The sequence below is a fragment of the Martes martes genome, assembly GCF_963455335.1.
Source record: "Martes martes genome assembly, chromosome: 7".
NCBI classification, from domain to species: Eukaryota; Metazoa; Chordata; class Mammalia; order Carnivora; family Mustelidae; genus Martes; species Martes martes.
In genome coordinates, this window is record NC_137894.1 from 109,388,330 (window position 1) to 109,655,222 (window position 266,893).

Sequence of the window (266,893 nt, forward strand, 5' to 3'; positions counted from 1 at the left end):
TGGGGGAGGTTTCAAAAGATAGAGATGCCCTGCCCCCATTTCTTAACACTAACTTCAAGATGAAGATTCAGGAAATCGAGGGAGGGGTTGACCCTGCGAATTTTCTAGATCTTCCAGGTGGCTCCAACTATCAGCAAGTTCTAGGATTCTTTGGCAGAGGCAGTGCCTCAGTTCCCCTCACAAATATGAAAGCACACAGGAGGCTAGGAAACTTCCTTAAAAAAAGAAAAAACAAGTTTGTCTTCTCCTTTCTAGGACAGAAGATATAAAATAAACAATATAAAAACCTGTGTTTAAAGACTTCCAAGACTTCAGTTCATAATTGCCCTGGCTTACTACCAGATTGTAAATTTGCTCCGTTTAGCAATAACCAAAAGGAATCACAGTCGAGAAGCAAGATGAGGGGCAGAGCCCTCTCAGTAAGTTCCAGATATCTAGGCCAAGATTTTGCTTCCAAAGAACATTGCTGACCCTCCTGTATTTAGAATAAATTCAACTTTGATTGTCCTCCAGGAACTGAGCAGTGGCCAAACATCAGTATTTCTTCAGATTTGGAAATGAATTGTGATTGTTTCTTCATAAGTCGGCATAAGGCTTGGATTATCAACTGCAGTTCTTGGAAAAGATTAAATGTGAACTCAGTTCACCACTCCCGGACTATCTGGAAGCCAGAAAAGTAAATTTATGGGAAAAGAGGTTTATATAAATACTTTCTTCAGCGACCCACATGATAGAGTTGAGAATAAGTATCTTGCTTTTGGCGGATGATACCAAATTAGGTGGAATTGCCAACATCCCAACAGCAAGAACTAAACTCAGTATGACCCTTTCAGATTGGCCTTGACAAATTTTTAAAAAATGATCCACACCACAAATACAAGATGAGAAATGGCTCTCAGCCCTATAGTCAAAAAATTAAACATTACAAAGTTTTCAAAGTTAACAAGTGTGTCATGACTGCAAAATTAGTCAGCAAAGAGGGAAACTATTGGGAAAACAAAAGAACATGATGCTGGAATGTTAATGAGGAAAAGATAAGCAAAGCTCCTGAATACTTTCCCACATATGGCCTTGATTGGACCTTAGCTAGACAACACTCTTCTCCAGTTAGGGCCTTCCGAATTTGGGAAGAATTATCTAAAAGAAATCAAGTGTGCCCTGAAAAATGTGAAGACTAACATGGTGGAGATGGGGGAATCTCTGGGAGAAATTTTAAACTAAATGGAATTATTTAACCATATTAGAAAGAAAACTCAGCCACAGCTTATAAATCTCTTCCAATATTCATGATGTGATTATAAAGAGAGTGTTGAATATCTTTTTCTCTCTACCACAAAGGACACAACGGGAAGTCAAGAGGTAAATATGTAATAATTCAGATTAAGCTAGATCCATAAGGACGCGTTTGCTCGAAGCCAGTTATTATACTGGTGTGTAGTACCTGGAGTGTACTGAGTGTGGACTCTGCAGCCAGACTGCCCGGGTTCCAATCCCAGCTCCATCACTCACTTCCTGTGAGGCCTTGGGTGGGTTACTTTCCCTCACACTGCTTCAGTTTTCCATATGAGAAGCGGGGAGGCCAACAGTGTCTGCCTCATAATGTTGGGGAGGATAGTATGAGATGATGTATGCAAAGCTCTGAGAAGAGTGTGATTATTGGGTGGCCACTAAAGATGGTAAAACTCTGGGAGGTCATTCTTGAGTCTATTTTTAGGCACTTAAAAGACTACCTCAAACTAATGATTACATCTGTAGTGCTAATTCAAGTCAACTCTGTGAAGATCACATGGTGTCTCCACAAAGCATCTCACACAATATTTTAGTCATAATTTCAAAATTGCCTCATTCTATTACATTCTTACAACACGAAATTGTAAATCTGGTGTATCCAGCTGTGTCTGCCTTGCACAGAATACACATATTCAATCAAGATTGCAAGCCTGGACATACCCATGAGAATATTTGCTTCTTAGCCTTTTGATATTATGGAGAAATTATTGAATAATCTTCATAACAAATCATGAAATATATTCCTGCCTAAATTTTTTGTCAGTCAGCTGGTTTAGAGATTGCATGGTCTACTGAGAAAAGGAAGAAACAAAAATAATTCATTTTATTTTTTTTAAAGATTTTAAAAAATTTATTCATTTGAGACAGAGAGAGAGAGAGAGAGCACGCAGCTGGTGGGGAGGGGCAGAGGGAGAAGCAGACTCCTTGCTAAGTGGGGAGCCCGACGTGGGGTTCAATCCCAGGACGCTAAGATCATGACCTGAGTTGGTGGCAGACACTTAACTGACTGAGCCACCCAGGTGCCCCCCCAAATAATTCATTTTAATATTGTGTGATAGATGGCAACTTTCAGGTGCCAGCTGCCAGGGAAGCAGGGAGCCTGACGGATGACCTTGGCCTGGGAATCACCAAAGGCTCACGGAAGCCCAGACACTGAAGTGAACTTTGAAGAAAGTGGGGGAGGTGAGAGCATTTTTTGAGGGGAAGCTGAGGGGAGATCTAGAAGTGACAGTTTCTGTCAGGTCCAGGGACTGGCACTCAGTATGTGGAGTGAGGAGCGTGGTAATGTGGAGACGAGGAGGCATGCTGAGAGGACAGGAGCTGTTGACTCCAGGGGTTGACAACATTGACTGACACACTTCCTGGCTCTGCTAGAGTCCTAGCACGCGTTGGTGTCCATCTGTGACCGATTGTGGGAAGGGACGAGGTAGGCTCTCCCAGTTCCTGTCCTGCCCTCTGTGCTGGGAAGAAATTCATGTAACTTGTAGGGACTCCATCTTCCAAGTAGAGAAAAAAAGTCCACATTTCATCATTGCAGTCAGAGGGAAGCAATGCACCTCTTTCTATATCAGAAAGAGTTGAACAAGCCCTGGATCTAGAGTCAGGTTCTAGACGTGGGGTCAAATCCCAGCTCTGAGGACGCCTGGCTGGCTCAGTCAGTAGAGCATGTGACTACTGATCCCAGGGTTGTAAGTTTGAGCCATGTGTTGGTATAGAGATTACTTAAAAATAAAATCTTTTTTTTTAAGGGTTTTATTTATTTATTTGACCGACAGAGATCACAAGTAGGCAGAGAGTCAGGCAGAGAGAGAGGGGGAAGCAGGCTCCCGGCCGAGCAGAGGGCCCAACACAGGGCTCCATCCCAGGACCCTGAGATCATGACCTGAGCCGAAGCACAGGCTTTAACCCACTGAGCCACCCAGGCGCCCCTATTTTTCTCTTTTTTTTAAAATAAAACCTTTTAAAAAAAAATTCCAGCTCTGCCACCTAGCTGCACTACTCTAGAAAGGCTGTTCATTAACACTCAAGGTTTTTAGACGAGGGTTTAATATGTTCAGCTCAGAGGACCCTGATAAGGATGAAATGAGGGGTTGCATACAAAAGCAGACAACTTAAAGCAGATGCTCCATAGATTGAGTGATTTTTGTTCTTGTTACCATTTTTATTTTGCCTAAGTGATGTTGTTGGCATAGAGCTATGACATCCCCAAATGATCGTGAACATGAAACAGTCTTAGGGGCCACAAGAACTCAGAGGCCATGGGTAGAAGCTACATCTCCTTCTTGCAGAAAGATTTGAAAAGCACCACTGGAAATTCAGAGTAGGAATCCTGTGTGTGGGGGGAAAAAAAAAGAATCCTGTGTGTTTATATCTATGTATCTATATATCTCTTTTTTAACCATTCTTAACACATTTGGACCCAAACCTCTCTCTAAAAAGTAAATGCCAGAACAAGAAACCGTATCTGTGATAAATAGGGTAGAAGGAACTCTTTCCTCCAACCCTGTTTCTAAGGATTCTGGTAATATCCGCCCGAATCATAGAAGTATGTTAGAAGGAGGCCCTCATTCAGTTTATTTCTATGTTCCAAATTGGTTCAAGTCTAGAATACTCTACCAGTCATGTGGGAATATTCGAGGGCCCCCCGCCCATGTCATTATGGAACTTTCCACAACAGGAACCATAGGGAGGCACAGTAAGAAGGGAGAGCAAGGAGAGTGGTGACAGAGAACACAGGGGTCCCTGCAGATCCAGGCCGAGAGTAGCCTAGGGGACCACTTTTAATGTTCCTTCAGGCAGCAGGGTGGATTTCTCACTGATGTTTCCCTAAATAATGAGAAGCCAGTCCTGTTATAAATCAGTCCGTCCTGGGGTTACAAGGAGGGCAGCCTGGGTGTCACTGCCCTAGCCAGTCCCCACCCAGCAGGCTCAGCATCCTGAGGAGACAAAGCGGTATATATGCTCCTGAGCCCCAACTTGTCTCTGGACATGGCCAATGGCCCCAGCACCACTAACAGGAAGTCTTTATTTTCAGGGCTGGGCAGGGAAGGGGCAGCTGGACAAGGAGTGTTCAGTGCTTTGCTATGGTACAAGGTCAAGGCTTTTTTCAAAGCAGATGACAGATCATCCTTTGTCCATCCATAGCTCAGTGACACCCGAGGCCCCAGGAGGAATAGTTGGTGCCCATCATGAGATGCCAGGCTCTCATCACATGCTTGTGTCAGACTCTAAAATGAGAGGCGACGAGCTGGCCCAGCGGGGCTGCCCCTGACCTCCGGCCAACGACTCTCCTTTCACCCTGTTCTCTTCTCTGGTGTCTGGTTTCACAGATGCCAAATAAGAACCTCATTGATTCAGCATTTAGGATCACTAGAGCCGAACAAATGGGAGTTTTCCTTTGCAACACCCTTAGTGAAGGGTTTGATTAAATGAACGAGGTAAAAAGTTGCTAGAGAAAAGGGGGATTTGACCCAATTACAATAATAAATGAATTAAGAAGACTTTCAATAGGGTTGTGTTAGCCCTTGGTAGTTGATGGGTTTCATATCTTCGCTCATCTGCATTTGGTTGGCGCAACGTTGTATCTGAGTTTATTTAAAATAGTGCTGTGGTTGGGGCACCTGGGTGGTGCAGTTGGTTAAACATCTGACTCTTGGTTTCAGCTCAGGTTGTGATCTCAGGGTTGTGATCTCAGGGTTGTGAGATCGAGCCCCACGTTGGGCTCAGTGCTTGCAGGGAATCTGTTTAAGATTCTCTCTTTCCCTATTGCTTGGCCCTTCCCCTCCCCCACTGCACCCAAATGTGCGCTTGCTCTCGCTCGCTCGCTCGCTCGCTCTCTCTCAAATAAATAAAAATAAATCTTAAGGGAGGCCTGGGTGGCTCAGTCTGTTGAGTGGCTCCCTTTGGCTTGGGTCATAATCCCAGAGTCCTGGGATTGAGGTCCATATCAGGCTCCTTGCTCGGTGGGGAGTCTGCTTCTCCCTCTGCCTGCCACTCACCCTGCTTGTGCATTCTCTCTCTCTCGACAAATAAATAAAATCTTCTACAAAATTTAAAAAAAAACCTAAATCTTAAGGAAAAAAAAAGAAAAAAGCAGTGCTGTGGTTGATTAGCCATGTCTGCTCTGGGCTCATGAAGGATAATTAGAAGTGGTAATAAATAGGCCAGGTATTTGCTTCCATGATAGTGTTCAAACCTCTTTTAGAAACAGAACTGTCTGAAGAAAACAAACAACATGAAAGCAAGTAACATTAATTCTATGTTATGTTCTAGACCTATGCTAGATACTATAATTAATTTTTTTCATTTCATTCTCCTTATACTCTGGAAAGTAGTAATGAATTTACCAATGGGGAAGGGAAGGGGTGTCTGTCTGGCTCAGTCGGAAGAGCATTGTGACCTTGATCTCAGGGTCATGAGTGCAAGTAGAGATTACTTAAATAAATAAAACTTAAAAAAAAAAAAAACCAACAACAACGAGTGGGGAGGTTGAATCTTATAGATACTGAGTTGACAAAGATCATAGCCAGTTAGTGGCAGGGCCAGGTTACAACTGAAGGTTTGGTTGACTCCAAAGTCTGCACTCTTTCAATTAAAATAAAAAGGACCTCTAGTTAACAATACATTAAAAGAATCAATACATTGAAAGGTTTCAGTATGTTTGGGAACACTTTCACATTTTTTAAACACTTTTTATTTATTTTAGAGGAAGACAGAGAAAGAGCTTGGGAGGAGGGGCAGAAGGAGAGGGGGAGAGAGAATCTCAAGCAGACTTCCCACTGAGTGCGGAGCCTCTCGGGGCTCAATCCCACGACCTCCCAGGACCGTGAGATCATGATCTGAGCCGAAATCAAAAGCTGGCCACTTGACTGACTGAGCTGCCCAGGTACCCCTGTATGGGAACACTTTCAGTTTAAAGAGTTTCAGTTGCACCTGGCTGGTGCAATTCTTGATCTTGGGGTTGTGAGTTTGAACCCCACATTGGGGGTAGAGTTTACTTAAAAAAATAAAGTAAATAAATAAATAAAAAGTTTAAGTGGAGGTCAAACAGAATAATTAAGAAATACCAAATGAATTAAAAGAAGACAGCAAAAGAGAAAAAAGAAGCAGAGAAGAGATGTGACGAATGGAAAACAGCTAGCAACGAGGTAGAATAAATCCAACATATGGATAACTACATTTAATGTAAACAGTCTGAACCACCCCTAATAAAAGGGAGAGATTATCGAACTGAACAAAAAGGCTAGACCCAGCTATATGCTGCCTGTAAGAAACACACTTGAAATATAAAGATACAAATAAAAGTAGAAAGATGAAGAAGGGTATATCATGGTAATCAAAAGAATGCTGGAATGGCCTTTGATAACAAGGAATATTACCAGTAATAAAGAAGTTCATTATATAATGATAAAAGAATAATTTCACCAAGAAGATATAACAATTCTAAACATATGTGTACCCAAAAACAGAGCTGCAAAATTTCTAAGATAAAATCTGATAGAAATGGAAGAAGAAATAGAGAAATTCATAATTATAGTTGGAGATTTCATCACTGTTCTCTCAGTAACAAGACGGAGCCAGTGGATAAAGCAGAGGGTAGAACACTAAGGATAGAAAAGACTTGAATGGCACTATTAACCACCTTGACCTAATTGATATTTATAGGACATTCCACCTGACAGTAACTACCCAGTCTTTTCAAGTACACACAAACTGTGCCCCACTATAACCTGGACCATAAAACAAACCTTAGCAAATTTAAAAGAATCAAAATCAAAGTATGTTTTCTGACCACAATGGAATTAAACCAGAAGCCAATAAAAGAAAGCTATCTGGAAAATCCCTTAATATTTAGAAATGAAACAACACGCTTTGAAATATCCCACGGGTCAAAGAAGAGATCACAAAGGAAATTAGAAAATATTTTGAATTGCATGAAATAGTCTAAAGTGGTGACATTTTACAAAGTCCACCTGGTCTGAATTAGTGTGGTTTGACTGCAGGTTTTAAGGCAATGCGCCACTGGGACAATTTTATTATAATACAGGAGCAAGGACACGGGGCTCTCATCAGTCTCTAAAATGGAAAGCAGACAGGTAATGTCTACAGAATGCCTTCCCCTCTTCCCGTGTTCCTGGCTCCGTCTGCCCTGGTTTCGGGTCACAAGTGAACGCATCCCCAGTGGAATTTGACTCCGGACACCATACCAGTGTTGTTTCTTTCGGGGGGAGCATCTTGCCAGGATACAATCACTGTGCTGTGAACCAAGAGGCAGGACACTCTCTCTTCAAGAAGCAGGAGTCCGCTGTCTGACTGGCTCTGGGTTTAAACACCTTTAAATAACAGCACCAAGCATGCGTCTTGCCCTGCTGGAACCTTCTGAAGAGAACTAGAGGCCTGTGTGAAGTTCATTCCTTCATCTGAGGAGCCGATGAACAGGGCTTAGACACCACGGAAAACCACCTGAGGTACCAGGATGTATAGACTGCCTATCACTAATCCTGATCATAATAAGTATGAACTGCTTCCTCTGTCCCAGGCCTTATCCCTTTAAGCCTTCCAGCAACCGCATGGGGCAGGTCCATGCTGCAGCGGAGAAACTGAGGCACAGTGAGTTAATAAATTCTTAAGGTCCCACAGCTAGCTAGTGGTAGAACTGGGATTCCATCCAGGCCGTTTGCTCTAGTAGCTGAGTAGCTCTGGAGGCCTTATACTGACATACACAGTCTCAGCCATCACGAGGAACCCTGAGGGAGCCTCACAGTCATATGGGGAGAAGGATGGTGGGGGATGTCAGGGCTTGTACAGAGGAACCAACAGGGACCCAGAGAGGTCAAACAAGTTATCCATGGTTGTTAGGCTCTTGATGGCAAATCTTGAGGTAGGATTCAGCCCTTCTGATCCCTAGGCCCTCGCCCTTTGCTCTCCACAGTGCTGTTTCCCAGGATCCCCCATGAAAATCACTCATGTTTCGTACATCATGATATATATACTTTCCAAAGCACCAGTGTGACCTGTTGTAGATGCAGATGTGAATATAAAGAACAGAGCAGACGTAGTATTATGGAGCACTGTTCTGAGAGCTCCCTGGTGTCCAAAAGAGGGAAAGGACTGAGAATTGCTGGCCTCTGTGGGTCCAGATAATATGGATCTTGTCAGAGAGGCTCAAGTCACAATTATGAGCTGTGTGACCTCGAGCAAATTACTTCATCTCTCTGAGCCTCTTTTCCTTGCCCACAAAATTGGGGTGATGATACTAATAACCTCGTGGAGTCACTGTTAAGTCTATGCACACCCAGCACCCAATCCAGTGGCAAGCACACGTTTTCTAAGCGTGGCTTCTTGAGTCTGCTTAGGAATTGCTTGAGAGTACATGTCTTTAACTATGACCTCTGGATGAAAAAAAAAACAAACAAAAACCTGTTTTTCTCTTCCTTTCTTTACCATCTTGAGAGTGATGCTTTCTACCTGTGTGTCTTCCTCAGGTGCTCAACAGCCTGGGGCTTCAAGACATTTGCCTGTCGGGACCTGTCCTCACAGTCCAGCTCAGAGCCTCTCTTTGCTTTTAACACACACCACCCAGCTTTTAGGAAGTTCCTCCCTGGATCCAGAGAGGGTGTGTCGAGCAACACATTCTTTCCAAAGCCCAGAAACAGGAGGATTCTATGAGAATGCTTTGTAGAATACGTACATTTGGCAGAGAGGGAGGAGGGTGGCTGAAAGAAAGAGCCTGTTGTTTTGCTTCCTAGTTTTGTACATCTCAGCCTCTTCTGGAGAGGGTTAGGGCTCCATTTGAGATTTTTATTTTTATTTCTTAGTTTATTTAAAGATTTTTAATTATTTATTTTAGAGAGAGCGTGTGCACAAGCGGGAGGAAAAGAGGGAGAGGAAGAGAGAATCTCAGGCAGACAGCTCTGAGCGCGAAGCCCTACACCGGGCTTGATCCCCGTGACCCTGAGATCATGACTCGAGATGAAATCGAAAGTCAGATGTTCAATCAACTGAGCTACCCAGGAGCCCCTCCATTTGAGATTTTTAGAGAGAGCATCTCTAAAGTCTGCCCTGAGATCAGTAGGGGGGTGTTTTCAAGGGTTGGACCCCTTCCGTTGGAAGCATCAAAAGCTGACCTTTGGACAGAATCAAATGGTAGAATCTCTTCTCCTTGCCAAGATGCCAGAAATGAGCTCTTGCTAATATGGATCAAGGGTCCTAAACTTTTTTCTCCACTATGACTCTTTTTCACTTTTTAAAAAGTTGACCTTATTTTGAGATGTGGTTTAGCCATCTCCAAGTGATAAAATTGTAGACGATTTTGTTCTTTTTGCTTATTTGTACTTTCCTAATTTTTCCACCATAAGAATGATTGAAGTAAGTTATCCAAAGGAGATAACCACTTATTCTGACAAAGATGTCAGTGTTATATATGGAGAAACTACAATGGAAATATTCACCAATAGGGAACTACTTATCTGAAGTATGATTCACCTATACGATGATATATGATATATCCACAGAGCGACATTTACAAAGAATATTTAATATCATGGGTAACACTCACAATAGAATGTTAAACTTAAAAAATAGTATATGTAATGACACAGTCAATTGAATGGCTGAAATTAAAAAGACTGACCATGCCAAGTGTTCATGCGTGTGTGGAGGAACCAGAATGATCATACATTACTGTGTGACTATAAGATAGTACCAGTACTTTGAAAAACACTTTGACTTTTTGAGATGTATAAATTTAATACAGAAATTTTAAATTAAAAAAACATAAATTTGGGGGCACCTGGGTTTCTCAGTCAGTTAAGCGTCTGCCTTTGGCTCAGGTCATGATCCCAGGGTCCTGGGTTGGATCCCAGCGTCAGCTTCCTGCTCAGCAGGGGAGCCTGCTTCTTCCTCTGCTTCTGCTCCCTCCCCACCCCCCAGATCGTGCTCTCTCTTTCAAATAAATAAATAAAATCTTTAAAAAAAAATAAATAAATTTAAATTTATACTTGTCTTGTGATCCAGTAACTTTACTCCTCGATATTTACTTAAGAGGAATGAAGACATATGTCCACATGAAGACCTGCACAGAGCAGCTCTATTCAAGGTAGACCCAAACTGGAAACAATCCAAATGTCTATCAGCAGGTGCATGGGTAAACCGGTGTATTCATACAAAGGAATACTACTCCATAATTAAGAGGAATGAACTACTTATACCTGCAACAATGAGGATGAACCTCAGAAACTCTAGGCTGAGTGAAAGAAGACAACATAAAAGAATATGTAGGTATGATTTCATTTATGTGAACACCAGAAGAACAAATCGAATCCACGCTGACAGCTGGTTGGTGGTTTCCTGGAGCTGGGGATTGAGAGCACTGACTAAGAAAGGACAAGGAGAAAATTTTGGGGTAATGGAAAATTTTTTTAAAAAATTTTATTTATTTGACAGAGAGAGGGAGAGCATACAAGTGGGAGGAGCGGCAGGCAGAGGGAGAGGGAGAAGCAGGCTCCCTGCTTAGCAAGGAGCCCTCTTGGGGCTTGATCCTAGGATCCTGGGATCATGACCTGAGGCAGAGGTAGAGACGTAACCGACTGAGCCACCCAGGTGCCCCAGGTAATGGAAATATTTTGTATCTTGATTGCGGTAGTAGTTCAAGGAGTACATGAAGAAATAGTCTTTGTCAGTATTTACAATATGACTAAATAAAAGGTATTATATGTCTGCATGTGTTTGTGTGTGTGTGTGTGTGTGTGTGTACTAGATATAACACTGAAGGATCTCAATTTCAAAAATAAAAAGGGGGGCAGAGAAAGAATACTGGAAGCATATTTATAGAAAGATAGTGGTGGCTAACTCTGATTTGTGCAGTTATAAGAGATTAAAAGATTATTTTAATAATTTTTTTGGTTTTTCCTAGATTTTGTCCTATGAGCAAATATTAATATAAACATTAGCAAACACAACCTAAAAACAATTGTTGAAATTATTATTTAAATTATTTTTGTGGGTTTTTTTGCATCTTCAGAGATATTCAGTCAGTTATATCTCAGTATACCTGGGGGAAAAAAATTCAAAGACTTTTTGGTGACACGTGTCTGTAGAGAATTAAAAAAGAAATAGCAGGCGTGTTGTTCTTCAGCTCACTAGCTATCTTTACTAATCTGTGACCTGCATGCCAGCCATAGCATGTGAGAAAGTAACTCCCAGAATGCTGAGAAGCACATCCCAGTAGGGGTGCCTCCTGAAAGTTGAACGGGTTTACATCATGTAAGTAGATTTTGCACGAATGTCCTACTGAGATCATTGAGCACTCACTGTGGGCAAGGCTTTGTTCCACAATCTTCAGGGAGGTGGAGCTAATGAGACTTCTGGATTGGACCTTAGGAGCTCTGTGGGTGGTCCTCACCCCAGGGCCTGTGCCACCTAGTCACATGGGCACAAGGGGACAGATACCCTGGAGTGTCACTCCATGGGGTGCAAACCCTGGGAAGGACTCATTTTTGGAGGGACACTCCCAAAGTTGTCATGGCTGTCATCCTTAATGGCGATTTCCCTCCTTTGAGCCCCTCTCCCCTCCCAAACTGTGGGAACCACAATTTCATCCTCTTGGGTACCTCCCACTCCCATCGATCCTATGTGTGAAGGTAGCCAAGGATGACTTTTATCAGATTAGATCATTTTTATTTAGTTGATTTGGTGGGGTGAAGGGAAAGGAGCCATATCCCCTAGGAGAGGGTGCTAAGGTGAGAGCTGAGGGAAAACATTGGGACCCGGACCCTAAACTTCTCACAGGGTCAGAAATCCCTGGATGCTTCCGTGCAGTTCTTGGGAATTGATGAAGTTGGTCAAACTTTCCTGGCCCAGGTCAGAGAAGGTGCTTCCTCACCCTCCTCCTGCCTTTGGTGCCTCTTCATCCGGGAGATCCGTGTTCTCCCAGACTGGTTCTGCCACCAGCATGGGCTCCATGCCTTAGCTTCTGTTCACAAAGAACTAGCCGTCCTGGCTGAAACCTGGCCAGTCTTGCTCAAACAATCTTCACAGTGGGTCACTCTGTGTATCTAGACCACGTTCTTCGGCCTTCCTCTAACGTCACCACACTGAGAAAAGAGCTGAGAAAACTTGGCATCACAGTGCCTTGCAGACTTGCCACCCACCACAGGAAGTGGATGTGGCACTGGGAAAGCAAGTTGGCCCTTCCCACAACACGTAATTACTGGGTTTCATATTTGCATGGTCCCAGCCACTGCCAGGTCTCTTGTACTTGGAGGAGCCAGGACATAATCCCCCATCCTTTCTTCCAAAACAAACCCAATGAGCCTTTATTCTCTGTGCTGATTTCCTTTGATGAGGTTTTCCAGGGCCTGATGGATGACTCTGTTCCCTCACCTTGGCCTCTAATTACAGCCCACACTTGGTTCCATCTGTTGTGGTTTCTGAGCTGGGAATGGAAGTGTACTTGGATGTTTTATCATCGCTTTGGAACACGGGCCTAGAAAAGCACAGTGTTCCCTATAATTTCCACTCCTTTGGATTTCTATTCAGCCTTGGTTTTTGCTGAAACAGCACACGAGTCAAAGAATAGACAAGGTATGGGCACCTTCCCAAAGTGCCGGCTACTTCCCTGTCTTATCAAGAGGGAAATCAAATGACAGAGATGATCTGGACCCTGGAAGATGAAGAAGTCCCTATATCCCAGCATCCCCACCTAAGTAACCCAGTGCATGCACATATAGTCACTGAAGTAAAACTAGCTAATGACAGAAGCTGCAGGAGTGTGTGGGAGAGGGTGTTAGACCGAGGGGGACACCACGGGGTGCACAGGTTGGGTGGAAGGTGAGATGGTGCGGGAGACCGGAGAAAGGGCTGCTAAAGAACACTGAAGGTCAGTGCCAAGACTGTCGCATTGTGTGTGGAGGTCAGATGCCTGAACAGCTGTATTTGTCTTTAGGGCAGAGAGAGGGGCAACTAGAGGGAAAGAATCAGGGTTGATCTGACCCACCCTCTGGGCTCTGTGTTGAGCCTTCAAAATCTAACAAGATTTCCTTTCAGGTAAGAGACTATACCTTCCCTCCCTTCTACAGCTACAAGGGATTTCGAGGTCAAAAACCTGTGCACGGAAGGAAAATATCAGGAAGGACATGTGTGGTGAGGTCTGTGACCTTGGGTCCCTGGTCAGTCTCAGAGTCTCTGAAGTATGACCCTGTGAGTGATCTCTGGACCCAGAGCCACCTCTGGCCTCAGTGCCTGGCTTCACGGCCTGCACTCCTGGCAGCACTTTCTCTCCTCGAAGCCCCTGCTAATAGCAGCCCTAGCTAGATAGCGGGGACAGCCTGTCCTGGACCTGGCCAGGCCCTTCCCTGGGGAGAGAGGGAAGAAGCAGCAGCAGCCCTCGGCGAGTGGGCTAGTGAACCCTGAGGAGGCCCTCAGGGGGGCTACTGGGCCGGAGAGGGGGTCCCCACAAAGCACCTGTCCATGGAAAGAAAGCATAAGCGCCCCGAGGGCAGGAGCTTCTGCTATTCTCTTACCGCTGTATCCTCCGCGCTTGCCTGCCTGCTGTATAATAGACACAAAACAAATACTTGTTTGTTGAATTCATTAAGTATTTAAAGATCACCAGATCAAGGCTGGAAGCCTTTTCTTGAAGGTTGATGTCTGGGGAGAGCTGGGGCAGAAATTCTGCAGAGCCTGAATTCAAGATTCGTCCACCCGTTTATCGAACACCTACTGTATGCCCCGCACAGGGAGGGATGTTTGAGGTACAGAAATGAATCACGTATGATCTCTGACAGGAGATCTGAAACAAAGTAGTGGCGGGGGGAGGGGGGAGGGGGATGCCGCTGGGATCAGGTGGAATCGGAGAGGAAGTCGGCAGAAGTGGACTGAAGCATGGGTCCAGGCCTCCGAGAGATTGTTTTAGAAGTTCCTCTCAGCTTAAATTTCCCGATCTTTAACTGGGGGATAATAAACATTTGTTTCCCGTAAGGGTTGTTGCGAGAATAGGATGAGCTACCGGAAGCGGGCGCAAGACCTGGCACGCAGGGCGCAGGCGCAGGCGCTCCGGGGGAAGAGCCGCGTGCGTCGCGCAGGGAGCAGGTGTGCACAAACGGCGTATCAGAGGAGGGGCCCGCGCAGGGTCTTCAGGGATGAGGGCACGTCCGCCAGCTGGGCTCAGAAGAGGGTGGGTTAGGTGGCATGATGGCAAGGCTGCGACACAGCCCGTGTAGCCCAGCAGATGATGAGGCCCCAGGAGGTCAAAGCGGGGATGCTTCATGCCGGAATTGCCTTGACCCTCGTCCCCTCAACACACGACGCCCAGCCCCTGGAAGGCTCTGCTCTTTTTTCAGAATGCCTGCGGTGTCATCTATGCATTTAGGGCCTTCTAAGACATGATCGCCAGGATGTGCTTCAGCGACATCCCGGAGCACACATTAGATACCCCACACAGTTCAGCTGGGGGTGACCACTGTGAATTGGCAGTGTGTGTGAAAGAGGAACCCCCGTCGCTGCCTTGGTGCCAGGCTGTGTTCTAAACGCTCTACCTAAACTGATTTAACCCTCACAACAACAAGCCAGTGAGGTAGGTACTATTATTTGCCCCATTTTTAAACTGAGAAAACAGGGGCACAGAGAGGTTAAGTAATTTGCCTGAGGCCGCTCAGCTGGGACACAGTAGAGGCTGGCTTCAAACTCCCGGGAGTCTGGACCAGATTTGGTGCTCTTAGCCATCACTCAACGTTACAAACATAGGAAGGGGTAGACAATCACAATCTTTACTATTTATGTAGGTGTAAAAACCTCAGGTTTGCTTTGTCAGGAGTATTAGAGACCTATATAAGGCTAAATCTTTTTAGTTCTAGGGTCCCGGAGACCGAAAATCTGGACACTCTTCCCAGAAAAACACATGGTTGCAAAAGTAATTCTGAGGGGTTGGTGGGTCTCCTGAAGCCTATCCAAACACCCCTGACAGACCTGTGAACTTGGGGTTCAGGAGCCCAAGATTTCCTATTTGGCCTGGAGTTGGGGTTAGGGCAGGGTGTTACCACAGAGACCAAGCAAGAGGCAGACTCAGGCGTCCACAACTGCCTCTCCCCCAGCTTCATGCTCCGGAGAGGAAAGCATTCATTTCAAACTCTGAATCATCTGGAGCTATTTCTTTACATATTTCTGCAAGAAAAGAAGGCTTTATTTGGAGTGATTCGCCAACGTATTATAAATCAAGAGACATGCAACATTGACTTAAAGGAGCTACAGAAACTTACAAAGCCTAGAAACCAGAAAAATAAACTGTTTCCAGCGTTCCCATAACAAAGCATGTAAACTTAACTCCAGGGAAAAGAACAAATGAAATCAACTCACTTTTCAAGAGATTACAAATCTAGCTAATATAAAGCACAGCTATTTTCTTTAAAAATGGAATCAAGGAAAGGCATGAACAAGATTAAGAAGTTTAAAAACAAACAAACCAGAAGAAAATCTAGCCATCAGAAGCAGCAGCTGTGACTCTCCCCACCTTGAGTCCCAGACCCTAAAGGTAACTAATTTACCCGTTCTGTTTTTACTGCTTCTCAGAGCTACCCCTTCTCTCTAAAAAACTATGCTTGACTTCTGCTGTTCTGCTGTGACGGCAAGGATTTCGATTATGTCACCATCCTCTACGACACCTACCTCCAATTAATTTATAGGTAGACCACTCTTTCCCCTCTGTTGCCTTGGTTGACATTGTAACTTTGAAAAATACAGACTTAAATCTCTCTCTCTTGCTCACTCAACTTCGGACAATCTGTTTTCCTGCTTTACAGATGAGGAAATGGGTGGCTTAGAAAGATCATCCCTCGCCCAAGGTCACACACCGTTGGTAAGTGGATCTGGTGACAAGCCCCACTCAGCCCCCAAGCCCAGCTGGGACTGCTGTGGTCCCAGAAACACTGTGCTTGGCACCTATCAGGGAAGTGGGATCACCTGTTATTTATATACCTGTAACCCTGTGAAGAGAGCTGCCTTCCCAAGGATTCAGCTGTGCTAGCTGGTAAAAATACCACGCTGGCCAGTGGAGCGGGGAGTGTTTACAGAATGGATTGCAGGGTATGGTGGCTCAGTCCCAGAGGTCGGGGCCCCTCTGGCTCCTTCATTCTCTTGCTACAGGGAAGCAGGGTGAGAAGTGGGGTGTTTGACAGCTAGGTGGATGGTTAGGTAGAAGCCAGCTCAGAGGTTCCCTGTCCAGCACTGTGGATATTTGGTAGTGGCCAAAGAGAGCAAAGGTCCTGTGGTGAGAAGCTACTTGTTTGGTGTCCACTCCATGTCTGGGAACACGTGGCTGGTCTCCCTGGGTATCTCCCTCTATGGAGCTATGGAAGACTGGGTTTGTATTCATTGCTCCTTGATGGTTTCAATCCCAAATCAGACCACAGCACACCAGGTAATAGTTGTTTCTCAAGCTTTTTTTAGTTCACCTACTACTTTATCAGAACAAACAGGCCCATGTCAGCATCTCTTGATGCTGAGCCAGCAACTGGCTCTTTTGGGAGGGGACGGTGGTGCTGATACATAGCGTTTGCTGGTTTCCATGACGTAAATCCTCCCACCACTGTGGAGTTAAAACTCCCAGCATGACTTCACTGTACAAGGACTTGGCAAGAGGTGGACAGTAGCCACTCACGATAAAGTATTTCCACCATACAGAGGCAATAGATATGAATCCCCTCAAAAGCACAGATAATAGGAAACTAGAAAGACATACTTAGGAAGTGATGATTTTTGAGTACAGGTGTACCTTGGAGACACACTGAAATCCAGTGAGTATCGCAAGATAGTGAGTCAAATGCATTTTCTGGTTTTCCAGTGCAGGTAAAAGTTACATTTACACTGTGCCGTGGTCTAGTAAGTGTGCAACAGCATGGTGTGTAAAACAAAATACACACCTTCACTTAAAAAATGCTTTATTGCTAAAAAAATGCTAATCCTCATCTGAGCTTCCAGTCAGTCCTGCTGATCACAGGTCACCATATCAAAGATAATCATAATGAAAAACCTTGAAATATTGCAAGAATTACTGAACTGTGACACAGAGGCATGAAGGGAGCAAATGCTGCTGGAAATACGGTGCTGATAGACTTGCTCACTGTAGGCTTGGCACAAACCTGCCATTGGAAAAATTGTAACATATCAGAAAAGCTCAATCAAATTAGGCATGCCTGTATTTATTACTTTTTGAGAAATACACAGTTTAGATCACTGTAAGTTTTGGTGACTTAATTCTTAGTAATGACTGTATTTAGTACCTGGCTCCTAAATTTCCTGAAAATTCAGCAGCTAGCTCTGGTGACATTGCACCAACAGCTCCAGTGCGCACCTGTTCCCGGGCAACTTGGGCAGCTGTTAGCTGGGCAGAAGGAAGGAGTGAGGAGCCTGGGATCTAATATAGGATTATTATTATATAAGACTTACACTATCGTATAAGTGACCAGCCTGGAAACCGTAAAATATCCAGGGGCTGGGCTCCAGTGGCACTGAGACAGAGGAACAAGGGAGGCCTAACTATCTGCGAGATTGAGTGGAGCTGGGCTGCACTCTTACTCAGTACACTCAGGTGTGCAGAAAAGGGCCACAGTCTTTGGAACCACTCTTACCTTCCTCTGCCTACAGGCTCTGTTTCCTCTGGGGGTCAGAGATTTCCACTTGTCTGTGAAAGGGAATTCAAGAGACCTCATTTTCTTTTAGTTTAGAATAATCTCTCCAGGCGTTCTCAGCCCCTGTTTTTTTCTTTTTTTAAAGATTTATTTGAGGGAGAGGGAGAGAGAGAGAGAGAGACTGAGAATGGGCAGGAGGGGCAGAAGGAGAGGGAGAGAGAGTTCCAAGCAGACTCTGCGGGCTGAACACAGAGCCCCATGTAGGGTTGGGTCTCACCACCCTCAGACCTGAGCTGAAACCAAGAGTCAGGTGCTCAACTGACTGAGCCACTTAGGCACGCACCACCTCTCCCAGTGCCTCTTAAATAAAGGTCTTTCAGATTTCTCCCCCTTGCACCTTGTGCCTTTAGCAAAGATGGTGTGTTAATTTGCTAGCACTGCTGGAACCAAGTACCACAGCCTGGGGGGCTGAAACAACAGAAATTGATTGTCTCACAGTTCTGGAGGCTGGAAGTCCAAGGTCAAGGGGCCAGTAGGGTTAGTTATGTCTCCCAATTTCCCATTTTATGGAAGGATACAAGTCATGGACTAGGGGCTCATCCTAGTTAGTCTGACCTCATCTTAACTAATTATATCTGCAACAATTCCATATCCAATTAAGGCCACATTCTGAGGTACTAGGGGTGTGATACTCTGATTTATAGTAACAAGTGTATATTTGGCCTTTGTCTTGTTTCTGGCACAGAGCTCCTAAAACTGGGAATTTCCCAAGTGAAGGGAGCAGTAAAGGTGTCCTCTGTTGTGTTAATGAGGTTAATTTAGACCACACCTAAGGATGGGGGCTGGTTGCCTTCAGTGCCAGCCATGTGAGGAGAGGGTTGGAACTTTCGGTCTGCCCAGCCCCCATCCCACCCCGACCTCTGGTGAGGTGAGAAGGGCTGGATGTTGAGTCAGTTGCCCATGGCCAATGACTTAATCCATGATGCCTATGTAATGAAGCTTCCCTAAAACCCCAGAGGGATGGCGTTCAGAGAGCTTTCAGGCTGGGGAGACTCAAGGACAGTGGTGCACTCAGAAAGGGGACAGAAGCTCTGTTCTCTTTACTCATACCTCACCCTATGCATGTCTTCCATAAATAAAATGTTTCCCTGAGTTCTGTGAGCTGCTCTCTAGCAAATAAATTGGATCCGAAGGGGGGTCATTGGACCCTCCAATCAGAAGCACAGGTGATGCCCCGGGGCTACAATTAGCATTGAAGTATGGGGGAAGGGCAGTCTTGGAGGGCTGAGCCCTTACCCTGTGGCACCAGAAGCCCCTGCTGGGTAGATAATGTCAGAATTGAGTTACACTGTAGGTCACCTCGCTGGTGTGTAAAAAACCCCTCTCCCCACACTTAGTGAAGAAATCTTAAGTGTAATTTTGCTCCTGTTTATTTTTAAATTTTCTTTTTGTTTCACTGGAAAAGAAAGATAATGCTCACTTTTATTTTATTTTTTTAATTTTTTATTTTTTTAAAGATTTTTTATTTATTTATTAGAGATCACAAGTAGGCAGAGAGACTGGTGGGGGTGGGGAGGCAGGCTCCCTGCTGAGCAGAGAGCCCGAAGCAAGGCTCTATCCCAGGACCCCGAGATCATGACCTGAGCCGAAGGCAGAGGCTTCAACCCACTGAGCCACCCAGGCGCCCTAGTGCTCACTTTTAAATGTTAAAAGTGTACAGGTTGCTTTGTTACAATAAAACTAAATGTGTACACAAACACGTACACAAAGAAATCTTAAAGGGTTAGGAATTCAACATATAAATTTGGCGGAGGACACAATTCAACCGTAACAAATGGTATTTGGCTGTAAGGACATCTGAGTGGGAATGGATATGCATGTGTCCTCATGAGGGTGACTGGTCTGGGAGTCCTCCTCCATGTTTTTGTTGGTCTTCACTGTAGAGAGGCTGGTGTGATCTGGTTTTTGAATCTCCAGTGCCTGCCCAGTGCTCACTCAGATAAAGCTGGTCTCATCTGGCTTTCTTGGCTCCTTCATCAATAGTTCTTCTGGTCATTTGGTTCTTACATTTGGTGGCCTCTCATTATGCCTCAACCTTCTGTAATCTGCTGATTCGAAGCACTTACTCAAGCCCCTTGGGAGACTGGGAACCTTGGCTGCTGTTGCTCTCCCACTGGAGAGTTCAGGGCTCTGTGAGATCCCCTTACAGCCCACCTATCTCTCCACCCATCTTCAGCCTGGGCAGCCCATGTTGGATGTGGACCTTTCCTAAGGTGCCTGAGGAAAGAAGGAATAGTCCCACTGCTCTGGGAGTCTACTGGACTGACCCAACAGGGTTTCAAGCCCAAATGGGGAATAGGACATGCCCCCCCCAACACACATGCTATTTACCTCTCCTCCTCTTCCCTCCCCAACTTTGCCACACTGAAAGTGTGATCTACTTTTGCCCTAGATGAGTGGATATTTAACTTATCTCTTCCTATGGCCTGTAGTTAAAGAACATATAAAACTCTAAGCAATACTTTTTTTGAATATGTACATATTTGATATATATGTGTATCATATATGTATTTAGAACTTTGTATATTTAACACTGTACTTATGTATTGTGTGCTTTATTAAACATATAACCCCAAATAGGCATTTTTAAAGGATAAGATAAAAATGAAAATAGAAGTGCTAATATTCTTTTCCTGCACCCAATGTTGTCTTAGCACACCCCATGTTGGAGGCTGCTGTTCACTACTGTTGTCTTACAAGGGATTAAAAAAAAAAAAAAAAGAATTTGGCAGCCAAAGCTGAGCAATGACCTGGTTGTTCGCTTTGGCATCTCCCTTTCCCTGAAGCATGGAAACCTGTTGATTAAATGGGTGGAGAACCACAGAGCACCATGATTTAATCGGAAAGAAAACATACACCAGTTTAATATATACTCAAAAGTATCATCCCCATTACATGGGAACCATGCCATGGGCTGGCCCTGATCACCAAGCCCTGAGAGCCAAACAGGCTGCCTCTGTGGGGCATACAAGGGGCCCTTTGTCATCTCCTGAAGACGGATGGGTTAATGCTTGTTGTCCCCTACGCTCTCTGGAGCTTCGGGTTAGGTAGGGTGTCTATGAGCATGAGAAGCATGTGGACACCCAAGCCTGTGTATATGTTTGTCATGGGGGTGGGAGCCACCAGGACGTGGATGTGGAACAAGGCAAAGAATGCTAAGTTCTACATGCTGGGACTTTAAAAGGACCTAGAATCGGAATCAGGGCTTAGCTGTGATGACCATGTGTCCCAGTGGCTAATGAGATCTCGCTTTCAAATAGTATATTACATTGTGTAGAAGTTGCTAAGAATGAATTCCAGTCCTGATCTAGCAAGAGAACTAGAAAATCCTTCTCCCTCTAGCATCTGAGAACCCAGGAGGTCAGGGTAGTGTTTACAGGTTTCCTCTGCTATCTGAAAGTAGGCTGTTCCTTTGAAAGATTTTGTAAGCAGAAATGGCCTAGAGTGGGCGCTGGGTGGCTCAGTGGGTTAAGCCGCTGCCTTCAGCTCAGGTCATGATCTCAGGGTCCTGGGATCGAGTCCCACATCAGGCTCTCTGCTCATCAGGGAGCCTGCTTCCCTCTCTCTCTCTCTGCCTGCTCCTCTGTCTACTGTGATCTCTCTCTGTCAAATAAATAAATAAAATCTTAAAAAAAAAAAAAAGAAGAAATGGCCTAGAGTGAGGAAGGAATAACCATGAATTTATATGGCAAAAGTTCTGTGTTCTCAGATGCCAAAAATCACTTCTTTTAGGCTTTTTTGATACCTTAGGAGACCTCTTGCTAACGGAAGCACAAATTAAATCGAGATAAAGCCCAGATGCGCACACAGATAGAGTTCAAAGCTGTAGTGGTCTGATGCTGAGATGCTGAGCATGACAGGGCCTCTTGCTGCAAAACAAATGCTGAGTGTTATTTTTGCTTTTTGTCATAAAAGCAGAAACTGTCTTCAGATGTCTTTCAGTTAGCAAACACAGGTACTAACATCAGTCTTTTTATAAAAGTGAAGTAGCAGAACATGGATTTTCAAAAGCAGGGAATACCTGTATGAGACTTCTGTCTCTTTCATTTTAATAATGACCTGTAACAAATATTATGGGGACTTTTGGAGATTTCCAGTAGCTGGTCACCTCCCCAGGATTTGTGATGTTGGCTTACTCTGGCATAGTTTTAGTGTGGTCAGGGAGAAAGGACAGGAAATTCTGGAATCTGGGCTTGCATTCTGTTTTGAATCCTGGGTAGTGCTTATAAGGTTGGGGATCTTGGACAAGTGAACTTTGTGAAGCCTCGGTTTCCTGTTGGTAAAATGAACCAGTACTAAACAAACTGATGTATACACAGTGTCTGTTGTACCGCAGGGCACACAGCCGGCATTTAACATTCCTGATAAGAGTTAGCTGATGATAGGTAAAAGCTAGACTTATTAAAATTTCCCTCCCAAATTTCCCGCCTGCCTCAGGCCTGCCCCCCAAACCAAAACTCTTGAGTTGTTAAAAGTGGCCCGTTTTAAAAACAAAACTTCTGGAAATGTTTAGCTTTTTTTCTTTTTTTAATATGTATGTTTGTAATTTTAAGTACAAGCTAACCCCCAACATGGGGCTCAAACGCATGACCCCAAGATCAAGAGTCAAATGCCCTACCAGCTGAGCCAGCCAGGCGCCCTAATGTTTAGCTTTCTAATTAACTTTGATATTATTACCGTTTGTACATGTAAAAATGTTTTACATTGTCATTAGAAAATCACCAGAGAGTTTCTTTTTTCTAATTAATTAATTAGTTTGTTTGAGAGAGAGGAAGACAGAGACAGAGCATGAGCAGTGGGGAGAAGGCAGAGGGAGAGGGAGAAGTAGACTCCCCGCTGAGGGATGCCTCCCCCCTCACTCCTCCCCAAGGTTACATTTTCAGTAGGAAGCTCTGGAAAACCTGACCATTCTCAAAATCAAAAAAAGTATATTTTCAATACTACGACTTGAGGCTGTGTGACAGATGGTAGAAGGAAATATTTATATGAAGGCTGTGGGTGGGAGAGGAGATACTTCTCACTGTTGAACTTGCAGTAGCTGCCAATTGGACAGGCAGCACAAACCCGGCAAAACCTCTGCCAGCCCAGAAATGTCTTCCTCACAGCAAACAGCCATTGCCATGCGTGGCTCCTTTGGGCACCAGGTTTTCCTCTGACTGTCTCCCTCACAGCGTCCCCTTGGCAGGGTGCATGGTTCTCCCTGGAGATGGATGCGGGGCTGGCTCACCAGTTTTGAAGAGCAGGTCATTCCCAAAGTGGGGCAGCACACTGGTGACGGGATGGTGGGACAGGTGGGTAAAGCCGAGGATTGGAAATAATTGGAAACACCCCAGTGGGTGTTTCAGGAAAGACGGAACCCTGGGGAGCATCACAGTAAGGGCCTTGGGCCGCCAAGGGCAGCTGGTGACATGAGAAGTGAAGGCAGGTTCTCTTAACTTCTACCATTTTCACAAAAGCCTACCCTGCTTATTTTTACTACAGTGTTTCAGACATAACCTGAAAAAAAAAAAAAAAAAGGCATGACACAGGCAGGTGGAATGCTCTTTCTGCCCCTCCCCACCCCGAAATTTGTCTTCAGGTCCCTTCCCTGGTTCTCAGAGCAGACCCTGGTGGGCTCTGCCAGTATGGAGAACACTGCCACCTGCTGGGCCCGTTGAGAATTGTCAGCTGACCCTGTCTATCAAAACTAGTCCCAAACTTCTCCAGTGCCCTCCCTGGGTGTCAGCACCTGCTCCACCATCCTGATTGTCCTGAAAAACAAAACAAACACCCCAACATACACACACACCAAGAATTCTGACCAGAATGTGACCAGGAGAACTACAGTTGACACAGTGGAGGAGAAAGGCTACAAGGACTTTTTTTTCCTTGGGCCCTTGGAGGCCACTTTGTCTTGGGCACTACTATCTCCTGTTTCTGGCCTTTGAATTTGAATTTAAGCCACTGATTGAGGCTCTGATGTGATTTAACAGCACATGGGAGAAAACACCTTAGAAAGGCACTGAAGCAAAACAGAACAAAAAATGGAAAGGCTATCTAAGGGAAAGGCGAGGGGCTAGGGCGGGTGTGGAGCAGGGGCTGTGAGAGCGGCTGACAACTTCTGTCAGGAGACTCGCAGGCAAATACCAGCTTAGGAGCACGTGTGAGAGAAGAGCAAAGGGGAAGATAGAAGGAAGGGGAGAGAAAGAGGGAATAAGGTTGCATGGAGTTGGGAAATGACCTCTTGAACCGTCCTTTGTTCCACAAATGCTTTCTCTGTGTTAGACATGGGATGAAATGGTAACTAGAGCCACACACCACTCTTCTGGAAGGGAAACTCGGGGCCTGCTCCTTGGAGGTTTATAGCCTTGCACCATTGAACCTGAGCCCCAGACCTTCATAGGCTTTATCCAATATCCTCCTGGCACGTGTGACAATGGGCAGCGCCCCAGAGCTCCTCTTTTGTTCACAGCAGAGCAGTCTGCTCAAACAGGCAGTGGAAATGGGCCTGTGTTTCCAGCCACTGTTTAGGGGGAGATGTCGTGTTTTGGAGCATCCCAGCTTCAGAATCCTTTAACCTAAACGTGGTCAGATGTGCACTCAAGAACGGATGAAATTATGTTCTGTGTAAAATATGAAACAAGAGCGTATCTGATCACCACAAAAGCAGTTAACTGTGTCTTATGTTCATTGTGGACAGACTGAAGACCTCAAATTCAACCAATCAGGACTCTGACATGCCCAGCACCAGCCAATCAGAGTTCAGTGACTGAATGGTGGGCTTAGCCACTGCCATTTTATGAGCAAATTAGGTTAATTGAGAAAGCAGATCATTTGTGTGTGGTAATGGGAATTAAACAAAACATGAAATTATAGCATTTGAGAGTGAAAATATTGAATCAGGTCATTGAAAAATAAAGCAACTTGCTGATCTGTGATTTTAGGCGTGGGTAGTTATAATAAAAATAGGGGGGTGGGTCGTCATATTGTCTGCAAGCTCATTAGGAGGTGTGTGGTGTGTGCTTTGTTTCTATGCCAATGTAAAATCATAGAAACGGGTGCCTGGGTGTCTCAGTCCGTTGAGCATCTGTCTTCAGCTCAGGTCATGATCCCAGGGTCCTGGGGTCGAGCCCTGTGTTGGCTCCCCACTCTCACTGAGGGGGGACCTTGCTTCTCCATCTTTCCTCTGTTTTTCCTACACTCTCTGCCTCTCCCCTCTGCTTGTTCTCTCTTTCTCAGAAAACAAAAAACAAACAAACAAACAAAACCACATAGAAACATAAGCATAGTTTGGATGATCTTTATGTCCACTGTGGAGCAGGAGTCCACCATGCAATTTCAAGGTGATATTTTGTTTTACGATCACCGCGGGGCCAAGTGATTATCCAAAGTAACAGAGTATAACTATTAATGCATCTGTTTTCTAACTAGGGTGTTCTGAATGACTCCTCAAGTTATATTAGCTAAACACTGTCTTAAAATGGAGAACTTTAGAGTTCCTTGCAGCATAGTGAAGTGACAAGGTAAGTCCAGGAATGTTAAAATCTCAGTGTAGTGTATAGAAAAACCCATTGTATTCCCTAAAACTTCTTTTCTTTTCATCCCAGGCACCCCTTGCCCTTCCGTATTACCATATGACTGAGTTCTGGCCAATAAACTCTAAGTGGGAGAGGCCAAAATCGATAAGAAATGGGTCAATATCACTGAATAGAGAGTCAGAATACAAAAGTCAGCTGTATTTCTTTATACTGGCAACAAACAATTTGAAAGTGAAATTTCAAAAAAGCAGTTCCATTATCAATAATAACAAACAAACAAAAAATCACCTGAGAAGAAACCTAACAAAAGATGTGAAAGACCTGTGTATGGAAAACTACAAAACATTACCAAAAGAAATTAAAGAAAGGAGAAAAAGAAAGAGGTGTTATATACTATGTTCATGGATTGAAAAAATTTTGTGCAGCTGTTAACTCTCCCCAGTGTTATCTGTAGATCCAATTCAATCCCAAGCAAAATCCCCACAGACTTAAATGTGTTAATGTAAAAACTAACAAGCAAATTCTGAAATGCCAAATGCCACAACAGCAAAGATAATCCTGAGTAAGAACAAAGTTAGAGGATGCAAATTACTGATTTTTAAGCTACTATAGTCAAAACTATGCAGTACCAGTGGAAGGATAGAACATTGACCAAAATAATGAAATAGAGTCCCCAAATTGACCCCCACATATATAATCACCTGATTTGAAACAAATGTACATTGCAATACAGCAGGGAAAGGATGGTCTTTTCATAAATGGTGCGACTCAAGGGATATTTAAATGGGAAAACCTTGACTCCTACATCATACCAAACACAGAAGTAAATTACAGCTAAATTATGGGCCTAAAGGTGAAAGATAAAACAAAAAAGCTTCCAAGAGATAACAAAGGGAACATAGAAGAATATCTTCGTGACCTTGGGATAGGTAAGGCTTTCTTTAACTGGACACAAAAACTACTACCTCTAAAAGAAATGATCGATACTCTGTATCTCATTTAATTTAAAACTTTTGTTTATTTAAAAAAGAAAAATATAAGGGAGCAAAACAACAAGCCAAAGAGTGTGAGAATATCATTGCAATTCATAAGTGACAAAAAAATTCATATCCTGAATAAGAAAAAGACAGAGTACTCAAAAGAAAAGTAGGCCAAAGACTTGAATGGAAAATTCTCAAAAGAGAAGATTGAAGTGGCCAATGAGCCTTTTAAAAGCTGCTCAAATTACATTAGTCATTAGAAAAATGCATAGAAAAATGCACATTAGAAAAATGCACACATGATGAGAAAATCAACCAACCAATCAACCAATCAGTCCATGAGGAGATACCACTGTACTTACACCAGAATGGCTGAATGAGAAAGATGACAATACCAAATGTTTGCAGCGACATGGAGCCACTGGACATCTCATGCAATGCTGGTGGACATGTACCTTTGCAGAACCACTTTGGAAATGTATTTGGCAATGTCCACTGAAGTTTTACCTGCATGCTTTCCGACCCAGCATTTCTACCACTAGGTGCGTTCCCAACAGAAATGTATAGATAGGTGGACCTAAAGATACATTCATCATAGTTTTGTTGATAATAGCCCCAAACTGAAAACAGTGCATATGCCCATCAGCAGTAGAGTGGATAAATTGTGGTGTAATCATGTAATAGAGCATTACACAGCAACAAAAGAGAATGAACTATTGTTTCAAGGCACAATATGGAGGAATCTCACAGACACGCTATTGTACAGTAGAAGTGGGTGTACCTTGCCTATGCGCTCTTTCCTCATCTGCCGACTAAATAACAAGGACTCCAAGGACCTTCAAGAGGGTGGAGCTGCAAAACAGAGCTTAGGGAACCCCGAATGATCATGTAAATGCTTAGCTGGCCAGGAATACCCACTTTGTACTGCGACATGGGTGAAAACAACGTTTTGGGTTAAGTCACTGAGAATTTGGGGTTAATCTGTTTCTGCAGCCCGCATTGCTTATCCTCCCTCAGTGGTGTGTAGTGCAGCTAGCAATTAAATGGTAACAGGTGATACCACCAGAATGTGCTGGAGAAGCTCATAAGATGGAGAGGTCATCAGGAACTAGGGTTGTCAGGAAAGACCTCTCCCCCTTTTCAAGTGGAGGGTGGGGATTGGCTAGGTGAAGGGAGAAATCCTTCCAGGAGGGGCAGAGGCTTGGGGGCTGATGCTGATGGCGGGTGGATGGAGAGTATCCCGACCCTGCAGGCGGAAGCTGGTTAGAGGCGGCTTTTGCAAGTGCCCCTGTCATCTACAGAAGGATCTTGGGAGAGAAGGGTCAACAGCCATTCTGTCCTCAGCGGATCTGCCACCCACAGTGTGAAATGACCTATTCAGCCGACACATTCAGGGCAGTTTCAAGTGAGATGTATGTAATGCCTTTCCTCTGACAACTTGCGCCATTGTCTTCTGTCTCCTTCACAGTCATCTACTTTTAAGAGAATTTATGGAGCCTGATGAATAACTTAACGTTTTCTTCTTTGAACTCCCAGATGTTCCGACCAGATTCCAACTTCCAGTCAGTGTTCCCAGCCCTTCACCAGAGCTGTGGGGGAATGTTCTAATCCTCCCTGGGACATTCCTATTTCCTGCTGAGAAATAAGAAAACAACAATGCTTCCCAGAGGCTGGAAGGCCTCAGCCCTGAGGCCTGGAATCTCCATTTTAGGAAAAGTGTTTCCAAGGGTGTAAAGCTCTGAAAGGAAATGGGCCTGCGAGCCTTCTGGGAAAGAATATGAGAACCCACCATAAGGATTTTGCTGCATTCCTCAGCAGTACGGGGCTGCCTAGGAAGCTCATTTTGATTAAAAAATATATCGAAGTGAATGTGTGTGTGTGAGTGGGTGTGTGAAATAGATCTGAGAAACAGGCAAAAGTAAAGGAAATGAGGGAGATAAGGAGAGAAGTCAAAGGCAAATGGTTTTCTTTCTTTGCAAAAAGACCTCTTCAGTGTCTTTGGTGTTTTTTTATTCTGGAAATATTCAAACATACACAAAAATAGAGAAATAGTGTAATGAACCACTTTGTTCCTGTCATCTGACTTCAACAATATCAACATTTTGTCGTGTTTTTTTTTTCACTTTTCTGCTCTTCTCCTTTTTTTTTTTTCACTACAACTAGAATTCGCAAACTGTGACCCCATGAACCAAATCCGACTTGTCTCCTGTTTTTGAAAATAAAGTTTCATTGGAACACAGCTTTACCTATTCATGCAGGCAGCATCTATACTTGTTTTCCCATCACAGCAAGGCTGAGTAGTTGTGACTGAGATCATGCGGGCTAGGAAGCCTAAATTTTTGGTATCTAGCCTTTCACAGAAAAAATTTGTCAACCCCCATATTGGAGTATTATAAAGCAAATACAAGACATCATATCGTTTCATCTGTAAATGCTTCAAGGGGCACCTGGGTGGCTCAGTCATTAAGCGTCTGCCTTTGGCTCAGGTCATGAGCCCAGGGTCCTGGGATTGAGCCCCGCATCGGGCTCCCTGCTCAGCTGGAAGCCTACTTCTCCCTCTCCCACTCCCCCTGCTCGTGTTCCTTCTCTCGCTGTCTCTCTCTCTCTCTGTCAAATAAATAAAATTTAAATAAACAAATAAGTAAATAAATGCTTCAATATGAAGATCTAAAAATAAGAGTTTTATTAAAGCCGTATTAATAATAGAATTATTGTATCTCAAAAATCTAAGAACTCAGTTTCATCTAACGCCTGATTTATGTTGAAAATCCCTTGATTATCTTGAAAATGTGTTTTTACAGTTGGCTTTTTCTTTTCTTTTCTTTTCTTTTTTAAAGATTTTATTTATTTGACAGAGATCACAAGTAGGCAGACAGGCAGGCAGAGAGAGAGGGGGAAGCAGGCTCCCTGATGAGCAGAGAGCCTGATGTGGGGCTCGATCCCAGAACCCTGAGATCATGACCTGAGCCGAAGGCAGAGGCTTTAACCCACTGAGCCACCCAGGCGCCCCTACAGTTGGCTTTTTCAAATCATGATCCAAATAAGGTTCAGATGTTGCACTTGGTTAATAATATGTCTCTTAAGTATCTCTTAATCCATTCTCATTTCTCCCTTGCCTCCCCTCATCCAACCTTCTTTTAATGACCTTTATTTGTTGCAAAAACCAGGCCATATGTGCTATGGAATCCCCACATTCTCAACGGGGCTGGTTGCATCCTCTCTGTATCAGTGAATAGGATCAGAGTGCATTTATGGGTCCGTGTCTGGGCTATGTGAGGTGATGTGGGGAATGTCCCATTGCCTTTGCACAGGTGGGATGCAGAGAGATGTGGAATGAGAACTCAGTCTAATCGGATCTGGTTCTACCCTCCTGGGATGTAAAGAAGAATGTCAATTATAGTTATGTTTAGGGCTCTTGTAGCGTAAGCCAGAACCAAGAAGAAATCAAACGTTGCTTAACTCAACTATGTTGGAGCTTATGTTGCACAAGGGGTAAGAATAAAATGGTCTTAACATGAGGAACATCAATAGAGTAATAATAAAAGCAAGAAGCACGATGCTATCTAGAGCAATAGATCATTCATAAAATTAGAAGTACAAAACAAATTAAAACAACCCTATGTACTTGACAAGGACCCAGGCCTCTTCCAGGATCCACAGCGAGCCCTGGAGTGGGTGCTTATGGAAAAGAGTCCGAACTGGGAGAGACCACGGATGAGGAGGAGGAGAGAGCCAGGGAGAGAAGAATGGGTAGTGTACTGACCTTTGATGGTGGGTTGCTCCAAACTGCAGAGAATGATTAATTCAACTCTGCACCATACAAATAAACCAAGCCCACAGGATTCTTTTCCTCATAGGCGATTAGACTATATGGTTGCCAAGAAAAGCCAATGCTCATTTTGGAGTGACTTGCCAGGTTTTTTTTTTTTTTAAGTGGTGAATGATCTGTCATGCCCCTGGCTAGTAAGGAGACTGAACTGAAGTGGGGTCCTCCACTGTTGGACAACCCTATCCCCCTAGGGTCATAATGGCTTAGCAGATGGCAAGGTCCCAGAAGAGAGTTTCTGCAATGGCAGGGTGAAGCCCTGGACCAGGGGACATAGAAGAGGCAGTTGCCTGTAAAGAGGGGGAATTTAGAGTACTGAGAAAGAAGTTTAGAGAAAGTAACCCCACAGGATAACCTTTTTTTTTTTTTTTTTTAAGATTTTTAAAAATTTATTTAACAGAGATCACAAGTAGGCAGAGAGGCAGGCAGAGAGAGAGGTCTCTGGTATGGGTTAAATTGCGTCCCTCCTCCCAAAAAAAGATAGGTGGAGCCCTAACCCCCAGGACCTCAGAATATGACCTTATTTGGAAATACGGACTTTACAAAGGTAATTAAGTTAATACCAGTTATTAGTAGGGCCTTGACCCAGTATGACTGGTATCTTTATAAAATGAAGAAGACAATACATTTCTGTTGTTCTAAGCCCCCCAGTTTGTGGTACTTTTGTGATCACAGCTCTAGGATATTAAAACAGCAACACTTTTCCTTTGTGTTGTTTGAGGACGTGATAGCACGGTATAGTTAGAACCTTTGCCCATCCTGTGGTTTCCTGCTCTCTGACGAATCACCTGACCCACCCACAGAGGGCTGGTGCACCTTCGTGACAGTCTGAGGAATATGGGCAAGGCAGTTCTCGAGCAGAGAACACCGTCAGGCACTCTGCCGGGACACTGGTGAAATGCTACATCCTGTGAGGATGGGTCAGTTTCTAGACCAGTCATCAAGGGTTATTGGCAGTGGCAAGAAGGACCTACAGGACTGTCAGCAGAGGAGATTCCTCTGGTCACAAAAGGAGCAATCGTCTGATTACTCACCTCAAAGTTACACAGGAGCATGACTGAGGAAGGCAGGAGGCTGCCATACTTACATTATATAAAGGTGTAACACCCAGACCCCTGAGCATCTTGCCCTAAAATTCTGACAGATGGGCTCAAAGCTGGAGAATAGGCAGCAGGTTATAAATCTGTTTATATATTTTTTAATTTGGTTATGTGGGAATGACTTTTGGCAAATAGAGGCAGACATCAGGATGCAGGGAAAGGCTACACAAAGGGCAATATTCAGGGAAGTTTAGAAGGAATATGATAAAGAAGGTGCAAAAGTCACGATCTCTCACCCTTCAACTAGAGTCTGAAGCAGGAGCACAGGAATGAGTCCAAGGAAGTGGTACAGATAGACCCCACTCTGAGACAGCAAGCTCCTCAGTTAGGGACCATGACCTTGAATGGCTGGGATCACTGGGTCCACTGCTGGAGGTTAGATTAGGATGCTTAGGCAGGTCTGGAAACTGAAAGACAAAGGGAAGTTGTTTTGACCTGCCACCATCCCTTCCCTTCCCTAGCCCCCTGCTTTGAGGGTAAGAGCATGCCTCCTTCCTTTGGGAGTGATTCTGGTGGGGAGGTCTAGCACAGTCCCCTGCCTTCCCCTCCCTATAGCCCAAGAGGTGGCATGAGACCCAAGCCAAGCGAATCAGAACCATTCCCTGGGAGTTATGTCTTCTAAAGCAGGGAATTGTTTTCTTCCTTTGTGTTGCCAAACTGGCATGATGGAAGCCTAGAGCTGCGTCCAGCCATGTTAGGCCTGGCCCGGCAACAAAGGCTGGGCCACCGCAGGGTAGTAAGAATCCTGATAACAACATACACGTCACTCAGTTCTGTCCCTGCCCAACATATGGACACGTGTCTGAGATCTAAGGAGAGAGAGGGCTGTGAGTAAAAACAAATTATTTCCATAAACTCTCGATAAAACTGTGGGGTAAGGGCAATGCATTGGAGAGGAGAGAAGCGTCTTTCGGCCACACTATCACAGAGCAGCTCCTCACTCTGGTCTGGTGAATTCCTCAGAAGCAACACTTGGGAGGTAGAGAATGTCTGGTGGGAGACTTTGGTGCTAGGCTGGGGCACTGACCCCTGGTGGCAACATGGTGCTGGCAGGAAACAGTAGTAGCTCAGAAACCATTAGTGACACCATGAGAGACATGAAAACTGCACCCAGGGAGATTCATAAACACACGTGAGACTTATGCCTCGTCTCCCAATTCACAAGCGTTCTTGTCCGTTTCCTGAGAGGGAAGGGTTAATTTACAGAGGATCTCAGGTCCATGTCTTGCTTCAGCAGAAGAGGCGAGAGTGGTGAGATACAAGTATTACCCTTGTTCTGTCCTCTTTTGTGTTTATGGATTGAGGTGGCTGGGAACCTCAGTAAAGGTGGGCCACCTCCTAGCCAGGTTTTGCTGCACAATAACTTAACCCCAAACCTAGAGATTTAAAAATAGCAGTAACTGTTTATCATTTCAGACAGATCCGGTATTTCTGAGTGGCTTAGATGAGTGGTTCTGGCTTGGGGATCTCTCAGGAGGTTGCAGCAAGCCACTGGCCAGAGCTGTAGGATCCACTTCTAAGAAGGCTCACTCACGTAGCTGGCAGAGTATATAGGCTGTCGGAGGGGAGACTTGTTTTTCCCACATGGACTTGACCTCAGGACTGCTTGAATATCCTCACAACATGGCAGGTGACTTCCCTGAGAGCAAGTAATCCATCCAACAGAATGAGGTAGAAGCTGCAGTGTCTTTTAGGATATAGCCCCAGATGTCCCACTCCTTCCTTTCTGCAGTATCCTATTATGACAGTTTGTCCCTATTCAGTGTGGGACGGGACCACACAAGGGCATGAATTCTAGCAGGCAAGACTCACTGGGCCTTCTTGGAAGCTGGCTACTACAGCCTGTCTCAACATGGAGCCATATTCAAAAGAAGCACCAGGTTCACATCCAAAAGCACTGAAGTCTTTACTGAAGTCTCTAGAAGGGGCTAGGTAGAAGGAATTACACTGCAGAGTGCCCAGCAGAGGTTCTAAAGTTCCTTTTCATGTGTCTGTGTCCCCAAAGTCACACTCATCACAGCAGCTACTCTCTAAAATCTCCCTTCTTCCAACTTACTCCAATCTCTCCTGTCCACCCCCCTCCACACACCACTTTAATTATGTAGATCAAGCCAACCTCTCTCAGTTCTCAGCTCTCCCCTATACCTTGAAGCCTAGGAACCAGCTAGGTAGTCATAAATACTTGGAGTGGGACATAGAAGACAGAGGAAGAGGGAAGACTGGAAAGAATGACGTGTCAACATTTTGAGTCTATATCACATTTATGTCCTAAATGCCTAGTATAGTGACCACAACATGGTAGGTGCTCAATCAGTGTTGGTGAATTAATGGATGGTGGCATTTAGCAAATTCTAGATGAAAATGCTGGTGTTCAGGGGTAATGTTATAGCAACACGTTCCCATATGGAACACAAAGTGATACGGCACTATCTTATCTAAAAATGCACCTGGCTGGCTCAGTTGGTAGAGCTAGCAATTCTGTCTCAAGGTCATGAGTTTGAACCCCATGTTGGGCATAGAGATCAACAACAACAACAGAAGAAAACACCTGAGGTACCTGACTGGCTCAGTTGGTAGAGCCTGCAACTCTTGATCTTAGGGTTCTAACTTTGAGCCCCATGTTGAGTATAGAGATTATTATTAATAAAATATTTTTTTAAATGTTCATGATAAGGACATGTGATGTTGCTTTCCCATATGTATATTTTTTGTGTTCTCTGAATAACCCTCTTGAAAGCAGGATCTGTGTTTTATTTATCATTATGTCCCCAAAGCCTGGCGATGCCTGGCTTGGAAAGTGCCAGACACTTCTCCAAGGCCAGTGTATATATGAACTCACTTACTTCTTATAAGGTCACTTCTTATAGTGACCTAATGAGGTCAGTTATATTACTATCATCCCCATTTCTCAGATGAGAAAATGAGGCACAAGGGGATCAGGCAGCTTTCAGGGTGGCACAAAACCAGAACCAGGGTTTGGAGCCAGGAGATCTTGTGCTGGGGTCCGCGACCACCCTCTCTGCTACATCCACCGAGTTTGAGGAATTGCATTAAGTTGAATGAGGAGATCTGTTAGACCTCTTCCAGGGAAAACGTGTAAATTTATACAAGACACATCTAGAAAAACACTGAGGAAGTCCTGAAAACACGAGTGTGCTTTACCCTGACTCAGGAGGGAAGAGAGGAAGTTGCAGTGCTTCTGAGGGCATCGTTCTAGTGAAAGAGGAAATACATCCAAAAAGATCAATAAACACACAAAGGATTTTTTAGGGCAGTGAAAGTGCTCTGTATGCTACTCTCATGATACATGTCATTATACACTTGTGTGACCCCATCGAGTGGGCAGCACTGAGAGTGAGGCCTAATGTAAACTATGGGCTTTGGGTGATTATGTGATTTTGATGGGTCAGTGAAGCTTGGTCACTCGTAACAAGCGTGTCACTCTGCTGGGGCGTGTTGATGATGGGGGATGCTCGGCATGAGTGTGTGTATGGGGTCGGGGGTAACTGGAAATCTCTATACCTTCCTCTTAATTTTGCTGTGAGCCTAAAGCTGTCCTAAAAGAAAAAGGTTTTAAAAATTACCAGCAAGAAAAAAAAAATCAATAAACACAAATAAAGCCAAACAGTTGTGTTCATGTTAGCATTGAAATGGAGGCCTAGCCCAAAGCAGGCGCCTGAGGATCTGTCCAGTTCACTCCTGCCCCCTTCCTGCCCACGGTTACCTGGAGCTCAGGGAGTGTATGGCTGAGCTGGGTCCATCACCAGGGAGAGCTCTGGTCATCACAAAGCTCTGGCATGTTGGATCCATGTTTGATCTCATCTGGATTTTAGTGTTTGAGTGACATTTTAAAAGATCACCATGGAAACCAGGAAGCAACACTCTTATTGAGGAACCAGCTAATGGAAAGTTGGTTAAAATAAGTAACACAGGGGCGCCTGGGTGGCTCAGTGGGTTAAAGCCTCTGCCTTCAGCTCAGGTCATGATCCCAGGGTCCTGGGATCGAGCCCCGCGTCGGGCTCTCTGCTCGGCGGGGAGCCTGCTTCCCTTCCCCTCTCTCTGTGCCTGCCTCTCTGCCTACTTGTGATCTCTGTCTGTCAAATAAATAAATAAAATCTTTAAAAAAAAATAAAAATAAAAATAAAATAAAATAAAATAAGTAACACAGCTAAGATTTTAGCGATGGGATTTATGGTGTCTCCGCCATGGTACACAGTTAAAGTCCACCTTCTTTACGACCATCATAGTCCTTCAGAATTTTGAAACTGCATCATTTTTGGAGAAGTTTAAAAAGAATGAGAACATCACAATTTCCCAAATAAGTCAGGAATTTGCAGAGCTGAAGCAAAGGAAAGCGGACTTATGGAAACAAGAACCAGCAGGGAGGATCTAGGCTGGTATCCGGGCAGGCGTAGGGCTTGGAATTTCAGTTCTGCTATTTGTACACTTTGCCTTTTCCTGGAGGCTCTTAACCGCTCTGCGCCTTGCTTTCCTCATCCGGAAGTTGAGAGGGTTGCCCTCGATGGTCCTTAAGGACCCACCCAGGCCTAGGTCTGAATCCAGGATTTTATAGGAGGAGGCAGAGGAAGTCAGAAAGGCAAAGAGAAAGCCGGAGACCTAGTGCAGGGAGTAACCTTTCACTCAACAGGTCTCCAGACTCCTCGAATTGTACAACACCCAGTTTGCTCCTGACTTAGCAGCTGTGGCCGAGTCAGAATTTGTCTCTCATCCTTCCCCCAGAGAAGTTTGGTCAATATCCTTCCAGAGTTTTTCTGCTCTGGTCATCCATGAGAGGTTTTCAGATAGGCACATTTCTTCCCCAGATAACAGACCTTGAGGAGAGTTGGGAGTGACTTCGTGTCTCTGCTTAGCACTACCATGGCTTACATCACCTCTGTGACTTGATTTCCCCGTCTGTAATACCCAGGTCACACCCACTATTACCCTTGAATAGCACTGACTCCTTCAATGTACAGAACACTCTGGTAGGCTGTGCCCTGCGAATGTCAGCTCTGTGGGGGCTGTTATGTCCTGTGCTGAGTTCCCAGCCCAGGAACAGTGAGGCTACACAGTCGGCACCCAGTCAGGATTGCTTGAATACAGGAATGCAGGACGAGGGACCAGGGGGTGCCTTATTTAGTCCTTAGGGCAACGCTGTGAGGTACTCCTCCTCCCTCCCATTTCACAGATGAGAAACCTGAGTCTCAGCAAGACTGAGGAATTTCCCCAAAGATCTGGGATTATTAGCACAGGTTATTTGGCTACAAGTCTGTGGACTGAGAGATACATCAAAATAAGCTTACTTGTTCTTTCTTTTCCATTGTTTTGTTTCAGCTCAATTGGGTTTTTATTTAAGACATAGAGGTCATAAGTCTTATATCCTTAGGCTTGGTTTATGTTGATTTTAAGTTTACTTTTTAAACACCTCTGCTGTTACATGAAGCCAGTACCTTGAGCCTCTGTGATGATGCTGTTGTGTCCTGTTGTTCCTTTGTCCCTCTGCTCATTTTTTTCTTGCCTTGTCTCTTCCTTCCCAGTCCTGAAGCAGCTTCGTGTTTTCCTTCCCTGGCGTCCAGCTCTTTGGTCTTCCAGCTGTTTGAGAATGCTGCTGTGGGGTCTTTCTCTCCTCCCCAAATGGCTGGGAAAGAACTCCTTCCTACTACTCCAGTTCCCTCCCTAGGACGAGTCCTGACAAACATAGCCCCTTTTGTCTTAACACCTTCCAGCAATATTGTTGTTCCCCTTTTAGACTGGGTCTGGCCTCTGTCCAGCGGACCTCCCCTTCAAAATGAGATTTGCTGAGCTGGCAGGGGAGGGGGCGATTCTAGACTCTGTTACAGTCTTTCTTCTCAGTACATGAGTCCAAATCCTTGGTTAAAAGTCCCTCTGTGTTTATCAGGAATGGGACGCATTGATGTCGTGTGCCTCCTAACACGATACCCTGAAAAGAGCACAGCACCGTTCTTGTGGTATTCCCGCCCCAAATACATAAACCATGAGGAAGCACCAGACAAACGTAGATTGGGGGGTGTGACCTAGTGTAACAGGCCTGTGCTCTTCAAAACTCTCAAGGTCATGAAAGATGAGGCATGTCTGAGGAACTGTTCTAGACTGGAAAGACTAAAGGGACACGACCCCAGAATGCCACCTGGGATCCCTGTTTGGATTCGGGACCTGTAAGTGACGTCATTAGAACAACCAGCAAAATCTGAATGGGAGCTGTGGGTCACACGGTGTTATTGATTCAGTGTCAATTTCCTGATTGCCATGCTGTCCAGTGGCTACGGAGGAGCTAGTCGGGGACTTGGGGAGTATACATACAGGTGTTAAGGGGGAACAGTCTCTCTGCCTTTGCAGGGTAATAGCGTGGAGAGAGTGGAGCAAATACTGTACCTACTGAGGCTATTTTAAGGATTGGTAAGACCATTTTGTAGAGAGTTTCGCCTGGTGCCTGACCCACTGCAGGCCCTCCAGAAACGCTGCCTATCTTTACTGCCCACCCGTGTTTCAAGAGGATGAACAACTTCTGTTGTACTCAACACCGGCTTTCCAGCTTCATGCTGGGACCCTCCCTGGCTCCCTCCTGCTGCTCTGCTTTGAGAACAAACCACCATCATCAAGGGCATTGTTGTCTTTGGGACCAGCCGCTGGTCAGGATTCTTTTCTTTGGCCGGGATTCAGATTCCCAACTTAAGTGTTGTCTGAAGGAAAGCTCCTGGCACGAAGCCCTTGCTTCCCAGTCTGGCCTTTCTGTTCTTGAGGCGGCTGGCTGGGGCTTGCTTCTATCTCTTCCTGAACAGCCTGGGGCTTGATTTAATTTCCTCTGGGCCTCTGAAGGGCACGACTCTGGATCCCAAGGTGATCCATCTAAATGCCTGGTTTTGGAAGATCTGTAGAGCAGCTAGTTAACCCCTGGCCTCAGCTTCTTCCTTAAAGCGGGGTAGTCATCAGTTTCCCTGGAATGTGGGCAGGCCCAGTTTGGAGGTGCACACGGGAGGCCAGACCCCTGAGGCTCTGGGTGGGAACTCACTGAGACAGGAAGTAGCATCTTTCCAGGCCAGATATTAGAGGGTGTAGTTTGGGCCCTACTCTGCCTTATCACCTAAAGCACCAGGTCAGGAAGTCACTGAGGGCAGGTGTGTCTCTAGACTAGGGAGGGTGTGCTCAGTTTTCATAGGTGTGATAGCAAAGGCTTTATTACAATTTTAATTCTTACTATTTAGGGACCCAATGTTTATTCTTCCCTTCCCTTCCCTTCCCTTCTCCTTTCCCCTTTCCTCTGCCTTCCTGCCTTCCTTTTTAGAGAGACAGAGCAGAGAGGGGCAGAGGGAGAGTAAGAAAGAGAATCTTAAGCAGGTACCACACTCAGTGCAGAGCTAACGTGGGGCTCAAACTCAATGACCGTGAGATCATGACCTGAGTCGAAATCAAGAGTTTGATGATTGAGCCACCCAGGTGCCCCTAGGGACCCTATCTTTCAAGTATCAAATCATTTAGATAAAAAAAGTTTTGAAAAAAGTCTTGAAATAAAATTATTTAATCATTTATTATCTCAAGATTTCTGTTGATTAGTAATTCAGACCAAACGCAGTGAGGATGGCCATTCTCTGCTCTGGGATGTTTGGGGCTTCAGAGCAGGATTGCTAATGAAGGCTGCAGGCAGCAGACTTTCAGAGGCTCCTTTACTCACACGTCTGGTTATTGAGGCTGGTTGCAAACTGGGCCCCTGTTGCCAGGAACATCCACACATGGCTTCTCCATGTTGCCCGAGCTTCCTCACAAAATAGTGGCTTTTTTTCAAGGCAAGTACCCAAAGGAAAAGAGAGAGTAAAGTGAAGGCTGTATTGCCTTTTATGACCTAGTGTACTAGAGTTCTTAAGAGAAACAGAACCAGTAAGATATGTGTATCCAAGTCCAAATCTGTAATTCCAAAATGCGAGTTCAAAATCCGCAAAGTGGGCCAGCAGGCTGGGGACTCAAAGAGCCATTGCTGCAGTTCAAACCTGAAGGTCACTGGCTGCAGAATTCCACCCCTAATGGGGGACATCAGTCTTTTGTTCTATTCAAGTCTTCAGTGGATTGGGTGAGGCTCATCTACATTATGGAGAACAATTTCCTTTACTCATTTTACTTGAGTAAAGACAGGCTTAAATGTTAATCTCATCCAAAACACTTTCTCAGAAGCATCAAGAATGATGCTTGACCAGATATCTGGGCACTGTGGTTCAGCCAAGGTAACATACAAAATTAACCATCACACCTAGTTTCAGACATCACACAGCATTACTTCTACCACATTCTGTTTGTCAAAGCAGTTACAAAGGTCCACCCAAGTGCAAGGGGAGGGAACTTGGCATTCCCCCTCTCATCTGCCACACCACCACCCCCACCCCCGCTCCAAGCTCAGTGGAGGAATATCAATGTCATGTTGTAAGGAGAGCACGTGGAATGGGGTATACATTAGTGTGGCATCTTTGGAAAATACAGATGTCACAAACATCTAACTGTAATAGAAGGGAAAAGGAGACCAACTTATACTATGTCTTTCAAAATGTAGATTCTTGGGTGTGGCTGCGCTAGAAGTTACAACAGAGAAATCAGGCGTCCTGCACTGGTACACAACACCACTGAAGAAGCCGACGGCCTCAGCTGTGTGGTCTGGGAAGCTCAAAAAACACCAATAGAGTTGCTGTAGGTAGTGTGACTTTCCAAAATGCTGACTACTATAAAATTCGACACAAAAGGAAGGCAATTTCCCCTCTGTTTATGTGGTAGTTGCATTCCTGGGAGAGGGTGGGTAGTTAAACTGGGCATATAAAAGTAGGTAAAAAATACATTGTGTTCATGTGTAAAATGGAGTTAGGCTTCAAGGCTACTCTATGGGGATTGTTTGACCTATAGAAATGTCTCATGGAATATTCAAACCCCATGTGGGCTATAAGATGATTCCTGCAGAACTCACCAGCACATTGCAGGAGGACTTTCCATCTTTCTGATTTCTCCCTACTAGAAGCCAGTTAGTGCCCTTCCCAGCACCGAGACAACCAAAAAAAGCCTCCACAAATTTCTAAAACACCTCCTGGAGGGTAGTAGCACCCCTATTGAGAACCAGTGCTGTGAAGGAAGGAAACAAAGAAATTCCAGAGATTCCTATGGAGATAATAAGGAGAAAGTCTGGGGAGTACAGAAATGAACAAACCAGTGTTAAAGGATGGAAGGCAAAAAGCCCCATGCCACGTGCGGCCACTGTGTGTGTGTGTGGGGGGGGGGTGGGTGTGTGTTTCTGTGTGTGTTGGAGGGGAGCGTCCACCCATCCCAGAGAGCCCCAGTGGAAGCCCCACCCTGCTTCTTTAGAGATCCAGCACCAGCCAGGTCGGGGAAGAGTCCTTTGTCATGTGCCCACTGTCATCGGTGTTTAGGGCCCCTATGTTTGTAGGACATTTTCTACCCTGAGGGTGAAGCATGGGAAAAAGAAGGGCCATCCAGTGTTTTCTTTCAGATCACTGCACTCTAGTAGTTGGGCCTCTCTTTGTTTAGGGATGAAAGAAAAATCTTAGGTCTTACTGAGACTATCTGATTAAAAACTAGAAACTCCATAGTGGCCTCATTTTTTTTTTTTTTTTAAAGGAAGCTTCATTCAGGAACCTCTATGTCAGACCTAACATATCCTTTAAATTCCTACCCCTGGGCCTTTGCACCCATCATCTGCCCTGTTGGAATGCCATCTCCCCTGCTGGAAGCCTGCGTGTTGCCTGTCCTACTACCTTCAGGAAGCTTGGAGCTCCTAGCCTAGCCCAAGGGGAATTCTCTTCCTACCCCTGTGACTGTGTCTTTTCTGGCTCAAACACTCCAAGAACTCACATGTGCTGCGTGTATCCTGTCTTAGGCTCTTCTCTCCCACCACACACTTTCTTAAAGAATAGTGACTGATGCTGATGCTTATTTATTTAGAAAGATTTTATTTATTTATTTGACAGTCAGCATAAGCAGGCAGAGAGGCAGGCAAAGAGAGGTGGGGGGAAGCAGGCTCCCCGCCAAGCAGAGAGCCCGATGTGGGGCTTGATCCCAGGACCCTGGGATCATGACCTGAGCTGAGGCAGAGGCTTTAATCCACTGAGCCACCCAGATGCCCCTATTTATTTATTTTTGTATCTTCCCACAGCAATGAGCCCAGGACCTCGATCAAAGTACAGATATTTTTTTTTAAGATTTTATTTATTTATTTGACAGATAGAGATCGCAAGTAGGCAGAGAGGCAGGCAGAGAGAGGAGGAAGCAGGCTCCCCGCTGAGCAGAGAGCCCTATGCGGGGCTCGATCCCAGAACCCTGGGATCATGACCTGAGCTGAAGGCAGAGGCTTTAACCCACTGAGCCACCCAGGTGCCCCAAAGTACAGATATTTTTTTAAAAAGATTTTATTTATTTATTTGAGAGAGAGAGAGAGAGCGCACACGCTGGAGGAGCAGCAGAGGGAGAGGGAGAAGCAGACTCTCCGCTGAGCAGGGAGCCTGACCCTGAGCTTGATCCCAGGACCCTGAGATCTTGACCCAAGCCAAAGGCAGATGCTCAACTGACTGAACCACCTAGGTGCCCCCCAAATACAAATATTTTGGATTAATTCAACAGGAATAAAACTTTATAAGTTCTGCCACTTGAAATATGGTGACTTTAACCTCCTGAGGTCAAAACAAACTTTGACATCACTGGGAATTCACTGCTGATGTTTTCAGGGCTTCCTTTCTTCTTGTGAGAGGCTGAACAGTTAACTGCTCCTTTAAACAGTAGGGCATTGATTTTTGTTTAAGCGAATGTTGGGAATAGTTGCCAGGAAAAAAGGCTGCAGAGGTCTGAGTCGGGAAGGCAGAGGGCACGTGAAGAAGGTGGTCCATCCTCCTTGGCTTTAAGGAGGCATGGCCCTGAATCCCTCTGGAGGAGGAGGAAACCAGTGTGAGAGTTTCTTCAAGCTCTTGAAGGGAGATATCAAGAATTATCCTCAAACTTTGTAACCTATTCCCTGCTTACATTTCCAAGTCTAAATACCCTGTAAATAATTTCAGGTGCTACCAGAGCACATATATGGACTTTCTCTGCCTCCAAATGGTGAGAACTTTCAGGAATCCACTGAATTATAAGAACTTCATTTTAGTTTTTTGAGAGAGTTTGCAGGGTTTTTTTGGTTTGTTTTTATTGTTGTTATTGTTTTTGGTGGTGGTGGTGGTATCACAGGCCATGGATTTGATGTTTCAAGAATGTCTATATTCTTGTCCTGTGACCTTGTTCAAACTTTAGGTGAGGTCTCCCTGTATGACAGTCTCATGGCAGCCTGAGCTTCCTCTTGGCATTTGTACAAGCTGAAAAGCAATCTATTTTTCAATTATCTGTTTAATGCCTCCTTCTCTTGCTGGATTGTATGCTCCTGAGGGGCAGGCGGCTAGGTCTGTTCACCACGGTGCTGTTGATTCCTAACACAGCAGCATGGTGGGGCTCAGTTAATACGTACCGAGTGCGCCACATGGTCTGGCAGTTCCTCCAGCAGTGAAACGTACAGTAGCCATATGACCCAGCAATTCCGCTCCTAGGTACACATCCAAGATATTGAAGAACATCTGTCCACACAGACTCTTGTATGTGAATGTTCATAACAACATTATTCATAACAGCCAAAGAATTGAAACAACCCACATATCCGTCAACTCAGGCATGGATGAATAAAAGGTGGTGTGTATCCATACAATGAAATGTGTTTCAGCAATGAGAAGGAATGACGTACTGATACACGGTTCCACACTGCAACGTGGGTGTAACACAGAGTCTTGCAAACACCCTGCCAAGTGAGAGAAACCAGACACAAAAGGCTGCATAGAGGATGATTTCACTTATTGAAATGTCCAGAATAGATAAATTATAAAGACACCAAGTAGATCGGTGGTTGCTAGCAGCTGGGAGAGAAGGTAAGGGAGAGTGACTTACGAGGTTTCTTGTCATGACAGAAATGCTCTGGAATTAGAGAGTGATGATGGTTGTACATAGGAAATATACTAAAAAACACTGGTGAACTTTAAGGTGGTAAATTTTATGTTATATGAACTACAGCTCAATTTTTAAAAATACTGCCTTAAAAATTTATAATATATATATATATATGTATATATATATTTATTGAGTGAATGATTCACCCATGAGAAATACGCAAACTCAGGGGGCTCTGGTTCACCTCCTGGCCTTTCTGGATTTTCCTGCTAGCCATGGTGTGTGAGAAAAGTGGGCTCCGAAAGTTGGGCTGTTGGCACTCTGTGTGAGAAAGGGGTGTGGCTGTGATTCATCTGAGATTGTGTGTTGGCTGCCGGCATTGTTGCTGGATATGGTCCATCACCGACATTTTTATCAACTTCTAGAGAGGAAATTTGGAGAGGGAGGCTTTCACCCTATTTCCTTGAAACCCATTTCTGAGACATGTCAGATTAACCAAAACGTCCTAGGTATCATTCAATCATACAGGGACAGGGACAGGTGGCAAATACTAGAGTTAGAATTTTGATATAGGCTTTGGAAGTTTGGAGCTATCTGGGACCATGCTTTAGAGCTGTCATGAATCCAGAAAAATGAGCAACGCCTGTAGTTTAAGCTCTGGTGGAATGGGTGTAGATAGCGGGAGAGACCCTTCCTGTGTGAATATACTTAGGGGCTCACATCAGTTTGGCAGAACAAGAGGCATTTTTAGGATTTGCCCTTGCAGCTATATCTCCTCTGAATGAGAAGGGAAGGGAAGACTGACCCTTCACCAGTTTTTCCCTTCTTGTCTGGAAAGCCCAGAGATCCTGAGAAAAACCAATTCGCAAAAAGGAGAAACCATTTTGCAGGACAGACACAGTTACAACTCCGGCTGCATGGATTCCTTGCCCTCATCACCAGACCCTAGCCAGGGCCTCTTGGAGCGACCCACAGTGACATGCACTTTTTAAAGATTTATTTATTTATTTGAGAGAGAGAGCAAGAATGAGCAGGGGCAGCAAGAGAGAGAGAATCTTAAGCAGACTCCACACCAAGCCAGGAGCTCACTGTGGGACTCAGTCTGACAACCCCGAGATCATGACCTGAGCCAAAATCAAGAGTCAGATACTTAACCATCTGGACCATGCAGGCTCCCCCACATGCATTTTTGAAAGCTCCTAGTATAGGGGCCCTAGCTGGCTCAGTTGATCGAACATGTGACTCTTCATCTCAGGGTCATGAGTTCAAGCCCCACGTTGGGTGTAGAGCTTACTTTAAAAATAAATAAATAAAAAATAGTTAAAACTCCTTAGTATATGAAAATGTGAAGAAATGCACCTGTCCCCCAAAAAAGATTATTAAGAACTGTGGCATATTTAAAATGTTGACCTTTGACAGATTAGTGCTTTTGTCACAGAAAATTAAAGGAAAGGTAATTGTGCTTTTACAAGATAATTCCAGGACACATTTTAAATATATTACATGAATAATATATTTAAATTTTTTTATTTAAATAAATAAAAATTTATTTATTAGTCTTTCCAGCCAACCCCATACGCTTGTTTGCTGCCAACTTGCAGTGCCTGGGTGTCTTGGTGGATTTTATTTTTGCTTCATTTTAGTCAAAAGCAGTAGCATATTAGATGGGCAAGGGCAATAATTATTCACTCTTCAACTGGAAACCAGGCAAATGGAAAGCCTGCCCATGCACTGGCCCTCCTAGGTCTTGCTGGTTTGGCTGGCTCCTATAAAGCACGTCAGCAAGGCTTTGGCCTGCCCTGGACCCGTGAGCCCTCACGCATCTCTCTTCCTGCAGCCTCAAACCCAGGTGGGCTACCCTCTGAGGACTTGGGAGTGGCACTGGGAGCCCAAGGACCCACTAAAGACTCACCTTGAGCAATGTGGGGAGGAAGAGTTGGCTTCAGTGGAACCCCTTTAAACAAGAGCCAGGGAACATTGGCATTGCAGATCATGACAGAGGTCAAGCTGGAGTCCCTGAAGGAGTCACTTGGGTGCTGAATGTCTGTGCGGAGAACTGATTGTGAACTGCCTTGCCATTTCCTAGTTGTGGCAGTCAGGGAACATTCCAGAATCTCCATTATGTACCAAGATATTAATATAAGCACTTTTCCTGACATCATCTCATTTCATCTTCACTATAACACCTACAACACATTGAGATAGGTACTATTCTTATACCCGTTTTACAGATGAGTAAACCAAGTATAGAATGGGTAACTTGCCCCAAATCACATCGCTAATGAGTAGCAGGGCTAGGATTTGAAGACTGGTCATTCTGATTCCAGAAGCCCTTTTCTTGGGATTCTAGAGGACTTTCCTTTTCCAAATCAACTTTACTTTCCCCAGCATCTTTGTGCGAATAGGAGGCCAACTTTGGCACACGGCAGTGAGAAGAAGGATCCTACTGTGTGGCTGTGAATTTGGGACATGAAAAGCTCTGAACCCCAGCTACTTCTAGAAGAGCTGTGAGCGGTGGGGCAGGATGTTGGTCTCTGCCCTTGTGGAGACCAGCCTCCTAAGGAAGTCCCCCAGGGTTTCCCTGTAGCCTCTTGACAAGGGGTGGGTTGAAGTCTGGCAGAGACAGAAAGAGACTCAGGGGTCTTGGAGCAGGAAGGAAACTTGCTGAATAGTCAACCTCTCATTGACAGACAGGGAAACCGAGGTTTGGGAGACTAAGGAAAGCACACCCTGTCTGCAAGCACAACCTGGGTCTCCTGGCTTCCATACCAGTTACAAAATGGGCCATTTTCTAAATTAGGAAGCTGAGGCTTTTAGAGGTGATGTAATTGACTGAAGGCAAGGACCCATACTTCTCTCCCTTGGACTCTTCCCCGTGCTGAAGTCATAATGGGCTGTAGATAGGAGGCACTCTTCCAACCCTTGTAGGATGAATGAATCATATGCATCCGTGTTTCCCAAAGACTTGCCTGAGCAAACGAATCATCTGGGGGCTGGTGTTAAAAATGAAATCTCCAGTTTGACTGCAGGTCCCCGCCCTTGATATTGTGTTCACACTCCTGGTCCAGAAAATCCCCAACCTGTTATCACCAACCTTCCGTAAACTAAAGGGTGTTCTTCTTAGATTCGTTTCTTGCAGGCTGGACCTGCAGGTTGGGATTTTGTGCACACTTCTTAAAAGCTGCCTTCCTATCTTTAGTTTCAGTAGTGTAGGTTTCGTCCTCTAGGGGGCAGAAAAGAGCTACTTGCGCTTTCTTTGGGGCTGTGCCTTCAGACTTCCCAAAACTTAAGGAGAAAATAAATACCCTAAGGAGGTTGACAGGAGGCAGATCTTATATATGCTCTTCCCACTAGGTTGAAATGACCTCTAAGAGTCAGAATACTGGTAAGAACTCAGACCCTGAGTTCAAACGGACCTAAATTTACAGATCAAATGTAGAGTTCACAGTACCGTATTGTACTTTTGAAATTTTCTGAGAGGATAGATCTTAAGTCACACACACACACACACACACACACACACACGGGAACTATGTGAGGTAATGAAGGCATTAGCTAACCATATTGCGGTAATCATTTCACAATAGATCTGTGCATCAAATCATCATATTGTAATTCCTCAATGTCCACTATGTTATTTGTCGGTTATAGCCCAATAAAGCTAGAGGAAAAAGAAAACAAACAAACAAAAGATGCAAGTTCATATCCACTCAGTCATGTACTGTTGTTGTTCATTAAGCCTCAGCTTCCTGTTCTGTAAAATGGGAATAAAAATACTACTAGCTTCACAAGATTGTCTCTAGCCTTTTATCACAATTGCTAAAAAAGAAAAAAGAAAGAAAAAAGTCTACTGTAATTATTGTATCAGCTGTTCCTGCTGCTCTCTGAATGGCATGTGGTTGTCAAGTATCAGGAAAGCAGGTTCCACTTTCCTCAATAGTTGGCTGAAGCTCTCTAAAGAGACATTTGGCCCATTCTTTTCCAGGTTCTGTCCCAGGATGACATTTCACATCCTGGAAACCAATAATATGAACAACACAGAGTCCACATTGGACGGAAGGAGCGTGTTGACTTCCTTAATAAAATCAAATCCGCTTCCTCTGAGGTTGGCTCCGGATGCCAGGAGATTCTCTGCACAGGAAGGATGGTGGGATCTCTTGGCTCTGTCTCCCAATATTCACCTTTCCCTGGAGGTTTCTCCCTCAGCTCCCTGGTACCCCGGTGGGTAAGGAAAGTGGCAACCCTTCCTCACCCCTATGAGAATTTCGCCTCCAACTCTAGCGTTGGAGGAGCTGGGTTTGACTTCGCTGAGGGTGTCAGGAAGTTTCTTTACCCTGAGACTTGGCGATTCTCTTCTTTTTAGCTTCACCCGAAATAGCTTGAGATTTCAGGATCCCTAGTTCCTAACTGGAAAAACTAATAATGCTCACAGCAGCTACCATCTTCTGAGGTGTTCTTATGTGCCGGGTGCATATGGGGTCTCTCATTCCGTCTCTACTACAGCCCAGTTCCAGAGACAGCCCTCATTGTGCAGGTGGAGAAACCGAGGCACCGGGAGGTTGGGTAACTTGCTTCAAGCCTCAGGGGTAGTCAGTGAAGGAGCTTAGGACTAGAACCTGGCAGTCTGACTCCAGAGCTGTCTTCTAAATCATTTAGCTGTGAAGGGAGCTGAATGAACACAGAACCAGCCTTCCTGCCCCTTCTGTCCCCTGGAGCAGCGATTAAAGCCCGAGGTCTTTGACAATACAGGTTTCAGCACCAGGCTTGACTATAGCCTGGACTCCCTCTGGCTGCCTCCGAGTCAGGTGAAGGTGTCAGGGGTGGGTAGCTCCTGTGAGGCAGAGTTAGCTGGCAAATGCCTGGCACAGGTGGGAAGAGAAACACCCTTGAAGTCTTCTCTTGTGAGACAAATGGAGTCCCACCCCTACACACCGATGCTGTGCCCTCCCGCCTGGCCTCACTTCCTTATTTCTTCACCATGGTGCAGGCAACACTGAACAGGGCGTGTAAAGACACCGTCCCTGTCTGGGAGACTCAGAATCTGTCACCGTCACGCTGGGTTGAGGAGGAAATTGCAGTGTTGAGGTGTCTTGCTTCTTCCTCACTGAGAGAGAAAAACCCAACTGTCGACAAACCCCCAACCAATGACCCAAAGGGTGCCGGGAGGCTACTGGGCAGCAGGCTATGTGTGTGCCAGTAGGGTCATAAGCTAGCCCAGGTACAGAAAATGAGGTGACAAAGGACGGAGGCTGAGGAGCAAGGCTGAGCAGAAGGAGGCTTGAAGGTCGGAGAGGTGAGGCCAGAGTGTGTGGAATCCCCAGGTCCCGGGGTGCCAGAAGGGTAGGACCTGGGGGAGGAGGAGGGGAGGCAGAGGAGAGGGAACTGGGAGGAGGCATCTGAAGAGAGGGATCTGTGTCCTGAGAGGCAAAAACACCAAAACACCTTTAAGAGAATAGCAAACATTCCAGAGAACCAAGAGGTCTGGGATGGTGAATACCCAGACTCGTGGACCCTGGGGGGCTGAGGTTTGCACAAAGGGTCCAGTGGAGGGTGTGGAAGCTGCAGAGATAGCTGCTGGTCTGGATTTGTCCATATAAAGCAATTTGTAGAGGGGCACCTGGGTGGCTCAGTGGGTTAAGCCTCTGCCTTCGGCTCAGGTCATGAACCCAGGGTCCTGGGATCGAGCCCTGCATCGGGCTCTCTGCTCAGCGGGGAGCCTGTTCCCCCCCCCTCTCTGCCTGCCTCTCTGCCCGCTTGTGATCTCTCTCTCTGTGAAATAAATAAATAAAATCTTAAAACAAAAAAGGCAATTTGTAGAGAAGGCAGAATGGAAGAAGGGGAGGAAGCAGAGGTCGATACTGTTTAAAAGTTTAGTAAAAAAAAAAAAAGTTTAGTGCAAAAGGCTACACAGTAAGTGGTTCCATTTATGCAACATTCTGGAAAAGGCAAAATTATAGAACAGAAAACAGATCAGTGGTTGCCGGAGGCTAAGAGTGGGAGGACCTGATTGTGCAAAGGACTATAAGAGACTTTTTGGGGTGATGGAACTATTCTGGATGTTACCTGAGGTGATGATTATACAACTGTATACATTTGTCAAAACTCACCAAATGGCTACTTTAAAAGGATGATTTTTACTGTATATAAATTATGACTCATAAACCTGACTTAAAAATGAATTGGGGAGGTGTCAAAATTACATACTTCAGAAAAAGAGAAATTTAGCCTCTTTATTTTTTAGAAATGATATAAACTTCTTCACAAATTCTTCTTTGCATTAACATTATGTGGGAGAATTTAAACTTGCCAACTAAAGGAAAACTAGCCTCTTCTGCTTTATTTTTTTTTAAAGATTTTATTTATTTATTTGGCAGACAGAGATAACAGGAGGCAGAGAGGCAGGCAAAGAGAGAGGAGGAAGCAGGCTCCCTGCTGAGCAGACAGCCCGATGGGAGGCTCAATCCCAGGACCCTGGGATTATGACCTGAGCCGAAGGCAGAAGCTTTAACCCACTGAGCCACCCAGGCACCCCTCTTCTGCTTTATTTTTAAAGAGATTTTATTTATTTACTTACTTGAGAGAGAGGGAGAGAGCAGGCAAGGGGAAGGGAGAGAGAGAATCTCAAGCCAACTGTGTCTGGAGCCTGATGCGGGGCTTGATCCCACACCCTGATATCATGATCTGAGCCAAAATCAAGAATCGGATCTTCAACTGACTGAGCCACCCAGGGGCCCAGCCTCTCTAACTCTTCTAACTACTTTAATAAAACTCTAAAATCATTTTATTAAAGTAGTTCAGCTCAGGGCGGCTGGGTGGCTCAGTGGGTTAAGCCTCTGCCTTCGGCTCAGGTCATGGTCTCAGGGTCCTGGGATTGAGCCCCACATTGGGCTCTCTGCTCAACAGGGAGCCTGTTTCCTCTTTCTCTGCCTACCTCTGCCTACTTGTGATCTCTCTCTCTCTCTCAAATAAATAAATAAAATCTTAAAAAAAAATAAAGTAATTCAGCTCCTTTTGCATACATATGCAGTCCGATATGTCTGCATTATTACCTGCTGTCTAGGTGTGCCCCTCCTGCCCCTTCCCTTGCGCCCCTCCCCTGTGGATGGGTCTGGAGCAATGACAGAGGGTAAGTCTGGATGCTGGACCTGGTGCTGTCCTCTGGTCCTCAGTGGCCTCTGTGGGGCTGTCCTTCACCTGCCTGGTCTGCTGGTGTCCATGGTGAGGCCCTGACTGGTGGGGCCCAATGGCTCACTTGGTCCATTGGTCCTGTCTCAGCTCTGCTGGTTCTGTCCATACAAACCTACACCTGTTCCATGTCTCTGCATGTTTTCCATTTCCCAAGGCAGGTCCATGGGCTCCCAACTCTCCATACCCTTCTGTATTCCCTAGCAGCTCTAGAAACTTCTGGGTTTCTCCTGGGCCACCCTCAAGCCATGGGGAATTAGGATGGGGAAGGGTATGGGGAAGATACCTAAAGACTCTCCCAGACTAAACATGCCATGCAGTTGTCTCTACTTTGCTGCAGCCACCCCTGGTAGATATAGGGACCCATGGCAAGGGTCCCTCAGGACCGCCTCAGCACTCCATTCAAGGAGCAAGGCACAAATTGTTTTTGTTTCTGGCATGCTCTCAACATCTGGGGAGGTTTTCTACTCTTCTCTACACTGCCATCAAGGTTTGACATGAGTGGGAGAGCATGGACTTCTGGTCTCCCCATCCCCTTCCTCTCTCCCTCCAAATGCCAAAACGGTTTGTACTTCTTCCTGATGTTTTTCAGAGACTTTTTCTTCATCATATCTCCATCGTATCCAAAGCACAGGATTTTATTGTAGATGGTATCTATTTTTCTCCTTCCCTAGGACATTAGGCCCCATGGTGCAGTGAGAGAATATAGCTCAATGATAATGAAAAAACCTTGGAAACTATTGAGAAACAGTATCTCTCTCCACCTCTGTAGGATCTTAGGAATGAGGCAGGGAGTGTTTTTGCTGGCATATTAAGGAACTGTCTTTGAAATGATGCAGTTTTCTATAAGTGAAGGAATTCTCATCCCCGTCAGCTATATAGCACATTCTGCACCATCTTTGAGACTCCTCCTAGACTACTTTCTTCACACCCCGTGTATCACTATATATTCTTTTTCTTAACCTGGAACAAGCCTTGTTTGTGTGCCCTCTCCCATCCCCACCACTACTACCTTAGTTCATGTCCTAGTATTTCTCACCTGAATTGTTGAAACGGTTTTCTGATGGATCTTTCTATCCCCCTAGACATGTTACCTGCTTTTCTCTACCCCATCCTTGCCCCTGGCATGGTCTTTCCAAACACATATCAGACTGTGTTCTTCCTCCACTTAAGAGCCTTCATTGGGGTCCCCATGCCTCTACGATGGGCAGAAGCTCATCACTCAAGATTCATCTCCTTTTCTTGTGAACAAAATCTCTACTCCACCCATATCAAACCAGTGCAGTGCAGTGGACTGGCTGTGCTGTGCTGTTGCCCACCTCTGTGTCTCTGCACCTGCTGCTCCCTCTGGTGGGAATGTCCCTCCTCACCTTCTTACCATGCAGCGCTCAGCTCAAAGATTTCCTTTCCTCACATCTTTATTTATCCCTCCAAGCGAGACTCTATGGTTTGGGTCATCGTGATACCAACTTGCCTCTGTTAGGACACTCAGCAGAAAGAATTGCGTTGGAGTGCTGGCCTGTGAGCTCTCTGGGGCCAGTGATGGGCTATTGTAATCTCCGTTTCCCCAGCCTGTAGCACATTGCCTGGTCCAAGCCCATGGAATGAATGAATAAACAATGAGCATCAACCATGGAGTGGGAAGAGACTTTGAAGGTCACTGGGTTCAATGTTTGCATTTTCTAGATAAGTCTCAGAGAAGTTAAATCACCGGGTTGACTTCACACAGGTAATTATTACATAACTTAGTCTAGGGCACATGGCCGGCTCAGTTGGAAGAGTGTGCCATTTTTTATCTCAGGGTTGTGAGTTTGAACCCCATGTTGGGTGTTGAGATTACTTAAAAATAAGATTTTTTTTAAGTTTGTTTATTTTTCTTAGTAATCTCTACGCCCAGTGTGGGGTTTGAATCATGACCCCAAGATCAAGAGTCACATGCTCCTCCAACTGAGCCAGCCAGATGCCCCCAAAATGGAAGTTTAAACACACACACGTGCGCGCGCGCACACACACACGCACACACACACACCCCTAAACCTGGTCCTTTGACTCCAGTATAGAGCTCTTTCAACTCTCTACGGGGCCTCTAGACAGAGGAGAGGGGAGTGGTGGGAATAGGACTGTGGGCAGGGGTCAGTGAGAAGACACCAGGGCCAAAATAACTCAGAGCCTGGTGTAACTTATTCTCAAGCAGGAAAATGGGTCAACTCCCCCAAGGGGTTTTGTAAAACCCTCTCACCTGTGCAGCTGGAGTGATGTACACAGTGTCAGCAGGAGCAGCTGGCATCTGACGTTACAATAACAATGTTGTGAGAGGAATTTAAATAGAAGCCTTGCTTGTTCACTGCTGATTTGTTTGAGGCCCAGCCATGTATCTTGGCTGATGATATTACCATGATCACAGGGATGTTATTGCTTCATTTCCTTAAAAACAAAATTTGTATTTTATGATTTTAAAAAAGCAGTCATAGGGGCGCCTGGGTGGCTCTGTTCGTGAAGCATCTGCCTTTGGCTCAGGTCATGATCTCGGGGTCCTGGGATTGAGCCCCACATCAGGCTCCCTGCTCAGTGGGGAATCTGCTTCTCCTCCTCCCTCTGTGCTCTCTCCCTCTTTCTCAAGCAAATAAATAAAATCTTAAAAAAATATATATATATATATATACATATATATATATATATATATATATATATAAAGCAGCCATACATCCTAAGCCCTCACCTTGTTTATTCCTGGAGATTCATTGTGGGATGATAGAAAGAGTTCTGGGGACCCAGGCTGATGTTGAATTTGGAGTCTGTGGCTTACTTATGGCAGGACATAGGGCAAGTCACTTAACTGCTCTTCACCTTAGCTTTTGTATTTATAAAAATAGAGGCCAGGCTAGTGCTCCCCGCGGTTGGCATGGGGATGAGAAGAAGGCACTAGAGAAGGGACTAGCAGAGTGGGGAAAGCCTGGCCCTGGAGCCAGAGGATCCAGGTTTGAATTTGGCTACACACCTTGCAAGGGATGTGAGCTCAGACATGTTCCTTGTCCTCTCTGCAGCTCAGTTTTCTCTCTTCGGTACTTAGTATCCATGTGGCACTGGGATGGAGCCCAGTTGGTGAAAATGCCAAGCCGGATGCCAGGCATGTGATATGTGATAGTTCCTTTCTTCCCCCCTCCTGGAGGGAGCTATGTGTGCATCCATCTGACGGATGCTCAGGACCCTGGCCCGTGCCCCTCAGCCCACCCGTGTCTGCTTGTGGTAAATCTGGAGAAACCCAGCCTTCTCTGTGGAGCCAATGACATACGAGCTTTTTTGGTTGATCCCTGGAGTCACCACAGGCTGGCCCACCCTGACCCTGCGGGTGGAGCTTGCTCTCTCCCCACCCTCTGGTTTGCATATCAGGGATGACAAATGCGAACCCAGTCCAGGGCTGGCGCCTGCCCCCAGGTCTAGAACCCTGTGGCCTCCCATCTGGCTTGACTCAGGGTGTTTTGTTCAGTTCTGTGGCCTGGGCCCGGGCTCCTGAAACCTCCCTGAGGCTTGCTGGGACCTGTTGTTTCTTGGGCTTATTAGTCTCAGCTCACTTGCTCGCCTCTCAACTCTGCATTCCAGCCCCAGTCGCCTCCTCCATTTGGACACACCCCAGGCTCTGAGAGGGGAGGCCAGCCCCAGCCCCCTGCTGCAGCCCTGGGGCTGGTGGAGGGAGAGGTGGGGGGCAGGCGGGAACCAGACCTGAACTGGGAAGAGGAGAAGCCTGAATCCAGCTGCCCACGAGAAGTTGAAAACAAAGACAGTCCAGGTCTGCAGGTCCGGCTTCTGTGTCTCTTGGAAGCTCCTTTACCTCGTGGCAGTTCCGGGCCCAGGATTCCAGAAACAGAAGAGACTTTAAAGCTTCTTGAGGCCTGCTCTTGCCTCATCAGAAGCAAAAGGCCATGTTATGGCATCCCAGACAGGAGGTCTTCCAGGCCCTGCGTGAATGTGCTCCGGACTAGAGAGCTCACTACTTCTCCACCCTGTCTGTGCCGTGGCCTAGCCCCTCCACCAGCTGGAGATGTGGCTTCTGGGACTTTGACCCAGCGCTCCTAGTCCCTTTCCCACATGCTGGTCGATTTGAGTGATTATCATACTCTCTTTATCCCCCCTACCCCCTACTTCCCCAGGCTGAACACCCTCACAGTTCCTCATATAATAGGATTTCCAGACCCTTCCCCATTCTGCCCGTGATCACTGGGCTTCTTTCATGTCCACAGAAAATCAGATGTAACAATAACAACAAAGCCAGCAAATATTTAGGGACCTCTTGTGTGGCAGGCATCTCAGCAGGTGCGGGGGTGGGGGGCAGGGAAGCACACAGGTATCACCTCTAGTCTCTGTCCTCAGGGAGCTGACCACAGAGGTGAGAGGGAGATAGCTTACCCTCACATTTGCAGGCCAGTGGGGGCCACCTGCCATATACCTAATAGTAAAAGTTTAACAGTCCTGGGATTGAGCCCCACATCGGGCTCCCTGCTCCATAGGGGGCCTGCTTTTCCCTTTCCCCTCTGCCTGCTGTTCCCCCTGCTTGTGCGTTCTCTCTCGCTCTGTGTCAGATTTAAAAAAATGATTACAGTAAAGGTTGTACACATCTGTGAATACTAAAAGCCGCTGAATTCTAGAATTGAAGTGAATTCTACTAAAATTCATTTCAAATGGGTGAATTGTATAGTATGTGAATTACATCTCCATAAAGCTGTTTAAAATTTTAAAAGGTTAAGAGTTAAGTGATTATATTCTACTTTCCTATCATGAAAGTATTCCTTCACATAATAACCTGGAAAGCCACGTTGGAAGTGAAGAGTTCTCAGAGTCCTTGGAATTCTGCATGAGAATACGGCAGCAGTGGGAGAGCTGGTCTGGTCCTCCCCCAGGCCCCCTTCATCTCCCCACGCCCAGCTCCGTCCTGCACCTTGAGAGCTTCAAGATGCCAGTGGTCTCTTAAGTTCTTGAGTTCCAGCTCCATCCACAGCCCCCCTCTTTGGTCACCCTTATGAGTAGGGGTGTGCCCATTGGCGGTAGGGTCTGGTCTTGGGGAGTCACACCCAAGGAAGACATCAATTATCACACACCCAAGTGGGCTAGCAACCTTTGACCAGGAAATTCCGGAGTGCAGTATGGAGCACTGCATTACGATAGAACATTCTATGTACTGGAAATGCTCCATATCTGTGTTGTCCTGTATCATAGTCACTATCCTCAGGTGGCAATTGAACCCTTGAAATGTGGCTAGTGCACCTGGGAATTGAATTTTTAATTAAAAATTTTTAGTTAAGTAACACTTAAATCTTAATTTCTCATGTAGCTGGTGGCTACCATATTAGGTAGCATGGGTCTGGAATGCGGTGGGGTGGGGTGGGGTGGCTCTGAATGGAAGCATCCTGTTGACTGGGTTGACTTCGTCTCGTGGGTGGGGGGTGGGTGCCTGGAGAAGGATCAGAGCCGAGCTCCCAGGGCTTAGGAAGATACGGGAGATGGAAATGAGATTTGTTCTCAAAAGGAAACCGCCATGTGAGGCTGCATATTCCTGGCCACTGGAACTTTCTGGATCTCAGAGAAGAGAGAGGCAGATGGCTGTGAGCTGGGGGAGGGTGGGTGACTTGAGGGCACCCGCAGACAAGTCGTCCTGAGATCTTTGTAGGGACCTGTTTCACATAAGAAGCCTGCTTTGGTAGTTCAGGCCTGCTAGTACTGTGGGTCTTGGCAGAGAGAGAAGGCTCTGTTATTTTTTCTGCTGAGGCCATGTGAACGGGGCAGGCCATGTGCATAGTTTCCATGGCATAATCTGACTATAAAGCCCTGTGTGTCTGTGGGGGAGGGATGAGGAGAGGCCCTCAGCCCAGCCTCAGTCAGGACCGGGCATGGGCCCAGGAGGCACATTCCCTCCTGATTCCTGCAGGGTCCTGAGCCGTGATGCAAGGAGGGCCGGGCCTGGCTGGCCTGAGCCCTTGGAAGCTCATTTGGCTGCTGACTGGGGTGAGGGTGTTGGCTCTTCCCGACGCCTGGATGTGAGGTAGAGGAAAGATAATCTCCCAAGAACTGGGCCGGGTGGAAGCTGGGGCAGAACACAGGCTGTGGATTCACTGGGAGGCAAAGCCGAGGCAGGCGAGGAGAGCCTCCTTGTCTGCACTTGGCTACCAGCTCCCACCTGCAAAACAGAAGCTCTCCGTAGGCTGGCTGCGACCCAGCCCCAAACAGGGTGATTTGCTTTGAGTGATTCTAGGCAGGTTCCTTGAGCACCTTTCCCTACTGGGCCCCTCGAGAGCCCACCCTGTTCGCTGCAGAAACCCGGGGCTTCTCAGACAGAAGTCAGGGGTACAGAGCACGGCCTAGCAACGTTTATTAAGCAACTGTCGTGTACCAGGCTTTGTGTTAAGCATTTTTCTTTTCTTTTTTTTTTTTTTTTAATATTTTATGTATTTGACAGAGAGAAATCACAACTAGGCAGAGAGGCAGGCAGAGAGAGAGGAGGAAGCAGGCTCCCTGCGGAGCAGAGAGCCCGATGCGGGGCTCGATCCCAGGACCCTGAGATCATGACCTGAGCCGAAGGCAGAGGCTTTAACCCACTGAGCCACCCAGGCACCCCCATTTTGCCTTTCTGATTTCACTTGGAACAATATAGATTAATAGTCATCATGATAGCTAATAATTCTTGAGTGCCTACCAAGGTAACAGATATCCATTTGTTTGATCCTCACAACCCCCCTGTCGACGGGGTGAGAGAAACTGTGGCCTCATCTGTCATTTTGTTTTGCCCTATGTCACTTAGCCAGGAAATGTGCCAGTTGGGATTTGAACCCAGACGCTCTGACCCCACATCCCCTGCTCTCAACCATCAATTTTCCCAACAGAGATTCTGAATGTAGGTTTTGTGAAGCTCCAACCTGGGTCCTTCAAAATGGTCCTTCAGCTCTGAATGATCCAGATTGTCCCCAAGTTCCCTCTTCCGGTCTCTACCCTGGCCCCTTGGGGTCTCGAGGGCGCCCTGTCCTGGGAGAGTGGCTGTCCTTCTGCCTGCTCTGGGTTTGTTGTGACGTTCAGGATGGCAGCCCCAGGCCGCGGAGGTTGCCTGAGACAAGCCTGCCTTTCTGAGGGGCGCAGCTCAGGCTGGGGCGCCCGCACACAATGCCTTCTGTCTCCACTGGGGCAGAAAGGCTCATTATTGCGGTCGGGTGACTCGGGCTCTGGAGGGGGGGTGGTGATGTCTGTGGTCTGCACATCCCCCACCCCACACCTCCCCACTCCAGTGGGTTGGCCAGAGGCTGGGGAGGGGGTCAGGGGAGGGGTCCTTCCTCTTGAGGCTCTTGCTTTGCCTCCGTGTCAGACTCGGCCCCTCAGGCTCCAGCTCCTCCGGGAGGCCCTTCCCTGAACCCACAGCTCACACTTCCAAGCCTTTGAGTGCTCAAATTTAGCTTATTCTGGAACGCACACGGCATTGTGCCTGGTACAGCCGGCTCTCCGCAAATGTGACTTTCTCTGTTTGGGAGGTAATTTTGTCGTCAAGAATTTTGACAAAGACCCTGAAAACCAAGTGTGTTCCTCAGAGCAGTAGCAGCCCTCCCCTGGCACCCAGATTTTTATGGCAGCTCCGGGTGGGCCGTGCTCTTTCCAGTCCCACGTTAAGTGTCAGAAATGAAGGCTCAGAGGACTGGAGTGTCTTCACCAAAGCGGCAAAATGAGTAAATGGCACAGCGGGGAATCAGACTCCGTGCTGACTGAGCTTAGGTACACGTGTTTGGCCATGGTAGGATTGTGCCAGTCCTTGCTTCCCTGGGCTGCTGTAACAAAGTACCCAAAACTGGGTGGCCTAGAACAACAGACATGTATTGTGTCACGGTTCTGGAGGCTAGAAGTCTGAGATCAAGATGTTGATAGGGTTGGTTCCTTTTGAAGGCTGGAAGGAGAATCTGTTCCGTGCCTCTTGCCTAGTTTCTGGTAGTTTGCTGGCAATCTTTCGTGCTCCTTGGCCTGTAGGCGGATGGTCCCGTGTCTGCCAGACCCTCACGTGGTGTCCTCACTGAGTGCCTGTCTGCCTCTGTATCCCAGTCTCCCCTGATTTTCAGCATGTCTTTTGTGCTGGATTTGAGCCCGTCCTCCTGACCTCATTTTAATTTGATCATCTGCAAAGACCTTATTTCCAAATAAAGTCCCATTCACCGGTACTGGGGGTTAGGATTTCAACATCTTTTGGGGAATCATAATTCAACCCATAGCAGTGCCCTTCCCCACTCAGTTCCCTGGTGACCCAGGCTTTTTTAAAGAGAATTAAAAGGAGGTGATGTTTCCCTCAGCCCCAAGGGCAAGAAGATCTCTTGTCAGGACCCCCTTTTGCTTGCTCACACAGTGTACACAACGCACACAGTGGCAGCAATGGTCAGGACAGAGTGGACAGAGGCTGAACGGTCACATTCACATCTGGACCCAGTGGCATTGGTGGCCCATGTGGCCCAGGCGAGGCATGGGAGGGTGCCAGGTGCTCTGGCGGGACAGAGAGGAAACGGCTGGCAGAGCAGCCACTCTGCCCTCTGAGCCCAGCAGTTTGCACACAGCCACACCAAGACTGTTCTCAAAATAGCCCCCTTTCCCCTCCAATCCTTCTACCCTTCCCAGACCCCCCCTCCCCCTCCCCCCACTGGGCCTCAGGCCCTCCCAGCAGTCTGATTAGGGTGGAGGTAGGGGGCCAATCTCTGTCTCTGCAGCTCTAGCTTTGGGCGTGGGAGTGACAGCTTATGGAGCACGGAGGGCAGAGGGAGGCAACCTGCCAGCCACGATGTGGACCCTTCTGTCCAGCCCACTTATTGCCTTCCCTTACTGGGTCTCACCCTGTTAGGTGGGGCCAGGGAAAAGGAATGCTGGGCTAGGGATGTTGCTTCCTGGGTCCTTGGCTTGAGTGATGCCGAGGAGGTCTTTCAGCCCCCACGCGTGGAGAGGCCCTTGTAGCCCCCGGCTGGCTGCCATGGGGCCTTCTCTCCCAGGCTCTCCCCACATCTTCATCCGTGTCCAGCCCATGCCCCCCTGCCTCTTCCCACTCCCCACATAGGCCCCCATTCAACTTTCTGTCGTCTCAGCTTCCTGCCCACCTCAGTGACTGGTTTCCCCTTGGTCAGGGCTCCACGGGCTTCAGTACAATCGCTCATACACATGTTCATACCCCAACACTTTACAAGTCACACACTCATACACTCACATGGTTTGCCTGCTCACATGTGCACACATTCACACATGCTCACACACACACACCCATAATACTGTTTTACACACATGCTCATACACATTCACACACATACACACACACACAGCCTCACACAGGCTCCTAGAACCTCCCTGCTTAGGACTCTGCCATGGCTAAGGAGGGCCTTCCTTGAGCTGGCTCCTTAGGGGTCTTATAAATGGGCCCCCTGGGGTAAAGCACCCATTGCTAGGAGAATGAGAACAGACAGGAAGTGTTGGGCCCTGAGATGGAGGCACAGGGGACCGACCAGAAGCCTGCCTGAGTTTCTGGTTAAACCCCAGCTCCAGTGTTGTATGTCCACGGGAACTGAGGTACTTGCTTTATTTCTCCAATTCTCAATTTTCTTATTTGGAAAATAGAGATTATGTTATGCATTTCACAGAGTTGTGCTAAAACTAGAAAATGAGTTTGAAAGATACAGCCTGGCATTCAAGAGGCATTTGTTATTGTTTATTCAAAAATTTTAATTGCATTTACATTTAAAAATAATAACAGTTACATGATTTAAAATTCAAAAGACAGAAAAGGGTATACAGTGATGTTTCCCTTCTATACTGTTCCTAAGCCACCTGGCCTCCTTTCCCCCAACCAGTGTTATAAAATTCTTATGTTTCATTCTGGAAAGATTTTAATATCATGAGTAACTATATATGCATATATTACTGTTCTTCCTTTTTTCCATGAATGATATGTACTGTACACACTGTTCTGTGCCTTGGTGAGGGGCACTTGGGTGGCTCAGTCATTTGACTGACTCTTGATTTCAGCTCAGGTCATGATCTCAGGGTTGTGGGATCAACCCTCACATCTGGCTCTGTGCTCTGCAGGGAGTCTGCTTGGATAGTCTCTCCCTCTGTCCCTTCCCCCACTCACCCATTCACTTTCTCTCTCAAATAAATAAATAAATTGAAAACAAAAACAAAAAAATCACCCAATCTATCCTAGAGAATGTTTTATGTCAGTACTAAAGGGCTTCCTCCCCGTTTTACGGCTGCACTGAATTCTACCATATGGAGGTACCATCATTTATTTAACCACTTCTCAACGGATGAGACATTCAGGCAGTTTCCAGTCTTGCTATTTCAAAGCTGCAGCGAAAAATCTCGTATAGATGTCATTTCCCACAGGTCTGAGGCTACCCATTAATACTGTAAATATTAGACATCAAAAAGCTGCTTTTCTAGGCCTATGGGTCACTCCTCCTCTTACATAGGCAGCCTCAGGCTGCAAGAAGTCTGAGCCCTACAGGCAAGCCCTAGAACAACCCAGAAGACCCTTGCTTTGGTGATAGAGGCAATCCTCTCCTTTCCATTTCCAGCCTTTCTGTTGGGCTCAATTCACAGGTAGTGAGCTAACACGGCCTGAAGGCCTGGAGGCCTGGAGGCCGAATGACAGTGAAGGAGCAGTTCTAGATCTGCTGAAGAGAAGGGCATTTGCAAACCAAAGAGCCTAGCGCTCCTGCATTTGCCTGTGGCTTCAGCAACAGCGCCTGCCTACTGGACACACACAGCCTGCGGGGAACTGTGCTGGGGACTAGGGGTGCAAGGCAGGCAGGCCCTGCATTCAGGGAGGCTGACTGTATGGTGGAGATAGATACAAAGAAAATAATTCACACACCAGCTGTGACTGTAAAACAGGGAGTAAAAGAATATTCCTCTTTTAGGCCAACCCCAGAATTCTGAGACAGGCAGGGGCACCCCTTGACTTCTTTCCAGAAGCCCCTTCAGCTTTTCTCTGGAACCACCCCAGTGCCTCTGCCTTCTGTGCTGGTTATCTTTCTATCTGTCCCTCCTTTCTCTCCCTGGCTCTGGGCAGGTGGAGGCCTGTGGGCTGGCTTGGGAGGTGCCTCAGGCTTCTCCACCGCTGACATCGGCCTCCCGAGCCTGAGAAAGTTGCTTGGGTCACTGGTGAGAGTGGGGACTATAAAGTGGGGAGAGCCCAGCTGTCACCCACTCGGGTTTCCAGGGAGGGCATGCTTAGGCCATGGCAGCTCCCTGGGGCTGTCCTTATCGGGGCCAAAGCAGGCTCGCCCTTCCTGACACACAGGAAAGCGGCTATCTGATAAACTAGATTACACCGAGGTGTCAGCCACTTAACTTGGTAGCCCTCCCAGAAATATTTGCATAGTAGATGACACCACCGTGAGGACTTCGCTTCTCACAAAGGAGGGAATTGCTAATTACACAGGCGATGCAGTCGGGCTGGTGGGAAGATTTTATTTGGGTGGATCACAGGGGACCTTCCCATATTGGCAACAGTTCGCTTGTCTCTGATGGTAAACTCCATAATCTCTGCCCTGATTTCATTGTTGTTTTAACTGGGAGGAATCTGTCAAAAGGAAACATTTGCTTAAGTGTGGGAATCCTGCATATTCTGAGCCCTCGGCAGGAGTGGTCCCACGCAGTAGCAAGTGTAGCCTTAGCGCACGGAGAGAACCACACCCACAAAGTCACAATTCTGTGAGCATTATGGGTTACTGTTAACTTCTAGTATTAATCTACGGTGAGAAAGAAAGATGGAATTAGAGGCCATCAACCATAACAGAAATACAGCTGGCAGAAGTCGGGGGTAGAAGGGGACATCTCTGTGGGAAGATGGGTAAGGAGCTCATTTAGCTGAGCAAGGGGGTGTTGAACATGGACCCAATAAGAAACCAGGCGAGCTTTAAGCACATTGTTTACAGTTACAAAGATAACCAACAGAGGAACTGACAGCTGTCTGTAATGACTAAACCCGGGAGGATTGGGGAAGAAGGTGAGGGTTGGGTTAGGAGCTAAGTCCTCCCGTTTCTCAGTCCGGAGTCACCACTGAAGTCGACAGAGAAAGTTTTGCAGCAAACTATGTAGTGTTAGGTTGATGACCATCTAGAAGCAGAAAAGTCTAAAACTGGCTGCCTCTGGAAGGGAGGGAGTGGGGGTGGGGGAGCCCAGAGTGGGGCAAGGATCTGTTTTTTTTCTCTATAATCCCTATTAGGTCACATTTCAGTTATGGTCAGGCCTTACTTTCACAAAACTTACAAGAAAAACCTCAGTTTTCCGTGTTTTCCCTAACGGCATGTAGGACAATGTAGGATAAGACAATACATAAAAACCTTTATTTATTATTTATTTCAAAATTTTTAATTGTGCAAAAAACACATGACCAGAATTTACCATCTTAACCACTGTTACGTGTTCACCATATTCCCATTGTTGTGCAACAAATCTCTAGAACTTTTTCATCTTATAGAACTAACACTACCCATCAAACAACTCTTCATTTTTCCTGCTGCACGGTCCCTGGCAACCACCATGCTACTTTCTGTTTCTGTGAGTTTACTACTTTAGATACCTCATATAAGTGGAATCATGCAAATTTGTCTCATTTTACTTAGCATAATGTCCTCAAGTTTCATCCATGTTGTAGCATGTAACTCTATTTCCTTCTTTTTTTTTTTTTACTGTCGAATAATATTCCATTTATATATAGACCACTTTTTCTTCATCCATTTTTTTAAGGATGAACATTTGAGTTACTTCCACCGCTTGGGTATTGCAAATAATGTTGCAATGAACATGCACATGAGCTTAATTTATTTTTTAAAAAGGACACCTCAAATAGATGTGGAAATGATGGTCGGAGAAGGCCCCGAATTTATTTAAGTCTCTCCTGGGCCAGAGCAAGCCAATTCATGGAATAGCATGGAAAGTGCACAGAAAGGAGCCAGCTTGGCGGAAGCGTGGCACACAGTCTGCTCTGCCGACCACCCTGCTCTGCCTGGGCTCTTGCAGCCCTGCTGAATCTACCCAGGGCCAGGCCTGGCTTCTGGTAGCTCTGCGCAGCTGCAATGGGTGTTCAATGGGAAGATAGTCTCCACTTGACTGACTGGCTGCCTTTCCCACAAGCTTACTTTTGTCTTTTGGTCTTGGGCCCGTGGCTTGGTATTCATTTGCAGGGCTGGTTTAGGTCTCTTCTGGGTTGGTCAGGACTCCTTCACCTAGTCCCTGATGGTCCTGATAGCGCAGACCTCTTTCTAGGCTGGAGGCTGTGGGTGGGGCTGTGTAACTCTGCTGGCTGGCTTGGACGGTTTCCCACTGTGCTAGGTGACAGATTGTTCTTGGACAGGAAATTATTTAAGTTCAGCTTTTCCTCTGATGATCTGGGAGGCATTCAGTCAACACATGTGGAACTGAGATCCCTTAGAGATCTGCCCATTTACGGGGTCCTTAGGCACAGCGTGAGATACTTTCCATAGGAAAGTATCTAGGAAGACTATTGGGATACAGGGTCTCCCGTATCAATGGTGGGAGGGTGTTCCCTTTGAGGCTATGGCAAGGTGTGGAAGTTATTTCCTTCCTCACTGGACTGTGGGTTTGGAGCCACCTGGTAGCCTCAGATGACCTTTTGTGAGGTTCTTTTCAGAGGCAGTGGCTCTCAGAGGGAGGGGATGGGGGACAGTTGCCAGAGTTCAGGCAACTGATGTCTGTGTCTAGGAAGGAGGTTGACACCAGGGGTCTTCTTCATTTCCCAGTTCTGTACCATCTGCCTTGCCTGACGTAGATGGTTGACTGGGATGTTCCATTTGAACTTATCCTGCCTTTTCCCCTTCCAAGCCCTGGAGGTGCATGGAGGAAGGATGTTCTCTAAGACTTAGTATTGAATACATAACCAATAGCCACATGTGGCCATTGAAATTTAAATTCATTTCAATTAAATAAAACGAAAAATTCAGTCTCTTGGTTGTGCTAGCCACATGTACATGCTCAGCAGCCGTCTGTGGCTCCCGTGGGGGAAACTGCAGTTATAGAATATTTGCATCCACATAGAAAGGTCTTTTGGCCAGCATGGCCCTAAGCCTCCGCTCTCTTTTTCCCTCTGCGATTCTGCTCTGGAGGGATGCATAGCTGCTGCTCCCTTGCCCTGGGGCCCCCCAGCGTGCTGCCTACTGAGAACTCAAGAGCAGACAATGAGCAGGGTGGAAATGCCTTCAGTGTCCGCTCAGTACTGAGTCCAGTCTGAAATATTGCTCTTCTTGAGTAGGACACCTACTGGGTCCTTGCTCTTCCTAGTATGACCCCTACTGCCCTGAAAACACCACCCAAGCCCTTTAAGTGAGTTCTGGCCTGCAGTGAGGATTCCGTTCTGCTCACCACCTGATCCATTTCAGGACTTTTCCACGGTGTAAGGGTATACCAGCCTAACCCAGTCTTTGGAGCTAGGTCCCACCCCTAAGATAGCTACATCCCTTTGGATGTTTATCCAGTTACTAACCCTGCCCCAGTGTCTTGTGATGGGTAGCTGTTAACCATTTGTTAACCATTGGGTAGCTGTTGGGGCACCTGGGTGGCTCAGTGGTTTAAGCCTCTGCCTTCGGCTCAGGTCATGATCCCAGCGTCCTGGAATCGAGCCCCGCATCGGGCTCTCTGCTCAGCAGGGAGCCTGCTTCACCCACTCTCTCTCTGCCTGCCTCTGCCTACCTGTGGTCTCTGTCTGTCAAATAAATAAATAAAACCTTTAAAAAAAAAAAAACAACCATTGGGTAGCTGTTAACCATTCCTAGCAATTAACCATTTGTTTCCCTACAGAAAGAGCCTGGCTATTAGGGTTGGGAAGAACTGGGGACATGTGTCTATCTGGGAGTCCATAGCAGGGAATGGGGTCCTCCAGAATAATGCAACACAGCCTTGCCTGCCTCCCCAGGCCAGTCCTATATTTAGTCTTTTAGTCTTTGGGTCTACCCCACAGCACAGGTATCCCTCCACATGACAGACAACTTTGGGACTCTGTCAGTGAACCTCTTCTACCTCCTTCATCAGGGATGCTGATCGGGGACTCTGAAGAGGGAGTAGGAGGGAAACTTCTACTCTTTCCATTGGTGTTGATAAGTTCAGAGAATATGAATCTTAGGTGACTGGCAGCCATTTTCTCTGCCTCCCTGTGAGAGCCAGCCTATAAGGTGGTTCTGAGTAGAGTAGAACAAGGGAGAGAAAACAGAGCCCTGAGATAGTATTAGATCACTTAGAGGCAGCTATGCCTTAGTACTCTAGCTAACTAATGTGCCTCCATACCTGGATTTTCCAGTTCTAAGAGACAAAGCTCTCTCTGCTTAAGTTAGTTTTATGTTGAGTTTCTGTCACTTGCAACTCAAATAAATCTAACTCATACAGAGTCATTAGATCTGAATATTTGGAAGGAGAACCCCCTGCTTGATGATAAAGTTCAAGTCTTTGCCAAGACACCTGGGAAGAATGACTAGCCTGGAATACCAGTGAACCAGAGAAAACTCACATGTATACCAGCGCCACACACAGACCAACCTTGACCAGAGTTTTGCCTTCCCAGCACTATCTTCTCTCCCTCATATTTCCTCTCCTCTTCAGCTCCCCCAAATCCACTCATTCTCTCAAGACTCTGGTCAGAGGCCGCCTCCTCCAAGAAGTCTTTCCTGACTACTCTGGCCTCTAGACTACAGTAAGCTCTCTGCCCTCTGGCTTTTAGTACCAATTAGAATTATCCAAAAGTTGCCAACTGTCTTGTACCATGTCTGCTTTCATTGTCTAGAATGGCACTTTAAAGATTTTACTGTTAAATGTTTAGAGTTTGTCACCCTTTCCCACCTGGCTGAGGTCAGAGATGGGGTCTGATGCTTTCATGTCCTTGACAAGAGCCAGCATAATGGCTGACACATAACAGAACTGCGATGAATGTCTGTGGGTGAGAAACTTGTGGAAACAAGTGTGAGAGCTACAGGAGTCAGGTCTGTGTGCAGCTCTCCTCAGTGGGAAATAAGCACTCCACTTAAATGCCCAGGAGGAGGGGGGGTGGGGGGTTACATCCCCCAGTAAGCTCTGTGGTCTACCAAAAAATTCTTTTCCACCTCAGGGAGTGAGGATGGAGGGAGAGGAGGAGCCTGGGAAGGAAATGGAGAGGAGGTGAGAATGTAGATCTTTGTTTGATGGCTGAACATCCCAGGGAAGTATCCCTAGGTCACATGGGCTGGTGGAGACTAGAAGTGACTCTGGGCCTCAGACTTCTCTCAACTTCTCTGTCCTGGGAGAGCAGAGCACCCCTGGAGGGTGGGCACAGGTGGGGGAAAGGCAGAGTGGGCATCAGCTCCTCTCTGGAAGCACCTTTAGAACTGGCTCAGAGGCCCCCTGGGAGAGACTAGTGTCCTCACTCCACTGCATCGTCTCATTCCGGATCCATTTTAACGCAGCCAGAGATTACATTTTCCACCTGACTAGGGTCTGAATGGTATTTGGCTATTTCCCAAGCATCCTACCCCAACAGCTGACCCCCAGGGTTTGCCAATATTAAAGCCATTATAATCATCTGAAGGAGGTTCCCCCACCCCCGGGGAGGGCAACCCACTTTACTCAGCCGACCCATTCAGATGCTAGTCTCTTCTGGAAACACTCTCATAGACACACCCAGAAATAACATTTAACCAGATGTCTGGGCATCATATGATCCAGTCAAGTTGACACAGAACATTAACTAGCACAAACCCTAACATCTACTAAGCACTTACTATATCCCAGGCATGTGCTAAATACTTTCCTGATATTATTTCATTCTCAGAGCAAGGTATGAAAACTACATAAGGAAACAATACTTACCTCAGGTGACTTCTAGTCTCTAACAGTTGTAAGATTCTTTGACTTGACAGGGCATTAGTGAAACCAGGGTGTTGACGTGGTGCTTGGGGGAATTAACCCTTAGAAGCAGAAGTCCAAATAGCATTAGAAGCCACCTCTTTCTGCGGGCGGAAGAGGATCTATGTGTTCCTTACAAATATTTTCTTACGAATTCCTGGAAAACACCCTGTGAGATAGGTATCACTACTCACCCCATTTTCAGATGAGGAAACTGAGGCCCTGTGAGGTTAATGGCTTGACTAAATATCGAGTGTGCAGGTCTATTGACTCCGAAGCTTGTGCTTCTTTTTTTTTTTTTTTTAAGATTTTATTTATTTATTTATCAGAGAGAGAGAGAGCGCGCGCACGCACAAGCAGGCAGAGTGGCAGGCAGAGGCAGAGAGAGAAGCAGGCTCCCCATCAAGCAAGGAGCCCGATGTGGGACTCGATCCCAGGACCTAGGATCATGACCTGAGCTGAAGGCAGCAGTTCAACCCACTGAGCCACTCAGGCGTCCCAAAGCTTGTGCTTTTAATCACCGTGCTTGCAGAGGGTCTGCAAAGCCTCCATGTCTGGTCTGGATACCTGGGAAGTTGTCCTGCCATGAGGCCACAGGGATGGAGGTGAGCTGGGGGGTGGGGGAGGGCAGAGGGAGTGTTGTCATAGGGACCCCAAGTTCCACTGTAAGGACGGGTGGCAGGCAGTGCAGCTGGGGTGGAGGCAGGTTCTAGAGACAGTTCTGCAAGAGTCTCTGAGCCCAGCAGGGACCCGACTCCCCACTCCCTTCAGCAGCTCTTGGTAAACTTCAGCTCTGTTCCCCGTCTCTCCAGGGGCAAGCAGGACAGGATGTTCTCTGAGTTCCAGCAGCCCAGTGATTCCTAGGGAACAGGTGGCAGGGCCATGATTAGGGCTCCAGAGACTGTTTTTGCCAGGCAGATGTCCTGCTTTCCCTTTTATGGCTGGTTTGCTTGAGATGTCACAAGTCCTTAGAGATTTTTGCATTTTTCCCCCTTCTCATCCTCTTTATGACCCTGAACCACATTCCTCCTTCTCTCCCCATCACTTGATTTACCAGCCCCTTGAACAAGTCTGGGACTCACTTGTGAACCTAGTAGGCTTTTCAGTCAGTAGTGAGGTAATTTGCAGCAGTTTGGTTGGGCAGAACAGGGAGGGGACATTTCTTTTCTTGGGTTGAATTCCTTAAGTTGCTCCCATCTGCTGGAGTCTAGTGGCTCCTTGGGAACCGGGTTGGGTATTTTGGTGGCAGGCTGCCAGTTAAGAGGATAAGTTCAGGCTGCAGAGGGGCCTGGGAAGATGTTTCGGCTCTACCATTAGGAGCTACATAACCTGGGACATGTGATTGACCTCTCTGAGCCTTGATGTTCTCACCTGTAAAATGGGAGAGAACAATTACTTGCCTCCAAGGATTGTTGGGAGGATGGAATGAGAATACTCGTGGAGCACTGAACACTGCTCCTGGCACAGAGCTAGCCCCATAATCTTCCTAGCAGGCTGAGGACGGCCACAGGCCCGAGATAAGGGCATTTGGGTTATGGAGTCAGAGGTTGTGAAATCAGACTTGTCTCCCTGGTCAAGCTTGGAGGTAAAGAGATAAGAGAGCTTGTAGCTGAATGATCAGCTTGGGATTCCTTAAGATGATGGAATCCAAGATTTTCAGGATTGGAAGAAACCCTGGCAGTCCTCTGAGAAGAATGCAGTTCTGTAGCATTGGAGTGAAGAGTGGACCCGGGTGACCGCCACAAAGCACCACCTGTGAAGGGAGGTGAAGTCTCCATGGGATTGCCTGGCAGCCGAGAACAGGATAGGACTGCGTGGGCTCCATGAGCCTGCTCACTGCTTGGGTGGAGGAACAGTTATTCCTTCTCCCCCTGGGTCAATTCCTCATTTCTCCTGGAGGAGATGCTGGTGACTTAGGAAAACGGATGGACTGGGTCCCAGTTGCCCCATCTGGTTATTACCATGTTTCCTGTAGGGTCTGGCGCAGAAACCAAAGAAAGGGTATGCCAGGTGGCTCAGTTGGTTAAGCATCTGCCTTCCACTCAGGTCATGATCCCAGGGTCCTGGGATTGAGCCCCACATCTGGCTCCTTGCTCAGCAGGGAGCCTGCTTCTCCCTCTCCCTCTGCTGTTCTCTCGCTTGCTCTAATAAATAAATAAATTCTTAAAAAAAAAATAGGACTCTTTCTCCCTTTCCCCTGCCCCTCCTCCCAATACATAAATCTTTAAAAAATAAAATAGGAAGGAAGGAAGGAAAGAAAGAAAAGAGAAAGAGTATGCCAATCTGGGCCCCACTGGTTTCTTGGAACAACAACTACTCTGTACTCTTTGAGCAGGATGCTCTGGGGAAGCCAGGGCTGAATCTACCTATTATAGGTCCCTGTCTAGGAGGAAAACATCAACAACCAAAATTACAGTCAGGAAGAACTGCCTCCATCTGCAAGTAACTGGGCAATTACCTCCTAATTAAGCTCTTATTAATTTGTTTTCTGAGTGTTACAGTCTAGTACTTGGGAGGTGCACCCCGCCCTACTTGTCACCAAGGTGTGGAAGGTTAAGCATTTCACATGAATCAAGGTAGAACCCTTTCATCTATTAAATCTAAGAGCTTGATTTGTTCCAACATCATGAGGTCTTAAAAGCCGTACCCTTTCATCTTTGGAGCACTGGGTTTGCAGGGCTTCTGTTTTGAGTCCTAAGTTTCAGGGGAGGAAGAGGAAGCACCAGTAGGGGAAAAGACAAAAGGCAGAATTCAGACCACTATTTACCCAAGTGTGGTCTATGGGTCTCCCTTGCATCTGAATCATTTACTGTTAAAAAGCAGATTCCTGGGGTAGGCTTCAGCTGCGAGTCAGAAACTTCCTAGGTGTTTCTTATGAATACCCAGGTCTGAAAATCTCAGAAGCAAAAAGTCTTATGGGATATTAACAACATAGAAAAAGAAGTACACGGACAACTCACAATACCGTATCAGCTAATAGTTCCTGAACTCTCCCCAGAAAATCTTTTGCTTTAGCAATAAGCTGGGGAAGGCTTGACTTTCCACGTTTATACTTTATCTACAGGCAGCGTTGTAAATAGAAAAATGTCTGGCCCAAAGGCCAGAAGTCCAAGAAGGGACCGTCACTGTATTAACCAATACCTAGACCATTAAAGGCTGATGTCTTAGTGCCTAGTCTCTGGCCTCAGGTGTTGTAAATGCTGCCTTACAGCCCCTTTATCTGCCGATAGCAGAGGTGGATGTAAGTGGATCTCCAGAAATGGTTCACATGAGGCTCCCTTGTTCTTTAAAAACCACAAGTGATTGGCAAATGTTTCTGTTGCAGACACAAACTCAAACAAACAGCTCATTTCCTTTAAGAGCTCCTCACAGCAGTGGCTGGGAGCCTGAAGGTATTAAGGAGTGTGGGGGGGTAGTTTTCCTCTCCCTTCCCCCATACCTTCTTCCCCTTTCTTACTTTTTTTTTCTTTTTAAGATTTTGTTTGTTTATTTGCCAGAAAGAGAGTGAGTGAGCACAAGCAGGAGGAGAAGTGGGCTCCCTGCTGAGCAAGGAGCCAGATGCGGGACTCAATCCTAGGACCCAGGGATCATGACCTGAGCTGAAGGCGTCCCCCTTCTGATATCAGATATTTTATTTATTTATTTTTTTTTGACACTATGGGGTTTAGGCTGGGGGAAAGAAGCCATTGATAAAGAACTTCAGGAAGGGGATTTCTATTTTCCCACCCTCCCAACCCCCAAGCTTTGACCTCTCAGAGCGCCTTACAGACCTTCCATTTCATTCATTTCAGGAAGCCTGAAGCCACAAGGCTCTGAATCACAGTCTTGTAAAGCACGGTGTTAAGCTGAACTTCAGTGCGTTCTGGGGGAATGCATAGCGGGGGGCCTGCCCACCAAAGATTCTGACAGGATTCTGATAGATTCTGATAACAAGCAGTCTGGTAATTTTGGAACAGGTGGTAGTAGTTCACAATTAAAAAAAATAAATTAACAGCTTTATTGAGATAGACACAGTTCACCCACTTAAAATATAAAATTCCATGTGTGTTGTTTTTTGGTTTTTGGTTTTTTTTTTCTCATTTTTTTGAGTATAATCACTATTTTGTTGTAGGGTTACAGGGTCCTTGTCTCGGAGTCGGAGAATGACTCTCGAGGACACAAAAGGGTGAAATGAAGTGGAAGTTTATTAAGTGAAGGTGAGAACAGGAAGGAAAGAAAAAAAGCACTCAGGAGGGGTCCCTCCCGAGTGGATTACCACTGAGGTTTTTTATGGTCGGTCTTTTATAGAAGACTGACCAGGGAACTGAAATCTTGACGTCACCACTGATAGCACCATGATTACTTCTCCTTTGAATACCTCATCTCTGATGTTTAAGGCAAACGAAGTGGTCTGGTTCTATTGCCTTATCTCTGGTTCCCTTACGCCTCAGCATTTCTGGGATTTTTGGTGCGCCCGATCACGTAGCCCCCTACCTATCTCTCCCCACCTGACCCCTTCTGTCCATTACTCATTTTTAGCAGTCCATCGCCTTAACCACTCGGCCACTTGGTCTCCACCCTTACTCATTTTTAGTGTCTACAGCACTCCTAAAAATAACCCCGAACCCATTAGCAGTCACTCCCCATCTCCTCCAACTTCCCACCACCCCAACCCCAGCTCTAAAGCAGGCACAAATGGACTTGGTCTGTATAGATTTGCATATTTTGGACTGTTCATATACATGGACACATGTGGTCCTTTATGGCTGACTTCTTTCACTTAGCATAATGACTTCAAAGTTCATCTATGGTGTAGCCTCAATCAGTACCTCATTCCTTTTATGACTGAATATTCCATTGTGGAGATATACATTTTGTTTATCCATTCATCATTAACTGGTGGACATTTGGGTTGTGCCTACTTTCTAGTTATTATGAATAATGATGCTGTGAACACTCCTGTACAAGGTTTTGTGTGGACAGATATTTTCAGTTCTCTTGGACACACACACACACACACACACACACACACACACACCTGGGAATGGAATTGCTGAGTCATATGTTCACTGGGTTTAATCTTTTATGTATGAGAGTTCTAATTCCTCCACAACCTCATTAACACTAATTATTATAAATTTTTGATTTTAGCCATCCTTACAGTATACAATGAGATTCATTTAAAAAAAATTTTTTTTGAGGTGGGGAGGGGCAGACGGAGAGAGAGAAGGAGAGAGAAAACCTTAAATAGGTTTAAAGGACTGAGCCTCCCAGGCACCCTCATTTTAAAAAGGTTTTTTTTTTACTTTTTATTTTTAAAAAATATTTTATTTACTTATTTGACAGAGAGAGAGATCACAAGTAGGCAGAGAGGCAGGCAGGAAGCAGGCTCCCTGCTCAGCAGAGAGCCCGATGCGGGGCTCGATCCCAGGACCCTGAGACCATGACCCGAGCCGAAGGCAGAGGCTTTAACCCACTGAGCCACCCAGGTGCCCCTACTTTTTATTTTTTTTAAGTAGGCTCCACACCCAACATGGGGCTTGAACTCATGACCCCATAGATCACGAGTCACATGCTCCACTGAGTGAGCTAGGCAGGTGCCCCTCTTTTTTTTTTTTTTTTTTTTTTGCATTTCTATGGTGGCTAAGGTTGTTGAGCATCTTTTCATATACTTATTGGCCATCTGTATATCTTTGGATAAATGTCTGTTTAGATTTTTTGCTCAGTTTTAAATTGGGTTGCTTTTTTATTTGGGTTATTTGCTTGTAGGGATCCTTTACACATTCTAGATAAAATCTCTTATCAGATACATGATTTGCAACAATTTTCTTTCTTTTTTTTTTTTTACTTTCTTGATGCCCCTTGAGGCATAAAAGTTTTAGATTTTGATGACATTTAGTTTGTTTATTCTCTTGTTGCTGTGGCGCACACTTTGAGATATATAACTAAAATGCCACTTGAAACTCTGGAAGCTTTGAGACATTAAAGCTTGTTTGGGCCTTTTTTTTTTTTTTTTTAAAGATTTTGTTTATTCACTTGACAGACAGAGATCACAAGTAGGCAGAGAGGCAGGCAGAGAGAGAGGAAGGGAAGCAGGCTTCCTGCTGAGCAGACAGCCCGACACGGGGCTCGATCCCAGGACCCTGAGATCATGACCTGAGCCGAAGGCAGAGGCTTTAACCCACTGAGCCACCCAGGCGCCCCTTGTTTGGGCTTTTTAGGTCACCTTGGAGGAGGACTTCCTCCCCCATTCCAGTCAGCCGGGGTTCCTTCTCGGGGCTGGAAGCACAGAGCCTCAGGACCTTGGCAGTCTTTACATCCCCTCCCTCTCCTGAGGCCTACCACAATAGAGCAGCTGAAATGACAGTTTGGAAATGTCCTTTATTGTGAAAACTCAATGGTCTTTGTCTCTGGGATTTGAAATTTTGATGCAGATGTTGGCAGCCAAGAGTTAGGAAGGAGGAGTGCAAGGGCTGGGAGAAGAAACCCTTCCACTGATTTCCATAGTGAGTCATTTCAATTCTCTGTGCTGTCCTGGTTTTCTCACCCATAAAAATGGGGGAGAATACCTCCATCTGCCCATCTCAGTGGGGGTACTGTGAAGATGAATTAATCTGTATTTTTTAAAACACTTTGAGATCTTAGGGGCGCCTGGGTGGCTCAGTGGGTTAAAGCCTCTGCCTTCGGCTCAGGTCATGATCCCAGTGTCCTGGGATCGAGCCCCGCATCGGGCTCTCTGCTCAGCAGGGAGCCTGCTTCCTCCCTTCTCTCTGTCTGCCTACTTGTGATCTGTCTGTCAAATAAATAAATAAAATCTTTAAAAAAAAAAAACACTTTGAGATCTTGGATTAAAGACATTACTGGAGCATAAGGTATTATTATAATAATAAATAATTTTATAGCAGGGAGAGTGCAGACACTAAAGCAAGGATTGGAAGGGGCAGGAAGGAGAGAGGTTCTGATCGCTGGAGCCTGGGCCCAGACACAGGTTTTTTTCCTTAGAGGTGAGATATGATTTCAAACTGTTTGGGTTATTTCACCTGAATTGCTTTACAGAATGCTTCCTATATGACTTCTGCCATAAGGAAAGATTAAAATATTTTTAGGAAATAGGTTATGTACATTAAAACAATTAGAAGCAATGCAAGGCATTATAATGAGCTGAACTGAATATAACAGGTGTCAAAAAGAACGCAGAATAAGATGGTGACGAAGATCAGCTTTGCCCGGGTCTATCACACACTAGCTGTGTGACCTTGCCTCTGTTTCTTCTGTGACCACAACTGTTTGTACAAAGGACTTAGAATGATGGTTAGCAGATAGTAAGCACTCAGATGTTAGACCTATCTGGGATCTGGTCAGGGTCTGTTTTTTCTGGTTATGTAATCTTGGTTAAGTTGCTAGTTACCTTCTGATCCTCAGTTATCGGATCCGTAAAATGGGGATAAGGATACTGACTAGCTCACAAGGTAACTGTGAGGATAGAGGGAGACAATGTAAATAGCATAGCACTGGGCCCTACACATGGTAAGCATCCACCAAATGAGTTATTATTACTGTCATTGGCACTATTCCCTGCCTGAGGTGTGAGGGGTGCCCTCAGTAATGGCTTAGATAAGTCAAGGGGCTTCTTTGGAACCTGGAATTTGAGGTGGACAGAACGGGATTGATAGGATTCAGGTGATCAGAGAAGAAATCAGGCTCAAAGAAAGGTGGAAGTATGAGGAAGGACTGCCTCCCCCACCCCCAGCCCCAAGGCAGGAAGGGACTTGGGGCTTCTCACTTTTCTCTTCAGCGAGGAACCCTGGCTGACTATATCTGGTGGAGCCGCGGCGGCTGTTTACCCCCAAACTCCTTCCGCAGTCTCGGCTTTCACCTTCCCGGGAGGCGAACGTAGGGCTCTGCAAGGTTGGAGCCGACCCTCCCTCCCCGAGGAATGTGGGTCCCGTTTCCACTTAACTTTTTCCCCGGCAGTCGGGAGCCAGGAGCCCCTCAATCTTCACCCCACCCTCCGCCGGGATCCAGTTTCAAAGTCACCTGAAAGCCATTTCCTTCCGCTCCAGTCCCTCTCCTCCCCTCCCCTCCCTGTAAATCACCTGGAGTTTGCTCCCCTCCCCTCCCCGTAAATCACCTGGAGTTTGCATTCGCCTGGAGCAGACTTTTTTTTTTTTAAGCTTGTGTTCTTTTTTAACAAGAACTCTATTTGCCGTTTACTATACACACTTGTCTACACAGAACCCAGTGATTCGATATCAGTGTCCCATTCCTCCTCCCCAGGTGATAATGTCTAAGCAGTGGGATCTCTTCTGGGGCCCCACCCTGGCCTTCTCTCTTGCCTTGTGCTGGAACAGACAGCATCTTTTTTCCATCTTTACTGATGAATTATTTTGCGTTTTAAAATTTATGATCTTGCTCAAGTCCTTACTGAGTGTCCGTGACCCCCTTCCAGGTGTGTACCTTTCCATGGCCATAGGATTACATACAGACGTAAAAACAAGAGACAGGTTCTCTATTACACAGGTTTCTGCATCTTGTTTTATCCACCTAGCAGCCTTTTAGTGGACTTCCGCCAAGTTACCGGTTTCTTCATCTCCTCAGCTTCCCCGAGGCCGGGATTTACATTTGGAATGGATCACAGGGACCGAGTTGCGGCGAGGAATTCGTGACGTGCCTTTCTGACTCAGAAAAGCCAAGGTGACCTGCTCTGGTAGGCTTGAGGCCCCCCCCCCCCCAAAGCCGATCGCAACTAATGTCTTCCTAAGCCCCCTTTCCTATCCGCACAACGGGGGCTGTTTGGCTGTGACACCGGCATGACCCCCACCACGTGCGTCTTTGTATCTGCGAACATCTAGGCGGCCGGGGAGCGGCTTGCGTGGGGCGGGACGGTCACCGTCGGGGCGGCGGGCTCGCCCCACCCGAGGGCGTTAATCATTAGCGGCGCCCGCTCCCCTTCACCCCGGGCTCCGGCTCGCCGCGTCGCGAAGGTTCTCCGGGTCCCCGCGGAGCCACCAATTGCTGGATTCCAGCGGCCGGCCCGAGTCTCCACCCACTGGAAAAATTCCTGGCCCGCCCCTCCCGCCCGCTCTCCCCTCCCTCCCCTCCCTCCGCAGCTCCGGCCCCGCTCGCCCGGCCCCGACTTCCTGCCCGGCACTGAGAAGGCGCGCGCGGGCTGGGGTCCCGGGGGGCCGCGTCAGCAGCTGGCCGCAACCCCGGCCGCGGAGGGGCCGGACCGTGGGCGGGAGCGGCCGGCAGCCTCGGCCCCTGCGGAGAGCGACTTTCAAACTCGCGCCTGCGTCGCGGCCGCACCTGGGCAGCCTCGCGCGCCCAGCGTGCGGGACCCGGCGGGCCGGCGACCGCGCGGTGAGTGGCCCTCGCTTCTCCCCTCTCCCTCGGCCAGTGGCAGCGCCTAGAGCCCCTCCGAGGTCCCCCACCCTCCCGGTCCCTCGCCCCAGCCCCCCGCGGGGTGAGGACTCGGGACGGCTGAGGAGGGCCCGGGGCTGCGTTGGCGCCTTCCAGGGCGACCTCCCCCTCTCCCCCAGCAGAGGACCGGAGCGCGGGAGGCTCGTACACCGAGACCTTTTCTGTCCTGTAGTCCGCACCCCGGAACCAAAAGGAGCGACCGCGCCAGGTGGCTCCGGGAAACTCCGTTTGAAAGCCGGGAAGCCCGCGAGGCTGCGCCCGCCCGCTCCCCCTGCATGCTCGGGCGCGGGAGGGCTGGCCCTAGCCTGGGACTGTGGGACTTGGGCCGGGTGGACTCTTCTGGGGAAGGACCTCAGCCTCTGGTCCTGGGAGCCCAACGGGCGCCTGCAGCTTGTTCCGGGTTGGTACTCCACAGTGCTCGTTCTTGAGAATCTCAGCTCCTGTCCTGGAAGGGTTAGAGTGGGTACCAGAAAGGGAATGTCGGGAGCCGAAGGCATAGAGACCACTGCCTGCCACTGTCGGCCTCGACCTCTCCCACTCCTGAAATCTGTTTGGTTTTCTCCCCATTCTCAGCCCTTTGGTTTGGAAAGCTAGGAGGAGAAGTGCAAACTTGAAATTTCAAGATATTTTTAGGTAGCTCCTTTTACTCTTCGGCGCTGCTTTTGAAAACAAAGAGAACGGAGTGGGAAATGTAATGGTAGGAGGCTGGAGAGGTGTGGCCTGGGCGGGGGGGGGGGGGGGAGGCGCGGTGTTTGTGGCCTCGGTAAGAGTTTTATCCTCTAGGCCACTTGCTAAACTGTGGGCAGATGGAGGAGGCTGTCTTCTCCAGGGCCCCTGGGGAGGCAACTCAGACTGCATTGTCCTACATGGAACCCTAGACTGGGTTCTTAGGGTCTCCCTAGACCTGCCTCTTCATGCAATCCAGTCACATCGAGCTTGCTTAAATAATCAGTAGGGAGAGTAATGACATCGCCTGCTTCTTTTAAGGAGAGTGCTTTTCCAGCACCTCCCTTGGTGGACTGGGAGTGGAATCCTCATTGACTTAAGCTAGGAATGACTTCATTCCAACCTTCCAGCAGAAAACCTAGACAGTAAGAACCAAAGGAAGGTGTACCCCTTCTGTCATTCACCCCTTCCTGTGATCCCGGGGTGCCTCATCTCTTCCTCCAAAGCCATGTTAAGTGCTCCTGCTGCTTTTGCTGAACCTGTTCCCTTCTCTGGGGGCTGGACAACCCCTTGGCTCCCTGGTATCTTGCTCTGGGGATAGGGCAGGGAGTCAACATGGGGTAAACCAAGTCCTAGAAGCAGAGGGAGTGGTTTAAGGGTTGTTTTATTAGATGTGGCCTATCAGAAAAGTGGAAAGAGCACTGGCCTGGAAGTCCAGCACAGGATTTTGCTTGAATTTTAATCCTGGCTCTACTGCATACCATCAAAGATTGGTAGAGTGGCTAGTGCTGGAAGGTGCCTCTCATTAGCCTACGCTACACATGAAGGAAGCAGAGACCAGAGATGTGAGGTGATTTGAGCCTGATCCCTGTTGGCCAAACAGGGACTAGAACTCAGATTTCATGCTCTGGCTAATCCCTGCTTTCTCCAACATGACCTGGGCAAATCACATATCTTTCAGACTCAGTTTCCACGTGATTAAAGCAGGGTACTTGTGTTCTCTTCCTTATAGAGGTTGTGGTAAGGATCGAATAAAGCAGACATGTAGAAAGTGCTCCATAAACTCTTATACAGAATAAAGAGCTCACTGTGGCTAGAGGGGCTCTCGAGAGCTTTAAAGTTTACCGGATATGTCCCCTGTGTGCCACAGGAGATGGTAAATACCAGGGTCCTATGGTGGAGGTTTACATCTGTGGCCTGCGATATCTCAGCTCCAGAGTAAACATTTGGCTTACCAAATCCACAGCTAACCCAGGGTCACTGTGTTTACACCGGAGGAGGCCAAAGGCCGTGGCCTGAGGGATGACTGGCGCTAGAGGGGAAAAGGGACTGTGTTCCAGATGTGGCTTGCCCCTTCACCTCCACCCCCTCTCAGAACCTTGTGAAGGAGGGCGCTGGGCTGCTGACTTTGGAGGGTTAATTGTGGAGCTATCTAGTTATTCTCTGTTGTATTGGGGTTGAGGGGACTCTGGGCTTTGGGGGCGGGTGTTGCCTTTGCAGCTGCACTGAGGCTCTCTTCAGCGACTCATTGGCCTCCCTCCCCCTTACCCCAGGCAGCCCCTCTGGCCCCGGCCCCTCTGCTCTGTGTTGGCTCTGGCCAGCTGCGTGTCCATAGGCCTTTGTTCCAGAGCTGCCTGCGCACCCTCCCCAGCAGAAGCCCTCAGGCTGGAGGCTTGGCAGCTGGAAGTCACTCCTGTGCAGGAAGGTTCTACTGGAATCCACAGGGGACCTGGCAGACCCTCATTGCCTCCTGTTGGGCTCCTCTTAGGGCTGCTAACTTGCTCCTGGCCATGCACTCTCACTTTCTTTTCTCATCTCTCCTTCTTTCCCTGAATGGTTGGATTGTCCCTTTTTTTCTTCCTACAATTACGCTTCTTCTATTTTTAAGTATTCATTCATTCAACATTTATTTGGCGCCTACTATATATGAATATAGATGCAGTGAACAAAATATACAAATATTGACCGGGAACTGACTTATAGTGGGGGAGGCTGACAGTGAGCAAGATAGAAAATGAAATAGAAAGCATGTCAGTAAAAAAACAACAACAACAACAAAAAGAAAGAATGTCAGTGATAAGTAGAGACATGTGATAGGGAAGGAGGTGGATGTGCATTGCCATGGAGGGAGTGAGTTGGCATTTTGGATGGAGTGTCCTGGGAAGCCGCCTGAGCAAGGGATATTGGAGATAATGCCTGAGGGAAGAATTTCCCTTCATCTCTTACCGCCTTTGCTTGACTCCCAGTTAGAGCAACCCACTGTGGGATTGAGGGGCAGGATTTGGAATTGGGTGCACCTGGGTTTGAATTCTGGCTTTGCAGCTTGCTAGCTCCTTGGTGCTGAACTCCTCTGAGCCTGTGTTTTTCTCGTATAAAATGGAGTTAGTCATCATACCTACCACGTATGGTATTGTGTGAGAATGAACAATGAGAATGTGTGTTAAACGCTCAGCAAAGTCTGCAGAGGTGTTCAGTAAATGATAGTCGTATTATTTCTCCAACCAAATTGTGCGGGGTTGGGGTAGCCCGAGATAGTTCATGCCATTGCTAAGGACTTAGGATGAAAGGCTTTTGCCTTTCAAGTGTTGGGCAGGGGTGAGGAATTGGAGGGAGATAAAAACAAATTCTGGTTAGTGCAGACTTTCCTGTTAGACTTTTCTGCTGTATCCTAGATTTCCATTGGTTGGGCTGAGGATGACAGGCTCCCAGGTGTGTGCTGCTTTCCCCAGGACAGGCTGAACTGGGGGCAGCCCTGGCCTTCCCTTGCTCTGGAATTCCCCCAGCGTCTAACCAACCTGATGAATCAGAGCACGGTCCCTGGCCTCTCCAGGCAGCCTCACAGCTGGGAAGGCTATCTGCCCCTCTCCCAGCCTTCTGTAGATAAGTTATGGTCTGAGAGGGAGGGAAAAGGGTAGGGGAGATGAGAGAGAGGGAGGGGAGGGCTGGGGAAATTGCATGGGGGGCAGGAGGATTCTGATGGAGCCTTATCTTGGGTTCTGCCCGGACTCTAACCGCTCAGCTCCCGCTGCGTCCACCCAGCCAGTCTGCGGAGTCTCTTTTCTCCGCTGGAACCACTGCCCTCAAAGGGAGGGGCCGGCTCTAAGACTGCTGTCAAAGCTGTGGTGAGCGGTTTCCTGGGGGCCCTGCCCTGGCTCAGGAAGCAGGGATGGGCTGTGGAGGGTGAGGCCTAGGGAAGTGGTCATCAGCCAGACCACACCCCCTGCAGGCCCCGTGGCACAGGCAGGACAGCCAGGCAGGCCCTGTGGTAAAGGAACTTTCTGGGCCTGCCAGCTGGTGCCTAGAGACTGCATAAAGCTAGTTATAATCTGGCCTCAGAGGAAGTTGCAAAGATAGATGGCCCTGAACAGCCCCAGGCATTTTTGTTTTTGGGTTTCCGTAGTTAGAGGAGGAGGAAACCTGGGCAGGGTCCACTACCACATGATCAGAAGGAGGTGCACCTGGAGACGCGTGGCAGTCCCCCTGGGAGTTAGCTGGGGGGAATGATGGCTGGTCCTGGTTAACTGGGCCCCCGCTGTGTGCTCATTATTTTGATTGGAAGCTGTCTGAGGGCAGGAACTGTGCTGGCTTCATCTTTGTTCCTGTGGCACAGAGAGCTGTATGAAGTGTAATCAAAAAGGCTGTGAGCAGCTTGTGCTGAGGTCCCGGCCTGACAGTGATCTGGGCTCGGTGGTCTCCTTGGCTCTGGCTTTCGTTCTGTGGGAGCTGGTTGGGGGGTAGGGGGAGAGAAGGCAGTGGTGAGGGTTAGGCCCCTCCCGGTGGGCTGTGGCCATTTGGGAACGTAGGCAAGGGGAGAGCCAGGCTTTTTACAGTTCTCTTACAGGCCTTTGGGGAGGGCTCTCTGTTTTAAGCTGAGGGAATGGATTTGTAAGGGCCTTAAACTTCTTTCCTGCTGAGCAGATTGTGGGGCTGGACACAGGACCTGCACAAAGGTTCTGTCGGGCTCAGTGGTGGCTGTCCATGCAGTCTTTGGAAAACCCAGTCTGAGAGTCCTTGAAGTTGCTGATTATTGCTGGGGTCTGGCTGAGAATGCAGGGAGAGGTACGAGAGGAGTGAGGTCTAGTTCTTACTGTGGTAACAGGATCTCAAGAGGAGAGATGGGTCCTACAAGCCCCAGAAGCTCTTAAAAACACATTATCTTCTACTGTCCCGGCTGCAGGACTGTGCGTGTCCGTGTGTGTTTGTGTGTATACATTGGAGGTTCTGGAGCAATAGTTGGCAAGTGTTTGTTGGCAGGAAAAGGGAACCAGTATTCATGCAGCCTCTTTCTGTCCCGCACGATGCTACATCCCCAGTGCTTGCTGCATAGTAGGATTCTGGTAAATATTTTTTTTTAAGATTTGTTTATTTATTAGAGAGAGAGAAAGAGAGAACATGAGTGGGGGTGGGGAGGGGAGAGGGAAAAGCAGGCTCCCCACTGAGCAGGGAGCCCAACATGGAACTTGATCCCATGACCCCAAGATCATGACCTGAGCTGAAGGCAGATACTCAACTGACTGAGCCACCCAGGCGCCCCTACCAATAAATATTTTTCGTATAAGTGAAACCCTACTGTGTGGTAAAACCTTAGGAATTCAAGAAATCTTCAGTCTTCACAAATGTTCTATTCCTGTCTAAAGACGCCTAGGAGAGTTATGAAAGTTAACCCGTGGTGGGCTGCTATGGTAGAGGGGCAGGCAGCTCTGGATTTCTGCACCCTGGAGGAGGGCAAGGCTGCTGGGATCACTAGGTCCAGTCCTGCCAGGTGCGCTGTGGGCTCTGCTGTCCTGCAGACAGGAGGGTGTACTTACAGTTTTGAGGATAGTTCGTCCCATACTAGGTCCCATATTATGCCATTGAAGACAGTAGTGGGGGTCACCTCTTATGCTCTTTAGGACCTGTCCTCTCTGCAGCCTCGCTTACCTGCATCTAGCCAGTGAGCCTCAGAGCAGCCAGATTCCTACATTATTATTCAGCCCAGCTCCCTCAGACTCTTTAACTTTTATATGTACGTTATGCCATCCTCTTTCTGAGCCAGCAGCTGAAAGGAAGCAGCAAAGGAAAGAGTGAAGAGGTGAGCAGAGAGAGGAAAAATGACCCCCGAGTTGTGGAAAGTCGGCAGTGAGAGTGGACAGAGGTCAGAATAGCAGGGAGGGCCAGTGCTGGCGGAAGCCAGGGTCTCTCATTTAGGAGGAATGGCCTGGCACACCTGGGCCCTGGGCCCTGGGGGGGAGGGGGTCATCATTTTCATAATTGATGCTTTGCTGTAATTGTGACCTTGAGTCATCCAGAAAAGGTTAAATTATGCTCCCTTGACTGTTGAGGAAGGCATGCAAGGAAGCCCTTACTGTGTTTTTTAAAAGATTCCCAACCAGATTGATGAAAAGTTTAAAAAATGCTGATACTCAGATACTAGTATCACTGTTCCTCTCAACAAGGCAAAATAAGTGGTGTCACCCCCAACCACAGATAAGGAAGCGTAGTCCACCCGAGGTTGGAAATCGGTCCAGGATCCCTCGCCAAGACTTGGCAGGAATGAGATTTGAACTTTTGAATGACCCCCGGGTACAGGCACTCAGCTTTACTGAAGCCTGGTTCAAAACTCTCTTAAAAATGTGGCTTTTTGGACAGCAGTCTCCACGGGCATCCAGCCAGGGCGGTTTACTGTGTTATGGCCCCACCCAGGGGCACTTGCCTTAGGAGAAACAGGAATGCTTTCAGTCCATTTGCATTTTAAGCATTTCCCTGGGTGCTGCACAGCACTTTCGGAGGCCAGAAAATAACAGGGAGGAGCTGCAGTTTCAGACATCACAGGCCTCTTTGCATCAGGAGCTTTGTTCCTTTGTTCTGGTCCGGGATGCTGCCGTAGAGTGCTTTGGTGTGCAGTCTTGGTGCTGGTTGTTGGGTCAGTCTCCGGGAGCCTGGGATCCGCCCCTGCCTAGGTACCCCGGCCTGACTCCCTGTTCCCACTATCCAGTCCCAGCAAATGGTCATGGTATCATATTTGCCTCTCTCATTTACCATCGAGATAGAATGTTATGCGTGCAACGGAAGCTTCCTTTTTCTTGGGGAAACCTTTCTCTGGCCTCCCTCCCCAGAAGAGACATTCTCCTAAATATATTGTTTATTATACCTTTGCATGTTTTTATACTTTTTACTGTTGTCTATAAGTAATGTATGGTATTGGGTTGTTTTTATTTTGACTATAAATAGCATCACGTTCAGTGTGGTTTTCTTGATCTTGGATTTTTTATTTCAACATTGTTATCTAGATTTATCCATGTTGATGTGTTTAAATCTCATTCATTTAACTGTTGTGTGGCACGTATTGTATAATTTTATCACAGTTCCCTTACTGATGGACGTCCATTTTTGCACCACTGTAAATAATACCACGTTGAACATCTGGGCACCAGTCTTTGCCCTGTGTGTTGGCAATAAGTTGTGCTTTTCAAGACACTGTGAAACAGTGTACCAGAATGGTTTGGAGCTAAGTTACGTTCTCACCAGAAATATGAGAACTCCTGTTTCACTAACTTTTGGACTGTGTCTTTAAGTCTGGTAGGTATGAAATGGTATTTAAAAATTATTTAAAGTAAGGGTTTTTAAAATTAACACTTGGATTACAGGTAGGGGTGAGCACTTCTCTTGTTTTTTTGGCCAGTCATGTTATTCTGTCTTTGCCCTTTACATTAAAATTTTTTTTTTGTTTTTAAGTGAGTAATACATCTACATGATTCAAACTCCAAAAGAGAACAGAGTGAAAAGTTTCCCACGTGTGCTCTGCAGTCCCCCAGTTCCCCTGCCCCCACATGCTATAGATTCTGGTGTACTTTACCCAGCGTATCAGTTGCCATTGCCTTGGGATGCCTGGGCAGCTCAGTATGTTAAACGTCTGACTTGATTTTGGCTCCTGTCATGATCTCAGTGTTTGTGAGATTGGCCTGCATCTGGCCACAAGGAGTTTGGTTGAGAATCTCTCCCTCTCCCCCTCCCTGCTCTTGGGCTCTTTTGTCTGTGAGTGCTCCTTCTGGCGTGCACTCGTTCTCTCTCAAATTAAAAAAAAAAAAAAAAACTGTAATTGCTATTGCCTTTTTTTTTGATTTATAGGAATTATATATGTTGAATAACTGCTCTTTGGTAGGGTATATTCATTATAGCACTGTAGGTTATCATAACTATTAATGAATGTCATTTTTTTAATAAGGAAGTTTTAATTTTAATGTCAGATTTACCTATCTTTTCTTTGTACTTTCTGTCTCTTGTTCAAGGAATCTTTTCCTATTGTGATTTTATAAATATATTAAAATATTTTCTTTTAAATTTAAGTTTCGCTTCTCATGGTTACTTTTTAAATTCCACCTGCAGTGTATTTTCTTTATATGAAACTGGATCTCAACTCTGGCTCCACACTAAAGTTTTACAAAGAGCTGTAAGAAAGAAAGGACTGATGTCTGAGTCTCACCTCCGATCAGACCAATAAAATAAAAATTATCTCGGGGTGGGACCCAGGCTAGGTTATGAAATGCTCCAGGTGACTTTTATGTCTAGCCAAAGTGGAGAACCACCCACCCCTGTAAGGTTTTTTCCAGAGGAATAGCCAGATTTTCTAGGATCAGTTATTGAATAGTCTATACTTTTCCCACTGACTTACTACTTTTCAGATTTGATTGATTTATATCTTTGAGATATATTTCATGTATCTTAAAATTCATCCATGTAAAGTGTTTAGTGGTTTTTAGTATATTCACAGAGTCCTGCAGCCATTACCACGAACTGATCCTAAAACATTTTTATATTCCCCAAAAGAAACCCTATGCCCCTTAGCAGTCATTTCCTGTTCTTCCCATCTCCCATCCCCATGCAACCACACATCTACTTTCTCTCTGTGCATTTGCTTCTTCTGGATATTTCACATAAATGAGTTCATAAATACGTAGTTTATTATGACTTCTTTCCCTTATGGTGTTTTCGAGTCATGCATGTTGTGGAATGTAATCAGACCCTCCTTTTTCTTTATTGCCCAATAATCCATCGTATGGATAAACTGCAGAGAGGCAGTCAGAGAGAGGAGGAAGCAGGCTCACTGCTGAGCAGAGAGCCCGATGCGGGGCTCGATCCCAGGACCCTGGGATCATGACCCGAGCAGAAGGCAGAGGCTTTAACCCCCGAGCCACCCCCGTGCCCCTTGTTTATCTTTCATCAGTTGATGGGCATTTGAGCTGTTTCCACATTTTGGCTATTACAAATAATGCTTCTGTGAATGGTTATGTACAGCTTTTTGTATGGACTCTTTTTTTTTTTTTTTTTTTTTTACAGATTTTATTTGTTGATTTGAGAGACTAAGCACAGCAGAGGGAGCAGCATAGGGAGAGGGAGAAGCTGACTCCCTGCCTAGCAAGGAGCCCAATGAGGGGCTCGATCCCAGGACCCTGGGATCATGACTTGAGCCGAAGACAGAGGTTTAACCCACTGAGCCACCCAGGCACCCCTATTCAAATCTTTGCCCATTTTTAAAATTGAGTTTTATTATTATTGTTGTTGTTGTAAAAGTTCCTCAGATATTCTGGCTGTAAGTGTGTTGTCGGATATATGATTTATAGCTACTTTCTCCCATTTTTGATTTGTCTTTTCACTTTTTTACTTTCTTGATAGTGCCCTTCGTAACACTGGTTTTTAATTTTGATATAGTCTATCTACTTGTTTCGGTCCGTGTGATTTTAAAAGAAGCTATTGCTCACTCAGATTCACCAAGATTTACTCCTAGGTTTTCTTGGAAGAGTTTTATAGTTTTAGATCTCACCTTTAGGTCCATGATACATTTTGCCTTGATTTTTGCATATGGTGTGACCTAGACGTCCACATTCATTCTTTTGCATGTGAATATCCAGTTGTCCTAGTACCATTTCTTGAAAGTCTGATCTTTCCCTGTTGAATCATCTTGGTACCTTTGATGAAAATCAGTTGGCTGTAAATGTGAGGTTTTATTTCTGTACTCTCAATTCTGTTCTGTTAATCTAGATGTCTGCCTTTATGCCAGCACAACACGGTCTTACGAAGTACAGCTTCCTAGTTAGTTTTGAAATCAGGAACTGTGAGTTTTCCAACTTTGGTCTTTTGCAAGATTGTTTTGTTTATTCTGGGTCTCTTGCTTTTCCACAGAAATTTTAGGATCAGCTTGTCAGTTTCTGTAAAAAAAAAAACCTGGCTGAGATTTTCACAGAGATGGTGTTAGCTGGTAGATTGATTTGGTGAATACTGCTAGTTTAACGATGTTAAGTGTTCTGATGGATGAGAACATGAAATTTTGTTCCGTTGATTAAAATCTTTAATTCTTTCAACAGTGTTTTGTGGTTTCCAGTATAGAAGTCTCACACTGCTCTTGTTAAATGTATTCCAAAGTATTTTATGCTTTTTGCTGCTCTTATAAATGGTATTGTTTTCTTTGTTAATTTCATTTTTGGATTGTTCACTGCCAGTGGGTAGGAATAAAACTGATTTTTGTGTTGATCTTGTATCCTGCCATGTTGCTGAACTCTTTCATTAGGACGAGTGGTTTTATAGTGAATTCCTAGGGTTTTCTGTATATAAGATTATGTCATCTGTGAATAGAGATAGTTTTGCTTCTTCCTTTTCAATCTGAATGTCTTTTATGTTTTTTTCTTGCTTAATTGCCCTGGCTAGAACTGTAGTACAGTGTTGAATAGAAATGGCATGAGGAGACATCCTTGTTTTGCTCCTGATCTTAGGGGAAAGGCATTCAGCCTTTCTCCATTAAGTATGAAGTACCAAAAAAAAAAAAAAAAAAAGTATGAAATACTTAGTTTTTTTGTTTTTGTTTTTGTTTTTGTTTTAAGATTTTATTTATTTGACAGAGAGGGAGAAAGAAAGGGAATACAAGCGGGGCTAGTGGGAGAGGGAGAAGCATGCTTCCCGCCGAGCAGGGAGCAGGGTGCCCAATGCGGGGCTACTTCGCAGGATGCCGGGATCATGACCTGAGCGCAAGGCAGATGCTTAATGACTGAGCCACCCAGGGACCTCCTGCAGGTTTTTTGTAGATCCTCTTTATAAGGATTGGAATGTTCCCTTCTCTTCCTAGTTTGTCGAAATGTTTTTATTGTGGAAAGGTATCAGATTTTGTCAAATGTTTCTTCTGGGTCTACTGAGATTATCAGGTGGTTTTGTACTTTATTAATGTCTTGAATTCTGTTAATTGATGTTTGGATGTTAATCCAGTCTTGTATTTCTGGGATAAATCCATATGGTCATAGTGTATATTCCTTTTTATGTATTACTGGTTTCTATTTGTTAGTATTTTGCTGGGGATTCTTTGCATCTTTATTAGGGATTTTAGACTGTACTTTTTTCTTGTGATATCTTGTCTGGTCTTGATTGCAGGGTAATACGGCCCCATAGAATAAGTTGGGAAGTGTTCCTTCCTCTTCTGTTTTTGGAAGAGTTTGTAAAGGATTGGTATTAATTCCTTTAAGTATTTGGTAGAATTCACCAATGGGGCTATCTAGTCCTGGGCTTTTCTTTATTGGGAAATTTATTTATTTCTTTATTTTAAGATTTATTTGTTTGAGAGAGACAGGAGGAGGGGCAGAGGGAGAGGATCTTCAAGCAGACTCCCTATTGAACATAGAGCTCTACAGAGGCTTGATCCCACGACCCATGAGGTCATGACCTGAGCTGGAACCAAGTCATGTGCTCCACTGTCTCAGCCACTCGGGTGCCCAGATTTTTTTTTTTTTTTTAGCTCTTGGAGTAACAGCTTGTTCCATCTTTTTACTCCCTTGTGTTGGCTTATTTTGTTGTATGGTTATTAATGTTTATACTCAGCTCCTCTTCAGTGGTTGCAAAGAGTGGGATGCTTAAAAGTAAGGTGTTTTGGAAATCTGCACTTACTGGTGATGATGAGATCTAGGACATAAAAGGGGTGGGTGGGTGGCTGAGGCAGAGTAGAGGAAAGGATTGTTGGAAGGCTCTTCCAGAACTTTGCATGTCTGCCTGCTTCTTAAACAGGACTCTGCTCAAGAGTTACTTCCTCAAAGTTGAGAGGCAACGTGGGGGGGTGGTTAGGGGGGTAGGAAAAGAATAAATGAAACAAGATGGGATCGGGAGGGAGATAAACCATAAGAGACTCTTAATCTCACAAAACAAACTGAGGGTTGCTGGGGGGAGGGGGGGTCAGGAGAGGGTGGTGGGGAGGGTATGGACATTATGGACATTGGGGAGGGTATGTGCTATGGTGAGTGCTGTGAAGTGTGTAAACCTGGCAATTCACAGACCTCTACCCCTGGGGCTAATAATACATTATATGTTAATAAAAAAATTAAAAAAAGAGTTACTTCCTCAGAGTCTTCCTGGACCTCTTGACCAAATAACACCCCATCCCCCAACTTGTTCCTTTTTTTTTTTTTTTTAAACATTTATTTTTATATTTTTGAGAGAGCTGGGGAGTGCATCCGAGCAAGGGGACGATCAGAGGGCGAGGGATAAACAGTCCCGCTGAGCAGGGAGCAGGACTCCATCCCAGGACCTCAAGATCATGACCTGAGCTGAAGGCAGAGGCTTAACCCACTGAGCCACCAGGCGCCCCTCCATCATTTTTTAAAAGATTTTATTTTTATTTATTAGAGAGAAAGCCCTACTCTTTTCTCTGCTTTATCTTCTTTATGACACTTATCGCTATCCAGAAATATCTTAGTCATTTGTCTACCTTTTTTATGTCCTTCCCCCCCTGGAAGGTAAGCTCCTGATGCAAGGGTTTGTCTTAGCTATTGCTGTGTTCCTACGACTGGGCACGTGGCTTATACTGCCAGTAAATGTTAGGGGTTTGAGTAATCCTGCTTGCAGATGGAAGTCATCTCAGCCTCAATTCTACAGCCCTCAGATGGGCTGGGTCTGACCAGGCAGTCAAGAAGAGGTGAACAGCTTGGCTGTTCCCAAACCTTTTTCTGGGCCTCCACTGGGGTTGTCTTTTTGTCCCATAAGAGCTCAGAAAATACCATCCACCCCGTGTGCTTTATTTTGGCCTTTTTCTGTGTTTGCACAGCTCCCCAAGTCAGCAATAGGCATTTGAGTATCAGAAGACATGGAGGCAAAAAGGTACAACAAGATCTGGTTCTTAGCTATAGGAGGCTGTAACTGAGTTAAGAAGAGAGAGCATTCACAGAAGACTCTTTAGGGACTTGCCTGTCATGGAGCTGCTGTGAGGATGAGTATCCCTCGCAGTGACAGGGTGGAGAGAGGCAGCCTGTGCACCAGTCGTTGGGCCACCCTCAATGGGCACATAAGCCATTCCTTCTAGAAGCTTCTAAAAGGGAGTTATAAATTCCCAGGTGTCTCCATTTTGCCCTCTTAGATTGCCCCACAGTGGGAGAACTTGTTCTGAGCAAAGTGTTATTTGTAAAACTTAAAGTGCCCGAGGGCGTTGGTACAAAGTGGGCTAAGGGAGTGCCATCTGCCTCTTTTAAGGCCCTGGAATTCCAGGAAACCCTGGCTGTCCCTCCTACATCCCTGTTGGCCCTTGGGTAAGTGAGCACATAGCTCTGGACCTTGGGGTTGTTGGAAGGAGATTCCGTAGGGACTGTGTTGAGCACAGGGCCTGGTGCAGCCTGATGACATGCTAGTTGGGATTCTAGGCTGGCATTTTGGGAGCCACTGGTACCTCTGTTTCCTGATCTGTGAACTGCCTGCTGCCCACCTGCCCCTGCCCTCGGCTCCTCGCTCTTGTAAGGACAAGGGTTAATATCCTTCAGCTTTGAGGACCTGGGGTGGGGGAGGAGCCACATAAATGGAGTATTGTTGTGCTGGTGAATGATCTGGCTTTGTTCAAGTGTCTTCGGGGTTTGACTTCCTGCAGTCAGTGTCCCCTTGTGTTTAATGGCTCAGAGATTTGCATGTCCTCAGTGGGGCAGTGCTTACCTGCCAGATGTGATGGGGGTCCTCGCTCAGGGGGATCTGCTGAATGAGGGAGAGAAGCCTCATTTCCTCCGTCAGAGTCCTCCCAGGAATCAGGAATGAAAGAAATGCAGCAAGTAGGACCCACACGCGGAAGTGGTTCTGAATAGGACATTTATTGAAGAGGTTTTGCAGGAGGCGGCGGGCACTTTAATTCCTGAGGCTGTTGGTGGCAGCTTGCTGCTTGCCCCAAGCCTGTTAACTGCTCGGCTGCCAGGCCCCAGGTGGCCCTCCCGGTGCTCTGTGCTCCAATGGGAGCCCTTTTGAGGAAAGCGGTAGGTACCCTGCCGAGGCCAGGCTGGGGAGTACAAGGGGGCCTGATGAGGACTCTGAGCTCTGGGCCTCCGGGCCTTTATAAACTCCCCCGTGAAACCTGGCCAGCCACAGGTTTGGGGGCAAAAGGTAGGTTTCTCCCTTGGGGGTTCAGAAACTGAGGAACCCCATGGATGCAGGTATAGGAGACCTGTTGTTGTTTTTCCTCCTCTCTTGCCCTGGTTTCTTCTAGTGGATTGGTCAGTTGTGGCTAAGCAAGAGTGAGACAATCCTGTGTTCCTTTTTAGAGAAGACTGCGGGCAAATCTGCTGGGGTTTCGGAGGCCCTTCTGATTTCTGAACATGCAGCGTTGGGTGGTTTAGAGAAGGGGCTGCTGTTGGAGGGACCCAGCACCAAAGCGCATACACGCTGGGAAAAGCAGAGTTAATCTCCAACTTTCTTCCTGAAGTTTCTTTTTCCCAGAATCCACAGAGGGTGGTTAGTTTGGATAAAATCAAGTGGTGGCAGGACAGCAAGTGAAAGGAAGTTCTCCCGACCCTGTTTCATCCCAGATGGACACTGCTGGGCAGGGACTGTGCCCACCACCACCACTTCCGGAGCTCAGGGCCACAGGAGCGGGGAGAGTGGGGGCCAGGTTGCTGCCCTGTCTTGGCTGGGTTTTTTTTTACCTTGAAGCAAGGCCTTGCTTTTCCAGGAGCGGGAGCGGGCTGCCTGGGCTGTGCTGCTCCACACGATGTGCATCCCCTCACCCGAGAACCTGGGGTTTGGTGACAGCCACCCCTTCAGACTGTGTTCTGGCCTCCTAACTTCTCAGCTGAGGGACAAATCTCCTTTCCTCACGCCTGGGAACTGGTTGGATGAGTTTTTTGGGCCTCCTTGGTTGAGGCCCCTTAGAGGGGAAGGTGAGGGCCCTGGGGGGTAGAGGCAGGTGCTGTGGGGCGGAGAGGAGAAGGGGCTGCCTTGGGCTCTGGGAGAGGGTTCTGTGAGGGGAAGTGTATGGGACCTTGCTATGTGAAGGGCTGGTGCCTTTGAGAGTCGACACTTGCGGAAGTCTGTGAAGTCTGTCTGACCTCTCTGGATCAGGCACCAGGCCCGAGATCAGCATCTGGGGAAAATATTGGGGTGGGGGTTCATCAGTGCACTTTTGGGGTAATGCCCAAGAAGTGGGGCAGGCCAGGGTGGTTTGACGGATGGCAGCAGTTCACAAAAGGGGGTTGCTCACGTGAACGAATGCACTTTTCTGGGTCTAGATGGTCATGCTTGGAATTAGAGAGGAAATTGTGTTTGGGAGAAATTGTGTTGCCGCCTTGTTGGCAGCCTTGTCCCCTAATTCTGATTTGCTTGGGGAGGGAAAGTGAGAATTTGGGGGAAAGGAGGAAACCCTCAGGTGGTGAGATGTATTCTGACCAACCCCTAGCCTTTGGCCTGGAATCCGAGTGGGACATTTTCTTCCAGCGAAGCCCCCAGATCTCAGTTTTCTACAGTCGGTGTTCTCTTCCTGCTTTCAGAAGCATGTGATTTACACGGAGCTTTGTTTCTTCACCTTTTCTTGGATCCTCGTTGCTCCCCCTGCCGCTGCACAAGGGTTGGCATAGGTCTTGTCATTCTCTCTTTCTCCTCCCTGATGCTCTCTCTGAACAGTGAGCACCTTCTTGGGCCTCTGGATTCTTCCCGAACACTTCTTTGGCTCTACAGACACCTGGTGCCAAAGCCATGTGTGGTTTGTGCTTTCCTGGGGCCCATTCTCACACCTCAGCTCTCAGTCCGAGAGTCTCCGTGGTTGGTAGTTGTTCTTCCAGGTGTGGCTCTGGCGTGTCCTTCCCACAGAACTACCGCCCGTGCGTTCTCTAGTCTGTCCGATGCCTTCCAGGCTGGCCTCTTGCTGCCAGCTACCCTGGGTCCTTGGGAGGTCCTGGGCCTTTTAGGACTGAACTCTCCCATGCTGCTGCCTTTGCCCCTGGGACCCTCCCATTTCTTCATCACTTGGCAAATATAAGCTTATTCATCATTCAAGGCTCAGCTGAGGCCTCACCTCCTTTAAAGCTGCCCAGATGCCCCAGGTAGTACCAGCTATTCCCTCTTCTGCCAGCACAGTTCCTGTATTTTTACCTCTGTACAGTACTGAAGGCATTGCCTGGTGGAGAATTTGTTTATAGGGCTCTTTTTCCTTCTAGAATTCGGTTCCTCAAAGACAGGGACAATGTCTTACTCATTTCATTATCCCCAGGGCCTAGCATCATGCTCAGAAGCGTGGAACGAATTGCCAAACTGGAGGCAGCCTTGAACCCCCAGACTGCCCACGACTCCACTCTCTACTCCTTTTGTTATTGGGGCACTTGTCTTGCTTCTCTAGAGAGAGGATCAACCTTCAAGAGTGCGAGCTCTGTGTGTGATTCATCTCTATCTCCCACAAGGCTGCCAGAGGGTCTTTGTGCAAAGTGAGTGCTTGAAAATACTTGTCCAGTGAATTCTGCAGCTCACGGCCTAGGCAGGGCAGGGACTGTTCTCCCTACACGAGAGGGTGGGTGCGCTCGTCTGCTGTGGCGCAGACGGCTCACTGCCTCGCTCCTTCATCCCCCCCGCTGCTGAACAGCAGAGCTGGGGCGGGGTTGGGGCAGCGCTGCCTGGAGTCCCAGGGCTCACTCATGCTCACTTTGTCATTTGTGCCGCTCCCTGCCTTCTTTGATATTCCCTGTGATTCAGGAAATGGGTGAGCAGCAAGGCTTTTCCCAGTACCTTGAGTTTTTGTCTTATATCCTGGTTCTTCACATATCCACTTTGCAGCTGGATTTTGTTTTTTCTTTAAAACACAAGGGCCAGTGTCGAGGATGGTTGTCACTGGTCACTTATTTGTGCCTTTGCCACCTTCCATTTCCTGTCGTTCTGTTCCTGCTTGCCCCTGTTGTCCTCTGTCTTTCTGTTCCTCTTCAGCTCCTAGCAGGACACGTTGTCTTTCCCTATGGAGTCCTGAGGAATGTGGCCTGCCTGCTGCAACAAAGGGCTCTGACTCACTCAGACTTCATCTTCTGCTTTGCCCTTCTGTTGGCCATGGATACCAGACTCTGCCTTTCCAGCTGAATTGCTTGATATTTTCCCGTGTAAGATCATGGTTCGAGTCAGCGTTGGGATTGTACATGTTGGATGGCTTGGTGGGGGAGGATTAGGTCATGCTAGTTCACCAAGTTGAACTTTTATCTTTATTCTTCATATGAGATGTGGGTAAAAATTATAGGCACAAATCAGAAAAAAAAAAAAGGCACTTGTCCCAGTGCTTGTGGAGCAAATAATAACTTCTCCGTCATTGTCATTCTGCCACTTAGGGTGGCTTTACTGTGTGGCAGATCTTGGGTCGCATCCTCTCCGTTTTGGGGACCAGTCAGGTGGGTGCTTTTGTTCTCATTTCGCAGATGAGGAACTTGAAGCTCCGGGAGGTGAGGTGGCTTGCCCAAGGCCACACAGGGCCAGTCAGGTGGAGTCCTTGGGTTTTAGACCAGATCTGCCTGGCTGTGGAACCGTTTAGTGTGCATAACCTCTGCTTTGCAGACTCCTGGGCTCACGTGTGTGTGCTTCTCTCTCCTCCTCTGCTAGGGACTTAGAGGGTCCTGGTGGGACCCCTCTGTTCCCACTTGCTTCCTGCCGAGATTCTCCAGGGCCTTTGAACGTGATGCAACAGTAAATGCTGCAACTGTTGAAGGCGTTGGCTCGAGTTTCCTCCCCGCCCCCACTCCAGCTGAGAGGCCCCAAAACCAGCAGCTCCTGCCCTGGCCCCACCACAGGGACAAGATGGCTGATTTGCAGGGAGAGGTTCCTGAAGTTTGCTGGTAAGGAGTGGAGGTCCCAGGGCCTTTTTGTGTAGTGGTGAGAGAGGTGGGGCCTCCAGGAACACCGAATTTGTCTGTGATTTCTAGCCCTGGCTTTAGCTGCTCCATCTTCTGGGGACATTGTGTTATTTCTATTGACTTACCATGGCTGTAAGCGATAGTAATTGCTCTCATTGGCCTTTAGTATGTATGCATATGAAACATGCCGGTAGACAGCTTTTCCTGGGCTATTTGTTGGGGGCCCTTATAGTCTCTTCTATAAATTCCAAAGTGGATTCCTTGACCACTTTTCCCTTCCTCTCAGTTTTTTGTGGCTGGTCACTTGGTATGTGGCTTGACAGCAAGGCAGTTATGCCTCTGCTCTAGTCCCTTGTCCGGGGCCAAGTAGGACAGGATTGCTAGGGTGAATGAGCAGTCCCTGTTCCTGGGTACCTCTTGGCAGACTGGAAACCTCCTGGTAGTGACTAATGTGGAAACGCGTTAGTCTGGGAGGATCTGGCCCAGCCCTTGGTTTTGACCACTGTTTCTCTTTCACCAGACCGTGGGACCAGTGAAAGGTGCTGCTGCACAGTCCTGCAGACCTTCTGCAGGTGTTTATTGAGCACCTCTGTGTATGTTGCTCTCGGGGGCAGGGGTGAAGGAAGGGCACAGGAGCGCAGGCCCAGCCCCACTGACTCTCACTGTCTAGTCCGGAAGAAAAGCATGCACATATGAAACTCCAAGGACCAGCACTTGAAGTGGTACTCAGGGTCACTAGAGTTAAGAGAAGTGTGTATTAGTGTCCTCTGGCTGCTGTAACAAACCCCACAAGCTTCGTGGCTTGAAACAACATATATTTGCTGTCTTATAGTTCTGGAAGTCAGAACTGAATCTGGATCCACGTGGCTCTGTTCCTTCTGGAGGCTCCAGGATTTGTTTCCTCTCCCTTCCCAGCCTTCGGAAGCCGTCCAGATCCTTTGCTGATGGTCCCTTTCCTCTATCTGCAAAGCTGCAGCCTCTTTCTGTCCCTCTGCTTTTGTTGTTACATGAACTTCTGACTCCTGTATCCCTCTTGTAAGGACCCTTGGGATTGCATCAGGCTCACCCAGGGAACCTAGGGGTAGTCTCCCCATCCCAAGATCCTTGACTTGATCACATCTGCACAGTCTCTTTTGTCATATAAAACAACAGCCATAGGATCTTTATATCCAGGGACGATTAAGGTGTGCTTATTCTTTGGGGGAGGGTTGGAGGGGGTGAAGTCTACAGTAGTATGTGTGTTGGATGCTCCAGAAGTGGTTGAGGAGGCCTTTCTGAAGGAGGTTATCTGACCGAATTTGTGTAGGGAGAGACGATCTGGGACACATCCCAGCTCTGAGAAACCCCATGAGAAAATTTCGGGGCTAGGAGGCGGTGGGGTTAGTGAGGTGTGGGTGGGTGGTCCTCCCACTGAGACGAGATGCCAGGGCCTTTCCTTCCCTTCCACGGCCAGGCTGAGGAAGTTTTCTGGACTTTAGTCTGTAGGCCCAGACTTCCTCCCAGAATTCAGGTGGGAAGGCTCCATTGGCAGCCACAATCCCTTTCCTTCCCAACAGCTGAAGTCCTGCTTCAAAGACCCAGCCACGCTTGGTGGCCCCTGCTGTTCTGGGGTGGTGGGAAAAGGAATTCACAAGGGAATATAAATTCGTGAGGGGAAATGACTTTGAGCCAGCTGGCCTGGGTTTGTGGCCCAGAAACCCTGATGACACTGCCTCTGTGACAGTCATGTTGCTCACATGGAACATATCGAACACAGTCACTCCCCAGGGAGCCTTCCCTTGTCCTGCCTTAGGGTGCTTAGAGCCCCTGAGTCTCCGGGGGAGGGTGGGAGGGGCCCGAGTGAGGAAGCTGCTCCGGCAAGGGACAGTGAGCCAGACCCTCTCAGGGGTCCTCCTGTCCCACCGAGAGCCCCTGGGGCTGTGGTGAAAGGTGGTCCCCCCCCTCCCCCCACCTGTGGTGGAGGGGGAGCCGCAGGAAGAGCCAGGCAAGAGCCAGGCATGGGGCGGTGCTGGGCTGTGGGTGACAGCACAGCTGAGTGAACTCTGCGCCCCGGTGTGAGATCTCTGCAGCTGTTCCCCTTGCTCCTGCCGTGCTTGTCTGAAGAGGCTGTAGCTCTCCTGTTGCTTCCTTCTGGTACCCTCTCTGTGGACATCCTAACAGGGAACTCGGGGGCCATCCTTCTGGGGAAGGTCCAAGGCGACTGGCTGGCCAGGTTTGGAGAGCCTTTGGACTGGGTAGGAGGTGCAGTTGAGAGATGAAAGGAGCCCCTGGGGAGGTGTGCAGGGCTGACGGGTATTGGAGCAGTTAGTTGCCTCTGGGAGAGCCCCCTGCTCTTTCCCTGCCTGCCTCTAGGACAGGTGTGTCAGGCTTCCGCTGCTCGGGTGGGGGTGAGGGGCGGAAGGTGAAAGGATGACATCAGCCTCCTCCACACCTGGAGCCAGCCTCTCTGAAGCAACCTGTTTTCTGGGGCGTCTACAGAGTTGGCCCACACAGAGGGTTGTCCAGCGAGTGCCCCCCTCCTTCACCTGCCTTCTCCTCAGCAGCCCGCTGGCCAGGGAAGGAGGACCAGAAGGGAATGTTGCTGAGTCCTGGGGATTCCCCAGGGCCAGAAAAGGAGAGGTTCTCCGGAGGGTTCCAGGTGAGTGCCCCGTAGGACCATCTTTTCTTTCTTTGTTCCTTCCCTTCCCTTCCTTTTTTTTTTTTTTTTTGGTAGGCTCCACACTGGGCATGGAGCCCACTTGGGGCTTGAACTCACGACCCTGAGATCAAGACCTAAGCTGAGATCAGGAGTTGGCCACTTAACCAACAGAGTCACCCAGGCACCCCAGGACCATTTTTTCTCAAGTTGGGGGTTGGGGAGCAGGATCCTTTTGCCTCAGTGACCAGAGGCCTGAGGACAGAACATGAGGGCTAATGATGGGTTTTGTCATTTTTTGTCTGTTAGAAGCAGAAGGTTAGGTTGGGGCATGGTGCTGAGGCCTCATGAGGAGGAGAAGGATGTGGGACTTGACCCTTGTCATCTGTGCTGGGAATCCAAGGGGCATGCTGCAGCCTGCCTCTCTGCCTGGGGACATTCGGGGAAGGTACTCAGAAGGGAAGGCCGATAACCTGGGGAGGTGTGGGCAGAGGAAGGGTGCGGATTGTGTTCATATATAGAGTTAAAAAAAAAAAAAAAAAAAAAGAATCCTTCCTCTCCTGCCCGCCCCCCCCCCCATGTTTATCTGAGCTACTTCTTGGGTCCATCAAAAAGGAGGGCTTGGGGGACCATCACAGGTTTGGGACTGGAGATACCAAGTTTTCTAGAAGACTGATTCACTGACTGATGATTGGACTGACTCATTTTGAGAGATGGAAGAGGTCATGGCTGGGGGAGACTTCGGGAAACTGGAGACTGGGTGCGGTAGGAGGAGGAAGGCGTGGGCATCTGGCTTGAGGGTTTGGCCGCTCTCTGCCTGTCTCCTTTAGGCTCCCACTTCCCCAGCCAGACTGTGTCTTCTGGATGAGTCTGAAGACCCGAGTTCCAATCGTGGCTTTGAGGTGAACCTTGCAGTTTGGGGTGATACTCAGTGGAGAGGAAGGAAAGGTTGCCTCTGGCTTGGGCATGTGGGCAGGTGCAGGTGCTGTCTCTCTGGGAGTCTGAACTACACGCATAGTAATGGCTGGGCTCAGGCTTTTAGGACCAGAATGCACTCAGATTGAGTGTGATGGCTCTGCTAACAGGAACCCCCCCCCCCCCCCCGATTCTGCCTTGTTTGCTCTCCTTGCTCCACATGCTTGTCATCCTCCCTTTTTGAGTCTTTGCATTCTTTTCCAGGAATTCTCTTGTCCTAGAGAGCCTTGTGGTCCTGGGTCTCCTGATCCCTGCAGAGCTTGTCTCATGCAGGGAATTATAGTCCGGTCCTGGTGACCTCAGTGACCTCATGCTTTTTCCCTTTTCCATGACCTGCGATCCTTTGACCTGGAATCTGTATTTTACCATGTTGTTCCAGCAGGAGGGTAAATTGCCAGATGTCACAGAGTAGCAGGTCTAGAAATGGCTATAAGGAATCTTTACTTTCATTCCTTTACTGTCTCCACAGCCGTCATAGGGTAAAATGAAGTATCATGTTAAAAGCTGTGATCTTTGAAAACTTAATAAGTCCCCTATGGCTTAGGCTGAGGCAAGGCCATAGCATCCAGGCCTGTGACTAATCGTTTGCCTCTGGTCCTGGCTTGTGTGAAATCGGTTAGGGAGACAGCAGGCAGGGGAGCGGGAACACTGGGGCCTGTGCACCCAAGTACACATCCAGGCTCTACCACATGCTGCTTTTGTGGCCTCAGGTTTCTGTATCTGTAAAATGGGGTGGTGATAGTACTGAGTTCATAGAGCTGCTAGGAGATGAAAGTGACTTGCTGTGTCATGGCAGTTAGAACCCTGCAGCACTCGGCTGGTATGCTTCGTTTCAGCTGCAGGGGGCTGCTGGGCATGGAGGTGGGGACTGCTGGGCACAGAGGGGTCTGCTTCTGGGCATGGGAGTTGCTGCTGGCATGGGTGCTCCTTTGACGACGTGAGCTTGCTTTGCAGGGAGACGGCTGCATTCCACCAGAGGAGATTTCTCCAAGGAGAAGAGATGCTCTCGTTTTGTTTCAGGATTCATAGGGCAATGGGGGTCCCTGAAGAGTGACCCTCAGAAGGCCCCCCTGAGAGTGTGGGGGGAGTGGTGAGGGGTTTTTTAAAACTGACTTGGCCAGCTGTGAAATCCATCTGGGACTTAGCATCCCCATAGGGGCTGACTGACCCCAGGTTTGATCTGGGAAAGGTCTTAGGTCTTAAGTTTCTGCCCCATTGTTCCAGCTGCGACTGACAGCTGTGGGGGGGGGGGTGCTGGGGGGATGGGACAGCCAGCCGGTGGGGGGTTGGGAGGGATGACTGCAGCAGGCTTTGAAGGACTCCAGAGTCCCATGGCCCTGGGGGTTAAGGACTTGGGTGGAGTTTGGATCTTTGTCATTCTTTGTGCTGAAATGACAGAGCTTTAAGCTGTAGGCTGGTTCTGTAGAAGGGCCCAGCTGGTTAATTTTAAAGGCTCTTTTGAGCAGGGAGGGAACAGCAACAGTGCTGCATTTCCTTAAGGGGCTCTGGTCTGAGATGCTCAGGGTTTCACCAAGATGAGCCTGTTAATTCTCCTTTGTTGCACCTGGAAGGGAGGGAGAAGGCGGGATTGGCTTTAGTGCTGCCCCTTGTGTCCTTCTCTGCAACTGGAGAGGCTCCTGTAGGTCACTGTGGCCACACACAGAGCTGCAGTGGCAGGGTGCAGTGGCAGCTAGCTGGTCCTGCTAGCCTCTTGACTTGAGCTCAGTAGAGGTGCCAGTTTGTTTGCCATTGTCCATTTGCCAGGTCACCGCTACGGCCCCTGAGCCTAGGTCACTTACAGTCTAGGGCAGGGGATCTCAAACTAGTCACAGTCACACAGGGAGTGGTGGGGGTAATCCTGGGGTGCTGTAAGAGTATGTAGAAGGGGGCGTCCAGGTTTGTTTTCTGGGGAGGTTTCTAGAAGGAGGCTGGCTTCTAATCTAAAACCTAAGGATTGGGCATAAGTGACAGGGGTTGGGGGCGAGTATGGCTTGGGATAGATGGAGTGGGGGGTGTGGTGCATGGGGACTTGGGAGTAATAGGCAGAGAGAATATTTGCAAAAGGCAGGGCCCAGGGCCCAGGGGTGCTGGCACAGCCAGGGCACTGGTTCCAGGTTTGGGCAGAGGCACAGAAAAGCAGGGGGAAATTCAAGATTCCCGGAGTGATGGCACCTAGATCCTTCTTGTAGCTCTAGCCTGTGGTCTAGCAATTTCTGAGCCCTAGAACTAGGGGTGGAAGGCTTTGGGGCAGTGCAAGTGAGGGTGATACTCTGGAAGTCTGTTCCTTGTGCAAACAGCAGTGAGATAAACATTCTGGAAAGTGGTGTTGTGAGCATGGTCTTCTGGGGTTGGGGTCCAGTGTTCCTGTCCTTTCCTGAGGCCTTAGCCCCTCCCAGACTTACTGCTGCAGGGTTTTCTAGGTGGCCTCCCTGTGAGCAGCCCCATCTGCTCAGGGACCAAAGTCCACCTGAGTCTGTGTTTGCCTTACCTGGGAGCAGTTTCCTGCCTCCTGTGCTACCTGACCTCACTGTGCTAAAGGGAGTTTAGAGAAACTCATCAGTGGCTCAACCTTGGGGCATTTCCTGTGCCCTGGGAGCTGGGGTGAGTCAGGGCCTGTACCAGGTGCTGGGGGTCTGGAGCCTTTAGACTCTCCTCTGTCTCCCCTGTCAGTATCTAGAAGGTTTCTGTTTGTGGTGCAGCTGCTGGTGCCCCCAGAGATGGCATAATCCTGAGGAGAATTTTACTCTCTGGCACGTGTGTCATCCTAGATCCTAGGAGCAAAGTCTTCTGCTGTCCCTGCTGGTGACCCCAGCACAGGCCCCAACAAGTGAGCCCTTGGGAAGTGCTTTTTGACAGTTGTTATCATCACTGTCTCGATGGTTTATGGAGCCCTTGCCCCGTGCCGGGCACCACACTGAGACCCGTCACTGTGGCAGGTCACTGCATCCCTGGGGACATGGCCCCAGTGTAGGTTCTGAGAGGCTGACTGCTTTGCCAGAGCAGCGGGGCTGGGCTTCGGGTTTCTTCCGAAGGCACCCTGATGGCTGCTCTGGTGGAGACGTCCTCTCTGTTCTCCTGGGGCTCGGGTTTCTGAGCCCTTTATTGTCCTTGGATGCGGACACCCTTTCTTCCTGAGAATGCCAGAGCTGTTGGAGTCAGGAAGGGATGTAACTTGGACATCCTTGTGCACACTTGTGGAGTCCAACGGAAGGGACTTTCTCAACATTCACAGCTGTTGTGTTTAAAACTGTGGTGAGGGGCGCCTGGGTGGCTCAGTGGGTTAAACCTCTGCCTTCAGCTCAGGGCATGATCCCAGGGTCCTGGGATCGAGCCCCACATCGGGCTCTCTGCTCAGCAGGGAGCCTGCTTCCGCCCCTCTCTCTCTGCCTGCCTCTCTGCCTACTTGTGATCTCTGTCTGTCAAATAAATAAATAAAATCTTTAAAAAAAAAAACTGTGGTGAAATACACAAACATAAAATTTCAGTTTTAACCATTTTTTTAAGGTTTTTTCATTTATTTGACAGACAGAGATCACAAGTAGGCAGAGGCAGGCAGAGAGAGGAAGAAGCAGGCTCCCCGCTGAGCAGAGAGCCCGACGTGGGGCTTAATCCCAGGACCCTGGGATCATGACCCCAGCCGAAAGCAGAGGCTCTAACCCACTGAGCCACCCAGGGGCCCCTTAACCATTTTTTTTTTTTTAAGATTTTATTTATTTATTTGACAGAGAGAGATCACAAGTAGGCAGAGAGTCAGGCAGAGAGAGAGGGAGAAGCAGTCTCCCTGCTGAACAGAGAGCCCGATGTGGGGCTCGATCCCAGGACCCTGAGATCATGACCCGAGCTGAAGGCAGAGGCTTAACCCACTGAGCCACCCAGGGGCCCCTTAACCATTTTTAAGTGTATGGTGGTTCGTGGTATTACGTACATTCACATCGTTGCTCCCCTATCACTACCATCGTCCAGGACTTCTCTTATCTTGCAAAATGGAAACTCTGTACCTGTTAAATACAAACTCCCCATTCCCTCCTCCCCCAGTAGCCACCGTTTTACTTTCTGTTTCTGTGATGATTCTGAGATCTAATTCTTTGTCTGTTCTGCCCAGAACCTCCCTGGAGTGCCCTCACCAGGCAGCGATGCCAGGATGCCCGTCTCTGCCTCCCTCTGCCAGGATGGCAGCCAGGAGCGACCAGTGAGCCTGACCTCGAGCACGTCCTCATCGGGCTCCTCCCGTGACAGCCGTGGGGCCATGGAGGAGCCCAGTGGCTCTGAGGCGTCGGCCGAGAACGGGGCGGGCTCCCCGCGCGGCCGGCATCCCCCCAACGGCAACACCAGCTCCAGCGGCTGGCTGAGCGGGAGGGGGCCGCTGTCCCCATTTGGTGGACGGGCCCCGGCAGCCCCAGCTCACAAGCTCAGTTACCTGGGCCGCGTGGTGCGGGAGATCGTGGAGACGGAGCGGATGTATGTGCAGGACCTGCGCAGCATTGTGGAGGTGAGGCCCTCCATGTCCATGGCTGTGGTGCCGGGGCCGCCGTGGGGCTGGCCTCCTGCTCTGGGTGGCCCACCTCGCTTGGGAGCCCGCTTCCACCCCTGGAGGGAAAATTCTCCCTGACTGACGTGTGAGAAGAAGCCGCCTTCCCTTGGAGCAGTGGGGAGGCCTCATGTCCCTGCTCTGGGGTGGCGGGTGGGGGGTAACCTCAGACTGCTTGTGCTGCTTCACGACTTTGGGTCCGATGAGGAGCTGGGGCCAGGACCTCTTGCAGACCCTCAGTTGGTGGGGAGGGCCAGGGACCGCTGTGCTCACAGACACGGAACCCAGGGAGGAAACTGGCCCGGATGTTGCCCATCTGTGTCCGGATCCCTGCGCTGCTGTTTCCTGGCTGTGGGGTCTCAGGCACTTGTGTGAGGCCTGAGCCTCGGGTTCCTCTGTGAGATGAAGATGCACCCGCCTCGCGGGGCCAGGACATTGTGCTTCACCCTGCGGGGCCCGGGCAGGTGGCTGGGTGGCTGCCGCTGAGGAAGCACTCTGTTCTTGGTGAGAGAGGCGTGTTTGTTTCCACTGTAACAAATTAGCACAAGCTCGGGGCTAAAACGCAGAGGTTTCTTCTGTGTTGGTTTAGGAAGCCAGAAATTGGAAATCAAGATGTTGGCAGGATTGGGTCTTTCTGGAAGGTCTGAGGGGAGAATGCATTCCATGCCTCTCTCCTGGCTTCTACCAGGTGGTTGCTGCCAATACTTGGATTTCCTTGGCCTGTAGATGTTCTGTCCTGACTTCTGCCTCCATCTTCCCATTGCCGCCTTCTCCCTGTCATCTGTGTCCTTTCCTCTTAAAAGGACACCTGTCATAGGATTGAGGGCCCACCCTAAATCCAGTATTCTCTTGTCCTGAGATCCTTGACTAATTATATCTGCAGAGACCCTATTTCCAAATCAGGTGACCTTCTGAGGTTCTGAATGGATATTGATTTTGGAGGGAGGGCTGTCCAGCCCAGTACAGTGGGCAGTGTCTGTGAAGTCCCAGTGTTGTCAGTGGAGGACAGAACACTGTTGTCAATGGAGGACAGGTGTGGCTGGGGGGGGGGACAGGACTGCGCCAGGATGGACTGGGTTCTGATGCCTCCCTCCACACAGGACTACCTCTTGAAGATCATCGACACACCTGGGCTGCTGAAACCAGAACAAGTCAGCGCCCTCTTTGGGAACATAGAAAATATTTATGCACTGAACAGGTATGGAATGGGCCTAACACACACCATGTTCTGCCTGTGAGGCCCACGTGGGCCTGGAGGCCCGAGGAGGAGCCCTGGATGTTTGTAGTCTCCTGGGCTGTGACATGGGAGCCTGGGGCCTGATCACTAGGGTGGGTAATGGTGGTCCATCCCTGTATAGGGGGTTAGTTAGCTCCCTGTGGGAGAGGGCGTGTGGGACATGTGCCCCCTCGGGGAACTGCTGGCCTCTGGCATGTGATGATGCTCTTCCCTCTGTACCTTTGTGGCCCCTCTGTCTCTCGCATCTTTACCCCCGCTTGCACACCTCTTCATTTCTTCCTCCTCTTCCTGCTGACCCCATGGAAAGTCAGGTCTCCCTGAGGGTGATCTGACCCGTTAAGAGAATGACAGTCCAGACAGAATGTGATGGGGGAGGCTGAGCGTGGCCCGGTGAGGGGCTGCTTCAGGGCACAGTGCCTCCTCGAGGCTCTGGCGTGTGCTGCCTGGACCCATAGATTCCCCAGGGAAGGGACCTTGGTTGGGAGGGGCAGTGGCTGAGGGGACAGCATCAGTAGACAGGAGGAACCTTACCCTGGGCCCTTTAATGGGGGCCAGAGGGGCTTCCTGCTGGCCTGGATGCAGAGTCCGGGAGGGCAGGCGTGGGGTGACTAGGCCTGGCCAGTGGTGGTTCAACAGGGGAGGCATCAGGGGAGCAGTGTGTTTAGGGTTTCCCCTAGTGCCCCATCTAAGTTCCGGGGGTACTAGGACTCACCCTCTTTCTCTCTCTTTCCTGCATCCTTTTGAACTGGGAGCTTTTGGTTACTTTGGGAGTCCCCCCTCTCTCCCATTCTCCCTTTAATCTCTGCCTTTGTGTGTTTGACTCCTTCTGCCTGCAGAGGAGCTGTCTCCCCTCCCGAGGTGGGTACTGGGGTCCCCTGTCTTTTTCTTGCTTGCTGAGCATGTGGGGGTCCTTTGCTCCCCATCTTTGCGGCAGTGCCTGATACTTTGTGTGGTTGTTGGCCTGGGCGGGGCTCACTCTGAGGATGGACGCCCCGACTCTGTGGCATGACACCGGGGGCTGGCTGTGTATCTGGGCACTGGGAGGCCGGGGAGGGGCATGTGGGAAGCAGTGGAGGCTGTGCGCCGTCCGGGGTCTGATGAGCACTCTCCCGTCCCCCAGCCAGCTACTCCGAGACCTGGACAGCTGCAACAGTGACCCTGTGGCTGTGGCCAGCTGCTTTGTGGAAAGGGTGAGAGGGGCTGCTGGGTCCTTGCCTCTTGTCCTGCCTTGCTGGGGGCTCTGAGGCACAACAGTGCCCAGCTTAAGAGGGTGTGTGAGTCCTGGAGGCCTCTGTCCAGGGGAAGTGCAAGGTGCCCTGCCTCAAATGGGAAGGCCTAGAGCCAGCAGCTGCTAGATGAATGGGATGGCCCAGACAGATGGGTCCCAGGATGGGTCTGCAGGTGTTCAGGGATGGGGGCAGAGTGTGCTCACGGGGATGGGGGTAGTCAGGGCCATGTCTTTGCTATACCCAGGTTTAGAGTCAAATGGGAGGCTCCCAGAAATCACCGTCTTTGTTTGGTCTCCTCTTAGAGTCAAGAGTTTGATATCTACACGCAGTATTGCAACAACTACCCCAAGTGAGTAATTGGGGTGGAGAGGGGAGGCGGAGTTACTCTGTGGGCCTGGAGCACCCCACATCCCCATGCAAGCCTTCCCAGGTAGTGACGGCTGCTTCCCCTGCACTCCCAGCTCAGTGGCCGCGCTGACCGAGTGCATGCGGGACAAGCAGCAGGCCAAGTTCTTCCGGGAGCAGCAGGAGCTCCTCCAGCACTCTCTGCCCCTGGGCTCCTACTTGCTGAAGCCTGTGCAGCGCATCCTCAAGTACCACCTGCTGCTGCAGGTAGCCCTGCGGTCTTCATGCCTTGGGGGTGGATGGGGGGGTGCATGGGGTCGGGGGGATGCAGGCCTGAGCCTGGGCTGCCTACGTGCCTGTCTTCCGCGCAGGAAATTGCCAAACATTTTGATGAAGAAGAGGATGGCTTCGAGGTGGTGGAGGATGCCATTGACACCATGACCTGCGTGGCCTGGTACATCAATGACATGAAGAGGAGGCACGAGCATGCGGTCCGGCTCCAGGTGCTCCGGGGCTGGTCGCCAGAGGGACCGGCAGGCTGGGGGATGCCGAGGGTGGGCTTCCTGGCTCGCTGGGCTTGGGGGGGGGGGCGGGGCGCCTGTGGCTGCGTGTGCCGGGTGGCTGTGTCTGTAGGAGTTTCTGGGGCTCTGTGTTGCTCCCAGAGGGTCATGAGCAGCCTGACTCTGGGGGTCGGGGCTTCTCTGCTGTAGGAGATTCAGTCGCTGCTCATCAACTGGAAGGGGCCAGACCTGACCATCTATGGGGAGCTCGTCCTGGAGGGCACGTTCCGCGTACACCGCGTGCGCAACGAGAGGACCTTCTTCCTCTTTGACAAAGCGCTGCTCATCACCAAGAAGCGCGGCGATCACTTTGTCTACAAGGGTCATATCCCGGTAACCAGGCTGCTCTCACGGCCTCTGTCCTTTGGCTCTCTTACCCTTTACCCCCTCGCAGTGGGCTAGGCTCCATTCTTTCCTTTTTTTTTTTTTTTTAAAGATTTTAAGTAATCTGTCCACCCAGTATGAGGTTCAGACTTACACCCCTGAGATCAAGAGTCTCGGGTTGTAATGTCCGAGCCTGTCAGGCACCCGCAAGCTCCGTTTCTTGACCCCCGCATGGGCCCTGGGTTGGAGTGGATGTAGCCCCATCCTTCTGAGATTACTCTCCCTGCCTGCCTCTGTGGTCTCAAGGGGCTGGGACCCCAGGTCAGCCCCTGCCCCTTCCTGTGCTTGACTGTGCTCTCCCTCTGCCCCAGTGCTCCTCCCTGATGCTGATCGAAAGCACCAGAGACTCCCTGTGCTTCACTGTCACCCACTACAAGCACAGCAAGCAACAGTACAACATCCAGGTGAGGGCCGGGTCAGGGGGGCTTGGGCTAGGGACACACCCACCACCTTGGCTCGCGTAGATGTGGGGCCTCCTGGTCTCCCTCTGTAAGGTGGGGATCCCTGTGGGCATCTCTTGGGTTTTTGTGGAAGAGTCCAGGTAACTTCACAGGTCCCAGCACAGGCCACCTTTCTGCCTCGGCCCCCCTGATGGAAGCTTGGCCCATGGCGGATGGCTTCAGGCTTGTGGTCGTAACCCTGGTTCCCTCTCCCTTGGGTCTTTTCAGGCCAAAACAGCAGAGGAGAAACGGAGCTGGACTCACCACATCAAGAGGCTCATCCTGGAGAATCACCACACCACCATCCCGCAGAAGGTGAGTTCCTGGGGTGCCCCACCTACCCCTTGATGGGGTGCAGGGAAAGGGTGTTCCTCAGCCAGCTCTGGGGTCCCACCAGTGCCTCATCCCTGGAGGACGTTGGCTTTACTGGACACCGGGGGTCAGTGCAGTGGGCGCCGTGGGCTTCGGCACAGCCCTGGGGGGTGTCCCAGTGCAGCAAGAGCTAGTCGGTGGGCCAAGAGAGGCATGAATGTAGAACGTAGTAACTGGGTGTGTTTCCTTTCCTTCTAGGCCAAGGAAGCCATCTTGGAAATGGATTCCTACTGTAAGTGTACCCTTTCTGCCTGCTTTCTCCTTACTTGGGCACATCTCTAGATCCGTGGGAAGCTCTGCCTGAGACTTCCGTTCCAGGGGGCAGGGAGAATGGGGAAGCTCTTTCTGTCAAGGGCTAGGGGTCTACTGCAAGACCAGGGGCGTAATCTTGGCTGGCAGGTGGGACTCCCACTGCCTACCATTTCCGAATGGAAGATGTAAGAGTGGGGAGCTCTGGAGGCTTCTGACCCCTGGAGCTGGGGCAGGCAGCAAAGGTGTGGTCAGGTGTGGTCAAGTCCAGGCCCAGGCTGATTGTCCGTCTCGTGTGCAGATCCCACTCGGTACCGCTGTAGCCCAGAGCGCCTGAAGAAGGCCTGGTCTTCCCAGGATGAGGTGTCCACCCATGCGCGACAGGGGCGCCGGCAGTCTGGTAAGGGAAGGGCGCTGTGGGCAGAGCGGCTTCCTCACAGGACTCTTGACCAGGAGGGGGACTGTCTGCAGCAGCATTTGGGGCTGACTCTCCCCTCCATGGGCATCCTGGGAAAGGGCAGGAGGGAGGGTCACCAGGCCCACGTGGCACGTCCTGTCCCCTCCCCTCCCTCCACCAGGCACTTTTGTTCAGGCCCCTCTTGCCCACCAGGGCTGGGCAGCCCACCTTTTCCAGGGCCCTGGGAATGCTTGTTCACTCAGGCCTCCGTGCTCGCTCTTAGCTTTCCTGGGACCAAAACTTTGCTCCTTTGTCACTCAGGAACCTGGGACTCAGCCAGGAGCGACGCTCAGATGTCATGGGGGATCCCCAGCCCAGTTCTGGAGCAGAGCAGATGCAGGACGTGGGGAAAAATGAGTTAGACGTCAAGTGGCACCAAATCCAGACAGGAAATATTTACTTTGGGTCTCAGGGAAGAGTTCCATTTTCCTCTGCTGGGTTTTCTTCCATGACTGGGCTTGGTACGGTGTACTTGGATTTATTGGAATGAATTGTCTGTTGAAGAAGAGAAAACCTTGCTTTTATTCTTAGCTCTGGGGGTGATAATAGTGGCTTTGTGTTTTCTGTGTCTGTCTGTCTGTACTCTGCTCTTCAGTCCGAGGCCCAGGGACAGATGTAGCTTCCACTGGGCCCCTGGCGAACACAGATGAGGTGGGAGTTGGAGTGAGAAGTGTCTCAGAAGCCCCTGGAGAGAAGATCCGGGAGTGACTGGAGCACTGTCCTGGCGTGGATCTCCAGGGTGCATTGGGCTTTGGCTGTGACCCATAGGTCCCCTGAACAACTCTGGGGATTGTGTCATATATTGGAAGATAGAGCCAAGTGGTCTCTGGAAAGATTTTGTAATTTTGTTTTGTTTGGTATTACCCCCCGTGGATCTTGAACCCTAGGCAGATTTGTGACGGTCGTAAATGTTTTATGACACCATGTGTGAAAAGGCCCCGACTGGGGGTGTTACTTTATAGATTTCTGGCCCTCTTCATTTTCCTTTCTTCTGAGATGCTCTTCCTGTCTTTCTAGCATTCCCCTCTACCTTGTCATGTGGCTTTGCATTGGAAGCTTCTGGCACATGGAAGAGCTGCTGGTGGTGGTAGGAACTGCGGTGCCGCCTGTCATGACGTCAGCGTCCACACCGTGGCTGTCATGGCACGCAGGCAGTGAGTTGTTTCAGAGCTCAGTTTCTGCTGAACTGAGATTTTAGCCTGTGAAGGAGTCGGGTTCCGCTTGCTTGTTTTCGTACTTTAGTCTTAACCATTGTGAAACAAACGTCTCTCTAAAATGTGCTTCATCCTCTGCAGCTTCTTAAGGTAGAGGATGCCAACCACTGTGGAACTTCTCCTTTTCCGGCACTAATGCGACAGCATCTGTTGGGCGTGTGCCCTGCTTGGGGCTGGGGGTCGCCATGGCGGCCACGCACCCGAGGTGTGGTATCCCCCTTACACGGCAGGTGTCCCCCCGCCTTACCTGGAAGCTGTCCCCTCTTACCTGGCAGCGTTGGTTCTTGTCTGTCACAGTGTCCTTGCCTGGAGCGGTTCTTCTCCCTGCTTGTTTGAAAGCAGTCGATTGAACTTGTGAGAAGTATGGGTAAGGACCGGCCAGCAAGGGGTGCCTCCCTGGCTCAGTCAGAGGAGCATGCGACTCTTGATATTGGGGTCATGAGTTCAAGCGCTGTGTTGGGTTTAGAGATTATTTTTTAAAAGAAAGTTAAAAAAAAAAAAAAGGCCAGCAAGTTGCTGAGAGGGAGACAGGGCCCCTTGTGAGCCCTGCAGTGACAGCTTGGAGTCCCCTGCTCTGCCTCCGGGCCTCCTCTTCCCAGAGAGCTGAGATGGGCAGAGCGGTATGCTCTAGATAATTAAGGTGCTGCTGTCCCTGCTTATCACTTTTTTTTTTTAAAGATTTTATTTATTTGACAGAGAGAGAGAGAGACAGTGAGAGAGGGAATACAAGCAGGGGAAGCGGGAGAGGGAGACGCAGGCTTCCCGAGGAGCAGGGACCCTGAGGCGGGGTCGATCCCAGGACGCTAGGATGACCCGAGCCAAAGGCAGACGCTTAATGACTGAGCCACCCAGGTGCCCTAGCTACTTGTCACTTGTTAAGTAGTCTTGATTACAAGTTTTAAGATGGACGAGTAGGGCATTTTGTGTTTCTCACTTTAAAAGCTCTCGGATTCACAGCGTACTTAGGTTGTACAGATGGTGTGCGCAGATACACGTGTCTCGGTAGAAGAAATGTGCAGTGTGCTCCCCTGTAAGATTTTCCTTTGCCTCCGAGTGTACCGTGGGCTTCCCAGTTAACACCAGCTGGGCAAGAACCTTGTGGGGTAAGGTCACGGCTCTGTGGAGAGGTCCCTGGACACATGTCCTCTCCTACCTGCCTCTCTCAGGTCTGTTTCCAGAAAGGCTGGGATACAAATTGGTGACACCATCAGCCTAATGGGTGTGTTTTGTATCTTGTTCCCAGAGCCTGGTCAGCCCTCGTTCCTCCGGGCCACACTCCCCAACAGGCAGCGAGGCTTCGTGGAGCCAGGCCTTAATGGCCGTAGGAAGTCGGGTGCGACCTCTGCTTTCTAGCCGGGCTGCTGCAAGGGGGCTTGGCCTTGGGTGTAGCTGTTGTGCTCATGGGCTTGTTGCAGGGAGGGTGGGGCTTGAGGTAGAGCTCAGATCTCCGAGGATGCGGTGAGTCGGTCTGAAGGAGGCAGCTTGGGACTGCAGCTCCAGAACCTGGGGCCCTGGGTGAGATGCACTGATGCAGGGATTGTGGGCGGGGCTGTTCCTGGGGGGGCGGCAGTCATGGCGCAGGTCTCTGTTGCTGGATGGAGGTGGCCCGGGCCCTGCCTCCCTGTGGGGAAGGTAGGAGGGAGGGGGGGCCCCAGGCTGGAGTGGACTTTGAGCTGCTGGTGGCGGTGCGGCTGTGAGCATGGGACCAGGGCCAGACACAGCTGTTTCCAGGCCTGCACTGACTGTCCGTTCACTTTCCTTCTCAGAGCCAACCAGACATCTGCTCAGGCAACTCAGTGAGAAAGGTGAGTGTGAACATGGCCAGCCATTCCTGCCAGGTTCTAGGGTCAGGGCAGGGAGGTGACATGGGTAACCTTCTGGGTATTGAGGACAGTTTGGAAGGGTCCCTGCCTCTCTTCCTCCCTGGAGGTGGGCCTCACCCCTTGCTGTCTGGTGAGGGCACTGAGCTCTCCTTCCTGTATACTTCTAGTACCCTGTCCTTGGGTGACAGTCCGTGAGGGGGACAGACCTGTGCTGCTCTTCCCCCAGGGCCTCTGCTCTGGCAGTCATTCCTTTGAAAGCCCAGGAGACCAGGTGTGGGTTCTGGGTATAGGAGCCCCAGGGCAGCCTTCCTTGGGGGGCTCCTGGTCTCTGTAAAGAGGCTCCTTCTCCTACTTACCGATCTGTTCTCCCCACCCCCTTGCCTGTGTGCTGGGACCTGGCCGTGGCGGGTGCAGCCAGAGCAGCAGGAATGAAGGTAAGGCCCGTGGGCGAAGAGAACTGGCCTGCCAGAGGGGGGTGGGACTGCCAGGTCAGCGCCCTGGCCCCTTCAGCTTCGTCTTCGTGCAGTGGACAAATACCTGTCAGGCCACTACTGTGTGCTGGGCTCTGTCACAAGAGTCCCAGAGATGGATAAGCCATGGCCCTTGCCCTGGGGACCCTTCTGTACCCTTTTCCTGGAATGGGACCCTGGTGCTGGCCCACCTTGGATCTTCTACATTTTCTTTCTCTGGGGTAGGCAGGCCTCTCTGGGTCTTGAGTGTCTGACCCAGCTTTCCCAGGTCCCAGCCTCCCACCTTGAGGACGCCTACCTCTGTCCTCCCTCTGCTCTGGTGGAGACCAGGGTTTGGGTCTTAAGGTGTGGCTTTCCCCATGTAAAGCCTCCGCACCCCCAGCTGCTGGCGGGAGGAGGGGGCTTGCGTGGAGGCCGGTCACGAGGGGGTCTCCTGCTCTGAACAGCATGCAGGCAGTGCCGGTGCTCTCCTGGACTTTGGGCGGCCTCCTCGTGCTCAGGGTGTGCAGCCGGAGGCTGAAGGGGCTGCCCGGGAGCAGGAGGAGGAGGAGGAAGAGGAGGAGGTGGTGGTGGAGGAGGAGGAGGAGGAGGAGGAGGAGGAGGAGGAGGAGGAGCAGCGGGCCTTTCAGGTGTCTCTGGAGGACCTGGCAGGGCATGAAGGCAGCGAGAAGGGGGCCGGGCTGGAGCCCCCAGGCTCAGAGGAGGAGGAGGAGGAGGAGGAGGAGAGCCTGGCAGTGGCGGAGCAGGTAGCCGACTTTGCCAGCTCGCTGCTGGCCGCCCTCCACTGCTGGCACTATCGGGCCAACGCTTTACTTTTCTCCCGGGGCGCTATGGTGAGGTGTCTCTTTGATCTCCCTTCCTCCTTGCATGTTCCCTGGCCAGTGCATGCCCATCCGGGAGTTCTCTCCCCTGCCCTCCCACCCCCTCTGTCCTGTTCCCTCACTCCTGCCATCAGCACCTAACCCTTGCCTGCTGTCACGCCCTGGTGAGCCCTTGGCATGTGCTATTCTGGTTCTGGGCGTGAGCTAGTGTCCTACCCAGTGAGCATGACTAACGGGGTGGGGGCGGCGGGGAAGGGGAGAAGCCAGCGGGTTGGGCTTTTTGGAGGCTGCACACCTGGTGGGGAGTTCTGGATCCCCCAGACCCGGCTGTTCAGGCTCAGGTCTCAGGCTGGCTCTCAGTGTGGCCCAGACCCCTTGGGGCTCAGAAGGTTTGCTCTTGTGGGGCTGCAGAAGGGATGAGCTCCCAGTTGTCCCAGGAGCTGATGATGGCCCTCTGTTTGCTTCAGGAGAAGGGGCGTAGGGAGTCCGAAGGCCCCCAGAGCTGTAGAAGGTCCAGCGGCCGGTCTCCGACAAGTGCTGAGAAGTGCATGAGCTTCGAGTCCACTTCTCCCCGGCCAGAGGTGAGCGGCCGGCAGGCAGGAGGGCCCGTGCAGGAGAGCCCAGAGCACAGGTCTGCAGGTGGGGCTTGCTGGTCCTGGGCTCGATTTTTGGGCCCATGGGGACAGGGATCCCCCCACACTCTCAGCCCCTTTAGGAAGCCGGTCTGGCCTCTGGGCCTACGGTGGGGTGAGTAGGTAGCCTTTCTGTGAATTAGAAAAAGAAGACCCTTTTTGACAAGAAGCAGTCTCTTGTCAAGGGTCCTGTTAGCAGAAGTGATCAGATCTTAGGTCCCTCCAGCCAGGCCTCCTTGTATAGGGCGTATGGCCCTGCTCCCGCCAGCTGGACAGACAGTGGACTCACGCCTGAGCACCGCCCCCTGCCGGGTACTGACATCTACTGGCCACTTCCTCCACGTCCGATGTTTTATTTCTTCTGTTCCCCTCAGCAGCTCAGGTAGAAAGAGGCTCAGAGAAGTTGAGTGACATGCCTGGTGTTGGGTCCCTTCTGAGGGGCAAAGCTGAACTCAGACCAGTCTGTGATTTAGAAGCTCACATTTCACTTCCTGCCACATGCTGTGTGTGGATGGAACCCATAACCTTTGTTTTCCCAAAGTTACAAGAAAAAGTGTAGGAGGCCTTGACCCCAGGGCAGGCCTACCAACCCGGGCAGGTCTGAGGAACCTGACATTGGATTGGAGTCTGGGGTGGTGGTGTCCTATGATAATAGGAAACAAGCCACACGTATAACTCAGTTTTCTAGCAGCCATGTTAACAGATTATTTAATTATTGAATGTTAACTGTAATTTCATATAATAAGCAATGGAAGCAACGGAAGAAGCTATTAAGGACGTTTTATATTGTGTATGATGTTTTTGCGGTCTGGTGTGTGTGTTACCCTTATAGCTGTTCTCAGTTTGGACTAGCCACATTTCAGGTGCTCAGAAGCCGTTTGTGGCCAGCAGCTGCTGTGTTGGGAAGTGCAGGCCTTGACCATGGGTCCTGCTTTGCAGACTCTGGACTAGAACAGTTGGGATTGGGTCTGGTTCCTCTGAATGTGGAGTGTCTGCCCTTCTTCCTCAAGGCCCCTCTGGGAAGCTGCCTGTATTGGCTGGTTTCACGGTGCAGATCCTTCAGGGTGGTCAGGAGGAGGTTCTGAAGTTTGCTTCTTCCTTCCTTCCCTGTCTGCTGGGCATCAGCAGCGTTGTGCCTGGGGCCAGAGGCCGGCTGGGAGGAGCCAAGTCCCTGTCTTCACCCGCTCCGACGGGACTCTGGCGTGTGGTCCTGTTGCCCTCTGGACCCTCATCCACACAGGATGTCCTGGCCCCTCGGGGTAGTTGGGTCTGAACACAGAATAGCCATTCACACACACAGAATAGCCTCCATGTGCCTCTAGGGCTTTAGAAAGCTGCCTCTCCAGTAGGGATACCCTGTGCCGTGTGCTCCCACTTTGTCCCTGTAGCTCCCAGGCAGCCTGTCACTGAGAGGTGCCACTGCTCTATCCCATCCGTGTTCTAGAATTTTCCTTGCCTTTTTTTTTTTTTTTTTTAAAACAACCCAAGGCCGTTAGCTGAATGATGACTGAGAGACCTCAGCACATTCCTCTCCCACTCTCGAGTTGTGCTCATTCTCATTGCCTTTGGTCCTAAACTGCATGCCCTCTCACTGGGCTTTGAGCAGGTCGTGCTGTCCCTTTCTCTGGGTCTCATGAGGGAGGGTTTTGGCTCATAGGAGCTCTGTTGTCCCAGGTTGAACCAGACCCTGAGCCTGAGCTGGAGCAGGAAGTATTTGTCGCCATGGAAGTTCCCAGCATTGAGGAGGTGCCCTCAGACACGGAGTCTCCAGAAGTCCTGGAAACACAGCTTAGTGCCCACCAGGAGCTACTGGGGCTGGACCCCCCGGGTGACGTGGTGGGCTTCATGGTGGCCGAGAGCACCGAGGACCTTAAGGCTCTGAGCAGTGAGGAGGAGGAGGACATGGGGCCCACACCGGACACCGAGAGCCTCCTGCCGCCCTCTGTGCTGGACCAGGCCAGCGTCATTGCCGAGCGCTTCGCCAGCAGCTTCTCTCGGCGGAGCAGCCTGGCACTGGAGGACGGCAAGGCCAGTGGCTTCGGGAGCCCAAGGCTGGCGAGCCGCAGCAGCAGTGTGCTCAGCCTCGAGGGCAGCGAGAAGGGCCTGGCCCGGCCCGGCAGCACCACGGACGCCCTCAGCTTGCACCTGCCCCCTGAGGTGGACAGCACTGCGGGAGTGGCCACGGACAGTGGCCCTTCAGTCAATGGGATGGAGCCCCCGAGCCCAGGCTGCCCAGCAGAGCCCGATAGGCCTTCGTGCAAGAGGAAGGCGTCGACCCTCTCCACCCGAGACCGGCTGTTGCTGGACAAAATCAAGAGCTACTATGAAAGTGCAGAGCACCGTGATGCAGGCTTTAGTGTCCGGCGCCGGGAGAGCCTCTCCTACATCCCCAAGGGGCTGGTGAGAAACTCTGTTTCCAGATTCAACAGCCTTCCCAGGCCAGACCCAGAGCCCATGACTCTGCCGGGGCATAAGAGGCAGGTGGGCTCCCAGCCGCCTTCGTGGGCTCTGTGCGACCTCCCGGGACCTGGCCAGGCTAGTGCTGGGGAATCAGCTCCTATCACAGATGCTGAGTTCCGGCCGTCTTCAGAAATCGTAAAGATCTGGGAGGGAATGGAATCTTCCAGGGAGAGCTCTCTTCAGGGGCCTGGCCAAGGTCAGGCCAATGGTTTTGACCTGCACGAGCCCCTCTTTATCCTGGAGGAGCACGAGCTAGGGGCCATCACTGAGGAGTCAGCCACCGCCTCCCCTGAGAGCGCCTCCCCCACGGAGCAGCCCAGCCCGGCCCACCTGGCCCGGGAGCTGAAGGAGCTGGTGAAGGAGCTGAGCAGCAGCGTCCAGGGGGAGCTGGTGACCCCGCTGCACCCCCGCATTGTACAGCTCTCCCACGTGATGGATGGCCCCATGAGCGAGCGAGTCAAGAACAAGGTCTACCAGCTGGCCCGCCAGTACAGCCTCCGCATCAAGAGCAAGTCTGTGACAGCCAGGCCTCCTCTCCAGTGGGGAAAGGCAGCTCCCACCATTCCTTGCCTGCAGGAGGAGGTGGGAGCACCCTCAGGCAGCAGAGGTACAACTACGCGGGTGGGGAGTGGGTCCTTCCTGCAAGTCTGGGGTGGAAGAGCCTTTTAGGAACAGGTTGGCTCCTGGGGGAAGGTGGCCCCTGTAGAACCATGACCAAAGAGGGGACTGGACTCCACACACAAGTGGCGTGAGCCCGGGCAGTTAGTCCAACGCTCAAGGCCGAGCGTGTGGCCCTGGTTGAGCCTCTTCACGGCCCTTCCTGAGCCCTACTTGTGGAGCAGGGACCTTGGGAGGAAATATGGCCACGGGCCCTCGATTCCAGGATAGTAGAGGCTCTCATCTTTTCCTTTGACTCCTGACTCTGTTCACTGGCTTTTTTTCATTATTCCCATTGCCCACCCCCCGCCTTTTTTTTTTTTTTTTTTTTTAAGATTTGATTATCTGACAGAGTATAAGCAGAGCAGAGGCAGTGGGAGAAGCAGGCTCCCCACTGAGCAGGGAGCCCAGTGCAGGACTCGCTCCCAGGACCCTGGGATCATGACCTGAGCCAAAGGCAGATGCTTAACCAATGGAGCCACCCAGGCACCCCCCCCCCCCCCACCCATTGCCCTTGGATAAAGGGGCCGTGGATGGTGAATGATTTCTTTCCCCTCACAACCAAGACCCCAGTAAGCAGCCTTGCCTGGAGCATGAGCAGAAAGCAGTGCAGAGTCGTCGCTTGCCCTCTCCCTCCCCGCCCGGTCACTCTGTCCATTTACTCTCTCTTCATAGGTAAGAGAAAGCCGGTGCTGTCCCTCCTCAACAATGAGCAGATGGTGGCCCAGGAGCACAGCCCGCCCAAGCCTGGCTCTCCTCAGCATTTCTCCTTCAGCCCCACTATTGCCAGCCCGAGGACCACCTCGCCTGGGGCCCGGCCTTCCTCTCGAAGCCCCCTCAGCCCCTTTGACACTGAGACCTTCACCTGGCCTGATGTCCGAGAGCTCTGCTCCAAGTATGCCTCCCACGACGAGGCATTCCAGGCTGAGGGCAGCCGGCACCGCGGCCCACCTGTCAACCGCAGCCGCTCGGCGCCCGAGAACATGGTGGAGCCCCCTCTGGCAGGCAGAGTGGGCCGCTGCTGCAGCGTGGGTGCCAGGAGGGGCCAGGGGGGCCCAGAGGCCACCCAGCCTGAGCCTCCTGGGAGGTTGCCCCAAAGCAGGCCGGTTGGAGAGGAGGCCCTGTATGTCACGGCGGACCTCACCCTGGAGAACAACCGGCGGGTGATTGTCATGGAGAAAGCGCCCCTGCCCTGCCCCGTTGGAGGGCTGGAGGAGGGCAGTGGGCAGGGACCACACACACAAGTAGCCGCAGTGGGACAGGGCCTGGATTTCCAGGAGTCTGGAATTTCCAGGAGTCCAGAGTATTGGCAAAAGGAAGAGGGTCCCAGGGACCCAGCAGACCCAGGCCAACAGGGCAGAGTGAGAAACCTGCGGGAGAAATTCCAGGCCTTGAACTCCATAGGCTGACTCTGAGTCCTGGGAGAGGGAGGAGCTGTGCAGCGGAGGGAAGCGGAGGAACCTTGCTGGGCTTGCCCACAAGCCTGGGCTCCTCAGGCTCACACAAGCCCCTGAAAGAATGGGCTGGTGTGCTCAGCCAGTGCCTTCACCTGCTGGGAGTGGCCCGGTGCTTCCCGGGGCTCGTGATGACTTTCATAGGGCCAGCTAGCCCTGCTACCCACCCAGGCCCGTGCGGCCACTTCCCTTGTATATAGTTCTTGTCTAGTAAGAAGCCAAATATTTAAGCTCTCCTCTTCCCAGGGGAGTAAGCCGTGCTCCGGCCTCCAGTGTCGGGCTGACCACTGCCAGGCTGAGGAGCCCACCCAGGGGAGCTGTGGAAGTGGCCTGGGGAGGCTTTGCTCTTTAGTTGTGCCTTTTCTTAGGATCCAGGCAGGAATAAGGCCCATAATTTATTGTTTCCCATTCTGTGGTGCATTTGTACACATGTCTGTGAGTGTGTGTTCTCCGGTTGTTGATTCCTCTCCCGTGAAGAATGTAATGGACTCTGTTCAGGTACTTTTGTAGGTTGTCTTGCTGACCCTGTGGTTGTCGCTCATGTACATACATTTCATTATTTGCCAACGGTGCAATAACGTTGCTCACCAACCAACCTGTGTGTGCTCCTCACTGGGCCTCGGTGGTGGGGGGGTGGGGGTGGGAGGGTTGCTGACTGAGGCCAGGGATGCCTCAGGGAGGCGGGCTGTGTGGTGGCTGCTGCCACATTCCCTCCTGCATCAGTTGTGCTCGCGACGCATAAGGCAGCAGGGTGCTTACAGGGGAGGCTGGGGCAGCGGGGTGTGCGGGAGGGAACCTGATCTCTGCCTGCCCCGGCCTGGTGTCCTGCAGGGTGGGGAAATAGCATCGTGCCAGCCTTAAGCTCTTTTCCTCAGGGACCAATGTTGGCCTAAAAAAGGTGAGGAAATGAACATGTTTCTAATGGGCAGAAATTTCCAATGTCTGGTGCCTTTTCGCTCCCTCTCTAGTTCCCAGGAGACATCATAGGAGACAAGGATTCTAAATTTGGAGCCTAGACCTGTCTTGCGGTGGCTTGCAACGTCACGTGAGGAGAGCAAATGCATTTTTCTGGGGACGGAGCCTCCGTTTTCATCCTATTCTCAAAGTGCCTTTTCTCAAAAGGACTGGGAGTGCCTGCCGATTTCTGATTGGGTTTTCTGCCCTTTCTCTGTGGTGGACCAGCCTTGTTTGGCCCTGTTTCTGTAGGCAAGTGTTCCACTGATCTGCTGGGTCAGGGCTCCGTGAGCTTCTGATCTTGCAGTACAGACTCAACCTGAAGGCGGTTGTGCAGAGTCTGAAGAGGTCAGGGGGAGAGTGGGAGCCAGGGGAGGCCTCTCCTAGGCAGAAGCAGATGGGGCAGAGCTACCTGCTGTCCTGAATGTTCTGTGACCACTGCTACTGGTCCTGGGGATAGTTGGCTCCTACCAGGCTTGGGGTTTGATGCTCAGGAGCCAGAAAGGTACTGAGGTGAGGGGACACCCAGGTTCTGGTCCCAGCCCTGCCGTTAATTAGCTGGGTCACCTGAACTCTTGCTTTTTTCCCCTCATCTGCGATTTGGAAAAAATGGATCATGCACTGCTTCTGAAACTCCCTGACTCAAACTTTTCAGAGGGTAGGGCCTGGGAAGTTGTAGTGAATACTTTTCCCCAGGTGATCCTTAACCATCTTGGTATGATTGGGAGCCTAGAACCAGCTCACTGGTTCTCACTCGCTCCCATTGAGAGTCGTCCATGGAGCCTTTTGAAAAGTGGTGATGCCCGTGTCATCCACCTAGACCGAAAGAAATCCACCCCGCCCAGATGAATCTCGGGCATGGCACCTCTAATGATTCCGATGTCCAGCGAAGGCCAAGAGCTCTGTGGGGAAGGGCTTGCTGCAGGCCCTCAAGGTGGTTGACTGTATGAACGAGCGAGCTTCTGTCAGGGTCTGTGGTGAGGCACAGCAGTTGGGCCTGGGCACGAGACGCTTCGGGGACCAACCAGAGACTGGCTCTCTCTCTGTCTCCATGGTGGTCCCTCCCTGCCCTTGCTCACTCAGCCACCCTTCCTTGGTCCAATTCAGAGGGAAACAAAATCAGTCAAATAAGTAACAGAGAAAGATGGAGCGTTATTGATTTATTAGAAAAACTAGTAAATGGGTTTTCTCTGATTGGTGGAAGCACATTTGAGCAGGTGGAGGACAAGGCCCAGCTGGCCCCAGGGCCAGCACCAGATTGTGTGGTCTGTGCCCAACAGGGTTGCAGTCTTGTGGAGCTGCCTCCTCCCTTGTGTCCTCCCTGAGCTTGCTTGTCCAAGGGACCAGGCCGTATGGTCCTCTGGATCCTTGCCCACTCCTGCTAAAGGGCGGCCAGCGAGATCCAGGACCAACCTTGGGAACCCTAGCTGCCCTCCGATAGGCAGGAAAGAGAAGTGGTGTGGTGGGGACGTTGAGCCTTCCACAAGCTTCCAGTTATGGGTGCTAGTTGTGGGGGCTGAGGGGATGCCTGGAGACCTTCCATACTGCCCTCCCCCCACCCTCAACCAACCATGAGGGGCCAGCGGACGAAGGAGGAGGAGAGAAGGAAGGAGGACCACCCGACCATACCCAGAAGGAGCTTCCTCTAAGCTGCCCTGGGGAGGAAGCCTGTTATGCTGGTGTGGACTGGAGCGTGTCAACCTAGTTTGGGAATACTGTTAAAAGATTGCAAAGTAGAAAATGTAAGGAGGGGAAAACCCTTGTCAGGGGCACAGGAACTTCACCCCCTGTGGCACAATCTCCCCAAGCCGGGCTCCTGTAGCTTCAGGGCTGTTGGGTGAGTGTCTCGGGGCCTGCGTGATGGGGGAGGGATGCCTGGGGCGCTGGCAAGAGCCGGTGGGTCACATGCAGCTGGCTGCCATTGCCCAGTCTCGGAGTCCTGGGGTGGTGGGATCCTACCTCTTCCTTTGGGGCCCTTTCAGTCTTTGAGCTGTGGGATTACTTGCTGGAAATTCCTCACCTCAGTTGCTACTTTGGCACGCATGGAAGGAAGGCGCGGGGGCGGGGGGCGCCTTGTCTCCCTAAAGATTGGGGAAAGGGTTGAGGAAGATGGTTGCCACTACCTGCTCTGCAGTGAGGAACGTGCTGTTTGCCTTGGAGCACGACATGCCCTCAGATGCTCCAGAGGCCTTCGTTACCAGGTGAGTGTAGTCACCGCACGGCCTCCTGCCTCAATTTCCCCAGAGGGAGAAAGAGGCTGGTGATTGGTATATACTAGCTTCCCTGTAGATGCTAAGAGGGATGTAGGATTAGATGCATAGAGGCCAAGGGCAGACCCTGGCTACAAAGGTGAGACCCCCCTGATCTGCGGATGTCAGGCTCCCGTGGAGAACTTCCCTCTTGCTGTTCTTGTTTGAAGTTAGTTCGCTACCCTTTGACAGGGTGGTTCTGATCTCTAAGCTGTGCCTGCAAGAAGGGCTCCTGGGAAGGCCTAATAACTCGGGGTGCCTACCCCTGTGGTTGCAACCGGGACCTCACCCCCCTTCCAGAGGAATCATCTCCCTGTGCCCGAAGCTCCTCATAGGGAAAGTGATAGGGCAGCAGCTGAGGCCCCAGGGACTTAGGGTCTCTTCAGGGGGAAACACCTGCTGCCCCCAGTTTGACCCCTCTTTTGGACCTAAGCCCAGTGAAGATGCTGGGTTGGAGCTGTATTGCTTTCAGAGTGGTAGGGGAGATCTTTGTGGGAACGAGTGCCCTCTTTCCCCCAGAAGTTGGGCCTTCACAGCATGGGGAAGGCGGGGTGGGGGGAGGCTCTCCCTGGGGAAATCGTGCACAGGGCTCCTTTCGGCTGGGCTTGGGGAAGGGGGTCTTAGACGTTTGGTGGCCTTTGTACCCATGTGACTTGATAAGGACCTCAGGAGAAGCTGAGCAAGGGGTGCTGTACCTTCATGGCCCAGGCCCCCGGCATTTGTCGTAGTTTCCCAGCGGTGGTGTGATGTGGGTGGTAGTACCCAGGTTGCGGTTCTGTTTGCCACCCAGAGTGATAGGTCATGAACTTCACTGTCTGTTCAGCCACTACCCTCAGATGGTACCAGCTACAGTCAGGACATTGAGCCTTTGGCTTTGGGCTGCTTCACTGCAGATGCTGGCTATCCATCTTCGGTCTGGGGAACTGTACTGTCCCTAAGGGACCCTGGGTCTGAGTTGGACAGTGCTGGTTTGGCTGGGAGTTGGGGAGGATCCCAGAGTGGAGAGGCAGAGCCTTGGGCAATGTCAAGGTCTGTCTGCCTCCTTCACCTGGGAGCCCTGTGCTGCGCTGTTGTTCTAAGAGGACCAGCTTGAGAGCTCTTGCTCCCTTTCACCGCCTGTGGTGGTAGCAGAGGGCCCCGGAGGCAGTGGAGGCCCTTACATTTAGGACCCATCAACCTTGGTAGGTGCCCCCCACCCATTTTTTTTTTTTTTTTTTGGTGAGAGCAAGAAGGTGGAAGGGATATGGTGGCCCCTGAGGTGTGAGTCCCAGTTCCAGGGAAGCCCCGTGGGGACGAGGCCCCTTGTGTCTCTGGGGTCCCCAGCAGCCCTTCAGCTAGAGCTAGTGCCCTGGGTGCCTACCTGAAGCTCCTTCCTCATGCCCCTAAGGGGCAGCTCAGGCATTTCCCTGTCCCCTTCCTGGCCGTGACCAAATGGGAGGCGGCCCCAAGCAAGGCCTGCTTTGGGAGTGGGCAGCATCTGAGGAACCTCCTCTGTCTTCTCCAGTTTTTGTGGTGCTTGAGGGCCAGAGGGCCCTCCGTCGGGAGGAGGGGGCAGGCAGGAGAGGAGGGCGGGCGCCTGGGAAACCGTTTCCTGCCCCAGGGGCTCCTGGCCCTGAGCGGGAGCCTGGGCTGCACGGGAGCAGAGGCGGGCAGGAGCCGGCGGAGGCGGGGATTCCAGCCAGCCGTGGTCGCAGTTGGAACAGGCAGGCGCAGGCAGGGGCAGGGGAGGACTGGGCCCGGGCTGAGGCCTCAGGCGCCCCGCCAGTCCCTACACGGCCCGGTCCCGCCGGCGGGGCGCCAGAGAGGCTACTTCTTTTTGGGGAAGAAGCTGAATCTCTTCTCCTTGTCTTTCTTGCCAAGGCTGGCGTCGGGGCCGGTGACCGAGGGCAGGGGCAAGCTCTGTGCCTTGATGCGGATGCTCTGGGATTCGTTGATGGCGGTGCTCACGCCCTGCAGCCAGGACAGCATCTCCTCCTGCAGGGCAGGAGGGCCATGGGCCACCAGGGAGGGGCATGCCCCAGGACTGCTGGTGGGAGGGGGACCTCTGCTCCTTGGGCAGCAGGGGTCTGGGCGAGGCCACCGTGCACTTACCTCGTCCTTGCCGTGGAAGAGCCACTCACTGCCATTGCTCAGCCTAGGACAAAAGAGGGTTTCCTGCTAGGTGGCCACCTCTGCCTGGAGAGGAGCCAGAATCCGGAGCCTCCCCAGGACCAGAACCCTCACAGGCAGCAACCTGCTGAGAGAGGTGAACATCTGGACTCTAAGCTAAGCCTCTGTGGTTTGAAAGATTCCTGAGGGGCAACTTAGGTGAGGAGCTGGTCTCCCCCAGGCTCCCGTCCAGCTGCTGCTGCCAAACTGAGCTGCTACGGAAGGGGCCCTGGACGGGAGGGGCCTCACCGCAGCTTGAAGACATGCTTCTTCTTCTTGTAGTTGGCCGCGATCTCACAGATGGCATGTCTCAGGGCCAGGGGTTCCTCCCCGTGGTAGGGCACCCCCAGTGCCAGGTTCTTGGCGTCCTTGTAGAAGGTCAGCTCGCTGTTCCGGAGCACGCAGTACAGGTTGTTCCACGACCTGTGGAGATGCCGGCTGGCCGGTCACGCGTGTCCGGGTGCGACACCCCCGTAAGCAGTTCTTACAGCTTTGCCTTTTTTTTTAATGATACCATTTTTGCCCCAATAAATAGTAACACATTTTACAGTTAGAAAAGGAAATGGAAATCATCTGTATGTAATTCCACTACTGAAAGTTAGCTATTGTCAACATTTTATGTATTTTCTTCTAGTCTTTCTATTCACATTTTCTCCTATTCACATGTTTAATGAAAATGGGTTATAGTGTATATTCAGTTTCATAGTCTGCTTTTATTTTTCTCAAATCCTGCTTTTAAGATTCACACTGTATCAGAGCACCTGGGTAGCTCAGTCAGTTGAGCATCTAACTCTTGGTTTGGGCTAACGTCATGATCTCAGGGTCCTGAGATCGAGCCCTGTGCCGGGCTCCGTGCCCAGGGGAGTCTGCTGGAGATTCTCTCCCTTTCCTTCTGCCCGCCCCCCCATGCCTGCTTGCTCTCTAAAATAAACCTAAAAAAAAGATTAATATATCATGAATATTTTCACATATCCTTCAACTCTTTCCTAAAAACAATTTTAGGAATTAATTTTAGGAAATAATAGGGTATCCCATTCTATATAGAACCCCTTTATTGGTGGGTCTTACAATTACTGGAGATTTAAACAGTGCAGTTTAAGCAGCAATGTGATAAACATTCATGCATAAATCTTTGCTATAACTTGGGTCTTACCTTGAGGTACATTTCTTTCCAATTTTAGTATATGTTTTGCCGAAGCGAGCACTTGAGGTACATTTCTAAGAGTAGGATTAGTGAGTCTAGGACCAACACTGTAACCTTAACTTTCAAAGCCCTTCTGCACCCATGAGCATATGTGATTCTCACCACAGAACTGAAGGGAGCAGAGCAGCATTTTGTTCTGATTATTTTTCGTTTTATTGAGGAGATCTGCCCAGTATACTATACAAGCACTTTTTAAAGAAACACGTTTGTGCAAATCAAGACTCAGCTGATGTTTGGTGACAAGCTTATAAGCTTACGGGTAGGCTGACCTGAGATCCTTGACTGACTAATGGGAAACACAGTACCTATTCACTCTTCACAGGAATGAATGCTGGGAACAGGGCAACGGTCAGCTTTTCCTCCTCCCCTTGGAGGGCAGGAAGGTGGAGAGCTTGTTGGGCTCATAGGGAGGAAAAACTGCAAGTTCAAGGACAGAACTTGACCTGTACTAGACGTGCAGGCTATAGAGCCTTTTCATGGGGCCCAGGTTTCTGACACGCAGAGAAAGATCCTCCAGGAAAGCTCCGATCTTTCCCGCAGCCCTCACTACCTGCTTTGAGCTTGGACTCCCAAGTAAAGCAGTTGCTGAGAAGGAGCTGGGTCCTGGAGTAAAATACTGCCTCAGACAAATGACTTCTCTGAAATTCTGTTTCTCCATCTGGGAAATAGAAACCTTGGTATCACAGGGTGATTGTGAAGACAGTATCAGTCCGAATGATGCCTTGCACATTGTAGGTGCTCAGTAAATGCTCGTTTCCCCTTTTCTGGTGGGCTCGGTATAAATAATAAACTTCTTCAGGGTGCTTGGGCCCCCAAATTCATTTTTGGGATTTAAATAGCTTTAGCATGTCCCACCCTGCTCCCAGCCCAGGCTCTGTATGCTGCCACTTGCCTTCAACCTCCTGATGATGCCCTGTGTCCCCACAACCCTGGAACGCTGCCTGAAAGTAGCCCCCCCCGCCCCCCCCGCCCCGGGACCTTGGGTAGCAGCAGCCCTGAACGGACTGAACTCAAGGACGTAACTGCCTCAGGGCCAGGAAAGGATGTGGCCTTCGAATGAGTTCCTCAGGGTCACAGAGTTGCTGCAGGACAGCACTGGGAGGGACCTCCGGAAGGCATGTATGCCAACTCCATTCTTCTCTCCTATTCTACAGCTGGGGAAACAGGCCCAAATTGGTTAAAAGTGGGCCTTGGTCAAGGATATGTTGTTACTGCCAAGACCTACCTACCTCTTACCAAGCCCTGGGATAAGAATAACGGCTAATATTCACTGAGAACCTATTCTGTGCTAGGCCTGGGATCTGTACCAGAGGTATGGTCTCCTCCTCATCCTCATTTTACAAATGGGGAAACAAAGGCTGAGTCACTTGTACAAGGGCATAGGATTTGAACTCAGGACTTTCCCCATCATGCCAAGTAGCTCCTGGGCTGGCCCAAAGGGAGCTCTCAGATCAGAGGCAGAAGGCCCCCTTTCCCCTACAAACGCCCATGTTGCCAAGGCTCTGTAAGGGGAGAGGTCCCTGGGAGGCGCCCACACCTCCCCCCAGGCGGCCCCTCCCGCACACACCTGTTGGATGCCTTCTTGTTGGGTCCCTCCAGGTCATGCTTGCGTCCCAGGTAGCCCTCCATCTGCACGCTGTACCCATGGTCCCGCTGGGCTGGCAGCGTTGTAGGCTCATCACCCTCACTCAGAGGCGTGTCTAGGACCTTAAAGAGAGGCTCGGTGGCGGGCCTCTCATCCCCACTGGATTTCTCCTGCGGCCCCGGAAGGAGTGGCGGCTGTAGGTCCTGAGGCCACTGGCTCTCTTCTTCCCCCTGCTCAGGGGCATATGGGAGGAGCACACCTTGCTAGGGGATCAGACCCAGGGGTGGCTACTTGGCAGGACTGGGAAGGCTGAGCCCCCGCACCCCCCGCCCCCCAGCCTCCTTCCTTTCTGGCTTTCCCTTGACCTTTTCCTTGGTCTGCTCCCATAGGCTCTTCCATGCCTCTGGCTCCATCCCCACTCCCCCCCAACACAGTGATGGAGCTGCTTAGAGTCAGCTGAGGGGCCTGGGTGATGGTTTCAATGCTGGAGCTTTCCAATGCTGCCCCAGCCCCTCCAGCTGAGTTAAACGTCTGGCAAGATTTCCTATGAAGGGTTGTGCTGCTAACACAGATGTGAAAAACATCTAGTATGATGTTGAATGGGGATTCTGCTGGTACTTGCTTGTGTCTAAGTCCCCAAAGCCAAGGGGACAGGCCCTAAGTCTCCCCTGCCACCTTATGAAGGGAGAACCTAGGTCCTCCCGGGTCACCACTCAGGGCTTACTGGTCCTGCCCCCTCAGTGGACTGGGGTTGGTTGGAGTAGGGCAGTGGCTCCTAACCCTGGCTGCCTTCTACCGTGGCCTCAGGAGCTTTCACAGCACAGGCACCAGAGTGGGGGCAGCACAGTGGTAGTTCTGAGTAAGCTTTTCACACTCTCTAATGAGCAGCTGATGTTGAGAATTCCCACAAAAAGGAGTCCCTGCCTGGGCTGGGGGGAGGGGAGGTGGGGGAGTACGGTGGCTTTTACCTCCCTACACTTCCCTGGGGGGCACGGGGTGCTCTGGCCCCTGCCCAGCCCAGTGAGGGGCCTCCAGTGGAGGCAGATGGCCACAAGAAGGGGAGCAGACTTGGTCCCATCTGCAGAGGACTTTGTGACCTGCCTTTGTGCCTATGGCAGAAGAGGGCGGGACAGATAGGAGCAGCAGGGGCAGCCGGCCCCCCACCGCCGGGTCGGGTACAAATGGGCGAGTCTTCTGTGTGCCAAATGAGCACCAACGAAGGCAGCCTTGCACAAGCCAGCTCGTCAGAGCCCTGTCTCCAGGCCTGACTGCTGGAGACCTTACAGCACCAGGTGGGAAGGGTCTATTCTTGCAGGTCGTTGAGCTGGCCGCGTCTGGATGGCTGAAGGACCAAGGGCATCAGCCCAGGAGGACTAGGGCTGCCCCAGGCCGGAGACACGGCTCCCTTTGCTACTCCCTGCTGCTTGCCCCACAACTGAAGGTGGAGCCTGGAGAAGCCAAGGAAGGGCAGAGACCCTGTGCTCCCCATTGTGGGTCCTTCAGACCATGACTCAAACCTGAAATAGAGAAATGGAGGATGGGAGAAAGTGGACACAACATTGGATAGTGGATTGAAGCTTTAAACAGAGACACACTGGGTAGACTCTTTAACAGCTGTAAGTGACCGAGGACTGCCCGAGATGGTATTAAAGCAATGGAAGGAGAGGCTTAATGCCAATGTCTGACACCATGGCTGGGAGAAAGGTTCGGATTCCATCAAATTAGGACTGCCCAATACACAGTTTTAAGTTGGGGTTCCAGTATGATCTTCTTTAAAGAAAGGATAATGGGACTGAAAAGTTTGAAGACCACTAACCTAGTCCAATACCTTTAATCTATGAGGAAATCTATGCTCAGAGAGGTTAAGTGACTTACCCAAGGCCACACAGCTAATAAGTATCAGAAGTGATTTAGAGCATGCGCTCCAGAATTAAAGAAGGCAAGGTTTTTTTTTTTTTTTTTTTTTTAAATTGCATCTTTAGGTCTTTCATCTTCTCCTGTCTTAGAGCCCCACGAGAGCTGTGGCTGGCTGACACTCAACTCGTCCGTAGTACTTGTAGCTTCAAATGTCTGCAGTGAGCTAGCACCGGCCACAAGGATCTAGAGGGCCCAAAGCGCTGTCTGGATCATCCTCTAGCAGGGGGGAAGGGCAGGATTGGCAGGGATGAGACTGGGAGCCTGGGTTCGGGCTTCTGTGGACTCAATCAGGCCGCCCTTCTGAGTGTACAACTTGGTGAGGGGTGGGTTATTAATGCAGAAAGTGAAGCCTCTTTCATCCCCCACCTCTCCATCTGGCTGTACTGCTCCTAGTCATGGGCCAGAGCTTTCCCTGCACCTGCAGGGGTGGGGGGGGGGCAGTCAGAGAAGACCTTTGCAGCCGTGTGTGCCTCTCTCGCTCAGCCTCTGCTCTCTGCAGACTGGTTTTATTGGGGGCTGTGTCCACATACTCTTCCTGTGCTGCCATTCTCCTTCCTTTCTGGAACTGTCCTCTGAAAATAAGGGCAGATTTTTCCAGGACTGCCAACTTCATCTTAACCTTTCTTCTACTTCCTCCTCCTGAGTGCCGGACCCCCACTCCCTAGCAGGGGCATTCAGAGGCCAACGGCCTGCAAGGTCACAAGTTAAATAGCCAGGTCACGGGCTTGTTTTAGAAAATGGGGTTTTCCAATGTCTGCAAAGGTTTCTTCTGTGCTCTTGACTGTTTGTGTGGAGACAATTTAAAAGCCACTCTGTCCCTCTGTCCTGAAGGCCAAGGCCTGAGCAAGAGCCCAGCATGAGGGTGAGAGGAGTGTTTGGCAGAGCTGCTCTTTGGGGCTAAGGGAGGAGCCTCGTTTGAGAAAGATGGGGCAGAAGGGTCTTCGGCCAGAAGGATCTAACTTTCCCAGCCCCCTTTCTAAAAGAAAGCTGGGGGAGGGGTGGGAGGTTAGGGGGGCATGTTCCTGCTGCCCCTGGAACTGTGCCATGCTCCGATATGAAGAGTCTGCCTCACCCTATAAGGGAGGGATGGGTGGGTAGCAGAACAGGAGGAGGGGTGGCTAGGTGAGGAGTGGGGCCCAGAGCTGGCTACTTGTGTGGCTGTAGAGACAGGCAGTTTCTGCTGAAAGACCCTGGAGAGGGGAGATGATCTAAGACTCCCTCCTGTCCTTTGTGCTATAAGGCAGGAGGCCCACTGCTTTAGCTCCTAGCTCCCGAGGATGGAGCACAGATTTCACCCACACTGCTGAGGGTGCCTTGCCGGGGGATGCCACTTGGGATGGCTAAAAGAGGGGGATTGAAGGAAATTCTTGGTGGCAGGCTGGAGCAGCTGGGCAGTCTAGCCGATAAATGGGAGTGACTGCCTGTGGGAGAACGGCCCGGGTTGGGGGGCTAGAATCAGGGATGTGGAGCTAGGTTCTCCCGTTTGGGGAACAGGTGGCTGAAGTGGGGGCATCTGAGAGGAGGGGTGTGTGTGTGTTGGCTGCTGGGATCGTGAGGTCAGAGGAGGGTAGAGGACAGGCAGCACTGCCTGTGGTTTGGGGACATCAGGGGAGGAAAAGGCACAGACAGGAGATGCTTTTAGGATCTCACAGGACTGCAGTCAAGCAGGGAGAGGCCTCTCAGTTCCCGATGGGCAGGGGATGGCCACCTCTTTTCAGAGTCTTGTAAGCTTGACTTTTTAGGGTCCTGCCTTGCTAGGAAGCTGGCTTGGGCAGGCGAAGTATGCAGAGGACCACAAAGGAGGTTCAAGAAGGGGGAGAAAGATGGGTACATTTCTGCTCTGGACTAAAGGAGCTGAAGGTGTACTTCCAGGCCCAGCCAGCTGGCGGTGCAGAAGACAGCACAGAGATGGCCAACTTTCCAGCTCCCACGAGAAACATCACCTGGCCTGGGACCACAGGGTGTTCTGGAGGTTCTAGAAGATGCTCAGTGAACTCAAGATGTATTAACAAGCGAGGTAACACAAGTGAGGGAGCTTCTCTCTAAAGGAGATGCTGATGCGAGAACCAGGCCATGAGGGTGCCCCCCCAATCCCCGCTGAAGACACCATTCTACCTTGTCATGTGCTGGTCTTGCCATCTGATCTCACAGCGAGGACTGAGCCTGGAATGCATACTTGGGCAGATCAAGGGGGAGGTGCTGGGGGGGGTTGGTTTGGGAGGGCTCTGGCAATGGATGTTAGAATTCATATGGAGAAGGCTCAAGAGACGAAAGACTGTAGTGAGGGACAGAAGAAAACGAAGGGAAAATAAAGGCTGATACTCTCCTAGATGCCAGAAGTTCTACCTATATTCTCTCTCCCAATACTCACATCTGTGAGGCAGGTATCATCACCACCCCTATTTTATAGATTCTGGAAAGTGGGGGTCGGGGGGATGAGTAACTTGTTCAGCCACACATCTAGTGAGTGGAAAGTCAAGGTCCCAAACTACAGAATCCTGCTGCACGAGGGGCGGGAACTACCGCTCCAGAGGAGGGCACCTACGCGGTGCAGTTCTTGGTCAAAATGGGCGGAGCCCGCTGATGTGGGATGAGTCAGAGAACACCTTTAGGAGCCGGAAGAGGGGCTTGGGGACACAGGAGACCTATGGCTGGATGCCTGAGGCAATCAAAACAAGGCTATGAAACGAGGTGGGGGAAGCTGGCCACTTCTACAGCCGAGAATTGCATGCTCCCCCTTGTGTCTGATGTCTGGGCGCTTGTCCTCTGGGAAAGAGGAGGGGAGGACTGTGGGCAGGCAGGCTGGGAAGACAGTTCAGAAGACAGTTGTTTACAAGAAAAGAAAAGAAATGCTTTGTTGAGTTGAAAGAAGAAATGAAGAGATGGCAACTCAGGGTGAGCAGAGACAAATGCCTACAGAGAGAAGGCTGGCAGGAGCGGCTGGGGTGCAGCTGTCACAAGAGGTGGGATGAGGGGGCAGAATGGCTCCACATGGGACCCCAGGGGCCAGCCATCCACCTGAGATGACAACTGGCACAGCAGGGAAGATGATGAGGGTGGAGGAAGGCACCAGGTGAAGTGAGGGGAAAGGAGAGGGCGTGTTTGGGGTCCCCGCAGACAGGGATGGGGAGACCTGGTCCACTGCCATCATGGGTGGGAGGAGAATGAGGCTTCCTTGGGAGCGGTCTTCATCATTCCTGCCAGCAGTGTGGGCTCTTCTGGTCCCTCTGCCCTCGAGAAGCTGGTGGCCGCTCCATCCCATGGTGACTCTGAGCCAGCTACTCAGAAAGATTAACGATGCCCACTCCCCCATCCAGCTCCGATGCCCAGTGGTTAAGCTGGCAGCTTCAAGCCCCATTTCTGAGATGCCTCCAGTGTTAACTGGGTTCCGTCCCAAGTCTGTCAGTATCTGGGATGCTCTGAAACACAGCTTGGAAGAAAGAATTTAGGGGTAGCCTTTGGAGCAGCCCAGCCGGGAGGATCACGTGTGGCCACAGCACAGAGAGCTGGACACACCCAGCAGCGGACACAGGTCCAGAAGGAGCCCGGAGTGGCAGGGTGCAGGGCCAGACTGCAGGCAGACCTCAGCCTCGCCACCACTGATTCAGGCAGCTGGGGGAGACAGGGCCATTCCCAGGTTTGGGGAAAACGGGTCCTTTCCAGGCCCCTTCTGCTCCTTATGAACAAATGTGATTCGCCTGGGCTGACAAACGCCTGAAGCAGCACCTCTGTTGGGCCTCACGGGGCGGGGAGGAAAGATGGGGAAAGCTTGCTCCGGCATGAAGAAACACAGCTGCTCCACACACACCCACGTCCCTTCCATCCAAGGAAGCGGAGCCCAGCCTCTGGCCGCGGAGTAAAGCTTCAGGCTGCTCGCCAGGGAGGCCGCTCAGAGGGGAGCTGCCCAGCCTGCCAAGGGAGCGACAGTGGCCGGAGCCAGCCAGGCATGGTCTGAAAGGTATCCTGGCTGTGACCCAGAGCCCGCTCGGCACCGGGCACACACCCCTCACATCTGCAAGTGCCGGTCATTTCCCTGAAGACCCCTGAGACCCTGAAAGGGAGGGGTGTGGGACCTAGGCAGCCCGAATGCCGGCCCTCCTCCTGGATGAGCCGCCCACCCTTCCCCGGGGCAGCCACCAGTGGGCAGTCTGGGAAGGGTGCGCTGAGAGTGTCGTCCGTGGCCTGCACGTGGGTCAGAGCTCTCCCTGGGCAGCTGACGAAGGGGCCCGATAGCAACAGCACCCAGCAGTCGCTCGCTGGAGTAGCTTCACATGCCACCCCGTGACTCTGAGAACTGACTTGCTCTTGTGGTCACAGCCCCTAGGAATACCAGTCCCTTTGAGGGATGTCCTTCCCATGGTCACAGCTGCCCCACTGGGAGAGTTCCTCACGCAGGCCCCAATTCCCATCCCAAAGCCAAGAAACATGCAGTGCAGACATCCAAGCCCTGTCGGCTGGGGACCCTTAAGCCCGGAGTGACTTGGACCCACTGCGATACCATCTGTCCGCTGTGAAATCAACCATGTGTCACCACAGATACTAAACCAGGGACTCTCAGGCCCTCAGGCTTTGGAAGATGAGGGTGCTTAACAAGACTCCCGAACCACTTCTAGAGCCACGCCCCGGATGAAGGGGAGAAACGCAAGGCAGGGGGATTGGGGTGACAGTGCCCCAGGCACTAAGAGGAAGGGGGATGGCTCAGCCTGCTGCCAGGCACCCATCCAGCACCCTGGGGCCATCTTCAGAGCACAGACCTCCCCCGGAGCTGAGGCTCAACCCTGCCTCTCCCCGCCAAACAAGGACAAAGGCAAATACCCCAGCCCTTTACCTCCTTTCCCCTCTCCAGCCTCACACCAACTAGCACCTGACAAGCGAACAGGCTCCTCAGAACTAAGGATGAGACCAGAAGAGAGAGGGGAAACCCACCTCTCCCAGCCTCTCCTTTACTTTGGTACATTTCTGACAAACAGGAATGTTCTAGACTTTCTGTAATCCCTAAGAGAGGGCTTTATAAAGGTGAGGGGACCCAGGAGGATTAGGTGGTTTGTCTAAAATCATGCAGGAAGGCTCCCCCAGAATTAGGGACTAGAACCCAAAGTCCTGACTTCCACTCCAGAAGTTTTGGCTTTTGTGATACCTTGTTTTTTCTGCGTGGCCTCATACACACTTACACACTTACCTGTATGAATGTATTTTTTTTTTTTTTTTTACCAGAACATGCTCTAATGTGGAAAGGGGGTGAGGGAGGCAATTCATTGTATGGTGATGTGCTTGAGGAAAAGACTGACGTGGAGTGGCACGCACGCAGCCGGGGAAGGGAGGGCTGAGCTGGGGCCAGCAGGCTGCTCCCCACCCCCCACCGTGGTGTGTAGCCGGCTAGGCAGGGGTTCAGGTGCTTGGCCCACTCCCATCCGTTCCCCCAAGCAGGAAGCCAGCATGCACTAGTGACAGGTTTCACAGAAAGCAACACCACATGGTTCTATTCTACAGGGTGCCCACACCAGACCACACACAGGGGACAGCAGGAGAGCCACCGTGCCCTAGGCCAGGCCAGAGAGAAGGGGCAGTGCACTGCCCGCACTTCCCAGGAGAAGCCTGTGGTTTCTGTAAAGGTGTCTCAGGCTGCATGGGACCCCTTTTCCTCTCTTCTCAGGTCAAAGACCAATTGGAGATCCTCATAAAGCCCAGCAAAGGGCTCAGAAACGAGAAGTAGCAGGGAATTTGTTTCCATGAGGCCTCAGGCCTGGTGTTCCCTGGATTTGCCATCTGGTTTCTTCCTGTACCAAACACAGGTATTTTCCCCTTGGCGCAGTGGCCGGCTCTCTGGGAAGGGTCTCAAATGTAGGCTCATTCCCTCCTTCCAGAGATACTCAGGTCCAAGCAGATTTTATTTCCCCAAACTCAGTGACATTCAGGCGCTGGACAGAGGCAGCTCTGATGCACACATAATTCCATTTGCACAGACGTACATGACACAAACCACGGAGTCGCACAGGTGGTCACAAAGGAGCCCGCAGACCCAGGACGCCACTGCACGGAGACACACAGGGATGGACAGCCGAAGCACGGGCGGTGTGTGACAGTCCCAGCCCCAGCATCCACTGTTCCTGCCAGCCCCCAGAGTTCTCACTCCTTCCAGGAGGGGCTGTCTCTGGGAAAAAGGGGCTGGGACGAAGTCCACCCGAGACCCCAAATGCGGTGATGGCGCTTCAGAGGGCACTTCTGGGAGAGGCCCTCCATCGGGAGCCCAGGAATGCCCTCTGCTGGTCATGAAGGGCCGGTGCAGCTCAGAAAGGGAGGCCTCTGGCCAGGCTGGAGGCCACAGAGGGTGCTCAGCGTGGGAGGGGGTGTGTGTGACTCTCAGAAGTGTGAGAAGAGCTGAGATACAGACCTGATGGGGATTCTGCATGGGAAATACTCATTGTAGGTGCATTTTTCTGGGGTGGCTGGTGTATCAGAGATTTCCACCTAGAATACCAATCTCCCTAAAGGTTCAGGCAAGCTCCAGTGGGCAGCTGGACAGGTGGGGCGCATGCACTGGTGAGCCATGCAAGGCACATGCTGAAGTCTTGTCTTCTTCTTAGCTGCTCCCCAGGGCATTTCTCCAAAATTGGGGTTACAGCCTCAGGATCCCTGCACGGACACCCTGGGTCTTTTCATCTAATGGACCTATTCCATGTGTCCCACACCTTTGGCAGCTGGTCTATCTTGGATCCTCCCAACACTTCCATCAGCCACGACTCTGCTGCACCCTCCTTTTCTACAAGGTGGGGGGACTGGCCCTGTGACCCAGAAGCCCTGGGGCTCTCTTTTGCTCCAGCAGGGCTCCCCGAAGTCTGTTCCTGCTTCAGAGCCAGCTCCACATCCAAACCCACCCATAGGCATTAGGCCGGGGGCGGGGGGAGCAAAGGGGAGGGGGCTCAGGGTAGGAAGGAGGGATCTGTTAGAGGGTTGGGTGTCCCCCCTTCACTGCCCTGAATGCCCGTGGCTGGGGCAGGTGAGATCGGATGGTCTGTGTATATGTGAGTGTGTGTGTGTGTGTGTGTGTGTGTGTATGTGTGTGTAGGGCATGCTGGGTTAAAGACGGAGTAAGAGGGAACATGGGAGAATGATGGTATATAAAAATAAATGTTCCCTGGATCAACTCTTTCTCCTAATGTAGATAGTGATGTATTTGTACAATAAAATTTATTAGACTAGATAAAATCAAACTAAAAAGAGTCATGTCAGTGGGCTGGCATGTCAGTTTCTTTGGGGTGAAGGAAGGAGGGGAATTATTCTAGAAATTAAGAAAACCTAAGTGAAAAAGAAGACTGATCTGAAAGAGGAGTCTGGAAGCGTGGGTGGTACAAGCCTGTCCTCACGTTCTGCCCTGGCTGAGCCTAGTAGGGATGAGAGGGCTCTGGCAGCAAGGACTCCCAGGAACCAGACAAATAGGACAGGAAACTGACCGGGGACGTTCTCTCGGTGGCTGCGCGATGCGGACCTCGGGGAGCCTCCCCTGCTGTCTCCCCTTCTTCCTCTTGAGGCCTGTGGAAGACCCAGCCCCTCTTTAGAAACTGCCTCCCCGAAGCCAGTGCCTGGCTTCCTGTTCTTCCCACCAGGAGCATGTCCACTCTCTCCTGGTCCGGGCCTCCCAGCAACAGGCGCTCAGCAAGGAACTGCTTAATCTGAAACACTATGGCAGATTCTTCAGAAATGGACATGGTTGAAGGCAGAGTGGCCTCTGGAGCATGTGTTCAGTGGCTCCCAGAGCAGGGAGGCGTTTCTGCCTGCACCAGGCCTTCAGACCACCCGTGATTTGGGGGAAACAAGCTCCTCTCTGCCTTTAGGCTGCAGACACCCCAGATTTCTCTGGCTAATGGCCTAGGTGTGAGAGGTATTATTAAGACGTCAGGGGGCCTGTTTCTGATGAAAAGTACCCTCCCTCCTCCTTCCCACCCATCCTCCTTGGCAGAACGCTCCTGCTAAATCCGCCTGGCCCTCCCCACTTACCCACTCTCCTCTTCGGGTCTGTCTGGGGTCTGGCGTTCTTTTAGCTCAAGCTAAGGGGAAGAAAAGACCCAGGGTATCAGAGTAGCCACAGAGAAGAGGCTCTCACTGCTAGACAGCCTTCCCTAAACATAGCTCCCCACGGACCTGGTGATTGTTCTTTTAGAAATTACCGCCTTTATCTTTTGCGTTCGGAAGTGCTTTCTACGTCTCCTATTTCCTTCCCACTCTGCCCCTCGCCAAGCCTTTTACACTGTCCGTGTGTGCCTAATAACAAGCTCAGAGTGTCTGACTTGAGGTCCCCCCTCCTCTGAGGTGTGGCTGCGGGGCCTCCCAGTGCACATTCCCAGCTCACCGTGGTGGGCTTCTCCAGGGCGGCAAAGCGCTCCGCCCAGCTGGCCGTGGACTTCTCAAAAGCCTCATGCCTCCTGATAAGCTTCTCCACACCATCCACTGTGTGTCCAAAGTCCCGGCTGGCCAGGTAGGGCTCCTGGGCGATCAACCATGCTTCGGCCACAGAGGCGTCCCTCGAGAACTGGCACACTTCCAGTACTGCCATGGTGAACAAGCCACAGACCCACCCACAGGGCCCACGAAGGGCCTGTTAGCACTCAGCAGTGGGCTGCTCCACAGACGAGGAGCTGGTGGCCAGGCAGGAGGCCCTCACAGGGGTCCCTGAACTACAGGGACACCCTGCTCAGTGATGACCTACTGCCTGAGACCACTTGATCCCATACCACGTGGGGGAGGGTTTCCTCATCTCCATCCATAGTTATATTGGAAAAACACATGAAATAGAACAAACTCTAGTTTGAAAAAATGTAGTTTAGAGTCTCCTTTTGACAAGCAGCCTTTTGCCCTACATGCTCTCTTCCCAGTCCTTGGCTGCCTCCCATAATCGTGCCCAAGCAGCCACGGGGCTGTCAGGCCTTCCTGGCTTGCGTGCAGCTCCCTCCCGAGAGGTAGGACTTTCCCTTTCCTTGGTCTCCAGCTGCAGAGGACAGAGCTCTGTGTCTGACATGCCTCAGTTCCAACACGTGGGAGGTGCTAGAGCCATAAACTGACCCCCTCCCCCCGCCCCGGCTTCAGGGACACCAGCCTGGCACACAGTGGTGGTGTCCTCCCGGCAGAAGCTGAGCCACTCATGTTCTGCCTGGACCCAGGCGGGGCCGAGGGCAGGCAGGGAGAGGGCATGCAGGCTGGTTAGAGGTGGGCAGCCAGCAGCGTGTCTATGCGGCTCCTGTGTGTGGACCCTCGAGGCCCTTGGCTCCAGAACCTTGCTTATAGGTGTCATTCTGGGGTCTCCCCTCTAGGAGGTGAAAATCACTCCTGCCCCGCCCCCACCTCAGGAGGAGTCTGCACCCTCCCCAAGTTCTGGGTGTACTCACGCATGCGGAGCTGTTCCTGGCGGTCCTCCCACTTCTCATCCATCTCCTTCCTCCTGGATAGCACCTGCTTCAGTTTCTCGCTAATCTGTGGAAGGGAGAACAGCTCAGGCTTTTAGTAAACCTTCCCCTTGTCTGAGGTGGTGTGCAAATGCGTCCTGCAAAGCATGCTGGGTTTGGTCACAAGAACCTCACTTCAAGTCTTGGCCCTGCCACTAGCCAACTGTGCCACCTTGGGCAAGTGACTTAACCTCTCTGAGGCACGTGTGCCTCTCCTAGGAAATGGGTCTTGCCAACGCCACAGCGTGCACACATGTGGGTGGCTAGGTGGGCTACGAGCCCGCTCTCCTCTACTAAGGTGCCAGCCTTGGCTGGGGCCGATGGGGCCCCAATCCCTGCGCCTGCACAGCCCTGATGCTCCACGAGTGAAAGAGTCTCCTCAGAGAACCCATGGCCCACAGCTCCCTCCCAGGAAACTGTCCGGCCCAGTGAGAATGCAGGCAAGGACAGAGAGGGGCTCCCCTTCACCCCACTGTCCTCTCACCTCCTCCGAGGCCTGGTGCTGCCTCTCCAGCAGGGACTCCCCCAGCTCTAGGCAGGCGCTAAAGTTCTTGCTCCGGGTGTCGATCTCTGCCTTGATGCCCTGGTGATACTTCATGAGCAGTTCCACTGAGGAGACATCCCTGGGGGATGGGGGGGGTCAAGGGTCAGGGAGGGAGTTTGAGGAAGAAGGAAACTCTGGGTGACTCTGGCCTGCCTGATGCCAAGTCCAGATCACAGAGGGCCGCCTTCCCCCTGCCTAGGAGTCTGACCCCACTTCCTCCTCTCTCTCTGGACAGCCAGGGAGTCCTCTGCCAGCCCAGCCCCAGCGGGAACATTGATGCCCTAGTGTCTTCCATTGCTCAGCCGGCAGGGGATGAGTCAGGGGTTTGGGGACCCCAGAAGGAGCCTGGGAATATTATTTGACAATAAAAAGGAATGAAGTTCTGATCCTCGCTACAACATGGATGAACCTTAAAAGGTTTGTACTAAGTGAAAGGAGCCAGTCCCAAAGGACCACGTACTGTAGGAGTCCCCTTCTAGAACAAATCTAGGACAGACAAATCTAGAGAAACAGAAAGCAGACTCGTGGTTGCCAGGAGCTCGGGGGGAGGAGGGAATTGTGGGGTGATGACTGCTAACGGGCACCGGGATTCTTTCTGGGGTGATGAAAGTCTTCTAAACTTAGAATGTGGTGAGGGCCATACCCGGTGATCATGCGAAAACTCATTAACAGATACGTTAATGGCCAAATGGTATGTTATGCGAAGCGCATTCTGAATAAAGATGTAAAGTATAAAATCTTGGCCGTCACGACGGGCACTCCAGGGCAGAGGGACGGAGACGGGCCAGTGACCAATGCAAGTGAGACTGTCCCATGGAGAGCTGCTCCCTGCCGAGGGTCTCACTGCCATGAGCTACCCCCGCCCCCACCTCGCATGCACAATGAGCTCCTTCTGGAGCTTGGGGGAAATGGCCTCTGCATCCCAGCATGGGGCTGATACATAGGCTTGGACCTGCCCAGCTTTGGGTGTGTGAAGTGCTTACTTTCCCTGACAGCTGTGGTCACTGCCCTGCCATCAGGTCTGAATGGCAGAGGTCTTTCTTGCTACTCTTAGGGCTCCCTTTACTCTGAAATGGTTGGTCCCCCCAGGAGAAGCTAAGCTACTCTGTTTCTCCCTGGACCCAATCTCAGGTGCTCCCACAGTCCAAGATGGTCCCCCAAGGAGGAGTCCCAGGGCAGCAGCCTGCTCTGCCAGCCTCGGGGACAAAGGGGCTGAGGGGTGGGGCTGTCCTGAGGATGTCCCCCTTACCTAGGTTTCTCCTGGGTCTCAATCTGCCGGATGACGCTTTCCATCCAGGAGAGGAGGTCTCGGGCCATGCTGAAGAAGCGGAATTTGTCTGCCGTGTCTACCAGCTGGGTGCGGCGGCCAGCACAGGCTTCAAGCAGCGCTTGCCATGCGGCGGACACTTCTTGCTCCTTGTTCTGGATGGTCTCTGCTTTCTCCCCAGCATATGCCTTCTGTAGGCGGCCGGCCACATCCTGGAACTGCTGGACCTGTGGTTGGGCAAAACTGAACGTCGTTCCCCAGAAAGATGTGCCTTGGGCCTCTGCTGGGCAAGGGGTCTCTCTCCTCTGGGTCTCCCTCCCCAGGTCTCTTCTCGAAGGCAAGATCTTCAGCCTTCCACTAAAGCTGGGGGAGAAGTCTCCTTGTTTTGGCCTCTATGGACCCAAGCCATCCTTTGAGTTTTGATGAGGATATAAGAGTGAAAGGGACTCTGTGCCCTTTGGTCTCCCCTGAAGTACTGTAATAATAGTAACTATGTGCCAGGCATGTTTCATAGGCACCCTATGAAAGAGGAACTACTGTGATCCCTGTTTTTGAGATGAAGAAACTGAGGTACAGTGAGCCTGAGTGAGTGGCCTTAGGGGTGCAGACTGGATTCCCTGTTCTTAACCTCTCTGTAAGCTGCCTGTCCAAGGGAGGGGCTCTCCCAGGTCCCCTGTCTGAGGCCGGTCCTGGTGCAATGAGGCCTCATTCCTGAGACTTCAGTGGGCTGTGCCCCCCTCAGGGGCTGCAGCACCCTTGAAGCCCAAGGGCTGCAGGGCAGGTCCCACCACCAGCTGGATGACATTCCCAGGAGCTTCTCTTCTGAGTGAACCAGGGCCCGACCCACCTCGGTGTCCTATCCCTGAGCCCTGCTGGGTGGACACAGGACCCCAGAGCTAGCCCGTCTCTCCTGGGGCTTCTGCAAGGCTCCTGAGGCCTAAGTAGCGGGGGCCCCCTGCTCTCACCCTTTCCATCACACCAAGTTCTGTGGAGCCCTATGGGCCTGCAGCAGTGTCTCAGGGACCACCCCAGTGATGGGAGGAGCGGGTCTCAGCAGTTCCTGGGGTCACCCCCGCCCCACCAGCTCCCATGTGGGAAGACTGAACAGCCCAGTCTAGAGCCAGGACGCCCGGATCTGAATCCTGGTGGCACTGTCCACACGTTCCGGGGAGCTCATTTACGCTCTGTGCCTTGCTTTCCTCATCTATAAAGAGCAGATGATGTTTGTACGTAGCTCTGGAGTCGGGGACAGAGTGTGATGCGGATACCAGTACCGAGTGCTAGAAATGCACTGTGTGCGTGTCTGCCAGGAATGCTGTGGCACAGCCAGACATGGAGCATTTTTAGGTATTTGATGCCTTGGGTTTTTGTGAGGTTTCAGATTGAAGAACTACTTCTGAAGCTAAAGAATGACGGAAAGCCACAGCTCCCAGCCTTTCTGCCCCAAGCTGTTGCCTTTCAAAAGAGGTGAAATTTGCTTGTGTCCATTCCAGAGGCTGACACCCCCGGGCCCCTGGGGAAGAGGTGGATGGCAGGTCCCTGGAGCCTGCAGGGGGCGGGGGTGGGCAGCAGGGGACAGAAGGCACCTGCAGTTCCAGCAGGTGGAGCTCCCGCTCGAAGGCCGTGTGCACCCGGTGGAAGGACTCAGCGGTGCTGGCATCCAGCCCCACATCCTCGGGCAGCTCTCGGTGCTTCTCGTCAATGAGGCCCAGGATCTCCGTGCCCGTGTAGAAGTAGCGGTGCAGGTCGTAGGAGGCGGCCAGCAGCTGCATGCGCGTGTCAATGAGCTCCAGTAGGTCTGCCCACATTTCGTTTAGCCCATCCTTCCACTCGGCAATTGTGGCCGCCTCGCTGTGGCCGGCGTCGATGAGCTGCTCGATGATGATGTTCACGTTGTCCACCCGCTCCTGCCCAATCGCCCCTGTCTCACGGGCAAAGTCCCGGAACTTGTCCCGGAGTAGCTGGACATGGGGGAAACAGAAAGGTGGTTATCAGGGCCTAGGGCTGGGGTGTGTGGTATCATCTCCCTAGCCGCAACTTTCACATGGCTAGGGAGATGATACCAAGGGAACCACAACCACCTGGGGCCACACCTTCCCAGGGAAGCCTGGGCTCAGGGGCAGCGTGTCTCCAGCTCTGTGTAGCACTGTGTGTGTGTGTGTGTGTGTGTGTGTGCGCGCGCGCGCATGTGCGTGTGTGTGTCTGGCCTGACTGCACTGCGTCTCTGGTGTTCAAGGAAGACAGAGAGAGCAGTCACTGTAAGTACTCACAGTAACATGGTCAAAGTCTTGCCCCATCTCAGGGGAGGAGGCCACCAGCTCCTTTTCTGAAATCCACTGCTCCAAGTCATCTGTCTCCCTCTTCAGCTGGAACAGGTGATACATGTTCTCCAGCTTCCGCCTGCGTTCTTCGGCTACCTCCTTCAGCCCTGCGTACTGCTTGTCCACTTGCCCCTGAAGTCGGATGATCTGCTCCCTGGAATTCAAAACCAGAAAGCACTCAGAGACGAAGGTAGAGAGCCCAGAGCTCTCAGCCCAGCTCGGAGGGGCACATCTACTCCTCCCCAGCCCCATGGCAGGGAAAGCTGGAGAAGGAACTAGGTGGAACAAGAGCAGTTTTCCCGGGAAGTGCTGGGGGTGGGGTGGGGGGAGAACCATCCTGTAGACCAGAATGCCTCAGGAGATGACAGAAATGTGTCCTGTCTGGACAGGGTGCCTCCCCGCATTGTCCCTCACTCCGGGAAGCTCAGGGAGATAAAAGGGACCTCCTCCATTATCCTCCCAAGGAGGCTGATGGAACAGCACTGGGAGCCCAGCTCCAGGGGCAGCAGGGATGGGGCTCAAACCCTGGGGCTTCTTGGAAGATGTTGGGGTGGCTGCTGAAGCCCCCACAGCTGTGGAAGCCCTGCAGGCAGCTGAGGCCCGGGCCGTGCCTGGCGGAGCAGCCCGACGGGTCTGGCCCAGCAGACCCACCAACTAGATGGATGTAGGTTTTCTACCTTCATGCCTATATAATGATTTTTGCTGAGACACTGGGAGATCCTGAGTTACCTTCTGGACCGTAAAGAGAAAAGCAAAGTTACTCTCCAGTGTCTCTTAGCATAATCTAATTCTTCAAAAGATTGGAACTCTTCGTTCACTGAGAGGGTAGTTTCGCTATTGTATTTTCTGATCTTCTTGAAAACCAGTCCTTAGTTGGCCCTGTTTGGAGCTCCTCATGCAAAACCAAGGCATGAGATGCAATCAGGCCAATTAGCAGTCCAGAAAGCAGTGGTCTCCAACCCAGTTCTTCCCCCAACTGTTGCTGTTTTCCCCCTTAGACCTGAAGGGATCCCAGCTGGTGGGGTCCCCCAGCCTGATGTCCATCACCCGGCCAAGTCACTCCAGTGGCACACGCACCCCTCAGGGTGGCCCGCGGACAGGAGGCCCTGGGCCCTGGTGGCCAGCTGCTTGATGTTCCTCCCGTACTCCTCCAGCGCGTGCTGCTGCCTCAAATGCCGCTTCAGCATCACGATGGCGCCCTCTTCGTCCTAGGAAGCAGTGACTCTCAGGGCACTTGCTCCCAGAGGTGCCTGAGACTGGGGTGCAGGGTGGGGGGGTGCAGCCAGGCTCGGAGGACCCTCACAAGAGTGTGGTGCATGATTCCTTCAACAACACCCCATCTTCCTCTTGATCTTCTCTGATGCCTACCCTCCCAGGCCCAGCTCCGATCTTCTGACCCTGTGAAAACTTCCTTAGAGATGGCTCACCTCATCTCTCCCTCCCTCCTGGCAGGCCCTCTATACAGAAGCCACAGCAAGAAAAAGGTGGGGAAATCTTGGGTTCGATCACATCTAAGTTGGCAAATGGGGCACCTAGCTGCGGGATGTCTGCCATAGCAGCTGACCCTTCAGACACCCGGACTTCCGCTGTGTGACTGCCCACTGCCGGCCCCGCCCCTGCTCTTCCTCCTGGCCTTGGCTCCCAGCCTGGCACCAGCGCCCCAGCCCGGCCGACCTTGGGGATCTCGTCGGAGATGATGTAGAACTCTTGCTCGCTGATCCAGGCCTCGGCCTCGCCCGCGTCCAGGTAGTACTGCTGGGCTTCGCTGGCATCCCGCAGGCGCTGCAGCCGCCCGGCCGCCGCCTCCTGCAGCATGTCCCATGCACCCTGCAGGTGCCCCAGGCGCTCCTGGATGTCCTGACAGTCGATCTCGGCCGCCTCCAGCAGCTGCCGCCCTCTCTGTAGCACGTCCTCCACCCGCGGTGCGTGGCCCAGGATCTCATTCTGCAGCGTCTGCGGCCAGACAGGAAAGGCTGGGAGGTGAGGTGGGGGGCCGGCCCGCAGGCAGCGGCTCAGCCAGGGTCCCCTCTGGTCCCTCAGGCATGCTCCGGAGCTAGTGAGGGGCCGGTGGTGGCCCGGACCGTGTAACCCGTGCACAGTGAGCGGCAGTGCGGGCCTTTGGACGTGGCTCTCCCTGCTCCCTAGGCCTCCTGTGTCTCAGCACAGCTTGCCGATTCCTAAGTGGCCTTTGAGATCCTATTTTAGCACCTCTGGCTCCATGGGAGACAACAGCTGATGGTGGCTCCTTGCTCAGAGTCCGCCCCTCATTTCTATTTCTCAGATCTTTTGAGAACTCTGTATTATTTGCTGTTTAAGCCTTTGGTCACCGAGAGGGCATTTTCCTCTCTCTCTGGTGACAGGGTGGCTTTTTTCTTTGGTGGGCCATTACCTGTGTGTGGCTCACTTTTGGGTCCTAGAGGCCCTGCCTCGCTGCTGCTTGCATGTGGGCTCTCGGCTCCCACACCTCATCTCCTCCCTTTCTACAATCTCCCCGCAGCCTTGAAAACCATCGGAGGGCAGGGGCGAGAGCCCTACACACAATCCAACAGTGACTGTCAGCATTGAAAGTCCACAGAAGCAGCAAGAGCCACAAGTCACCTAACTTGCTGAAATACCTTCCGACCCTTTATACTCGGAATCTCAATCCTGACAGTTTTTCATGGTCTGTGCAACTGAATTCCAACAACCCATGGTATCAGCTCTGTGTGCCACTTTCCCTGAGATCCTGTGACCTCTGCAAGGGATCCTAAAAGGTATCTCTCTCCCTCTCTTTTTAAGTAATTCCTTTCCAGGCTCCCATGCAGTGTGCTTCCTTACGATGTATTCTTTCTACCTCATGTGTCCAAAGAGAGCTATGAAGTTATTTCCTAGGTCCTGGGCCTCGTCCTAGGCTCTAGGGACGATGTGGAAATAAGATAAACAAAACCCCTGCCTTTATAAGGCTTACACTGTCATAGACAGAGTGGATGGTAAGCATGGAAATAAGTGAATAAATATGGATAATGGGTCCTATGAGGAAGATACCCCACTGAGATCGAGAATGTCTGCCGAGGCATGCTGGTGGCTACTTGAGCTGGGGGGAGTCAGGAAGGGCCTTCCTGGGGAGATGGCATCCCCAGGAAGTGAGGCATGAGCAGTGAGAAGGAGGTAACTATACAAAGGTTTGGGGAATGAGTGTTGCAGGCAAGACAGAAGAGAAAGCATAAAGTCTCCGGGCTGGAAGCCAGCCAGGACCATCTGGAGGCCAGAATATCTAGAATACTATGGAGGAAGGTCAGAGTGGTGAGAAGGGAGCTTTAGAGGAAGGCCAGAGCCAGATCAGGTGGGACAGTGGTTCTTAACTCTGGGTGCACACTGAATAATCTAGGAAAACACACACAGTTAGGGCCCTATCCCCAGGGACCTTAATTAATTGGTCTGACGTAGGAACAGAGCATCCACAGGTTTAGATGTCCCCCAGGTAATTCTACGGTGCAGCCAAAGTCGAGAACCATTCGTGTGGGCCCTTGCAGGAATGGTTCTAGCTGTAATGGATAACCATCAGAGCAGTGGTTCTCAAAGGGGGACCCCACACTAACAGCATCGGCGTCATCTAGGATCTTGATAGATATGCAAGTTACCAGGCTCTCCTCCCAGAGTCTGATTCAGTAGACCTGAGACTGAGCGTGGTCAACTGTGTTTTAATAAGCCCTCTAGGTGAGTCTGGTGCATACTGAAGTTTGAGAACCACTGCAACAGAGGGAACGATAAAATGAGATTTAAGCTATAGCTGGTCTAGCCTGGAGAAGTCTTGACGAGGGCAGCCATGCTTTCCCAAGAGCCTGTCTTTCCCTTCCTGGTTGGGGAACCCCACTCATATTTGTCTTGCCTTTTTCCTGAAATAGCGACCTTCATTCAGTGGAGCTGGGAGTCTTCTGGCAATCACACTGAAGCCAGATAGAGTCAAAGACTTTAGTGTCGAAAGGACTGATGTCCGCTCGTTTTACAGTTGAGGAAACTGAGGCCCCAGGATACTGCCTTCTCCCAGTCTCCTTCCTTTAACTACAGGTTGTGGCATTAGTGGAACCCCTACCTACTATCTTCTAGCCCAAGACCCTGCCTGTGCACACTGGAGCCTTTGTGACTGGGTCAATGTCAACTGGAAGCAAACGGTCTGAGGAACTTTTCAGACACTTTTTTGAATGTAACTCAGACCCTTGCCCAGTTGCTGGGCTCTGTGTGCTGATGTCAGCTGCTATTATCGTGAGGAAGTACTGGCTGCCACGGCGTTTCTTCCCCAAGGAGGTGCCATGCTGACTCGCATTCTGGGACACACTGCTCTTCTCCAGGACCACTTCCCAGGCTCTTGTTGCTTTTGTGCGTGGCTGCCCCCACTTCCTGACCCAGAGAGTTGAGTAGGCAGGAGGAGCACTCTCTGCCCAAGACCAGGGGCTGGCCGCAGAGACACCATGAGCGCGTGCAGCTGGCCTTCTTGGAAGACAAAACACGATACTTGTACTCCTGATACAGGAGGAAGTATTGCATCTGCTCACTTCCAGGAGTCTGACCAGGGCCTCCAAAATGGTCCATGAGGTTTAAGAAAGAGCAGAACAGCAAATGGATGTTGCTCCAATAGGCTCAGGGGCCAAATTTAAAGGCTTCCCATGAGTATTCTCACGTGGCAGAAAAACGGGGCCTACTTGCCCTGAGGATATCCAACAGGCCAGGCTCAGTCCTGAAAGAGGGGCAAGTCAGTCTTAGGAAAGAAACCAGGAGCTATGGGCTTCCTTTCAGGGAGGACAGGGGACACATGACACCCCGGGCAGGGTCCTATAGTCACCCGATGCTCTGGTGGGTCTGAATGGCTCCAAATCCCAAATCATCTGGACACCCCTCTACCAGCCCTGCCATGGACTTCCTAGAATTCTCTCTGCCATCACCAAAGCTCTCTTTTTATGGGATCTGGGGGCCCCACAGCTACCAACAAGAACAATAACCTGCTGTTGCCGGCCCTCTGAAGTTCAGGGCTGGGCATTTCCGCCCTATGCAGAGCAGGATAGGGCAGGGCTGCGGCAGGGAGGGGGCAAGTGGGGGCACTAACGAGATGAAGCAGGACTCACCTGATTCTTCTTCATTAATAGCTGCACGTTTTGCAGATTTGTGCCATAGTTGGCTGACTGGGCCAGAGGCAGCCTCTCTTCCACCCAGAGCTGTAGAGACCAGAAGGGGGGCTCAGCAGATGACAACTGTGGCCACCCTCTCCCAAGCACTCACCCCAGAGAGAGTCAGACAGAGCTCTCTCCTGTCGTGTCTCCGTGGTTCTCTTCCCACACCCCGTCAGGGTTTTGTCCCCATTTTACAGATGGGGACACTTAGATATTTTGAATTGAGATTCCAAGTAATTTGCTTCCGGTCATCCAGGTGGAAGGTAACACAGCTGGATCTTGAACCCAAGTCTGTCTGTCTCAAAGTCCATGACTGAGTTACTGTTCCAAAAGCACTGGCTTTACTTTCATATTTAATATAATTATCATAACGGCTCTGAGATCAGGAGGTGAGAGGACCGGACATGTGCTAAGAACCACCCTAGGCGGCAGCCAATTATCCTGATGGCAGCTGCCTGCTCAGCCCCTGGGGGTGAGTTCTGTGGCCAACTCACCGTCTCATCTTCTAAGTCCCTGGTGATCTGCAGTTTGGCTCGGGATGATTCCAGCTGCTTCTTCCTCCTCTCCAGGGGCTCTAGGAGGTCCAGGAACCGCCTCTCGATGCTCATGTCTGTGTCTCCTGCCTCCTCTCCCAGCGAGGGCACCTGGGCAAGCAGCTCCCCCAGCTCCTCCTTCCGCACGTTCACTTGGTCCTCCACACGCTGGGACACAAGAGGACAGTGTCGGTAACAGCCTTGGCCCCTGGGTAGACCTGCGTCTGCTTCATCATCCATGTCCTATCCATCCTTAAAGGTCCCGCCTCGCCCAGGAAGTCTCTCTGGATGCCCCCACTCAGCCTTCCCACAGGTGCCTGTCCTATACTTCCTGTGCATGTTTTTTTTTTTTTTTAACCCAGAATCCCTGTCTTACCCACTGCAAAGGGGTAGGAGATGGGTTATCAACCAGGAGACAGTTTTGCTCAAGCCCCACTAAGAGGAAGAGAAGGAGTCCTTACTTTCAGGTTTCAGATTCCCTCCCCAAGATCTCCTATTCCGACATCCCCAGTCTACAACCCACTCATGTGCCTTCAGCTTCGCCAACATCCGGTTGACACTGGTCAGGTCCTTGCCGGGGTCATCAGACCGCAGCTGGTCCTCCATAGCACTGATCCACTTGTTGAGGTCGGCGTGGGTCTGTGAGCGCAGGTAGGAGCTCCTGGCAGCTGAGAGATGCTGGGCCCTCTCCTGTGTAGTGGCCTGAAGCTCATCCCAGAGCCGGTGCAAGTCTTCCAGCCTCTGGGCCACCCGGGCTGTATACTGGGTCTTCTCCTCCATCAGCTGTTTTCCTTCCTGCGTGGGGAAGCAGGAAGGCTCACCCTCTGAGGCTCAGCAGCCTTGGAGTGGCCCTCCAAGGGTTGTAGTTGCCAGGGGTTAACTGAGGGGAGGTCAGGGAGGCAAAAAACGTGCCTAGAATGCAGGTGAGGCTCCACTGACTCTGCACCCCGAGTTACTTGCAGGAGAAGATGTGACAGGGAGGGGTATGTCTGGGGCTAAGGACCCCAGAAGACTGTAGTATGGGGAGTTGTAGCTGACCAGGATCAGCTGATGCTAAATTATTTTTTAATCAAAAGAAAAAAAAGAAACAAGATCCACCCAGGCCCAGCCAGCATGGAAAGGACTCTACGCTCTCAACGGTCTTCCCAGCAGCTGTGCACTAGTCTTTGGTGGTATCTTTTGGTTACTGGGTTTGTCTTACTGGGTTTTCACCTGCATAAATGTACCCTTTTGGGTGGGTACAGTGTAATGCGATTTGGGCCTAGGAATGTATGTTGCTAATAATAGCCAATATTTACTGAATACCTCATAAGTGCCAAGTACTATGTATGCTAAGTGCTTTAATGTTCACAATTCCCTTGTGCAGGTACTGCTATTACCCTCATTTTTCAGATGGAGAGACTGAGGCTCAGGGAGATTGAGTCGTCGGACAGTCTGGCTCAGAGTCTGCACCTTCAACCACTATGGCTGCTGCCCTGTGTGGACCCTACACCTGCTTCTTCCTGGACAGCCACAGCAGTGGGGAGCAAAGGTGAGGGATGCCCAGATCAAATGCCAGCTACATTTAACTTGGGCCCTGCAATGGGCTTGTTCTAAGGGGGTCATCCTCTTAGTGTCCCCCATCTATGAAGGGTGTGAATGACCACTCCCTGGTGGTCTTGCCCGTCCAAATGATGAGGCTCCACGGTCCCCTGGACCGCTCTGCTCATCTCCCATGTCCCTCTGCCCTCGGGCAGGACAGTGCTGGGGTCCTGGTGAGGATAATGGAAGCACACGGAGAGAGCTGGTATCCCGGCACCAGAGGCTGAGGCACATGCCTGGGTCTCCTCAGTGTCTGGACTGTCCCCAGACTCAGATGCCCCAGAGGACACACTGATTCTGACCAGGTCTAACAGGACTGGACGTGGCAGGAGCTCTGAAGGTTGGACTACTCTTTAGAGAAGTGTTTCACTTCCAGGTTCTATACTGTCCAGTAAGCTTCAGACGGTGTCCACGCCCCGTGTGAAGCCCCACTCACGCACACACATCTGGGAAGAGAGCCCCCAGCACGCCCCACTCGCTTCACTTACTGCATCGATGCTATCCAGCCACCCCTGGTGGGAAGCCAGGTCTGCCATAAAGGCCTGGTGCTTTGCCCACTTGTTTTGCAGGTTTCTCGCGTCATCATAGGAAACATCCTGAGATGTTAGCAGCTTGTCATTGATCCAGAGAGTGAGCTGTGGACAGAAGGAGGGAGTCCAACAGTCTTTGAGTGGACCTCTTTGGCCAGGGGCTCAGGGCAGGACCTGCTGTTCACCTCTGACTGCAGAAGGCAGCCCAGGAGAGGCAGTATGAACACAGCGGAGTAGTAATCTCTAAAACGCTGGGTCCCTGACTCTGAGCACAAGCAACTTAACCTGTGTTGTCTCAGGGCAAAAACAGCAGTACCTGAGCGTCTTCCGCAGTCAAGTGTACGCAGGTGACACCAGGGATAGTTATGCTTCTTGCCATTTTTCCAGGACCTAGGACAGGGCCTGGCCCACTGAAGGAACTCAGTGAATGCTTACTGAATGGATAGATAAATCCACCCCTTGGCAGTAGGGTGAGAAGTCACTAATAAACACAGAGAAAATGTTATCTGAGGAAGAAGCCAAGGGCAGATCTTGTAATTAACAATGAGGGAAGAACTCTGATGAGCATCTGATGTTTCTAAGATGTCCTGGCAGCAGACCAAGCCTGGTTGGTGCCAAGGGCAGAGGCAGATGAAAACAAAGTTGTTTGGGCTGAGAGGAGAGGGGTATGAGGATGGGAGAGAGAAAGAAGTCAGAGAAAGCACCATTCCACACAGAAGTACCACTCATGGAGGGATTCCATGTGTACTCTAGGAGTGCGGGTTAAAAACATTCCTTGCACAGCTCACTCCAGGCTGAGCAAGGACCTTCTGAGTCAGCTCTCCAACCAGGAGACTTGTTGAAAACACTACTGTCTCTCTCATCCCTTGATGTTTTGATTCATCTGGGCCTGAGCAGGGCCCAGGACTTTGCATTTAACAAGTGCCAGGAGTGGCTCCATAATTTGCAGGGCCCAGTGCAAAATGGGAATGCTCAAAATTATTAAGAATTTCAAGATGGCAGGGGTGCCTGGGTGGCTCAGTCATTAAGCATCTGCCTTTAGCTCAGGTTATGATTCCGGGGTCCTGGGATGGAGCGCCGCATCAGGTTTCCTGCTCAGAGGGGAGTCTGCTTCTCTCCCTTGCCCTCTGCCTGCTGCTCCCCTGTTCTTGCTATCTATCAAATAAATAGATAAAATCTAAAAAAAAAAAAAAGAATTTTAAGATGGCAACCACAGAGCATTAAAGCAAGCATGAGGCCCTTCTGAGTACAGGCCCTAGATGAATGCACAGGTGGCATGTCTTTGAAGCCGGCCTTGACCCCATGGGACTTCCACAGAGATAGCCCTCAGGCCACTCTTTGAGAAACCCTGCCCTGGACTAGGAAAATTAAAATTTGTAGATTTGGGGAAAAAATTATAGAACCCAAGATTCTAGAGGATGACCTCAGAGCTCCCCTTATGAAATTCTAAACTCTCAATTTCTTTCTTTTTTTCTTTCAAGTTTATTTTTTTTTAGTAATCTGTATACCCCAATATGGTGCTCAAACCCATGACCCCAAGATCAACTGATCCTGCTCTTCGGACTGAGCCAGCCAGGTGTCCCCCCAGCCCCCGTGACCATTCTACCTCTAGGGCACTTTGGTCCTAGCATGGAATCTCCTGCAAGGTGGCCTGCCTTGCTGGAACCTCACCTCCTGGCAGTTCTGGAGGAAGTGCTGGAGCTCCAAGTTGTCCTTCAGAATGATGGAAGCCTCCTCAGCCTTCTCCTTGTTTTTCCTGTGCCTGGAAGGGAAGCCAGAAGCTGTTGTCACCACCGTGCTGAGCCCAGGGACCTTGCACAACATCACCTGCACTACCTGGCTCTGGCCCTGTGACCTTGGGGGCGGAGAGTACCTGTCCTCGATCAGCTGCACCTTCTCCAGGATCTTGTCTGAGTAGAGGTTTTCTTCAGCTACCAGCTTGTTTCCAGAGTCCACAGGACTCAAGACCTTATCCTGGTTGTTCTCCATAGATACCAAGAAGTCCTCAAACTTCCGGATTCCAACCTCTGCAGCTTCAAGGGAGTCTGGGGGCTCCAAGTGAGCCAGAGTATATTCCTGTTGAAGCAAGTTTCCAGAGAAGGCATGGACACATGCTGGGAAGGCAGTGAGGGCACGTGCCAGGCAGAAGCACCCTGTGTAGCCGTCTAGGCTTCAACATGAACGGTGCTTCCTGGAGTTGTGCAAGGAAGAGCAGCACCCTAGGCCTTGCCCCCACCCCCACCTCAGGGGCATCCAGTGAACAGTGTGCCTGAAGCCACATGGAAGGGTAATGGCTCAGGGGAAAATTCACCTCTCCAGTCTGTAACTGACCCAAGGACAGGGCACAATTTAGGAAACAGGGCTGGAAAAGGTATGTGATAAGGAACAAAGAAGATTTCCCCCAATTCATGGCAAGAGAGAGTCCTCGGAATCCAGAATTTGAGGAGAAAAGGGAACCTTCTTGCACTGTTGGTGGGAATGCAAGCTGGTGCAGCCACTCTGGAAAACAGTATGGAGGTTCCTCAAAAGTTAAAAATAGAGCTACCCTATGACCCAGCAATTGCACTCCTGGGTATTTACCCAAAGGATATAAAAATACAGATCTAAAGGGGTCCACACACCCAATGTTTGTTTATAGCAGCAACATCTACAACAGCCAAACTATGGAAAGAGCCCAGATGTCCATTGACTGAGGAATGGATTAAGATGTGGGCGGTGCGCGCGTGCGTGTGTGTGTGTGTGTGTGTGTGTGTGTGTGTAATGGAATATTACTCAGCCATGAGGAACAATGATATCTAGCCATTTATAACAACGTGGATGGATCTAGAGGGTATTATGCTAAGTGAAATCAGTCAGAGAAAGACAAATATCATATGATCTCACTTATATGTGGAATTTAAGAAAGAGATGAACATATGGAAAGGGGAAAAGAAAAAAGGGAGAGAGGGTAACAAGCCATCAGAGATTCTTACTGTTAAGAACAAGCTGAGGGTTGATAGAAGGAGGAGGCTGGGGGATAGGCTCGATGGGTGATGGGGATTAAAGAGAGCACTTGTGTTGAGCACTGGGTGTGGTATGTAAGTGATGAATCACTGAATTCTACTCCTGAAAAAAATATTGCACTGTATGTTAACTAACTAAAATTTAAATGTAAAAAAAAGTAGGATTTAGTCTCTGAGGACATTCATAGACTTACCAGGGCTCTTGCCCTGAGAGATACCACCCTCCCCCGACCAGCCCCAAATACCTCTCCCTACCTGATTGCTAAGGATGGCTTCAGCTTGCTTGGCATCTCTCTGGAACTCCTGGAAGCCGAGGCACTGGGCGAGGGAGTGATTGCGGCTCTCCCACATGCGGCACAGGGCATCCCAGCCAGCATCCAGGCCCTCCAGCCTCTGGCGCAGGAGCAGGTACTCTGGGTCTGTCTGATCACGGATCACATTCTTCCCGGACTCCTTGACCTTCTGGAAGCTCTCTTGGTGCCTGTCAATGTCGTCTTTTATGGCCACGTGCTGCTGTAGGAGCTGCTCGGCCTCTGGGAAAGACTCAGGCATGTCCTCGGAGGCCACAGATTTCTGGGCCATGGACAGCCAAGCCTGGAAGTCATCCAGATTCTGCAGGAAGGTCTGGAGCTTGCTGGCTTCCCCCAGCGAGGCTTCCTGCTCTTTCAGGGCTTTCTGCAGTTGCTGCCACAGTGTCTCCACACATGCCTGCCACTGGCCGATGTCCTCTCCTTGCTCGGGGTGTGAGGCCATCAGCTGCTGCGACTCCTGCTCCAGGGTACCCACACGGTCCCGGATGGCGGCCACGTCGCGCTCCAGCCCTGACAGCTTCCGCTGGATGGCAATGATGCCTGCCAGGTCCTTCATGGACTGCACCACCTGCATCTTGTCCTCGATCCACTTGCTGGTCTCCTCACAATCCACGCAGTAGTTTCGCACCCGGAGGGCTGAGTTCACTGCCTTCCGCCGGTCTGACACTATGGTCTGGAATGCCTGCCACCTGCAAAGGGGGACACAGAGACACCCTCTTTCTTTTGCCTTTTCTTTTTTTTTTTTAATTAACATATAATGTATTATTTGCTTCAGGGGTACAGGCCTGTGAATCATCGGTCTTACACATTTCACAGCACTCACCATAGCACATACCCTCCCCAGTGTCCATCACCCAGCCACCCCATCCCTCCCTCCCCTCCCCTCAGCAACTCTTAGTTTGTTTCCTGAGATTAAGAGTCTCTTATGGCTTGTCTCCCTCTCTGGTTTTGTCTTGTTTCATTTTCTCCTCCTTTTACCTTAGATCCTCTGTCTTGTTACTCAAATTTCTCATATCAGTGAGATCATATGATAATGAGACACCCTCTTTCTTAACATTTCCCACAGGACCTCCTTACCCAGATTCCCACCGGAGTCTCTCCCCATAGATCTTGTACCCTGAAAAAATCATCTACCCAACACACTGTGATGAGTAAAACTCATTTATCCGATTTTCCCCAAGACAATATAAACTGTCAATCAGATCTTCCCATCAGCGGGGGGGCAAGCAGTGATGTGATTCCAACCATAAGTAAAGGAACGAAAAGGACTCTTAGCTCGGCTCCGTAGGTAGTTGAATTTTGGGCAAACATAGAACTTCCCCAGATTTTTTGAAATGCTGAAAATAACTAGAAAGCTTGCATTTATCAACTTAAGGACAATTTCAGGGCATAGGGCCCCATAGGAACCCATAGGTTCCCGCCAGATGAACCATACAAATGCCCGAGACCGTGTTCAAAGTACCCAAGGCCTAAAAAAGTCACCTTGGCTCTAAAAGAAAGCAGGCCTTATGAAGGAGGAGGGGGGAGAGGGAAGGGAGAAGCTGGGGTTAACCCACTGAGCCACCCAGGTGCCCCCTAGGGAGAAGCTGGGGTTATAACTGAAAGGGATAGCATAATCTTAACCTTCAGACGCAGGGTTGGCATGGAAACGGGAACTATGCAAAGGTCTGGCACATGCCTTGGGGTCTGGGATTGGCCAGAGCTCCCGATCACCCTCTTCTAAAGAGCTGTGCATCACCCTGGCCCAAGACCACCAGGGACCCTTTCCTTGGACTCACTGAGTGACATGTAATATGTACGTAACATGTAAGCACATGGGAGTGTGCTGACTGCTCATTTGCTGAGCCCATCTTTCCTGAACACCCACAAGGTGTAAGCATTATGTTAGCTCTTGGGAGGATATAGTCCTGGCCAGACTTTGCCTCCTGGAGTGTGTGATTTAGAGAAAAATTAAGACAAGCTTACAAAATAACTATAGTATAGAGTGCTGTGTATAAAGCACACACTAGGCAGAGAGGGTTAAGGGAGCTGTGAGGGTGACGAAGGTGATGGGGGCAGGTCTCGTGGCAGCCATCTGAGCGGGATCTCAGTGAGCACCTCTCTAGCACTGCCACCGTAGCGACCTACTTAAGGATGGGGCCCTGGCTATCTCACCCTTCTCTGTACCTCCAGCACCGGGGGGAAGGAAGCTGAGGGACTGGGCAAATGGCCTGGGGAGAGTGTACTGTGGGTCCTCCCAAGGTGTGACAACAGCTGCTAGACAGGTCTGCGAAGAGAAGTAGGAGACAGGCAGGGGAGACCTGGGAATACCAGGAGAGAGAAGAGCAAGAGCCCAAAGATTTCGCAGCTTCCCTCCTAGACAGAGAAGTCCTTCAGTTCTGGAGAATTCTATGCCTCCGTACAAGAAGACTCATGGTGATTTTCTAAGTTTTTCCTGGTGTGGACTCACTGCAGCCACCAGCAGAGGCCACACAGAGCATGGGCTGGGAATTACGTCTGGTTCTCCCTGCTGTGCTGTGTCCCAGAAAAAACAAGTTGACAGAACCACTCCAGTCAGCCCTGGCCAGGCCAACTCAGAACCTCAGGTTTGGTCCTGGGCCCAAGATTATTAAAAAATATATATATATATTGGTCAACTGGAATGCACACGGCAGAAGGCGATCACTTCTTCAGTCAGTGTCTGAATGACTCCTATGTGCCGAGCTTGGCAGAAGATATTTCAGTTTTGTCCCTGTTCACTCATTCACTAAGCATTTATCAGGCAACTGTCCTGTGCCTTGTGCCAGGCACTGTTCTAGGCTCTAGGGAGGTAGCAACGAACAAAGCAAAGTGCTCGTTCTTATTTGAGTGGGAAGAGACAAATACATAAGTCCATGATTCATCCAAGTGGTGACAAACACAATGAAAAAATAAAATGAGGTAACGAGATAGAGGCACGGGGGCTATGGGGGAAGGAGGTAGCGGTGTTTTCAACTGGGTCAGTGAAGTCCGCTTCAATAAGCTGACATGGGAGCTGAGATCTGAATAATGTAAGGGAGTAAGTCATGTGGCTATCCAGGAAAAGAATATACCAAACAGAGGAAAGCTCAATTATGTACTTGGTGCTCAAAGCACTGTGGGCAGTAAAGATACTGCTTTTACTTGCTTATAGTCCAGAAGGAAAGTACTTCAGGATAAAAGTAATTATAATACAAGGTAGAATGTAAAGCTCTAAACCAGTACAGAAGAGGGAAAGACAGTTTTTTTCATCTTGGACACAGGGAAAAAGAGGAACCTGAACTGGCCCAAAGGAGGGGCCGGATCTGGAGCAGAGAGTTGGAGGAGAATGTGCTCTGGGGCAGAGAACAGTGGAGGCTCGGAGGCAGGACTGCAGGCAAAGATGAAGAATGACCGTTGTTCCAAAAAGTATTTGAAGAACTATCACATGGAAGAAGAATTAGAATCAGTTTTGATCTCTCTAAAGGGCAGGGACAGAACCAAGGTGTACAAATTGCAAGGAGGGAGATTTCCATTCAATAGGGGGTCAAACCTTTTAACCCAAAGGAGTTGCCTCCGAATGGGATGAGTTGCATGGTGAAGGGGTGATCCCCACCCCTGGACGTGTTTGTGTGAGACACAGTGGTCTGGGGGTATTCGCCTGGACTCGATGACTCCTCAGGTATGTTTCAGCTCTCAAGAAAACCATCTTATCATTTCATGTCCCCAGTTCTCTCTCACCTAAGGATGGCAAGTGCCCTGATGTATTTCACTTTGGATGGCACAAAACTTAGGGATCTGTAAAGATCATTCTCTGACTATAGCTCATTAAGACAACAGATATACAACTGACAAGTTCTTCCTGCCTGTCTTGCACACTCACACACACACACAACATACCACCCTCCAAAACCTCCAAGCCCAAAGAAGAACAAAGGAGCATCTTCCCTTTCTACATAAACCTCAGATTACAGAGGTTCTCTACTGTGCTGACCTCCTTTTATTTTATTTCCCCACACAACTGGGTCTTTTCCTAACTCCACCTCCCAGCTCGCTTCAGGCAGAGCAAGGCTCAGACACAGTGTGGGGAAAGGGGCTGGGACAGTGAGGAGCTGGTGAACACGTGGTATTGTGTGTGCGGGGGCCCTGGGTAACAAACAGGAACATAGGCTGTCATGTGCTGTCCTCAGAGATCCTTGAGGAACTCATGGCAATTACACCTCAGAACGAAAGCACCCCATCTCCAAAGGCTCCTCAGGGCCTGTTCTTTTGTTCTAGCCACAAAGTGTGCTCAAGGCTTTCTGCTAATTCTCCTCTTCATTCAAGCCATCCTCATTATTGATGCTGCATTTTGGCACAGGCTGGAGCTTTCTTTTATGGACAGTACTTAAGAGCTCTCAGAAAGCAATTTTCCTGGCCTAGGAATGTCTGGGGAAATGTGGCATGAGTAGCATATGGCCTGATTTTAACAATGCGTGCACTCAGAATGGCCCCTCCATCCCCCAGGATACGTGCCCAGCCCCTGCGGCATTCACCGCATTCACCATGCAGGGCCTCCCCCTTGTTGCTACTGCTCCAGAGTCAGAAGGAGACAGGGGCTGAGAAAGACAAGAGCTTGGAGGGGACAAAAGAGCAGTGCATGGCAGGCGTCCTGACGTCAGGGTCACCCCCCAGTCGGTTGCCGCGAGAAGGCGCCCTCAGCCCCAGCCCTACCCACGCCCCACCTGTCGTTCAGGTGGTCCTGGTACTGCTTCACTTCCCCACTGCGAGGGTGGCCGCTGTCTACCAGGCTGTTGGCAGCGAGGTTCACGCCGTCAATCTGCGTCATCAAGGTCTTCATCTCCTGGTCCAGGATGTCAAACCTGATATGGACAAAGAAGATGACTGGGGAGGAAGCATGGGCACTTTGCCTACCGCCCAGTCTCTGGATGTGGAGCTCTTGCTTTCTCCTTCCATCTCCAGAACACATTTGATGGGGTAAGGGTGCAGAAAGGAAAAAGATATGCTGACATACCCTATTTTCTGGTTCATGGGTTCAGTTTCATGGTTTAGGATTTCTTGGACCAGGCTAGTAAAATGCTGGTTGCTTACTCCATAGGCCACTGGCTCAATGGAAAGGCAGAGGGGAATGAAGAAGTGTGTATGGGGGACTGCTGATCACCTCAGAGAACACCTGCCATACCTCCAGGGCCACAGCAGCTGCCCTTGGGCCCTAATTCCATGCCTTGGCACCTTGCCCTGAAGGATCCCCTCCCCAGCCAGGTGCTCTGTCCTAGGAGAAGGGGGCACGGCTGGGGGCAGGAATGTAGTTCTGAAAGTGGACCCTTCCCTCTGGCAACCTGGGCCCACCTCAGCATGCTCTAGGGAGTGGCCTCTCAAGCTCCTCACCTCTCTGATTCTGCGCTTAGGAGGGCCACATGAACAGGGGGCATGCTCCCCCATGCCCCAGCACAGAAACAATCAGAGTACTGGAAAGGAGAGTGGCCTTGCAGCCTGGTGCTTTGGAAACTGGTCCCTGGGGTCCTTTGGGGTTCTGTGGCTGAGGAACTGCCATGGAAAGCTAGAGCTGGTGGGGTTCTGACTTCTCACCTCCCCCTGCACTCAACAGTTCTGTTTTCCTCTGTGCTCTATGTCAGGGGTTCTGTCTACAATTCATTTAAACAAAGACCGCTGTGGCTGAAAAGGAATTCAATACCTTGTCTAGAAAGACCCCCTTTATTTTAAGGAAGGCCCCACAGGGTAAAGGACCCAAAGCCACAGAGGCTGATTAAAACCCGTGACTCTGGGGCACCTGGGTGGCTCAGTTGGTTAAGCTTCTGCCTTCGGCTCAGGTCGTGATCTCAGGGTCCTGGGATCGAGCCCCACATCGGGCTCCCTGCTCAACGGGGAGTCTGCTTCTCCTTCTCCCTCTGCCTGCTACTCCCCCTGTTTGTGCACTCTCTCTCTCTCTCTCTCTCTCTCTGTCAAATAAATAAATAAAATCTTTAAAAAAAAACAAAACAAAACAAAAACCCGTGACTCTGGTGCATAGCCTCAGCCATAAAGGGCATCCCATCACCTTTCAAGGAGAACCTTGCTAATCTAGAGGTGGTTCCCACCCTAGGCGGGGGGTGGGGGGGGTGGAGTGCAGGCCATGGTGGAGGGAGGTGAGGAAGAGAAAGTCTGGCTCTGACCTGTGCCGTGCGACCTCCAGGTCCTCCAGTGTGTCTGGGATCTCCATCTGGGCGAGCCACTTCTCCTTCTCCCCCATCCACAGCTCACAGGCATCTGTCTCCCCAAACACGGTGTACAGGTCCAGGGCGTCCTGCAGCCTCTGCCGACGCAGGTCTGCCTGGGCCACCACCTGCTGGTAGAGCTCCCGGAGGGCCTGTAGCCGGTTGGTCACATCTGGGGAATCTCGAAACTCTTGGGGGAAGCCCTGGGCCTGCTGTTCCAGATGCTCCATCACCCCTCGGCTCTCCTCCAGCTCCTCCAGGAAGTCCTTGTGCTTCTTCCCCAGGGCCCGCGTGGCCCCCTCATCCTGCCCCACGTCTTCGCCTGAGAGCAGCCGGTGGGCGTCCTGCAGCCAGGCCTTCAGGTCGTCAGCGTCCCCCTGGAACTGGAAGAAGTTCTCGGCATCCTGGAGGTTCTTCTTGCGAAAGGCAGCCAGCTCCTTCAGCTGGTCCCACTGGGCGGACACCTCCTTGATTCGGGCCTCAATCTGTGGGTGCCCAAACTGCTTCCGTGCGACCATGCCCTCTGCCTCCTGGAAGATCTGCTTCAGGTGGGCGTCCAGCCCGCGGAGCTCATCCTCAAAGGCCTTGTGCTTGCGCTGTAAGATGAGCACACTTGTCAGGTCCTTGCCATAGTCCAGGGAAGAGTAGATCTGCTCCTTCTCCTTGATCCAGCTCTCCGCCTCATCCATCTCCCAGAAGAACTTCCAGAGCCGCTTAGACTGCTGCAGCTGGGCCTTCCGCCCGGCTGCCATGTTGCTCAGCTCCTCAAAGCACTGCTCCAGGTGGCTGACACGGTCCCGGATAACCTGGGGGTCACAAGGCTGGTATCCTGGGAGGGATGAGAGAAGGGAAGACAAAAGAGGTCAGGGCTTCGCTTGCGGGCAAGCTTTAGGTCAGCTGCTAGGCTAGAACCACAGGATCTAGAACCTGCCGTCTCACTGGGGCTGTGGGATTACATGGCGGGGGGCAATTGCTCAGATGGCAGGCCAGGTTCTTTATGATTAGTTCCCACTAACACTTCACAAGTACGTTGGATCTGCTCTCAGTAGAAACGCACAACAAGAATTCTTTTTTTTTAAAGGGCCCAGACACACGGGAACCTTGGGGGCACAGTCGGTTAAGCATCTGAATCTTGATTTCAGCGCAAGGTCATGAGATTAAGCCCCGTGTTGGGCTCTGAGCGCTACACAAAGTCTGCTCAGTTGGCTCAGTTGGAAGAGTGTGGGACTCCTGATCTCTAGATCAGGAGTTTGAACCCTGCGTTGGGTGTAGTGATTACTTAAATAAAACTTTATTTAAATAATAAAAAAAAGACCCGAGGCTAGAAACCTAGATTGTCTCTGTTGTATCTTGAACTAGCAGATTGAATGAAAGGCAGATGATGCCTTGTTGGTGCTTCTAAATGCCTTCTGATCAGATTACCCAAGCAGCTGCCTGCTCCCTAGAGAATTCTGCTTTCCTTCAAGCTTCTTTCTTGCACCATTAGCTGATGGAGGAAGCAGAATTCTAAAGCTAGGAGACTTATCCAAGCTCGGGTGCTAGAACGCTGAGCCAGGGGATGGAGAGACAGCTGCGGCCTCACCTTTCTCCTCGGCGAACTGCAGTGTGGCTGCGGTGATGGCCCTCACTTTGTCCCCTTGGATGGCGATGTCAGCCTCCATCAACTTGTGCTTCTGTAGCAAGTCCTCGACCTCCAACAAGTGCTTCCCGAACTCGGCAGACAAGAGGTGAGCCTGGCAAAGAGGACAGACCAGGTAGAGGGGACGAGGAGAGGTGAAGACACATACCTGCTAGGAGAAGAGACCCCTCCAAAAGGAGTGTCCATGGTACTTGGGCCTGGGAGTCAGATGCAGCGTGGAAGCTACAGAACAGGACTTCCTACTGGGAGTGCCTTTCAGAACCAGGCATGGAACGTTTTTCAGAAGCTCAAGCCTCACACTCAATCTCCTGCATCTGTCTCAAGGTTTGGGGTCTGAGCATGTGTATTTTAAGAAAGCTCCATGGTTGGTCTGCTGGGCATCCTTGGTGAGACCCACTGTGGTGGAGGGAGAGGAGATTCAGACTTCTTGGTTGCCCCTAGGCTGGAAGGTCTGGATTTGAACCAGACTCAAACTGTGATCACTCAGAGCCTGATTCTCTGGACTCCTGATTCTGGTCTATCATTTCTAGGTCCTGTTGGTTGGCACCTGTGCTACCATGAACCTAAGATGTCTTGATCACCTGAAATACTGTGGGCCCGGGCTGGTGACTTGTCTGGAGCAGAGGGAGCCAAGCAGTTGCTAGGTGGAGGCAGCCAGGCACCGGAGTGCCTCAGTTTCTCCATGCTGGCTCAGAGTCATGCTTGGCTGGGAGGCATCTAAGGAAGCAGCGCTAACTGCAGGACACCCCCCACCCCCCAGCATGGAGGTGGACTCGGGGGCACGGGAGCGCGGGGATGGGCAGCCTCCGGGGCGCACCTTGATCTCGTCCATCCAATCAATGCTGTGCAGCATGTCCTGGAAGAGCTTCTGCAAGGCCAGGGTGGCCTCGAGCCTCTGGCGCCGGGACCGCAACAGCTCCTGCAGGTAGCTCCACAGGCGCAGGATGTTGTCCTTGCGGGCCGTGATGCGCTTCTGGTCATGGTAATTCTCCTTCTCCAGCTCCTGGGCCAGGTCCTCCAGGGCCTTCACTCGCTCCTCATAAGCAGCCGTGTCCGTCTCAATGGCCTCGTGCTTCTTCTTGGCAGCCTCCACGGCTGCCAGGTCATACCCAAAGTTATCCTGGCCCATGGGGAGAAAAGCAGGCAACTTACTCGGGCCCCCCTTGGCTGGTCCCCTTAAACACAGAGAAATGGTGGGCCCCTTCTGAACAGTGCCTTGAAGGGAAAACCCATTGCCGAGGAGCTCATTCTGTGCTGTCTTTTTCAGCTGATCTTGTCAGAGCCAAGTTCCAAAGACTACATGTCTTACAGGAACCTTGAAAAGCAGCTCATAATTTTATTCACTGTGCCATGCATGCGGGAATGCTGTGTGTGAGTCACTCACAGAGCCCTTTGGCGGCCTGCTGGCGCTCACCACCCTGCCTGGGAGGGACCTGCCCGATTCTGGGCAGGAAGGGGCCACTGCTCACTCAGGAGCCCCGAAGCTGTAAGCACATGGCTCGCCCCCACGTGATCAATGAGGCACGCACTCTCCAGTTCTCTCAGAACACTGGCTTTGCCCTGCCCGGACATTTGAGTCCAGACTCTTAAGTGGGAAGCAACAGACGCTCTTACGGCACACATCCCCGGGGTCAATTTTCAGCTAGTGGAATCTGACCTGGCCCTTAGGGCCAGAGTCCATGGAGAGTTCTTCCTCAAGCGTGAATCTGGACCTACCCAGGGCTGCAAGGCCTGTGGCGGGGCTTATCTGACTGCCACCGAGAGGCAAGCTGGGTCTCCAGCCCCGCTGACCGCTGGGGGCTCTGGAAAGCTTCCGCCGCCTGCCATGCCCTGCGTTTCTCCCCACTACCTGAGCCACCAGGCGCTGGTTTTCATTGAGCCACGTCTCCCTCATGGCAGCCTTCCGGTCAAAGCGCCGGGCCACCTGCTCCAGCTTCTCTTGCCGAATGAGCTCATTCCTCAGGGCCAGCTCCCGCTGATACTCAGCCTCCTCCAGGCTTTCCCAGGCCTGTGTGGGGGTAGATGAGAATTCTTGGGGCACAGGGGCACACCTGGATTTGGGGGTTCCAACTCTTTTACCCAACACTGAGTGATTTCAGGAATCCAGGCAGAGCCTAAAGTTCAGCAAATCGTTTGGCTGCCAAAGATTTGGGGAGCACTGGTCCTGACTTCAGTTCCCTCCTCCCCTAAACCTGCCTTAGACTGCTGGCCTGATATAAGATTACTTGTCTCTGTGGGTGTTCAGTACATTCTCACTGACTCATGGCTACTTTCATTGTGTTAGAACGTCCAAGTGGTGCAAAGCCTCCAATCCCTGAAATATCGAAGGTGTTTCCCTTCTGTCATAAGCAGGTAATATTCATTCTATAGTCAGAGAAACTCAGGAATCTATAGAGACTAAGCTATAAAACTAGCTCCAAAAATGAACTCTGGGCATCTGAGCAAGAGGCTGAGCTAATGTACAGTGCGTGGTGTTGGACCTCTCAGAACTAGGTTCAGAGAGTACCCCCAAATAGCTAGCATGTGTAGTTAATAACATCAACAGAAAGTGGCTTGGTTTAACCCTGTCCAGTAACCATTCCCTGCACCCTTGTCAGAAACTCAGCTACCCCGCGGCAATGTATAATGGAAAACACAGCTGTACCCGGTTGATGTCCGACACTAGTTTCCCATCGTGAGGGGTATACACTTTCTGATTGTTGGCTCTCATCCGGGACTGGATGGTAAAAAGTAGGACTTCCAGATTCCCCTTCTCCTGGAACCTGTCGAGAAAACAGAGGGAGGGAGATTAGTGTCGAGGTCCCCATTGCCAAATTTTTTGCTAGTCAACATGGAACCCTGGCATATCTTGGAGCTTAGATAGTGAAACATATTTTCTTTAAAAACAAAAAATAAAGAGGATATATAGGTTAATTTACCTGTTAAAACATCTATCATACTCACCAACTGTGATCTACTAGGGGCTGAGTCTTTAAAATACAAACCAGAAAAAACACAAGAACCTCCACAGTGTTTGCTTATTATCTGCTTCCCCAGGGGAATGGCTAACTGGAGGATTCTAGTAATTCCTACAGACACCAAGAGTTTTACCAAGCAACACAGAGAGAGCTCTTCCCTGTTCTGTGAACGATGAAGACTTCAGACTAGCTCTTTAGTTGTTTTTTTTAACTGAGTGAGCCAATAAAACCTTAGAAGGAACATTAGCCATGTAAGAACATACTATCTTGAAAGCAACTTTCAACCGACTAAGAATGAGCAGCCATCCGGACAAGTCCTAAAGGCCTGCTGCTTCTGAGGGGAGAGGAGAGGCTGCGCTCCAGGCCGATAGCAGGTGTAGATGAGAACCGACAGCAGGGTGAATGTCTTGAGGCTCAGCTCAATGGAACTGCATGCTTTTACGTTTCTGCATGGACACCAGTATCTACTTACTTCTGCACCTCCCACGTAGCAGTTGAAGATGGGCTGTCAACCAGGTCCCCACCCCGAGGCCAGCCTAACAGAACTGACCACTCACAGTCATTTCAAGAGGGCTGGGGCCCCGAGCACCATCTACTCGGCCGAGAGGTAGCACCCCTGTGGTGTGTGGCCTGAAAGAAGCCCAGGGGAGGTTATCTGTACTGAATTTAGGACTTTAAAAGTGGGTTAGTGTCAGGCCAGAAATCGGTTACTTGCTTATAGTACATTTTAGACTCCGTGTCTCACCTTTCCCTGTTGGAGAGTCATGAACGAAGTGTGGGAGGTGAGGAGAAGGAACAGGGCCAAGGGTACCACCAATGAGCTAGAGACTTGCTTCAGAAAAGCTGGATAAGCTAAGGGCAGGTGAGCTGGAATGTCCCCTCTGTTTGTGTGTCCACATGTGCACGTGCCTATGGGTGTGTCTGTGGACGCATACACATGCATGGGTGTGGTTGTACAGACATATGTGCACGTGACCCCTCATTGGGTCTCACTGGGGTGAAGCAGTGTTCTGAGAAGTCCCCACATGCTCTGTTGATGAGCAGTGACAGATTGGAGAGAAACAGGATGTGCCTGGTCATCAGCAAGACCCCATACAGAGAGCCCTGGGGCTGTGGATACAGAGGTCATTACCAGATAACAAAGCACAGCTCAGTGCCTCTGAGTTTCTCAGAGAGAAACTTTCTAGTACTTTTTCTGGTTACTCATCAATGCCCCTTTCCTCCAGGCTGATGGCTTGGGAGCAGGAGAGCAAGGGGGCGATGAACGAGATGACAAATGTGACGCTTTCTCCTTTCTAGGTTACACATCCAGGTATACTGCTCAAGGCCCAGAGCCTGGCTCTGCCTTTGGCAGTCAGGCTCCTACCCATGCATGCCGAGCCTCCCAGAGCCCAGGCCCTTACTTAGGGGGCTTCTCCACGGTGCGGTAGGTGCTGAAAGCCTGTAGCTGTTGTTGGACGCCCGTCAGGGAGTTGGCAAACTTGCGGCTGTTCAGGACGGCGATGGTCTGCTCAATCCACGTGAGCAGCTCTGTGGCCAGCCCACTATACTTTTCAATCATCTTCTCCGTCTCAATGGCATGGTCAATGACCTACGGAATCACTTTATTACTGATCCTTATCAGAAGATCAATGACACCACGAGGCCACTGGTGGGGCCACCTTCATTGTGAAGCTGGAGTGTTCCATGTTGGGTTTGTTCCCTGAGCTCAAAAACACTCTTAAGGCAGGAGGAGGGGACTGGCAAGGTTAGCAGGGAGCTAGCTCCGCTGGGGTTCACGGGCAGCTCCACCCCTCCCCCAACCTTATAAAAGACTGGTAAGTTTGCTGGGCCAGGACATCAGCCACGAGGAAGGCTGAGGTTTTGTTCATTTTAAAATGCATTATTAGGAATCCAAGGCTTCTAGGCACTGCCTCTGCTAAACACAGGCAACAAGGGTGAATGAGAAATGGTCTCTACCCTTGTGCTGTGGACTGGCAGGGGAAAGGAATCTGGCAGGAGGGTCTGTACAGTGGGTTGGGTTCCCAATACACCACGACTGAGGAGGCCCAGAACCACAACAGACTAATATGTAGAAGCCCATTGTGTCCTGTGGAAATGTTCAGGAGATGGGGAAGAGGGGCTCAGAGCTGCAGCCCAGGATATTTTTCAGGACAGACCAGCAGCTTGCTTTGGAATTTAGCCTGGGGGCCATTAACGTGGCAGTGCTTGGCTTCAGAGGAACGTGGTGGGGATTGATCTGTCTCCCTTCCCTGCAGCTGGGGCGCAGGCACAGAGCTCTTGGGACAGGAAGGGAGCATCACAGTGTGGCAAACAGGGAACCAAGGTGACACCCTGCGAATCAGCTCTGTACCTTGCCAACGCGCTTGCCCTCTACCGCGAGCACCTTCATCTTGGAGAAGTAGTGGTAAAACGCCACCACGTAGGTAATGATGGATTTCTCGTCGGGGTTTTCTGTGAAGACATCTGCAAGGGGAAAGGGTGCATGCTTAGGATCCAACTGGAAGCTGGAAACGTTGGGCTCAGAGGGCTCGGCTCCCTGTTCCTCCAGCAGGAAATTCAACTCCAGGTACCAAGCGACAACCAGAGGTTGAGAATGAAAGTGTGATTGTGATTTTTGCCAGAGGATGAACTCCATATTAGGACCACAAACGGAGTGGAAAGAGTGAAGAAAAAGGATCCACAAATGACAAATGGGCCCCTGGTTGGGCCAGGTGAGGATCTGAAGAGCCGGCCCGGAGCAAGGCGCTGGCCCAGCCACCAGCCCCTCGCTGTGTCCATGGCTGGCCCTGCACTGAGCCCAGACTCCTCCCAGTACCCCGGCAGTCCGGGGCCCCCTCTGGCAGGAACGCTGCCTCCCTCCCAGCAGCTGAGGGCTGGAGCAGGTGCCGCTCACCTTCGGGGTCCAGGAGCGGGATGATGCCCAGCTGGCGCTCAGCCACCTTGAAGGCGTGCTCCAGGTTGTGCCGCGCATTCGAGTCCTTCAGCTTATCAAAGTCAATCAGGTCAGGCCTGGGGACAAGGCCAGACTGCTAAAAGGCGGTGGCCGCAGCATCCCCCACCTACTGGGCAGCCCCAGCACGAAGCAAAGACACTGGACAGACAGCTGGGCAGAAGTGGAAGGAGGAGACAGAAGCAGGGGAGGGACAGCTGTGAGCACCCGAACGTGGGGGAAGGGGCACAGGGCATGCCTGGGGTTTCAGGGAGGCAGGGAAGCCAACAGTGAGAGAAGGCTTCGAGGGACCTACATGAGGAGCACGCTGTATCCGAGCAGCCCAGGGGTTCGGCCCTCAGCCCTCCCCTCCCTCTTACCGGTGCTTGTGTATCAGGGCATTAAAGGCCAGGCCGTCCTTCCAGCTGGAGGTGAAGTTGGTGACATTGACCTGGGGGTAGCTGTATCCAAGAGAAACATGAAGACCTAAGAGACAGACTATTTTGGGGTCCTTGAAAGTGTCGGAACTGAGGGACCCATACACAGGAGAGACACGGATCTATCCCTTCTTGAGCCCCTTCAACAACAGAGAGCAGTTAAGCTACACGAAGAGGTTCCTCTGTAAGGTGGGCCCAAGACACTCACACACCCAATGGACACCACGGTCTGACCCAGGCAACTCTGGGAAGGAATCCTGAATTCCAGGTCTCCAAGAATCAGGTCAGGATACGTTTTGCATCTGTCACACTGAAGCTGCTATAGTTCTGGGCGATGGTATGTGTGTCCTTTGGCTATGGCGGTCCTTGGGGGAAGCAGGAGGACAGTGGGGAATGGAGTAGTGAACTGGTGCCCAGGGCTTACCCTGCTGTCTTCATCTGACACCACAACAGCAATGCGTCCTTGGCCGAGCGTGTCTCACGACCTTCCTGAGTTTGCACAACAATGTCCTGAATCTAGGGGCACAGGAAGGGAGAGGGAGAAATGAGAGTTGCATCTGGATCTGTGTCTTCCTGTTCTCCCTGGGAAGCTCCCTCCCTCTTTCTTCCTTCTTAGCTCTCCATCTGCCTTGCCAACCCTGGGTCCCCGTGGCCTGTTTCCCCACCTAAGTTGGCTGTAATGGGCCAGGGATGTCCTCCTCATGTCAGAGGAGACAGCTCTAACTAGATAACTAATGGGATACTGAGAATAAACAAGATGCCCCAAATCCTCCTCTGAGGCACAATGTCCTGTAAGGGACAATGTGAAAACTGAAAGGTATTGGGTTTTGATTAGTATCTCCTCTTTCCTTTTCATTCTCCTCAGTTCCGCGGTCACTACTGTTTAACCATACACATCCACAACTGGAAACCCAGGGCCCCTCGGATGAGATCTTCAGTCTGTGAGTTGCGTGCTATCTTTATCCCCCTTGTCCTCCTGACCCTCAGGACTAGATTCTTCCTGTCCCCAAGCCAGCAGGTGGAAGGCCTTGCTCTCCTTCCCTTGCACTTTCTAAATTTCCTTACAAATAACAGACCTTGAATTTCAGGGTGGGAAGAGAAAAGTTTCTGATTGAAAAACAATCTAGATCTTCTATATTGTTTTTGTTAATTCTGAATCAAACAATTTTAAAAAACCAAAAAGTTACACATGTTGAGGGAAAGGGACAAAACCAGATCTCCCAGCCAGACCTCGCCCCAGCTACTGGTTTCTATCTTCTCCCTCAAAAGACTACACTGTTGACTGAACAGCTCACCCCAAGCTTCAGCGATTAGTCAGTGCAGACGACGGTCACTTCTTCCTATAAACACTGCCCCATAGGACAAGTTTCTAGCCTCCCAGAATGTGCACAATCACTCACACTCACACTCATTCACCATTTTATAAGGTTCCTAAGCCCTGGCCCAGAGAGGCTCCCCCACTCCCTCTGCTCCCCCAAGAACCTACCTGGAAGCGAAGGATGATGGTCCAGATGAGGCCCAGGACCAGGCGGTGGTTGCCATCCACGATGTCATGGGAGCCCATGTTTTCCAGGTGTACACGCTGCTCCTTGAGGAACTGTAGGGCCTTGTCCACATTCTCCAGGCAGTGGATGCGCATCTTCCCCTTTGTGGGCTTTGGCTGAGGGATGGCATTGGCCCCATGGGCATGGAAGGACCTCACAGTTGCCCCAGAGGTGGATGCAGCCTGGACCAACTCCCATCATCAGCATCCCCTCCTCCACCCTCCTGGCCAATCTCTAACTCTCACGTTCAGTCCTTGATGCTTTTCAACTCCATCCTTCCTGCAAAGTTCAGACACTCCCCCTTCCTTTAGCACCCAAAGCTCTGTAATTAGGCTGCATTGGTACTATTCCTAGGTCTGAACAAAGACTTCTGAGGGGTAATAAATGCCATTCAAAAGCACTGACACATCAAATAGTTAATTGAGCACTTACTATATGCCAGGCACAGTTCTAAGAACGATTAACTGCTGGTGGGAAGAGCGGCTTTTTGTTTGGTGATTGGTCACAGGGGCCATCCCACCATCCAACCCCTTCCCTCCCCACCCGTGAATGGCTCCAGCCAAAACTCAAGGGGACCATCAAGAGTAACCACATCATGTAAAGGGTTCCCAGTGGTAACTCTTTCTAGTGGCCTTTCAACACAGGGCAAGAGGCAGGAGCCTGGAGTTAAAAAAACAATGGGAGTATGTAGTACCTTCTCCTTCAAACCCTGAGGATCAGGTACAGGTATCATTTTATACTTAGGGGGAAACAAGGAAAAGAAGGTCCTGACTGATAGACCCGAGGTTACGATGGAAGTGACTGAGCAAAACTTGAACGTTACTCTGGTTCTCCCTCAGAGGCAACATCACTGCCAGGTGGGTCACAACGGAGAGGGCCTATATTACACTTCCACTCGTAAGGGTGATAGAACACACAGGAAATTATCTTCCATGCTCTTCTCTTGGTTCTAAGAAGGATGCCAATTTCTCCAGCTGGGTAACAGAATCTCTCTCAGCCCGCACAAGGACGCTGAGGTGGGTCCACTGCAGGCCAGCCACAGGGGCCTAAGTCCCCAGCAGAGGAGTCAAGAGCTTTGTATGGCTTCCAGGAGAAGCATGAAGATGGGGCAATAGCCTAGAGGCGACACACTCTGAGAATAGGTCACTCAGTGGCTCGGTGAGCCACACGGACATCTCACATCAGTAAGTAATGAAACCCTGGAAGGCCGGGAGAGCTGGAAACACCCCCCAGACCACGTCTTTTCTAAAGAGGAGGCACAGCACCCACCACGGGGCTCGGGCAGAGGGGCTTTACCAGCATCTCTCCAGAGAGCACCTCCAGCAGCTTGATGAGCATGCGCCCATCCCGCAGGTCCTTGTAGAGGTCGGTGATGCGGCAGGGCACGCGAGCCAGGTTCGAGTTCACCCATTTTGTGAAGGTCTTCTTCTGAACAACTTCCCGCTCGTCTGAGTGGGGAGAAGAGACTTGGGTGAGATACCCAGGGTTGGCAGTGTCAATGTGCAAAGTGACACGGGGCTGAAGGTTGTCTCTTAATTCCAGGGTCCCCCAATCCTTGGCAGGGGGGCTGAAGTGTCTATTCCACCCCCTTTCTGGGAATGTTTGTGATCAGAGTTCAGCCTTGGGAGACATGGGTCCGTGTGCCATGACGAAGCAATGAAGAGATAACTTCCACCACCACATTCTATGTATTGTGGCTATGCACCCCTAATTCAGCCACCTGTTTCCTGTGCCTGGAAGAATGCTGTCCCGTTGTACTGGCAAGCTCAGAATTCAATGCCAGGTTCACCCACCTACTCATCCAACCGACATTCCCTCTGCCTAGAACGGTCCCTCTTGCCCTTCCTCTCCTCCACCCCCTCCAACAAACTCCCATTTGTCCTATAGAGGTAGTGTTTCCCCAAATAGCTTTTCCTGATCCCTTGGCTAGGTTAGGCCTCCCTGTGTGTGCCTTCACCCCTGATTACTCATTTCTTATTTATGACTCGCTTCGCATTCATAGGAGTTGAAAGCCCATCTCTCCTTCAAGAGTACAGGTATCTCCAGTCCAGCGAAATCTTGTCTGGTTCACTTCTATAACCCTAAGGCCCAGAGCCTGGTATACAGTAGGTGCTCCAGAGCCGTACTGTAGTCGACTGCACATTTATTCAGCTCCTGTTGGTGGCAGGCTTGGGCTTGGTCTGATAATTCATAAAAGTAAAACCAACTGTCTGCCCTCCAAGAGCTCCTGGCAGGCAGAGAAGAATGACAGGCAAGGCAAGGGGAATGTGTGATCCACACGAGGTCAGGGAAAAGGGAGGCATGGGTTGGTGGCTATCCATCACGTTATGCTGGATCTCTCACCCCCAGAATGGCAGGCAGGGGTTCTCCATCTTCAGACCTGAGAAGCGGATGTGGCATTCCCACTCTAAACGAGCAGTCCGCCCAAACCAGGCTTCTCGCCCATGCTGTACCAGCTCAGGGGAGGTACCTCTTAGCATCTCTGTAAATTAGGTGCTGGTAATCTGTCCAGTTTAAACAAGATGCTGAAAGGCTTGAACAAGATGCTGGAGAGAGGGGAGGAGCTGGGACGGCAGAAAGAGTAGGGGAGGGGTAGAAGGTAAAGAGAGTGAGGAGAGTGGCAGAGAAGAGAAACAAAGGGAGAGAAGAGGGGAGGCGGGGTGAACTCTTGTTCTGCTGGCTTCAGTTGAACAGTTTGTGGCAAGAGGGTGCAGGCACTGTGGTGCAGGAGCTGGCCTGGCAGTGGGGCCGGGCCTACGGCCATGGAGGAACCCCGGGGAAGGCTTGTGGGGGTCGGGCACAGCAAGGGCAGACTCAGAATAGCCCGGCCAGGAGCGAGGTCAGTACCCTGGGAGCAGCCCAAAATGTCTGCTTGGCTGAGCCCCAACCATGGCAGGGTTGGCTTTTTAAATTATTAAATATCTGATTTAACAACAACAAAAAGAGGAGCCCAGCCAGCATGGCCTCCAGGGTATAATTCTGGCGGCTCCTGAGGCTTACAGCGTCAGATCCCTTCCTATCACACTGCTATTTCAGTGTTAGGAACTCAGATACTTAAACACTTACTCATTCATTCAGCCAGTGTTTACTGTATAACTGCGAGATGCTAGGCTCTGGGGGCAGGTGGGACTCAAGGGCGGGAAAGACAGCCCTATCCTTGAGGCAGACGTACATCTTCATAAAGAAGATGAGCGCTGGTGTCCCATGGAAAGAAGTCAGTGGCAGGCCTCGAAAGAAGACTTCCACAAAGAGGAATATTACTGCTGCTGCCTCTGTAAGTCTCACATATAAAATTAAAATGGCAATCCATTCATACTAGGCCTCTGGGCAAAGTTTCAGGGGGAAAAACTCTCCTTACCCTTTTCTTGGCAGCAAATTAAATCACTTTCCAGATTTCAAGGACTGTTCAGTCAAATGTAACTGAAGTTTCAATGATGCATTGGACAGGAAGCGACATTTATTCTGGGGCGTGTTGGGGTGCTTCCTTCCTTCCTCCTTTTCCTGTTTTCAAGAATCCAAGAATTTCATTACATGGGTGCTGAAACCCATTTATTTGTGCTTGATAAAGGGTAAGGAAGTGCTATTTTAGCTGGGGACATGGGATTTAACTCTGGGCTGCTGGGCTAGCATGTACATTGGTACAGATATGTCCTCACTTACCCTTAGATATCCCCAGTTTTGAACATACAAATGAAGCCTCCTGTACCCCAAAATGTTGGAGCCACAGGTTTAGAGCTCAGGGAGGCAGCTTCTTGGCTGCCTTTTACTTGAAAGCGAGGGTGAAATTACCCAGAATCCCCAGCACCCTGATACATTTTGCAGTGTTGAGACATGGCAAAGATTCCGAGAAGCTAATGATGATCCTGGGGAGAGAAAAGGCCCAGGGGTGGGAATTAATTTCCATTAGCTGTTTGCTCTGGTTGTTCCACATCAGCATGCTCAGCACATTCACTCCTAGCGTGGCCCAGGCGTTCATCAGGAACCTTCCAAGTGCAAGAGAGGCGGTGGCCCAGGGCCAGCCGGGCTGGGAACCCAGCTAATGTGGACAGGCTGGGGCAATGGTCATGCACTGGGCCTGCTATCCCTGGGGAACCTGGGCCATCATGCAGGGACCTTCTGTGGAATGGAGGCCTCAGCAAGGTCTAGCTCAGGGCCAGACCTTATTTCTAGACCCTTAACCCTGCCAGGGCAGGAAAGAAGAAAATCCACCAGCACAGACTGACTCAAAGCCAGAGCCTCAGAAAACCCTGCTGCTTCTGCCACCCTCAAGCTTAGGGAATCTCCATTCCTGCCTGTTCCTCTTCCTCTTTTTTCCTTCTCAGGCTGTGGCCATCCTCAGTCCTCCCCTACATGTCAGGGCTTCTCCTAGAAAACTCAGCTTCTTCTCTGACCAGCCAGCTAGAACAAGTGTCTGGATATTGTGTCTGCGTGATCTTTCTTTTATACTCGTTTTCAAAGGTTTGGTTTGAGGTCAAATAAACTCACAATACCAAAACAGATAATTATCCACTAACAAGTGAGTTTATACATGGAAAGTGTTTAGAACAGTGCCTGGCACACAGGAAACTAAGCCGTAAGTCCTCATCACTGTTAGCATCACTACTACTGCTATTACAATGTGTAGGGTCCTGTCCTGGATGCTGTGGGGACACAAGGCAGGCTCACTCTCCCCAACGGCCTCATGATCTAGCTGAGGAAACAAGACAAAAACCCACAAGCAGTTAATTCTGCAACCACACAAGAGGCAAAAGGCAGTTCATTTTAACAACATAAAAGCTGTCACAAGGTGATATTGGATTAATTACCAGGTAAATGGCACATCCAGTAAATGGTCATGGGCCAAAGAGGAAAGAGGTCATTTCTAATTGGAATAGTCAAGGCGGGCGGTGGTGGTGGGGGGTGTCTCATGAAGAAAATCCCTTTGTATAGGCAGAAGAGGAGGGGAGCCAGGGAGGCAAGACATTCCCAGACAGAGAGGCATGGAAGGATGGAGCTTGTCTGGGGGCTGCTGGGTAGCCATAGGTAAGCAGGAAACATGTGGAAATAGGTTTTTAGCGGAATATGGAAAGCAGGAAACATGTGGAAATAGGTTTTTAGCGGAATATGGAAAGCCCTGAATGAAAGGCTAAGTTTAGATTTAATCCTAGAGGCCAAAGATACCACTGAAGGGATGGCAGGATCATTTTCTGAAATACTAGTTTATAAGGCCCTCAGTGATAACTTAAAAACAAAACAAAACAGTGTTTCAGCTTTAAAAAGTAGTGGTAATAGACCAATGGAACAGAATAGAAAGCCCAGAAATAGACCCTCAACTCTATGGTCAACTAATCTTCGACAAAGCAGGAAAGAATGTCCAATGGAAAAAAGACAGTCTCTTCAACAAATGGTGTTGGGAAAATTGGACAGCCACATGCAGAAAAATGAAACTGGATCATTTCCTTATGCTACACATGAAAATAGACTGAAAATGGATGAAGGACCTCAATGTGAGAAAGGAATCCATCAAAATCCTTGAGGAGAACACAGGCAGCAACCTCTTCGACCTCAGCCGCGGCAACTTCTTCCTAGGAACATCGCCAAATGCAAGGGAAGCAAGGGCAAAAATGAACTAGTAGGAATTCATCAAGATCAAAAGTTTTTTTTTTTTTTTTAAAGATTTTATTTATTTGACAGACAGAGATCACAAGTAGTCAGAGAGGCAAGCAGAGAGAGAGGAAGGGAAGCAGGCTCCCCGCTGAGCAGAAAGCCCGATGCGGGGCTCGATCCCAGGACCCTGGGATCATGACCTGAGCCGAAGGCAGAGGCTTCAACCCACTGAGCCACCCAGGTGCCCCAAGATAAAAAGTTTTTGCACAGCAAAGGAAACAGTTAACAAAACCAAAAGACAACTGACAGAATGGGAGAAGATATTTGCAAATAACAGATCAGATAAAGGGCTAGGATCCAAAATCTAGAAAAAACTTATCAAACTCAACACCCAAAGAACAAATGATCCAATCAAGAAATGGGTAGAGGACATGAACAGACATTTCTGCAAAGAAGATATCTAGAGGGCCAACAGACACATGAAAAAGTGCTCCACATCACTCGGCATCAGGGAAATACAAATCAAAACCACACACACAATGAGATACCACCTCACACCAGTCAGAATGGCTAAAATTAACAAGTCAGGAAATGATAGATGCTGGCGAGGATGCGGAGAAAGGGGAACCCTCCTACACTGTTGGTGGGAATACAAGCTGGTGCAACCACTCTGGAAAACATCATGGAGGTTCCTCAAAAAGTTGAAAATAGAGCTACCCTACGACCCAGCAATTGCACTACTGGGTATTTACCCTAAAGATACAAATGTATCTTTATACATTTGTATATATGTATATACATATATACATATATATACATATATACATATATACAATGTATATATGTATATACATTATACATATACAATATGTATATTGTAATACAATATACAATGTATACAAATGTATACAAATGTAGTGATCCAAAGGGGCACGTGCACCTGAATGTTTGTAGCAGCAATGTCCACAATAGCCAAACTATGGAAAGAACCTAGATGTCCATCAACAGATGAATGGATAAAGAAGATGTGGTATATATATAATGGAATACTATGCAGCCATCAAAAGAAATGAAATCTTGCCATTTGCGATGACGTGGATGGAACTAGAGGGTATTATGCTGAGTGAAATAAGTCAGTCAGAGAAAGACAATTATCATATGATCGCCCTGATGTGAGGAAGTTGAGAGGCAACGTGGGGGGTTTGGGGGGTAGGAAAGGAATAAAGGAAACAAGATGGGATCGGGAGGGAGACAAACCATAAGAAACTCTTAATCTCACAAAACAAACTGGGGGTTGCCGGGAGTTGGGGGGTAGGGAGAGGGTGGTTGGGTTATGGATGTTGGGGAAGATATGTGCTATGGTGAGTGCTGTGAAGTGTGTAAACCTGGCGATTCACAGACCTGTACCCCTGGGGCTAATAATACATTATATGTTAATTAAAAAAATAAGTAGTTTGTAAAATCTACATAAAGAAAACCTGAGGGGTGCCTGAGTGGCTCAGTCAGTTATACTCTGCCTTCAGCTCAGGTCATGATCTCAAGGTCCTGGCATCAAGTCCCACCTTGGGCTCCCTGCTCAGCAGGGAGTCTGCTTCTCCCTTTCCCTCTGCCCACCCCCCCCAACTCATACTGTCTCTAAGAAATCAATAAAATCTTTAAAAAAATTTTAAAAGAAAACCTGAATTTTCCTTTGTGTGCTCCTGAAGCACAAAAAAGATTTGAACACGTGCAGAAAGGCACATCCAATGCTTGAATAGGAAAACTCAGTATCATAATGTTGTCAGTTTACTTTAAATTAATCTATATTGAATATTATTTTAAATATTGTATTATATTAAATATTGTAAAAATTGTATTATTTGAGGGAAACTAGAGAAGCTATGAGAAAACTCATTGGGAAAACAAAAATCGCTAGGGAAAGTCCCAAAAGAAGAGAAACAGGCCTTCCCAGGTGTTTTTTTCTATCAGATAGTAAGTCACAGCATAAACGTACAATGATAAAACTGTGTGCTTCTAGAATATGAATAGAAACATCGATGGAACAGAAATAGTCCCAAGCACAGATAGGCATTTGATACCTGATGAACGTGGTATTTCAAAAACAAAGGGGAAAGAAGGATTATTGGTATAAACGGTGTGGACAAAATTAGATGCTATCCAGGAAAAATTGCCTTAAATATATACCTCATACTCCAGGACAATTTCATTTGGATAAAAACTGAAATGTAAAAATGAAACCATAAAAATACCAAAACAAATCATGGTTGAGTTTTTTTTTTTTTATAATGCTGGTATAGGACACAAAATTCCAAAGGCATAAAATAAAAGATTGAAAGTTCAACTACATTAAAAAAAAGCTTCAGGCAAAATTTCTGTTCCTCCTAATTCAAATAAAAAAAAAACCACTTGGGTGGGTTAGATAGGCACAGTCAAACAAATGACTAAAGATATTTGTAACTCACACCACAAAGGGCCAATTCACTTGGGATATAAGGAACATATATAAATTAATAAGGAAAAGGACCAACAATCCAATAGTGAAATGGACATACGTATGTAAACAAAAAGTTAACAAAAAACTGTAAAATCTCTTAAATGTGCACAAGTTTGTCCAAGGTAGTCATAGAAGTACGAATTAAAAGTATAAACATATACACAAAATTTAATAAATGGTCCTTAATTAGTGTGAGCACATTAATCATAAAAGACATTTTTGAGACAACTGGGAAAATTTGAACATTAAGTGAATATTAGATTATATTAGAGTTGATGTCAATTTTATTCAGTCTGCATTTTTGCCAGCACATAGCTTTAACCTAGGGGTAAAGGGAGGTGTAATAGTGGTATTATGGTTAGGTGGGACATGTTCTTGTTTTTCAGAGGTACATATTACAGTATTAGGGGTAAAATGTTGTGACGATCTTCAATTTACTTTAAAAATACTTCAACCCCCGAAAGTGGAGATGCAATGTTGGGGGTTTGGGGGTAGGAAAAGAATCTCACAAAACAAACTGAGGGTTGCTGGGGGGAGGGGGGTAGGGAGAGGATGGTGGGGTTATGGACATTGGGGAGGGTATGTGCTACGGTGAGTGCTGTGAAGTATGTAAACCTGGCGATTCACAGACCTGTACCCCTGGGGCTAATAATACATTATATGTTTATTAAAAAATTAAAAAATTAAAAAAAATTAAAAAATACTTCAACCCCCAAAATGGACAAGCAAATATGGCAAAAAATGAACAGTTGTTAAGTCGAGGTGATGATTCTTTATACTTTTAGCTCTACTTTTTTGTATGTTTGAAATTTTTATACTAAAAGCCAAAAAGTACAATGACACTAAGATACTGTTTCACTTATTGGGTGGGCACAGATCGAAAAGTGTGATAAAATATGGTGTTTGGTTAAGGGCGTGGGAAAAGAAAACATTCATATGTTGCTAGAGAAAGTAACAGACGCAATTTTGGCAAGACTTGGCAATTTTGGTCAGAATTACATATGCACATACTTTTGGACCTAGTAATTCCTCTTCTAGGAATACGTCCTACATATAAACTCATATATTGAGAAATAATCTATATATAAGGTTATTCACTGCATTTTTAAAAAGAGACAAATACTGGAATGTTCACTAATAGGGGATGGTTAAATTAAAATTGTATGTCCATATAGTGGAATACTTAATTACTATAAAAAAAGAGGTTGTTTATGTATTAATAGAAATAAAACAATCTTCAATATATCTTGGGTCGGGGAAAAGCATATTATAGAACAATGTATAGTAAAAAAAAAAAAGCTGGGAAAATAATATAAACCATTTGGTAATATATACATAAGATATTCCTGGAAAGTTGCATGAGAAACTGATAACACTGGTTCTGGGAAAAGAACTGGGTATCTGGAGGGACCGAGGTGGGAATAAAACTCATTTTATGCATCTTTTGAGTGTTACCCATTGGATGTACCTATTATTTATTCAATATAGAAATACATTTTTCCTTTCCTAAAGAAAATATTAACCTTTTTTATTTCTCCTCCTCTCTCCAAGATAGCCCAGTTCCCTTGTGTGTCCTTGCTCAGGACTTTTCACCAGACAAACATCACAAGCATGTTCACCACCTGAGCCATGAGAGAGGTGGAAGGGAGAAAGGGAAAGGTTTATGAGGTAAGGAACACTCCCTACACCCCCTGAGAACAGAGCTCAGGAGGGAGCGTTTCCCTCTGCCTCCCTGACCACCACAGAGCTACTCTCCCAGGTCTGGCCCTCTGACTATCACCGAAGGTTGTTTCAAAGTGCAGCCCTCTCCCCTTGGGGTCAAGGTTCTTCCTCTGCTATGTTATACCTTCTCCAGGCTTCCTCTTGGCTCCTCCTTCAACTTCCCTCCTCCTTTGGCCCCAGCACACCTGCCACTGACCCCACCCACTCCAGCATCTGGTTCACTTCCTGATATTGTGGCACCTGGCAACTTTGTTATCAGAAGTCCCAGGGGGGCTATTTTAAAAATAAAAGTTTCTTACACACTAGCTGTTCTTAAGCCAAGTGGTAAGGTTGAACTATTTTATTTCTAGGTCTATGTGCATCTAGTCCTTCCTGCCACATACATATTTCCTCGTTCTTCCTGCCGCCTATATAATTCCTTGCATGTGTGCTTCATCTCTCTCCCTTTTGTCTATTACAAATCTGCTCTCAAGAGGAGGGAATAGCAACCTAAATATTCAAAACAGGATTATATGATCATTTCGGTACTTATAAAGATATTAATAAGGTTGTAGAAGACCTTTCAGTGGCAAGAAAGGATATTAGAATACATTTTAAGGGAAAGTTCAGATTATAAAATTGTATGAATAATATGACCCTGGTTTTATAATTTTTTTTTAAGATTTTATTTATTTGACAGAGAGAGATCACAAGCAGGCAGAGAGACAGGCAGAGAGAGAGAGAGGAGGAAGCAGGCTCCCTGCCGAGCAGAGAGCCCGATGTGGGGCTCTATCCCAGGACCCTGAGATCATGACCTGAGCTGAAGGCAGAGGCTTAACCCACTGAGCCACCCAGGCGCCCCAACCCTGGTCTTATAATTTTTAATATCCATTTAAAAATGAAAGCCTCAGTTGGATGTTGTTATAGCTGAGCGGTAAGACTGTGGGTGACTTTGCTTTTTGCTTATCTATAGTTTCTAAAATTGCTGCAATGAACATGTATTCCTTTTATAATAAGAAACAACAGATGTCATGAAGAAAAATAGGATATAAAGCTCATAAACCCTGAGGAATAAATGACTGATGAAAAGTTACAAAGGTTTTGTTTTTGTTTTTTTTGAGGAAGTCTGCATTTTTACCAGCATCCAGCCCTAAGGTATGGGTAAAGCTCGGTGGTCAGAAAGACAAGAGGGAGGAAGAGGCATCATGGGTGGCCCGTGGACCCCTAGCCTGGGCCTGAAGCCAATCATTTAACGTTGAGCACTTTGCAAGTTTACAGCTTCAGATTTTTCTCCTTCTCATACTAGGGAGCCGAGAGCTTTGGGAACCTGAGTGAGTGATACTTGTAACTCCCATGAACTCATGATAAACCTTGAAGATAGAGACAGCAATGCTATAAAGCCTAGCATAGCAGCAGAACCTTAAGGGTGCATTATAAACGATGTTGATGGCACAAATTCTACCCCATAGTTTAGTTTGGAGAGGAACTTTTTTTTCAGCCACTCAACTTACAGCACACACACTAGTATTGTGAATGGCTAGAACATGATTCCCCTACCTGCAAGATCTAAAACCTAGCTAGGGTTGATTCTAAGAGACAACTCTAGGATGCTTACTGCATACCTGCAAAGGCAAGAATAAAGCACAGAAGACTGACTTTAAAAGTGAGCAGAGTTGAATGTGAAGATGCTGGTGAACTAGAAGATGCTGGGCTACATTAACACAAAGGAAGATTATATGGCCATGAAGATAATACTCTACATGTTTACTGACCTGAAAAGATATTCACAATATAACTGCTCAGTGAGAAAGAGTCTAAGATCATAATATTAGATAATGTTTTAATAGTCACACATTTATATACATAGTCATATATCTATAGGCATTAAAATATCTGTATGGGTCATTAACAGTATCCCTAGTTTTCCCTTCTTTAATCTATTTTGCTATCTTTATTATATATTTTTGGGTAATAAAAAATGTTTAAAGATATAAAAGTATGCATCCTATTGTTTTTAAAATAGGGTCTTTGCATATAGTAGAAAAAGAAAGCAAGTTATTATAGACCAGTTTAGATTTTTAAAAAAACGTCTTTGAAGAAGGTTAGTTTGGATGTGAAGTTTGAAGATGCTCATGGTTCTAGAATGGCAGGGAAGGAGGGAGGTCTTGTTCAAAGGCCTCGAGGTGGACACTGGCAAAAGTGTGTGTGCGGGCATGTGTGTACAGATGTGCATGTCCGGGGGGGAGGGTGAGAAGCAGTGAACTGACCCAGAGCAAAGAAGCTGAAGGACAGTCTAGGGAATTTGAACTTTATACTCCAGGTAAGGAAAAGCCTGGAGGATCTTTTTTCTTTTCTTTTCTTTTTTTTCTAAAGATTTTGTCAGAGAGAGAGCACAAGCAGGGGGAGCAGCAAAGCCTGGAGGTTCTTAAGTAAAGCAACACGTCACTAAAAGTTTCTTGAAGGACAATGCTTCTAAGTGCTGTGGAAGTGGGACCAGACAGGGAGAGGCCAGGGCCTCCGCTGGGAGGCAGCTGCCGAAGTCTCTGCCTGCAGCACCATGGCCCCAACTGACAAGTGACCTGTGCAAATGAAATGGCCAGAGTCCAGTGGGACAACCGCAGAACAAGGGTCAGTTGGCCCACAGCAGGGGATCGTATTCAGAGGCTGGAGGACAGAAGTAAAAAGGAACTCAGGCTTTTGATCAAAGGGGCTCAAGAAGCTGCTGTGGGAAGGAAAATGGGAAGGGGTGTCCTGGGCGGGATGCAAAGTAGGAGATAATGCAGGTCTGAAGGATGTTCGAGAAAGCCCAGGTGCGGTAGCCCAGTAGCCCTAAGGCCGCTGGGATGATTTTAACTCCCTGGGATTTGGTCCTGGCGCTCCCTGCTGGGCAGCCTCCGGAATCTATGGAGAGGTGTGGTGATAGCTCTGCTCTGCTTCCTTCAGAGTGGGAGGGGCCAGTGAGATCATCTGGATAAAGAGCGCAGAGACCACTCAGCAGCAAGCGAGCAGCAAGCCCTGTCCTGCATGCAGGTGGTGGCTGCGAGGACAGATGACACTGAGAACACAAGGCCACAGAGGTTGAGATGGTCTGGGACTCAGTTTCAGCCTAGCCTTTATTGAACTGAGAGAATTTCTGGAGAATCTACTGATTTGCTAAAAAGGATCGATTATTCCCTTTCCCTAAGCTAGGAACCAAAGCTCCATGGTTCGGGTAGAGGCATATGGTCAGCGCTACTCTAACAGGTGGCTTCCTTCCAGGCTGCCAAAGCTGGAAAGTGCATTGTCTAGGCTCAAGCCCCTTGTTTTTCAGGTGAGGAGCAGAAAAGTGACTTGGCCAAGGTCACCTAATTCAGGAAAGCCCATGATAGTGCAAGAGGCCAGAAGAATGATAATGTGAGGGCGGCTCACTTCTCCCTGTCGATGGCGCCCAAGCTGGCTCATGCTGCCATCTTCTCCTTCCCAGACTTTTGCACAGCCTCCCCATAATCTGTTCCCCCCACTGAAGTCAGAGTGATATCCAAAAACCTAAATGTAACCATGCTTCCCTGTGAGAACTCTTTGATGGGTATGGGAGCAGCTCCATCCTTCTGGCCCTCTACTGAAGGCTGCAGTTCCTGTCCTGAGCACCTACAGCGCTCTCCGCTACAGGCTCCCACCCTTTGACCCTTCGACCCTGCAGCCACACTTCCTCAGTTTCCTGCAGCTTCTTGCCAGGACCCTGAAGATACCAACTGCCTAGAAGGGCCCGGTGATGTGGCTCCTGCCTGCCCCTCCCATCTCCACCCCTCCTTCCCCCCATGCGCTCACTCCAACAAGCCCCACTCCTCCTTGGATGAGTTACGAGCTGTAGGTTATGTTAGAAACTCATAGTTCTCAGTAAATCTTTATGGAATTCATCATACTTTGTCATCATGCACATATGTCTACATGTAGAGAGACACGTGTGATTATTTGATCCACTTCCTTCTCACTGGACTGTAAAATGAGATCTCGTTTCCAGAGTCTGAAGGCCAAAGGGTTTAGAGGCAAAATGCTTCCAGAGACTCAGCTGCTTCCAGCTTCCTTGTCACTCTCAGTGACACGATAAAAAAGGAAAAGGAACAATTGCTACAGATGCTTGGAAACAACTCTCCTGGTGTCTCTTCGGACAAGCAGCACGCAGGGGGTGCCCAGCTGGAGAAGGGGGAAATGGATGTCAGCTGCTTTGGAAGCCATAAGCACAGTCAAGGTCTGGTGTCATAGCCTGCCCTTGGGAATGAAGCGGACAGCCCACAGGAATGTCCCGAAGATGGAGGGGCCTATGCCCGCGGCTCACTCAGACTGCACGGCACAGGGAGGGAAGAGTCTTATTATTAACCTCGGTGTATTAATATTTGAAAAGCATCTTCACAATGATAGATAGCAGTCACCCAGAAATGGGGACAGCTTTGGTTCTGCAAAGCATTCTCAGAGGAAGAACAGCTTTTCTGGAGAAGGGAGGGAGCCAGTGGGAGAAGGTGCTCCGTCTGGAGCAGGGGAGACCACCCCGACTGCACAGCACAGGGGGGCACGCTGGCCTCTCACTGATTTGTCTGCACGGGTCACCAGCAGATTTATCTGAGCAGTGGCGTTTCCGGAAAGGAGGGGAAACTCACAATGGCTGACCGCCCCGAAAAAGCTGCTGAGCCAATTATTTTTTCTTCTGACAGTATACTAAAATGATTGCTGATGATTATACATATTTCTATGAATAGTATATTTTCCCAAAATATAGTCTCTCCACAGAACTCCAACTCATGTTTTGAAAGCTGAGAGGAAAACATTTTTAAAAACCCCTCATTAATGACACCATCTTTGTTCTCACAGGTAGCTTAAGAGAGATATTCAGAACATTAACACCTGATGCCTTGGTCTCCAGCAGCTGCATGTGAACTTGTCAACTTAATAGGCTGCCAAGAAGCTGCAGAATCCCGCGCCTGTGCCCCACCCCCCTCCACACACACACTGTGGTGAAATCCTGCTCTCTGAAAGACATCATTCACCCTCTGGACACAAAGCCCTTCTCAGGCAACTGGGGCACCTCTGGGGCACCTGGGATCAGTGTCATCCTGGTGCAGGTGGGGAAAGAGGCCCAGGGAAAGGGCAAGCATAACCTTTTGCTACCAAAGTCAGGAAGGAGCCCATACCACCCTCTCTCTGGAGTTTCTAGGGAGCCAACATGGGTGGGCAGGGAGTGGCAGGGTCGGAGGGCCACTGTTCTAAGGCTCTGGCGGAATATCTGTCAGTTACAGAACTTAAACTTGGGGCCTGGGCAAATTGGGTCTGGAAGACATTCAAGGTTTAAAGTGGCAGCAACTCTGTGCTTCAGAGCACAGGGACACAGCCCGCTGTGCACCTGCTGCCTGTTGTGTTCTCTGAATTGTCCTCAACCAACCTCACCACGCGCGACCTCACCTCCTGTTTAGTAAGAAGGCTACAAAGACAGAATGCAGAAAGGAAAGGCATCTCTAGTGTGAAACACCACTTGGATTCTGATTTAAAGGCAAAACCAGAGTGGGCTACACCAATTTGTGCCCTTTGTTTGAAAAGGATGGCCCTATGTTCCCTGGGCCACAGAAGAGGATGAAGGGCATGTTGGACCCGCTCCTTCTCACAGATCTTCACCAGAGGCCCTGGACTGCTCTCGGCACTGCAACCTTCCAGATGCCTCTGTGCTCTGAGGAGCTGGAAATCCTGCAGTGGGTGGCACTTGGGATGCCCAGATACCAATCTGAGTGGGCAAGGTGGGGAAGCTCATGCACAGGGTTTCTCTTTTGGGGGGCATCTTTCTGTTGCATTCCTTCTCTCCCAACCCTGAGGCAGTGTCCTCACCCAAATCAGTGGGGCACCAGGGCAGGTGCAAGGCGACAGGCAGGCAGAAGCCGCCTCTGGGATGAGGAGAGAACATAGAGGACGGGCTTTTCTGGCTGGTAAATTCCCTGCAGCCTGCAGTGCCTCATCCCTCATCCAGACAGCCACAAATGTTTACCGAATGGCTCCCAGGACGAAAAAGAGGAAGGACAGGAAATGAGGTGTAAGCGAAAATAACAGTGGCTCTAGGAGACACCGGAAGACTTTCTACTGAGATGTGAAGGCTGGACCCTCTTGGAGGAGGTAGAACTTGAGCTTTTCAACGGCACCCTTTCCCCTAAGCTTTCAAAAATTAGTCATCAAAGCAGAGAACCACCCCTGTTCAGGAAGAAGCCTCCAGGCTACCCACCACTTAACCTCATGAGGTGCTGTCAGCTTTCAGACGCTGATGCAGAGAGCTAACATCTGCCCAGGGACCTACTGGGCAAATATTCCTGCTTGGACCCCCCACCCCCACCCCCCCGTGGCACTGCTGAGGTCAAATCCATCCGCGTCCAGGAGCCTTCTGCAGCATTTTCTTGCCTACCTCCCCCTTCACTTTAGTCAGGCTCATCCACAGTGTGGAATCCAGTGATTCATTTGGACAGAGGTCAGGTGTTTGTATACCAATGTGGCAGTTTCCACACAGAATAACCAGATGGCTTGTTTATTTCAGTCCAGGGAGGGGGAGTTGGGAATAGTCTGAAAGGCAGAATAGAGAGTATTTCCTTTGGAACTGAGAGGAAGGTGACTTAAGAGGCAGAAAAAGATGGAGTCCAGTTAACCAACTGCAAGTTTTCTAACCACAGGTCACTAAGTGGAGAAGGACCCAGAGAATCTGCCACACAAGGAAGAGCATCTAATAAGCCACATCGTCCTTTGGTTTCTTGGGCCTTCTGGGTCACCCAGCTGATGGCAGAGACATGGCTGGGATCCTGGCTGAGCAACCTTGAAGAGAAAGATTTACAAAGCATGGGGCCTCATCCCTGTGGGCACTGGGTCTCTGGCGACTGAGCCAAGAGCTCCAAGCACAAGCATTAGCCAAATTTCCCTGGTTCCTGGCTCCTTTTTCAAATCCAGGCTTTCTAAGACAAAGCAGGGTGGGGTTAAAAAGGAAGAAACTGGCCTATGAACAGGCCAAGATAACTGGGACAGTGACTGAGCTAATGATCCTGAATGTCTGAAGTTAAGAGAAAGGACAGTTAGTATTCCTGTAAATACTAACACTTTTCTAGTATTTTATTACTAATAAAAAAGTTTCATAAACTTTATCTTACTTGACCTTCACACCACCTGTGGGAAAGTACTACCATTCACATTTTATGAAACAGGAAATTGATTCAAGCATCATGGCAGTAGCATTAGCGATGGAACCTGGGTCCTGTGACATTTTCCTCCTCACCTCAAGACCTTCAATTTCAGAGATAAAAGGCCAGACCCATCTTTCCAACCTTGCCACATATACCTACGAAGCATATGACCGCCATCTTGTAAGAAACACAGGACCAAACACCTTCCTTGCCGGAATGCGCTTAGGCGTGGGGGAGTGGCTGGAATGAGAGGAACCAGAGGCACTTCTGATTCCTCAGTCTCTGTGGAAACACTGATCCCTGCCTAGGCTGCCAAGGTAGCCCCAAAGATAATACTGAAGAGAAAAGGGTCAAGAAAACTGGTGGAGCCTGACAGCCCTCTGCTGTGCTCTACCTACCCACCAGAACATGTCCATCTCACCTCTCTACTTTGGACCCTCACAAAGTTTTGGCTTCTCCCACAAGTCACTCAGAGTGGACTCTCAGGAAAGTCAGTAGACTACTTAGGTTTGTTTTTAAAAATCCTGAATGGACCCCAAACTCCCAACTCCCGTGGTTACCTGTTGGCCAGATGTTCTAAATCACGTCCAGGCATGCAAGTCTGCACTTCGAGGTCCCCCACCCAGTGGGGGGGGGGCAGAGTCTCAGTAGATGAGCTGTAAGCTCTTAGTGAGACCCAGGCAAGGCAGATGGAGGCTCTTTCCCCATCAACCTGATCAACTTAATTCCACCAGTTTCCCAACCTGCTTATTAGACCTGGCTGCCACTCACACAGTCCAAACGGATGAAGCTACGTCATGCCCGTGTGTCACCCTTCGCTTCGGAGGGCCTTCTCCACACACGAGTCCCTGATTCTCCCTGCGCCTCCTCCTTTGCTCTCTCATTGCCATTTAATTATGCGACTTTCCTATGGTTCTACTCTAATTCAACTTAAGCTAATTAATTATGAACATTGTTCATTTTCCCTAATAGATCATAAACTCCTTAGAGACAGATACTATATTGAGTTCATCTCTGTGGTTTCTTCTCCATTTTCATGTCTGGTCAAGAGTTTTAGCTTTACACAGAGTAGGAGTACAATAAATCACTGTTAAAATGGAATTTACCTTGGTTTCTTTAAAAAACAGGGTGTCTGTGAAACATATCAAAGGATCCCTGCACAAAAGACAGTTCCACTCCTCATACTGTCCTTTGACAAGACTTATGGAATCCCACTCCCCCTCTATCACCAGGGTCACTGCAGTCAGGCTCAGCAGGCTCCGAGACATAAAGAAGGTAAAATCAGACTGGCAAAGACAAGGGTTCCTAGTTTGCTTATTTAAAGAGTTAAGATTACATAAGCAAAGCAAGGGATTGGTGCTGTTACCTGTCCTCAAGGGAAATCAAGGAAGGACTTTTTAAGGGTAGGGAATGGGGAGGAGGGGATGAAGGAAGAAGAAAGGGAGTTTCCTACAAAGAACAAGGGCACAAGAGCTGATGGCTGAGACCTGCATGGATTCTCCATCATGACAAGGGAATGAGACACCCCATTTCTTCTACAGAATGGGAAACCCAGACACTCCCAAGGTGAAAGGCAATTATGGTCCCAGAGGGGCCTAGGGCCCTGCTCATTCCTCAGGGTCAGCTGGAGACTGAGGCTTCTGGGAGCACAGTGGAGGGAGAGAAGGGAGAAGAGTAGTACTAGGAAATTTGGAAAGGGCCACTGAGTGATGGAGCACTGGAAGGATCACTCTGGAAAGTGCTTATGGGAGAGGCTGGGTCCTTCTTGCAAAGTGAAGATGGAGACAGCTGATGATGGGGCAACAAATCTGATTTGGGTTAATGACTGGTGGAGCATTCCATGACTGATGGAATCCACCTCTCCCCCTTCTACCCATCCACTACCCCACAGAACTCAAACTTTCTTTACTGGCCAAGGACTTAGCACCAGAGCATAGCTTCCCTGGGCAGGCTCCAGGGAGGCAATGGTCACAGCGGTTGGTAGGAAAAAAATCCTAAGAATCTCATCTCAGCCAGCAAGGTGGAGGAGAAACCATTTCTGCTGGACATTTAAGTGCGAGCTTGCGCGCTCTCTCTCTCTCTCTCTCTCTCTCTCTCTCTCTCTCACACACACACACACACACACACAGAAATCTATTATGAACCTGCTAAGTAAAAATCTAATTCCAGTTTAAGGATAAGAGGTTTAGTCCAGAAAATCTGGCTTCCTGAGCCACTATGGGGAGGATGTTATCTGTTCTCAATTTCCTATCAAATCACTCTTTTCTTTCGGGATGACAGCGAGGATGATAATAGTTTCTCTCTCCAGGACCAGGCAGGAGACTGAGTGCATCAGGAAGCCCCATGCACTGCCACCTGGCCGTCTAGCCCCTCAGACACTCCTTCGTTGGGACTCTGGCCCCAGGTCATTTAGGACAGAGGAATAGGGCATGGCCTACCTTGCACCTCCTCCCACCTGGGACAAAGTGAGGGATGCCTGGGAGCAGAGGCTGCCTGAGCCTGTGCTCCCTCCCAACAGGGCTAGGTCTCTCTGAGCCACATAACTGTATCTCCATCACGTTCCTGCCAGGGCTCACGCCAGTTCACACAGAGGACTGACCACAGGCAGGGAGGGGGACTGAACCTGGGAACTATGAGACCGGCTCCTCTAACCCCCACGGCCCCAAATGGTACCTGCCAAGGCCTTGATCCGGGACCTCTCAAAGAGCCTGGCTGAGCTGTTGTCATTATCCAGCTCATCGTCCGGGGCAGCCCAGCGGGCATTGATCCGGCTGTACGGTGGCTGGTTGCCCACGTTTTCAAACTCCGTGGCCGATGTCATGTCAGCAGGCTCTCAGCAGTTTCGCCTGCCTCAGTCTTCATGGAAGGGTCCCTAGGGGGGACAGCAACACAGTCAGAGGGTTAACTCCCCTCCCTTGGACTTTTTCTCAGGGGAAACTTCTTTGGAGCATCCAGCAGGGGTAGGTCCTGGAGGGAGCGGCACACCATGCCAGCGGCCAAGCCATGCTTCCCCCCCCGGGTCTCTGGGTTATAGAATATTGCAGCGGCAGCGGCGGCAGCGATGGCAGCGGCAGCAGCCACAGGAACGGCGACTGTGGCGGCAGGGATGGAGAGCTGCATGCAGAAAGGGTCAGGACGACCAGCAGGTGGAGACGTCAGTCGCAGCAAGCCCGCTTCCTCCAAACCTGCGGCCACCACAGCTGCAGGAGCGGGGGAGAGGGGAGGCTCTCTGGGAGCCAGGGGGCTGGGCAGGGTGGGGGATGGTGTGGAGGGCTGGGGGTGGGGGCTGGGCAGAAGAGAAGCTCTACCCTTTGGATGGGGGCCAGGACCAAACCTGGAGGGGAGGTGGGGACAGGAAGGAGAGGTGAGAAGGTGGAAGTTGGCTGAGTTCCGCTCAAATGTGCATCAGTGGGGAGAGAGACCAAATATGAGATGCCACGGATGCCACCAGTCCTGGCAGCTGCTGGGGAAAGTGGACTCTTCTCAGAGGCTGCCCAAGATCCCTCCCAGTGCTTTCCCAGCAGCAAATAGTTAGAAAGCTGAGCTCTTGGTTTTGCCTTCTCTGAAATGCAACCAGGAATGTGGACAAGGTCTTCTGTTGAATTCCAAATCAGACCAAGGAACCCAGATGACTTGCTGTCCCATCAGGCTCATCAGCGTGATGTGGGGGTGGTGGTGAGGGGATCTCATGGATGGTGGAGACTTGTGTGTTCACCCATGCAATGCACGTGGGCAGTAGGAGCTCTGTGTTCTCACTCGCCCGTCATTTATCATGTTTGCTCATTCATCCATGATTAATTCACATATGTACCAAGGCCTAACCAGAGGGCAGGCACTGTGCTAGGCAGTCAGGAGCAAGACAGGAAGATCCCTGTCCTCATGGAGTTTACACTCTGGCAGCAAGATGCCCAATTAAATAAGCAACTCCAGTAAGGTATGATGTGTGCCACCACTGGGAAAGAACAAGGAATGGTGGATGACTCATGTCACGTCAGGGGGAGGGAAGTCTAAGCTGGTTCCTAAAGGGAACTTAGAGGCATTCTATGAGGGGATAAATGGAAAGGGACAGGTCTAAACAAAGGGGATAAAGAGCAGGTACAGAGTTCTGAAGGCGAGAAAGAAAACACGGCAAAATTTCGGAACCTGACAATGTTATTAGAGAGTGAGGGCAAGGTCAGGGAGAAAAGGGGGATGGGAGCTAGAGGTACAGGGCTAGGTCCTAAATGTCTTGGGCCTTTGGAAAATGACTAGCTTTCCTTCAGCCTTAATTTCCTCACCAATACCTGCCTTTCAGGCAACTCCCCAGGGAGCTAAAGGGATTCAGGAGATCAAGTCTCTAAGACCCAATATGGAGTCCAAAGCCTCCAAGAGAACAAAAGGGGGTGGAGGTGGGGAGGCCATGAGGCAGGAAAATGCCAAGTGTGAACAACCAGTGAGCTGTGAGGAATACCACTCCCTCCATGAATGTGTGCATACACATACCACACTCCCACACTCATACACACTCCAACACGCACATGTGCATGGACATCCCACACATGGACACACACATCTAACACACACACACACACACCCAAACAGGAGTAAGTTTGAAGAAATGACGCAAGCTCACCAATCCAAGTGTAAATGCAGTGCTGTTGCCCTTATTTTTCCGACACAGAATCACTGCAGACTCCTTTTCCCCAGGCTGATTAATCAATCCCACCACATCCCTTTGAGGTAAGACAGGAGCCAGAATTATCCATCTTAATTGCACAAGGAAGAAAACCAAGGCCTCACACTGGATGAGGCCTTCCCAAGGTCATCTAGGGAATTATTGCTACAGCTAGGGCTAAAGCCGAAGCCACAGCCCATTTATTCCCCTCTACTCGGCAGCTTTTAGGGAAGCAGATTAGATTTAGGTGGGAGAACACAGCACATGGGGACAGAGGGCATTCCTCCGCTTTCAGGACCTGGCAAAGGTGTTTGCTTCTCAGCAAAGGGGAGGTGTAAGGTGGGGAAGCCAGTCCTCACCCCACAATCCCCCACAATGCCAGGCCTGTGCCTAAGAACACCCTCATCACTTAGAGCCTGTTGTCTTCCATAAATGGACATGGGACTTCCAGGGCTGAGATTTCTCACTGAACTGGTTGGGCAAAGAGCTAGGAAGGACTCCCTCCTCCCCATGCTCCCCCCAGCTTCCCTGAAGGGGAGGCTACTGCTGGCTCCCAGCTCTGCGAAGGAAGACTGACAGCCTGACCACCTCCCACTGGGCCGCAAGCCTGTCCAATAGCCCCCGAGAAGGGCTGAGCTGCCAGACGCAGGAGGTGAGGTAAGATCAGATCCTGCTTGCGGGAGGTAACTGGACCCTGGCTCTCCTTCTCGTCTTGGGTTATTTTTAAGAGCGGCTGAGAGAGGCCCAGGCCACGGGCTGGTGGGAGGGTGGGGGTGAGATTACCTTTGCCACAGCTCCGTAAATAAGTCTGCCCCAGAAAGATGAGCCTGAGCAGGCACACCAGCAGGCCCAGCATTCGAGACAAGATTGATGGCCCCGGGTGCAGAAGAGCAGCCACTAGACAGCAATTCATCCTGCTTAAAAACGCCATGCCTCCTGCCGCTGTGGCTCAGAGAAGGCAGCGGCCGGGCAGCAGGTTGGCCCGGAACATAATACAACACAAGTGTATGTCTAAATAACCAAGTCTAGGGTTTTCGGGGGTTTGGTTTGGTTTTTAGAACGTCAGGTCCCTGAAGACAACCACCAAAGCAAGAAGATTCAGAAACTCAAGGGAATTCCTCTTTCTCCTGCCTCATAACTGTGCCCACCCCAGTGGCCTGCCCAGATCGCATTCTGTCAGAGCTAAGGAAGGGGGCAGGGTGTGCTCAGTGGGTCAGCAAGGAGAGAATCTTGGAGAATCAGGTGTGAAAGACAGAGGAACATCTGAAAACAGCAGAGATACAGATGGTTATTCCAGGAAAACAAAACAAAAGCAAAAACAATACCTACAACCAAGCTTGACCCAGAGCTTTCCCAGCATCACCCATGTCAATTTTCATTACTGTCATGATATCCCTTTGAAGGCCTGACAATAAAGAAACCAACATGACTGAAAAGAGCAGTGTATGGTGGGGGCTCATGGTGGGGACACCTAACCAAACTTAAGTGATACTTAAGTTCTTATCTGAGGGGAACCTGGAACTCAGGTAATCTAGTCACATTTTTAATGATATAAGTCACCTATGCATCTAGAATGGTCTTCCATAAGTATGGAAGACAGCAAGTCGTGACTAACATTTGACCTTAACCTGCACCTCACTCCCCTGCCAGCAAACTCAGGAGAAAGGGCATAAGAAGTAGTTCTTTGTCCTTTCACTACCCACCCCCCAGCGATGCACCCTCAAGCTCCTAAGAAGTCCTTCTCCCAACCCATGACACCCTTGTCAGAACACAGGTGGCTCCCCTCTCGCCTGTGTGACTCTGTGCCCAGCAAAGACCCCCTTCCCTGTCTATCTACCTGCCTATTGCAATGGGACAGGCCAGAGGCTTACTCTCACCTGCCGAGCTTCTGCCACCCCCTAAAGCCAAGTTATATTTTGATCAGGAAGGGTTCCTAGAAGACTGGCCCACAGCTCAGGGCACAAAAGCTCAAATGATTGGACAGGACACTCACAGAACGAGCGCCCGCTTGGTAAGTGGACTTCACAGCTTCACTGCGGAAACCCTTAGCTCCACCCTTCACAGTGCACCCAGGACCTCATTTGCTTCTGAGATCAGGTGTGAGGCCTCGGAATCTCAACCTTGTGTGCTATGCGCAGTTGATCCCCAAGGCAGTCGGGAACCCAGGAAGTGGTGGCAGAGGTGGCTGTGGCAGCTTCTCTCCCACCTGCAGGGGCTGCCGGCACCCAGCTCGCACTCGCTCCAGCCCTCCCACAGCACCAGCACGGGGCAGAAGGCAAAGGGTGCACGGCTCTTTTCTTCCCCACCCTGCCTCCTCTTCCCTGGGTGGCATGGATGAGAAGCAGCAGAGCCCAAAGCTCTACTTCAGGACTGGGACATGGTGGGAAATACAGGGTGAGGCTGCTGTTCCTTCACAGGGTCACAGGTCACAGGCTGTTGTGATGCAGTCTCTTACAACAGAGAACTGAGACCCATCCTACCTTTAATTTTCTCTCTAGCTGTAAAGTTGGACTCTTCCTCTGCTTTCTATATTGTCCTGCCCCTTTCTGCTACCCCAAACCCGCTTTTAAAATATTTTGGTACTATGGCAACCCAGGTCAGGAGATTAAATCCTGAAGTTTCCCTGGTAACTTTACTGCCAGTGCATTTACTAAAACAGAACATCCTCCTACTCCCTCTGGTAGTAATCTCACTGCATATTCACAGACACCTTAAAGAACAAATACCTACTAAAATAGCACGTGAACCCAAGAGACGCCCAGCAAAGAGTACACTAACTCTATCTCAAAGCCTAATCTCCCACCCACCCCCAAGCTCTAGTCTGGCACCTCCATCTGTCTACAGATATCAGCACCTAGAAATCACAGCTCCATCTCAATATGGCTAAGCCTGACCACATAGCTCCCAGGACAGAACAGGGCAGTTTCAGGACCATGAGGTGACAGTGAGGCCCAGTAGATAAACATGCCACCTGTGGGTGACCCTTCCAGCAGATGGACCTCAGCAGCAGCACCTGGACCATGCTGCTTCCCCTCCCCAGGGCACACTGCTTTTCCTATACTCTGCAGTTCCCATTCTGAGTGGCCCTGGTTGCCAGTCCGTCAGTGGCAGAGTACAGTTAGGCATTCCTCAAGTGTCAAGATTCCTATCCATAGTGGCCACCATCAAGGATCCCGATGCATTTACAAATCCCTGGCCATTCTAGCCCACTGCTTCCCCAGACCCAGCTGCTCCAGTTTCTGTCACTAGGCAGGGACTTCAGGTCCACATGTCACAACTTGTCCACTCTTATCATGGAAAAATCTCCTAGTAAGAACTGGCTCCAGTTAAGCTGCAGCTGCTGGAATGGGAGTGGGGATCTGGTGGGATCATGACCCCAGCAGTTCTTCTAGAGATTTGGTTGGGGAACAGGTGCAGCTCAGGGTTGATATAGGGAGGAATTGCCACCTCAGCCCTCATAGCGTCTATCAGCACTGCACGTCCTACACCGAGGCAAATGTCCACTGGGAATGGTTAAAGGAGGTGGGAGAGATGATACTCTCAATATACATTGTTTTCAAAGACTATCTTCTATTGGGATTCTTGGGCTCAATATCTACACTTATGGAAAGCGATTACAACCCAGTCCTACCTCTTATCTTTCCCAATTCACTTCCTTTCAGGATAGCCACTGGTCTCTCTCCACAGAGAGGGAGAAACCTCTCTCTGTGCCCCCCCGCAGAATAAGTAACATTCTATGGTAGTCGAATTGAACTTTGAATGCCCAATTTCTCTCCTTCTATGAAGACTTTTCTAGAATACCCACAGTGACCTCTCTCTTCTCCGATGAAAATTGTCAGAGAGGTAGTAAGGTCTCAGTGTTGGAGATGGTTAAGAATAAGTTGAAATAATTGATTTGAAATAATTATTGAGGTATTTCTAGTGAAATAATTGATTCAGAAAAATATAAAAAATAATTAGGTTAATGGAGAACTATGAAATGGAATCAAGTTCCCAACACTTGAATTCACTGATAAATCTTAGTATCACTAACAATAGATACTGGGTGTCTCCTGATATGATGCAGTATGAAGGATAACACAACTAATGACATTCTTGCCAAAAAGGTTGAACCTCAATCTGATCAATCTTTAGAGTTAAGTCCTCCTTAAAGGAATTACAGGAGACCAAAAGACAAGCTGAAAGACAATATGAGAAGAGACAGACCCACAAGTTGGGACATTTTGCAGACAACTGACACTATTTCTTCAACAAGTCAATTGCTTTAAACAAATAAAAAAGGAGGCAAAGAGTAGGGACTGTTGTAGATCAAAACAGACTTAGGAGATGTAATAACCAATGTTATGTGTACCTTGTTTGGATCTTGAATCAAACGACTATCAAAACACATTTTTGAGACAACCAGAGATACCTGAATTATAGCCTCAATATTGGATGATAACTGGAAATTACAGTCAATTATGTTAGGTGTGATAATGGCATTACGGTTCTAAGAAAATAAACTTTTTTTTTTAATTTTTAAATTTTTTAATAAACATATAATGTATTTTTATCCCTAGGGGTACAGGTCTGTGAATCGCCAGGTTTACACATTTCATAGCACTCATCATAGCACATACCCTCCCCAATGTCCATATCCCCACCACCCTCTCCCGTCCCACCTCCCCCCAGCAACCCTCAGTCTGTTTTTTGAGATTGAGTCTTTTATGGTTTGTCTCCCTCCCGATCCTATCTTGTTTCATTTTTTCTTTTCCTACCCCCTGAACCCCCCACATGCCTCTCCACTTCCTCATATCAGGGAGATCATATGAAAATAAACTTTTAAAAAAGATTTTATTTATTTATATGACAGAGAGAACAGGAGAGCACATGCAGGGGGAACAGCAGAGGAAGAGGGAGAACCAGACCCCTGCTGAGCAGGGAGCCTGATGTGGGGCTCCATTCCAGGACCCCGGGATCAGGACCTGAGCTAAAGGCAGTTGCTTAACCAGTTGAGCCACCCAGGTGCCCTAGAAAATAAATCTTTTTTAGAGATGCTGAAGAATGTAGTGTATGTGTGGGGGGAGGGGGCAGACAGGACAGGTCATCTGGGATTTGCCTAAATATGCTACAACAAAGTGGGAAGCAGATGAGGTAGAAAACCCCTAATAACTGTTGACTTGGGATTATCTACACATGTGGGGGTTCATTCTACACATGTGGGGATTCATTCTACTTTGGGTATAGGCTCAAAAATCTGTACAATAAAAATGTTCACTTACCATTAAACTTAAATTTTATCAATTTTATATTTATATATTTATATATTTTATTATAAAAAGTCATATACCCTAGATACAACTGGAACTTAGAATACAAGTCAACCCCTTATCATGGCCGTAATGCCTAGCATGGTTTGACTTCTGCCTTCCTCTCTAAGCACATCTCTCCATACTCACTACCTGCAACCCACAAGCCTTTCAGTTGTTCCAACCTGCCATTTCTCTGCATGCTGTGCCCTTTGCTTGTGTTACTTTCTGGAGTATCTCTGCATGTCTGGTCCTTTAGGTCTCCTCTTATTTTTTTTTTTTAATTTTATTTATTTACTTGAGACACACACATAAACACACACACACACACACACACACACATAGCACAAACAGAGTGGCAGGTGGAGGGAGAGGGAGAAACAGACTTTTCACTGAGCAGACAGCCCAGCATGGGGTTTGATCCCAGCACCCTGGGATCATGACCTGGGCTGATGGCAGACACTTAACCGACTGAGCCACCCAGGTACCCCTGGGTCTTCTCTTAGATATTATCCCCTCATAGAAGTCCTCCCAAGCATCCTCCAGTCTAGGCACCTTGCCTGACCCCTTCCTAGCACTCATCATAATAGTAATTACTCATACATCTGTCAGTTTTTGTTTTTGCTTCTCCCTGCCTAGACTATAGGTTCCTTTCAGGCAGCAGCCACATCAGTCTTATTCATTATTATATTCCAGTGCCTAGCATTGTGCTTGGGACATATAGGCACTCGATATTCTCTTCCTCCTAGGGACCTAAGCTCAGACTCTGGAGTCTCTTTAAATCCTTCTGTTCCCCCATATTCCTTGATCTACTCATTCAGTTATCCCACTCAGGCGTACTGGGTACATATTCAATATTTATTCATCATCAAAGCCAGTCATTATGCCCTTTAAAGTGTCTTCCTTCCATCATTCCTTTATGATCTAAAGCTTCCACTTCACTTTAGGCCCTTATGACTTTTCACCTGGACTTGTGTAATGGTCCATCTCTGTCCAGCTTGGCCTCTTCAACCCATTCTGCATGGTCCCTCCCATGAGGACATGCCTCTACTCTGTAACAAGTCTATCACACACAGTCTACGAAAGCCCTACACTGTCCAGTGCTGAGCTCATGCTTTCTTTTCTAATTCTGAATGTCCTCCAACCCCCACCATTGGGTCAGATGCCTCTAACTTTATTTGTGCCACAACCCATACGCTGAAATTTAGGCATCTTTCCTCTCTCCTGGCAGTTTTAAGCAATTTCCAAACATTTAGAATCACAATATACAACATTTTCCTAGAATCTGAGGGAGGTCACCTTTCCCCTCCTATCCTACTCCATGGATCCTCCACCCCCTCTACATCTAAGTGGAGAGGACAATGGGGATGGGCTCAGGGAAAGCTGACAGTGATCTGTGCACAGATTCCCCACCCCTGTCAGTCCCACATCCACCCAAGTCTCATGGCTATTTTCAGGTGAGGTAAGATCCTCACTGTCTTGCCTTCTATCCATCCTGCCAACCTTGGGAGGAAGATGAATCTTAAGCTTTCCCTCCCTTTCAATTTCATTTTTATTTATTTATTTATTTTAATAAACAATTTAAATCAAAACCACAATGAGATACCGCCTCACACCAGTCAGAATGGCTAAAGTTAACAAGTCAAGAAATGACAGATGCTGGCGAGGATGCGGAGAGAGGGGAACCCTCCTACACTGTTGGTGGGAATGCAAGCTGGTGCAACCACTCTGGAAAACAGTGTGGAGGTTCCTCAAAAAACTGAAAATAGAGCTACCCTATGACCCAGCGATTGCACTACTGGGTATATATCCTAAAGATACAAACGTGGTGCTCCGAAGGGGCATGTGCACCCGAATGTTTATAGCAGCAATGTCCACAATAGCCAAACTATGGAAAGAACCTAGATGTCCATCATTTTCATTTTAACATGCTCAAATCTTCCCTATCTTAAATAAAACTCCTTGCCCTATTTTCTCTCCCCTCTCTCAGAGCCAAACTTCTTGACTAATTGACATATGAACAGGTGACTTACAAGAGGAAGTACAAAAGAATAAAAGCCTATGAAGAGATACTCAAGGTTATTAGTTACCCAAGAAATGCAGTTTAAAGCAAAAAGGAGATCCTACAGGCAGACATTATAAGCTGGATAATGTGAGGTGTCGGTGGGGATGTGCAGAGCAGGAAACTTGGGCACTGCTGATGGGAGAGTGAACTGGCCTAGCCATTCCAGAGGGCAGTCTGCCAGTTCTCAGGCAGGTTACACATCTGTAACTCTGTTTCTGGGCCTAGAGACCAAAGAAACTCTCATGCAGGTATGAAAGGGGACATATGCATGATGCTCACTGCAATATTGATTATGGGGGTGGGGGGCAGGTGGAGATAACCTGTGTGTCTGTCACAGGAGGGTGAATGGTAAAATGTGGTGAATGTACACATGGAGGACACACGGCAGCACTAGAGGATCTTAAAAACACAGTGCTGGATAAAATAAATAACAGAATGAGATCTATAACACACCATTGACATAATTTTAAAATACATGCATATAAAACAATATATATGAGCACATTATAAACAAGAGAAAAACACTTAAACACATGAAAATGGCCACTGCTAGGTTGGAATGAGGGGAATGGAGAAGGAAAATGAAAATAAAAGAAAACACGAAACAAACAAACAAATAAAAAAACCCAGTCTGGTTAAAAAATGGGCAGAGGACCTGGTTAGACATCTTCCCACATAAAACATAGAGACAGCCAAAAGACACATGAAAAGGTGCTCAATCTCACTCATGATTAGGGAAATGCAAATCAAACCCATAATGAGATACCACCTCACACTTTTTAGAATGCTGAAATCAAGAAGATAAGAAACAAGTATTGGGGAGGATGTGGAGAAAAAGGAACCTTGTGCACTGTTGGTAGGAATGTAAATTGGTACAGCCACTGTAGAAAACAGTATGGAGGTTCCTCAAAAAATTAAAAACAGAAGTATCATATGATCTAACAATTCCACTATTGGGTATCTACCCAGAGAAAACAAAAACACTAACTCGAAAAGATACATGCATCTCTATGTTTACTGCAGTATTTACAATAGACAAGACATAGAAGCAAACTAAGTGTCCATCAACAGGCAAATGGATCGATCTCTCTCTCTCTCTCTCTCTCTCTCACACACACACACACACACATGCATGCACACACATTAAAAAGGATGAAATCATGCCATTTGCAACAACACGGATGGACCCAGAGGGTATTACACTGAGATAAGTCAGACTGAGAAAGACAAATAACATATGATTCAATTCATAAATGGAATCTAAAAAAATAAACAAACAAAAAGCAGAATCAGAACTATAAACACAGAGAACAAACTGATGGTTGCCAAAGGAGAGATAAGTGGGGGCTTGGGCAAGCTGGGTGAGGTGCAGGGGGAGGTAGGCCTCCAGTTATGGAATGAGTAGGTCACAGGAATGAAGAACAGAGCATGGGGAATGCAGTCAGTGATCTTGTGACAGCACTGTAATGAGCCAGATGGTGGCTATACTTGTGGTGAACATAGCATAATGTATAAACTTGTCAAGTCACTGTTGTGCACCCAAAGCTAATATAACATTGTGTGTCAACTATACTTAAATTAAAAAAGACTTGTTAAAAATAAAAGAAAGAAAAGAAAAGAAAATCAATCAACCACCAACCAACCAGGAGAGGGGTCTTGCCTAGAAACTGAGTTGTATGATGACCTCGGCTCCTAGTGTAGAAATAGATATATTATATTTACATTCAAGAGAGCTTCCTCATCCCATACCAAACTCATTCTTCAATTCTTCAATTCCCTGAAATCTGGTTTCCCCAATCACTTCATGAAATTATTCTCTCCAAAGGTCACTGAAACCTCCCTTCCTTGTTGATTAAAATCACAGATGCTTTTCAGGTCTTATCTTGACTTCTCATCAGCATTAAGCTCTGTGGACCATTCAAAAATTTCCTGAAGTTGCATCCTTTGTCTTCCAGGACATGCTCCTTGTTCTCTTTCAACTTTCTGGTCCTTCTTCCTTGGCCTCCTCTGTGGGGCTTTCTTCCTCTACCTGTCCCTTGAATGGTAATGTTCCCCAGGGTTCTACCTTGGGCTCCCTTCCCCTTCTTCCTCTGTCTATGCACTCTTCTAGGCTATCCCCTTTACACTCATGACCTGAGTTACCATCAAGCTACTGGCTTCTGAATCTATCTCCTCAACTTCCATCCATCACATCCAACTGCCTTCAGAACATCCACCTGGAAGACCCACAAGCCTCTCACACTCAACACAATCCTTAATTGACCCTATGACCATCCCTGTTCCAGATTTTCCTGTCATATTCTTTGTCCAACAATACCCCAATGATCCAGACCAAAAGCTGGGGTCATATTCTACCCCTCTCTTTCTTTTCCAGTATCTCACCTACTCAGTTCCCTCAGTATCTCTCAAATCTCTATTCTTTGTCTCTACCTTTCCTCACTTCTGGTCACCACCATCTCAATCTAATGGTTTCCTGCTGATTTTTTTGGATCTATATTTGCCATTTTGCCTACCATATCAACCCATCCTCAATACTGTAGCCAGAAAGATCATTTTAGAATACAAATATGAAGATGTCACCTCCATACTTTAATAGCTCTTCTCTATCTCAGAAGAAAGTTTAAAACCCATAAAAAATTGTAGTAGAAGAGCTCCATAATCTATCATCTTACTGAACACCATTTCCATCCAAACCTTCCTCCTAACTTCCCCAGTTTCATATCCCCACCATAATGAACTCTAATTATATTCCTGGCTCTCTCTGGTCATGCTCTTTGCACATGCTTTGCACATGCTAAGCCCAAAAAACCTTCCTTCTTTTTTGGAATAATTTCTCTAAAAAAAAAAATATTTTCTTTATTCCTTTTAGAGAGAGAGAGAGAGCAGGAGGGGCAGAGGGAGAGGGGGAGGGAGGGAGAAAGGGGAAGAGAGAGACAGAGAGAGAGAGAGAGACTCAAGCCCTCTGCACTGAGTGCAGAGCCCAACATGAGGCTCAATCCCAGGACCCTGAGACCATGACCTGAGCTGAAACCAAGAGTTGGACACTTAACCAACTGCGCCATCCAGGTGCCCCTTGAAATAACTCCTTGCCCTCAGAACTATCTTAGCCGTCACTTCCTTCAAAAAACTTCCCTACCGGAGTGGTTCAGTTGGTTGAGCATTCAACTCTTGATCTCAGCTCAGGTCTTTACCTCATGGTCATGAATTTGAGCCCTACATTGGGTGTGGAGCCCACTTAATGAAATAAACAAACAAACAAACAAACAAACAACAAAAAAGAACCTGTCCCATCTCTACCACCATCCCCTGCAGCTGTGGGAGGTGAGGTTGAACCTTCTAGGTTCCCATCACACTCAGTGCTCACGTTCATCAAAGTGCTTAACTACACTGTAGGATAATAATCTACATTTCTTCTTTCCCAATAGACTCTACTCTACTTGAAACCAGGGACATCCTTATTCATTCTGTCTCAATTAGCCTAGCATACTTCCAGGTGTGTGAAATGAGGCTACAAAATGTTGAACAAGTAGATGAGAACTGAGAAATGCAGAGCACTGCTCCCTAAGAGCATAAGGGCGCCTCCTGCTGAGGACATACCAACGAGGCTAATTTAGAGGTGAAGGTGGCGAGGGGACTGGAAACATGGCATGAGGCAGCAATGCCAGGGATTAAAGCTGGGCATCAATGCCCTGACATTTGTCACTGTTGCCCTACTGTCCCACCCACACATTTCTACCACCTCCTCCTTTCTGGCTGGACTGTGGTGGCATGAAGGATGGACAGTGGCAACAGGGCCCCAGCTCCTACAAATCATGACACCCTATAGACTAGCTCTGAGACAACCATGCCTCAATTTCCTCACCCAAAACATTGATGAAAGCAGAAGCTTCTTACCCAGAACTCCTCTAGACAGAGAAACCTACCCCACTTAGCTGAGAAGTCTTTTACTTATTCTTTCTTGTGCCACAGAAATGTCAGTCACAGAATGGTTTCTACCCATACATCTCTGCCATGCAAATGAAAAGAGCTATTTAAAAAGCTGAACCTATAAATAATATATAAGTTATGGGTGCCAATTTAATTATTCATTCATGTTGGAGCTTTTAAAATAATTAAATAAAAATTAACCTTTTAAAAGTTGCTCAGGCCCACAAAGACTCCTCAGGGAATAGATGTTGGCCAGAGGATTTTCCCAGCCTTGGCCATGACAAAAGCCCAATACAGTGGGAACATCCTCTGGAGACATATGGGAAATTGCCTGCAAGGGGCAGCTCCATTCTTGCAGCAGAAACAAGTGCAGCTGCTTCAGGCCTGGCAGTTTCCAACGTGCATAACCTCCCAGGCCCACAGAGAGAACACCTCTCGGCCACTAGAATCTATTAAGCCCCTTCCCTGGGTTCTGCTGATAGGGAAGCACCAGCTGCTAGATCATGCAGTCACTCTGCTGCCCACAGTCCTCAGGGAAAGTGCTTGGCTCTTGATAGGACTATGTAGCAAATTCCAGGGCTAGAAAGGGAACCTGGAATTTATTATGACCTTTATGCCTATTGCCCCATCTAATACACACCCACACTCATAACTGTTAAGTATTATTGTAATTATTGTTATTGTTGTTCCTGCTCTATCAAAACCATTGAAATCCTAACTCCTGTAGTAGTGCATTCTTCTATAAGTCACTTAACTACTCTGTACCTATCTCTCCATCTGTAAAATGGGGGAAACACCCTGTGCGTCTGTGGTGGAGACTGCTGGGGTCTAGCAATGTCTGATTTCTACTCTTTCTACAGACGACTTGGAGGCATCTTCCTGTCACCTTGGTGTGGTTATGTGATTAAATGAGCAGATGTGACATGTACCACTTCAAGACCTGAGCCATAAAAATCTTCCCATAATTGTCTTATTCTTCCCTGAACTCCTAGAACCTAGACTACTGGGCCAAGGTGGAAGTAGTCTGACTGCCAGGATAGCTATGAGGAAGCAAAGCTTCTGCCTCAGTTTATACCCATTTACTCATATATGATGTGAGAAAGAAATAAAAATTTATTTTATAGTTCTTTATTAGGACAGTTAGGGTACCCAACCACTTACCACACAAAGCTGTTATACAGATTAAATGAATTTATACAAAAATGATGTAAAAACTCTATAGTATGATATAGTTCCAAGGTATTCTTATTTACAAATAATATACAGTATCTCCTTGTAGCAGATTTGTGGGTCTGCTCAATATGCATGCTCTCATAACAAAAAGGAACGTGTACAATAGGTGGAGTCTATTGTCATTACCTTATTGCCCCTTCTGCCACTCTCATTCCTTTGTCACCCTGTCTCAAGCATCCATGCTAATCCATGCCAGGTGCCTCCACTGAGCTGAATGATCCCAGTAGAACTCCTTCTTCAAATCTGCTTCTATCTTTACTTTAAAACAAAACTGACTTTGACAACTTAATTCCCTATCATTGTAAACTCCTCGAAGGGAAGGATGCCATTTTCACCTTGGAGGTAGTTGCACGTGGTAGGTATTCATTTAGTACATGTTAATCGAGTGAAACAGATATATATATCTAGCCTCCCAAGGTGCCAGACTATCCCTCCCAGGGAACACATCTTAGTAAGGACCTTATGGAAATATAATACCTTAACCCAAAGGAGGGGTATGAAAGAGACAGTTTAGGAACCAAACCAGGCCAATGGATAAAAGGAGTAGCACATCCAAACCATGCAAGAGAATCAACTGTGTAATATATCTTTGGGACAGCCAGCTCTGCTTATAGAGTTCCTGAAAAGTATAGACTTAATTCAAGATAAAACTTGTGCTAGGAGGCAATCCTGGGCAGAGAGAAGGAGCTGTCCAAGGTTAAAGAATGTGGAGAGAGGGTCAGAATGAAGCCCATATTTCCTGCTTTCTAGAGTTATACTCAGACTTCTTACTTGGCCTCACTGCTCTCCTGGCCATAACCAAGGGCTTTGATGAATTTCCCACCCTATTCTAGCATCTTGTATTTAACTACAGCATCAAGGCAAGCATTCATAAGTAAGTAGAGAGTGTTTATTCATTAATTCCACAAATTTTTATTGAAAAACAGCACTCTACAAAGCTATGAAATACTTAGGCACAAATGGAACAAATTATGTGCAAAATCTTAGGCTGAAGATACTAACGAAAGAAATTAAAGATCTACATAAATGGAGAGATATACCATGCCCATGGATTGAAAAATTCAAAATTATTAAGATGTCAATTTTCCCCAAATGGATTTAGAAATCAATGCAATACCAGTCAAAATCCTCATAGAATTTTTAAAATAGAAATCAAAAAGCTGATTCTAAAATTTCTATGGCAAGGTAAAGAAAATAGAACAATAAAGTCATTTTGAAAAAAATAACAAAACTTGAGGACTCACACTACCTGACTTTAAGATTTACCACAAAGCTATAGTCATCAAGATAGCATCATGTGGCAAAAGGATAGACATATAGCTCAATGGAACAGAATAAAGTCCAGAAATAGACTGACATATATATGGGCAAATGATTTTCAACAAAGGTGCAAAAACCATTTAATGGAGGACAGTCTTTTCAACATATGGTGCTAAACAACTGGACATCAGAAAAAGGGAATGAACCTTGACCCACACCTCATACCACAAACAGAAATTCACTCAAACTGGATTATAGACTTACATGTAAAACCTGAAACTTCCAAAAAAGAAAAAAAGGATAAAGTCTTTGTAATGTTGGGTTAATATTTTAGATGCAAACCCAAAAGTGTACTCCATAAAAAAATATCAGGTATCCTAAAAGAAAAAAACTGATAAATTTGGCCACCATAATTAAAATGTCTGCTCTTCCAAAAACAGTGTTAAAACAGAGAATGAAAATTTAAGGTTCAGACTGAGAGAAATTATTTGCAAAACACATATCTGATAAAGGACTTGTAGCTAGAATACAAAAAGAACTCTCCACACACACTCACAAAAAGACCTTAATTAAAAATGAGCAAAAGATTTGTACAGATGTTTTGTTAAGAAAAAAAAAAAAAAGACATGGGAGGGTAAAAAAGCACATGAAAAGATGCTCAATTTCATTTGTCATTAGGGAAATATAAATTAAAACCACAATAAGAAACTACTATACACCTATTAGAATTTTTTCAATATTATTAAAATAGCACTGACTATATTCCCATGCCATGCCTTTCATCTCCATGACTTATTCATTCCATAACTGGAAGCCTATACCTCACACTCCCCTTCACCCATTTTGCTAATCTTCCTACCTTCTGGCAGGTTCCCTCTGGCAACCATTGGTTTGGTCTCCATATTTATGGGTCTGTTTCTGCTTAATTTATTTTGTTTTTAGAGTGCAAATATAAGTGAAATCGTATGGTATCTGTCTTTCTCTCATTTATTTCACTCAGAATAATATCTAGGTCCATCCATGTTACTGCAAATGGCAAGATCTCGTTCTTTATGGCTGAGTAATATTCCATTATATAGATGCCCCACATCTTTATCCATCATCTACCAGTGGGCACTTGGGTTGCTTCCATATCTTGGGTATTGTAAATAATCCTGTAACAAACTTAGGGGTGCATATGTCCTCTCAAATTCACTCCCATTTTCTTTGAGTAAATGCCCATAGTGGAATTACTGGGTCACATGGTGTTTCTCTTTTTAAATTTTTGTTTTTCCACATGGGGCTTGAACTCACACGACCCTGAGATCAAGATATGAGTAGAGATCAAGAGTCTGATGTTTAACTGACTGAGCCAACTAGGCGCCCCACTCTTTTTAGTTTAGTTTCATTTTTTTTTAAAGATTTTATTTATTTATTTGACAAAGAGAGACACAGCGAGAGAGGGAACACAAGAAGGGGGAGTGAGAGAGGGAGAAGCAGTCTTCCCCCTGAGCAGGAAGCCTAATATGGGGCTCAATCCTGGGATCATGACCTCAGCCAAAGGCAGATGCTTAAAGACTAAGCCACCCAGGCACCCCTTTTTCAGTTTTTTGAAGGAACCTCCATACTGTCTTCCACAGTGGCTGCACCAGTAGAATTTTTTTTTTTTTTAAATAAAAACTGACAATGATAACTGCTGGCCAGTATGCAGAGCAACTAATCTCTCAAACATTGCTGGTGGGAATACAAAATAGTACAGGCACTTTGAAAAAGAATCTGGCAGTTTCTTATAAAATTAAACACACATTTACCATAAGACCCAGTGATCCTACTCATAGGTTCACACAGAAGCTTCTTTATTCATAATGTCCTAAAACTAGAAACAACCTAAAAGTTCATTAACTGGTGAAGAGATAAACCAACTATGGTACACAATGGGATATATTCAGTGATAAAAAAGAAAGAATTCATATACATATAACACAAATGAATCACAAATGCACTACGCTAAGTGAAAGAAGATGGTCTCAAAAGGCTACATACTGCATGATTATGTGACATTCTGGAAAAGGCAAAACTGTAAGGACAGAAAACCAATCAGAGGCTGTCAGGGGTTAGGACTGGGGAGAGGGCTGAAAACAAATGGGCATCAGGGAATTCTCAGGAGTGATTATGGTGGTGGTAATATACTGCACACATTTGTTAAAACTTATATACACTGAAAAGAGTGAATATTTATAAACATAAATAAATATATATATATTTATAAACATAATAAAAATAATAAAAACGTATTTATTGAGTATGTACCTACTATGTACAAGTCCACTGTTATGAACTGCTTTGATAAGAATGATGTAGGATGGGGCGCTTGGATGGCTCAGTGGGTTAAAGCCTCTGCCTTTGGCTCTGGTCCTGGGATCGAGCCCCGCAACGGGCTCTCTGCTCAGCAGGGAGCCTGCTTCCTCCTCTCTGCCTGCCTCTCTGCCTACTTGTGATCTCTCTGTCAAATAAATAAACAAAATCTTAAAAAAAAAAAAGAATGATGTAGGATAATTATTCCTATATATTTTGAAATGAGAGGTTTTTCTCAAGCAAGGTACTAGAATGGAGGATATAAATATGGTGTAGGCATGGATTCTGCCCTCAGGTTGCCTCAGATATGGATATAAGTAATGATACAACAAGACAGAATTAGGTAGTGTCAAAAGGGAAGCAGAAATAAAATGCTGTGGAACTTCAGAGGGACGACAGAATACCGAATGCTGGAGAAACAAGAGTTTTCATGGAAGAGATAGCATTTAGTTAGATGCTGATGACAGGGAGTGATGATTTTATTGTTGGGGTAAACAATGTTTATCTGAAAGTTTTCTCAAGCAATTTCTCTTTGATCCTCCTAACAACCCCATGAGACAGGTTGGGGAGACGCTTATTCATCTCACTTTCAGTTGAACAAACTAAGACTTAGAGATCAAGTTCCTTGCCCACACTGGGTGGCAAAGTCAAAGCTTGAATTTAGGTCTTCTGAGAGTTTGGTTCATGCTCTGCTCCATGGTATACCCATCCAGAAGAAGATCTGCCTTCTCATGAGAGAGAGAGAGAAAGAGAGAGAGAGCGTGCTAATGGCCCATTTCCACCTTAGGATCTCTCCAAGAGAATGGGCCGCTTCTAGCCATCCTGGATATTGAGAATACCTTACAAGACTAACATGCTTATTCGAGTCTACTGCATATAGAATGAGAGCCAGCAGAAGGCAGATTTTCTATGGTGTTTGTTTAAATTCATGGTTTAAAGGTCTCAAAATATCCTTTATAAACACTAAAAAAGCAAGAGCCCTGAAAGTTACAAAGGTAATATTGACTACCTCAAACGCATGGCCATGTATATAACCCTGAAATTGTTTAAGATGTGACCCCAGACCCCGTAGGGCAAATTAAAAAAGCTCTGCTCATTCTTGGAGGGGATAGCCTCCTCAAAAGAACGAAGGCCATTCCCAGAAGCCTCCTTGCGACCTGAAGGAGCGTACCTGTTCACACACTTCACCAGGCTTAGCCTTGACCCACAGAGCGCTTTCTTCATCATTCCTTCACACATATGGGAGTTCATCTGACACACACCTACTTAACTCCTTGCTTTATCTTTGTGCTAACCACTGGGTTAGCAATGATCTTTCTCCAGGGAAGAAACATATTACCAGAGAGATGTATATGGCCTCGACATTTTGTTGCCATCTCCCTCTTTTTGGTCCACAGCAAACTTAAAAAATAATGGGACAATGCCACTATGCACATCAAGTTAGCTAACCAAAAATTTCCTGAATGGATACTATGTAAGTGATCATGAGATGGTCCTTGTCCTAAAGTTGCTTACAGGTAATTTAAACATTCCTCCTTGGCACAACTGGAGTAACTGCTTTCTCCTTTCTGTGCTCTAGTTTTCTCACCTGGATAAGAGAGAGTGAATTTCTTCAGGTGTAAAGCTCTTGTCATCAAATATTTATTGAGAGCATATCCAGCACTAGGCACTAGACTTACAAACACCATCACATCAAATCTGCAGAGCAAAGCCGTGAGGCACTCACTCTCCTCCCCATTTTATAGGTGAGGAGACTTAGGCTTCAGAGTAATCAGCGATCACCGCAGTCCCTCAGCCTGTAAGGAACAGAGCCAGGATTCAAACCCAGGCCGTCTGGCTCAGAGCCTGACCTGAGCCCTCTGTAGGAAGGAATGTGGACATCAAAGGAGTAGGGCACTTATAAACAGTGTTTAAATCATCTGAGACAGATTCTTCCACAACCAGCTCAACACCAGGCAACAAGAACATCAAGAAAGGCAACAGGAAAGAAAGATGATCTATGTTGGGAGGCCAAAGAGGCCCTGCAGGGTCACAGTTAATTCAACCTTGGGATTTCAGAACATGAATACGCCCGGTTTCTAGCCTGCATCAGACCCACATTTCCTCTGGCGATCTCTGGGCACACTTCCCCCCAAATCATCAGAGACATAGAGAAGAAGGGAAGCAAGGTGGGTAACTTTCCCAGGACAAACAAGTGGCACAGTCAGAAGGGAACGGTTCACGTCTAATTCCCCAGCTCCCCTTGTAAGTCCCACTCTATTTTTAGGGTCTCTCCTTAATACCACACACATCTATCTATTTACAGAAGAGAGATTCCAATGTGTGCAACCGAAAAGGGTTTCTTGCAGAAGGTTTCCCAAAGTGCCCTGGTTTGATAACACTCTCCCATATCTGTTAAAGAGCGCGGCAAATGTTATCATCTAAAAGCACCCGGGGCAAGGGTACCCCAGTTCTGAGCACTGTAAATGGGCTACCCAGAAGCTTCCAGTGACAGCACATCAGCGCCTCACCCTGTAATCAGGCTGAGCTGCTTGCAAAGTAACTGCTACCACATTCTTCTCTTAAAGACGCCTGACTCCAAATAGCTTGGCTAGGGCCGAAGCAGCAAGAGCTGCCAACTGCTGGCCATTTCTAGGGAGGCATGTGTGTGTGGCCAGGCCGGTGGACACATAAGCCAGGGTAGGTCATCTGAAAGGTGCAGAGAAGTGAGTGGTCATTGCTAAAACAGTCTGTAAGCAATGCCGAAAAGCTTGCCGTGCCTCCATGTTCCCTAGTACATGGTGGCAATACTCCTCCATTCAGCGAGGACTTGAGCCAGCTTCCCGAAAGAATCAGAGGGTGACCCACAAGGGATTTAGTGCCAGGAATAGTAGACTAAGGTGACTTTGATCTGGGGAAGTGAACCAGGCAGTGTGGCCTAACGGTTAGGGGCATCTGGAGTACACTGCCAGGAAGGCCTCGGGACTTAGCTGCTCCCTGATATATATGCCTTATAATATATATCTCCACGTATAAAGTGGAGTTAATAACAGTCATCACCTTACAGCACTGCTGTTTGGATCAAGTGAAATAACATAGTTAAGAGTCCTGTGCAGGGCACCTGGCACAGAATGCAGCCCCGAATGCATAAGTGGCAACAGCCCTGCGTCTGGTCTCTGGCTGCTTCCACAGCTCAGAAGAATGAATTCTTAGCCCCTCTTTGTGCTCCAGTAATAAAACAGCAATTAGTCCTCCCCTCTGCTTATAGCACTTAAAAACTGAGGACATGCAGAAATTGAGGTTTTTTGTTTTTCTAATTTAGAGAGAGAGAGAGAACTCGCATGTGTGTGAGAGTGGCAGGGGGAGGGGGTGGAGGGTCAGAGGGAGAGACGAGAGGGACAGAATCTCAAGCAGACTCCATGCCCAGTGCTGAGCCCCACGTGGGACTTGATCATGGGTCATGACCCTGAGCTGAAATCAAGAGTTGGACACTCAATGGACTGAGCCCTCCCAGGCACCCCAAAACTGGGGGATTTTTTAATTATCAGAAATGTTATCCAGTGTTTACATGGTATCTACATGAGTACTGGCCATCTTGCCCTTTTGGGATATCTGCAGATCCTCTAAATGTTGGATGATAGATGTCTAAGTAAAACAAGCAGGCTATGCTTTTGCACTTCCTGAGGCTTTCATGGTGCCAGGAGCAGACCCAAGGAAGCAACCACGCCCTGTGAAGTCCCAGGCATACGTGGAGAAGAGACACTTGAGGGAAGGAGGCAGAGCAGTGGCGTCGTGCTGCTCAAGATCTGTCACACGATGTTCTCTCCCCTTCCTTCCCTCCAGCGGAGAGGGCAATGTTTTTACTCCACTGGGGGGAAACAACACATCAGTGTCTGAATGTTTGCCACGATTCTTCACAACAAACAAAGCAGTAACTTCCTTACTTTCTCACTTCTGCTTGGTCACAGCCTCATCACAATCTCTAGCTTCTCATCCTAGAGCAAAGGGGTGGGAGTGACTTTCTGCTGAGAGTTAGGCTTGTTTCTGTGGCTGCCAACTCTGGATGAAGGTGCTCAGCTGACAAGCCAACCTGAGGAGCTGGGCTGAGAGAAGAGTGGGGTGCATTGAGGGGAATGTTGCCTGGCTTGTCTTGGCAGCATGGGGTACCCCACGGTCAGTGGCAGGCTTAGGGAATAGCAGCATTGACCTTCTTTTCTTGACATACATATGCTCAGGTGCCTTGACCCAAACCACTCCATCACCACTGCTAACCTCCCATCCCAGAAGGGAATGGTTTAGCCCAGACGGGCCCACAATTAGTTAGGTGTATTTCCTTTCAGTCAACCCACTATGTTTTTTTTGGATTATTTTGAATTAGGAAAGTGACGTCTGCTCAGCCTTTAGAAGATCCCAACAAAAAAGGCTGCCATGGAGATCCAACAATAGTAGAGTGTACCTATCCTCAAAACAGTGCATCCAAACTGAGCAGAGAATCCTCATGTCCACAGCCAATGGCTGTGCTCGCCAAGAGCGGCTCAGCAAAGTCCTGCTGTAAACGTCACAGGCTAGAAAACCCAACCTTCCTTGATTTCTGCACAGTCCCTTGATCACCAGAGAAAGAATGCTCTCAGCTGTGAACTATCCACAGCTCTCCCCATCCACCCCCTCTCCCTGCGTTCCAGGCAGTCAAACCACTGGCTACTCACATGCGAAGGGATCAGGTCCCAACACACAGAAGACATTGTTGTATCTTCAACAACAGACATTTGTAGAATGTCATCACAGAAAACAGCAGCAACAACAACAATAATCATATTAGTGAGGACTTAGTATATGAGGCTCTCTGCTATGTGCCTGGTACACATAGCTGATTTCAATAGCAAAAGATTCCTATGAGTGAGTTTCACTTTCTTCATTTTATAACTGGAGTAACTAAAGCTTGCAGAGGTTCAGGAACTTGCCCCAGGCCACAGAACCATGAGAAGCAAGGGATGAAGCGTGACCGCCACATGCTTGCCATGAGTCCCACCGCATAACTCGTGGACGAATTGCTGCTAATGATAAATTTCAACCTTGTTAACAGTCCACTAATCCACATTGACATTTAGCAGGGCTTCAGTTGAAAAGTAACATGAAGATGCTAGGGTTCCCCAGAAGCACCTCCTGATTCTGAAAGCCAGATTTACTCTTCTCCCATTCCCCATCCTATTTCTTCTAAAAACAGCCAACCACATCCAAAATATATCCAAACTGTGTTCCAGGGATCTTACCTAATCTAAGACAATGGTGGTTAGAAAGCCATCTGGCTTCTGTGTTCCTTTTGTGACCACAGCATGCTACTTTAGAATGGAGAAGAAGCTGCTGTTCCTAATAGGCCTGAGCATTTTGGGTCACTAACCCACCCAGAAATAAGACCTGCAAGTCCCGAGCCCTTGAACTGTTGCTCTCACTACGTATAATAAACAATACTGCTTTGTTAAAGAGAGAGGCGGATGGTTAGACATACATGGAAAACAAGCAACACACTGGAGAAGTGAAAGATCCAAAGTAATCCGTAACAAACCAGCCCAGGGCTGCCTGTGTGAAAGAAACCTGTGCGCCCCCACCCATTATCTGGGCATGGCAGAACTGGCCCGCTCCCCTTACTTATCTCTTTCCCGGGCCTACACAGTTTGCTACACCCACTGCATGTAGACAGCCTTATCAGAAAATAGCCACTTAACAAGTGTTTGCCTTTGAACAGAAGTAGATGTTGAGCCCGCCAAATGTCAGTAACTCGGTGCAGGTTTCTTGGTGTATGTATTATAAGCGCACACACGAAGCTCACGAATATGGCAAGGGCACGGACCGCAGGGCCAAGCGGCAGGTGTCTTTGGGAACCGCCCACCTACTCATAGGCTGTCAGTGTGAGCCCTTCAACTAAAATACTTGCCCCACCCCTCCTCTCCATCAACCAGAAACTGAAGAAAACAAAAGTTGCTGCTCTGTGAATAATTCGCATTCATTCATTCCACAAATATTTTCTGAGCACTGTGCTGCACTCTTAAAGTTTTACCAAAACTGTAGGATTCTGGAGATGAAAAGATTGTGACCACTAGTCTTAGGAGGCAGCCGAATCACCCATCTTCCAGCCTTACTGATATGTAACAGCCTTTGACAGCACGAATGTATCATTCTGGTAGGGACTAGAGCTTACCATCCACGTATCTAACATTGTGAAATGATCACCTGGATGATCAGCTATAGGGTTATCTGCTGCCTTCATTTTGGAGTCAAGTTATTTTTCAGTCTTTTTCAATTTTATCATTTCGATATGTATGTATTTTTAAGATTTTTTAAAAGTAATCTCTACACCCAACACGGGACTTGAACTTACAGCGCCAAGATCAAGAGTCATACATTCCGCGGATGGAGCCAGCCAGGTGCCCCTCGTTTTGGTTTTTATCGTGTGCATGTTGTTAAATATATTTTGTGGTCAGGTATTTCAGGCCAATATTGATTTCTAAAAAAATACACTCTGCATTTTACATATGAAATAGGTAGACCATGGAGTTGCCATAAAGTTTTTAATGGCTTCGTGGTTCTTAAAATATTGAAAACCACTGCTGTAAAGCAATGTCGCAACTTAAACAGCCTAAAACACCTAGTGAAATAGGAGATGCTATGCTTCCGTATCACCTGCTGTGATCAGAATGAAAGCAGAGAACTGTTACTTGGACTTGTGGTAAGTAACTTGATTATAATGCATCAGGATGACTGGAATTCCCTTCTCCCTACACAGAGAAGCCTGATCTCAGCAACAGAACAAAGTCTATATGGAAATTAAAACCCTGCCCCAGAAGTGGAGTTGGGAATGGACCTCATTCTCCCTAAGCCTTTGGAAACATCAGAAAACACTGGGGGTGGGAGAGAAAGAGGGACTTGTAAAGACCCTCAAAGCTGGGTGCATGTACAACAAAGGTCCCATGTGTAAGGGTTAGCAGGCCTCGTACTTTGTAGAGCATGTTTGGCTAAAGGGGTCTAGATGATGCACAGCTGCAGAAAGCCTTGCACAGGTACAGGGGCGGGGGAGGTGTAGAGCCTATGCTCCTGCAAGGGCAGCTGAGTGCACAGGTTATATTTGTAGCTGGATGAAAACACAAGGCAGATAAATGTACCCACCTGTGTTGTAGCAGCTGATTAATTCAATTAATATTTATTGAGCACCTGCAGGGCTCATGGCAACATACCATGGGGAAAGGAAGTATCCTCTGTCTGGGAAAAAAAACTCATGATCTTGTTAAAATAAGAAAATGATGGGAGATGATGTAACTCAGTATGCTCAGATACTGTGTGAGCCATATACATGCATGGCTTGTTTCAGTTGGGTCTAAACATGTCAGAAATGGCCTTTGTCTCACTGATCCTCCACATTCTTGAATGCTGGCAGCAAGAGGTCAACTCAATAATTAGATTCTAACCTCCTCTAGCATTTTGCTGGTAAAGTGAAAGGGACATCAAGCACTCCAGCCACAGCCTCAAGAGCAGAGGAACTGGTGTGTTTGGAGAGAGAAGCACTTGCCGAAAGCATGGATGTGTAAGTCCAGGCTGGTCTGCCTGCAACCTGATTGCTACCAGGAACCAATCACCCATGAGTAGAGCCTACATCCTGACATTATTTAACAGCCACAAAAGCCACTTGTCTATGTGTAGAATCACTTCAGAGTGTGATCTCCTTAGTTTTTCACAGACTTGCAGCCTGGAGCCTAACCAATTTTGAGACAGGCATCCAGTCCTCAAAGCCTCAGAAAAACAGAAATTCATGAGGAAACAGTGGTCCAACAGGCCTGTGAAGAGAACCTAAGTTGGCTGCTGGTCGTCAGTCCTAAAGAACATCCTGGCCACATGAGGTGTGTTCTGTCCACATGAAAGAAGACGGGCAAACAAATCTGCAGATAGCCCTTTTCCCAGTATAGGGTCTTGATAACAGGACCCGAAGGTGGGCATCTAGGGCAGACTTTTCCAACCTGTGTCCAGTGGGCATTCGGGAGCGGGTGGATGAGCAGGGAAAAGCCTATTCCTCTATCCTTCAGGTACCTTGCCAGGTTGGTTACAGCTCCTTCATGCCACACTGGCTTTGAGTCAGAACATCAACTCTGAAGTGAAAATCAGGGGTTGGTAGGAACCACCTAACTCTTCAGCCCAAACAGCAAGAAGAGAGTCTATGATGAAAGCATTTTTACTTCCATGAGATAACTGGCCAGCTGGTGGGAAATACTGACCCATTCCCTTCTTTTTTAGGCAAGATTCTAAATAAACTACTTGAAACCCACCACAGAGTTCATGCCTAAGGGGCCGGCCCACCCTCTTTTGTTGTATCAACCAGCACAGACCAGTTCTTGAAAAGAAGTGTACCTCGTTTTCCTTACTGCTACCCTCTCCATGCTGAGACAAAGGGAAGTACTCCATAGCGCCCTCACCCCCTCACTGGGCCTCAGTGCCTGACCAGTGATCATACTCATCCTTTTCCTTCAAAGTGCTTTCATCCCTCTCATCTGTGTCCTCACATTTATACTGGTCAAGATATTGAATGCCACTCTTAAGCCATGGACGCTTCCGTGACACTTTTTGGTGATGTCTTCTGGGACTCACAGCATCTCATTTATATGTTTTAGGTTTTGCTTTCATTCTTTTACTTGCCATTCAAATCTTTTTATTTTTATTTATTTTTAAAAAATACTTCCTTTATTTGGCAGAGAGCGAGCGAGTGTGCACACACAAGCAAGGGGGAGCAGCAGAGGAAGAGGGAGAAGCAGACTCCCTGCTCAGCAGGGAACCCGATGTGGGGTTTGATCCCACAACCCTGAGATCAGGACCTGAACTGAAGGCAGACACTCACCTGACTGAGCCACCCAGGTGCCCCTCAAATCAAATCTTTAAAAAAAAAATGACAAGTACATGATGGTTCCTCCAATTTTACCTTCAATACAAAGGTAGAATTATTGGCACATACTTAAAGAAGTCTCTTTCACTCCTCTTGCCTTTTTTCCCCCCAAGGCATTTTTAAAGAGCAATTTAAGGTTTATAATAAAATTAAGAGGATGGTAGAGATTTCCCATATGCTCCCTGCCTCCACACATGCATCCTCTTGTTTCTCAATACCACAATATAAAACCTTCACAGTCTTTTATTGTAGATTCCATTTTAAAAATCACATTCATTTTCTTTGCTCTTATTAACACCTACTCCCAATTCCCCTCCTTTCTCCAGAACTAGAAGCTCCCAAATGAGACTCAGCCCTGCATAAAGAGTTGGCCAGATGTTCACAGAAGATGACCTCATTGTTGGTGATGTTTTCAATATTGTTACTCTAGCACTTAGTAATGTTTAGTTCATGGTTTAAATAAGTAGTTAAGACTCTGGCACGATAAACTGTCTCTGATATTTAATTTCATCACTATTGTTTAATAAGCTAATTACTGTGCATATTACAGTTACTGAATTACAAAGCTGCAAGACATCTCCACAGATTACCCAGTCCATTAAAACTCACCCACCAAGATGCACAGCATCCAACAGCTTTGACTTTACTACTTTCTAACCTATGACCCATCAAGGCGGCTTTTGGTTTAACTATAGCTTACAGGAGAATTCCAACATTTTTGAAAATACATTTTGAAATTAGAAAAATGGAAAAATAAGAGCTAGTTGTTTAATAGCCACACAAGATGTTTGACTTATATCATCATCTTCCTGTTAATCAAGAAAAATACAATTGATTTTTAATGAACACCTGCTATGTACCTGCACCAGGGTAGGTAGGCATTGTGGAAGATACAGTCTCTACTCTCACAGAGCTTCTAGTCTAATTTAAGGAACATAGCATGGATCATAAACCCTTCTGCAACAATTCTGAAATTCAAAAAGCTCTGAGTACATAAAGAGATTTGTAATTCATTTGATGGCACTACCCTGAGGTTAGGCTAATTTATGGCCTTCACTTATCCCCTCCATGTAAATATCAGTTACGCTGCAAAAATAATAACATGTTTGATCATAGGATGCTGCCCCAAACACTGTGTAATGTTAGATCTAAAGTTTTCTGAATTCAAAACATATTTCCTAACGGTTTCAAATAATTTGACCATGGACCTGAAAACTCAGATGAGAAAGGAAACAACACAAGCCAGTTACTCCATCCATGAGTGAGGGATTAGGCAAAAGATGGGTTAGTCTGTTAACTCTTAGCTCTCAACAGCTCTAAAAACCTACTCAGTAAGTGACAAGTGTCACGCCAATATTTACATTAACTTAGTCCCTTGGAAAGAGATAGGGACAATCAATATAACTGGAAATTTGGGCCCCATTTTATTAAAACTTGGACACTTAGACTGAACTCAATCCAGACGCAGTAATATCTGTGCATCTTCTTTTGAAGAACAGAACTTCGCTTTTCACCTATTGAATGGAATCTTGCTCATTTCAAGTCATTCACCCTCCAGTGTCAGGGACTGCCATCTCAGTCGCTAAGATTAGAACCATCCCAAGCATGAAGTCAACATCAAGTACAGTGAGACCTTTGCTGTTTTCATTAGCCAAAACTCCCCTTTGTTGCCACTGTAATCAGGAGGCCTGTAAGAGGGGCTTTCTGATCAATAACCTCCTGCTCACCTTCAGCACTAACTAGAAGTCTGAATTCCAGTGTGGACTTGTGGTGAGGTGATTTGCAAAGCCCTGGTCGAGAGTACAAACTGAGCGCACGCCATGAGGGCTCTACTACTCAAAGACAATGTTTAACATAACCTGGGCTCTCTTGGAGCACTCACTCTGCACACAGCAGAGCCTGAAGCTAGGTTATGACACTAGACCAGGAGACATCAAATGATAGCCACTAGCCTGTTTTTGTACACTCAGTCTGCTAGCTAAGAGTAGATTCTATATTTTTAAAGGATTATAAAACAAACAAGAATATGACAGAATGTAAGAGACCCACAAAATCAAAAATATTTAGAGAAAAAATGTGCTGACCCCTGCTTTCTCTCCCACGAAGAGGCCTGGGAGAAGGATTTAATGTCTGAATGCCCACTAAGTGTCCCATACCACAAGTCACTGCATTTGGCAGCAGAGAAAGGCCTCCCCAGACCCTGTCCACACACACCTCTGAATGACATTTTTTAGAATCCCACCTTGGAGCTCTCCAGCAGGATTTCAGAACAAATTGATTCAATCTCAGATTTCTATTTTTTTCTTTCTTTTTTTTTTTTTTAGATTTTATTTATTTGAGAGAGAGAGCGCTTGTGCAGAAGCAGGGGGAGGGGCAGGCAGAGGGAGAGGGAGAAGCAGACTTCCTACTGAGCAGGGAGCCCAATGTGGGGCTCGATCCCAGGACCCTGAGATCATGGCCTGAGCCAAAGGCAAACATTTAACTGACTGAGCCACCCAGGTGCCCCAAACCTCAGATTTATTTTCAAAACAATGTGCTTTTTCTTATAGTACCTTCCCCCATCACACCAATATAGACAGGATTTGGGCAAACATCTCCAGGATTCTGGTCCCTTACCCAGGGCCTACCCACAAACTAGTTGCATTCAGAGCCTAGGCCTGAGCCATCACCATAGCCTGTGACAAGATGCTGGCGTCCCCTCCCCTAAGCGAAGGTTCTGATTGTTGGGAGAAGCCAGACAGGTGGAACACCAGCACTTTGTATTTTCTTCTCATTCTTTAGGCTACCAGCCTATGTAAAAATGTAAGTAAGTAAAGGTTTTTTTTTTTTTTCCATGGTGCCCTCAGTCTTCCCTTTTCCTCAATGGCCTCCTTCCCCAAGGATGCCATTCTCCTTTCTGCTCCCTCCCCACCTCTCCTGTCGTCCTGTCACACTCCGTTCTGAGGGACCAATGATAGTCAGAGTTTAATGTGCTTCCACCCTCACTCAACAACATGGTGGAGAACCAGATGATTAAATGTGGTCCTTGAGACACTGGAGATAGAAGAAATACTAAACACGGGACTCAGCTGGCCCTGATCTGGTCATCTTTCTGCCATACTCTTCATGAACCTGACACACTGCCCTGGTAATAACCTACTTCCCATAAAAATGACCAGAGACACCCTCTGCTTGCCCTGCTGACCACTTTTGGATTTCTTCCCCTCTCCGAGGACAGAGAACCTACCAGCCTAGCAAGCAACACAAAGAATTAGATAAAAAGTTTTTAAAAGTCCTTGTACGTCATCTTACTAGTAGAAAGGCAATGCAGTGACGGGATTAAGAGCCAGGACTCTGGAACAGACTGCTGAGGTTCAAGTCCCAGCTCTGCCACTGATGAGATGTACAACCTTGGGCCTTAGTTTCTTCATCTATAAAGTGAGGATACTAACATTACCGAATTTACAGGGTGGTTGTGAAGATTTATATATGCGAAGCTTCATGTGTGTAGAATAACTAGGACAATGCTTAGCATTTAGAGGGAGCAGAGGAAACATGTATTAGTAGTAGTAGTAATAGTAGTACAAGTTTGTCCCTCAATCCCATTGTTTTGAGCTCATTCATTCTTCTCCTCAAAAAGTATGATATGTGTGGGGCAACCGGGTGGCTCAGGCAGTTAAGTGCCTGACTGTTGATCTCAGCTCAGGTCTTGATCTTATGATTGTGAGTTCAAGCCCCAGGTTGGGTGCCATGATGGTCATGGAGCCTACTTTAAAAAAAATAAAAAAAAGCATGATATATGCCAGGGACTTTGCTAGGCATGGGGGTTACAAAGATGATTAAACCTTGTCCCTGCCCTCAGGAGCTGACAGTCATAAAAACAGGCTAGGTCCTAATGTGGAGAGAGGAAAAATACCCAGGGCCTTCCAGGAGCACAACAGAGGAGGCCCTCTCCCAAGGTGAATAGCTAGGAATCAGGAGTTTTCCTGGTATATCTGAGGGAGATAGAGAAGAGGTAGGCTTGGCAAGCAGGGGCATTTAAAGTTGAAAGTATATACAAGGCATGAAGGGAAGGAGGGAAGGAATGGCCTGTTCATGGGAACCTGCCGGGAGCAGATGAGAGCTGGGAGACAGAAAAGGGCCACATCCCAGTCAGTCTTTATGTGCTGTGCTGAGGAAGCTGGGTGGTGGGGAGTCAGTGAAGGGTCCTAAATGGACAGAGTGGCTAGATTTGCCTTCTAGGAAGCTCCCTTTGGCAGGCGTATGAAGGAATCAATTTAAAGGGGAAGGAACACAATTACAAGCACGAAAAATGATTAAGATGGAATTTTAGTAGTTGAGACAAGAGAGGATATGGGCATGAACTAGGGTTTTGGTAGTCAAGATGGAGAAGAGCGATCAGGTTATAAAACTATTTAAGATTTGGTGGGCCAATATGATCTCCCTGATATGAGGAAGTTGAAAGGCAACATGGGAGGGGGTTGGGGGCGGGTAGGAAAAGAATAAATGAAACAAGATGGGATCGGGAGGGAGACAAACCATAAGAGAACCTTAATTTCACAAAACAAACTGAGGGTTGCTGGGGGGAGGGAGCTAGGGAGAGGGTGGTTGGGTGATGGACATTGGGGAGGGTATGTGCTATGGTGAGTGCTGTGAAGTGTGTAAAACTGGAGATTCACAGACCTGTACCCCTGGGGCTAATAATACATTTTATATTAATAAAAAATTTAAAAAAAAAAAGGTTTGGTGGGCCAATGGGAAGGGCAAGTTAGAGGAAGGAAAGTGTCCAGAATGACTTCTCCATGTTGGGCAATGGTGGATGGTGGTTCTATCAACCAGGGTAGCAATTACAAGAGAAGGAGGTTTAGGGGAAGGAATGATGACTTCAGTGGGTCAGAAATACTCTGTGATAACCATAATGTTATAAGTTGGGTATGCAATCATGAAGCAAAGCAGAAAGGCTCTCTGCTTTTATTGTGCTTTCAACTAGTGGGGAACACAAATAGTCCATGAATTATTACAAAATAATTTATAATCTACAAATTGCAAAGTGCTGAAGAGGAGAAGTATGCATATTAAACAAAGATTAACAGAGGTTTCACCTAGTCTGTGGGATATGGGAAGTCTCTGAGACAAAGTGACTTTTAAATTGTTACCTATGGGACAAATATGACTTAGGCAATGAATGGGGAAGAGCATGTGAAGGACAGCAGTAGGAGTCTCAGACATCCTGTGGGATATCCGGGTGGAAACGTGTGTCTTGAGGGTGGGTATCCAAGTCCTGGGGAAATAGTCTAGGGATATTTAAAGTCATCAGGAATAAATATGTGGCAGCAAAAATGCCAAAAGAAGGCAAGACTGTTCGAAAAGTGGCTGGATGAGGCTGAGGACGGACCCTCAGCAACCCCTTCCTCGGGGCATGCTAAGAGAAAGGAGCCAACAAAGCCAAGTCAGGAGATAGCCACGTCTGGAACCCTCAGGGGAGAACATTTCCAGAAGCAGGGAGTGAACAACAGCCTCTAAAACTCCACAGCGCTTTAGTTATTCACAGGTGGAGACAACAGTAAGAACAGTTTCCGTCAGGTCATGGCTGCACAAGTCCAGCTGACGTGGGGAGTTGAATAAATGAGGGCAAAATAACGTGTAGCACATTGCTTTGAATATTTGGTGGGACTTCGACAGTAGGTAGACAGAGATGCAGGGCCAAAGAGTTTTGCCTAATGGGAGAAACCTGAGTTTCTCTTTAGGCTCCAGCAAAAGAGCAAGAGAGAGAGAGAAGGATTGAAGGCTCAAAAGAGCTTGGGATCTCTCACACAGTGGGAATTTAACAGAATTTAAGACTTACTATTGGGCAAAAACATTCAATAGCTTTCCAGAGCCTTGACTGGATATGGCTCTGTCTCCCTCTCCCAGAGGGTTCAACACTGGACTCCCTAGACCAGTTACACTTCAGTTGGTCATATAGAATTTCCCGTAGTTTGACCAGGCCCAGAAAGTCACATGGGTGGGAGGAAACCTCAAATTCCCATCCCATTCTCCTGGATGCTGGGAGACTCACTCCCTCCTCCAGGCCAAGGCCTTGCCCCGTCATTAAGGGGAAAACTGAGAAACTCAGTATTATTTCCTGTTGAATGAAATAGTGCTACCTCAGCCCAGAAAATTTCCTGCGAATGAGTTCTCTGTGAACAGATAGAGGTTAGCAGGGAAGGGCTGCTGATGTCCCTCAGATGGGCCTGGCTCCATGATCACCCCTTTTAGGAAGTGGTGCCTGACTGCAATCAACCTTGGGGCCCTTGTCCTTAATTTGTGGCAACTTACCAGAAAGCAGGTGCCCCTTGCAACCACTCTGTGGTCAAATGACAGCAGGGGCGCCTGGAACCAGGAGGCTCTGTAGAAGACAAGGGCTGCCCGGAAGTTCCACTAGACAAGCAAAGGGCTTCCCAACCAGCAGAACACTTTGAGCAGCAATGAATAGATCCCAAAATCACTGGCAGCTTAGAAAAAGCTAGAAAAGAGGGAAAGAATGTGTGTCTGTGTGTGGCACATGCATGTGTGAGAGAGAGAGACAGCCAGCCAGCCAGCCACCGAGGTGCCTATTAGAAAAAAAGTCTGGGCAGTTCAGTAGGGGTGACCTAACATAGAGACCCTGGCCTAACACCAAAGAGGATCTTACTCTAAACACTATTCTTTATGAAATATGAAAATATCATTCCAAAAAGTTATTCTTCATGGCTGGAAGAGATGAGAAAGGAGAGATTATATTAGATAAAATATTTCTATCACAAGACATTGTCATGCCTTATATTCTAACATGACATAATTGGCTAAAGAGAAATGTGAGCTCTTAGTAAGTGGCCTCCAACTTGGATTTTCTACACAATTCCTCTTATAGCCACTGGGACCACAACCACCCCCCGCTCACACACACACAACAGGGCAAGAAACCAGGGGACTGCAGTAAGTGCACCCCAGTGGGGAGGGGTGAGATTCTGGAGCTCATTCCCTATCCTGGGACCCGTCACCTCAGAGGGAACTGCTTGAGCCCTACCCCTTCCTGTTTCCTCCCAGCGACACAGCCCTGCAGGGCTAGAGCAGGACCCTGGGAGGACACTCGCTCAGGACCACTGAGATGCTCGAAGGGCTGGGGCGCTGGGCAGAGCTGCAGAAGCACTGGCTGAAGCCCAGGCTCCGGCCCAAGAAGTGCGGCCTGGCAGATGGCAAGATACACTCAGCCCAGCTGGCTTCGGAGCCGCCTTGCCCAGTTCAGGGGAGGGAAGAAAAGGAAGCCATGTGCTAATGCTGGGGTCTGTAGATGCCACCAGTATAAGCAGAAAAATGCAGTAAAGCCCGGGAGGCTGTCTCTCCAGGCATCCTTTTTCTGGAGGAGACAGGCCTGCTGTGGTTTTATACAGCAGCTTCCCTGATGAGAGATGAGCTTCCTGACGCTCATGTTACAAGGTCGGGCCAAGAGCCCTTCCTGAACCCCCTCCCCTGGGCTCTCCACAGTCTGCCACCAGAGAGGGAAGATCCGGTGGGAGGGGGACAGAGTCACCGCCAAGTTCTTTCCTTTAGCACCAGACCATCCAACTTTCTGGACCCTGCTGACCGGCTTCTGAGCCATCTGCCAAGCAGGCTCAGCAGGACACCCCTCAGGAGGCTTAGCCATGCTCAGCAAGGGAGCAAGATCGCCAGGTCTGGAAGGGAAATTTTAGTCCTGCTAATAACTGGATGCTCTGGGCAAGTCATTTCTCTTACTCACAAAGCCTTCTTCAATTTGGAAAGAAAGAGATCATACTACCCAACCTTCCCCAAAAGGATTAGAAGGAGCAAACTCTGCTTTTGGTGTTTCTAATTCCACCATCCAGGGTGTTAGAAGGTTTCCAGGGTTTATTCCCATTCAAAACATCTTCAAAGAGAGGGTTCTGCCTAAAGGGGAGGAGTCCTCCAGAATATGTTACCTTGTGGGCACAGAGGAGGGAAACGTGGCCCCAAGTATGGGAGAGCCACTGCTGAGAGGCCACAAGGCAGAAGAGATGAAAAGCAAGTGGTAGCAGTTGCTGATATGCTGTGGGATCTTGGACAAGTTCACCACTTCTGTGTGTGGGGAACAAAGTTCTTAGCTTTCCTTTGGGACTCCAAGAAAATTTGAGTCCATGTTCTAATTTCCTTATCATTTGTCCATACGGCCCAATGTACCACCTTGAGGGATTAGCATCAGAAACCAGTAAACAAAGGCTAGACTCCAAACAAGTAACTCCAGGATGCTGAGTATGAAACCCAAAGATGCAGCATGTCTTCTGCAGGCAACCGGAGTACACAAGATTTCATAGTGAGGGAACCAGAAAACCACCACCATTACAATCTATGACAAACTCTCAAATGAACGGAGAAAAGTCTTTGCTTTGAAACCCTTTGCTGCACATTTGTGGCAATGATCAAACTACAAAGAGTTTCCCCCATCTTAGTTGCTAGACCTCAGAGAAAAAAAGAATCCAGATTCTGAGAGCCATTTGGTGTAAATGAAAATGGCTCTTCTCTGGAAAACACAGATTATTTCTAGCACAAGAGACTTCAAGGAGAAATCTAAAGTTTTGTCCTAAGTTTTTGTTTTATTATTTTACTTGCTATTGCCAAGAATAAGAAACATTAATTGGCAAAAATATTATGTTCAAAGTTTTACATTATTATAGGATTCCTTTCTAACAGGATATATTCGATGCATTGATTCTTTGATCCCTTATAACATATGAGAGTAGCTAAAAACGAACAAGTTAGCTAAAGAGAAACCAAGCTATTACAACAATAGTAGCTCTCATTTTTGGTCACCTACCATGTGCCAGATGTGTGACATGCACTTTTGTCCAGTCCATGGCACAATCCCATCTGCAAGGTGGATATCACTATTCCGCATCTTACTGATGAAGAAAATGAAGATCTGGAAGATGAAATTGTCTGCTGAGGCCACACAACTATTAAGTGTTGGAACCTGAGTTCGAAGAAAGGTCGGGCCGTAGCCAAAGCAGGTGTCTCTCTGCCATACTATAGGGCAGGAGTTTCCACTAGAAATGAAGTCTCTTGGCAAGGAATGGAAATGTACTATTCACAGAGCAGTGAACAGAGGGCGAGGATAAGTACCAGGTAACATAAGGCAAAGGGGCCGCTGTGTTAAGTTTGGTTTGTATTTAAATCCTTTAAAGGGTAGGGTAAATGATTTGGGGAAGCAGATTTAATATATTTTGCAGATGAGACTACAGGGGACACCAGCAGATGTTAACAAGGGCACCATCTAGAGAAACTGGAAACTTGAGCAGGGGATAAAATGAGATCAAAGTCAGGAGCAGTGGGAGGCCCTGCTGGGGGAGGGGAAGGCTTGCAGAGCCAGAATAGTCACAGATGCCTGGAAGTGAGAATTAGAGGGGAAGCTGCAATTGGACACCAAGTTAGCAAGAGGAAGGAAGGAAGGAAGGAAGGGAGGGAGGGAGGGAGGGAGGAAGGAAGGGGAAAGGAAAGGAAAAGGCAGAAAGCAAAACAAAATGGTAGTGTAATTTGGTCTAAGTATGCTTCATAACAAAAAGTTGGTGCCTGGGTGCTTTGGTGCCTGGGTGCTTCTTGGGAGAAGGCACAGGGGACTTCCCTAGGCTTTCCCCATCCTGTCAGGAGAGAATGGAGGGAGTCATGGAGATCAGCCTTCCATTTCCCAACAAACTTGGCCTCATTTTACAAGCTCCCTTAGCTTGAACCCACCATCTACCCTAGCAGTTTAAAAATGGCTCCATATTATTGGGTAGAGCAAAGATACACACACACACACACACACAAAATCTAATTTGGCATCACTTAAAAATTGCTTAAATAAAGTATGATTCTTCCATACACTGGAACAATTTTGAATGAGGAAAATCTATAAGTGTGTATATGTGGAAAGATGACCTTGTGTATTGATGAGTAAAACAACATAAGCTATTAAATAGTATTCATAGCATAAATCTTTTTCTGAATAAAGAGAATCACATGTTTTATTAATATATGTATTTTTTTTTAAAGCTGAAAGACTATGCATTGAATTGGAATGAATGATTAGGGAATAATGAAGGGAGGTGATGAAGAACTTTCATTTTCTATAGTCTGTATTTCTGCAAAATTTTATATTAGTAAAGCTTTGTATTACATTTGTAATACAAATAAGGAAGGAAAAAGAAAAATTTAAGTGTCCCTGAAAGGACTGTGAGTCTCCAACTTCACCTCAATGACAAAAGATATAATTGACAAAAACATAAGTCACATACTTCCTGCTTATTAGAATATTTCATACTGCTAGAATCTAAGATAATTACAACTATGGCCTGATCCTTGGGTTTCTACCATTCCCAAAAATAGAGTTTGGGATGACAGGACCTAGACTTCCTAGCAAAGAGCCCTCTCCTTCACTGGGCATGAAGGAAGCCTCCCAGTGACACAAACCAAGCAAAGAAACTGCATTCACACCCAGAAGGCTTTCAGGAAACAAGATCCTCTCTTATCACCATCAACAAGGAGACTCATCTTTCACTAACTCATTGAATGAGCCCCTTTGTTTCCCCTAAAGGATCATCATATATTCTTTCCCTGCTTCTACCCAAGTGCCCCAGAATTGGGCACTGAGAGGCCGAGGAGGAGCCCTAATACAAATTTACTTGTCCACATTTTCAAGAGAAACAGGACCTGAGGTGGCAGGGCACGCAGAAAAGGGGGAGGAGCACGCCAGTGGCCACACAAGTGTGAAGGCAAGAATGTCTGCTTTATAACTGCTTCCAGACTTACCTCTGCATCACACACCTCTGCTGTCCCATTACAAAGGAAAAGAGAAAGGACGGAGCCTGCCTCAGGAGGCTGCAGGATGGTGTGGTAAGTCAGCCAGCGTCTTGACAAATAGGCACTGAAGCATCACCGTCCTTGTAGGTGTGATTCAAGGCGCAGAGAACAGTTAACATAAAATCCCTGTCCTTGAGGAGCGCAAAGTCACCCCGAGACCCACAGAGATGTGGGATACCACCGTGCCACCTGTATCACCTATCTCGGGGGCTGAATGTGGTAGGCTGTGACAGCTGTGGATGCAGGGCACAGGCATGACCGCACTGATTGGCCCTCCTGCCACCTGATGCTTTCCAGCCTCCCAGAGACTTCCATTAACCACCAGTCCTCTCGTACCCCTTGTTGCCTGTGCATGCCAACTTCCTCTCCAAGGGCTCCACACTTGCTCAGCCCAAAAACCCAGCCCTCCATCCCATAAAACTTCTCTTGACCTGTCTCAAACCATCCTTTCCCATCAAATTCTCAGACAAGCGCTGCACTCACTGCTTTCTCCTCACCAGGGCTTCACTCTAGTTCCTGAGAGTTGAGCTCAAGCCTCCACTAAAATTGCTTTCTTGAGGGTCACTTGAGCATCTCATACAGCTAACAGCCTCCTCTGATCTTGCCCTTTATCCTTCTCCCATGTTAGATGCTATTAACCATCCTTTCCTTGGAGCTGGATTCCCATGGCTTTGGATTCTTTTGGTTTTTCATCTATGGTATGTTGTTACATCACAATCATTCTGCAGATCCTCTACCTCCAAACATACCCTAAATGTAGGATTTTCCCAAAGTTAAAATTTGTCCTCTTCCCTCATGCCATCCTCTCTCCTTTCTGTGTGGACAGAGGCTGTCAGATCGACACCCTCAGGCCCAGACCCTCCTGGGCTCCACATCTGCTACGGTAGCTCCACTGAAACGTGCCACTGACCTGGTCAATACTGAACTCTTTCCTTGTACCCCTTCCCCACCCTCAGAGATGCTCCTTCTTTTAAGACTTAAATCTCAGTAAATCAGCAACACCTACCTCCCCGATACCTGAGCTGGAAGACTGTAAGTCATATCCAGTAGCTCTCTTCCCCTCACGTCAGTGCCACTAGGCAAAATGCACCTATAAGTAAATTTTAAGAACCTTCAAAATGCTTTAAGACTTGAAAAAAATAGTGCCAATTAAGACTATAAAATCAAAATTAAGAATAATCCCAAATCTCTTCAAATACTTTTGATGGCAAAAACATTATATTTCATATGAGACACTGATAATTTTAAAATGTTTGGTCCTTTATGTGTTAGGGTGCATGAAAAATGACAATGGGTCAGTCCTACCTCAGACAGAAAGTTCAGATACTTTGACTTCTCTGAATTGCTTGGATTAACCTCCTCTCTTCCATTCCCACTGCCCTGGTGTAGATCTTGAGCCTTTCATTGTATTTTGGCAGGATATCCTAAAACATACCTGACAACACACGATTCTGCTATTCAAAAATTTTGATAGTGCCCCCAGGACCTGACATGTAAATTCTAAGTCTTTCTGTGGCATTCAAGGCCTGCTACAACCTACCTCCAACATACCTCTTGGTCCCCTCCACCACTATATACTCTCACTCACCCTCTGCTGCAGCCAAACCAGACTCCTATCCCACATGCCCCTATTTGCCTCATGGAATGCCCTCTCCCCCACTGGCCAGTGAAAAACAACCCTGTCTTAAGGATCAGTTCAGATGGCTAATCCACCGTGAAGCTTGCCTTCCCAGGATCCCTGGCCAAAACCAGTCTGAGCTTCCCAGAGACCCTGAAGCAGTTTGCAGCCCCATGAGGCACGTGCCTCGCTCTACCTTGCACTAACTCAGTCTTGTGTGTCTATCCTCACTGCAGAACCATCAGCCTCTCAAGAGCAGATAGCTGTGTTGTAGTCAGTCTCCTCCATACTTGCCACACAGCCTAGCACATAACAGACAACAGTGCCTCCCAGAGAGCGGCCATCTCTTGTCCTCCCTCCCCACACCACTGTTTCTGTTCCACCACTACTTGGCCTTATGTCACTGCTCTATATGAAGTGGATACTTAGCCAAGTCTAAACCAACAACATTTGGAAGCTGTGAGAAACCCTGAGCTTCAAACCCACCGTAACCATTCTTCCTCGTGTCCTAGATTTCAGACAGTGAGAAAAAGACTTTGGGGTCAAGCAGCTTCAAATCTGAAGTCTGGCACTTACTTGACCATGTGACCTTAAGCAAAGGCAGCTTAACTAGCCTCAAACTCCTCACTGGTAAAATGGGAATCACATCTAACTCAGTGGACTGCTGGGAGAATGAAATGAGTTAAGGCCTTTGAAGTCCCCAACATGGCAACTGGTATATGGCAGGTGGGGCCCGTGAGTAGCAGCAGGCACCAGCAGCGGGCTCTCAGACTCTACAAACCATGTGACCTTGTCAGAAGCATTCCCCTTCTTGGATATTCACATAAAACAGAGATTCTTACGTCAACATCACGAACTCAGGACTCAAACTTCATGGTGTTGCTTATACATCTTAAAGTCGTCATGGAAAAATAACAGCATAAGATACTACACAGCTGTTAAAGATGAAAAAGATCAATCTCTACATCCTGATGTAGAAAGACGCCCTAAGTGTTTCATTATTAAGTGAAAAGGGCTAGTTGCAGTACAATAGGAAATATAAGCTACTATAACACACACACACACACGTATGCATGTGTGGCTATGTTACACATACACATGTATATCCACATGCATATACATACGCCTACACACTTACATACCTATATCTATGTGTGTATGTTTGTATGTGCCTAGAGACTCTCTAGAAAGATATATGAGAAACTGTTAACAGTGGTTACCTCCAGTAATGGGTCTAGGAAAGTCATTTACACTCTTCTGTGCTGTTTGAGTAATTTTTACCATGAGTATGGGTTCATGTTAAAATTATTTAAAACCAGTTTTTAAAATCTGCTGGAGGGGACACCTAGGTGGCTCAGTCAGTTAAGCAGGTGCCTTCGGCTCAGGTCATGATCCTAGGGTCCTGGGATCTAGCCCCGCATCAGGCTCCCTGCTCAGTCGGGAGTCTGCTTCTCTCTCTACCTCTGCCTGCCACTTTGCCTGCTAGGGTTGTCTCTCTCTCTCCCTCTGACAAAAAAATAAATAAAATCTTTAAAATAAAATAAAATAAAATCTGCTGGAGAAGGAGGAGGAGGAGGAGGGGATAGGCAGGGAGGGAGGAAGGACTGGGCCATGGACCGAGAGACCTGGGCTCTCGTTATAGTCCACGTTAACTAATTTCGTGACCTCAGGCAAATCATCTCCCCTCTGCAGATCTCCCTTATTGGTAGAACAGGAGTGTTTAATCAGGCACTCTTTGGAGAGGATCTTGAGGTTATTAGATGATGTATGCAAGGTCCTCTGAGTACATTTTATCCATAGAACATATGAGATGTTTTGATGCTTTAAGCATCAGGTTTTAACAAAGGAAAATACATACACTATTTTGCTTTGACCTCCTTCACATTCCAATGAGAAAGCATTCCCACCATTTTACAGGCAGAGAAACCAAGTATAGACTATAATGAACATTTGCCGACCAAAGCCACTGCTCACTAGACTCTGCTGTTCGCAAAGAATTATGATGCCAGGAGTTTTATAGTTCCCAGTTCATTCGTGCCTCTTCTGCAGAGCCGAGTGCGCACAAGGCTTATGCAAAACAAGCAGAAGGCACTCTGCTGGTGGAAACAGGGTGAGATGTAAAGTAACTTCCTCTGGGTCAGAGCATAAACAAAGCTCACTCCCAGCACACTTAGGAAGTAAGTATTGAACCCCTGGGATGGACTCCACACCCCTCCCCCACCTGGACCGGCAGCTTCACCTTGAAGATGCATTTCACTGCAGTCATTTTCTGAGCGTTTTCTGGGTCAGAAGCAGGGAGAGAAGTTAAACCGAGGCTGCTGATGGAGTTGCTACATTGAGGGCACGGTACTGAGTTACCTGCTCTACCACACACCCACCCAGCTCATCTAGCAACCCGCCTAGCGAGTATTTTTCCAGTCTCCTGGGCAAAGTGACTTCACGCAGCTTTGAATGCAAACAACGTCATTTATCCTCACAAGTATGGGTCTCTGTTTTGCAGAGGGCATGGACTTCCTCCTCCTGAGCAGCTCATTTTGGTTCTGCCATAGACTCTCACTCTCCATGCCTGTAAACACCTTCCATTCTTCTGATAACTTCACACTGTGAGGGACCCTCTGCAGAAGGCACATACAGAATGCACATAGCACCTTGCAGAGACAGGCGAAGCCTGACCCACCAACCCTACAGGCAGTAGCCTAGATTTCGAATGTGCAAAACCAAGACCCGAGCATTGCGAAAATAGTACAAAGTAAACCATCCCCCAAAATGAAAAGGATGGTTCATTCAAAAAGTGTAAAGCGGGGCTACTAACCAGTAGTTGGCCTGCTGGTAATTTTTGCTATGGCACTTAGTAATCCATGATATGGGATAATGATCACCAGCATCTGTGCCATCCTAGAGCTTCTAGCAGCTGCTACTAGTTGACTCCACTCTCACTGTCACCCCTGGTCGAATTTGCTGACTGTTGTCTGCTTACTACTGGCTTCACTGTGCCCCTTAGAACTCAACTAGGGCCTTCACTTGCCTTGGCTGAGTCCCTTCGTCTCTCTACCTTCAGGTCCTCCGCACAAGGCCTAATTTGTCCTTTGCCCTTCCTTATCCTAGATAAATCTTCCTAAGACCTTTTGAGGGCCTTCCTTTCATCACTTCATCTCAAACCCACCTAAAATTTTACTAAAGCCTAGCAGCTGCACTCACTGCCTTTGGAAATGAAAACCCACCTCCTGTCAATTGCTGGGCACAGAACACAGTAGAAGAGAGCAGTTGGATTGTAGTGGGAGTGTGTCCATGACAGAGAGTTTTGTTAAAAGAAACAAAAATGCTCTCAAAGGCCTGAGCAAGCAGTATTCTGGTGAGTCTGGCAATTGGGTGAAACTCACTTTTTGTCCGGGTAAGGCAAAAATGAGGGCAGAACAAACCAACTAATAGTGCTGTAATATTTTACAAGGTAGTTTCTACTCTGATGTACCTCAAAGACAACAAACAAAGTTACATGCACCTAGGGAAAAAAAAACCAACTCTATATGGGAACTTTTAGTCTTTTTTCTGAAATGTTTTTCTTAACTCTTCACCACTATAAAATAAAACTTGTGTATATCAGTCTGAAACACCCACTCAAAGAGCCTTTCATAACTGCATTCTGAGGGTCAGCCTCAAACATTCACTGAAAAATGAGGTGGGAGTGACTGTATTCTGGAAGAATAACTAAATTTTTCTAGCAATAGACATATTCTGATGATGTAAGTTAAAAATCAGCTGTCCGATAAATGGAAAGTAATTGGAGAACACAGAGGTGGGAAGACAGCCTCCACCCAGGTCTAAAATGTTCCTCTTCACTCCTTACCCCTATGCCATCACTACTGAGTGTCTTCCATTAACCCTTCTCCATAACCTGCTATATAGATCACCATTTTGGGGATTGTTTTCAGTGCCGAACATTCCTGAAACTTGTCCTGTCACCCAATTCAATCCACGTTTCTTGAGCACCGCACATGAACCACAGGCTATTAGGCACCAGTGTTCACAAAGACACCAGACAAATGTTCCTTTTTCAAGGAACCCATAATCTAGAGGAGAGTCAGACCCATACATGACCAGTTTAGCCAGGGTATGATGTGAAAAGGGACAGCTTGAGGGCTTACAGGAGAGAGTGGGTTTCTTCTTGCATTAGAGAACAAGGGGAAGCATCAGAGGGGTTTTATTTGAGATACATGTGTGAGAATTCACAGCTATGGAAAGGGAGAAAGGCACTGCAGGCCTAGAACACAGAGAAGCAAAGTCATGGACGTGAAAACACACCCTGAGCTGACATACTCACAAGCATCCGATGTAAAGTAAATACAAAGGGAATGAAGCCAGGAGGGATGTTGGAACAGACTGCCTGCCTGTTTAAACTTTATTTTGGGGCCATGGGGAACCACTGAGGGTTTTAAAGGGGTGGAATGACTCACATTCATGTTTTTAAAAGTAATTCCGAGACCAGGGTGAGATCAGGGTGTAAGATGGGATAGAGAGAGAGACTAAAGGCCAATTACTCAAACATGAGACAGTGAAAACTGAAAAAAAGAAACTAGTCTGAAAATTTTGGAGGAAAAATGAACATGCAGCCAACTAGATGCAGAAGTCTGAAAAGAAGAAAACACAAAAAAGTTCCCGGGGTTCATACCTGGGATGATGGCAACAAAAGGAACCCAGCTATGAAAATAGGTAGAAGAGCAGGTTTGAGGGTGAAGGAGGGAGCAGAGAGGTCCTATTGCTACATAAGAAGTTTGAGACATCTTATTACAACCAAATGAAGAGGGCTAGCCAACTGCTACAAAGTAGATCTGGAGCTGAAGGGGGAGACTGGGGCTAGAGATGAGGATGCAGTCTCACTGGCAACCCCAACAATGAAAAGCTGGTAGAGAAGAGGGAACCAAAAAGAAAGAAAAGAGAAGGCAGGAAAGAAAGAGAAGGCAAGCCAGCCTGAAGTGTACGCAAGCTGGGTGGAGAAAAAGGAGAGCCTTAATCCCAGGAGCCAAAGGAGGGTTTACTTTCTAAGCAAGAGTGGTCAACAAAGTCAAATATTGCAGAGAACATGGGACCTGGGTCTGGAAGGAGGCTACCTCCTTTGACAATATCAGACCTCTTTAGAGAAATTTTAGCACAGCTATGGAGAGCTGCCTTATGACAGTCGGTATATTGTATAGTACTAATTAGCATCTTTATCCTCAGATGTCAAAGAACTATGTCTGAAATAGAATTCGGATATTAATTATTTATTAAAAGCTAATAAGGGGATTCAAGCCTATTTGGTTAAATTGTTGCAAATATAAAGTAACACACAGAGGTAAACAACTAATCACCTCTTTAACTTTAGACCATTAAAGATGTAAGATAAAAGAAAAAAAAGAAACTCCTGGAATTAAGACCCATGGAATATTGACTTCCTCCCAAATATGGTGGGTACAGCGATTCTAAGCAAGCACTCTAGAATAAATACATCAGGATTCAAGTCCAGTTTTGATCTTCTCAGTGTATAATTCTGGGTAAATAAACTTCTTTAAGCCTGATATATTTCATCTGTTAAATTAGGATAACAGCAGGGGCTCCTGGGTGGCTCAGTGGGTTAAGCCTCTGCTTTCGGCTCAGGTCATGATCCCAGGTTCCTGGGATCAAGCCTGGGTTGGGCTCCTTGCTCAGTGGGAAACCTGCTTCTCTCTCTCCCACTCTCCCTGCTTGTACTCCCTCCCTGTCTCTCTCTCTTAGTCAAATAAATAAATAAAATTTTTAATTAAAAAAATTAGGATAACAGAAGTGACAAATACATATAAAAGCTCTCAGCATATCTATTAGAGACTTATAAATGTTGACTTATTATTATAACTCATTATAATAATATTTATTTCCATGATATATCTCAATTATATATAATTTCAAACATTATATATTTTTTAATCAATAGCTTTAATTTCTTAAATCATTAGCTATTTTTGAGCTTCTCCCTTCTGTGTACCAAACATGATTCTAGGTGCTGGGAATTAAAAAAAAAAAAAAAAAAAAAAAGAACCTAGCTCTCCATCGCAAGAAGCATAGTCTAGTGATGGAGAAGGCAAGATGACAATTGCAAAACAAGGTGATCCATCCTATAAAAAAGGAACGAGAAAGGTGCTGCAAAAACCATGCAGGAGGAAGCCCCTTGTCTTACTCCAGGACCTGGGGAGAGGAGCTGTCAGGCAAGGATATGAAGAGGAGACAACACTTAGGCATTACAAGGAACTCTGCAAATAGTTCTATCTATTATTAAGGATAATAATAAATATTAAGGTGCCATCACACACACACAAAGATCCCTGAAAAAAAAATGTTAGAGAAAGAGGAAGCTCTTTGCCCAAGGGCAAACAGCAAGAGAAAAGGAGCTGGAAGCAACCCAGACTCTTGTCATCCAGCTCAAGGAGATATTTTGGTTGAAATACATCATCTCATAATATTTACAACCTTCCCCACCTGAGTTTGGGTTACACGTTTTACAAAGCAAATTAAACATCTCCTGCCTGTCCTCTAAAAGTCTACAGTTTTAAAATAGGCAAAGTAACATATGGACAAATGCAAGAACTTTGATGACAAACTATCCCCCAAAGACAGTGTTCTCAAATAAACAATTCTCAAGTTCAGTTTGGTTCCAAAGGTGAGGATGCTAATAAATTTTGCCCTTCCCTTTGGGGACCAGGGAGAGATATTTAAATGGTGTGGTTTGGTTCCTCAAAAAATTAAAAATAGAATTACCATATGATCCAGCAATAAACTGGAGTCTACAGTCCTGAGTATACACCCAGAAAAACTGAAAGCAGGGTATCAAAGAGATATGTGTATATCCATGTTCATAGCACCATTATTCGTAATAGCCAAGGGATGAAGTGACTTGAGTGTCTATACTTGAGGTGGATGAATGGATGAACCAAATGCAAATGATACATTTGGATGAATGGATGAACCAAATGCAAACCAAATGCAAACGATACATACAGTGGAATATTATCCAGCCTTAAAGAGGAAATTCTGATGCATCCTGCAACATAGATGAATCCTGAAAACGTTATGCTGGCTGAAGTAAGCCAGACGCAAAAGGACAAATACTGTATGAGTCCATTTATATGAGATACCTAGAGTAGTCAAATTCACAGAGGAAGAAAGTGACATGGGGGTCGCCAGGTGCCGGGGTGGTGAGGGGAGTTAGTGTTCAATGGGGACAGAGTTTGAGTTTTAGAAGATGACAAAAGTTCTACAGACGGATGGTGATGGTGGCTACACAGCACTGTACATGTACTTGGCCCGCTGAACTGAATACTTACAGATAGTTAAAGGGGTAAATTTCATTATACATTTTTTTAAAAACACACTGTTGCCATGTCCATTAAATAACTATACTTGGTCATTTAGAAGCAAATGAAAACACCTTGTTTCTGACACTGAGATGCAACGCCATCTGAAGAGGGGACGAGAGTATGAGACCAGGCCCCTTAGAAAGTCTTACATCCAAGGGAGCAGAGTCCATTTACCATTCCTTGGGAATGGACACCTATGTAACCCACTAAGAAGGTAACTTTGTTGGCAGCCATCATCTGAGAAGTTTTAATTAATATAATCCCTGTGCACCAGCACCACCCTGTTAGGGGACTACTGTCAAAGCACACATAATAAGTGAAGTCTGTGATTATGTAACTGGCCCTTTAACAAATCTGTAGAAAGGAGAGATCACTAGGGGCTGGAATGTTCCAGGAAGACTGATGGAAACCTCTCCAAATCTGGGAGAAATGTTCAGGACTGAACAAGCAGAGGTAGACAAACCTGGCTCAAACAAAAGCTTTGTGATGGGAATTGGTAAGAGATAAAGATAGAAAAAGAGATTGGAGCTATATTACAATGGCTCTTAAAAGTCAACTTTGTAAGTTTGAATTTCTACCTCTATCCAGAGGGGAACCACTGGAGCTTTTTGAGAAGGAGTATTATAGGACAAACACGGAGTACAGGGTGGCTTGGAAGAGGGAGACCCCTAATTGATAGAAAGCTGGACTCCAGGCCTGAGGGCTACTAAGTCATGAAAAGTGAAACCAAACATGTGCTTTTAGTAGGTTAAACTAGGACTTTAAAATATGGCCATATGCTTATATGCAATGAATTTTTCTTGAAGGATACAAAGGAAACTGTTGACATTGGTAACATGCTAGGAGTAGAACTACAGGTAGGGGAAGGAAAAATCTTACTTTTCATCATATACCCTTGTATGATGTGGATACACTTTTTAATCATGTGCATAAATTCATTTATAATTAAAGAAGTTTTTTTTTTTTTAAATATGGCAACCAGGGGCGCTTGGGTGGCTCAGTAGGTTAAGCCTTTGCTTTCGGCTCAGGTCATGGTCTCAGGGTCCTGGGATCGAGCCCTGCATTGGGCTCTCTGCTCAGCAGGGAGCCTGTTTCCCCCTCTCTCTCTGTCTGCCTCTCTGCCTACCTATGATCTCTCTCTGTCAAATAAATAAATAAAATCTTAAAGAAATATATATATATATGTACGTATGTATGTGTGTGTGTGTGTATATATATATATATATATATAAATTTTAAAAAATACAGCACCCAGAAAGTATTAAAAGATGTTTAGACTGTAAAGAACACATTCAAAACATTTCTATTTGTAAAGTAAAATATATTTCAATCCTGTTTGTATTATGTCTTGATCTCTATCATATAGTAGAGATGTTGTGAGAATGCCCTAAAAGTAACAGTATAAAGTACTCAGAACTAACTGCACATCTAAGGCTCTACTTCAAAACAAACAGATGTCCTGAGTCACCCACCATAAAACAGCCTCTTTCAGGTGTACTTCAATGAAAAGTCTGCCTGAATCTATTCCAAATCAACTCCTTGGTAACGACAAAAATTAAAAAAAGAATAATCCACAATACATTTGACGAGATATATCCTATCTCGGTAAATGGCTTTTTCATTCTTAAAGTTGCTCAGGCCAAAACCAACGGAGTCATCCTCAACTTAATTCCTTTTCTCTCATCCTCTATCCCCAAATCCCATGAACTCTATGTTCAACTCTATCCAGACGCCTGCTGCATTTCCCACGCCACCACCATCATATGGGTCCATCATCTCTAACCTGGACCGCTATAGCAGCTTTCATTCTGCTTCGTTTCCCTACACTTTTCATTCTACGCTTGTTCCCTATAGTTGGTCTTCCACAGGACAGCTGGAGAGATCTTCCTAATACACAAATCTGAACAAATCACTCCTCTGACCACAGCTTCTGGTGGCTTCCTATTGCATGGCTAAAACCCAAAGACTTGCAAGGCTGCAAAGCCTGCATGATCCAGACCCCATTTCCTCTCCAGTGTCACGTCCTGCACTCACCCTTTGTCCCTCCTCTCCAGTCAGGCTGGCTTCCTGCCCATTCCTTGGACATAGCAGTGACCCCACATCAGGGGCCTCACCCCCAGTCTGAATCTCTTCTCCCAAATACACCCATTTTCCCCTCCCTCACTTGGTTTAGCTCTCTGCTCAACTAAAACCTCATCACAGAGGCCTTTCCCCACCATGCTACCTCAAATAGTAGAATTGCCTCTTTCTCTCTTCACACTTTTTCCTTACAGCAAATCATAACATATAGTCTTCTGTTTGTTATTATTTATTCCTGTCTCATCCAAGTAGTATGTATGCTCCATGACATCAAAGTTTTTTGTTGTTGTTTGTTTTTGTTTTTTGCCATTTTCACTCCTCTAGCCCCTGGACCTAGGGATGTCTGGTAAATAAATGAAAGCTCAATAAATATTTGTTGAAGATTGAAGTACAAATCAAAACACCTAAGTACTGGACAAAAAGAGGTTTTCAAAGTCCAAAATGAGGCATAAGCATAATAATGCTCAGTAAATTTGGGGTAAAGGAGTGAAAAAGCCAACACATCAGTCAGCAGGTATGTAAACCTATCCTTTATCAACAGCATGCTGGGAATCCAATGCACACTTGACATTAATTCCTACTTTGGGACATCATCTGTGTACATGCTGGGAGGCTACTCTTGAGATTTTAAATAGTAAATACCATAACAACTTTCCTCCTTCCTCTTGCCAACGAACTGAGACTGAAAGTTCTGAAGAAAGAAAGCAATCACTGTCTCAACCAGAAGGCCCAGAATATTCAATTACTCCATTGAGGAGAAGATCTGGACAAAGCCCCAGTCCTGGAACTAGGAAATTGGGTTGAAGTCAGGTTCTGCCATAAACTACGAGAGGGAGCTTTGGGCAAAGCACTGTTTGTTTCTAATCCCATTTTCTCTATTGCAGAGCTTCTTCACATGGTCACTGTAAAAGAAGATGATGCATACACACAGGCATCCTGAAGGCTGAGTGGTCAATCCATCATCTGTGTGATCGTCGTCCTGTGCCAGCTAATCTCTAGTTCACCTTCCCTTGCCTGCCACTGGTGAGCTTTGTCTGAACAATGATCTGATCTGGTCCTTTGCCTGCTCAAAAACCTTCTCAGATTTTCAACTTGAACCTCCAATGGTTCAAGCTTCTTCACAAACTGAACCCAAACCACCTTTCCAGTGGTATTTTGGCGCATTCTTGGGCCTTGCCCTACATTCCAGCCACACAGAACTGCTCCGCCATTCCCCAATTCCACCACCCTTTATTGCACATCTGTGGGAGATGTGCCTCAGCCCCCACCCCCACCCATCCTCCCTTCTTCTGTTAGAGAAACCCTAGGCACTCCCCAACCTCTTGTTGGTGTTCTCTCAGGCACCCTGTTGAATCACTGCTTATTTGCAAGAATCTTTCCCCACCAGACCAGGATGTCTCCATTTGATCCCTTTTCATGTCCTTAGCATAGAATGGTGTAATGCACACAGTAGGTGCCCAATGCTTGCTCTCTCTCAATATTTCTCAAATGGCTCTCTCAGGCCTTTCCAGCCCCTTCTCTGACTTATGGCTTGGAGGCAATATTATGAAGGGGCTTCTTTAACTTTTCTACTCCTGAGGAAATACACTAGGAGATGCCACTGACTTACCACTCCTAGGGGCTTCCAGATACAGGCAGGAACTAAGTAGAGGGACAGAATGAAGCTGGGGACCTCTCTCCAGGCTTCATAAGTTATACCTTTAAAGTGTGCTTCGTTTTATCGGAAGTGCTATGAATTCTCAAATGAGGCACACCCTAATACAAATGGAAATGATTTTCAACTTATTCATTTTCAGGATTATTCAAGATTCTGTTCCTCTTCATGATGGTAGAAATTCCTGAATTGACTATAATTCAAAGCAATTATTGTTCTTTAGCTGCCAAGGTGCCCTGTTATTCTTTTCATAACTATCCTGGATGATCTGAGCCCAGTTCAATGAAAAGCCTATTTTTTCCTAGCTCTGTACCTTTTCATTTGCTAAATTTACAGCATTCACATGAAAGGAAGAAAGGAAGCCCCACTTTTGCCCCCATTGGGAACATGATATATGGGTTTTAATTGCCCTTGTAATTATACCCTTGTCCAGCTCTGCGCAGGTATAGTGTAGAAATTAAACATTATAGCAAAGCCTGAGAAGGCCTCATTGAGGTAGGAAGACGACGGCTTTGCAAGATTTCCTGCCATCAGGAGAAAGAAAGAGAAAAATGAAAGGTGGTCTGGGAATGTTACAAGCTAGCCAGCAATCTCCACTGAGGAAGCATTTTCTGTCTATGACCGCCTCTAAAACTGTGTGAGCTGTAAAGCTGGGGATCCCCTGGTGGTTTGATATTCAGCTAAGGCTGGCTGAAAATGGCAGAGCTTGGATTGCTTGGCTCTGAATTAAGAAATAAGCACAGCAACAAAGGGAAACATGCTATGACATTTTCCAAATATTTACCAAGGGGAGTTGACAATTCAGTGACTGGAGCCAGATCTGACAGTGAATTCTGACTGCCTCCTACACCTTCCCTTGATCACCATCTCTATCTCCAAAACCAGGTGACCTTCACCTCTTGGGGTTGGCAGAAAAAAGCAGTATCCTTGTGAAAACCCAGCAAATGCTACATGGTGATTCGGGCCCACAGACCTCTGCATTTATTCCTCCTCCCCAGATTTCTTATCTGAAGTACAGTAAGCAAAGACCTGTCTATAAAAACAACTGGGTCAATACAAACTACTTTTAAGATAAAATACTTCTTTGCCCAGCAATTTCTGACTAGTAATATCCATACAGTTTCAGAACCCAATATCTATGAATGGTCCCTGCCAGTGCTCATCATAAAATCAAATGTCTCAACTGCCCACATGACAGTTATTTTCATTCCTGATCCTCCCAGGTCAATTGATAAACGTCAATCAGCAAGTCTGAGGTTTTGAAAAAACATTATGGATAATGAATAAATGTACTTTATGTCACTTTATGACCACCTCCTGCTGGTCATGTTTCCTACACTTTCAAGTCTTATACAGAGAGTATAATTTTGCATTTGCTTTTAAAATCTGAAATAACACACTTCAAGAGCAATTTGGTGATTGGGTTTAGATTAAAACAGGTATCTGACAGTCCCAATAATTCCCCAAAGTCCTTTCTTTCCCCACAGCCCCAGAAATGCTACATAATTATTTTAGGTCAAGATAGTAATATACATACCTATTGGATAAAAATGTATACATCTGTATGCCTAACAAGCAATGGGAAAGTTATGGAACAGTTTACAGTTTAATACTCACTGATGTCTTCTCACCTGCCTGTCTCCAAAACCTGTTTGGTTTTTTTTTTTTAAGATTTTATTTATTTATTTGATAGACAGATATCACAAGTAGGCAGAGAGGCAGGCAGAGAGAGAGAGAGGAGGAAGCAGGCTCCCCGCTGAGCAGAGAGCCCGATGCGGGGCTCGATCCCAGCACCCTGGGATCATGACCTGAGCCGAAGGCAGAGGCTTTAACCCACTGAGCCACCCAGGCGCCCCTGTTTTTTAAGATTGTACTAAGATTAAAATACATCCTCTTGCAAACCTCCCTCAAAGGAAAGAAAACTTCACTGGTTTGGTTAGGCACAACTTCAGGAAATAAACCCAATATTGGTCTTGAGAGAAAGACAGGCATGACATGGGCAAGAATGATAAGAAACATGGAAGGCACGTGCCATGTCTGTACAGAGATGACCAGGTAAACTACAGTTAGGTCTCCCCTCTAGGCAAGCAGCCCCACAAACAGAGGCTGGACTCTGTGACCTCCAAGGTCCCTTCCCACTCCAATAGCATTTGCCTCGTGAATTTTTATAGTCATCCTCTGTCCTATCACACTGTCCCCATGCATCATCAAGCCCTCCTGGCCACTTCCACGACTGAAAGGAAAATCTGTTTAAAAAAAAAAAAATCCATGCTTTGACTACTGCCAAAATTACAGTTCTGTCCTTGAAACAATGACCTGAACGTAATGGGCCAGGCTAAACACCTCTGAGCAAAGAAGTGGTCAATACCATCTTCAATCAATATTTTTTAAAGCTTCTCTGATGCAGAATTATAACCCAAGGTCTTGGGAGTGAAAAGACTGTGAAGCTAACAGACCATCCTATAACCATGACTAACCTTAAAAAGAGGGTAGGAACTTAACGGCTGAGTTTGAATCCAGGCCCCACCTCTCATCAGCTGTATGATGGAGGCAAATTATTTAATTTCCTTGAGCCTGTTTCCAGACTTGTAAAATGCTGGTTATATGAACTACCTTGCAGGGTTACTGTGACAATAGGATTAAGAAAAGCCTCCAAAATAAAAAAGCACCCCTGACCATTCATTTGTTCATTCTCTCATTCATTCAACAAAGATTAACTGAGTGTCCACAACCAGCCAGGCACCAGTACATTAAAGATGGGGAAAAAATGAAAGCTATTATTACTTTTATTTACCCAAACAGTCTGTTTCCAGAACTGTGGCAGAACTGTCAGATTTTGACTTCAGCTCAAAACTTTCATGACTAAAATAGTAATTTGTAGTTTGTCAGATATGATCCCACATGGGAGCGCACCTACTGCCTTACCTTTACACACCCCAAAGGTAATCACCTAGCAGGTGTTTGGCCAGAGGGCACCTTCAGAACACTTCGAAGAAGCAACAACCAGAGGAAAAGGTGGTATCCCAGCTCTCAGCTGGACAAGCCACTCAGGAAAACTCGATATGCCTGTGCTACAAGACACGTCCTGGATGCCTGGGAGTTTTTGGGTGCTTTCAATTCCACGAGCGGACTCTGAGTCTTCCGAGAATTTAGGATTAACAGCTCTGGCTCATCCCCAATCTTTGTGACTGGGCCACTAATGAAGCTAAGAGCAACAGCTAAAGGGTCTAAAAGCCATGTTTTTGTAAAGTATGGTTTATGGTTTTCAGCTGTGCTTTACTCTACAGTTTGATAAAGTTCAGTATAAATGATCCCTCTGTGAGGAGTCACTTGGTTTCAAGGCTGTAGGCTCTTCTTCAATGTGAGCCCAGCATTCCTTTTCTTAACCATCCCAAAGCCTCCAGGCAAGTACAAACCTAGCTGTACTGGGTGCTGGGCACTCTGTACACTTAAACATTTTGCACTTACAATTAAAAAAAAAAAAAAGCTTTCAAAGACTTTTTGGAACTCACGGCTCCTAGTAGAAGTCTGACCCTGGCATAAGAAATAACCTGCCCTGGATCATAGGGTGGTCAAAGAGGGAATTCTAGAATAAAATTCAGAACCATCTGTGAACCTAAGAATAGGTTAGTGGACAGCAGAGAGATGCCTAAAAATTTTGATATGCAGACTCCTCTCATTCAGGAACCACCTGAGTCATTTTCCCTAGAAACTGAAGGATAGAACAGGACTACCTGAAGGCTGTGAATTTTGCATTGCTACCTCCTACGTGGAGGTGACAGCCTAGGTTCTTCACAGGAGTCATGGGTACAAAAATACTGTCACTATCGCCCCCCCCCATACATCTAAAAATTTTTTCTGAAAACTGGATATTCATTACCTTTCAGCCAGTTTAGCGCATTATTATCAACTTCTGGCCCCTCTAATTGCTCACTGAAAACAGTGGTTTGGATATTAATAGGCTATAAATCAAGGCCCCACCTGGGGCTCGTTGTCACGGAAACAGTACTCAAGCCCACAGTGACTTCCCCACCCTGGGGAAGTCTGGACGACTTGGTGGGAGTTGGGGATGGTTTTAAAGCTCCTGTTGTTTCTTCCACTTTCTGCTATTTCTCAAGGCCAAGTTGTTGGAGAAAGAGGAACTGGTGAGGCAGGTGAGAGTAAAATGGACCGTAGCAGCTTGGAGAACTCTTTGGAAGAGGAGGGCAGGAGGTCCTTGGAGTATGCCTCTGGCATTCTGTTCTTTCCTCCTTGGGTCTGCACCTAGCCACACTCTCCGCGCCGTTCCCAGCGTCCGGGGATCAGGCCCCTTAGCTGACCTGTCCTGTCCTCCCTGCCTGGGCGCTAGGCTGCCGGGGTAGCGCGCGGACAAGTTCCCCAGAAGAAAATTTGAGCGGCCCCGGGGTGAGAAGCCGGGCGGCAGGAGGCAGAGAGGGCAGCGCGACGGTCCGACACGCTGGAGGCAGAATCCCCTTTGCCCCACGCCGGGGTCTTGGAAGAGGTGGCCCGGGACTTGAACTCGCACCGCCCTCCCACCCCCGCCCTCCCAGAGCCCCGGGGCTACGCTCCAGGATCCGGCTCTCCAAAGCAAAGCGCCCGACTCCCCAAGTGCCTCCAAAGCTCACGCGGATTCCCGCGCCCCAGGGTGTTCGCTGCCGCAGCCGCCAGGGCCTCCCGGGCCCCACGCCCCGCACCCAGGGCTGAGCCCCCACCTGGCCCCCTGGGCCAGCCGCGTCACGCGCCCCCTGGGCCCAGAGCCTCTTCCGCGCTGGCGCCGCGCGCCCCAGCCTCGCGCATCCGCACCCACACCCAGCCCCCGCCGGCCGCTGGGCCCTCCGGGACTCACCTGCGCTGGGGCTGTAGCGGCGGCCACCCCGAGCCCGGGGGCGTCGGCGGCGCAGGGGGAAGAGGGCAGCACGGGGCTCCTAGCACAGCGGCCGCCGGGCGCCTGGTGCTGCCGAGCCGCGGACCCGCCCAGAGATATAAATAACATTATCTGAGGAGGGACATTCCTGCCGGGGGACATCGCTGCTGCCGGGACCAGATAGTCCCGCGGCGGGGGCGGGGAGGCGGGGCCGCAGCCTCCCGCAGCGCCAGGCCCAGCCCCCGCCTTCCCCACCCACTCCCGCACCTGCCAATCAGCCTCCGCGCCTGGGGGCACCTGCCAGGCCTCCGCCCGGGCTCCGCCGACCGGCCTCCGCCTCCTGGCTGGCCGCCTGGGCCCCGGACGCCAGAAGCTCCAGCCTCCCGCAGCGCCCCCATCATCGTTCACCTCCCCTAACCGCGCGCTACCGCGGGCTCCCTGCGGCGGGAAAAGGGTTTCACTCCGCAGCCCGGGCCTAATTCGTGCGCCCTGAGCAGCGAGCCTGGACACGAAAACGAGCCCCCACCCCCAGCCTTTCCCGCCCCGGTTCCCCACTGTGGACTCTCCGGTTTTTAAGATTTATTAAAACACACGCTTAGACCGTAGGGTGGGCGAGGCGGGCGCCGGGGCCGTGCGCCCCAGCTGCGGCGGGTTTCGGAAGGCGAGATTGTTCCCAGGGACTGGCGTGTTAGCACGCTCCGGGGCGGACTTCACTTGGCAGGCGGTGTGAACAGACGCTGGGAGGCCCCCGCCCCCAGCCCACAGGCTCAGTGCCTCTTTTTCTGTCTCCAAACCTGGTACGGTCGGGGCAGACCCGGCACTGCTGACCGGGCGCAGCCCACAGTCCCACAGCGCTAGCATATTGCAAGGACTGTAATCAACAGGCAAACTGCCACACCAGCCCACTGGCACCTCCTGTCCTGTCCCGCTTTTCAGGAGAGCAGGGGCTTCCTCTCTGCAAGACTGGATGGGGTGGAATGCAGTAGGCCAGAGAAAACACTAGAACCAATGGTGCCAAAGACGAAAGACACGGTATCTCCGAGTCACCCGAGAGAGATTCACAGAAGAAAATGGGCAGTTTGCATTTTCTTGACTTTCTTAAGACACAAGGTTATTGTTCAATAACACTTAATGGTACGCTTCACGGTAGCTTTCATTTCTTTTCTCCATCGGTCGTTCCCGGGACGGTGTCTCATCCAGGTACCAGCCCAGGCTATCTCAGGTATTACGGATGGCAGTGGAGATTAAAAGCTCAAAGAGATGGAAAAGAGTTGCAACTTTGACTGATACTGCCTGGTATTCTTAACAACAGAACAGTCTTAGCCCTGAGTTATTTGCTTCGGAGTATAATTATGCTGTTTTCCAGGATTCACCAGGAAAAGGGTGTTTAATTGCCAGATGTGCATGCTTCGTTTATATATTGAACAGATGCAAAGATATTTCACTTCCTGCTGCAGCCACACTTCTGGAGAGTAGGCATTTAGACACTGATAAGTGCTAAGTGGGGCAAACTCCACAGATATGACAAAGCCACAGAACTCTCCACCCCAGCCCCCTTATGTCTGGACCCTTATTAACCTCAATTTCTCAAGAGACACTAGTAATATAGGAAAGATGATAGCAGAATATTCGTGGTCATCCATTAGATTAGCAATGATGTCCCCCCGTCTGATAACATTTAAGGATCTATTTGTTTATTACTGAGTTAGAAATAGAAAGATCTCTTTCATTTCAAAAAATTATTTAAGAACCAAATTCTGGCAAGGGAAACTCAAGAAAAACAGGCCAGCTTCAAAAGCGGAGAGTATGATATATCTCAAGTAGAAATCCTTGATCTGTTTTTGAAAGGAAAAAGTGGTGAGAAATTATTTATGCTTTTTAAAAGCCTTGTGTGAATAAACTTACTAAATAAATTCATGATTCCTGAGGATTGCAGCTCTGCAGCTACATAATTGTATACTACATGAAACAGATAATTCCTTAGCTATAATAAGTCTGTGGCACCGAACTGAAAAGTTGAAGACATATTTTTTTAAATTTTATTTATTTATTTGATAGAGATCACAAGTAGGCAGAGAGGCAGGCACGGCGGGGGCGGGGGGGGGAGTGGCGGGGGGGGGGAGTGGCGGGGAGGGGGGGCAGGCTCCCTGCTGAGGAGAGAGCCCAATGTGGGGCTCCACCCCAGAACCCTGAGATCATGACCGGAGCCAGAGCCGAAGGCAGAGGCTTAACCCACTGAGCCACCCAGGCGCCCCACATATTTTTTTGTAGCCTTGGGATTTATAATTTTCAACAACAAGAAAAATTAATATGATAAAAGTACCAAATCAGTGGGCAGATTACCCTAGGATTTTACAAACCAGCTCAGCTGCTTTAGTTATCTCCACTTTAGCTGAAAGCTAAATAATTCAATACAACCTCATTTGCTACAGAGCCTGTTATCCTGACAGCATCCTCAAATGCTTTACAGCTAATAGAGTTAGAGTGAAATGATAAATCAGAACTAAGGGAGACGGGAAATTTCAAAGTACAGAGGGAAAGGGCATTGTCAAAGAAGGAGGAGGAAAAAATAGAAAACTCCAGGAAGTGGGAATGAGAAATTGGGGAGAGATAAGAAGGAAAAGCTGAATATATGGGTTCATAATCAAGGTCATTGTTGGGCAATGGGGGCAACAGGGATTAATTCTGCAGGGATTTTTCTGAGGATAGTACGTAATGCCTCCTGAATTGTCTAAAGTGTGGGAAATTGGCTTTCATTCTCTTTGGTCCAGAGGCTGCACCTCCTTTACCCCATCCATGTTGACACCTCACACTTCCAAGCTACCCAGCAGGCTCCCAATAGGTAATCTGCAGTGCTGGGGCCAGAAGGGAAGGTGTGCATTTGAGACTAGATCTTGTCAGCCAGTAAACCAGAAAGTGAGAGGAAGCACTCACAGAATGGCCTACCCAGCTCCAGCTAGTATCAACAGATGAGGCCAAGAGGATATAAATTAGGACAATGGAGGAATCTGACACAGAGGGAATTTTCACTTTCTATCTCTATATTCTCTGAATTTTTCACATTGAGCTTGTATTATTTGATAATCAGTAGAAATAATAGAGACAATAATAGGTAGAGATTAGATCCAGATGGGTCCAGCACATGCATTTAACTTTTCTTCCATTCCAAATCTCATAAAAGGATTTAGAATAAGAATTTAACAGCACAGGGAAATAAGACAAAGGCTGATCAACTCCCCAAGCATTTTTAGGAAATCCCGAAATATAGAAAAGAGACAGGATCTGATCTAGAGAGAAATAAAATGAAAGAAAGTCGAAACAGGTTCAGGAGATGGAATAGCTTAGGGAAGTTCCAAGCATGAGTCAAAGGATACAAGAGAAGGAGGGGGCCCTAGGACAGAATAATTCATTGAGGATTATTCCTCCCTGCTGGCATTAAGTATCAGATGTTTGCCTGTGGGATAAACAAGTGAGGAGAGATCTTGGAACCAGAGGAAATGACAGGGAACCTTTTCTCTCTCCTGATAGCATGTGTGCCTTTCCTGCCCAGAGAGACTGTGGTAAACAGAATGGGCAGGCTAATGAACTATCAAATAAAAGATCATCAAACAACTCAAAGCACCAACGATTTTGTCAGGGTAGGGGAACAACTACATGAAAGAGATTTTCTAGACTAGAAAGAAGTGATAGCAGAGGAAACTAAGTTAGAAAAAGGAAACAGAGATAAATTTAAAATGAATTTAAATTTTATTCAGCAAGATTTGAAAGGATATTGCCATCCATGACAAACAAGCAATAAGAAAACAGGGAAATTTAAAAAGTTGTTTCTGAAATTGAAAATGTATTAGCTGATAAGCAGAGCAGACCAAGTTGAAAGGTAGATTAGTGGGAACAGAAATTCTCCCCAAAGACAGAGCCAAAAACAAGATGAAAAGTTTGTAAGAATGGCCTGAAAGCCATGGAAGCAAGATCCTCAAGGTCCAATATCCATCTGATAGAAGTTATACAAGGAAAGAGAAGAAAGAGTAGGGGAGATAATAATGAGAAAGGAGAATAAAATTTCTCGGGATTGAAGAAAATATGAATTTTCAGATTATAAAATCCTGAATTTAGATGAGGATGAAGATTTTAAATATAGTTTACAGTTTTATGACAGTTTAAAGTTTATGATTTTATTTATAAAATACAATAATTTGAATAAAATTAAATAAAAAACCAAAAACTATAATAAGCTATCTTACTGTGCCTTGAATTAAGACTATTTTTACTGAGGGGCATCTGGGTGTCTCAGTGGGTTAAGCAGCTGCCTTCAGCTCAGGTCATAATCGCAGGACCCTGGGACTGAGCCCCACATCAGGCTCCCTGCTCAGCCAAGAGCCTGTATCTCCCTCTCCCTCTGCTTGTTGCTCCCCTTGCTTGTGCTTGCTCTCTCTCTCTCCCCCGTCAAATAAAAAAATAAAAATCTTTAAAAAAAAGGCTATTTTTTTAAAAGATTTTATTTATTTGACAGAGAGAGAGATCACAAGTAGGCAAAGAGGCAGGCAGAGAGAGGGGGGAAAGCAGGCTCCCTGCTGAGCAGAGAGCCCAATGCGGGCTCTATCCCAGGACCCTGAGATCATAACCTGAGCTGAAGGCAGAGGCTTAACCCACTGAGCCACCCAGGCGCCCCCCAAAAAGACTATTTTTACTGAATCACAGAACTGAAGTTATTTGTTCTAATTTAAAACTACTTGACTTAGAAATAAACATATATAATAGAAAGCTACTTACTAAACGAAAAGCCAAACCAAATAAATCTGAACCTACCTGATGTTTCCACTCATTCAAAACCCTGCTAGCAACGGAGAGATCCAGAGGGCATGCATGTAAGGTACAGAAAACTTCAAAATATTACCTAGAGCTCAAAAAACATTAGTTCCCCTCTTTGCCCTTCCACCAAGAGATGTATTTCATGAAACTAAGCTAAAATTTCCATCCCATTTCTGGAAATATCTAGGGGAACCATGCCCCCTACAACTCCCAAAGACAAAGCAGCAGCAGGACCAGCTGGAAAAGCCCTCCATTTACAATATAGAGGATGTAGGACCAAACTTCTCCTTCAGATGCCTCAAACAAAATGGTCACTGTAAGGAACCTGAGAGCCCACAGAAGGTGTGCAAATACCAAACTGACCAGAGCAGCTGACACCAATTTCAAATTTCCCTCCACCAATAAATGGGGAGGAGCAGAACAAGGCTTACATACTATCATCCACTAGTCCATGGAAGCACCAGCCAGGCTTTAGAATAAATGAGCATCTTTCCTTCTACAGCTGTTCCCAAGCTTTTCCTCCCTTTTCAGGATGAGACTGTTACCTAAGGGATGCCAGCTTGTATGGGTATAATAGCAGGCTTATCTTGGGGTGTGCCTGGAGGTGTTAATGTTCTTCTACAGTTGCGCTGTAGGGCTGTATGGGTTTGCTAGGGCTTCTGTGACACTTAAACCACAGATTGGGTGGCTTGGACAACAGAAATTTATGTTCTCACAATTCTCAAGGCTAGAAGTCTGGGATCAAGGTGTTGGCAGGGTTGTTTCTTCCGAGGCTTCTCTCTTTGGCTTGTAGATGGCCATTTTCTCCCTGTCTTTGCAAGGTTTTTCCTCTGTGCCTGTGTCCTAATCTCTTCCTCTCTCTTTTTTTTTAAAGGATTTGATTGATTGGTTGATTTATGAACGAGCACAAGCAGGGGGGGGAGAGGCAGAGGATGAAGGAGAATCAGACTCCCCGTGGAGCAGGGAGCTAGCTGTGGGGCTTGATCCCAGGACTCCAGGATAATGACCTGAATCGAAGGTAGATGCTTTACTGACTAAGGCACCCAGGCACCCCATAATCTCCTCTTCTTATAAGAACACTATCATATTGGATTAGGTCCACTCGTAAGACCTCAGTTTACCCTCATTACTTCTTTAAAGGCCCTGTCTCCAAATATGGTCTCTTCCTGAGGTGCTGGGGGTTAGGATATCAACATGTGAATTTGGGGGCCCATAATTGAGTCCATAACAGAGGCCCCATCTCTTCTCACATGAACTGCTTCTGTAAGCCTACCTGCTCTCCCATTCTCTAGTTTCATTCTCCTTTAATTCTTCTTCCATATAGTAGCCAAAGTATATTTTCTTTTTTTTTTAAAAAGATTTTATTTATTTATTTGACAGACAGAGATCACAAGTAGGTGGAGAGGTAGGCAGAGAGAGAGGGAGAGGGGGAGAAGCAGGCTCCCCGCTGAGCAGAGAGCCCGACTCGGGACTCGATCCCAGGACTCTGGGATCATGACCTGAGCCGAAGGCAGCGGCTTAACCCACTGAGCCACCCAGGTGCCCCCAAAGTACATTTTCTAAAAAGGAAATCTGATGGTGTCACACCACTACTTTAAATCATCCAGTGGCGGGGCGCCTGGGTGGCTCAGTGGGTTAAAGCCTCTGCCTTTGGCTCAGGTCATGATCCCAGGGTCCTGGGATCGAGCCCACATTGGGCTCTCTGCTCAGCAGGTAGCCTGCTTCCCTCTCTCTCTCTGCCTGCCTCTCTGCCTACTTGTGATCTCTGTCTGTCAAATAAATAAATAAAATCTTAAAAAAATTAAATAAATCATCCATTGGCTCCCCATTGTTTTCAGGATATAGTTTTAAGTTTTGCAGCACCTAGCACAGTTCCTGGCTGCAAGATGTACTACATAAAGGTCTGATGAGTAAATAAATGAGCCAATGAGCAACCAAATCATGGAAACTAAAGGAGAGCTGCAATTGTGGAGATCAACCAAGAACTAGGTAATTCAAAGTCCTTTCTATTTGGCTTAAAAATATGTATTTGTGATTTTTTTTTTCCAGGAGAACCACTTTCCTGTTTATGTTTGAGTAAGGTTATTTAAATGAATTCAAATTCCCTGAGAAATAATTGGCAATATTTGTGCCTGAATTTCACCAGCTCCTTGGCCCACTTGGCACATTCATACCTAAGTTACTATCTACAGGTGAGAAGTGGAGCCAACTAAGTAGGTTTTATGTTCACATCTACTACCAAGTTCACCTGCAGGGGAAAAGGCCTGCTGTCTTTCAAAGTCTCATTCATAATGAGACACAGCAAATGCAACGGTGATTGTTCAGCATGGAATTTTGTCTGTGTTTGCCCTACCTCTCAGTGTCATTTTCAGACCTCATCCTTGGAGCAAGGCCACGCTCCAATATGCCAAAGCCTTGAGCGTGCAGGATTAAGAACATCCGAAGGTAGATCAAAAAGCATTACAGTGAATTGATGTTGTTTTGATATTAACATTCTTATCTTGAGTACTCCACAAAGCGTATAATCTGTATGTGGATAATTGAGAGTGCCTAAACCTGAAACTTTGTTCTCTTCCTTTAGATATTTATCGAGCCAGGAACTCAAATTAAGAGAAGAAAGAAGTTAAAAATTGAGTTTATTAATAAAGAATGACAGCAAGAGTTACAGTTCAACCAATTAAAGAATTTTTTGTTTATGTGATGATTATTGCCAACATAAATGCTCTTAATTGCTTTTATTTGTTAGTGAGCAGTTTCCAAATTCAATTTTTTTTTTTGTAATATTAACCAAGACCTTTGGGAAAATTTCAATAGCGTTTGGAAAGATATTGCAATAAAAGTCTTCATTACCTCTGCAAATTCATCTCATTTTCTATTCTGTGGGATATTTCTGCAGCTGCTTAACTTCTGTTTGGATATTTCTTCAAAGCTTTAAAGTCTACAAGAAACTATGATTCAACTCAAACATGATTTATTTTGTAGAATAACTACATCTTATCAAAAACATCATTTTTCCTCATTTTCTTTTGTGTAAGGCAAATTCTATTTTTAAAGGATTACTTATCATTTTCTTTTTACCAAATGCCATATAATCATTTTTATTTAATTTCGTGAAGTAAATTGCTATCATTATCCTTATTGCTAGATAAAGAAACCAAGAAACTCAGAGTTCAAGTAATTTTCAAAAAAAAAAAATCACATAGAACTCCAAATCCCTTGCTTATTAAAGAGCTATTTATTCAGGAAGCACTCCCATGATATTTAATGTAGATTATCCATAGTATAGACTAATATATTTTTAAAGATTTTATTTACTAGAGAGAGAGAGAGAGAGAAAGAGATCAAGTGAGAGAGAAAGAGAGAGAGCGAGCATAGGAGAGGGGCAGAGGGAGAGGGAGAAGCAGACTCCCCATTGAGCAGGGAGCCAGGCACAGGACTCGATTCCAGGACTCTGGGACCATGACCTGAACTGAAGGCAGATGCTTAACCGATCAAGCCACCCAGACGCCCCTACACTAATATTTTAAGTCAATAATTAAGTCAAGAATTAAGCCCCAAATTATGCTGAGCATGTGCAAGCAGCAACTCCATGTGGCTTATCCTATTCCATCATCATCTTAATCATCAAAATACACATAATGACGCATATGCTCTGGACCTCCCATAGTAGAAACTGAAAGAAACAAAAGCCGTAGGCCCTTTTCTGGAAGGGTTTCAGAGCTGTGTCTGAACATCAGTATCCCATATCTGACCCCAACCCCTGCTAAATCTTTCTCAACTCCCACTCCTTACCTCTACCAAATACTGCCAGTAATTGATAAGTAGGGGCTTGCCTCATATGATTTCAGATACTTGAAACCATATGGAATGCCCTCATTCCAAAGATTATATAGGAATCCACAAACTTATTTCATAACTAACAACAAATGTTAAAAATGCAAATAGCCCTGGGAAGAATTCGCTTTTAAGGTACAGCCTTGTGGCTACTGGAGGAAGAAAACGTCAGTGCCCCATAGTAGCATTTTAATAGCTCAGCAATTTTTTGAAAAGAAGTTAGCCGAGTGGAATGGAAAAATCAGTAGACATAGTCAAAAGACCTGGATTCTATGCCCCCTTATCTTCTCTAGGCCTCCGTTTCTCTTCTGTAAAATGATGGCACTGAACTAGCTAATCTCAAGGACTCTTTCAGCTCTAGCTCTCTATATTTTACACCTATAGTGAGAACATTCTGTATATTCATTATAATAATGTTCATTAAAATGAAAAATTGGAAATCAATGTCCACCCAAATGGAATTGGTTAAACCATGTATGGTGTAGACACACACACACACACACACACACACACCCCATATAAATTCTATGTAGTCAGTTAAGTAAGAATGTGGTTTTATATTTGTTTTGGGGGAAAGACACCATGACATACTGCTAAACTTTCTATTTGACTAAGAAAGAAAGTACTTCATATCAGAAAGGATACTCCTAAAATGTTATTTCTAGACAGTGGGATTAAGAGTAATTCTTACTTCCTTCTCTATTTTTGGATAGTGTTTGGATATTTTATAAGCAGAGAATATTTTCATAATAAACAACAAAGTTATTTTCAATTTGGGAAAAATACTAAAATGTAAATAGCAAATATTCTATCCTTTCCTGTGAGCAAGTTTTGCTAGACAAGAGGGCCAAGGCAAGAAAAAAAATAGCAGTGACCTAAAGGAAAACAATGCCTAAATGTATTCATCAACACTCAGATAGTGAAATAAATATGTGCCTTAAAAGTAAAGAACTGTTCTTGTTACACAAATTGGGCTCAGCTGATTTGTTTTTCTTAGTTATCTCAGTTATGACCAGTGTTGGGAGATGGATTATGCTTGCTCCCTCACCAGTTTATCCCATACCCAATGAGAAGATTGGTCAAGTCATCAGCCTGGCCATTGGATCTAACCCAAAGCTAACCATCTGAGGACACGATTAATCCCATAACTTTGTATTCTTTACTCTGTGCTTTATTTATTTAAGTTTCCCAATGTTGCCTAATCAATCTTGATAATTGTCACCACTCAAATTTGAAAGCATGCAGAATTAAGTATTTGAAGATAGACTAAATCAAACCAGATAGAGAATCATACATAATTCAACAAAGGAGGATGAATTGAGCTTTCTAAATCCAGAATGGCGAACGACAGTTTTGACCCAAGTTCAAGATTGGTAAGAAAACAAAATGCTGCAGGAGGCCGTAAATTAAATAAAGACCAACACTGTAGCTGTTGTATTTCAAAAAGTGTGGGGTGTGGCTGCAACAGCCAGCAGAAATTTCAATGAGGAATGAAATCTCTGGGAGTCTGAGCAAGCTAAGCCCGTGGTGCTGCGCTCTTCCTGAGGGAGCCTTCTGTTGACAAAGGAAATTATCATATTGAGTTCCATATTATTTGCTTGTCACCAGCTGTATCATGCCTTCTATGCTAAAATCAATTTCCGTAATTCTCAATTACGGGGAGTTATTGGGTATATGGGTTAACTATCCGGGAGCAAGGCACCTGGGAGAGGAACTACGCTCACATGGAAGAGAATTTCTCAAGTTCTGACCCATGGCAGCTCAGGAAGTCAACTGGTGTTTGCGTGGTGGAAGTGCTGGAGGTGTTAAACGACACTGCAAGTAGAATCATATTAAGTCAAGGACAGCCTATATGTAATTAGGGGGAGTGTTTCTTATGAATTTATTTATCACTTATTTTATCATATTCTGCTTCCTGAGAGGATTTTGAGGAGGTCCTTGCATTTTATCTACCAGAGCAGCTTCATGTATTAGTCTTCTCTTTCCAACTAGATTGCATAATGCCTGATACTTAAAAGCATGTCTTTGGTTTCTATTGCTCAAGGTGTCTGGTAGAATGTTGAGCAATGACCGATGGGCATACGTAAAAATAATACTGAAGAGTAATGAGCAGAAGTACATAGTTACTACTGGTTAGTTTAATTGGGAAAGCCATGTTACAGATTCTAGCCCTTCTTCTGGATCCCACAAAGGACATGGTGATCATAGGGTGACCATATGTCCCAGTTTACCTCAGGCAATCCTGGTTTACACCTGTCGTCCTGGCAGAATCATTCATTCCCTTGTGCTCTCAAAAGTGCAAATTACACAATGACCCTATTGATCAGGTATCACTAAAGGGCCTCCTAATAAATTCCAATATACAAAAAGCAATTCAGCTTTAGCAGTAAACGAAAACTTTGTGGTGAAAGACGACCACAAAGTACAAAGTTAAGATTACATTATTAACTACTTGCTATTTCCTAAGACCAGTTAGCTCTATATAAGTTTAAGTCAACTCTGCCCTCTACTGTCTTATGACAGTATTATGACATCATGAAGCTAGCACTGTTTCAGCTTCATTGACTGAAGCCGATTATGTTGGTCCTCTTGATGACTTTAGAGGGCTGATCCTCAAACCTGAACCACTACAATTAGTTTCTAAAAATCCCCACTGCCTATGCCGTACCCTTGATCAACTAGATCAGAATCTCTGAGGATGAGACCCAGGTGTCAATTTTTTTAAAAGCTCCCCATTTGCTACCAATGTACAGCAAAAGTTGAGAACCACTGCCTAGAATGTTAGATCAAATAGCCTGCCATGGTTCACTTAGTTTTTTTTTATTCCATAGCCCAGATTATACTATTCTCTTAATCATATCTGGAAAAGCCTTAGAAGTTAGAAGAAAATGATGAGTGCATCAGGACAAATCTACATCACTACTGAAAAAAAATGGCATTTAAAAAAGCCATTCTAAGGGATGGTGTCTTCCTTGGGTATAAAAAAATATTTTTAATTATAGTGATGACATGGACAGTACTTACTCAGAAAAGAGTCTGTTAGACCATCAGCTTTGATGGCACAGCTCAGCCCTAATTCTCTGTTGATGGAATTACGTGCTGAAGAAGCTCTAAGATAGCCAAGAAAGTTGAGCCAGAAGATGGGGGCAAATGAGGTAGAGCCCATTGCATTAAATGACTGCTTCTTTTTGTGTGAATGTTCAGAGACTTGTTAATGGAGTTTATCATATGGAAAAGCACCGATGTGAAAGCCCAGGAAATCTGTTGGTAGAAGTTGCACTAATTAGAACATTAACTAAATTAAGTCACTGGGGGGCAGTGAATCCCAAAGGGAATAACAGAGAAAGGAGAAAAATACAGAAAAACCATTAATAATGGGGCACCTGGGTGGCTCAGTGGGTTAAGCCTCTGCTTTTGGCTCAGGTCATGATCTCAGGCTCCTGGGATAGAGCCCTGCATCAGGCTCACTGCTCAGGGAGCCTGTTTCCCCTGCCTCTCTGCCTACTTGTGATTACTCTCTCTCTGTCAAAGAAATAAAATCTAAAAAAAAAAAAGGAGAAAAAGAAAAACCATTAATAAACAGCAAGAGACAGTTTTTGCTAATTTTGAAATTAGCCAAGAAGCAGGTTTTTAAAAAAAGTTTTATTTATTTGAGAGAGAGGGAGAGAGAGAGAAGGGATAGGGGCAGAGGGAGAGACCCTCAAACAGACCCCACTGAGTACATAGCCTTACTCCCTCTCACAACTCTGAGATAAAGAGTTGGACACTTAACTGACTGAGCCATGAGGCTTTATTTATTATTTTATTTTATTTTTATTATTTAAGTTTTATTATTTATTATTATTTTTATTTTATTTTATTATTGAAGTCCTGGGGCTTTTAATAATAAAAAAGCCCCAGGCTTTTAATAATAAGTGACAGGTTTGCTTCCCATTCCTTTTTTCTAAAGTTCACCAGGAAAGGCTAATGGATCTCATGTCTGAGTTAAAAGAAGTCTTATTCCTCTTAAACTCTTAACCAAAACTGTGCAATCAGCCAGAGTGTTGGCATGAGAAACAAGGGATCATTTGGGAATTTTGATAGTGAGCATCAGGGTAAAAATCCCCTGTGAAAACAGCAGAGGCCTCCTAATACTAAAAGGAGGGGAGAGGAAGATGCATGTGACAGATGTTGGTGTCCTTATACACCGCATCTGGGATTACATTATTCAGTTCTTCAATCCAGCCAAAGGCAATACTCTTGGCATAAGTGGGGACAGAGTAGAGGTTTGGAAGCAGCATTGGGAATTATTCTAAATGATTCTGTTTGTGCTGGTTTTATTGTCTGTGGAACATCTGATACTTGTAGAAATTCCTTTGCAAGAAAGGAAGGGGGACAAAGTAAAAATGTTTCCATAAATATATTGTTTCATAAGAATGGTTCTTACTCTTTTCTGGACAACAGACCCCTGTGAGTATCTGATGAAGGCTATAGGCCCTTTCCCCAGGGGAAAATGGACATCTTAAAAATATAAATTCTATTAAGTAACATACAGTGTATTATGAGTTTCAGAGGTAGAGTTCAGTGATTCATCAGTCTTATATAATACACAGTGCTCATTACATCACATGTCCTCCTTAATGGAAAAAGGGACAATTTAATACATAATTTTACATATAGTTGCATCCTAGTTTAGGAACACTAGACATACAGACGGCCTGCAGTACATGAAAAGGTGCTCAACATCACTGATCATCAGGGAAATGCAAATCAAAACCACAATGAGATATTACTTCACACCTGTTAGGATGGCTAGTATCAAAAAGACAAGAAATAACAAGTGCTGGTGAGGATATGGAGAAAAAGGAACCCTTGTGCACTGTTGGTGGGAACATAAACTGGTGTAGTCACTGTGGAAAATAGTATGGAGGTTCCTCAAAAACACAAAAATTGTAATACCATATCAACCAGTAATTCCATGTCTGGTTATCTATCTAAAGAAAATGAAAACAGTAATTGAAAAAGATATGCACCCCCATGTTCATCACAGCACTACTTATAATAGCTAATATATGAAACAACCTAAACCAAGATATAGAAAATGTGGTGTATGTATACACAATGGGATATTATTCAGTCATTAAGAAAATTGAAATTTTGCCATTTGCAACAGCATAGATGGACCTTGAAAGTATTATGGAAAGCGAAATAAGTCGGAGACAGATACAATATGATCTCACTTACATGTAGAACCTAAAGCAAACAAAAACAAGCTTATAGAAACAGAGAACAGCTTGGTGGTTGTGGGGGAGATGGAGAGTTGTGGTGATGAAATGGGTAAAGAGAATTAAAATATAATACCTTCTAGTTATAAAACAAATAAGTCACAGGAATGTAATGTGCAGCTTGGTGACTATAGCTAATAATACTGTAATACATATTTGAAAGTTGCTAAGAGAGCAGATCTTAAAAATTCTCATAAGAAAAAGAAACTGTATACCTATATGTAATGATAGATATTAACTAGACTTATGGGGTGATCAATATATACAAATATTGAACCTTGTTGTATACCTGAAACTAATATAAGGTTATATGTCAATTATACTGTAATTTTATTTTATTCATAAAAATTTTATTTAGTTATTTGACAGACAGAGATCACAAGCAGGCAGAGAGAGAGGAGGAAACAGGCTCCCTGCTGAGCAGAGAGCCCGATGTGGGGCTCGATCCCAGGACCCTGGGATCATGACCTGAGCTGAAGGCAGAGGCTTTAACCCACTGAGCCACCCAGGCACCCTTATATTGTAATTTTTAAAAAGAACCATTGATTTATAAAATAACTTTCTACAAATGGATTTTAATCATTAAAATTATTATAAAACATTTATTAAAAACTTATGTACACAAATCTTTTAGCATTACATACACATTAGGTTAAACAATAAAAAGTTCCTGTCTTTTAGTTTACTTATTATCTGATATATAATTTCATTACAGCTTTGTAAAGAACATGCTGTTGCTACATTGAAAAATAAAAACATTTGCATCCTCACAGGAACGGGAAAGGACATGTTGAGAGGTGGTGGGCAAAAGCACAGTTATTTAAGGTTCACAAACTTCTTTTCAGTATAGTCAGGGATTTTTTTAAAAAAATGTGTTGAGGGGCGCCTGGGTGGCTCAGCGGGTTAAGCCTCTGCCTTTGGCTCAGGTCATGATCCCAGGGTCCTGGGATCGAGCCCCACATAGGGCTCTCTGCTCAGCAGGGAGCCTGCTTCCTCCTCTCTCTCTGCCTGCCTCTCTGCTTATCTCTGTCTCTCAAATAAATAAATAAATTCTTAAAAAAAAATGTGTTGAATGCTTTCAGCGCAAGGTATGGTACTAGATGCTGGAGGGGATCAAAGATGAGGACCCTAAGTTCTTTGTTTTTGAGTTGTTTTTACTCCAATAGGGTAGAGATAGGAGAAGCACACAAATGACTCTAATGGAATGCAGAATTTGGTAAATGCCATATGAAAATTACAAACAAAATATATGGGGGCAGGGTTCAGACAGCAAGATCATATTTGACAGGATCTAAAATATGACCCCCATACCTTCTTCTACCTTCCTTTCTGTGTGAATCTCCTGTTGTTTTCACAGGGAAATGTCACATGGCCACTCCAGATAGAAGGGCTAAGTCCTTCTTTTTCACGCCCTTAAATCAGTTTGAATATAAGGAAATGTGGAAGTTAAAACAGAAAAGATAAACCAAAAGTATACTGTTGCTGGCCCTGAAAAGCTAGGGTGAGGAGCCTGTACCTAATTCAATCCACAATAGGAATTTGTAAGACTTTTTAGTCAGTCACAGATTGAATCAGAACTATGCTTTAGGAAAATTAATCTGGTAGCAGTGGGTAGGATAGCTGGGGTGGAGGGAGACAGGAGACAGGCTATTACAGTAGCCAGGGTGAGAAGTAACTGGGCCTAAACTAGAATGGTGGTCAAGAAAGTGGAAAGCAGGATGGATGTCAGGCTGGAAAATCTGTAGGCCACCAAAGGATTTCTTTTTTTTAAAGATTTTTATTTATTTATTTATTTATTTGACAGAGAGATCACAAGTAGGCAGAGAGGCAGGGGGAGAGAGAAGAGGGGGAGCAAGCTCCTTGCTGAGCAGAGAGCCCCATGCGGGGCTCAATCCCAGGACCCTGAGATCGTGACCTGTACCAAAGGCAGAGGCTTAACCCACTGAGCCACCCAGGTGCCCCCACCAAAGGTTTTTTTTTAACTGAGAAGTGGATTGGGGGATTTAGAGAACCCTCAAACAAACAAACACACACTTTAGTTTTTTTAGAGATGTCCTCTCATAACCTAAATGTCTGTCCCAGCAATAAATGCATAATGTTTTCTGCCTGAACCAAAAGGGACCCTAGCTTGGAAGAGATTAGGTCCATTTTAATCACCTATTGATCACTAACTGTTAAATCCTTTATCAGTTCTTTTTCTATCTGTATTTTCTTCCTCCCTTGGTCTAGTAAACTTCCTGCTTAGAATTCAGAGGAAAAAATGTACTATGAGCAATTTGAAAAATCAAGGTTTATTCTAAGCAAATAAAGTGCTACCTATCTACCTATCGTTTAACACAGAATATAAATTCTTTACCATATCCTTTTAAAAAAGTCATCCCTTAATCCTGGCTATTCTTGAATTTTCATATTTTTCCCTCCCTTTACTGACAAATTTCTTATAAGATCAACCCTCATTCATTATGTCCCTTGAATCACCGTCTCTCATTCCTTAAGGAGCCCACCTCTACAACTACCAAAAAAAATCGTACCTTCCAAAGAACTCGTGTCATCACCCCAAAACTATGAATTTTCTAGTTTTAGCCTTCCTTGACTGCTTTCCAACATTTGGCTCTGTATATTAACTTCTTATGCTTCAGACTTTCTTCTCCTCAGTCTTCTTGATTATACACTGTCTGCACTGTTCCTTCCACCTCTGAAATCTCTTTTCTTCTATCTTTACAAGTGGTATTCCTTCCTACTCTACAAAATGTTAATTGTAACCTAAGCCATAATCTTGGGTTGTCTACTGTTTATGATCTTAGGATATTTAAGAACATTCAGACTCTACAGAATTCCTAAATCCGCATCTCTAGCCATTACCACCTGTCTCGGCTCCAACTTAGTATTTCCTTTTGGACATTTCCAAATGATGTCTCAAATTCATCATATCTGGGGGAGAGCTCATCTATTTCCCCCAAAAGCTAACTCCTGTCAACTCCCCCACCTTCATCAAAGATACCATCATTTTCTTACTACTCAGTTTCTAAATCCCAAATCATTCTTGATTGTTCCCTCTCCTTGCCAGTTACCACACTCTATCAATCCTGCCTTTGCAAATTCTCTCAAATCTGCACCTTCATATCCCTTATTATTGCACTACTATAGACTCTTATCACCTCTCTCTTGGGCATTTTTAACACTTTTAGAGTTAGCTCTTCCCCTTTCTTTCCTTTCAATACACTGTATGCTTTAGTTGGGAATATTAATTTTCCAAAATCGTTTTGTTATAAGTATCATTTCTGTTCAAAACTCTTCAGTTACATTCCGTTCCACTACAGGACAAAATTTAAATGTCTTATTCTGGCATTTAAGAGCCTCCAATATCTGTTCTATGCTTGCTGCTATTCTCACACAAATCCTCTACACAAATTCTCTTCTCCAGCTAAAGTGATCTTCCAGTTGCTCCCCAGATCGGACATACTTAGAGACGATAGTCACACAATCCAAGGGGCACCATTCATAGAGAACATAACATGAGCGGTGTCCCCTGGGGCTGTGCCATGGTTGTCTTTATTCCCACACCCATTTCTTTCTGTTCTTTATATACTCCTATACAACGCTCTCTTCTTCCTCTGTTCTAATTCTTCCTTCAAGGTCCAACTCAAGTTCTATTACCTCCACGAACTCCCCACCAACTACCGTGGCCATTAATAAAAACCTCTCTGCCCTTAATTCCTAGACCACAGGCCTGTATATAAGTTGAATATATAATTTATCATCCAAACTGTGATGTTTGAGAGTTACAGGGGGCATAATTATTCTGGATACAAGAGGCATGGACTGGGACTCTCCAGGACACACTGGCGCATATAATCAGCTACCTATATATTACTCATTTGACATTCTGTGGCAATTTCTGTTTTTTGTTGAATGTGTATATTTAAATGTACATGCCTTATCTTCTTTATCTTCTTTAGACGGTAAATCCTCTGAGTACAAATCATGCATTCTCTCTCTTTGTTCACCTGGTGCCTGGCCAGTGTCCTACACACAATATATATCAAAAATTATCTGTTCATCATGATGATATTTTTACTGCTGTTTAGGAATGAAACTTAGGGTAGGAATAAACTTTCAAACTCTCAGACTTTTTTTTTTTTACACCCAATTGTCATTCTGGTAGGAAGAAAAAATTCTTTATGTCCCTAGAAAGAGATCCTGTCATCCAAAAATCTCCTTGACTTTTTGGTGGGGGCTGGGTCATAGTCTCTGGCACACGGCTCTGCCTTGCTGCCTTGTTACGTACTAATGTCCTTGCTCTCTGTCTTGACAACATAGCTTTTCCATTGCTCTGTTATGACACCACACAGAAGAAGTCTGATAGCCCCAACCAGAGGGTTTATGTAACTCACATCAGAGTAAAATCACATCTAAAAAAATGGTACTGTGACTAACTAACCTGAAACCAAATATTTGGAAGTTTTGATTTGCTTGACTTATTTTGCTTAATTAACATCTGGCCCCAGCTTAGCATTATCCCTGCTAAACTACCTAGTAACTAAAGGAGAAGGGAGAAAGCCTAAAAACAGAAAAAGACAGCAGGCAGTCAAGATAGCTTAGGCTCTGAAAATAAACTAGAACACAAACTGAAAAATGAAAGACACGTGAGAAAGAAAGAATTAGGACAGAATCATCTCTTGGGAGTAAACACTTAACAGAGAGCCATGCTATCAAAGAGTATCAAGTCAAAATCAAAAGGGGGTATGAATGGCTGTTGGAAAGCTCCAGGAAGGAAAATCATTCTGTTCAAACTACTGATGGGTAGGTCTTCCTAAAATTCCTCCTACTGAGCCTATGACTACAGTTACACAGTGTTCATTTGTTTTTGTTTTTTTTTTTTTTAAATTGCATTTATTTGTTTGGCAGACAGATCACAAGCAGGCAGAGAGGCAGGCAGAGAGAGAGGAGGAAGCAGGCTCCCTGCTGAGCAGAGAGCCCGATGCGGGGCTGGATCCCAGGACCCTGGGATCATGACCTGAGCTGAAGGCAGAGGCTTTAACCTACTGAGCCACCCAGGTGCCCCTGTTCATCTGTTTTTTATGCGGAATAATACAAGGAAGTTTGCCTTTGACGACGCCTCTAAAATTTGGTTCTCAGAGAGTTCATCTGGAAACACTTGGCCTGATGTTTTTGCTTGGGCCAAGTCTCTAAGCAGTTTCTGGGCCCCTCGTGACATAAGCAGTCTTTTATTTATTTTTTTAAAAGATTTATTTATTTATTTCTCTGAGAGGTTGTGCAGGAGCAGGGGGAGGGGCAAAGGGAGAGGGAGAGAGAATCTCCAGCACACTCCCCGCTGAGTGCAGAGCACGACTCAGGGCTCCATCCCACCACCCTGAGATCTTCGCCTGAGCCAAAATCAAGGGTCAGACGCTTAACCGACTGAGCCACCCAGATATCCCCATCAGCAGTCTTAATAAACACAATAAACTATCTAGAGGTTTGCTAAATAGTCTCCAGAGTTTGATAAAGAACTCCTTAGAAAATGAATGACTCCCAAACTTTCCCAGAGATGCCCTTCTTCCTTCCATTTGAGAGCATTGTTTACCTAGACTTCCCTGGGACAACTGAATATATGACCTCTGAGAGTCCCCAGACCTTTCATTTGGTTCTTTATATCTTAAATAAAGTCACCATCTGCTCTGAAAGATTTAAGCCACGAATAGGCAACTAATGGTAGATAAGCGACTGAAGTGTATTTCTTATCCCCTTTGTCCCATCATTCTGCTTCCTTTTCTCTTTATCTCTTATTCCCTCTTTCTCCTTGTGATTTTGTTTTGTTCTCTCTCTCAACTTTCTTTCCTCAGATATATTTAGGGCTCTTGAGGGCAGCCAGGGCCAAGTGCTATTGATTTAAGCACTGGTCTTCTCGGATGCCTAGGTGATATTAGATAACTTTTGAGAGTTCTTCTACTTCTGATTCTCGGGGGCTGCAGTTATTTACTACACCTTCATTACCGCCCACTTACACTTATATCTTTATTAGATTCTCTGGACTCGATTTCATCAATATAGCTAACACTTATGGAACATTTAATATGTATATCAGATCCTGCACTAAGTGGATTATCTCCTTTAATTCTCACAGCAGCTCAGTGAAGTTGGTGTATTCCCATTTTGCACATGAGGGGAAAGACACAGAGAAGTTAAATACCTTGCTCAATATATCACAGCTAATAAGTGATGGAGGCGGGATGTGACTCCATATCTTTAGGTCTCCAGACAACCACTGTAGTAGAAAATGTGATGTTGATACATAGTAGGAAGGAGACTGAGCAATTTTTAAGTTTCATCACATGATATCTGCCACCAGGGCTGGGCATAATTATGAAGTCAGCACTCCTGACATAAGGGTCAAAACTTAATGCTTCTCATGAAAATACTGGACATTTCTTAGATCTATGCTACCTACTCTATGCACCAGCCTTCCAAACTTGTTTCCCCATGCCTCTGTCCCCCTGTCTAGGGAACACCCTTCCCAACATTCTTTAATGTCCACCGATTCTTAGAGTCTGCTCAAGTATCAACTTTTTTGGAAAATCTTTGCTAACGTTGTGTCCTTCCTTTCTCCAGGCTGACATGCCTGACCTTTCTCTGGGCCCCAGTAGCATCCCTAAGTGTAATTATTACATTCAATTGTGATTACCAGTTTTTCCTTCCCCCTAGATTATAAGCTACTTGAAGGCAAGCATGGAGCAGGTACTCTAAACATTGTATGAATTGAATCAAATTGAATTTCTGAGCCTTAATATTCTATTACCTCTTCATTTGCCTTTTGGGCACTATTTTAAATTTCATAATGAAAGACTGTCTGATACAGGCATCTCAAGTATTAACTGAGTTGGAGAGGACTGAGAAACCATACTGGTAGAAGGTCATCTATCCCACTTCAACCCAAATCAACAAACCATTATGGATTCAATTAATCTATGAAAGAAAAAGACAGAGTAGTATATAGAACTAATTGAAGTCAGGAAGTTGTTGCTAAACTTCCAGGAATAAGGTGACAAACTGAACTCTAAGTTTACAGATCATTTCCTGGAGAGCAATGAGGTGTTAAATTGAATGATATTAGGGTACTTGTTCTTGCGGAGTCATCCATGCCTTAGGCAGAATCTTCTTTTTGGGGGGCACAGCATGAAGACATGACTGAGCAATAGATTATTGGTGCATAAAGAAGATACTGGGCTTAAGACAATATTTTTAATCAAAACTCCTTCTCCTAAAAGTTTTTTGTTTGTTTTGCTTCTCAAATATTAAAATCCTCAAAAGCAATGGCCTAGAGTGAATAGGTCATGAAAGCAGGGAGTTAAAGGTAGGCTGGAGGGATCAGTGAAACTGTGTGTTCAGCTTGTGTAATCAATCAAAGAGCATTCACTATGTGTCAGGCGTAATGCTAAAAGCTGGGAAGTAAGCATCGTGCTAAAGGAGTTTGTAGTCAAGCAGTAACTGCATTCCATAATAGGGGGAAGGATAAAGTATTATTATAGGATTTTAAATAGGAAATTAATATTTGGTCTTCATGGAAGTAGTGATGTTGGAACCATGTCTAAGAGACTGAATGTGATCTCAACAGGGAGAGAAAGGGCAATTCTGGGCAGAGGGAACAGCACACAAAAGGTTAGAAAGAAGACCTGGAAGAACTTGGTGAGGTTAAGGCCTAAGTAGTTTGGTGAGGCTACAAATAGGTAATGCGTAATGACAAGGAAAGGTAGCAGAAGGTGAGGGGGGGGGGAGCAGCAGGATACAAGGCAAGAAAAGTAGACTGGGGCCTTATTTTAAAAGGCTTTGAATACTGTAGTAAGGAACTTGGTCTTTTTCCTGAAGGCAATATGGAATCATGGAGCTTTTAGGCAATGACATAAGGTGATTTATTATAACTGTAACATTCTTGGCACTGTCTTCTATAGTCGCTTTTTTTTTTTTATAAAGATTTTATTTATTTATTTGAGAGTGAGAGAGGGAGTGAGAGAGCATGTGAGAGGGGAGAAGGTCAGAGGGAGAAGCAGACTCCCCATGGAGCTGGGAGCCCGACGCGGGACTCGATCCTGGGGCTCCAGGATCATGACCTGAGCCGAAGGCAGCGGCTTAACCGACTGAGCCACCCAGGTGCCCCTATAGTCGCTTTATAATATGCCTCTGTTCCCTCAAACCTTTAATGTGTATTTTCTCATTAGTTCTCAAAGAAGATTTTGTCAAGAGAAAAACATACAAGGGACTGAAAGAAGGACTGGGAACCTGTAATTCAATAGGAGCTCTTTGTGCCTTTAGAGACTTTCTAAGTCAGCTTCCGACAAGAGCCTGGTTTTTTGCTCTCTCTCTACCTCATTGTTTCCCTCCCTAACACAACTCTTCTCCCATGGTGTTCTCTCTACCACAGCATGCTCATCCAGTCTTTTCAAATGCACAAAGCCACATTATACAAATTAAGGAACACAGTCTCAAAATATCCACTTCAGCTAGACAGAGATTCCCACCTTGGGCAGGTTATTAGCCATTATTACCAAATCCCCTTTTCCTAATATATTATCCACCCTTTGATGATAACCTCATGCTTATGGCCAGAATTACTTTTCTTAGCACCCTTGAGTCATACATATATACTCATATTATCTAAAACATTGGGTATTATTTCATAAAGCCACCGTGAGTGATAGGTATATTTTTTATTGTTAATTACAGATGAGAAAATTAAGCCCAGACAATAAGTGACTTGCTTATGGTCCTCCTTTTGTTATTAAGATAAAATTAGGGTGGAATTAAAAAAAATTTTTTAAAGAGTTATTTACTTATTTGAGAGGGGGAAGAAGGGCAGAGGGAAAGAGAGAACCTCAAGCAGAAGCCCTGCTGAGTGCAGAGCCTGATGCCTGGGGCTCAGTCCCACGACCCAAGAAATCATGACCTAAGCTGAAACCAAGGGTTGGAGGCTTAACCAACTGAGTCACCCAGGCATTTAAAATTTAAATCACCATACTATTTCCCAAATATTCCTTGCAATTTCTATGTACCTTTTCTCCATTCCAAGTCATACTACTCTTTTCGAAACCACCCAATTTTCTTGATTCCTATGGATTTTGAGCCTGGATTTCCTTGAAGTAAACCTCCCTCTTTTGGCCATTCTCCAGGACAAAACAGGAGCTTCTTAACTTTCATTTCCTCACTCCATTGGCTTCTCTGAAAATTTCAAACTCTTTCACCTCTCAGAGTTGATACAGGCAGTAGAAAACAAAAGTCTGCTCTGAGTTTTAATATATCCTCAGGGCACACGCTAGACATGGGATAAAATAAAGTATAAGCATATCTAAAACCCAGTTATATTTTGATTATTATTAAGTCTATCCCAGTCCATGTAAGATGTGAAGGATAACATTTTCCCCCAAAGAAAATCAGAAATTTTGATGTATGTTATGAAAATTGTATATGGAAATAGTCATCTGTATATTTCAGCTGGAGGAAACAGAGTCAAAGGGGAACGGTAGCAATTATCTTTTTTTTTTTTAATGTCATGTATTTGGAAACTGGAGTTTATAATCTGAATAGCCTTGAGAACCCCGAATAAAAGAAATTCCAACCTGGCCACTGAACTAAAAGAAAAAAAAGGAAGGAAGGAATTTAAAAAAAAAAAGAAAAAAAGCTGAGTTCTTAGGATCTTTGTTGCACCTGCTCCCAGTCAGACTCACCTGTGTTCACAGTGAAAAACACCAGAATTGCTACTAATTCATTCTCCCCAGGCAGGTGAAAGCATAAAGACAACCACCCCTGCTTCACATTTCCCTTGAGATAATGGAAAGAATAACACATACCTTCATCAAGCAGATGAACTTCTCTTCAGAGACAAGTTTCCCTCTATCTGTGAAATTGGGCTGTGAGTGGTACCATAAAGGCTCCAGAGTGCTTCCTTACCCCTTTAAACAAAGGATGAAAATGATAGGTATGCTCTAGGCACTGCATCCTTCCAGCCTCTTAGCTT

At 47.8% G+C, this 266,893-nt stretch overlaps 2 protein-coding genes across 7 annotated transcripts; one reads left to right on the forward strand and one right to left on the reverse strand.

Annotated features, from left to right (window-relative positions):
• The first annotated feature begins 76,554 nt into the window (after positions 1 to 76,554).
• On the forward strand, positions 76,555 to 118,114 carry PLEKHG3 (pleckstrin homology and RhoGEF domain containing G3). Of its 6 annotated transcripts, none has more exons than XM_080808020.1 (20): positions 76,694 to 76,776; positions 97,056 to 97,215; positions 102,290 to 102,676; positions 103,816 to 103,913; positions 105,073 to 105,142; positions 105,484 to 105,530; positions 105,643 to 105,793; positions 105,898 to 106,029; positions 106,237 to 106,419; positions 106,782 to 106,874; positions 107,139 to 107,225; positions 107,481 to 107,514; positions 107,833 to 107,931; positions 110,446 to 110,535; positions 110,969 to 111,007; positions 111,440 to 111,459; positions 111,942 to 112,328; positions 112,784 to 112,897; positions 114,623 to 116,015; positions 116,741 to 118,114. In XM_080808020.1, exons 2-20 carry the CDS (start codon positions 97,153 to 97,155, stop codon positions 117,472 to 117,474), a joined length of 4,221 nt encoding a protein of 1,406 aa, XP_080664146.1. In that variant the 5' UTR covers positions 76,694 to 76,776; positions 97,056 to 97,152; the 3' UTR covers positions 117,475 to 118,114. The 6 variants fall into 6 exon arrangements, with proteins under 6 accessions (XP_080664150.1, XP_080664146.1, XP_080664148.1 ...); XM_080808021.1 differs by having other exon boundaries at positions 76,695 to 76,776; positions 111,942 to 112,241; XM_080808024.1 differs by lacking the exon at positions 97,056 to 97,215 and having other exon boundaries at positions 76,555 to 76,776.
• A 1,498-nt stretch (positions 118,115 to 119,612) lies between these two features.
• On the reverse strand, positions 119,613 to 187,726 carry SPTB (spectrin beta, erythrocytic; the record flags this gene model as incomplete). The annotated part of the gene is made up of 35 exons (XM_080808233.1): positions 119,613 to 122,696; positions 122,814 to 122,856; positions 123,120 to 123,293; positions 125,642 to 125,889; positions 135,028 to 135,106; positions 135,572 to 135,621; positions 135,924 to 136,120; positions 136,957 to 137,041; positions 137,498 to 137,636; positions 138,807 to 139,051; positions 140,411 to 140,785; positions 141,095 to 141,299; positions 142,223 to 142,353; positions 142,820 to 143,098; positions 146,245 to 146,334; positions 146,784 to 146,990; positions 147,354 to 147,617; positions 148,892 to 149,038; positions 150,605 to 150,695; positions 150,807 to 151,009; positions 152,191 to 152,935; positions 156,947 to 157,084; positions 158,396 to 159,266; positions 160,020 to 160,170; positions 160,894 to 161,196; positions 161,926 to 162,084; positions 162,721 to 162,838; positions 164,437 to 164,624; positions 165,387 to 165,499; positions 165,930 to 166,045; positions 166,346 to 166,426; positions 166,827 to 166,918; positions 167,889 to 168,062; positions 169,243 to 169,394; positions 187,579 to 187,726. 35 exons carry the CDS (start codon positions 187,724 to 187,726, stop codon positions 122,529 to 122,531), a joined length of 6,969 nt encoding a protein of 2,322 aa, XP_080664359.1. The 3' UTR covers positions 119,613 to 122,528.
• Positions 187,727 to 266,893: the final 79,167 nt, after the last annotated feature.

Excerpts from the sequence above, each read along its gene's own strand:
- PLEKHG3 (XM_080808020.1), top strand. The coding sequence starts at position 97,153 with ATGTTGCTGAGTCCTGGGGATTCCCCAGGGCCAGAAAAGGAGAGGTTC. Across the intron at positions 103,914-105,072 it reads AATATTTATGCACTGAACAG|CCAGCTACTCCGAGACCTGG; the intron begins GTATGGAATGGG and ends CCCGTCCCCCAG. Across the intron at positions 105,794-105,897 it reads AGTACCACCTGCTGCTGCAG|GAAATTGCCAAACATTTTGA; the intron begins GTAGCCCTGCGG and ends TCTTCCGCGCAG.